At 33.8% G+C, this 288358-nt stretch overlaps 1 protein-coding gene across 2 annotated transcripts; it reads left to right on the top strand.

The window, feature by feature from the left end:
- Positions 1-76971: 76971 nt before the first annotated feature.
- LOC149421491 (ras-related protein Rap-1) lies at positions 76972-233281 on the top strand. 2 transcript variants are annotated; one of them, XM_089634414.1, is made up of 4 exons: positions 76972-77207; positions 222801-223214; positions 223804-224224; positions 230147-233281. In XM_089634414.1, exons 2-4 carry the CDS (start codon positions 223093-223095, stop codon positions 230444-230446), a joined length of 843 nt encoding a protein of 280 aa, XP_089490540.1. In that variant the 5' UTR covers positions 76972-77207; positions 222801-223092; the 3' UTR covers positions 230447-233281. The 2 variants fall into 2 exon arrangements, with proteins under 2 accessions (XP_089490540.1, XP_089490539.1); XM_089634413.1 differs by having other exon boundaries at positions 223795-224224.
- The last annotated feature ends 55077 nt before the right edge of the window (positions 233282-288358 follow it).

Genomic DNA, 288358 nt, shown 5'->3' with positions numbered 1-288358 from the left:
TGTAACTCTTTTGATGCAATTGGATGGAGTAACATTAGCCAACTGTAACTCATTTAAGTATCTGGGCTCACTCATCCACAGAGACGGAGGATGTGCAGCGGATGTCAACCATAGGATAGGAGTGGGATGGATGAAATTTAGATCCGTAACAGGAATTTTGTGCGACACAAAAATGCCAATAAAACTTAAAGGAAAGACATACCAGACTATTGTTAGACCCGCGATAATGTATGGCTCCGAATGCTGGACTATGTACAACTCTTACTCTAGGCAACTCGAATCAGCAGAAATGCGAATGCTTAGATGGACGGCAGGAGTATCATTAAAAGATAAAATTAAAAGCTCACGCATTCGTGGTAGCCTGGGTGTCACTGACATAAACAGTAAGCTAGAGGAACGACAGTTAAGATGGTATGGGCACATAAGACGGAGACCACCAGACCACACTGTGAAGCAGGCAATGTCTATAGAGCTTCAAAGACAGTCATCCAGAGGTAGACCAAAGAACTCCTGGATGACCCAATGCTCCAAAATCCTACAAAGAAACGGCCTAGATGAAAGCGACACTCAGAACCGAAGAAGCTATAACCTGAGAACGAGAAGAGCCGACCCCAACAGCCTACCTAGGCAATGAGTTGGGATAGTGCTAGGAAGAAGAAGAAGAAGGTACATATATGTAAAAGTTGAAGTGTTATGATTAAAATTATATAAATTTTTAAAACACAAAGTAAAAACAACTACTATACAAGCTCCGTATATTTTCCAGACTTCGAAAAATATTATCTTTGTCATAAGCTTTATTCTAAACTTTCTTATTTGTAAATATTTGACGGAACTGTGACAATGTCACATTAAAATATTTAGGTAATTGGGGAGGTAATATCGCGCCCAAATGAACGATTTGATTGATTGATTGATTTCAAACATCAATAACCCGATTAAAAATAAACATAGAACCTCGTTTTTAAAGGACAATTATGAAAGTTTGTGCTGATACTTGTTGACATTCGTGGCTGCCGGGTGAACTGTGCACACTCAAAATGAACACAAAATGTTTAACGTTCTGAATTTATCACATGTGCACAAGCGGGATCATATTTCGGAGACTATTTTTCCGAATATTTTTTTTGAAAAAGTGTGAATATTTTAGAACTAATTCTGACCTCTACGTAGGTATTTTAAAATTAGTTAATTTTAAGTGAAAATAAAAGAATATTGATATTTAGGGATATATAAGGGAAAATTAACATGAACAAAATTGAATGAATAAAATTGGGCACGAGAGCGTAGAGCACAAAATTTTAAATAAAATGACACCGAAAACGTCGGACCCAGATCCGAAATCAAGAAAAAGTACTGCCGGGAACATAGGAAACGTATTTGTATATAATGAAAACGTAATTGATGTATTTGGTAGAATAGTTCATCTTCTAACAGCACAAGTATAGAACAAAAATACTTTACTTTAATCCTCTCTCATCTAAATTATTTTAATAAAATATGGGGAAACATACACATCACACATTTAAACGGCTAAAGAATAAAGCAATTAAAAAAACTATAACCCGCGTACCCCCTCAAAGAAGTATACCAATAAACAACCTTACTGAAAATAACTGTACAAATATGATAAAATATTTTACCTATTTATCTACCAAATCCTAAACGGATTTAAACACACACACACACAACATTTAAAAAAAAAATCACAAGTGAAATAACATCACGAGTACGTAAACACAACACAAGATAACATAATAAATTATACACAAATTCAGTAGAGACTAAAATTGGCAAAAGAAACATGAACACATAAAATAGATTAAACAAATTTAAGAGTAAACTATTTTATCTCAAGATTAGTGAGCAAATCGTAATGTATGTATAAAATAAAAGGATGTTTTTTTGTGAACAAAAATATTAAGATGTTTTAAGCTGTATTTAAGCTGTATTAGTTTAGAAAGTGAAATATGTATGTAAAAAGAATGGAAAAATATTAAATAAAATAAAGTCGTGAGTCGTAAATGAAATAAGAAATTCAAACCAAAATATATACAGGGTTTTCCAAAACATTGTTTCAAGCGGAAATCCATGAAAAGAGCTCCCTTAGGGGTATCCAAAGCACCCCTATGTTCCGCAATTTTTTTTAATTTTCGAGTTATGATTTTTTTCTTATTTTTTTGTGAAACCTTGACTTTGGGTGAATAGTTTGCTTTGTAGATAAAAAAATAATTGTGTGCAGATCTGATACCATTGCACCATTAAAATATGCCTTTAAAAAATTTTCAAAACGTTGTAAAAATTCCTCCGAAACCTTTTAATAAACTTGCCAATTTCATCAACTCTACCCTGTAAAATTCATTGAGCTATCTTTACAGTGTCATAGTGAGATTTGTTCGAAAGCATAATAAAACCAAGAAAACCTGTTTACAAGAATGAGCTAAATAACAATTCTTATTAATTGTTTATTAATGAATCACAAAAGGATCTTCTAAAAAATTTTCTTTCGCATGAACGCGGCTCTGTTAGTTTTTATTGTTCCTTGTGCCTGTCTTAATTTTGTTCGTAATTCCGCTACGTTTATAATTTCTTTGGCGTAAACTAACTGTTTGTAATAATCCAAGATGAAGAAACGTCCCCCTGCCTGCATCTCATTAAGCTTTATACTGTTGCTCCATGCTATTAAAAGTGTAGCGGTGCGTTACTAGAATATTCGGGAATGTTCACCCATGCAATTCAAAAAAGCTTCGTATTAGAACCTACTAGCGAAACATCGTAGGTACTGCCCATCTAGGTACTCGCTGGATTATTTTCGATGCATTCGCGCCTTATGTAAACGACATCGTGAAGGTACTTAGTCAGTCAATAATCAGCAGTTACAAGCGAGTGCCCGTTGCGAGAGCCCGCCGCCGAATCATCGGCCAGACGCTGTGGCCAGCCCGCCCTTGTTGCGTCCCGGCTCCTACCTACGGACTTACTTACTACGCCCGGTTTGGCTAGGACCTTAAAGGAGAGGCTACGGATAATCATCAACTCCCCGGGATTACATCAGCGCCCTGGCCTTGGATATCATCCCTAGCCCGCGCTTCCCATGCGCCTAGACCCTGCGACATCTTCGCCGGCCTGCATCTCCCGCGCATCGGCCGACCAGGTCAATTATACCTTCCGCCTTTCTACTTCACACTGGAGTACCAGAAAAACATCTTCGCCAGTGCTGAACACATCTACAAATTTGGTCTCCACCAACGCGGTGTCAATCCACCGACTTTATGGCCTCGCCACACCACCGCCATCATTGACGCTTACACTTGGTGAGAACTTCGATATGGAGGATTCGCCACTGACAATATCAACCGAAGCGGTGTTGATCTTCGGTCCGGGGAATTTACCGTCGATCTATATCCACCAACTGCGTGAGCATCGGTCTGGAGTCATCTCACAACTGCACTGACCCAAAATAAACGCTGTCATCACAACCTAAATATTTTATTGTCTCCTTACCGCACCCGAAAAGAAAGGGCGAGCTAAAAAAGTGCCACGGCCGAGAATCTAACCCTGATTAACCGCTTCGAATGCTATTATGCTGACGTTATACGACCAACTATTGTAATAACGGCAAAATAAATGCATTATTTTATGCTGGTACTAAATATATAAGTTTTTTTATTTTATAAGTTTTAATTTTACATTTTAAAAGTTTTGTATACACTGAAATTATAGGTACCTTTTGTTTAATTTCATAAAATAAAATAATGTAGTTTAATAGATTTCACGTTGAAAAAAGATATAAAGTCATTATAAGTGATGAAAAAACTAGCCAACAAACCTAACCTAACCGAAACCATTTAGCTTTGTTTACATCTTTTTTCATGAATTTGTACCACTTTTCAAAAGTGTTCTGATTTGTAACTGTTCTGGTTGAATTCTTATTTTATGGTTTTTTTATAGTTAATCAATAATAAGGAACTCCAGTCAAACTTTGATAATAGTATATTTTTCATAATTATGGTTGGTTTTAATAGTTTAAAAATTTTTCATGATTTTATTTTTTCGGATCTCTCGAAAACGCATCAAATCTATGGACGTGATCTGTGACGTCACCAGTCACCAGTCTCAAAAAGCCTAAGTTTTTTATTTGTATTTTGTATGGGAGTTCAGACGTTTTTTATTCATAAGACTAGCTGATGTGTACCCGGCATTACTGAGGTTTATCCTTAGGAGATAGACATATATCATTCCAGAATTTTCTTTAGGCCTTTTTAAGATATACAATTGCGTAGTACATTATTTTGATGTATCTCATAAGGTTTAGCCAGCGTTAGCAATGTAAACACCCAAAAAAATATATGCTGCTCGATTACAAAACATCGACTTTTCTATAATTTCTTTAAATATAATGTGCATGTTTTATATACATAAACCTTCTGGAAGAAATTTTCTAAATAATAAGGACAACCCTATCTAAATCCGCTGCGTAGTTTAGAAAAACTATGCGCACAAACAGACAGACGTGGATAGCGACTTCATTTTATACTGTTTGATTACACGCTTTTAACATTAAAGAACTCTAGTTAAAATGTTAAAATCTCTTTACTAATGTTATCATATTTGTTGGGAAATAAGAGTTTCACGGATGCACTGATAGAGGGCAGTGCATGGAGCTTGCTTGGAAGTCCGCAAGATGGCAGCTAGTAGCCAGTAGTCGCCAGGACCAGTTAGAATGCTCCAAGACAATCTCGGTGTTTTCAGATCTCATTTAGCCAGCTCCAGGGGCATTTAACTAAGCTTTGGCCTTGAAACTCATTTGAAACCGCCACGCCCACCTCAAAATTCTTATAGAAAACGAATAATATGGCTAAAAGCTCAGATCTCATTGGTGAGAACAGAAGGAATCGTTTGATCTCTCGCTCTCTACCATAATGACTCGTGTAACAGAAAGAGATGACGGAATTTTCCCGTTTGACAGTTTCAAATCATTCAAACAAAATGAGAGTGGTTTATTTATACACGCGGGTTGTCATTTTCTGCCGAAATACTATTATTTCCGTCGAAAATATTGCGTGTTAAAGTTGTTCGTGATAAAAATACAATATAAGCCAGTATAGTGTTAGCGAGTTACAAACATATTATATTCAACCTACCTACGTAAGTTCAAGTTAGTGAATTAACAGTTTTAGGTTATTCGTTCGGTTTTTTTAACAATGCTTGATACTTGACATATCTCTTCCTCCACAACGTATAAATGTTATTTATTATATCGATAAACTTATTCATGTTATTGATTAGTGTTATCCTGTATTATCTTATTGTTTTGGTGAAATTAAAGATTTTTAAACATATGTAACCATGAGTTCATGAGGCTGAAAAATGTAGGAAGTTTTCGTCGTACTGTCGGACAATCATGTTTTGGAAATTTTCTTCAGTGTTTTTGCAAATTTCTTGTCATTTTGGGTGTCTTCTTCTCAGATTAACAAGTTTCATCTTAAGGATCTCATCACTGTAAAAGTTTATTTTCTTAGTCAGATGAACCTTGCCCTTGGGAAACATTTCGACATTTTTCTGCTTCAAGGACATTTTTATTTTTATAATAGTTTTTTTGGGCTAGTGAATGAATAGAGTAGGCTGAGAGCAATTATGTTGTCTATGGTCGCATCTTTTTTTAAATGGCCTTGAGTTTCCTCTACCTTGTCTACTGCTCTGCTCCGCACGGTAGGTACTGCTTGTATATCTGTGGTTAAGTACTGTATAATTCTGTTGGATACAAAAAGCCGGAAGATATCGATCTAGAGAGTGGTATATTTATGGCCAGCTCCTAGTTAGGTCGACTATCGAGTCACCATTGTAATACGCGAAGTATTAATAAATCCCTGATTTAACACAAAGAACCAATTATTTAAAATCTCCTTCCACGACGAGTTGGAGAACTGTTTGTGGGAACACAACAATATTGAACTAAATTGCAAAAATGCATTCATGACCCGCACCCGATAAATAGTTTAACTGTATTTAAAAACCTGCATTGAAACATTTTCATAGATTCAAAGGTCAATGTGGATCAGAGTTTGTCAATGTATATGTTCTAAAATACTTACCCTTTTTTAAAATTTAATGTAAATCAAATTTGGTAATCTTATTATTAAGTTCTGCATGTATTTTAGTTTTTAACTGTTATCAAAAATTAAATTACCATTGACTTACATTAAATTTGAATAATAGTAAATGGAGTTCTACGAATTAAACACAAAAACAATTAACAATTCGAAAATACCGACAAAAGGTGAAGTGATATACAAATTCCCAAAAAGTTCATTTACCTCCAAAAACAAACAAAATTCTATCGAAATTGGCATTTATTTTTTATCATCTACTCTATTTAGAATTTCTCTTTCATTTTCGCTTTAAAAATAGATTATTTTTAATTTGCTGGTAAAAAAAACCATCTGAAATGTGTCCTCACAATTATTGTAAATAATATTTTTCAATATCGTTGGATAATCAAGAAATGCACAGAATCCCCGCATTTTCCTTACAAAAAGGTTTTCCTCGCAAAAAGCCCAATTCTTGAAGTCTTAGAAATACCCCGCGATTTGGGAAATTCTCCACGAACTTGATGTGGATATTGCAGACCATAGATATATTACTCCCGTAGACTGGTTGTGACGAATCAGCAGATTCAGTTGTACCAACCAAACGATGTGTTTTATTCGTTTGTAAATTGCGATTTATAAATTTAATAAATAATATAAATATAAAAATATATATAATACATAAAAACCTATATATTCAGAGTGAGCGTTCGTTGATTAACACTAAGCCATAATATTTTTTTACTGGAGTTTCATAACACAAACTTTTGTTTCGGAATAATTTAGGTTGATTCATTCAAAAAACGCGAACTGCCTCAAAGGACAAAAATCAGAAACAAAACGCTTAATTAATTAATTTATTCATCAAACAACTCGGTTGTTCCGCAAAAAAGGGCTTTGGTCACGTAGACAATGCGCCATTGTTTGAAAGTTAAACAAACAATGAGAGCCTTATTCATTTAAAATTAATTAAATATTAAGTCTTATTCTCAATTCACCACAGTCTATCTCCACAAAATATTCGAAATGAGAAAAAAATATTACTAACTAACCAACACGCCATTTCCCCGCAGGGGTAAGCAGAGAGGACGGACCGGCAAACAACTTGGTCTTGGCACACACTCCTTGCCTCATTCACGTTCATACATACTCTTCTATAATTCTGACTCTTGACATGACCCGATTCACTGGCATCCCCGACTTCTACGATTTATATTGCGTCATATATTCTTCTAACACTAATTTAATCTTTAATCCACTAGACGGTTACGAACAAAGACTTACATATTTCAAATGAGAGAGTCTAGTTAAAAAAACGAAACATCGATGACCTCTTAATGCTTTACAAAATTGTGATAAATCAAGTATATAGTAATATAGTACATCTAATCAAGTTAAACGCCAGGCCCAAATTCACTAAAAACCTTAACATATTTTGGACGGAAATTCTTACCAATAACACTGGTTATTTTAATCCTATGTCTAGAATGTATCGATCGTACAAAAATATTGCTAAAACACTTGCTTGCATAGATATTTTCGTAAATAATATAACTTATTTCATGAGATATCTCCACGATTTCTATAACTAAAAAAAAATAAATAAAAATAAAAAACAAATATTGTTTGTTGATTTTTGATGGTTTGATATTTTCTATTATATACCTAATTTAATCATATTTTCAAAATTATAATGTCTTGTAATTTCTGTAATTTTTAAGCTTTGTATAAAAAATAATGATATTGTTTTGATAGTGAATGTGCAAATGTGATTGCTGCAGACACATTAGTCTAGGGACATTTATATCTGCATACTAATTTATTTTATAATATACAAGAATGTACTTTAAATGTCCTGTTTGTGTCTCAAATAAAATAACATTTCTTTCTTCGTTCATTCGCTCTACTTGCCTAAACCATCTAAGCGTTCCTTTCTTAATCTTACTCATTACGCTTTCTTAATCTTACATCAGCTTTGCATTCTTTTCGAATCTCCACATTTCTCACACGATCGTACATGGTTTAAATACCCATAGGCCTCGGGGTTCTCATTTCTACAGCATTTAATCTACTTTAATCCGTACTCTGCCAGTTCCATGCCACACTGCCATACACCAGGGTAGGTAACAGCACTACATATGGACTGCTAGCTTCGCTTAAAAAATTAATAACGACTATTTGTAATCGAATTTGTTACCAAAAATAATTTTAAAATCGGCTACTCCGGGCTTAAAACACTGTACATGATTATTTTGATTGAACAACTAAAATTACGTTTTTAAGCTCACAGGTTTTTTGTCTTTTCCAGTATGTATGGCCGCTGGATTGGACTTTCTTATATTGTTAATACTTCCCTTGAACTTGGGTTAGTACTAAATTGATAGTTTCACCACTGGTGACATATTTTTCAAACATTTGATCATATTCCTCTTTTTTTTGTATTCTACATTCATTCTTACATTTTTATCTTCTATCGAAGGGACCGGTAACAAATGAAAAGCCCTTATGTAAGGAATCTTCATTCTGTTCTCGAAGAGGTATAAATCCATTTTATTGAATCACTCCAAATTGATAAATCCTGAATTGTAAGAATACCTTTAACTTCCCAAACGAAAAGGTTAATACGTCGCAGAAATCAATTTCAGAAAAGATCAGCCCCTCCTCACCGGAATCTACAAAGGAAAACTGTTGATCGCCATAATCCGGATTTTATCCAGAATGACAGCAATAAAGGCACAAAGAAATCGAAAAAAAACTTACATTCTTTTACGAGTAAAACACGCTTCCTTAAAAAAAAAATACGAAAAACACATGATTTCGTTATTTTTTAATACTATTGGTTGTTCCTTTTTCACAAAGTGGTGAACATATCTATAGCTACTGGACTGAGTATTTCGGAGAGTTAATACGGCTGATGAGGAAAGAAAGAGAGTGAAGCAAAGGGTGTCAAAACTTCATACAAGTTGGGTGATGGAAGAAAGACGAGAGGTGGGGCAAGCAATCGATATACGGTACTGGCTGGTCTACAAACCTCTCAAATTTACAGCGCAGAGTCAAGCAAATTTGAACACATTTCAAAAGGAATATTTTAGGCGAATAAAGATATTTCTGTTAATTATATTTACTGTTTTTTCTTTTTACGTAAGCGTCATTACTTGTTGCGCAATTTGAAGTATCGTCGGCGCAGCGCGCAACAGTTGACGCATTCACGAGAGGTTGTGTGCCTGGTTCATCCAACATGGAGAAAATTAAACACAGTTTAATTACACCACGAAATAAAAATGTTAATTGTAAAAACATTGCATTCATTTTGACTGGTATTTTGGAGCAAAACCGTTGTACAACGTATCATTTAAATTCGACTATTAGTGATTGTAACGATAGTTAAGCGATTTGTTAACATTTTAGCTTGATAACACACACATTACAACAGAATATTTATCGATCTTTGTGTACTAGTAGTAACTAGTTGAGGCGCTTTCCATGCTGTTATACCTATTATGTACATTAATTTGCCGCTAAGTAATGAAACATTGTATATTTATGTTTATATTCGTGGGGTCAAGAACACTTACTGTTAGTCTGTGTGTACAAAACACACACACATTTTATATTCCTTCAGTTTGTTTCGGATAACGTAATGTTTTGATATGGTACATTAACCTAATTAAAGAATAACAAGTTAACACTTTGGTATCCATATCAACGTGTCGTAGAACCGTGACCAATTGATCCTAATAAAGATAATGTTTTATTCGAAAATATTTATATATTTATTTTATAATGCAAGGAGAAATTTTACATCATCCAGAAACATAATACATTTCAGCTTTTAAAATATATTATTTTCATTTTTATTTATTTTTTGGAATAAATTTATTGAGTTAACCATCAAATTGTAATATTTAATTATTGAAGACAATATTAGCGATTTCTAAACGAAAATCTAAAACAGAAAAAATAAGATAGGTTTATCTAAAATACGCTGTCTAGATTGCATTTAGTTCGGGTTGAATCTTGCGATCATACATAAAGACAGTTGCCAATAAAAAATGTGCGGTGAAAAAATGAAAACAATGTTGGTAGTTCTTATTCGAAGTATGATACAGTTAAATGTGACCGAAGAGGATAGGGTCCCATTAGCTCAGTGGTAGAGCGGTGGCACGGCAAGGCAAGGGCCCTGGGTTCGAGTCCTAGATGTGACCGTATCCTTTTCTGATTTTACTGTTTCAGATTTTCGTTTAATATTGTCTTCAATAATTAAACATTATTTTCGTTTTGCAAACATAACACAGTTTTTTTCATAATTAATTATTTTTGGTTAAATGCACGATAGAGATGTTTTGAATATAACGAAAAGGTCTGTAAATGTATTGGCAGTTATGTTTGCTATGGTTGTCACAGTAAATGAATATTTTTCATTAGAGGGCAGTCGATGAAGTTATCTAAGTCAAAGAATGTCATTAATAGTTCTTCGGATAGAAATTAGTGGTAGTTTTTGATTAGAAATTAATGTTTTGTAACAGATACCAATCAAAGGTTGTCTTAAATTGTATTGAACTTCATTTGTATTTCCAAGCGGTGAAAGTTATAAAGTATAAATAGGTGACCATATAGGAGATGTATATTCTAGCTGGATGTCACAAGGGATCCGTAAAACAGTTTCACTGACTCAACGGTGTGAAAAGTCCTAGTGTTACGTATTAGCCTAAAATTAGCATAGCCTTATTGGAATTTGAGTCGCAGTTACGTACGATCAAAGGTAAGTTTTCTGACGAAAATAACTCCAAGGTACATAAGGTGATTGTTATTCTTAAAATTGTGCTATTTTAATTGAATATAATTCGATTTCATAGATGGTAAAATCGTGGAAATATTTTTTTAACATTTAGAAATAATAGATTTAATTCACACCAACTATCTATATTTCTATCTATATTTTGCTTAAGGCGAAGCTAAATGCTAAATCACTATTTTGATTAATCTTTATATCGAATTGATGTAAATTATGGATACCAAAAAATATGTTTTAAACAAAATGAAGCTTTTCCTATCGCTTCGCTTGAGTGGAATACAAATAAAAAAATAAAATACTCAATAAAAAATATGAATGTTAAATACTATTTTTTTTACAATTAGAAATGTATGAACGCGTAAAGGAAACAACTGAAAAAAATACAGTTTTATAGCTAAGATTATCGATGACAGTTTCACTCGATTAACTTTTTTGCTTTCTTATAAAATTATTTACAAAATAAATAAAAACCAGTGTTGTGTTTGAAATCGAACGTTTCTAGACTCCGTTTGTCAAACCATTTTAATGCCTATTACCTATTATATAAAGTGTGCCAAGAATATATAAATTTATGGCTTGTAGCCAAGTTAACTTAAGTTCCTCTTAAGGATAAGTGTTTCATTTAATAATAATAATAATAAATTTATTTCACATAAAAATCATACAATAAAACATGCGGAAACTTTGACTAGCCAGCTAGAAATGGATCCTGTTTTAGGCCAGTCAAATTGACAAGTTTAGTTCATATTATAATTTAGCACTTAATATAAAACAAAACCGGTAAAGTAAATAACAGTCAGATAGTTAGAAAATTATATATTGTAAGGTGGAAAAAATGAGAAGGGTAGTTCATAAGTTTATAATATAGTTGGATGATTAGAAAATAATCGATAGCATTGATAAATAAAGTACAGATTAATACAGAATTGACAATTGTGTTCAGAGGTGATAAATATGTGTTTTTGTATTGTATGGACTTTAAAAAATTATGTATCAGTGTTTTGACAATAAGGTACTTATATATTTAATATATATTATATCGTTTGCTACAAATTTTCTGCACCTAATTTGATGTCAATCACAATAGTGTTAACTTTTAAAGTTCAGTGAACTTTGAAGAAGTAAAGACGATGAGTATATTTCAATAATAATAATTTCTATAGTATTTACTATGTGTAACTCCAGTTTAATGAACTCTAGAACTGTGATTTTCTTTGATTTTCTAAATTGGAATTGATTGTGGGAATAATGCGGATGAGCAATTTAACCAATATTAATTTTATTAATGTTTCTACCTTTGATATTTGTAAATCCTTCATTAAAATTTTTGATGTCTATTTTTCAATTTTACGAACGGTGTTCATTCAAAAGGTAAATTTCTGGTCGTCTTTTGTAAGGTAATGACGTCCGTTCGACATAAGATATTTATTTTTATTATGATAATATAACAATGTAACGTGGTGACTGAACGATTAAAGCTATAAGCTATATACTCGTATTATAAAAAATCAATAATTGTAAAAATACTTTTTTCAATTAAAAATAATTCAAAATGAAATAAAATATTTTTTGTTTCAAAACCACGAGTTTTTAATAATTTTTTAAACCGACCAGTTTCGCTTTACTCAAGCATCTTCTAGTAGTAATAATTTGTACCCTGGAGATGCTTGAGTAAAGCGAAACCGGTCGGTTCAAAAAATTATTAAAAACTCGTGGTTTTAAAACAAAAATTATTTTATTTCATTTTAAATATGTCAAACCACAAAGTGATTGCTTTCTACAATAATAAAAATAATTCACTTGATTTTAATGCGGTCGGGGTGGAGTGAGTTTTTCATTAATTAAAAATCATTTTGGTATGTATTAAACACATTTTAATAAATGGGTTTTATATTATTCAGCTTTCCGAGCGTACATTAAAATCAATGTTGGTACATAGTATGTACGAGTACGTGCTGTATATTTCAATAAATAGGTTTTATATTATTCAGCTTACAGAGCGTACATTAAAATCAATGTTGGTACCTAGTATGTACGTGCTGTATATTTTATTTCATTTTAAATATGTCAAACCACAAAGTGATTGCTTTCTACAATAATAAAAATAATTCACTTGATTTTAATGCGGTCGGGGTGGAGTGAGTTTTTCATTAATTAAAAATCATTTTGGTATGTATTAAACACATTTTAATAAATGGGTTTTATATTATTCAGCTTTCCGAGCGTACATTAAAATCAATGTTGGTACATAGTATGTACGAGTACGTGCTGTATATTTCAATAAATAGGTTTTATATTATTCAGCTTACAGAGCGTACATTAAAATCAATGTTGATACCTAGTATGTACGTGCTGTATATTTCAATAAATGGGTTTTATAATACTTATCATATCGATTGATCGTTACTTTATTTTTAAAATTGGTATCTATTATGTTTAACTACATAGATCTTGCAATAGATAGATCATAGATCTCGCTATGGGAGACTTGACATATTGCGATAAAAATATTTGATTATATCACCTAGATTAATGTTTAATATCTTATAAAAAACGAAAAACATAACAACGGTGTGTTAACGAAATCAAATTTAAATACCTCTCGTTTTAAATCCGATATTACTCATGCCTGAGGCAAAAGGTCCCAATGTTATCTAAAATCGAATCGAGGGAACAATAATTAAATTTGTAATAAAACCTAAAATAAACACTTTATGTCGCGTTCATAACTGACCTTTGTACACAAATGGATGGATTCTGGAGGCAAGAGGCACGTTGAACGTTGAACGTACGGCGTTACGTGATTTGCTGGGTATTTGGGTATTTAGAGAGAGTACCTACACGTGCCCTACAAATCTGGGACGCCAATTGGAGAATAAAATCATTTATTTTGAATAACTGGGACATTAACACACTCGTTCCGAAGGGGGTATTACTCTTACCCCAAACAAAAGTTTTGTGCTTTATTTAAGTTGTTTTTTAATAATGACTAAAATACATGAATAAAAATGAGTACTTATTGTTAATTTATTCAGAAAATCTTTAAATTATTTGCAATCCGGTTGAAAACGGGATTGCAAGCACTTAAAGAATGATTTAACAGGTTTCCTGATAAACTTTTAATAAATTACGAATATATTATCACAATTTAGCAACACGTGTCCATGAAAAATTGAATCGCATTATGTCATGATATATTATCATTTGCATTGATGCGATGGACACGTGTTTTAAACGTACACGTAAAAGAAAGAGGCCGTGAAAATATCAAATCATGTAATTATAGTGTTCCATTATAATGTTACTAATTCTAAGAAACATAATATACATACAATGAAAAATCAGAGGATATTATAATTGTAAGATTCGTGAGGCTGAAAGTATTTATTAAAACACCTGTGAAATACTTGAGTAAAATAAATACACAAATAGAAAATTTATTTCGCTACGCACTTTATCATCTGAATCGTTCCCAAAATCAGTTCCAATTTTTAATATAAAGCAAATCTCAGTTCTAGAGTTCATTGAACCCGAGTAACACATATACACGGACAAACCACCGCTATTATTATTTTTAATCACATTTAATTAAAGTTGTCTCACAGTACGAGCGCTGTCCTCGAGGATAAGCCGCGTATTCTATACCTAAGATATACTGTGATCTCCCTTACGGGGCAGTGCACCACTAATCGCATCTTGCAACCAAGTCTGGCCAAGTTACGGACAGAACGGGCAGAGTCTACCCTCCTCCGACTGGGGAGTTGGGGAGGGCAACTAAATCCCAGTCTACCTGGGCTGCCTGATAAGATTTGCATGTTATTGGATTCACTAACCGACGGAGATGATTATTTATTCGTGCGTCTGCACACAAAGCAGTGATGCACAACCTTTAAAGCCGGAGGGCAGGCAGCAAGTAAAATGTACAATGAGGCAATTTTTATTGGTTTTTTCGGTAGGTACTACCGATTATCTTTTTTTATTTGAATACCTCACAAGTGTACCATCTGCTCCCAACCAGCTGGAGCCAGTGAGACTGCGGCATCCACAATTGGGAAATATTATGAGGCTGAAGGTAGTGGTGAGGGGAAGGAGTTGGGGATCTGGACTGGGGACATGGCTAAAGTCATTTAATGCTTTAAATTCTGAATGGTGGTCCTACATCATGGCTACGCTAAGAGTCTTCCATTCTGCAATTTGCCGCAAGTATACTACGAGTACATATTATTTTTAATTAATAAATATACTTGCGCACGCCGGGATTTTTAAGGCAACCTCCGGATTTCTAGACAAAAGTTCTACACTTCGACCATGGAGGTCATCTTACCTAAGCAATCTGTATATCTGTAGTTTAAGAGAGTTTTAAAACCAATTGACCATGATTTTATTGTTAATCTTAAATCTATAATTTTGTATATTAAAGGTCAAACCGTTAAATATGTAAGCTTTTTTACCGTATGAAATTTTAGAGAACTTTAGAAAAAATGCTGGCACATTTAAAAAGTTGATTTTGAAAGCTGAAAAGTTTGTTACCACAACCTTTCATATTTTGCAAGATACATTGGAAACTCTTAAATATATGATTATATATTTCAGAAAGAAAACTATGCAAATTTCACAAATTGAAAGGATTCGAGAAAATTTATATTAAACAAAGATTATCTGATTTGCTATAAAATTTGCAAAATTTACAGATTTGCATTGTATCCATCCAAATAATTTAGAGATGTGCATTGTATCCATCCAAATAATTTAAATATGTGTATTGTATCCATCCAAATAATTTAGAGATGTACATTGTATCCATCCAAATAATTTAAATATGTGCATTGTATCCATTCAAATAATTTAGAGATGTGCTTTGTATCCATCCAAATAATTTAAATATGTGCATTGTATCCATCCAAATAATTTAGAGATGTCCATTGTATCCATCCAAATAATTTAGAAATGTGCATTATATCCATCCAAATAATTTAGAAATGTGCATTGTATCCATCCAAATAATTTAGAAATGTGCATTGTATCCATTCAAATAATTTAGAGATGTACATTGTGCCCATCCAAATAATTTAGAGGTGTGCATTGTACCCATCAAAATATTTGATTTTCATAATATATTCTACTATAAATCATAAATAATTTTCATGTGGATTTTACAGACCTTTATCGAACATGTGAGTCAGTGATATATAAAAAGAATGAAACTGACACCTATAAAAGCAATTACCTACTTACAAACTTGCATTAAATTACACTTATCTATCTAGGCCTTTCCTGTCGAACGGAGGCGACTTATCATTGCGTGCATTTTATGGCTTTAAGCATGATTATATCGTAAAAATAACGTTAATTACATTTTCAAATTGCAAATTTACGTGAGTTCGCTGTTTACCAGCAAATTAGCCGATATTAGATTAAATACCTTTGTACCCACTGATAAATGTAATCCATTGGAAGGAAATAGTAAATTACGTCATTTACGAATTACAAATCTGTACAGTCAACCTTCCCTTTACTCTAAACGTAGTCACAAGCCAAGTTTAGCATGTTAAAATCGAGAACAGGGGTATTTTGGGAAAAGCAAATCATGTTAATTTTACGACGTACGAAATTCAAATTCTTGTATTAAATGTTCAGTTAACTATTATATTCAAATCTTCCGTGTAAGGGTTTTACCACTGGGTTAAATATAGGAAACAAAGTCAATTATTTATAAATATGTTAATTCGTTCGAGCGTACCGCGTAATCAAAATTTGTTACAACGATTGATTGTGCTGCTCTCTGGTGGTAAAAATAAACACTACAGGAAAAAAATTGTATGTAATGCAGATACAGTGTTAAAAATCAATACAATCATTATTATATCAGATATACAAAACATGGAGAATCTACACAAATAGACAAGGGGAAAACGAGGGTTTCTAAACGTAACGAGGAATTCTATGTTTTTAAGTTTAATTGATTTTTAGTGATTCTATTTCCATATCAATTTAATGGGGGATTTTTTTGCTTCCAGAATAACCAATTCATACTTTTATTTTTTATGATTCTGCGAAACTCTTATTGCTCCACTCACGTGTTCTTTAATTTATGTATTGATATTCCGAGATGTTCTGCGAAAAGAGAAAGAAATACACTATAAAAATAAGCATATCATTTCCCATTGTTTAAGTTCTTGCGTGGGTTTGTATCAATCGTTTTAGATCTTTTTTATTAATTATGTACCTACACAACATATAGGGGTTAACATAAAATATTTACAAAGAAATAATAAATACGAACCATCCAATAAAGGTGTACACACATAAAACAATAACAGCCTTACCAAAAAAAAACATCTCCTAACCGTCAAAAGGTATCTTAGTTACAAATTGTATAAAGACTGTAGAATTTCTGTTTTTAATTCTCACCAATAAAAAATGTCTATCTGCTATTGTACTGTCTATTTTGGCAGATTGACACGTGAGGTTCTCTTCTTTGAAAAGTGAAGTTATTTAGGACGTTTTATATTTTAATTGACTGTTAAACCTCTATGAAAGTGATATTTTTTATTAAAATAAATGCCTTAGGCATTTTTAATTAAATATAAATCCAAGAAATCAAAGAGTATGTTGTGCAAACAATGATTTTTCTTATTATTTTTCATTTTTTATTATTATCTGGGAATTATCATCACAATTTTTCAAAAATATTTTTTACCGTGTAAACGAGATAAAAAATGAATTGACGCTTTTTTTTAAGGTTGAGGTTGTTACTAAAACTACAGCAACTACAACATTAGTAATGGATAACTCTGTTAAAATGAACCCATGACGCAGGACGGCATTTTTTATCAATTCTTTCATCAAACTTCTTTTATCAAACCTTCTATCTCAAATACCTGTTTATTTTTTATTGCTGTAGATGGTTTTAATAAACAAAGTTTTCATATTTCGGGTCTCGCAAAAACGCATCGAATCTATGGACGTGGCTCCTAAGTAGATATGCTTTACACTGGGCGATTATTTCGATTTGTACTTTTTATTCAATCTAGCGTAAAGATATTGTAGTTTAATAATATCAGTATTCATTTCATTAAATGTATCAATAGTAATAATCTATAAATTTATAATTAATTTATATATTTATATTTCGGCTACTGGTATTATACCTAGCTCTCTCATTCAAAATTTAGGAGTATTAGGTCTGTCAAGGAATTTATATATAAAAATGCAAAAATCAGTCATTTTAAATACATGTAGGATTACGAAAGATTTTTTAAATATTTATATTGAGGGATCAGTAGGAATTTTAGGTCCAGTTAGGAGTTCTACCGAGCCGAACCCTCTGATATGAAAGAATATCTGGAATCGATGAATTATTTTCCCATTTGATCTCTGGTGAGTTGACGTGTTGTTTTTGTATTGTTTTGTATTTATTATGCTTATAAAGTGCACTTGCATAGTGTGGATCGACTAGATCAAGGCTGCCCAACCTCAGGCCCGCGGGCCACATTGTGGCCCGCGAACGAATTATAAGTGGCCCGCGTGAACCATTTTCAAAAAACCCGCCAATTTGAAAAAGTGTCGCGGGCCCGCGGTAAAACAAACAATTCAGCTTGCGCGCGGTCACCAGTGTTGCCAACGAAGGCGATTTATCAGAACAGAACTAGAATCAGCGACGAAAAAATCTAACCTCCTGAACTTACTTTTTAAACAAAAATACACCGGTTTTTGATAAAATATTTTTTGCGTCCGAAATGGAATCTTGTAGCCACCCCCCCCCCCCCCATGGAATTCGAAAAATTGTTGTGGGGAATCACATATGATGTTTTTGGGTGGGCGGAATTTTTTCTCAGCGAAGTAAGTTTTATAGAAATTCTCTAACAACCTCCCCCCCCCCCATGGAAATAGGAACCGTCAGGTATGCAGTGGCCCGCCAGTGATTCAAAATCGTCAATTTCGCCCAACTGTTAAAAAGGTTGGGCAGCCTTGGACTAGATGATCATTTGCGGAAAAGTGTGTGTAAGGGTTTAGTTTTTCTATGGGAAAGATTTAACCCGTACATAAAGTCGGAAAAAAATATGGTAATAATATTATATATACTTGTATTTACTTTGTTATTGGACATTTTGCTGACGTTTAACAAGATAGTGCTTTCGAAGAACAATACATAATAATAAAAAAACAAAGTCATGTGTTTTTCAAACACACATTTGCAACAAGTCTTTGTTTCTACAGAGGTTATATTATGTTCATAGAGTTAACTACGTCATTAGAGCAAAATCTCTAACACGAACTACATTAAAGAATTGACTAAAAAAATATTCAAATCATTGTTCATTGGTATCTGTGCTGACATTTGAAAAGTAATTGAGATATTTTTTTGGGCTCCCAAAATACCAAATCGAGTTTCTGCTTCTGAGAATATCATCCATTTTCTCATCTCACACGAGTAGATACCACAATATGTAAGATTTCTTACTAACCCAGAATTCATATTTATCCACGGGATTGAAATGTGAAACAGAATGCGAGGCGTACTTGAAAATAATCGAATGAAATATACTCTAGAAAGATACGTGAGTGATACTGGACTAGTTTATTTCCCGATGACTTAGTTAAAGCTAAATAACTAAAAATAAAGCGACGGAACTTGCAGGAATATAAAATGTTTTATTTTCAAATAAAAAAACTTTGTAATGTCAACAAAAGTCTTTTGATACCTATATGAACGGTTAGTCAAACCTTCTGATATTTGACATCTAAAAATTAACGGTTTTTTTATTGTTGATATATAAATATAATAGATTGTTTTGAATTAAGTCAATTAAATTTACTTAACTTAATAAATATCAAGAAAAAAAATTAAAATTTAATAAATTAATTAAAATTTACTAGGAACGTATATCTAATATGTAATATTACTTTGTAAATTTCTGAAGTGGTGGTATTTCTGCACTTATTATAGTACATGCGCAGCCCCGTGAAATATCACGGGATATTTTAATTGTAGGTTTTAATTAACATAATTATTTTTTTGCCTCAAACGTGAAAAATTAGAACGCCTGTTAAATATTCTGATAAAATAAATATACATTTCAAATAAAGAATTAAGAAGAGCGGGTTGTTTCGGAGAATTTAAACAATTCTTGAAATATCAAAGATAATTTTCAATTTCTGTGAAAGATTTTTTCAAATTTTGTTATTATTTCAGTTTTGTCAAGCAACTAGCCTATAATTATATAATAACAGAACTTGAATAGGACTTTCACAAAATGAACGTTGAAATTTGATGAATTGTTCAAATTCTTCGAAACAACCCGTCCTAACAATAAAGAATTTGAACAATTTATCAAATTTCAAAGTTGATTTTCAAGTTTTGTGGAGTTTTCATTCAAGTTCTGTTATTATTTCAGTTTTTTTAAACAACTGGCCAATATTGATATAATAACAGAACTTGAACAGAACCTTCACAGAACTTGAAATTTGATTAATTGTTCAAATTCCCCTAAAAAATCCATCTTAATTAATTTTGGTACCTACTTTATTGTTTGTCGGAATCATTCATAATCAATTCCGGTTTTGAAAATCAAAGTAAATCCCTGTTCTACTGCTCACTAAATCGGAGTAACAGGCAGACACAGAGACACAACACCGAAATAAGTATTTTGAATAATTTTGTTTTATTTGACAAACATTACTGCCTTACGTATACCTACTTTAATGTATTGTGCAAGCAGCATGAAACAAAATCAGTATTTGTTGTGTAGATTTATTTTTTCTTAAGTTCAACAGTTCAGCTGCGTTACGATTTGCCGGCCTCTGTGTATCCTCCCTCCTACAACATATGTATTTTTTACATTAAACCCACACAGAAGGCGCTGAGTAAAATAATTTCTCTCAATGCCTATGTCTACTTTTGGGATGCTGTGTGGAGGGGGCTTTTTTAAGGAAAGGAAGGAGAGGAAAGTTCTGGGAGGGAAAAATGGTATTAGGGTTGGGTAGAAATTTAAGGATCAGTGTGTCCAGGAGTGATGGACATATGAATATATCACTCCCACTACGGCGGAAATTGATGGGTCGAGATATAAGTTGGAGAGGTCAAAGGGTCTCCTCAAACCTGCCTCTTTCAAGTCTCTCTTCAAGACCCACTTCTTTCCTTCCTCTCCTCAAAAAAAACCTCCACACAGCATCCCCAAAGACGACATAGGCTATGATGGGAATTAATTTTCTCTTGGCCTCCTGTGTGGAGTTAATGTAAAAATAAACAATAGTTAAAAATATACATTTACTTCCTTACATCTTTTTTGATGCATTTCATAGCATAATATTATGAAACCGTGTTTACTTCGAGTGAAATTGATCAAATATTTTCGAAATTCTTTCTTGAACTAATAATCAATTTCCATATTCTATCTGGGGAGAAAAATCAGTATTGCTGAATAATTAAGAATCTCTTCAATTTATTTTGAATCTGGTTAGTAACCGGATTGCAGGCCGTTTACTGATAAACTTTTAGTACATTCCTTGTACTCGTATATCGTAACACGGGTTCATGCGCCTACACCATGTCTTGATTTAATATAATGACAAAATGCGTAAATATTATGATTTTTATGAACACGTGTTTCGACATTCCTCTTTTACTAAAAGTTTAACAGAAAACCTATAAATTCATTCATTAAGATCCCGCAGTCCCATTTTTATTACACTTGCTCCACATAGGATGCACTGAGAAAAAAATCCATCAGGACTTTTGTCATCTTTGGGGTAGTAGCTACTACCCCAAAGACGTGTAGGGTCTTGTTATGGAAAGGAAGAAGAGGAAATTCTCGGAAGGAAAAACGCATGAGGGGTGGGTTGGAATTTGGGTGTCAAAGTGTCCAGGAGTGACGAACGTGAATCCATCCCTCCCACTGCGTTGCAGGGCGATGAGTCCGGCTGAAGAGGACAAAAGTCTCCCCCAACCAGTCTCTCTCGATTTGGCCCGCCACGCAGTAGGTGGGCAAACTCATCCCCCGCCAAGACACAGACAAACCTCACCCCATGAACCTATGACAAGGGTGTCGGTTATCCAATAAATAGTTCAAAAACAATTTTTTTTGAAGAGATTCTTAATGAATGAGCAATATTTTACATCAGTAAGTTTTCGACGTGTAGGAATCGAACTGTCTCATTGGTCTCATTAACTGATCATAGTGAAGTCCTGTAACAACTCGACCATTTGGCATTTCATCTGTATTTAAATTTGTTTTTTACATCCCGGTTCAAGATGGTGGCAATGTTGGATACTACCTTTTTATCCCGCCAGAAATTGGAATAATCAGTATTATCAAATACCCGAAAATGTTAATAATACGTCTAAATGAGTGTCATAGTGGCAATATCAAGAACTCTAGCCACTAGAGGGAGTTTGTGTAGCATCTTTACTTTGAAATTCATTTCTATTGTGCAAATTGAATTTATTTAGTATTTCGCAATTTTGTGGTGGTGTTTTGCGCTTTCTATTTGTATTTTAATAAAAAAATGTTTAAAAAAGTGGGTTTCGTGATTTAGTTTGCGAAGAAACACTTAAAACACTCCCAAGACGTTTTTCAAGATGCCAAAAAACGTTGACCGGTTGCTGTTGGTAAAGTGATTTTGATAAATCCTAGCAAATAAATGTTCTTGCTTACGCAAAACGTGGATTAACTATGAAAATATAATTATAAAACTTTTAAGGCTAATTCAGCAAAACTGTGTTAGTTTCATGTAGCATTCTGTGTTAATGTGTTAAGTTAAAGTTATAAATCATCCTCAATGTTGATGTACAAACACATTAATTTATGTGAAACCTCACAAGAGCGCCCCTGTCTGTATTGTGCAAAGGCAGGGAGCTACGTTGTCACCCGGTTTGGGCCGCCTTGCAAGGCGGGTTAAGGTAGGGGCTGTAGGAACGGATTTATCAATGCGGAACTTAAAGAGGCCCGAATTATATGAAGGAGGAAAAAATAGTTTTTTTTATACGAGTATAATATTAATACGTTTATTAAATTTTTTTTATTCATTCGCATTATTAAAAATCTTTATTACTTTTTGTAAATTTTCTCACAATTATTACATTAGTATTTTATTTCCTTACCAAACCATCAAAGACAGAGTAGATAGCCGCTATAATATTTTATTTTATTTTTTCACATACAATCCATTCAAATGTATGAGAGAAAACCAAGGCACACGTCTTATGCTGCTAGGAGGCGCTAGTGTAGCAGGTTGCCATTAGAATGCATGGTAAACCTCAGATGTTGGAGGTATTATGAATATTATAGGGTATTTGTTATTATGGTACCAAGGTACGTAATTCTTGTCGTGTTGTACTTGTTTTTGTTTCTTTCTCTCTCCTTTTCTATCCCCTGTATTTGTAATCGAGCATAATCTATTTTTACAAATGTATTAGTGGATAAGTACCTTCTTCTAATCTCCTACATTGGCTCTGTGCTTATGTGTATATCCCTGTCTGTTTCCTTTTTTGTTTCTCTTGTTTGTTCTACTTAACCTTCCTTTACTGTTTTTGTACTGTTTTGTATATGCCACTTATAATTGTGATATTTTTCTATGTTTGTACTGTTTGGTATGTGATTATAATTTTGATATCAAAATACCAATGTAAAATTGTACCTATTAACTCCCACCTATGTATCGTAAGTTCCTCTCGTCCTAAAATGAGTTTTGTAACTCATCGGGATCGCTGTAGCAAGAAATAAAAATAATAAAAACGGTAATTTGATGACATTTCCTCGAAGAAATTGTATAATTCCGTATTTAAGACGTAACCGGGCGTTGATTTTTCCATACAAACGTAGTCCCCATTTATCTTTCTGGATTTTAACCCTAGAGCAAATATTTTTTTAACATAAAATAGATATTGGCAATTTGCGTTTCGGTACGTTTTGTTTTTTTTGATAAATTGCTTTTTATAGAAGTTATGACCTTCCAAAAATCAATAAAATTGCCTGATTTAAACGTAGTCAAAAGACGTTCAGTCTACAAACTAGACAATATATTTTGAAAAAAAAGCTAAACGGTCCGACATAGAATAGTTTCTTTTTATGTAGTTGGTGAAAAAAAATTGAAAATTGGTTAACTTTTGGAGGAGAAAAATGGGGAATACAAAACCTCGATTTTGAAGATTTCATTTAGGTATTAGTAGAGCGAGCTGCATGTGTCCCTTTCGCTCAGTACTCGGGAGGTAAGGGTCGGAGGGACAGTTCTTAGATAAATACGTATGTATTTGTGCGAAGTGATGTCACGTAGTCATAAATCGATATTCGATATTCTAGTGTTGTGTTGTCCCGAGTAATCGATGTTTTTATTATTATTTTTTCTATTTGGTCACTTTTGTGTTTGTTTGCTGAAGTATTCCGATATTCTTACTTTAATTTCATATGTTTACGTAAAATAATATCTGTAAAAAAACATCCGTTACGGCCAGACCGACTCCGAGGTGATTTCGTTCCGTATTGCCAATATGGATACAAAACACTCAAATGGATTTTTTTTTTAAATAACTTTTGGGTAACTAGCATAATATTATAATTCTTCAATAACCTGTAATGTATATTGTTATTTTATTTATTTAACTTCTATTTCGACAAATAAATATACATCAAAGTGATGTAGCGTAGTATATCGAATTGTGTCGGTGCACTAGTGTTGTCTTTTCCCGAGTTATTGATATATTTTATTAGTTTTTTTTTTGGTTTAGTGACTTATTTCGAGTATACCATACTTGCCGATCTTACCAAAATTGGACCAAATTCAATTTGTATACGTCAAGTACTATAATAATTTTCAATTTGGGAGGTGGTTATGGGTACCGCCGCCCCGGGAACCATTTATTGGATAACCTCTGTCATAGGTCACCCCAAGTGGTTCGCTACGTTTGGTGACTTGAGCAGGGGTGCCCAGGTTCATGGGGGTGAGGATTGTCCGGGTCTTGGCGATATATGCATCGGCCCGCCAGTTGCGTGGCAGGCCGGATCGGGAAGCCACCTGACTATTGTATGTGCGCGCTCAAGTTGAGACGCGACTTATTTGGACGAGTATTATAACAAAACCCTGTAGCAACCCGATACAGAATTTGGTCGTAACACGGACATGTACCTAGCATGAAAGTCAAAAAATCCTCAACTTACAATGAATAAAGAATTTTTTTTTAAATATAAATTTTAAAAAGATGCCATTTGCGTGGTGATCTGTTATAACAAAATACAATAGGAAAAGTTGCACCGTTTAGTCATGACATTTTCTATTATTTTCGAGTAACATGGATATTTAAATACTAGTTCTTTTTACTCATGATCCGATTTTCAGAACCCCGACATGTCTGGAGGTAGAGTGGAAAAAATGGAGGTTTTCTCCACACCATCCGATTTGAAGTGTGGTGATTGGCAAGGGTGTTATGGCTTTCATGTCATTTTCAAAATTTCAACGAATGGCATTGGCGTTGGCTCTATTAACAAAACACAATAATAAGATTCGTAAAACAAAATAATGAACAAAAAATTGCAATATTTTATTGAAAATTGGTCACTTGCGATGTTTATGTGGTAAAAATTGGTAATTTTGGCCAAATAAACATCGCAAGAAAATTAAAACCTGTTGATTTCAAGAATTTTACTAAAATAAAAAATAAATATTTTATTTTAATACTTTTTCCTGTCTCAAACAACTTGAATGGTTTAGTTAAGTTTTGATAAACAGAAAAGATAACTATCTGTCCAAACAAGTATTTTATATTATTTTTAATTAATTAATTTAATAAAATTTTCTTGCGCACGCCGCGACCTGTGGATTCGTAGCCAAGAGCCTTACCATTCATCCACGGAGGCAGTTCAAATGTACGCACCTACATATTTTAGTAGGTGTACCTATATGGGTAATAAGATTTTGTTTAATTTTTAAAAGAAAGACAAACATTCCCTGGTTACGAATAACCTAACATTTGAAAAACTCCTACTACCACCACACTAAGCGGAAGGTATTGCTTGTGTTGTGATGGAGAACTTAGCCAGCCGAGGAATCGAACATGGGACGCCCGGGTGGGACCCAAACGCGATGCCTACTCAGCCACTGACCGGTCATGTAAGTAAGAGCAATACAATTAATTAGAAGTACATTATTTTGATGTATCTCACAAGGTTTAGCCAGCGTTAGCAATTTAAGCGCCCGAAAATATATTTTAAGTCACTTGATTATACAATGACTTTCCTCTACTTTTTATAAATATAATACATATTTATAAATTACGTGTGTAAACCTTTCGGAAGAAAATCTTTAAATGATAGTGAAAATCCTATCAAAATCCATTTTGTAGTTTAGAAGAAAACAAAAACTAAGCACACAAACAGACAGACGCTGATACTTTGTTCGATACCATTTAGAGATTTTAGTAAGACCCAGTAAGTGCCCAGTAAACAAAAACAATAACGGAGAAATAAGTCGGAAAGATAACCACAAACACCAGATATACCTACATGACGAAGGACGGAAGACGGGAGATGCGGGGCGGGAGGACGAGCGTAACATGCACACACTCTTAGTTGGGTGGGTATCTACACATCGATAGCGCGCTCGCTGAGCAGAGTGAAATAGTAAGTGATTTTTAAAATACCTATTGTTCAAATTTCTCAGCGCCCGGGTTTCCTCTTAATATATTAAAAAAAATGTTACGTGAAATAGTTATGATTTATAGTAAGATAGGTAGGTATTTATGTACGCACTTCCAAATCTTGTGATTCTTGAGGAAATTTTGGTTTTGATTTATTAAATAAGAGAAAATTAGACACATTATTTTTTGGATACTAGGTCTACTGTTCACCGAACTGCTAGGATTTTACTTTAATTTAATTTACATAATACGCAGTTTCATCATTCTTCTAGGAATTTTCTATTTATTGTGCATTGATAACATGAAGACCACACTGTTGTGAGCACGTAATAGACTGAGATTCGACGAAAAAATTGTTTAAAAGCATTGATGTATTATATTTAGATGTGACACGAAGTGAAAAAAGAGGTTCCGCTTCTTTACCTCCACCTGAACTCCACCTGATCTCCAACTGACCTAGTCTGTCAACTGTCTATCTGACCTTCAACTAGTCTCCGACTCTCCCAACGACATTTGAATCCGGTCTATACGCACAGCTTATCGCGTTCTAATAGTGGAACAAGTTTCGACGAGATATTAGTAAGCACTAGCGCCTCTAATTGTAGCTCTATGTTTAAAAGTGCCAAGAGGATATTTAGACGAGTACAGCAAAGTATACGATATTTTTAAATGTATCTTCCAAAACAAAATATATTATTATAAAGATGCGTCAAAGACCTTTCTCTGAGGACTATGTCTAGTCTATAATCATTATCTTAAATTGTATAAGGCCATTAAACTAAGGAACTTGTCTGAACTTCTTCTTCAAGAAACACGAGAATATTCCGTCCGGAGTTTTTTTTTTAACTTGCTCCTGAAACTAAGCGGACATTTATTATAAATGTTTTGTGAAACTTTATACCGTTGAAGTCCGCACTCAAGCTTCGTTGTTCTAATAACATGTTTTAGAAAGAAAAAACCATAAAAAACAAATATTTCAGTGTCTGAAACGTTGGCTAAATAATAACGTTGCGCAACACGGAATAGTACCCCAAAAATAATTCACTATTTAACATTCGGCCTTGAAAATTTCAAATCATATCTTTTTTGTTATAATACAGCTATATTCATTAACATATGCGAATTTTTAAAATTCTTTTAAAACGTAAAAATAAAAAAAAATAAAAATGTATTTATTTGACTCAGGATTGAACCTTCCTCCCCAGGGGCTGAAGTCAACCATGCTAAAAAGTGAGCCATATCCCAATTGGGTAGGACCGACATTTATTTTGCATATTTATCAAACTAGACAAACAAATAGGATGTAACTTATAAGCTATACCCTTTGTACTCTTTTTGTGCAATAAATATTTTTTTGAATTTGAATTTGAAAACCTTTCATCTGGCGAACCCCAGGGGTCCATTCTGGGCCCACTACTCTTCATCCTCTTCACAAATGATGTCGCTAAAATAATTTAATCAATTTGTCTTCTATCCTACTGCTACGCTGATGATCAGTAAGTTTATATTTACTGCTTACCCAAAAACTTCAGTCTGAAAACTCACACAACTTAGTGTCTAGAAGCAATTACTGTATGACCTCAAATAGATTGAGGCTGGATCTGTCAAAGACTTAGTTTCTCTGTACAGCCTCAAGCAAACGTCAGTTTAGCATTGATAACTCCCCAATAACCCTTTCAGGAAATGACATCACTTAAAAGCTACTCGGTGTCAATCTGGTTGCAGATCTTTCCCTTAAAACTCAAGTGAACAGAACTGTAATCGAAATTTCAATGTTCATTTTCCCAAACAAAAACAACATTTCATTTTTTTTAACCTAAAAACTAACGTAAGGTATTAAAAATTCGAAAAAAGTTTATTTTTCTTTTTTACTTCTAAAATCATGTACATGATTTCATGATTGATTCACACCCCTCCCCCCCCCCCAGTAAACTTTTTGGACCGCAACGTCATCAGCTATTGGGAGGTTGAAGGAACCAAAGCGCACTAAGTTCGATGAGCGTACTTTCGGAGTATCAGGACCTAAAGCCTGGAATATATTGCCACATGATTTAAAAAAGATCACAGACAGCCAAACTTAAAACTCACCCTTTTTCACCAAAGCTTTCACATTCACGGTCGGCGACATTGTAAATTACTAAGAACGGGCTGTTTCACAGAATTTGAACAATTCATAAAATTTATAATTTATTTTAAAAGTTCTGTAAAGGTTTTATTGAGCTTCTTTTATCATTTCCGTTTTGTCAAATGACTGGTCCGTAATGATATAATAACAGAGCATTAATAAATATTCACAGAACTTGAAAATCATCATTGAAATTTGATGAATTGTTCAAATCATTTAAAAAAACCCATATGTGTAAAAATGTGAACAACTAAGAATTTGTAAGCATCATAAGGTCATTTCTTAAAATTTCTCAAGTCCTAAAGAGTCTTTAATTCCCCAGTCTTTTAAATAAATATGAACTCTACTTTTGCCACTAATCTTCTAATAAATGTAATGTCAATAATAATGGAGTGTAAAATGGCAAATGTAAAATCAATGTCTTTTATCAATAATCAATTGTTTTTACTAAGTTTCTTCTGCGTATAAGGTCATAAACTTTTTTAATAAATGTGTGTTTATCTGAATTGATTAGCCAGGTAAAGTAAGTTTTTCTGTATCTGTTTGGAAATAATAACAATTATAAATAATAACATTACATAGAGCCTAGGAACTAATAAATTGTACAGTACCTTATACAAGTTATTAGTTCCAGGATGCTGTGTGGAGTGTCTTTTTAAGGAAAGGAAGGAGAGAAAGTTCTGAGAAGGAAAAGGTTAGGAATTCTTGGGTCAGTGTGTCCTGAAGTGATGGACGTATAAATCCATTCGTCTATTCGTATGATTCGTCGGCAAACTACACACGTCGGGTACAAACGCGTAAAATTCACGGTGGATTTCTCGGCACTTTAATGTGGCTGACAGATTGTGCTATACGCATCATGGTTTGGCCTATTTCAGCACAGACAAGGCGATACAGGACTAATAACACATAAACATACCATAAACACTCCCACACGTGCTACATTAGACTCCATTTCATGCATCGACCACATCATGGTCAAATCCAACTGCCCAGTAATATCTATTGTATATGAATCTACACTTACCGACTACTACACCACTATTATTTCCATACAAACATGCAACAGAAAAGACAAACATAAAAACACAACAAATAAGAAAAAAATCATTCAAATCAATTATGATTGTGTTCGTCAATCTCTGATGAGTAAATCATGGTCAGAATTACTTAACATTATAAATCCAGAAGACGCCTGGACGTACTTTATCAATTACTTACAGACTACCATTAACGAACATACAAACATAATTATAAAACATATACCAAATAATATTTTACCAATTAAGCCATGGATTAACCACACTATTATTAAATCTATCCGTAAACGTAATAAACTCCACAAAAACGTTATTAACAATCCTTATGATATACAACTTCGAAATTTTTATAAAAGATATAGAAACATTTGTACCCAAATAATAAGAAAGGTTAAAGAGATATATTACAAACAGAAAATAGAAAACTGTAATAATGATCCTAAAAAACTTTGGAAAACACTTAAAGAAGCCACCCACTCTCAACCTAATCCTACGAATGACTTAAAACAACTAAAAGTAAATGATAAAATATTTAGTTTTTCTAGTAATCCCGATATTATTGTTAATCATGCAAATAAATACTTCTCAAAAATAAGTGAAAAACTCGCAAAAAATATCGATGTAAACCATACCAACTCCAGTTCACTAAGCTGTAATACAAATTTGCCCAACAACTTGCATTTTAGTCTAAAACAAATTTCAAATGAAGATACTAGATTGATCATAAACTCATTAAAAAACTCGTCTTCAACTGGCTTGGACGATATATCAAATATTGCCTTAAAAAAACTTGTATCAGAAATAACCACTCCCTTAACAAATCTTATTAACCTAAGCATCCTAAAAGGCCGATTCCCCGACAATCTAAAACACGGAATCATAATCCCAATACACAAAGGAGGCTCTAGAGCGGACATAACGAACTATCGTCCAATTACATTACTAAATTCACTATCTAAAGTCTTTGAAAAAACTATTAATAATCAACTAATTGAATACCTTGAACAAAATAACATACTATCACTCAACCAGTTTGGATTCAGGAAAAATAAAGGCACCTCCGAAGCCCTGGCAACAGTTACCGATTTTCTAAATGAAAACTTAGACAAGGGATCAAAATGCATATCAATATTCTTAGACCTGTGCAAAGCATTCGATACTATCTCTCACTCTAAACTTTTACAAAAACTATCTAATATTGGTATAAATGGTGATGAACTTACTATTATTAGCGATTACCTGTCAAACCGAAAGCAAAGTGTGAAAATCAACAACTGCAATAGCAATCAATTACCAATTAGCTACGGCGTGCCTCAAGGAAGTGTTTTAGGTCCTACCCTGTTCTTAATATACATAAACGAATTATGTAATCTTCAAATAGATGCCAAAATTGTAAGTTTCGCTGATGATACGATTCTCCTCCTCAAATCAAGCAATTGGAATGATGTATACATAAAAGCTAACAGGGGCATAACTGTGGTTAAAAGATGGTTAAACAATAATACACTAACAATGAATGTGACCAAAACTAAATACATTGAATTTAGTATTAATCCTTCCTTAAGAAACCCAGAAAATCAAATTAAAATTTGTGCTTGCAACCTGACAAATCCGATAATATGTGATTGCCCTTATTTAGAACAGGTAACTAAAATTAAATACTTAGGTATTATTTTTGATAGCAATTTAAAGTGGAAAGAACATATAACCTCTACAGCAAACAAACTTAGAAAATTCATTTATTTTTTTAGACAAACTCGCAACTTTCTCAACCTAAGCCAGCTCAAAACAATCTACTATGCACTTTGTCAATCTTTAATAGAGTATGGTATCATAGCATGGGGAGGAGCAAACGCTGCCGCCATTGATCCAATATCTAAAGCTCAGAAACTTATAATAAAGATTATCCTCAAACTACCAATCACAAGCAGTTCGGATGAAATCTTTAGGAAAATCTGTGTTATGGACATTAGGCAACTTTATGCCAAAAACATACTAACATACCTCTTAAAACACAAAACTACTTTTGACAATATCCAAACTGCTCGTGATACTAGAACAAAAGTACATAATTTCTTACAAATCCCTTTCGCTAAAACAACTTTTGGCCAGAGAAACTTTAGATATTTTGCAACAAGGCTATATAATGCTCTCCCACTAGCCATTAGACTGAACGATTTTTTTCTGAAATATAAAACAGACATCAAATCTTGGATCATCAGCCAAGAAAGATCCATGATAAATTTTTTTATAAAAATCCCTACATAAGTATGTACTCCAACTAGATGCTGATTAACAAATGTATCATTTATTATTATTATTTATTATTTTCTATCTTTTTCACAATGTCATTTAATGTAGTGAAATATTTAATGTATCAAAAAATATGTAAACATTTTTAATGTATCAAATACGTCTGTCTCGACACAGGTTTATCCTAGTGAGACAGACATCGAAAAAAAAAACCTGTAAAAGAAACTTTATATTGATAATAAAAAATAAAAAAAAAAACAGGGCATCGCTCGAGGCTCACATTTTAATTAATTCCGACGAATTCGTAACGTTAATGTATATATTTTTGAGCGATCCCTACGGATGCAAGTTTTTTTATATTTAAGATTAATAAAAGCGGTACCATTAAAATATTTTATATAAAGTGCTTGAAAATTTTATAATATATTTTTCAACTATAAAATTAGCAGTAGGCACCAAATTATATTTTTCTAGACGATGAATTACTAACTTCCCAAGGTATCCCTCTAGAAACATCTGATTTTAGTAAAATCAAGAAAAAGTTCGGAAAAGATCAATTTTCTAGGCCTGCTAGGGTAAATTCGACCATAGGTCCGTCTATTACGCCGGGCTGCAAGTTGAATATTGCTTTTACACGACTTCATCACTTTTGTCGTTAAGATTCCCGCTTTGTTTAATAGATTTGGAAGGGAAAATTCAACCGTATCTATGTCCAATACAGGGCCGTATATTTTTGTGCGTTGCTTCCTCACTTACATCATAAAGATTTCTACATTAATTTAGGGTATTGTCTCGTCTTAAGCATAATATTGAATAACACGTTAAGTAGTATTTCTGAGTTTGAGTATGTCAAATGATTACGATCATAAAATTTTATAGATATTTTCATGGAATCTACATCATGATATTTAGTGTGGGTTTAATCTCGATAATATAAATACTTAATAGCAAACCTAAACAATGACAGACTCCTAACATTATACAATACACTCAAAACTACCCTTGTTAGCGCTTTCTACTTTAATCTGCTTATATAGTTTACCGCTATTATGCTCCCGAGGGTGGGGAAATTCAGTCATATTAATTAGTTACTGTGATGAGAGGCTCTAGGGTCGCATTACCACCCCACCCTCACAATCCACAGCGATACATCCTTCGGTGCAAAGATACAAAAGATACTAGATAGTACAATTCAAATTTTCAAGATACAAAAGTCATTATTGGTGGTTCAATGATTCCTCCTGATTAAGTCCCATTGGAATGGATCAAAACTTGTTCTATGTGAAATTTTTGTTGATAAAATACATCAGTTTCTTTGAGGCAAACTCTAGATACAGCAAATATATGATTATTATGGAATTTACATCACCTCACGTCAGCAAAGCTTCTCCTAGTGGTATTCACAAAACATTATTACTTGACCATTTACATCGTTTTATATTCGAAACATTTTTGTTTCACGTTTTTACGTTAACATCATTGGAGACGCTGTGTGGGGAGTCATTTTGAGGAGGAAAGGAGTGAACATGGGATTTGAACAGACCCATGTTGTAGTAGGGAGGAAACATAGAGGCCACATTACTTTCACTTATCACCATACAAACCTGACGGCCTCCGTAATTTTTGTGCGCAAGTAATTTTTATTTGATGAATTTGTGTTAGCTTTAGCTGTGTTTGGTGACCAGATCTGAATAGCCAGTTAATCCCCCACCAGTTACTCCCCAACCTTCCTCTCCCTTATCTCATTCCCCTTCTCACTGCCTTCAGCCTTACAACATACCTAATTGGGATTGCTATCTTCTCACAGGCTCCAGACGGTTGGAATCAGTTAGGACTCTCGTTCGGTATTCACATTCTGTTAAAGTTACCTGCAAACCATATTTACGTGACAAAAAAAATAATTAAGTATGTACCCGCTACCCGTTAGATTAGTTTGGGTTATTTTTGGTAATACTTGTGTGGTCACCATGTAAAACACAAAGAATAGACTTTGTTTAAACGGGTTTACCTGCTTACCCTATATCAAAGCCTTCTTCCTACAGCCTGTAAAGTGCTGTGGGGGTTGTTTATGCATCGCTTGCCGTGAGTGACGATCGTACATAAATTTAAATCGATTATCAACCTGGTCCCATCCCGGGTTATCTTATACTGCTATGATGTAGGATTCATGGACCATTCAAAATAATTAATAAAGCTTGTGTAAATATTAAGGGTACTTATTTACTAAAAGGTTGGGTACAGTATTAAAAGGGTAGGTTCGGTACATGCTGATAATTTACCAATTCAAAAAACAGATCACAGAATGGATAACAACTAAACGTACAAAATCTTTCTGAATACTCATCCCAAGCCAAGCATAACACATTTTAATTAGCATTTAGATTATGTTTTTAGTTCTACTAAATAGATTATTATTTGGTAATGTTTTAAATATTTGCATCGATTATCATCTACTTCTGTTTTGTTTTATTTTCTTTTGTCTCAACTGTAACTGTAACTGTATCTCTAAGTTTTTTATTTTTTTATTTTTTTTTTTTATTTATTGAAACATATAAACAAGGTTACAATTTTTTTAACAATATAAACACCAATATATCAATCACTCTCCTAATAAAGCAGCTGCTTGTGTTTAGGAGTATACTATATTTTAAGTATACTTCGTGTGGTATCTTTTTATTTTCACCAAACTATGTCTATGTGTAACAACCATTAAACTATTGTATTTACATTACTGCCGCCATGGATGACACTACAGTATCCTCCGTGAGTTCTTCAAGTACGATGATGTATTTTTACTTTTGACGGCATAATAACAATTTTCAAATAGTTGCAAACACCTCCGCGCTGGTTTTCTTAATGAGGTGTTAACAAAACTTATGTAAATTGTATATAAAAAAGAAAATAAAATAAAAAGTATTATGAAATTGTAAGGGATTATTTTTACATACTCTGGGATATAATTACTATCAAAATTAATAATTGCACCAATCCTTCTCAGAAGCGGTGTCACATTTGTCGTTCGATTAGTATGAATATAGTGTCTCTTTGTTTTTGTTTTTTCGAATGTTTCTGATTTTCAGCCTTCAAGGATATTCTAGATCAGAGGTTCCCAAACTTTTTTGCCCCGTAGACCACTTGCCAATTTTTTTTTCCGTAGACTCCCTGCCTACCGAATATTGAATTTTCCTAAAACTATTAACGTCCCATGTGATAATCATTTATTTTTTTCGTAAAAAGATTCCCTTCCCTTGTCTGCCCTATAACCGGGTGGTGATATAGTTCCTCTGTTTTTGCATTGTGCAGACAGGGGCGCCCTTGTGAGGTATTACACCAAATGAAAATGGAGCAGGATAAGCAACGGGAATTTCTGTCTGTGGCTGGCCCTACAGAACTGCCCCTTAAGTTCTTTGTTTGGGCTTATTCCAATCAGTTCTTGTTGTCATATGATCCGATTCTTCAACATTCCATTTCCACAGTCAAAATGTCCTCAAACTTAGTTTTGAAGTCTGTGTGAACTACATCTAAATGTTGATCGTCATTATTACCCTGGACGTTTTTCAAAAACAAGTTAGGGAACTAGGAAAATTCGCGGCTTCCAATGTGCAATTTTTTGGTTCAATATATTAATTCTGACGAGAAAAGAAACGTAGACTCTATTTATATACCTCAATAAACAACTTTACGATATATAAACATACAAATATCAAATAAGTAATTTCTCAGTCTATTATTAGTATTACGTAAACTGTGTTATTTGTGTTAGGTGTATTGTGTCATTTACGGAACTCCTAAATATTGAATTGAGGTAAATGGGGGTCCGCTCGTATGTACCCCCATTTGAATCTCGTGGACCCCCAAATTTTTTTCTCGCTGACAGACCCCCAGCAAGCCGATATCGACCCCTGGGGGTCCATATAGACCACTTTGGGAACCTCTGTTCTAGATAATCGTTTAAAATTATGGAGAGAGGGAAGTGAATTTATATATTAATTTTTTTTTAAAGTGGTATTTCATATTTATATGGAAAATTGGAGTCGAATTCAGACTTAGGAGAGATGAACTGTTGAATGGAGGGGAAGCAATTTTAGATAAGGCTTGATAGAAGAGAGGATATTTGTTTAGAGAACGACAACCAAAAATTTTATCATCTAAGGCTCCCACTTCTACACCTTATAATGACGTAATCTGAGAAGTAAATCACGCGAATTTTAAAAAGGTGAGGAGGAACAGAACAATGTCCAATCATCTTTCGAATAAGTGAGGAAAATTATTTTTAGAAATGGGGGAATTGTTGATACCCACGATTTTGATGGGATAGTCCTTTGTATTGAGCACAGACATAGGAATTAATAGACGAGAAGATAATGGCGAGGGGTAAAATCAACTGTTGAAGAACGAAGGGAGTGAAGCTGACTGTGATTCGTCAATAAATCAATCTGACAGTAAATAGGCATCTCGCATTATAATATCACCATTTACTTCTTAAAAGTAAAATCTTCTTTTGAATGAATAGACATTTTTACATGGGAGCGCAAATTACTAGCCAAGTTATGAACAAATTTGCGAAGTCCAAATTCGGCAAAAAAATTCGGTTCTATTTTCAGAGTCGAATATTTCGTTTAAGTATTTATTTAAGACACTTTTATAAATGTTTTTTTTTTTTGTATTAGGCAATTCACCCTAAAAAGAGTGCTATGTGCCGTTAAAGTTAGGGGAGATGGTTATAATTTTATGGGAAATCTATACGGGAATAGGAAATCTCAAATATTGAAGTCATTCAAGTCTATGAACTTGTATAGAACTGAGAAAATGCGAGAATTTTTGAGAGAAAGTAAATAAGGAATACTAAGGGGAGATTGGTGGGTGATTTTTATAAGTAAACGATAAATGCCTTTATTTTTACAATTAAAGAAAACATGATCAAGAGTCTCATTTTCCATGCCGCACTGGCAGAGTGGACTATCTAGGACCCGGATTTTAAACAAATGGGATGCAATGGAGCAATGACCAATTCTCATTCTCGAGATACAGGAAATAAATCTTTTGGATTTTTTCTTGCCGTGGAACCAAGGTTTACTTGGTATATGATTTTGTATTCCAGCATAAAAAGCACCAGTTCGGGTTTTCGTATTAGACAAATTTTCTTCCCAGGAGCGAATCATGTTGGATTTAAGAATTGGGATGACGTCAGAGATAGGAATTCTAAAATCTAAAGGATTAGAGCCAGAAATTGTTCCAAGTTTAGCTAGAGAATCGGCTTTCTCGTTACCCTCAATTCCCAAATGGCCAGGGACCCAAACCAATATTGTCTCGAAATTTAATTCATTTAAAGATTTAAGGGTGTTTCTGATATTATAAATAATATAGTCTTCTGGTTTATGGATATTTGAGGAAATTTTCAACACTGCGCTTAGTGAGTCAGTGCACAGTAAGGCTCGTCGAATATTGAAAAGCTGGATTTGACTCAAAGCCTGTTCAATTGCGAAGCATTCTGCAGTAAATATAGAAACTTCTTTAGGCAATTTATAAGACAAATCTAAATCGAATTCGGGAATGTGTACCGCAGCTCCACAATCTTTGTTATCAGACTTAGAACCATCTGTGTAAATGAGTGAAAATTCTGGAAACTTAGAAGATGTAATGTTTTTAAATTTTTCCTCAACATTTTGATTAGATGAGGTTAAAATATCAGTTCGGAAGTCTGAAGTTATAACGTTGGGGTTATAATTGATAGAATCAAATGGGATAGTGAAAATAGGAAGGATAGGATCTTTTTGTAGATTTTGGAGGGAAGAGGACAGAGATTTGAATGAAAGAAAACTTTTTAGAAGGAGAGGAAGTCGATTTTTATCTGTCGATCTTTTTTCGTTATTTAAGTTACTGAACAAATAATCAAGGCTTTGGTAAGTTTTTAGATTCTCACGGCCAAAAGCATTTTTGTTGTTTGTTTTTGGGGTGTTATGCCGTGTTGCGCTAACTCCTTCTTTAGCCGACGTTTCGGACAGCGTTGCAGTGTCCATCATCAGGGCAGATCCGGTAGATCCGAAGATGTGTGAATTTTGGTTGTCGAGTTTGTGCTTATTTATTTGTGGCCTGGGCCCATCCAAGTGCGAAATGCCAACGGAAGTGGCGACATCTTGTGGCGAATTCTGAAAGCTCAGTATTTATGTTAGCCTGGGTCTTTATATGTATCATATATCACTATTTTCGTGCTTGTAAACTTGGCCACCCTGATAAATCGGCAATCGCCGAACACTTAATTGAAACCGGCCATTACTTTGGATTTGCTCCCGAGGTCCTGGGAAGACCCAAAACTTATAGATCACGCCTGATTATGGAGGCAATTGAAATCTACAAAAATCCATTTAATATCAATAGAGACGACGGAGCTAAGCTCAACAGCTCTTGGTATCCGGTAATTGATGGCTACACCAAAGCTAAACGCTAATAACATGTCTAAGTATACTCCAATACCATATAATAATACAATATAAAACCAGTGCATTTATACCTTGATACTGGGTACATCTACTCTAATCGCTGTCAATCGGTTTTCTAATTCTAGAATTCGCCACAAGATGGCGCCACTTCCGTTGGCATTTCACACTTGGACGGGACCCAGGCTAACATAAATACTGAGCTTTCAGAATTCGCCACAAGATGTCGCCACTTCCGTTGGCATTTCGCACTTGGATGGGCCCAGGCCACAAATAAATAAGCACAAACTCGACAACCAAAATTCACACATCTTCGGATCTACCGGATCTGCCCTGATGATGGACACTGCAACGCTGTCCGAAACGTCGGCTAAAGAAGGAGTTAGCGCAACACGGCATAACACCCCAAAAACAAACAACAAAAAATCAAGGCTTTGTTCTAAAGGGTGACGCAATACAGAAAAAGATTTAAAAATATATTTATCAGCCAGGAATTGTCTCCTCAAAATTAAGGGGGGATCAACACATTCTACCTGGAGAGAATTAATTGGAGAAGATTTCATCGCTCCAATAATTATTCTGAGCGCTTTCGACTGAATTCTTTCAAGTTTTTTGTCCAAATATTTAGGAAGAGGATCGAAAAGAAATGTTCCATAATCCAAATGGCTTCGCACTAGAGCACCATACATTAATTTAAGAGTAGTAGGATGAGATCCCCACCACACTCTGGAAACAGCTAGCATAATATTTAGCCCCTTTTCACACTTAGCCGAAATGTTCTGAATATGCGGGAGCCAGGAAAGTTTATGATCCAAAAGTAGTCCAAGAAATTTAATTTGCTTAACGATTTGAAGAGGGACATTATCAAAGCAGACAGAAAAGGGGGGTATTTTCCTTTTGCGCGTAAAAGCCACTACTTTGGTTTTAGACGTAGCTAAATTCATCCCATTAGTCAACAACCAAACTTTAATATTATGTAAAGCCAAATTCAATTCCTTCGCAGCGCGCGATAGATTTTTGTGTGATAAATAAATAAGGAAATCATCAGCAAAATAAAGTCGCTTGATAGATGAAGGAATTACATTGTCTAAATCACTTATATATATATTAAATAATAATCGACTGATTACGGACCCCTGAGGTAACCCCTTCCATAGTTTGCGATTTATCGTTTTTGAGGAAAAGTGGATAATAATGGATCTGTCTGTTAGTAAATTAATAATAAATTGAACTAGTTTTAAGGGAATTTTTATTTTAATTAATTTTTCTTTCAAAATGTTACTTAATACATCGTCGTAAGCTGACGAAAGATCAAGAAATGTGGCCAGAGTGCAAGAATTAAGGGACTAAGATATACGGATGTCTGTTGTTAACACACTTAAATTATCTATGGTTGATTTCTTTTTCCGGAAGCCATATTGATTAGGAAAGATAATTCTGTTATTTTCAACAAACCATTCCAATCTGTTCTTTATCAAGTGTTCTGCTACTTTCATTAAACATAACGAAAGAGCAATAGGACGATAGGATGAGATTTCAGATGGATTTTTGCCTGGTTTTAAAATCGGAAGGATTTTTTGAACTTTCCAGACTTCCGGTATAAATCCTGTTTCGAACATGTAATTAATTAGGGATAAAAAATATTCAACCGACATATCTGAGAATGCTTTAATGAAACTATATAAGATTCCATCAGGGCCAGGAGAAGAGTCTGGAAGGGAATTGATTACTCGATTTAATTCACTTACTGAGAAAGAAGAGTCCAACCAGCTAGAGTGAGATGGATAAGAAATAAAGGAAGGCATTTCCTCACATCTGGCAACTGACGGAGGAGCTATCTTATCAGCAAAACCTATAATAATTTCTTCTGGAATATGTTTGGAACGCTGGGGAGTATATGACGAACCGAATTTTTTTAAATTGGACCATACGGATGACTGGGGAGATTCAGGAGACAAGCGTTCACAGAATTTTCGCCATCCAGACCGCTTTTTGTTTTTCAAAACGCGTTTCGCTTCTGCCTGGGCGCGTTTCACAGAAAGGTAATTTTCAAAAGACATACATTTACGGAAAATGGAAATTGCTTCTCTCCTGGATTTAACGACACTAGTGCATTCTTCATCCCACCATGGGGTGGAATGTTTTATCTTAATATTTACATTACGTTTTTTAAGTGTTTTTTCTGCAGCTTTTATTATCATGTTAGGAAATAATTCACATTGTAAACTAGTGTTGACAAGGGAAGACTTAGATGCTTGAACAATGGAGTCTAATTCTGAAGAAAAATTTCTCCAATTCGCGTCTTTCGTTTTAAATTTAAAACTATTGTTTATCGAAAAGGAATGCGTGGAAGATAGATGGTGGAAGGTGATTATTATTGGAAAATGGTCACTGGAAAGTGGATCTTTAAGAATGTTCCAAGAACATATGGGAATCACCGAAGATGAGCAAAGAGATAAATCGACTGCACTTTTCCGATGTTGAGGGGCAGTGAAACGAGTTGGAGATCCATCATTTAGAATACATAAATTATAGGTATCCATAAATTCTAATAGATTATGGCCAGAACGGTTTGTTAACTCACTGCCCCAAGAAGGAGAATGAGCATTGAAGTCCCCAAGTATCATTTACGGGGGACGAATCTGGGATATAAATGTTGACCATTCGTTTTCACCAAAAATTGTAGAGGGAGGGATATATATTGATAGTAATGTAATACCAGATACAACAGCTGCTACTATCTGAAAATTATTGGGGAGAGTGTTGAAAATAATTTGTTTAAAAGGGATAGAATTATGTATAATAAGAGCAGTGCCACCTTTGCCATCCAGTCTATCATGTCTTAGACAATGATATCCAGGAATCTTAAATTGGTATGAGGGTTTTAACCACGTTTCGGAGATAGCAGCAACTGAAATATTATGTTCATCAAGTAACTGTACAAGATCAATTTTGTTGGCGAATAGACTTCTACTATTCCATTGAAGTATTTTGCTCAGTTGCGGATACATCGGGAAGGCTAGAGAGTAAAGATTTCATATAATCGGCAGCGTTGGACGGTACTTTATTGTTATTTGAAAGGATCGTAATTAATAGGGTAATTAAAGTTTGAATAAAAGAAGAATTTTCAATCATGACTTTAGGTAAGATATCGGAAGTGGAACAGTTTTTTAAGGCAGTCCCATTGGGAGCCTGGGATTTACTATTCCCATTCGGGTTAAGTAAAAGATCATTATGTAGTTTTTTATCGAAAGAAGGAATAAATTTTGGATTAGATTTTATCGGTTTGAAAATTGTTTCTTTGTGGGAGGATGATAGAGGGAATTTAGGGGAAGAAAAATGAAAGATAGAAGCGTTAGACGTTATCTCTGCAAAAGATTTTTTCGTAGGAGAGAATAATTTAGAAGCCTGAAAGTAGGAAATGTTGTCTGCAGCCATTGACTGTTTGATATTTCTCTGTCTAGATAACTCTGGACAGGCCACACTAACAGCAGTATGGTTGCCCTTACAATTAATACAAATAGGGTTATTCGTTGTATTTTGACACTGTTCAAAGAGATGATCCTCTCCGCAATGGAAGCAACGAGGAGGGGAACGACAAATATGTTTTGAATGGCCAAAACGGCAACAGTTGAAACATTGGATCGTCGGGAATCTGTATAATTCAACGGGAAGAGCGTTATAATAAATAAATACACGGGATGGTAATGTTTGACCTTCAAAAGTGATAACAACGGATTGGGAAGGTTACCATATAGTGGTGCCGGTGGAAGTATCCTTGAAATTCAAACGACGTGCTTTTAAAACTTTTGGAGTTAATTGAGAGTCATTAAGAGCGTCTACTATTTCTGTTTCTGATAGATCGGTTGGGATACCTCTTCCTCTGCCCATTCTGGTTAAATTGAAAGTAGGTATGAAAGATTTAAATTTATTATTTGAAAGAGAACCTATTTTTTTAACAAAATCATTAGCTAATGTGGCGGATTTAAATTCTATGGATAGTTTGTATCGACCTTCCGGTTTTATTGATCCATTTATAATACCGAGGTTATTGAGTATTAAGCTAAAAATAAATTTACCGAAATCCAGGGGATGAATTATTTTCCCTTGTTCAGTCCTTTGGACATTAACAATAAATGGAGCTGAAGATGAAATAGAATACATAAGCTCAATGGCTTTTGCTTCTGTAGGAATGGTATCATTATAACTTCCATGAGAGATTGGGGATTCGTTTGTTTGTGAAAGAGATTTAATTTTAGGAGGTACATTAAGGCAAAGCGGAGGTCGTCGTTTTCGGGAAGGAATGGTTACAGAAGCTTGGGAATCATCAGAATCGTAGACGTCTGCAATATTAGAAATGGACTCAGGGTCAGGAGGTCGATTTTCATCCTCCTCCATTTCAACAAATTAAAAAAAAAAATTAAACAATAAATACTATTTAAGAAATAATAAATGATAGAAATAATATACGCAACTGCGTCGAATAATACCAATAATAGAAACAAAAATAATGAATACGAAAAGGTAACAATAAATAAATCTTATCTGTACGCCGCGCCGCCGTCAGTAAGCCGTAAAACACAGAGCACTGGAAGTAAACACGACTGCACACTACCGAGGTTCGGTGACTACTCTTTATAAATGTTCATAATTTACTTCCCAGCAACCAACCAGCTTTGTGTTTCGCGTCCAGACGTTTCTCGATGTGATAGTAACAACTGATTCATATTATACGATGTGAATATGCTTAAAATAAAGTAAAATAATGCTTATATATGGAATGTAATACGACAATTGGGTTTATTCTCTTTTTCACATCTATTTTTACAAGTTTTCATAGTACAAGTCAACATTTTGCCGTGTTATTTCGTAAAATGAACCGATGATGCCTCGACCATAGTTCGCACAAGAATGATGACGTCACGTTTTCAAATTTCACTTGAGGCCATACGCGAGCACAGCCGGCGCCAATGGAACCGGTATGGGGAGTGGGGATAATACGCTTTTAATCACTTAGGGCAGGTCTACTAATATTCATATGTCTATGGTATTGAGACATATCAGGCCCCCTTGGATTGACTACCAATATGCCAATACTTTGACCAAACATTGCGGGAGCTATCTTTGAGGATGATAACAATGTGATAGGGGGGATGGGGTTTACAAGGGTAACAATAGAATTGGATGCTTTGTATTTTTATAATTTTATGGGATATATATCGTAATAAGTTTATTAACGTTCGACTGAAAATTTCGTCTTTTGAAAGGCAATGATCCTGAGGCAAATATATATTTTTTAAATACTTTCAGATTCACAAATCCTGTAATTATATAACATCATTTGATTTTTCACGGGTCTCCGCTAGTACATAGATAAAATGTTGCAACTTATAACCAACTGCAACGCCACTAGCACTTACTCGACTTGCCATCGATTTCTTGGTAGTTAAAATAAGCTTGTAGGTAAATTGTGTTTTGGCGAACAAGCATTATTCGTTTCGACAAACTTTTCTCGTAGTTTCTCCCATCTCTTGGGAATCGATGTTCTCAAGAAAAGATTCAACAAGTGCAATAAATCAATAATGGAGGAATTTACCATGAATGACAACGTTTGCAAGAGATCGTTTACCTCTGATAAATAAGTTAGTGTAATCGTGTAAACATATAAATTTTATACAAAATACAATACAAATACAAAATTTTGTAACCGGTTAACTCATCAGAATGATAATAAAACACACGTTCAAAAAGTGATACATAGTCATGAAATGTGATGAAATATAAAGCAGGTTAAATAGGTAACGTATTAAAGGTTTATAGGTTAGGTTTTTTTCATCGCTTTTAATGACATTGTATCACTTTTTTAAAGGTGAGTTGAAATGTAATTGTGTTCAGTTTTCATAGAACCGTATTATTTTCATTAAAAAGTCGTATTAATTTTTGTGTTCTAATTTCTAATTTATTTTCAAACATCAAGCTGCACCAATTTTCCAAATCACAATAATTTCTTTATTTATTTGATTGTTTATTTATTATTCATTGCAATTTATAACACTTGTTTATTAATGTCTACTACTATAATGTCTAATACTATAGTGACTCTTTTACTTTCTCGTATTAAATACAATACTACGGGTAACACCACTACCGCTTCTCATCATCATCATTTTATCGGTATAAAACGGTACAATAAATTATTATTTTTTAGTATTCATTATCATTAATACGTGTCGGTAATTGTAGGTATCGACAATGGAAGATATTTTGTAGTATCACTGCGTCTTTATTATGATGACAGATGCGTGTAAGAATCACGATGGAAGCTTATCACGTAAGTCACATCACGTCGGGGTGTGGTACTGTGCTCAACTAGTGGTCAGCTGGTGGGGAAGATCGCGGATCTTTCTGGTTCTCCATTGAGATGCTCGACACCGTGGGTGGTGGAGATGAATGGATGACGATTTCCTCCAGGCCAATGGTCAACACCGTGTATAGTGGAGTTAAAAGGTTAAGAATTCCCCAGGCTGATACTCGACACCGTCGGTGGTGTTGATGAATGGATGACGATTTCCTCCAGGCCAATGGTCAACACCGTGTATGGTGGAGTTAAAAGGTTAAGAATTCCCCAGGCCGATACTCGACACCATGGGTGGTGGAGATGAACGAATGACGATTTCTTCCAGGCTAATGGTCAACACAGTGTATAGTGGAGTTAAAAGGTTAAGAATTCCCCAGGCTGATACTCGACATCGTCGGTGGTGTTGATGAATGGATGACGATTTCCTCCAGGCCAATGGTCAACACCGTGTATGGTGGAGTTAAAAGGTTAAGAATTCCCCAGGCCAATACTCGACACCGTGGGTGGTGGAGATGAACGAATGACGATTTCTTCCAGGCCAATGGTCAACACAGTGTATAGTGGAGTTAAAAGGTTAAGAATTCCCCAGGCTGATACTCGACATCGTCGGTGGTGTTGATGAATGGATGAAGATTTCCTCCAGGCCGATGGTCGCCAACATGTATGGTGGAGTTAAAAGGTTATGAATTCCCCAGGCCGATGCCCGACATAGTGGGTGGTGGAGATAAATAGATGAAGATTTCCTCCAGGCCAATGGTCAACACAGTGTATGGTGGAGTTAAAAGGTTAAGAATTCCCCAGGCCGATACTCGACACCGTGGGTGTTGGAGATGAACGGATGACGATTTCTTCCAGGCCAATGGTCAACACAGTGTATAGTGGAGTTAAAAGGTTAAGAATTCCCCAGGCTGATACTTGACATCGTCGGTGGTGTTGATGAATGGATGACGATTTCCTCCAGGCCAATGGTCAACACCGTGTATGGTGGAGTTAAAAGGTTAAGAATTCCCCAGGCCGATACTCGACACCGTGGGTGGTGGAGATGAACGGATGACGATTTCTTCCAGGCCAATGGTCAACACAGTGTATAGTGAAGTTAAAAGGTTAAGAATTCCCCAGGCCGATACTCGACACCATGGGTGGTGGAGATGAACGAATGACGATTTCTTCCAGGCCAATGGTCAACACAGTGTATAGTGGAGTTAAAAGGTTAAGAATTCCCCAGGCTGATACTCGACATCGTCGGTGGTGTTGATGAATGGATGAAGATTTCCTCCAGGCCAATGGTCGCCAACATGTATGGTGGAGTTAAAAGGTTAAGAATTCCCCAGGCCGATGCCCGACATAGTGGGTGGTGGAGATAAATGGATGAAGATTTCCTCCAGGCCAATGGTCAACACAGTGTATGGTGGAGTTAAAAGGTTAAGAATTCCCCAGGCCGATACTCGACACCGTGGGTGGTGGAGATGAACGGATGACGATTTCTTCCAGGCCAATGGTCAACACAGTGTATAGTGGAGTTAAAAGGTTAAGAATTCCCCAGGCTGATACTCGACATCGTCGGTGGTGTTGATGAATGGATGACGATTTCCTCCAGGCCAATGGTCAACACCGTGTATGGTGGAGTTAAAAGGTTAAGAATTCCCCAGGCCGATACTCGACACCGTGGGTGGTGGAGATGAACGGATGACGATTTCTTCCAGGCCAATGGTCAACACAGTGTATAGTGGATTTAAAAGGTTAAGAATTCCCCAGGCTGATACTCGACATCGTCGGTGGTGTTGATGAATGGATGAAGATTTCTTCCAGGCCGATGGTTGACACTGTGTATGGTGGAGTTAAAAGGTTAAGAATTCCCCAGGCCGATGCTTGATACCGTAGGTCGTCGAGATGAACGGTGGTAAAATTTTCCAGGCCGATGTTCAACACTGTGGAAGGTGAGTGAGGTCATAGCAATAGGTTGGTACTCGACCCCGTGCGGGCGGAGGCTGATGCCGGAGACCGAAGATGCGCGTCTTCGGTCGCAAGTTGCGGCGAGTTGTTGACCTAAAGAATGCGTCTACAAAACAGTGCCTTGCTTACCTGTTCCGGCAATTCTAGAAACTGCGGGAAAGCCGACGCACTCTCACCGTCACTCCTGAAGATTCCAGTTTGGTGGGTCTGGAAGTCCCCACCACCGCTGCTTGTATTTTGTTTTGACCCTCCGGGTGTTAGGTGTTAATAACCTTGTACCATAACATACATTGCATATGTTTTCTTCAAAAATCAATAAAAAAAAAAATTAACTTAATTTTTCTTTTTAATGTCTACCTATCTATGGCCACGCCTTTTTTCTGACACGTAAAGGTTTCCTCAATCTTTTTAAATCCTTACCATTGCATAGCGAACCGATAAACTTGCGATGTGTTTAAATACACAAATACCAGTAAACATTTGTATCTTCATAAAATCGTAGGCTGTGATTTTCACCCTAAGCTATTGCGCAATATGTGATTGAATCGAAAACTTTAGTTTTAATTCGACAAAAAGTCTGAAATACAACTCGACCACATAATGCAAGTTTTTTTATCGATATCCATGCTCTTAATTATATACCTTACAATGAACACGTTAGTATTTACATACTTTAGTCGGCTAAAATATTGATTGGTGCTTAACGAATATAGATTAGAAATTAAAACATGGAAATCTGGAACTAACCATCAAGCCGTTTCTCCGCAGGTGTAGGCAGAGAGTACGGACCGCTATACAACTCGTTCTTGCTACACACCCCTTGCCTCATTTATGTCTCTTACATACTCTTGTGTTATTCCGACTATTGACATTTTCTGATACAAGTAACTGGTTAACTTGATTGTGCCATGTCTTCAAAAATATACATATTTTACGGATCTTAAGTTTGTTTACAAAATTTTCGTAATCGATATTGCTTTAATACTGTATCGTTATCAATATTTCGTAACACTTTTTCTTAATCGATATTGCTTTAATACTTTATCGTAATCAATATTTCGTAATAATTTTTCTTAATCGATATTGCTTTAATACTTTATCGTAATAAATATTTCGTAACACGTTTTCGTAATCTATATTGCTTTAATACTTTATCGTAATCAATATCGAAATAACAATAACAATAACACTTTTTCGTAATCGATATTGTTTAATTGGTTTTCAAGATTTTCATCACTGGAAAGGAATGGCGTTAGTAGCTAATAGCAATGGGAAAAAAATTAAGGTTGACAAAATTTAATTACAAATTTTTCAACAACTTCGCTTTCAGTTTGATTCAGCTTCGAAGGAATCAAAATCGCAAATTACTTTTACGTTAATTTTACCACTCGTACTAACTTAAACAACTTAAAAAAGCGTTTTTAGGTAGATAAAACAAATAGTTAATAATAACAAACTTCTTCTGATAGCAGGAAAATAATTTGGAATAAAACAATATTGTGATAAACGGTACAAATAATAAAAATATATTAAATTACTTACGATCGTCGAATAAAGCATAACAAAGTAATGTTTATTATTTTATCTACCAAATCACACTGATAATGTTATCGATAAAATAGAAATCTGTAATATCAACCGGTGAGCTTTATCGGTGTAGATAACGAGCCAGGTGTTGGATACACACCCTAATTTCACCGGTAATATTCCGCTTTTCATACTACTTATCAGGCAAAGTGGGAACGGGTGTTTGTCACGTTATGGGGGGAGATTCACTGCGCGAGTTTAAAACTTCGTCTTTCATTTCTTGAGTAACAGAAAGTATTACATAATATACAGAATGTATTATATACAATACAGAAAATGTACCTGACAGAACAACACGATTCCAGGGATGATGTGAATCAAAAACGTAGATGTCGTTTTTATTAACGCTGTACAGTATATCTTGCTGTATAATGTTCTGGTATAGAGACTGTGCATAGGTATTGCAGACAAGCGAGAATCCAGTGAATCTACTAAAAAAACTAAAAAGAACCCAAAAAACTTTTTCGTTTTGACATTAAAAAGTTTATGTAAACCGTTTTGTTTCATAATTAACCCTAAAAATTCCAACTTAGAACTCGATTTACTACAAAATTAACTGTAAATGTGTCCGAATACTGTGTTTAATGAAAATAACACAGCAAAACTTTCTAAAACATACAAAAATGATCCGATTTAAAGAAAAAAAATATATATAATACATTTATTTTAAAATGTCTTTAAAAGTTTCAAAAAATTAGTTTGACTGAGTATTTAACCTTCCTACCCAGAAACTGACAACTCTACCAACCTCTCCGAATTCCGATCGGGTAGGATCGATATTTATTTCGTATATTAACTGCTGTGATACAATCAGATTCAGAGAAATGCGTATATCTCCGCGTGTGTGTACGCGATTAAGACCAAAATTTGATAGAATTCACTGTCATTTACAACAAATTTATTTTCGGAGTTTCGGATCTCAATCAGATGTCAAAAATTGGGTTAATTTCCGCTTCAAAAACTTGCATTAATTCATTTTATTACCATAACAAAAACATTAATTCAAATGGATGTATTTGAAATGAAGAAAAATATTAATATTGATTCTCGGTTACTTTTCGCAGGGACATCACTGTCGGGAGGTTATGACATGTGCACCAATACACACAAAATTAGGTGAAATGTTTTGGGTAAACTCTTTGTAATAACCACGTACCGTGTCCTCCGATCTCGGTTATATCTTCTTACGCCCTGTAGAGAGAATCCTGTGCTAAATAAGGCTTACGGCCGTTGTTCCCAACTTTTCGAAGGATCAATCTCAGACTCCGATCAGTCAAGTAATTTGTTCAATAACATTCGATTCGCCTGTTTCCAAACAGCTATACCATTGATTATCCTAAGTGGCAACGCCCACTTTCATAGAAAATAAAATGACATCAAAGAGAAAACTTTTAATGTTAAATTATTATTGATGAATTAATTATAATGTTTATTATTAATGAATTTAATTTTATTTACATAAACCGATATTTTATATATTTTTTACCTGGCGTATGTAATAGGTTAAAAATAAAGTATGTGCTTGACTTTAATGCTATCGTGTCTTGGCGTCGCAAATATTTTTCACTCTGTCGATCATAAGTAGTCATTTACTGAGGCAGGCTTAATCCAGTAGTTTGCCTTCCTTAAATCGGTAGATCGCTCAGTCGTCACCTTTCCATTGGAAAGAGCGTAGTTGTGCTCTTGAGCAGTGTTGAGCCAAAATTTCGGCTCAACTGTTGATCAGTAGGGTTGGAAACAGCGGCCGCTGGTGAATGTAAATTTGAGCGAAAAGAGTGCAGAGCGTTGTAAGGTTTTGGTGATTTTCGTACTGGTATCAGTTGGCGGGTGAGCTTGGTTTGGAGAATTTGTTCCGGTTGATGGTCGCAAATATTCTTTAAATATTGCACTCCAAAGAAACTAGCAAACTTTTTATTTTAGTGAAATACCAAATAAGATAGATCTAAGTCAAAAACAATAAATTTTTTCATCGAGGAGGTACTAACGGCCGTTCTTCCCAATCCTACTGATCAACTACTGAGCCGAAATTTTGGCTCAACACTGCTCAAACGCACAACTATGCTCTTTCCAACGGAAAAGTGAAAACTGAGTGATCAACCAATTTAAGGAAGCCAAACTACTGGATTAAGCTTGCCTCAGTAAATGACTACTTATAAAAAGTGTCTACAGAGTGAAACATATTTGCGAGACCAAGGCACGGTGGCATTAAAGTCAAGCTAATACTTTATTTTTAACATATTTCATACGCTTAAATATTTAATATCGGTTTACGTATTACAGTACTTAAAAAAATATATGCGTTAATAATAAATACAATAATTAATTCGTCAATGTTAATTTAGCATTGAAAGTTTTAACTTTGATGTCATTTTATTGTCTATGAAAGTGGGCATGGCCACTTAAGATAATCAACAGTAAAGATGTTTGGAAACAGGCGAATCGAACGTTACTGAATAAATCACTTGGCTGATCGGACCCTGAGATTGATCGTTCAAAATGTTGGGAACAACGGCCGTAAGTATAACGATGGGTGATTCATAGATTAATAGGGTCTTGCAGGGTCGTGTGCTAATATACTTACCTGTACCTACCCAGATTTCAGCGGTAAAACACTAATAACGGGTTGTTTCCCCGAATTGGAATCAAATCTGAAAGCCGATGTTCATGTTCTGTATATGTTCTTTTCAAGTTATGTCATTATTTCAGTTTTGTGAAACAACTGGCCAATAATGATACAATAATAGATTTTTAATATAACCTTCACAGGACTTGAAAATCAATTTGAATTTGATGAATTGTTCAAATTTTGCGAAACAACCCGTCCTAAACAAACAAGACCTAAGTTAGATCAGTAGTGGAGTATTGTTCGAGTAAGACAGAGGTTCTGGGTTCGATTCCCAGTAGCAACCATTTCCTTTTTAATTTCAGTATCACTTTTAGTTTAAATTTATTAATAATATCTTCTTCTTTCTTCAATTACAATATTTTATTTTACAAAACCTTTAATAGTATACCAAAACATTGTTAAAGCGTTGATAATATTAAAATATATAGTTAACATACAAAAATATAACTTAAATCATATTTGATATTTAAATCAATAAATTACATTTAGATCATATCGAAAATATCCTCTTTTCCAGCGATGTAATTAATTAACTCAGGACGCGCTGTTTCACAGAATGTGAACAATTCATCGAATTTCATAATTATGTTTCAAGTTCTCTATGAGTTCTATAAATAGTTCTGTTTTTATTTCAGTTTTAAGAAGCATCTGGCCCATAATGGTACAATACAGAACTTGAAAATTAACTTTCATGAATTGTTAAAACTCTTCTCCATCATCAGGGCAGATGTGTGATGTGGGACACTGTAACGTTGTCCGAAACGTTGGCTAAAGAAGGAGTTAGCGCAACATGGCATAACACCCCCAAAACAAATAACAAAAATACTTTTTTTAAATTATTTTTGTTCAAATTCTGTTCAAGCCCGTCATTCGTATTATGTATCGTGGTCGCAAATATCGCTAACTGATCATGGATGGCGGATTTTATCAATATCATATTGACATATGGCATTATGGATCATCCATCCTAGACTTCCATGTATTAAACATAAATCATTCATAATTGTGAAGGCCTCAGCACAGGTAAGCCATCCAGTGAGGCCAACATTACTGGATAACTATGAAATGTAAAAAATATTGTACCAAAATAAAAAAAATATTAGCTATTAGCAGTACAGCAAAATCCTTTCTTTTGTGCTGCAAATACCCGATATATAACCCTAAGAAAAATACAATTACGAACATGCCATGGGTAAAAAACAAGCAAAAAGCAAACTCGCTCATGTTGAGGAATTGTAAAAGTTTATTTTAAATTTTCTCAACTATTAATTGGTACGTAGATACCTGAGACCCGCATACTTGAGATCTTTTGACATTGCCATGCTCTAAGTGAAACTAAAGAAGTCATAAATTACGATCTACGTTAACTGCCTTGTGTTGTGTATAAAAAAAGCCCAACCGTGACTGACTGATTTTCAGATCTTTAAAATAGTTAATGACCCAGTGATCTCTTGTTACGGAAAAAAAGGAACTAACTTTGTTTGATAAATCCAGCCCAGGATGTTTATCACAAAGGATTGGAATAAATTGAAAGCGAGAAATTTGTCATATTATCGCTGGTGTTGTTGGGTACAAAAAAATCAATACATACTCCAATGTTGATTAATTTGCGACCGATTAAAGGGCGACTAATATGATGCTCAACATACAAAGTCAAAACAGTATTCCATTGCTGATTATAATACTGTTACAATAGTAGATACCTGTCAAAGTAATGAGAACTTTTTGGGTGTTTTTTGTAATGGAAAATATTTTGTAATGGAAATACATCATATTACAAATTATCAAATTCTTAATTACGGTATTTTACTCTTTGAGTGAAATATATACGATATCTAGCTGAAGTCCCCGGATTTTCCCAGACTTTGTACGGTATTTTCGAAATCAGATGTAGATACTCATTTTCCTCGTATTTTAAACATCAATTAAGTATCGAAATTCTGATAAAAGGGGGTGAGGAGGTTTTCGACAGTATCCCTTCTTTTTGTAGATCAAATGCGCAAAATTTCATCAATCTCCGAATAAAACTGTAGATTAGTTTAAAAAACAAACTCACTCGGGACACTCTTCTTTATGAATATACGAAATAATGTATATCGACCTATTATATATATATATATATATATATATAAATAAATTAATTAGAGAAATTTCGTAAAGTGGAATTCGAGTATTTTTCGAGATGATTTCATTAATTATTTTTTACGAGAAGGTCGCACAAGAGTCCCAACTGCTCCCTGTTATTCGTAAAAATTGAGAATATGGTATCCCTAATTGGGTTATGTTGTGAGGCTGAAAGTTGGGAGAGGAGAAAGAAATGGGAAAGAGGAATGTTTATAAGTCCCTGTATATTCAGATCTGATCACCAAACACTGCTAAAGCCATTTCAAGCAACGTTTCGAGTCTGAATTGAATTTGAATTCACCTGGGCGATACTGAAAGAATCTACGGTTCTGGAAGGTGCCGCAAATATACTACGTATTATTTTTAATGAATTAATTTTGAAGGATCTAGGTCAGGACCACCGATGCATGAGACAGTGATATGACAAATGGCACTTTATCTACATAGTTATGTTATTTGTAAGTACACAATCTCCCGTGATTCCAACCCACTAACCTTCTGACCTCCATATCTACCTGATCCATCCCCGACTTCTTCCTCAATACACTTTTGTGTCATATCATATTTATTTTATTTTATTTATTTATTCGAGACACAAACAGGATATTTATAAAAACATTAATTATGGATTACAAAATAAAAAAGTACAATTATAAATATCCCTAGACTAATGTGTCTGCAGCAATCACATTTGCACATTCACATAAGCAAACATGTAAAACAATGACAGTATTTATATACAAAACTTAAAACTTAATTACAAAAATTGAAGCACATAATAAGTAGAAAAATTTAAAGAGAAGGTATATATAAAAAAATTCTAAACCACTAAACAATTTTTTTATTTATTTATTTTTCTTTTTTTTTAAGTACAGAAATCGTGAAGATATTTCTTGAAACAAGTTATATTATCTGCAAAAATATCTATGACAGTGTGTGTTTTAACAAAATCATTGTATGATCGAGACATTCTTGACATAGGATTAAAATATCCAGTGTTATTGGCAAAAATATGTTCATATTTCTAATATATTTGGGCCTGGCGTAAAAATTGATTTGATTGACTAAGTTACTATTTACAATATTATTCACAATTTCGTAAAGCATTAAGAGGTCATTTATATTTCGTCTTTTAACTAAACTTGAAATATGTAAGTCTTTGTTCATACCCATTTAGAAGATGGTAAACACCTGATCGATATGACAAAATCCGTGTAAATTTTCTTTGGACAGATTCAAGTCTGGATACCTGTGTAATGTAATGGGGATTCCAGACTGTTGACCCGTACTCAAGAACACTACCGATTAACGAATTGAATAGAATTATTAGGCTATTAGAGTTCTTGAACAGTTTAGTTGATCTTACAATAAAACCTAGTACTTTATTTGATTTATTTACAATGTATTCTATGTGTTATCTGACGTACATATCTCCGGCAACTCACTTCCAATTACATAACATCCAATTCATCTAAGCACCTTTATTTTTTTGTTTCTAGTATTATTTTTCTCCTCATTCTTCCTCATACACAATTTAAAAATAATATACCTACCTGAAAATGAAAATTTCGTTCCAGTATCTTTAAATATTGCAAAACTTTCAACAAAGATCAAATTGGTTTCACGGGCAGAATATTCAACAAAGTTCAGTTAGTGAAACGCTTCAGATTAACAACGTAATTTCTTCAGCAACTCAAATAAGTACGCTCCATGCATGCAAGATAAATTCAACCTATCAAAACTTGTTGAAATCGGAACGCTTAAGCTGGAAAGTTAACCGTCTGGTTTGGCTGGCGATAATTTAATACCGTTTCTGCATTTGCTATTAATTAAGTTTAAGGCCTACGACCCCGTAGTGATATTGTATTTAAACTTCGTTTTCATCTCCGAACTTATAATTGTAGGTACACTTTCCCAAGGCCTATGTTTGACTTGTAAAATTGTGTCGTCTTATGTAAATTAGTGAAATTGTTGTTATAGTTGGTTAGTTAAGTTATTGTAATTAACATATTCCCAATAAATGTTTCTATGGATTGCAAGAGATCTCAACAATTGTTGCAATATTTGTGAATTAAATATTGAAGGTTCTTAGATTTACAATATTATTTTGGTTTGGTTGGGTTAGGTAAGGTTAGGTTTTAATGTATTTAACCCCTGTCACTTTGACTTAAGTACTTCTTTTTATTTTTTTAATGATATATGATGGAGAACTTATCCTTTAAATAAATTAAACACACGATGAATGGTATCCTCATCCGACATAACAGAGAAATCATCGTGATTTTAAACCATACAGTAAGACGTTTTCTGATTGAAAATACTTTTTGAGGATTATCATGATGCGATTCAAACATTATTAACCCTGATTTGGGTACCAAGACATAAAGAAATTGAGGGCAATGAGCGTCCGATAGACTAGCAAGGAAAGGGGCGAAAGCACCACTTGCGGAAATCCAGCCGGCCGTAGGAGTAGCAGCTTGCCACACATATTTAAAGGTGGGTCAAATCCCGGCACTGGGAGGAATGGGAAAGTTACCAGTTCTGCACCCGCAATGAGGCAATCCAAAGTACTCATAAACGGACCATACCCAAGGCGGACCAGACAAATACTCAATATGGCCAGAAACTATTGAGAGAACTGGTAGGACTACTAACATGACACTGCCATCTCAGGAAACACAAACACTTGTTGGAAACACCAAGTGATGGAGAAAATTTTATGAGGATGAAGAGACTCCAATTTACCTTTGTTGCTAATGTCCCGCTCTGTTGGAAAAAAGACTCAGATAGACACATTGTAAAACCAAAAGACATAGTCACATATCCAATGACAACCCTGGTTAACTTCATTAAAGGGACCGGATTATTATTAAAGGGATAAGGTAAAATGGGAGATAGCACAATGGGCCTTTGGCCTGAGTGCTCACGGAAACTACATGTATAAAAAAATATATTTATTTTGTTTTACGCTACCAGCTTGCTCAGAATCGTACGTCAACTAGACTCTGTTTTAAGTGATTTAAAAAAATATATATTTTATTAGACAAATGTATTATAAACATTATTGCTACCTCACTTTTTGTCATTTAAAACAAAAGTTCAAAAAGATTCATCTTTTTTCTCAGAGGGCGGTCGGAAACTTTGGTTTCATAGAGGTCTACATTTTAATAACTTTGTGGTTAATTTCTATATTTGAATAAAAATAGCAACAATTTTTATGAGACCTTATGACCTGTTCCGAAAATCGAACAAATTTTCTCTAGGGGCATTAGCTGTTTGTTCCCTAAAACGAACAGATTAACCTTAGAAGTTAAAAGCATTTATGATTTTATCCATTTAATGAATTTTCGCATGGCGATAAGACCGGAACTGGTGCCAAGCCAATATTTCGTATTAATTATTAGAGTGTAACATTCGACGGATATGCAAATATGCATTTGTTATCTGTTCATAGCTCATTGTTATTTCTAATCGAGTTTGCTCACAGCTGTGCAGTTTGATTCGTGTTCATTTGCAGGATTGAATATATACACTGATAGAATTGTGCTGTGGGCGTGTACGTATGCCCGAAGTAAGGGCAAATTTGTATTACTTGTGATGAAATTGATCAAAATTTTCAGATATCTAAATTATTGTCAAATCTGCCTTTACTTTTGCAGACTTCGGGTATTGGGAACTTTTTAAATTAGTAAAAGGTTCTCAATATAACTTCGTTTATTTACGTTACAATAAAAGGTATGGTTAAACTACACTGTTCGTTACCCGAGGGTAGGTAATTCTCTGCGCCGCAGGAGCTTGCTCTCTGATAATATAATCTCGTAAGTACCTGTTACACCCTAGTGACATCTGACGGACTCTGGCGAAAGCTTTATGACTACCGCCATCTATCGATTAAGTACTCAATCTTATTACCATACATCACAATTATGGTGACCCAACTCTTGATTCTCTGATAGTTCAACCTCGAAATATTCTTATTATTAGGTAGGATTATCATATTTTCCATAAGGCGACTGCATACCTCTTCGGGTCACATAATTATATAAGGTTATGTAGGTAGTTTCAGGTTTTTCAGTTTCAGTGCCGGCAAACCGGGCGTTGATTTAATTTAAAAAAAATTATTAGTTTTGCTGACGACTGAACATAGAAGTATGTCATATTTTTTATTCGATGGCATATGCACTCTGTATACCCCATCGGGGATACTTAGTTATATTAAACGTACATAGGTAGGTATAGTGTATTTTCCCCAGGTCGACCGAACACATAAGTGTGTCAAATTTTGTTATTGGACGGCATTTCCTTTCTGCATACTCCTTGGAGGACACTCTTTGTTAGCAAAACTTTTTTTATTGCGGATTTCCATTCAAGACGCCTGCAGATATCAAATATATCGACTTTTGTTATACGGTCGTACATCCACACTGCATACGTTACCAGGGAGGAAGTAAAATAGAAATAATCCTTTGGGGAATCAAGTCTCCGAGGGATTAACTGGCACAGGGATCAACAGTCTAGGGGATCAACTGTCGGAGGATCGACCGTCGGGGGATCAGGCATTATGGAATCGAAATAATTTCTTATAAAGATTATAAAAAGCAGCCGGAGGTCGCGGGTTCATCGCGGCCTGCGCAAATATTTTAAAATCTTTATTTGATTAATTTGTGTTATTTCACAACTTAATTTATTTATATATTTAAGATAATATATCGTATAATTGTCACACGTTCCAAAGTGGAATATACTGTCAGTATCGCCCTGGTGTAAGACCACCATTCAGAATTGAAGAGTTTCTTTAAATGGCTTTGTTCATGTTTGGTAACCAGATCTGGATTTCCACCTTCCACTTCCCAATCTCCTTCCCCTCACTACTACCTTCAGCCTCACAACATACCCCAAAAACAAATGTTAACATTATTATAAGAGTATGATTTCACGGAAGACATTCAAATTTACGACGTTTTAAGGTTAAACGTAACTTTCGTTATAATCTACGCATTCATAGACAAAATTCAAATTATTGGTAATCCAGTTAAATACGGGACTGCAGGCCGCTTCGTGATAAACTTTTAGTAAATTCGTAATAATATTGGAACACGTGTTCACGCACCTGCGTTTTTTTTTCAATAATATATAATGCCGAAATGCGAAAATGTTAGTGTTTCGACATCCGATAAAACATTCCTTTTTTTACTCAAAGTTTAACAGGAAACATGTCAATTTATTCGTCAAGGGCCTGTAGTCCCGTTTTTATCCGAATTGCGAATAATTTCAAGAGATTCTTTATCAATAATCAAAACGGGCCAAAAATATAAAGATACCTATCAATTCATTCGTTAATGGCCTGCAATTCCATTTTAACAGGAATACGAAAAATTTGAAGATATTCTTAATAAATTAGCAATATTTTTATAGGGATTTTTTTTTTCATGTGCGTATACGCATTAGATATTCAATTACATTGGTGTATTTGTGGTTGTATTGGTGGCCGACAACCGTATACATCAGGCTAGGCTTGCATTCAATAAAAGGTCGAAAATAATAGAATCCAATAATATAGACCTAAAACTGAGAATATTCCTCATCAAGACCTATGTATGGAGTATCTTGATGTACGGCTGCGAAACATGGTGCCTATCCGAAAGAGATAAACGGAGACTAGAGGCTTTTGAGATGTGGTCCTATAGAAGACTGTTAGGAATTTCCTGGAGAGACCATATTACAAATGAGGAGGTTCTCCAAAGAATCGAAGGAGGAAGGCACCTGCTCAAGACCTTGTCCGAAAGGCGTGCAAGATGGATCGGCCATGTTATACGACAAGAAGGCCTCTTGCATGTAATAATGGAGGGTATGACCGAGGGGACCAACTCTAGAGGACGCCGAGAGTACCTGGAAGACCTGCTGGTGGACGTGCGCTGCTCATCATATGCAGAAGTCAAAAGAGCCGCACAAGACAGGGAAGAATGGAAGAGGAGATTAGATGAAATTGCTGCAAACCAATCCCAAGATTGAAACCAGAGAGAGAGATTTGTGGTTTAGCTAGGTCTAAAATATCATATTCATAGAGTTCGTAGGCGACATAATTTTTGTTTAACATCTATACAGATCGCACTTCTAGGGAAAACCTGTTCGGTGATTATCACTGTGCAGTGTCACTGTAAGCAATAATACTCAATACCCATTATCTGCCCGCTATAGATAGAAAATCAATAAATGACGCTACGCGAAATTTCCGTACTACGGTTGAACGTTATTTTCCTATGTGAATGACAATCAATATCAATAATTGGTTCCATTCCCAACAGCGGCTAAGTTATTGGCTTCACGGGAATGGAATAATATTATTTTGCAGGTATATTTTGGGGATTTCTGTTTTAAATCGCAGAAATTTATATGCCCTTAGATTTATCACTATTTTATTTGTAAGTAAATTATGCAATAGACTTATTAATATTTTAATATTTGAAACTGTTATTTCGTGGTGGAATTCCATTATAAATATATATAAAGAACACAATTTTAAACTTTTTTCCACTTGTTTTTATTTGACCGTGACCGGTTTCAGCCTGTTAGGGCCATCTTCAGACTGGTACAATTTTTGTCTTAAACTAGGGTTTATATACATAGGCAAATTACATTGAGGGGAGAGGTTAACATAATAGGTTGGTTTGAATTATGAGGGGTTTTTCGTGAAATATGATATTTCCCAAATAGGTATTGTTATAATAACAATACTAGGCTGGTTTGAATTATGAGGGGTTTTTCGTGAAATATGATATTTCCTAAATAAGTATTGTTATAATAACATACATACATACGTAATACATAAACCGATATTTTATACTTTTTATCAAACGCACGTAAATATATTAAAAATGAGGCCTTAGGTTGGCTTTTACTGATGCAGCAATTACATTATTACATTAATTTGACGTTTCTCCTTCATATGTTAAAATGCAACAATGCGACAAGGACAAAATACAAATCAAATTGTAGCATGAACTTCACGCAGAATGAGAAAATGAATATTGTGATGTTTACAACATCATCCGACATTTAAAAACAGTTTAAATCTTTGTCAATCAATATTTGGTTGTCATCGCCTATGTAACTCTATATTATCGTCCATTACCTCCGCCCATTACGCTATATCTATATGATTAGTATCCACATCTTCGCTGTCCATATTAATTCCATACTAAAAATGATAGTAAAATTGGCAATAAGCGATACGAACAATAGCATGTGAACCGAATGACATTGTATTTCGCTGTAATTTTTCACATTAAGACTAATCCTTTTACTGAGCCAGAAGTTAATCCAGTTGTTTGGTTCTTTCGGCTCGATCGGAGAGCGGAGTTGCGCATTTGAGGAGTGTTGAGCCAAAATTTCAGCTCTGCAGTTGATCAGTAGGATTGGAAACAACTGTCGTAAGTGAGTGTTTGTTGAATAACTTTACAGCTACAATTTCTGATCTTCTTTGTCCAAAAGTAATTATTAAAATTAGAAATGTTTAGCTTTGATCTAGTGTAAATACTAGTTGTCACAGTGACAGGATGTAACAAGACTTGCCAAGTTGAAAACTGTCATAATAATGGATTTCAAATTTCAAAAAGGAAGCTACCACGCAAAGTCTACTAAAATATGTTAAAAGTATGTAATCACTTGTCTGGGTTTGAAGAGTTTATTTTAAGATTTGATAAGTTCTTTGACACGTTCGTCAGTTCCAATTTAGAAAATCTCACATTAGTACAACAAAATCATATGTTGTTTTGTTGAAAAAATGTAATAATTGTGGTTTAAAATAGAGCCATATTATAATGTTGTAGTTTTTTAAAGATAATCTGCCATCCGGCGAACAAAATTTTACACCAATTAATAAATAAAGAATATAACAATTAAATTAACTCTTATGGGCGACTAGCGGTTACATAAATTTAAGATAAGTTATTAGATTTTACTAATTAATAATAATAATAATGACGCAACTAAATGCATATCCCTGTAACATAGGTTCCTGCGTTCAGCAACCCAATTACCTGTCTCTGTCTGACAGTGTAGAGTACCTGTGTACTTATGTGAATGGCTATTTATTAAATATCACCAGTCTGTTAAGAAAATCTGTGCAGTGTACACATTAAGTATCCCGATTCTATTACGGAAAATTAAGCAGTTGCAGATCGAAAAGACCAAGGGCAAGTCAGAATCCTTTTCCAATTCTAACTGATGACCACAACTACCCCAATGGTTGTGTCAAATATAGATTACAGTACACAGTAAAATTAAAAACTAATTCGCGTACAACATTTGCGACTCTAAGGCTCTATCTTATTATGTGGTGCAATAGATACAGAAACATACTAACCATTAAGAGTTATTGAAACTGAAATCAATATTTTGCAATGTTGCAGACTTTTAAAAGTGTCAGAAAGTTGTTAAAATATCTTTCATCTTTGATAATATACAGAACAACTGTGATTAAAGTAAAATTATTTTCAGCAGGTACCGAACATTCAAAACCAGCTTGTACATAAATGAAGATCCCAATTATACAGTAAAACTCTGCATATTATGTGCGTACGCCATACGTGCTTATGAACTATGGAAATTTAGTATTTTTTATTGCAATGGTTTTAAAGAAATACTTATTAATTTGAATTTCTTTTTAACATTTTAAACCTCGGAAGGACATTGCTAGCCACAAAAAAGTCCATTAAAGGCTTTGAAGGACAGATCTGACCTGGAAGTTCATACATTATAAAAGTCTTATTATCATTATTTATATAATGCGGAGATATGCCATTTGTTCGTCGTAGGAAAGAGAAATAATTATGGCTCTCAGTTCGTTTCAAATTTTTACACTTGATTGCAAGGATAAAATAAAAAAATGTTAAATTGCTGATTACAAATTGGTGGGATTTTTTTGTTGACAGTCGAAACTTTAAAAAATATTTTTTTTGTGTAAGAGGCTTAATAAGTGAATTGATAGTGTTCTTACTAATTCTCTAAACAAAATAAATGAGTTTTTTTTATTTTAAATTAAATAAATATAAAAATTAAAATTATGGACTTTTAGAGTCAAAGTGTTTCGGTTTTTTTAATAAACATGTTAATGCTTGATATTATTTTTATTTTATTTAGAAACATCAATGTCTATTCAAAATGCAAGCACCCGAAAGATAATTTAATCTTGTTTCTTAAATAATATTTTTTTATGACCACTACAAAAATAATACATTTCGAATACCTCGGAAGAATTCCAAAATTCCATAAAATTGCATCGTGGCGATAAGACATGTAGATAAAAATATTCTAAAGCCTGATGGGTTAACCGAGCACCATTGGCATAATATTTTGAAATTTTCACAAATAAATGGCGGTAGTAAATATTTGTATGGACGTAGAATAATTAATTAAGTTACCTTATCGAGTACTTGGGATAGGTTATGCCAAGAGTTGGAACAATGAATTCATTTATTACACCAGTAAACGACATTGATTGTTGACACATTATTATTATTGTGTGGAATAATTTCGGTGGTAACATAACAGTGTAATTTGGGTTGTATACGTAACCATAATTCTTGATCTTTTTAAAATAATTTTTATTATAATCTTTTATTTATTAGTAGATGTATTTAAATGACTATTCATTTGACAGGGTACCCATTTGAGAGGGTACCCCGAAGCCTGATATGGGCGGCATTGAGATCTCATAACGTACCAGAAGGATATGTGCTCTCCATACAAGATATGTATACAGACGTAGAAACACAAGTAAGATGCACATCAGGGATGTCACCAACATTTCCAATTAAAGTGGGGGTACACCAAGGATCTGTCCTCAGCCCATTGCTATTCATAATGGTCATGAATTACCTAACGAGTCAAGAAATGAACAGTATTCTCAAGACTATGCTTTTTGCAGATGATGTAGTACTGATAGAAGAAAATCATTGTGATCTACAAAATAGCCTGGAAAGGTGGAGAAAGATCCTGGAGGATAATGGACTAAAAATTAGCAGGAAAAAGACGGAATATTTGTATTTACCATTTGAAGACCCAAATGCTGTAACTCCTTCGATGCAATTGGATGGAGTAACATTAGCCAACTGTGACTCATTTAAGTATCTGGGCTCACTCATCCACAGAGACGGAGGATGTGCAGCGGATGTCAACCATAGGATAGGAGTGGGATGGATAAAATTTAGATCCGTAACAGGAATTTTGTGCGACACGAAAATGCCAATAAAACTTAAAGGAAAGACATACCAGACTATTGTTAGACCCGCGATAATGTATGGCTCCGAATGCTGGACTATGTACAACTCCTACTCTAGGCAACTCGAATCAGCAGAAATGCGAATGCTTAGACGGACGGCAGGAGTATCATTAAAAGATAAAATTAAAAGCTCACGCATTCGTGGTAGCCTGGGTGTCACTGACATAAACAGTAAGCTAGAGGAACGACAGTTAAGATGGTATGGGCACATAAGACGGAGACCACCAGACCACACAGTGAAGCAGGCAATGTCTATAGAGCTTCAAAGACAGTCATCCAGAGGTAGACCAAAGAACTCCTGGATGACCCAATGCTCCAAAATCCTACAAAGAAACGGCCTAGATGAAAGCGACACTCAGAACCGAAGAAGCTATAACCTGAGAACGAGAAGAGCCGACCCCAACAGCCTACCTAGGCAATGAGTTGGGATAGTGCTAGGAAAAAGAAGATGTATTTAAAAATACATATTTATATGTATGTTGTTTTGGCTGAGAATTGAACCTTCTCTCCCGGGGACTGGAGTCAACCACGCTAACAACTAAGAAAAATCGCGATTAGGTAGGACCGATATTTTTTATATTGACTGCTGTAATGTTATCCAATTTCAGGGTAATTCTTATACGTCCGCGTGTGTATGCGTTATTGCCACCAAAGAAGAAGACAAATAGAATTCATTGTCATCTGCGAAAAGTCTATCCGCGGAGTTTCAGCTCGATCGGACGTCGGAAACTGGATGAATTTCAACTTCCAAATTTGAATTCATTCACGAAAACAAAAGAGAAAATCTAATAAAATAATTTAAAAACATTTTCCCGTGATTTTTTCAGGGGTCTGCGATAGTATTATTAATAAAATGTTAAAAGATATACAGGTGGTAGGTGATTACAAAAAGATTTTAACCAGCAATTACTCAGTAATTTGCGGAAAAAAACAAAGATTTCATTATGGTATTATTAAGATTAGTGATGTTAGCCTAGCCTAACCACTTTTTCTACGTGATACTTACCGCCCTATCCCGCATTGGACAATAAGGGATGGTATGTCGGGGTGTATTCAGAACGTTTAGTTTACTGGCCTGAAGTTCTGAACAGTTGTAAAATGTACGTCTCGTTACACAAAGCATATAAGAATAAAATATTTATTGTTATTAAGTTTAATTTGTAGAACTCCATTTTATTTATTTTTTATTTTTTTATATATACAATAATATTATTATTGGGTTTATAAAAACAGTTTATTTTTAAACACAGCAGAACTTGTTTAAAAATAAACTGTTTTTATAAACCCAATAATAATATTATTGTTTATATAAAAAAATAAAATAAAATAAAATATTTCTAATATCAAGGTTTTCCTCGGAAAGCCAGTGGGATGGTTGAGAAGAAACACATAGAACAAAATTGAGACGTAAAAAGGCTCTCGTAAAATCTGTCACCGTAAGTGGTACTAGCAAGTAGCGACTGCTTTGGAACACTTGACTTTAATTTATATATTTGCATAACCGTGTAACATAAGATCATTTGCGTGAAACAAATAATTATTTATACTAATAACCGTTGAAACTAAAAAAAGTTATTCGTTGAAATACTTAAATAGCATAAATAAAAAATATTTGGGGATCTGGTGAGGAGATACAATGAAAGAGGTTGTGAAGGTCACACTGTTTTAATTGAGTCAGGATGCAGCATGGGAGATGACTTTGGGACCAATAAGGATGACACCGGATGCAGGAGGTGAAGTGGTCTAGGCGGTAGACATCGCGTTGAGACCGGATTCGTGAATGTTTCAGGAAATGGTGAAGACCATGGGTCTTCCGGATGCTGCAGTGCTGAACAAGGTAGCCGAAGATACGAAGGATTTGGTCGGCGGTTGAGCTGGATATGCATGCCGGCGAGGATGTCGCGGGCCGATGGGCAGAACGGCGAAGATGCCGCGGGGTCTAGGCGCGTAGATGTAGAGCTGACCAGGGATGCTGAAGCCAGGGCACTGTGATGATCCCGTATGAGTCCATGGATGAACCGTACAGAGCCGGAGGTATGGAGGTCTTGTGCGTGGCGGAGGCACGCAGGTTGGCCACTCGCGAGATTGAAAATTGTTGACGTACTGATGGCTGACTGACTGACTTGCTGCGTCGCGTCGGGCCGGTTTATATAACCAAGCCGACGGCGGAAGTAGCTTCGCAAGACCGCTGGTAAACTGCCGGTTACTCGCTGAATTTCGACATTTCGATAATGCTTTAATTATGCCTAGGCGATTGCCTAGAATTTTCTGGCGGATACGCGTAATGTACCTAGTCAAATTCGCAACTGTATTGATGTGGGTAGTTCATTCGGTAAGTAGGTGCATGTAGGCAGTAGGTAGCTGGAATTATTCTCGGAGCGTCGATCGCTACAAATATATCAGGACCTACCCGATAGACTTTAATCTGCGATTCGTGAGTTTATTTATGTTAAATAGTGTAGTTTTTAATTAAAACCAAAAAAAAATCTGTAAAACTGACAATAATCTAAGGCAAACGCTTATACCACGTGATTTTAAATATTCCATATACATCATCCATCATATTATGTACACCATCCCATTTCCCGTGTACACAATAAAGTCGGAAACCTTTAGCCTTCACAGTCTGCGACATTGTTAATAACTTTATATGTAAAAATGTAAACAACATAGAATTTGTAAGCTTTTTAAGATCATTTCATAAAAATTGAAAAAAGAGTTCTCCAACCCTTTTTCCACTAATCTTGTAAAAAATGGAACATAAATAATAATGGAGGAAGTGAGCAAAATTAAAATCAATGTTTTTAGTATATATTTTAATACAGTGTCCTCTACGTGCAAAGTTGTAAAGTTTTTTAAGTGTGTTTATCTGAAGTGACCTGCCAGGGAAGTATGATTTTCTGAATTGTAAATATTAAAATTAGATCGAGCCTATGAACTCGTAATTAATTTTACAGATCCCTTGAGGTGATTTTTCACAATAACCTCGTTCAAACAATATTGGACAGTAAGAGCGCAACAACTAGATCTGAAATATTGTCTGGGATTCAATTGAATCATCATTTTTAGCAGACTTTTATTTACATGTAGATATCCAAAAATACTTCATTATTTTTGCAAATACACACTGCACAACATGTGCCATTAACTTAAATATAAAGATAAAAAGTGTAAAAAATATTAATACAAACATTAAAAGAAGTCAATTTAAAATTTCGAAAATTTTTGTTACGCAGTCATGCTTATTCTACCGCAAATAAAAAACGCTGGGTAAATACATCATCAAGATTTTTTGAAGCAATCTTTAAGAAGTTTAGCCTAACCGATAACTTAAGTATTTTCATGTGTGGGTTATTATTCAATTATTCAGACTTTCGCTCCTTTACCGGTTATGCTAATATTTGTGAATTAACTATGAGTGTAGGTTAAACAAAGATACAGGCATTATTGTTACGATAAATAACTAGGTGGCCAGGCATGACCATATCGATAACTTGGCCGAATTTATATGATAAATTAACAGTCGATGATAGCTTCTCGATGTGCTTAATATAATACATATTATTATCGATTACATGAGTACTTTCTGAAAAATCTCACTGCAATGACAAGGACACAAGTTTTTTTATAGGATGGACAGTTTTTAGTCGTTTAGAAATGTCAAAGTCAGATGAATTCGTTATGCAAAGCTGATTTATGGAATACCTATAATAATTTATTCAATAATTGCATAATTTATAATCACAAAATTACTTTGTGGCGTCATTTTAAATTAAATGAAAATAACCACCTTTTTCACACCACATTTTTTTAAAAATGATGTAAATAAGTCAATAAATAATATTAATTAAAAAAATTCCTGGCAAAATTTATGAAAACGATGTTTATCAACACTTAAGTAGACAACTTTGTCTAGGTTTTGAACTGTAATTCGATAACTAATGACTAATGAGCTTTGAGTGAGTGTCTACTCTCAAACGCGATTAGCAATTTACGGGCATGCTAAAGAAGATCGACAAATGTATTTATTTATTTGGGAGATTCCTGTGTAACCTTGAAGGACCCCGCAGTCTAGTAGTGGTCACCAACATGCTTCATACTGCCCGCGCTTTAGAATATAGCCTCCCACAAACCGAAGCGAAATATTCAATAGAAAAATTCGCATATTTCTCAGCGCGTGGCGGCTTACACCTATGCGGAATTTCGCTTGATTTTCAGATGTTTTTTTTCGCGGTGGATGGTAGTCCAACATGTGCCACCAAAAAAAATAATGATAAAAGATTCTAAAATTAAACTTAAACTGAAGGTGTCATCGTAGGTCAATGACTAACTAACCAACAGGCCGTTTCTCCGCAGGGGTAGGCAGAGAGGACGGAGCGCCAAACAACTCGGTCTTGGCACACACTTTTTGCCACATTCATACATCGTCTCATACATACTCGTCTTTTATTCTGACTCCTTACATGGCCCAACTTGAGTATCTGATTCACTTGATCGTGCCATGTCTTCTTGGGCGTCCCCGCCTTCTGCTACCATTCGCAGTACCATCATATATTCTCCTTACACTTCTTTTTTTTATTCGCTCTACATGCCCAAACCATCTAAGCGTCCCTTTCTTAATTTTACTCATAACGCTTACATCAGCCTTGCACTCTTTGCGGATCTCCACATTTCTCACACGAACATACAAGGTTTTACCACAAATACGCCTCAAGGATCTCATTTCAACAGCATTCAGTCTACTTTCATCCTTTCTCGCCAGTTCCATACCTCACTTCCCAAAATCAGGGTAGGTGCCAGCACTCCATTGTGGACTGCTTACTTCGCTTCTTTAGACATGTTTTTATTAGCGCCTACTGCGGTCAGTCCTCAATTAATGGAGTTACCTGCATTTACCCTTCTTTCAATATCTCTGTCAGCCTTCCTATCTTTCGTAAACATACTTCCTAAATACACAAACTCATCCACCTGCTCCAAGTATTCCTCAATCTCGACTATATTGCGCACTGTTTTTGTATTCTCTCTTTCAATCACGATTACCTTACACTTATTTACATTCATCATTAACTCATTCGTCATACATACTTCGTTTATCTTGGACACGAGAAACTGTAAATCTTCCGTTCAATAAAATGTAGTATTTTTTTCACATATGGTACAGGGTCAATGATTAAAAATGTAAGGAAATTCTCTCTAGTATAGTGTTCACGGAAATATTGTGTTCGAAGCAGGCGCAGATTATAATGAAATCAGTTTACAACAAAAATAAAAAGTAAATCAACTATTACAACACTATCACAGTTAACAACATAATATTACATTTTGGTAATACATACTTATAAACGGGTTTTAATGAAATCGTTGGTGTTTGATCTATCTTGACTGATGATTCGAGAATTTGTGTCTAATTGACATTTATAATAAGTTGTGTTCTGTCTAATGGTCAGTGGAATAGAATTGTTTAGCTTTGTGGCAAGATTTAGATTCGATTGGTTTGTAATCTGAGCAAACGCAATATTTCCGGCGCTGCAACCTCTCCAAATATTTCGGCGTGGTCAGTGGAAACAAACGAATTTCGTTGTCGTCGCATGTGCGAAATTTTTGGTCGGTTTGTGAGAGAGCTAAACCAGGGATAATAACTGCTTTTGATTATTCTGCTAACAGATTACCGTTATCGCTAACGCACACACTGCGAGACTTTGCTGTGGTGTGAAAAGTATTTTTTTCTTCATATAAAAAAGCTTCGTTTCTAGAAGCTCAGTTAACGATAATAATGGTATGGCGTAAATCATGATCCTCAAGGGCCCTGGACAGAGCATTAGTGTGATTTTGTATTTGTGACATTGAAGCCAAATCTAGGGTGCAGGGAAGTATTTGGCAGCCATCTTGAATGACAAACTTTTGAAATGATTTGTATGCAAATGAGTAAAAAACCTTTTTTTTGTTTTTGTAATAACTTTTAACTCTTTTGTTTCAAATTTTCCATTGAGAGTGGCTAGGATTGTATTCAATGATTTAATTGTTTTTTTTTAAATTTATTTTATGTTTATTTTGTTAGTACCTGTAAGAGCCTATAAATGTTTTTTTGGCTAGTTGATAAAACAGGGAGCTGCGTGTCGTAGTAAAATTAAGTACCTAGGTAAAAGTATTTTACATTCATCTTCCCTCTCACCCCACGGCTACGAATTGTTTTCGAGTAGCGCTGTCCACGGTCATTTAGGTTCATGGCGTAAACATATCGCATAAATTAGTACCCGTGAGTAGTAAAAATACTTTTTCGTGATAATAAGTACCAATATACATACTCATAATGTTATTTTTTTGACCAAGAAAGATTTATAAATAACAGAAGTTGCTTTTATCCTGCAGGTTTTTCTGATATTCTTACAAGAAGTCAAGCTTAAAGTTTTTATTTTTCATTGGCATATCGCTGCTAAGGTATGAAGGAAAACAGTGTTGCATAGTGATAATTATTTGCTTAATTAGATATACACTTGATGATCGGGGAGTTTACAATAATTTCTTCGGTCCGTCTGAGTTACTTGTTTATTTGCTTTAGTGAAATAATTACAATGAATATCAAGCAGGACATACGTCCGTTTTATAAAAAAAACTATGGGTTATTCTGCCGACGGAAGGAACTCGTACTGTGCCGCTTGCCTGGAGATCGGATAGCATCGGCTGTACTCGTTACCATTCGGGTATGGCCGACATGTTGTCTCTGTCATGTGGCCTTACTACTGCACCTATGAAAATATCTTAAAATTACATATTACTAAATATCAATAACTTATATCTATACACTCTATCGAAATCTGTCGAGCGGTGTTGAAGCTACAACTATTTTTCATTGCTACAATCAGTTTTCCTATATTTTTTCTTTAAGAAATGAAAACCGAGCTATAAAAAAACGAATCGTTCTCACGTGACAAAATACCAGTACCATTTGTAACCTTCAAAATCTGATTGAGGTAGTATTAAAATAGTAGAAATAAATGAGTTATTGCACATTTTTATTTTTGTCTCAGCTTAAACCTAACCATTTATAATTAATGTTGAACATTAGACGCAGAAAACGAATTGCTGGCATAATGCGAACTTTGTGGCGGATAAATCCAAAAGGATATTTGGCCATCGCACTATGTTCCGGACAACAGTGCCAAGATGATCTGTCAAAAATACTTAACAACCTCTGGCAGGAGTAGAAAACGAAGTCAAAGTGCAGACTTTCCTGTATTTTAAATTTTTTAAATTTTGTAATAGAGAGAAATTAATACATGCATCAGATAAAATAATAACTTTCAAACTAAAAGGTAATAAATCAATCCATTTCAATATGATGGGTCGGAGTTCTTTCAAATATGCCTTCAAGATAAGCTACAATAAAAATTCAATAATAACTTCTTTTAAAGAATTATTATACATTATGATATGATTTGAAATTTCACGGCCAAAAGTATCGTATTGCTTTATTTTTAGGGTACTATGCCATGTTGCGTTACCTCTTTCTTAGCCAACGTTTCGGACAACATTACAATGTCTATCATCAGGGCAGATGTGTGACTCTATGCACACATCTGCCCAGAGGATGAACATTATAATGCTGTCCGAAACATTGGCTGAAGAAGGAGAGAGGGCAACACGGCATAATACCCCAAAAATTAATCACCATAATATTATTCATCATAATTATTATATTATTTACGGGGTGTTAAGACTGTTAAGGGACATACTCGTACTTGACTGCCTTAAACCAATGATTTCTGACAAAATTTTGGTCTGAGCTGACATTTTAGTTTTTTTTTTGTTTTTCAGACAACAATACTTGTTTATGTTTTGGACAGTCGTGGTGAGGAGTTGGGTGGTTGCATGTAACAAAAATATTAATAATATTCCAAAAACTTCCACGCCAGGAGTGACAGTAGGTCAACACCTACCACGATAGTGAAAGTATAATACTGTACTATGCATATAGAAACGGAATGATGGAAGAAGTCGAATACGTCTGAGGATGAAATGGCACAATCGAGTTAATCAGTGTGTACTCTCAATAAAAAAACTGTTTAAAAATATTTAATACAACACATTTTTAAGGAAAAGCAATTAAATAACTTACAATTCAATATATCAGCAAGAAATCAGAATAATACTAAAATCCCAAATTGAATTCAAAACATTCAAAATACCTATCTCTTTCTAGGTATAACTTACTTTAATAATATTTCTTAAAATCTAAAAATATCTGTCTCTTTCTAGGTATAACTTACTTTAATAACCTTTCTTTAAATCTAAAATTATCTATCTCTATCTAGGTATAACTTACTTTAATAACATTTCTTAAAATCTAAAAATATCTATCTCTATCTAGGTATAACTTACATTAATAACATTTCTTAAAATCTAAAAATATCTATCTCTATCTAGGTATAACTTACTTTAATAACCTTTCTTTAAATCTAAAATTATCTATCACCATCTAGGTATAACTTACTTTAATTACCTTTCTTTAAATCTAAAATTATCTATCACCATCTAGGTATAACTTACTTTAATTACCTTTCTTTAAATCTAAAATTATCTATCTCTATCTAGGTATAACTTACTTTAATAACCTCTCTTTAAATCTAAAATTATCTATCTCTATCTAGGTATAACTTACTTTAATAACCTCTCTTTAAATCTAAAATTATCTATCACCATCTAGGTATAACTTACTTTAATTACCTTTCTAATATAACTTACTTTAATCTAAAATTATCTATCTCTATCTAGGTATAACTTACTTTAATAACCTCTCTTTAAATCTAAAATTATCTATCACCATCTAGGTATAACTTACTTTAATTACCTTTCTAATATAACTTACTTTAATCTAAAATTATCTATCTCTATCTAGGTATAACTTACTTTAACCTTTTCGTCTCGGAGAGAAAAAAATCACGTAAGATCCGAAGGGGGGTCACTAGGGTCCCCCAATTTGTTTTGCTTATTAAAGGATGTTAATGGCATAATATTGTGTAATTTGTTTTAGTTATAATTAGGGGGGAGTATATTCAAAGAGTTTCAGAAGTCATTATCAAAATATTTTCATAAATAAAGTCGTAGTTAATATTCTAATGAATTTAGATAATAATGCGCCTTTTTCCATACAAAACAAGGAAGGCGGGCCGATAACGAGCATAACTCCTCGTTTCTGAATCTCGACTGGCGATTGGCGATTACAGCGTAGCTAGTTTGTTGCACAGGGTGGTTCGTAAATGATGGATCTATTTATAAATACATATTTTTAAGTTTTAAAAACCTACCACTACTAAACTAGGTACGGATGTTATTTCGAATATTATGGAATATTTAGATGTTAGTGAAGGTTATAATTCCTAATTTATGATATTATGTAGTATATTTACATTTAGGGTCAAATCTTAGTGTTTGCCTTACCATAAATAATGGGTTCGTTTGTATGTCGACGGGTTCGAAATACAACGAATTTTTCGAATATAGTGAAAAAAAAGGTATTTTTAGAACTTAAACGTGGAGTAAATTATTTTTTACTGTAACCTCAGATAATCCTGTTTTTGATTTTTCCAAATAAAACAACACAACAGTCCCAACTGCTCCTATCTAATCATCTGGAACCAGTGAGACTATGGCATTCCCAAATGGAGTATGTTGGAGTGGCGGCTCGGAACTTTTAGGTGTACTAGAGTGATAATATTACAATTAATAGTAGACCCAAAAGTCACGAGCCGGTACTGGTATGTTGTAAGGCTAAAGGTAGTGGGGAGGGGAAGAAGATGGAGAAGAGGAAGTTGGGGAAATAGCTGGCTATTCAGTACTGGTCACCAAACAAGGTCAAAGTCATTTCAAGCAACAACCGAGAATGTTGTTAATGTCAAGAGTCAGAACAATAGAAGAGTATGTATGAGACGATGTATGAATGTGAATGATGCAAGGAGTGTGTGCCAAGACCGAATTGTTTGGCGGTCCGTCCTCTCTGCCTACCCTTGCGGGGAAACGGCGTGATGGTTAGTTAGTTAGTTAGTTAGTTACCGAAATGAATTCTGGTCAGTAAATTGTGAAATATCACAAAGATTAAAATTTACTTGCGCACACCGGGATTTGAACCCGCGACCTCCGGCTTACTAGTCTAGAGCCTTACCCTTAGACAACGGATGCTGTAATATTTATGAAAGAAAAAATATATATACAGGGTGTCCGGAAACTCGTAGTACAAGCGGGAAACTGGTGAATCTACATCACATTTGGAGTCGATTTTGTAGTATATTTTTTTTTATTTGAGCTTTCGTTATCGAGTAAATCGAGTTTGAAGTTGATTTTTTTTTTTTTTTTTTTTTTTTAATCAAATTTTTATAAATTTTTACTGAAGATCAAAGTACCCAACTAATTAAAACTATTTGAAAGTAAAACAAATGAAGAAACTCGGATTTGAAGCATTATTTTGAAATCACCCTTCATTTAACCCGGTGTAATCATAAAATATTTCTGCTCTGCAGGGTTAAAACATCTGTTATTCAACCCTAAACACCAGAAAAAACTTTAACCCTAAAATAGCCGAAAAATATTTTTTTTTGGTTTTTTTTTTTTTTTTTGAAAATGCTCAAATCAAAAAACTTTATGTTTTTTTGGGTTCCCCATGTGGTGTAGATTCTCCAGTTTCCCGCTTGTACTACGAGTTTCCGGACACCGTGTATAATATCAAGTTGCAGGGCGGTAGATGCTTTCAGTATCGCCCTAGTGAAAGACCACCATGTAGAATTCAAACGTTGCTTGAAATGACTTAAGCCTATATGGTAACTAGATGTGAATATGCATGCACTTCCACCTTTGTCTTACCTATATCCTCCCCCTCCCCATCCCCACTATCTTCAGCCTCACAAAATACCCCAATTGGGGATGCCATAGTTCCACTGGCTAGGACTGTTGGGGCTCTTGTGCGGCTTTCACAGAAATTAATTAAAACAATAGAATTTTATGATCTAATTTAAAACATTGGTAAATATGCCGTAATAAACTGCAATAAATACATGCCGACTGATTACATAAATTCTTATATTGTAAGTACAGAATAAATATTTAACAACCCTGAAATAGATATTAATTTATAAACACCATTTCATAAGTGTAAATGTACTGCTTACCAGACTGAAGATGCCCATAGCAGGGCGAAACTAGTCCGCTTTTACAGAAAATTATTTACCACGAAAATTTAGAGAATTAGCAACTAAAACCCAATATACAATTTAACAGAAGTTTGCGATAGACTTTTTAACCATATAGTACTTAGTTTTTATTCAAGTTCCTTCAAATTACTTAAAAATGTTAACAAAATATGTGTCTCTTTCTGACCGATTTATTTTCCATGTGAGAAACAGAGACAGACCTAATTTTAATAATGTTTCTAAACATGAGAAATTTACCGGATGTACACTAGACAGGCCGATCTTAGTGCAGCAAGCGAGCATTTTAGCATCGCAAAAGGAAATCCCAGAAGTGCAGTGTACGCGACCGGGAGTTAGCCCTTTCCATAAAATGCAACTTTTACGGTCCAATTCTTAGCTCGCTGGATCGTTCTCGGTAGAGACCGGAGAGTTGGGATGGAGACGGGGGAATTTTAGCCGATGCTACGAAGCTGAGGTGCGGGGCAGGGGACAGGAATTTTGCCGGAATTTTGTACAAACTATATAATATCTAAGAAACTAGAGATACAATATAATTTTTTTAAATGCAGATCGATAACCAAATAGTTTTTTTAGGAATACGTAAATTATAGAGTATGTTGTATAAAAAACAACTTAGATATAGCATAAAACTCTCGTTAGTGTAAGTGTGTTCCCCCCGTCCGGTGCGGGAGTGTTAATAACCTTTCTTTAAATCTAAAATTATCTATCACCATCTAGGTATAACTTACTTTAATTACCTTTCTTTAAATCTAAAATTATCTATCTCTATCTAGGTATTACTTACTTTAATAACCTTTCATTAAATCTAAAAATATCTATCTCTATCTAGGTATAACTTACTTTAATCACCTTCCCATAAATTTAAAAAATTTCGAAAATACTGATGAATTTCAACTGAAATTAAAATTGTCACCATTTAAAAAATAATCTTTAAATCTGTTAAGGCGATGCACTACATAGTAATGTAATTATCATGTGCTTTTGGTTTGATAATTTGGTCACCTTAAAATGTTTCAGATGCTTTAATTAAATACTGCCAGTAGAATACATCTTGGCCTTTGAAATAATCGAGTATTTTTTAGATCATAGATAAGTCTTTTTATAAGCCCAGAAAAAAATAATGTATAAAACCTATGAAAACTGCTTTAAAGTTCAAAATATCCTAATTACGAACCCATTTTCGGTTATGATTTTATTGTGTAATGTGGCAAATTAAGTTATTTATAAAATGATCGAAAAAAAAAAATATTTATGCCTGAACGTCAACAAAATAAAATAGAGGCACTTTTTGGCCATGTTTTTTTCTTGCCTAAATCAAAACAGTTAGATGGTATTAAGCGGGAATTTAAGCCTTATCGCCATCTACGTAAGGAGTGTTATTGATGGCGGCACGATTCAAAATATTACACGACGTATTGCATCGCCTTAATAATAAATCTTGCGTTTTTCTTACATATCTTTTTGTTATTATTTACAATATTCCATTAATTTCTTTTATGCTTTTTTATAATTGAGCTAGAATTCCCTCACCAAACACAAGAGCCTTGTCTTTTATGGTGAGGAAAGGCTATTTTTTGTTTTAAATTATAATAATGTGTGTCATGTAAACATTGTATGTTTATTGCAAAAAAAAGAAATATTAAATAATGATAAAAATCAAAACCCATGTATTGAAGTGAATTCAGAATAACAGAACAGAAAGTAAAAAAGTAAAGTTGTTTGTCAGTTCATCCTCTTTGCCTACCCCTCTTAAGAAATGGCATGATGGTCGAGTTTTTACTTACGATTGCTTTATATACGATTGTGCATATAAAATTTAAAATTTAACTTGTGTTGGATAAGCTGCATTGCAGATAAAGATAAACACCGTTTGTAACCACTCGCTCTTAATTCTAAAACTGTAAACACGGCCCCAATCCCCTCGACTGTAATAATAATCCATTTTTCATGGAATACTTAGTTCATAACGTGTTCAACTCTTGGCAATCTAAGTTCTGAAAGGCAATAATCAAATATACCTCTATACACAGACAAGAAAAACTAACCCCAAAAAATAAAATAATATTAACGATAAGTGACAATTTCGGAGATAACGTGTTTAACAAAACATTTTTACTCCGAGCCAATATCCTCGAATAAACTTTTAACGATCAGAGTCGAGCCTTATGGCCAGGACGAAGCTTAATCTATCGCTTGCCTAGCGGAGAGGGAAAATTCATCCGCTAAATAACCAACTTTCTCGCAAGCAAAATTTAAAACAAAAAGGAAAATCAATTAACAGCTTGTCGATTTTTGTTTTTGAAGTGGTTTGTTACTTTTTGTGTGTGGGCTAATTTTGCAATGTGGATTTTCCTAGTTTTGGTGTGGCGCAGCCTAAACCGAGTGCCCGGGCAGGCGAACACTCCGCTGCCGACCTCCGAGGTAAGCGCAGCGCATCTCTCACTCGGGCCGCGCGACCTCTCGCCGGAACGCGGGAAACTTTCAAATTCAAATAAAAGCGAAAAGAACGCGACAAAAACAAAAGAGAAATACGCTAACTGTCAGATATATGGCGGGATAGTTTTGATCTATAATTTGTTTCGTATTGTTAATTGTGTTTTTGGATTGAAAAGGCGGTTTATGATATTTTTTTAGTATTGTGGGATCTAGGATCGAACGTTATTTCGAGGCAAATGTGATTAATTTGAGTATTTCCAGAATCTTCCAAAGGTAAGATATTGCATTTTTTTCGTTATATTAACAGGTTATTTTAACATGTAACATATCTACCTCTTTTCCCTAATTATATATCTATCAATTTTCATTTTTCGATGCAATCAACGTAAAGTAATTTATGTTGTATTTTTGTTGAAAATTACAATATTTTAAGACCTCAAGCACCCATATTACATAAATTGAATATATAGATGTTAATATTATATACACTTTATTAGGAATCGATCCCGTTTCCTACCGAATCAAAGCTAACACGGCCGCACAGAGCCAGTTTACAAGTACGGACCTAGTGTTAAAAATACATCTCAATAAAATGTAATTTGTGCATAAATTTGAATGTATCGAAAAATATATTTTTAGCAGTTTCTACGTCAGGGGCTTCAAAAATAATAAACGTATTATGTTTTTATGGGAACCCAAAAATCAGAAATTTACAAAACTCAATAAAATAATGTTTTTGAAATCCAACTAACTAACCATTACGCCGTTCTTACATACTCTTCTGTTATTCCAACTAATGTATTTGGTTCACTTTATCGTGCCAAGTCTTCCTCAGGCGTCTCCAACTACTTCTACCATTCACATTAGCTTCATATATTCTCTTTACACTTCTTTTTTTACTTTTTAAAACTGATGACAAAAAATATTTTAAATTCAGATATGTGCAAGGGCTTTTCTGTACACTAACAAAAAATAATACTATATTATTTATTTTGAAACTGAACAATACCGCAATGAAAATCGCACACAGCGTTATTGGTATTATTCAAAAAATAAAAATACGACCCTATTATTTACGTAAATATAATATATTTTCTGTCCATTTTTTAAAGTCAGAATTCTGGGTAAAAATGGGTGCGCAATACATGAAAAATTCATGCATCGTTTTTCATTTTCGAAAAAATAAAAATTAACTTTATTTTTAGATGTAAACTTTATTTTATTTATTTGTTTTATAATTTTTTGTATCGGTTGAAAAGAATGTGACCTTACGTACCCCGTTCTAAGGTCACATTGTACATATGTACATGGCTATTTGTGTGAATTATCAATTTGGTCAAGTTTTTTTAGTATGTTAATTTTTTTAAAGTAAGTTTTTGTAAGCTTGTAAAAATATAACAAGACCTAAATTACAAAGCGAAATAATAGAAGGAAAACATAACGTTATACATGAAAAATATATAGTGTAAAAACATAATGTGAATCTTTGATCGGTCGCAACATTTTATTTATATTCTTCTTTCCCGTGTCCATAATCCATATCTTAGTGCTTTTTTTGAAGTCGATTATTTTTTAATGGTTTTTATTGCAAGAGGGATGATATTGAATTGATGAACCTCATTCAACATTCATACTACAGCAATCTGTTTCATGTCAAATTGGCAGGATTACCAGAAACCCGAAAAGTTTATACCTAGAGATAAACATTCTGTGGAAATTCAATGAGATAAGAAATTTAATTTCTTCAGTAAAGTATCAGTATAAGCTAGTATTTACAAAATAAAACTGAAGCAAATATTTTTGTAAAAAAAATTGATATTATTTCAAAATTTATGTAACGCACTTTATCTGAACTGTTATTTTATTTTTTAATATTTTCTTTTTTTCGAATAAATATATAGTGTTTACATGATATATACAGTATTATAATGTAAAAATATTGCATTTCCTCACTATGAAGAGACAAGGCTCTTGTGTTTGGTGAGGGAATTCTAGTTCAAATATAAAAAATCACATAAGTAATTAATAAAGTATTGTAAATAATAAAAAAACGTAAGTAAGTAAAACGCAAGATTTATCAATAAAAGATTTTAAGTTTTTTTAAATAATGACAGCTATGCGGCCTATTAAAAGATAATTTTTGAAATTTCATCTGAAATTAATTATTTTCGATATTTTTTTAGATTCAATGGAAGGTTGTTAAAGTAGGTTATACCTAGATAGAAATAAGTATTTCTAATATGTTTTATAACAAATTATTTTGTAATAATTTAGAATGTAATAATTGATAATGAAATAATTTATTATGAAATCATTTTTTCATGGGAGATCTTTCACCATCGTTTTGATAGTTTATCAATTGGCAAACGTGAATTAATAAATGAACAAATAAATGCATGCAAAAAGTAGAAAACTCGAATAAATTATTATAGCCAATATTCATAGGTTCGAGAACCTCCGAAAAGTAAACTCGGGCTTTATAAATAAATAGATCGTAAATCGAAGATTTACACTGTCTACTGTATAAGGAATCAAGAAGATGGAGCCCTATCCCTATTTTTATTTTAAATATCGTTATTTCATGTATAAAATATTAACCTTTTTAATGCTATAAAATATGGATAATTTATAAGGACTGTTTATAACGCTAGTAAATAACACAAAATATACGGTGCACAGACTTTGCTATTATGGTTGGTGATTCAAAAATGGTTTGAATTTTATGTGAGTAACTATTTTTGAGAAAAATCGTCCAATGCTTTTTGAAATTCATACCTTATGTTTTATTAAGTACTTAGAACCAACTGCTGGTAACCAAGTGTTGAAAGGCGTCGGGTTTCCACGAAGGAGTCAAGTTTTTCAATCATCTGCTGGCTTTTCCGTAAGTCCTTATCATTTTGTACCAGCTACCATCCGCTTATAATTTATTAATTATAATAATGAAAATGGCTTTCCCTTTAAATAAATTATATCGATGGCTCAATAATACTAATGATCCGACATACATACCAACTATTCATGATAATCTAAAAAGAACATCTTAATAAATTGTTTTTAAAGGACAGTTCTAGTTACCGATAAAAATTGTCAAGTGTAATCGCTTTACTTCTTCGAGTCGTTATGCCCATATTCGGATTTATTCTGTTCAACAGAACAATAGAACCGCTGACTGAGCACGAAGAAATAATAATAAAAGGTGTGTTTATACGAACGCTTTGCGAAATGCACAAAATTAATAAATCCTTTTTCTATTAGGGAACGAATAAGAATAATCTCAGTTTTTCCTGTAAAAAATGTTTCGCGGTGTAAAAAAGCGCAAGCAAATTCACGCTGATTTTAACAAATTTTTGCTCTTCGCAAACGCCAAAAAAACAACTTTCAAATGGATTCATTTTATTGTTGATCAAACAAGGATTGTGAGAATTGTACGAAATATATTATTTTTATATTCCTGTCTCTCTCCTCCCAAAAATTTCCAGAAGAGAAGGGAGATTCACACTGTCGAAGAATTGCGTATATTAAACATGAATTCGCAATAAGTACTAAAAGCCTGGGTGAACTTAAGTACAGTGGTTGCAACGAGAGTGCCCATTTTACCAGCATTCAATTAGACGGAATTCAAAATGAATATCATATGAAGGTATAATACGTACCTTATATTTTACTCAGTCCCAGTGGCGTGCGGTGACTTTTGAAAAAAAAATGAGTTGAAAGAAAAGTCGGGTTTTGTAGTATCAATTCCCAACCACCGCTATTTTTTTCGGCAGACTAGGCAGAGGATCAACCCCTCCACAATCCTGTGTCCATCAAAACTGTTGGTTGCGTTTACATTCAAGCTTCGTTTCGTTCAAACTCTAATCTGATATACCGACTCTTGGCATCACGCTTGACCTAACTTGAGTATCACGAGATTCATACGCATATTTGTGCCATATATTTCTAAGGTGTCCATTTGATTATTAGAAGGTTGATATACTTGTTTATGCCATATCTTTCTAGGGTGTCGACTTGAGTATTACGAGGTTGATATGCTTGTGTGTACCGTATCTTTCTAGGGTGTCTAGTTGACTATCACGAGTTTGATGCGGTTTTTTGTGTCATAACTTTCTATGGTGCCGACATAAGTTTTACAACGTTGATATGGTTGTTTTTGCCATACGTTTCTAGATTTTCACTTGAGAATCACGAAGTTAATACGCTTGTTCATGCCATATCTTTCTAGAGTATTCCGACTTCTTATGTACTTTCTTTTATCATTTGTTTAGCATGCAGTGAGCAAATTTTTTTTTTTAATTCATTACTCGTACGAGAAATCTAACCTAAACTAACCAAACCTAACCAGTATCACGAAAGTGAGAAAATATGTCTTGGGTACTACAGCCATGATTTCCATATCCTAACTTTATTAAAATACGATGCAGTTGTGTGTTTTCTGAGGCAGGATCAACTTTCAAAAGATTTAACATCATGAAATTTTTCAAGCTTGTTCTTTCCAGATTTACTAGGTCTACGTAATTATTTTCATCTTGAAACTTATCTTGATTAGGGACTTTGAAAATATCAATAAAACATCGTTAAATTATGAGACTAAACTGCATAATGCGCATTATTACAGTGCTTGTTAAACACACTTTTGAATTATTATTCAGTAATAAAAAATAAAAAAAGAATAAATTGAAGAAACTAGTGCAAAGCCGGAGCTTTACAAGTAGTAATCATAAAGTTATACAAAAATTATGAAAGTAAAGTAAACAAAAGAACGACGGGATTTCTATGATTATTTCATGTTAATTTATTTTAGTCCTAAAGCTTCCTTCCAGCCTGATTGTATTCCAGAAATAAAAAATCTTATTTTCGTTATAAAAATAATGAACGGATTATTGTTGGGTAAGTCAAAAGAGAGATGGAAAGAAGCAAGAGCAGAGAAAGAGATAGGTGACGTTATTGAACCGTGGATGGGCTACGCGAGGATCACTGGAAACATTATTGGGTAAGGAGCTACATTATTGACAATTTATTCGGAACAGTTTTAAAAATGGCGGTGACAGGACGATAAAAACAGTTCAACGATTAGACGTTTTTGTGCGAGGTTGAGCAGTAAATATACTGCTTTATCTCCTGGAACCAACATTTTGTCAAGTTACAATTCTTACGAGTTTAAAATTTAAACTTTGAAAAGCGAAACAGCTGTCACGTTTATACCAATACGAACATTAAATTTTATAAATATTTTTTTTTTAATTTCTTCACAAACCTTAACATGAAAGATACAAATGAATGTTACAAAAGTTCTTTTTAATATAATAATACAATGTGTAGGTGTTACAAAAATCATGTAAAAAGGCGGAGAAACGTAAGATATTAAAGTTTTCAGAAAGAACAAGAGAGAAGAAAATACAACAAATAGTAGAAAATGATAGATATGAAAGAGAAAAAGAATGCAATAGGAACATTTAATATTAATATTATATCATATGGCCTACGAAGAATATTTTGAGAAATATGATTGAAAAAGTTTTTTATAGTCCTTTAGAATTTTGAATAATTTGACTTAATTCCGGATGTCACTCAAGGAGCTTTGGTGTAGTACCTAATGGTATTTTATATCATTTCACTTTCTCCTCTCTCTCTCTTTATACCTTATTTGTTATCCCAATATCACCCAATACACAAAACAACAAGGATGTTCTATAATACTGGTTTAGTAAAAACTGAAAAAAACCCTAAAAAAATATTCGTCGCTTAAATTCCAGGAAAAATGTGGAGGAGAAAAATCATTTGATTTATCAGAAATTTTCTCCATTTATTATGCTAATTAGTTTTCGTTTTTTAGAATTTGAACAAAAAATAAAAATAAAAAATACTGATTTCGGTACTGTGTCTGTCTGTACTCTACCACAATGATCTCTAGTCTGTCATTTTCTAAAATAAAATAAAAAATTAGACAACCGAGATAATGTGTTAAAAAAAATGCCCTTTATTTTAAACAATTATTATTTTAATTGTTTTTCCAAAAATTGAAATTTTTACTAATTATTTTTAAAAAATGGTGTTTTTTTATTCCCGTGAAAAACGAAAAAAAATTCCGTTTAAACCCCGTGACTTTTTTCTTTGGCTTATTATAAGTTTATTTTTTCCATTATGAGAGCGAACCTCCGATAGGAGAGGGATACTAGAAAAGGAAAAGATCGATAATATTTTGCAAAAATATTCTTATTAATATTTATGAACTAAATTCATCAAAATAAAATCGCTCTCCGCGTTTGTATGTTTTTGCACTAAGTTCTTCTAAATTACGCAATGGATTTTGATAGGGTTCATTTAAAGAGTTTCTTCGGGAAGATTTATATTAATTTATTTATAACATTATATTACATTTGTTTACTAACAATTATCCAATAATATCACAATACAAAACATATATACTAACTAAAAAACAGTACAAAATGAAGAAATTACTGGGAGCCAACTACAAATTAGCTTCATCTGAATAAAGTAATGAATGACAAGTTGCACATATTTACATTATTGGACGTTGCTCACGACTTTTCCACGGTGTTCGTTCAAGGCAACAGATGGTTTTATTTTTTATCGAAGGAAGCAAACACTTTGAGATGTGACATTATATATTAAATGAAAAAAATACACTTTGTAAAACATCACTTTTATTATCAATTAATATTAACAGCCAATCAGGTTTCGCTTAGCTCAAGCTTCGTCAGGGCTTGTTATATCAACTAAAGTTATTTTCATACAGACACATATATATATATAGAAGAAAATAAAACAATGAGTGAAGGAGATAGAAATAAAATAACAGACACGAGAGAAAGAGATAGAAATAAAAGAGCAGACACCTTATTAGTGCTAGAACGAGAAAGGGTGAAGACTGATTACAGGATGGGTAGGTAGGGAGGGGAAGGGAGGAAACAGTTTCATCAGGGGTTAACGGAATAAATTAAATATTGGACTATCAGTTAAATTGATTTTATTGTTGATTATATTTGATTTATTTTTGACGGCTTTTTTTAATTTCGAGGGCTTCTAACTTGTTGAACCTAATTCCATTTCCATTTTTATGTAATATTTTACTCCCAGAGGTTTTATCAAATGAATGGTTAGTACAGGTCCATGTCCCTGACGAAGCTTGAGCTAAGCGAAATCTGGTTGGCTGTTAATATTAATTCATAATAAAAATGGTGTTTTACAAAGTGTATTATTTTTTTCATTTAATATAGATGGTTTTCTCCTTCACCGTACTCGTCAAGACCCTAATGTTTTATTTATAAAGGAAGCTACTTTTTATAAAAATTACTATAGACTCCAAATATCCAGGTATACAGTGTTAGTAGGCAGTATGCGAGTGCGTACATGATGTTAGTTATATAATTGGATTAGGTCTCGTCTCCGCCCGGCTTACTATTTATATCAGTAGGTAATATTATGATTTCTAAATATTGTTTTGATTCATGTAATTTCATAAGTTTTTCTAGTTTGGATACATTCCAGCCCTGATGAGTGTGAACTTAGGTAAAAAAGTAGATATGAATTAATATTTCTAATTTTCCAGTAAATAGTAACAATTTATCAATATTGTACATATTACATCTGTATTTTATTTAAATGTGTACAGGTGTTATTATGTCTTGTCAGGTCGATATTAGTTCCAAGTTAGGCAGATAGCCCGTTCTAAGGAACTATATATACGTATTATATTTACAGAAAGTACAGGTCCATGTTTATCGTAGAATTAAAAACCTTAAAACTTTACTCCAAATCATTCGCAACCCCGACACCGCCGGGTACAAGACAGCTAGTTTATAACAGACAACCCTTCATTTAGAAACTTTAGTACAAATCATTCCCAACTCCGAGCAACGCTGGGTGCAAGTCAGCTAGTTTATAACAGACAATCCTTTATTTAGAAACTTTGCTAGAAATCATTCACAACCCCGACACCGCCGGGTACAAGACAGCTAGTTTATAACAGACAACCCTTCATTTAGAAACTTTAGTACAAATCATTCCCAACTCCGAGCAACGCCGGGTGCACGTCAGCTAGTTTGTAACAGACACCCTTTATTTAGAAACCTTAGTAAAAATCATTCACAACTCCGACCAACGCCGGGTGCACGTCAGCTAGTTTGTAACAGACAACCCTTCATTTAGAAACCTTAGTACAAATCATTCACAACTCCGAGCAACGCCGGGTGCAAGTCAGCTAGTTTATAACAGACAATCCTTTATTTAGAAACTTTGCTACAAATCATTCACAACCCCGACACCGCCGGGTACAAGACAGCTAGTTTATAACAGACAACCCTTCATTTAGAAACTTTAGTACAAATCATTCCCAACTCCGAGCAACGCCGGGTGCACGTAACCAATTTGGTAACAGACAACCCTTCATTTATAAACCTTAGTACAAATCATTCACAACTCCGAGCAACGCCGGGTGCACGTCAGCTAGTTTGTAACAGACACCCTTCATTTAGAAACCTTAGTAAAAATCATTCACAACTCCGACCAACGCCGGGTGCACGTCAGCTAGTTTGTAACAGACAACCCTTCATTTAGAAACCTTAGTACAAATCATTCACAACTCCGAGCAACGCCGGGTGCAAGTCAGCTAGTTTATAACAGACAATCCTTTATTTAGAAACTTTGCTACAAATCATTCACAACCCCGACACCGCCGGGTACAAGACAGCTAGTTTATAACAGACAACCCTTCATTTAGAAACTTTAGTACAAATCATTCCCAACTCCGAGCAACGCCGGGTGCACGTAACCAATTTGGTAACAGACAACCCTTCATTTATAAACCTTAGTACAAATCATTCACAACTCCGAGCAACGCCGGGTGCACTCAGCTAGTTTGTAACAGACAACCCTTCATTTAGAAACCTTAGTACAAATCATTCACAACTCCGAGCAACGCCGGGTGCACGTCAGCTAGTTTGTAACAGACACCCTTCATTTAGAAACCTTAGTAAAAATCATTCACAACTCCGACCAACGCCGGGTGCACGTCAGCTAGTTTGTAACAGACAACCCTTCATTTAGAAACCTTAGTACAAATCATTCACAACTCCGAGCAACGCCGGGTGCAAGTCAGCTAGTTTATAACAGACAATCCTTTATTTAGAAACTTTGCTACAAATCATTCACAACCCCGACAACGCCGGGTGCACGTCAGCTAGTTTGTAACAGACAACCCTTCATTTAGAAACCTTAGTACAAATCATTCACAACTCCGAGCAACGCCGGGTGCACGTCAGCTAGTTTGTAACAGACACCCTTCATTTATAAACCTTAGTACAAATCATTCACAACTCCGACCAACGCCGGGTGCACGTCAGCTAGTTTGTAACAGACACCCTTCATTTATAAACCTTAGTACAAATCATTCACAACTCCGAGCAACGCCGGGTGCACGTCAGCTAGTTTGTAACAGAGACCCTTCATTTATAAACCTTAGTACAAATCATTCACAACTCCGAGCAACGCCGGGTGCACTCAGCTAGTTTGTAACAGACACCCTTCATTTATAAACCTTAGTACAAATCATTCACAACTCCGACCAACGCCGGGTGCACGTCAGCTAGTTTGTAACAGACACCCTTCATTTATAAACCTTAGTACAAATCATTCACAACTCCGAGCAACGCCGGGTGCACGTCAGCTAGTTTGTAACAGACACCCTTCATTTATAAACCTTAGTACAAATCATTCACAACTCCGAGCAACGCCGGGTGCACGTCAGCTAGTTTGTAACAGAGACCCTTCATTTATAAACCTTAGTACAAATCATTCACAACTCCGAGCAACGCCGGGTGCACTCAGCTAGTTTGTAACAGACAACCCTTCATTTATAAACCTTAGTACAAATCATTCACAACTCCGAGCAACGCCGGGTGCACTCAGCTAGTTTGTAACAGACACCCTTCATTTATAAACCTTAGTACAAATCATTCACAACTCCGACCAACGCCGGGTGCACGTCAGCTAGTTTGTAACAGACACCCTTCATTTATAAACCTTAGTACAAATCATTCACAACTCCGAGCAACGCCGGGTGCACGTCAGCTAGTTTGTAACAGACACCCTTCATTTATAAACCTTAGTACAAATCATTCACAACTCCGAGCAACGCCGGGTGCACGTCAGCTAGTTTGTAACAGAGACCCTTCATTTATAAACCTTAGTACAAATCATTCACAACTCCGAGCAACGCCGGGTGCACTCAGCTAGTTTGTAACAGACAACCCTTCATTTATAAACCTTAGTACAAATCATTCACAACTCCGACCAACGCCGGGTGCACGTCAGCTAGTTTGTAACAGACACCCTTCATTTATAAACCTTAGTACAAATCATTCACAACTCCGAGCAACGCCGGGTGCACGTCAGCTAGTTTGTAACAGAGACCCTTCATTTATAAACCTTAGTACAAATCATTCACAACTCCGAGCAACGCCGGGTGCACTCAGCTAGTTTGTAACAGACAACCCTTCATTTAGAAACCTTAGTACAAATCATTCACAACTCCGAGCAACGCCGGGTGCAAGTCAGCTAGTTTATAACAGACACCCTTCATTTAGAAACCTTAGTAAAAATCATTCACAACTCCGACCAACGCCGGGTGCACGTCAGCTAGTTTGTAACAGACACCCTTCATTTAGAAACTTTGCTACAAATCATTCACAACCCCGACAACGCCGGGTGCACGTCAGCTAGTTTGTAACAGACAACCCTTCATTTAGAAATCGCTTCATTAAACACAGTACAAATAAAACCACATTATTTAGAAGAAAAATCTTGTTCACCATCTCCTATAGCATCGTCTTTAGAAAGCGTGCTCTCCTGATTCCAAAAGAAAGGTGGTTCGTTTTCTCCACTTCAGCGTCTCCTTCAATATCTTCTGGCCAAGGCTCGTTAATGAGAACTGCTGACTTCTGTTTCCGCCACTTACATCCCTTTGTCCTATCCTTCATCACTGCTACCTTCCCCAGCTTTCTCCCTTAACTAACTCAAAGATCAGACGGATTTCTGCGAAGGACATTATTTATTGATTCGGTACAAATATAATTCTCACGAGATTCATTAATGAATGATGAAAATTACTCACAAAAATTGATAATATAAACCATTGGTTCTAATATTACAATATTGTCTAAATAATAAATAGGCATTCTCATTCAAATTCAGAATAATATTACGACTTTTTGAAACTTTTCTGATTTACTGGCTTATGGCATGACCAAACTTTTTTTTAAATCTACACTAAATTTGATTTTGCCATTAAATACATTAAAAATTCATTATCTTTCCGTTTTTTTTTATTTGCCCCCTTTCATTTTCTTGGTATTCAAATACAAGATTCAAAAATTTCATATTTATTCTCCAATTACCAAACTCCTCTTACGCTACCCAAGACCTGGGTTTTGGTCCAGTCCCTAAAAAGGGGTTCTCAAAATGTATAGTACCTACAACGAACCAATTGAAAAAAAAATCGCGCACAGCATTTTTTTTATTTATTTACACTGAATCGAATTTCACTTTTGTGTTAGGAAACGAATGACCGAATGAATGTAAATCTTGGAAGAAGAAATTAATTCGCTTCCCGACCTCCGATCGAACTGAAACTCAGCAGATTTGCTCTCGATGACAATACACACATGCACGATGGAAATTTTTATCTCAAATCAGATGATATTACAGATGTTAATACACTAAATTAATGTCAATCCTACCCGATCGGCCTATGGTGAGTTCTGTAGAATTATCAATTTCAGTTCCTGGGTAGTGAGGTTCAATTTTTTTTTTTTTTTTTTTTATAGTGAATACCTCACAAGAGTCCCAACTGCTCCCGTCTGGAGCCAGTGAGACTATGGCATCCCCAATTGGGGGATGTTGTAAGGCTGAAGGTAAGTGGGGAAGGGAAAGAGGACGGTGGGGAAGTACCTGGCTATTCAGATCTAGTCACTAAACACGGCTAAAGCCATTTGGAGCAACGTTTCAATTCTGAATGGTGGTCTTACACCAGGGCGATACTGGTAGTATCTTCCACTCTGGAACGTGCCGCAAATATACTATATATTATTTTAATTAATTAATTGTGAAATAACACAAATTAATCAAATAAAATTTATATGCGCACGCCGGGTTCGAACCCGCGACCTTCGGAATGGCAGTCCAATGCGTTACCACTGGACTATGCCGGCCGTCAGAATCAATACTCAAACAAAAAAATTTTGAGAGTATATTTTAAAATATTTATATAATAATAAAAACACTTTGTTTTTTACAAGTTGATTTTTTTTTGGAGAAGTTGGCAGAGGAATTTTCTTGGTTCTTTTTTAACCATTGTTTTTTTTAAAATTATAATGTATATATTTTTACTATTTAACTCTCCCATTTTCAACTAATGTATTATTAATAATGGTTAATGTATTATTCTTCTTGGCTCTGGTTAATTCGTTTGTCCGCTCTGCATATTTGAAACACCTTAAGGAAAATTCGGGTTTGAATTGCGTATTAACTTCATGGCAACATGATAAATAGATCATCAAAAAGTTCAAAGAAGAACTCATCTATCACCTGTCTGAAGACTTCGCTTAAATATCCCAAAGTTAGCAGCCAGGGAAACTGCACAAGATGGTTCAAGCGATGAAAATTATAAAAAGAAAATGCTCACAAAATACTTAGTTTTTTAACAGATACCTAAATGTACTTAACTAATATTCGCCGGTTGTAGTTAGATACTTAGGTTCTTCGTAAAGCAAAATAACATTGCTTCCCTACCAACATAATTTTCTTCACAACCAGCCACTGCCACCCACCGGTGGTTATAGAGGTAGATAGCTCTTGGTGTCACATCGAAAGTAAGAGATTTTAGTGGGGGTGTCTGAGCATGGGTGGGAGTGGTGACGAAAATGTGCTTTGTTTTGGGAATGCCGCGAATGCTTCAGATTATTTCAGAAAGGGCCCACCGACTGTCTCGCTGAGTCTGGAAGATTCTTGAGAGTTCATGAAGGTTCTCGAATGCTCTAGAAGGTTTTAGAAGGAGAAAGTTCAAGAAGGTTCCATAAGATTCCAAACTTAGTGGCGGAGTGTTTCGATGAGTCTAAAAGGTTCTGGAAAGTTAGATAATGCTCTAGATAGTTCTGGAAGGACCACAAAAATACTAATTACGGTTGTGTGTTTTTCTGTATCTCTGGTTCAATGAATTCTATGCCTTAGATTTGCTTTGAATTTAAGTATCATTTTCAAAATTGGGTGACTGAAAAATTCAGACGAGCGGTAAAATAGGTATCTATCTATAGTATAATCCTTTAACAAAAAGTTATTTTAATTGTCGTTTTTAAAATTGCAATTATAATGCCCAGTGATATTTCACGAGTCTGTGCAAGTATTTAAAAAAAATGTTGCTATTAGAAGATTGTATATTCAAAATACTACGGTATATGTAAAGTAATAGTATTTCTTAGTCCTCCTCACTAGGGGGTCTTGTGCCGAGGCGAACTAAAATTATGTATCCAATTCTATTTTATTGTCTTCTATGTCGTACCTAACTAGAGTTTTTTTATGTTTTTTAAAGACCTCTTTCAACCAGAGTTTAATTCTTGATTTGTTCATATTTCTAAAATTGTTGCTCGGTTTATGATATTATCACATTACAAAACATATTTAGGATTATGTATATTATTGGTATATGTATAATATTGTCATAGGGAAACGTTACTGTAATACAATATTTGGTCTTTCTTAAGCCTACCTTCTATTTGTTAATCGAAACAAAAAAATAAAACCAGATCTGAATAGCCAGGTACTTTCCTACCTTCCACTTCCCCACATTCCTCTTCTCCATTACCTTTAACCTTACAACATAACCCGATAAGTCTCACTGGCTCCAGACGGTTGGGAGCAGTTGGGACTCTTGTGCGGTATTCACATAAAAAATTTCAATTCAAATAAAAAATAGTTGAAAAAGATTTTACAGTTATTCAAAATAAAATAATAAGCTCTCCTTTCACTGCAAAGTACTTAACGTTCTTAAAAAGTATCTATTTTTTTTAATTTTTAGTTCAATTTTTATTCTGAAGTCGTATAAGTTTGAAACAATGCGTTTACGTGGGTGACTTATTCGTGTCAACTCTGACTGCGAATTGTATTGACTATTGGCCAATAAATAAATGTATTTATTTTAAATTTTATAAATGTCTTCCATACCCACAGATTGGGAACTTCGACTCTAGACACTAAATTAGTGTTTCTCGAGATAAATAAACCAAGGGTAATTTAGGGTTGGCGTGTCCACCGCATGAAATGGCGGATTAAATATTAACGAACCCTTGAAGAGCTATTAATTACATCTGATGTTAATTAACGAAATGCCAAAATAAATGCACATATTTATTAGACTGCTTACTCTTCATCACTCTACTCTAATCTTAGGTTGGGTTATTTCAAACCCTCGCCACGTTTGATGTTTATCAAATCGATCAGCGCCATTTTTATTTTTTAACATTCCACCTTCTGGTCACATTTTATTTAAAAAAAAAATTAAATGGCCCCTGTACCGTTTAAATAATGATATTATTATTTATTAATAATGATACATATTTATTTATTGCTTCTTTACATTGCATCATTTTTTACGTTAGAATTTTTAACCTCACTAGGACAAGCCTGTATTGAGGTTTATAATTTTACAAAATAATAAGAAAATAGCACAAAGATATTAAGAAAGCAATATTGTTGCATTAACGTTTCTACGAATTGGGTACCTACATGGTACCTACTTATCTAATTCCAGCCAATTCATTACAGTATAATGTAGTAAACATGTAGGGTGACCATGACATACATTGATATTTATTGCAAGAAAAGATATAATATACTGTTATTTTAAAAAGGAGAGAAGAAAAAAATAGAAAAAAAACATTATAAGAGAATAAGAATAAAAAAAAACAAAATATTATGCCACAATTTAAGAGGACGGAGATGAAAGAATATGTTGAAAATCCTCAACTTTAACATTATTTTTGTAGGAAGTTTATCATTCATCTGGAAGGCTATTAAATAAAAGGGGAGCCTGGTACAAATAATGTCTTTGCCCAAATGAGGATTTAGGGTGAATTGCCATAAAGTTCAGACCAGAGCCAATTCTTGTATAACGAATTTGCTGCGTTCTTTTCGCAGCAAATGTTTTTTTTTTCGTTTTTTTTTATGATCCTTAAATGTGACAAGCGTTCAAAACATTTGTATACATTTTTTACACAAATTTTTTAGAGGTAACTTTTAGTGAACTAGCAGAAATTAATAAAAAAATAATATTACCCAGTATATTGAGGAACCTATAAAATAAAAAAATAAAATGGATCTAAATTTATATTTATAATGTAGATAAGACAAATGTGTTTTCCGGCGTAAGTAGGTCGTTTGTAATTTACATTTGCCCTTAAAAACACTTGTTTAATCCTTTTTTGTTTTTCATTTCATGATGTTTATATAGTAGGTAAAGCAAAATTATATGTAGAAATAATTACTAAAGTTGTCTCTAAAATCATGAAAAACGAAATTATTATTTTATCATTTATCACACAAATAAATAAAATTGCCCACATTCATGATAGATATTTGCATTATTTAATCTTATTTTTAAAGATTACCTAATACGCCGCTCATATCAATTAAATATTTACTCATAATAATATTCATGAAGATTTTTTTACACTGATACCACTTTGTTCTCATTCAAATCTCATAAACATGGTCATTTTCGCATTCGCGTTTTATTGCTAACCTCACCTATTTTCAAATAAAATTCGTAATGTCATATTCACCCAGTCTGTTTTGAATTGCTTCTAAATTCTGCCAATTCGATTACGCTTTCCGTATTTGCTTTGTTAAATAAATAATTCGATTTAAAATATTCCTCTGATAGTGCTGCAAATGCGTACTACTGCTCTTTTACATTTTGATTGCGCGAATAATCGATATTTGTAAAATCAATCAAATTAAAACAAAGTCTTAACAAAGTCCCCGATCTTCATCTTATCACGATTGTAACACTTCTTAAACATGGTGGTCGGGCGGTTTAAAAATCTGTCAACTACTAATATTGTCGTATTACGGCCGGTATGCGCAGTGTGCGTGATTATGAGTAAAGTTTTATACTAACCCGATGTTTTCCCCCCATATTATCTATTAATATCTGACGTGTACTGGGCCTTGCTGGGGGTTATTATAAGGAGATAGACGTATACCATTACAGACTTTTTTGGAGGCCTGTTCAAGATATACAATTCCGTAGTACATTATTTTTAAGTATCTTATTAGGTTTATCCAGCGTTAGAAATGTAAGCGCCCGAAAATATTTTTTTACGACTTGATTACAAAACCTCGACTATTTTATATTTTTTTCAAATATAATTTACATGTATTATATATATAAACCTTCCGGAAAATTCTCTAAAGGATAGTGAAAACACTATGAAAATCTGTTACGTAGCTTAGGAGAACTCAGAACGCACAAACAGAAATACACGGATATCGACTTATTTTTATACTATTAAGAGGGTGAGCGAATAAATCATCAAAATTATAATTCATCACATCTTTGAAAAATTATATAAAGTCATGGAAAGTGATGAAACAAAACTTTATTAACTGGGTGAAGTAGGTTAGGTTAGGTTAGGTTTAATTTTTTTTTCATCGTTTTTAATGACTTTATATCACTTTTTAAAAGTGTGATGAATTGTCACTGTGTTGATTTATCATGGAACCATTAAGAGATGAGTAAGACGGAATGATTTTTTTTAAAATAATTATTCAGTTTGGTTCAGTATTTCGGTCTCAAATCCAAAATTAAGATTTACATGAAAAAGGCCTCGCAGCCGTACCTCTTAAGCCTCTTTTCAGATAGAAAAAATAAAAAGATTCGGTACGAAGACTTCTTTACGTGGGAGGTGCAGGTAAATGTAAAAGGTACCCCAGCTATTTGCACGTATTGCGCGTTACACGAGCTCTGTTATACTGAAAAAACCCTCCTCCGAAGGACCTGTAAAGGTTAGTCAAACTCCGAAAGATAAAATATTAAAAAATATGTAAAACTGTACATAGATAAATACTCCACTGCCCAACACAAATATTCAACAAGGGCAATAAGGCAAATTATGCTAGTTGTTTTCAATTTGAATACACCTTTCTGACAGATAAATATAAAATTTCATCTTGTGAAACTGTAAGTATAATGCCCTACCAAATCAAACATAAAAATAACAGAAACTAACTTTGTTAAGTTTCCAAGTCTCTTCAATAAAAATGCATTTTTGAAATTCAGTGAGTTTTTACATTGGAACAATCACATGATGATTTAACCCTTAAATGCATACTGTTGCAAAACTGCAACATACCGTTCAAACCACCTTTAACTCTTTGGTGTATACTTAATGCATGCCGTTTTAGAATTATCAAGTTCACGGTAATATATTTTATCGAGTGGCATCACCTTTTTTTTCTTTCGCGAATGTCAAATGTCACTTTTTCTTTAACAAAGTGAATATTCTCGAAAATTGGTTGGAGGTTAGAATTACAGTTTTCTTTTGCTGTTATTATTTTGATTTTCTTAGGTAAGTAGATACAATAATACAATACTTATATGTAATAACTCGTATTTTTCCGGTACACTTATTAGTTTTGAGATTTTTTTTTAGGTTTTTTATTTTTTTTTCATACGTAAATTGTCCATATTAACTTTTATTAAATACATGGTTTTGTAAACCTGCAACAATTTTTTTTAATCATATATCATTAAAAAATTACAAAAAAATAAAATTCTTTATATTTTCTTGCATATGCATGTAAATATCTACAAAATATTTTTTTTTCCAGAAAAATAAATAAATCATGCATTTAAGGGTTAAGTATCTACACTAAAAAGGCCCGGAGCCTTTTAGATAGTTGAAACGATGCTTGCTCTACGGTTGATAATAGAAAAAGGAAGATTCTAACAAACACACGTGTTCTATTACAAAAGATAACTCAATATATTTCAAATAAATGCAAAATGATTTTATCTTGTGAGCCTTGAGTAAAACTCTGCTTTATCATCAACTGAAAAATTATCTGATTTAGTCAAGTTCAAAACCTTAAAAGCTTTTAAACTTATACCTATGAAGGGCAGCTGTAACTAATTACCCAATTTATCTGAAAAAGTGTTCATACATATGTATTTGCCTCGATACTTGACACGTGTTCTTAAATCGCAATAAGATATTCGTATTTTACTTAAAGTTATAAGTAAACCTATCAATTCATTCGTTAGGGGTCTGAAATCCCGTTTGTAACCAGATTATGAATAATTTGAAGAGATTCTTAATAAATTAGCAATATTCAATATTAGTAACTCTTCTTGGTGTAATTGTCACTTTTGTAATGTGCTGATGATGGACACTGTAACGCTGTCCGAAACGTTGGCTAAAGAAGGAGGTAACGCTACACGCCAAAATAGGTCATAATCATATCGAGCCTCTGCTTAAAAAAACTGATTAAAAAAATGAAAAATAATTTTGAATTTGGTCCTGCTGTTGAGAGCTTCATTGTAATCTCGCCTTCGTGAATAAGAGAGAGACGATATATAAAAGAGCCATCAACGGTATACCTTTGCACAAAGCTTACGTTTAAACCACGCATTTTTAGCAAATGAATACTATTATCAAATTCTATTTTGTTTAAGACCTATTTAGACAATATTCGAATAGAAACCATTGGGCACTTATTAAATTTGAATGTTATATTAGTTCTGAAACTAACTTCAGCCTTTAGTGTTATAAGTAGTCACTCAAAAACCGTAGACAAAAGCGCTAAGGGTAGGTACGACAACCGAGTATATAATACACTGTATACCTTTGCAATATTCCACGCAAATCGCAAGCTGCGAAAACTGCATTTCCCTTTTGAGAAGGAGGCTTTACCGTAATCCAATAAGCTGTATTTTAAAATGGAGAACATTGAATTTGCTAAAAACCAGTTTTTACCTAACTATATTGGCAGTCCTTTTCACGGTCCGGAAGCGCGTATTACAAACTATGGCGGGAAACTGGTGATTTTGCATTACATAGAGAACCAAAAAAATAAATGGGAATTCGATCTGAGCATAACGATTTATTTTTAAGTTTTTAAATTTTTTTTCAGCAACAAAAACAAAAACAAGGGCGACAACTTTTATAGCAGGGACTACGCTTCGATCTTGGAGGAAATAGATTTTACTCCTCCAAGGCTTTTTTCGACGCATTTTAAAATAGATTAAACAGCTGATATTAACCCCAGCCAATGATTTTTTCTAACTTCGGACTCGAGTAATCAAATTAAAATATCTTATATCAAGAGATGTGCTTTATTTCAAATAAATCCATTTCAAATGGAAATGCAAAATGGGTATTTTCCATTTTAAATGCTTTTCTAAAAACCATTTTTCATTTTGCATTTTAAATGCTTTTCTCAATGCATTTTCCATTTTAAATGCTTTTTTGCAACATTCTTCCTACTATCTCCACTCATCTTTTTTTCATAAGCCCCAAATATCAGTCGGTCCTCAACCTCGCTATGAGAGATAATTTACATTTGTCAAGTTGCTCCCTGGTAGGAGCCCTGGAAATTGAGTGATACCATTACAAAAAATACTGATTCAAATACTGAACATGGGGCCATGACGCTGTAATATTAAATGTTAGATAGCAGTTTCTATGTTTTTACGTTGGCAACATTAGTCCTGCGCAAATTTTTTGTGGTTTCATAATCTGTAGTCGTGGTGTTTTTGGATTTACCATCATGTAATATGTTTGTTTTACATTGATATCCATTATTAAATGACAAAATTGTTTAAAAATTCTATAATTATTTTAATTGTTTAACCTGAGAAACCATTTTGCAAATTCAATGCATTTTGAAAATAGGTATTTTGCATTTTGCATTTGAAATGCTTTTCTAAAAACCATTTTGCATTTTGCATTTTCAAATGGAAAAGTTTTGACCCATTTCCATTTTGCATTTCAAATGGTTTTGGGTACCCATTTTGCACATCTCTGGTTATATCATAAGATCAACTCCAAATGTGTTGCAGATGCAGATTCACCGGTTTCCCGCTTGTACTACGAGTTTCCAGATACCTTGTATAGGCATTCTGATCCACGATGAGTGTTAGTCCCTTCCTACTCTTCCTTCCGTTTTGCAACAATATCCGACTATGAATGCCATGTTCAGTACAAAGTTGAAGATGAAATAAAATCACTAAGTAACAAAGTTTTCTACCAGCACCGAAAATACTAACCTATTAGATTCAGGACAGATGAGAAAAACCCACTTTCCCGAAACGTTTTAAAAGGACCAGATGGGTCCCTCTATTGATTATCACGTCAAGACTCTACTCGAAAGCTACACGGAGAAAAATGATCATGTTGAAAAGTGATAGCCTGCCAATTTCCTGATAAAATATGTGTCATTCAGAATATAACGAGAACACAATACATGTTCTTTTCCTAATAGATATCATGTCGGAATGTGATAATATCAGTATGTCAATATCGATATCAGTATTAGTATGAACACGTGTTCCGCCGTCCTCATAAAACATTCGCTTTTAACTCATACATTATTAGGAACTCTGTCAATTCATTGGTTAAAGGCTTGCAGTCCCATTTTTAACAGGAAAACGAAAAATTTTACCAGATTCTTAACAAATTATATAACAGTAAGTTTTCTTCGTGTACAATAAAATTATTCTAAATATCCTTATTGTCGCTAAATGGCAAAACAAATATTTATGCATATCAAAAATGTTTACGTGTTCTCATCCAAATCAGTTTGTTCTTGTTCTTGAAGCTTACGGAGAGACAACACTTTTGAGGAGGGGAGAGTTTCAGGACGGTAGGTACCTAAGTTAATTTTTTTTACAGCTGATACTGCAATGCGTAGATAGCCTGTTAAGATTGTCGCATCTAGATGCTTCACAGCCAACATTTTACATACAACTCATGCATTATACATACCCCTATTGCGTATATTTATTTTCAGCGAGCCAAGTTAAACGATATCGTATTTTACTGCAAAGTAATGTTTTCTACCTCCCGTGGCCTAGTTAAAAGTTGGCCTATATGTCAATTTGTCTCACGAGCATACGCGTTGGAAAGATTAAAACTGAGTGACATTAATAGACCTTTCACAATTTTATAACACACATTTCAACGCTATAAAATCAGCGCAGTGACGCGTGCGATTTGACCGGTCATACATAAAAAAATCCCCTTTCAGACTCTAGATTAGATTTTTATAAAGGTCTTTAAATAACGAACAATATAGTACAGATTCTATATATTTGCATATTTTCCTGGCGGGTCTGATTTAGATTACTTGTGTCCCCCTTTTCCTAAGAGAATAGTACCTTTTTAAAATTTTCCACATTTTAAATGTCGTTCTAGTGCTGCAGAACTTTACTTGCAGAACCGATCTTGATTGCTTTTCCAGTATTCGAATTTCGCTACATTAAACGTTTTTATTGCTTTGCAACACTGGTAATTGCTGACTTAATTATGGTTTGCAACTCTGAATTATTTTGAATTACATTGTAGCTTCCCTTTAAATTTGTTCCAAATCAATTCTAACCGATTTTTTTCTTTTCACACTAAGCAACAAACAGAACTAGGTGGTCAAGTTGTCCAACGAAAGGTTGGGGTTGAAAAAAATCGTCGTTCTGTCTGATCTTTGGGTTTTTATGTGTCCATACGGCAAGGATTACCAGTTTATAATATACAACTAATAAAATGTACGGGGTGTTTGTGTTTTTAATCTGCGATTCCTGGCATTATTTGGAGTGAGAAATTCAAGTGAAATTTTGATCTCCGCTGACATTTTTGGATGTTTTTTGTTAAGGCCTTAAACCCTTGACTCTGTGCAAAAACGGGCGGTCCGTTTGATAGATTCCTCAATCTTAACAAACGGACTGCAATCTTTAGAGCACAGGCGTCAGGTAGGTATGCTGTCCTTGTTCTATCGGTATTACAATGGAAGATGATTTGAGGAACTAGCGTCATTGATCCCTTCGGCACCGGTGCGTAGTCAGGATACACGCCAAACGCAGGCCCAACATTTGTACACGGTTGACTTTTGTCACACGAGAACGGGTCGCTTCTACGATTCGTTCTTAAGTTCAACAGCTCGGCTGTGGAACGAACTGCCGGCCTCTGTGTTTCCTCCCTCCTACAACATGGGACTCTTCAAGACCCATGTTCACTCCTTCCTCTCCACAAAAAAACCCTCCACACAGCATCCCCAAAGATGACATAGGCCCTGAGGGAAATTATTTTCTTCAGGGCCTCCTGTGTGGAGTTAATATAAAAAAAATGGCGATGCACTACGTCATGTAAAATTTTGAATCAAACCGCTATCAATATCAACCTTTATGTAGATGGCGATAAGGTTTAAACTCTCGCTTAACACTATCCGCCTGTTCTGATATATGCAAGAAATAAACTAGATTATTTTATTTTGCGGACGTTCAGGCACAAATATTTAAATGTTTTACGATAATTTTATAAAAAACTTAATTTGCCACATTATTCCATAAAACCACTGAAAATGGGTGGTACGTAGGTGGGAGATTTTGAACTTTAAAGCGATTTTTATATGCCTGATACATCGTTTTATTCTGGGCTTACGAAAAGACATAAAAAAAAATTGCTCAATTATTTCAAAGGCCAAGATGTGTTGTACACGCAGTATTTAATTAAAGCACCTAAAACATTTCTAAAGGATCAAATTTTCAAACAAAAATCACATAATTTAGCATTACTAGGTTCGTTACTGATCACTCAGACTAGTAACAGCCTGATCGCTAGACTGACCTACTGATTTATTTAATGTTTGTATTTAACATATTTTACTCTAAATAATGTCATCACTGAATAGTTACCTCAGGTATGACTCTTTATACAGGTAATCATTAAATTATCGAAAGTTTGATATTATGTTATTATTATTATTATTATTAGTGAACTTTTACTACACAAAAAATGAAATCAAACACAAACCAAAAACAACAACAAAAACTCAAATCAAACACAAACTAAAAACAAAAGAAATCAAACACAAACCAAAAACAACAACAAAAACTCCAACAAAACAGTAAAAGATACCTTTATGTTATAATCTTTATCATTATATGTCTATATATACCTATCTAATACTATTAAATTAGAATGCTACCCAAGCAGCAGTTAATCTTATGTTTAATGTAATATTTTATTTTATGGTATTTCTCCTCTTTGTTATTCATATTTATACAAATATGTTAGTAGGCTTAGGCACCAGTTAAAAGTACAAATACCTATTATTTCATTATTATTTTAATACTATACTTATCAAACAACTTATCAAAATGTTAATACTCATCCTAATTTGACTGTCCTAAAACGGGAATCCTCCTAGTTGGGCAGTCAAAACATTTCTTAAATAATGTATATGAATGTATAATCTTTTACTAAATAAAATTTAAAAAAAAAAAAAAAAAATAAAAAAAAAAATGTACACATTCAGTATTAACCTCGACTATTTAACGTGAAGTTAAGGCTAGTAAATTGAAAGGGCCATCAAGATCAAGACCAAAGGTCATCAAAGGGATTAGTCTTCCTACTAGCAATATTGAACCTTTTAAATATCATTCCACTGAAGGTATATTTCCTCTACAGTGGCGGCTCGTATACGAAGGTCTTTTGGTCAAAGACCTCCATAAATATTCTGCAATAGTATTAACATATATAAAAAATGATTTAATATTTAATATAACACAGCTATCTTATTTATTTCTCTTTGCTATACAGATGTCTGACATATGCTTTGTATCATACAAAATTCATTTTCAAGGGATTTTTGGACATGACCGCGGTGAATTAGAGATATCTACAACCTAAGATTATTAGCCATCGTGTACTTATTGTGAAATTATGTTTATCCATTTTTGACGTAATTTGCGTGGAATAATTGGCATTATTAATAATTTGATATTATTATTCCATGGAATACATGGAATAATAATGTCGAATTACGTGGATATCATATCGAAATAAATAAAATAGGAAACAATTCATTGAATCATGATAAACGTCAAATAACCTTTTTAAATAAAGTGCAAATTAGTTTATGTTACAAGAGAGAAAAATAAATAGGTTAAAAACATGTTTTATATGTATTTTTGCCATATTTGTATTATTTACTTTTAACTCTACTGGTGGTGCGCAAATCCTTCGTTCGCAATTGTGCGGGGTTGGATGCGGTGGTGCGATAAAGACTAAGACAAACAAAAACGAATTGAATTTGCCTTAGTGTTTGCAAGAGGAAAATGAGTGGGAAAGGCCAAAGACTTACCCTGGTCTCGTTCTCCTTAGCCGCTGGTTCCTTTTCACTTATCAGCTTGCAATTCCCTTTAACATTCGCTCACTCAACACAAAACAAAACAGTGACATTCACTGCGGCGGGTAAAAAACGTTTCACTAGACGATGTGTGCTCCAAAACAATCACAGCCGAGTTCAACATATGCGGGTATTCAAGATGACACGAATGTTCGCGGACCAAGATGCAACGATAACAATGCTCCTTGTCTTTTGGCCCGGTTCAAGGAAAGGGGACAAGGGGCAAAGGGGGGGTGAAGGGTACACATTTGAAGACTATTCAATTTTAAAACCTCACGCGCAACTATCTACTGATTAACAATTGACTGAGTTTGGAGTTATTACAAATTAAAATTAAAACTTTTATAGGAAAAGATCTTTAAAAGAAAAGAAAAACGTTAATTAGTTTTATGCAAAAATAAATAACCTTAAATTAAACAATATTGTACAGCCGGCTTCAGAATACGTAGGTACTTGCAAATTGATTACATACATTGGCGTTTTTATAATATTCATTACGCATTAGCAATAGGTATTAACATTTCATTTAGACCGGTCAGTGGTTGAGTGGGCATAGCGCTTGGGTCTCACCCGAGCGTCGCGTGTTCGATTCCTCGGCTGGCTAAGTCCTCCATCACAACACAAGCAACATTTTCGGCTTTCTGTGGTGGTAGTAGGAGATTTTCAAACATTGTTGGGTTATTCGTAACCCGGGAATGTTTGTCTTTCTTTTAATTAAAAAAAATAAAAATAAAAAAAAATTAAAAAAAATATTCATTTTTTTTCGATTGACCTTCCACTTCTGGACCCCTGGAGCCGCCTCTGTTACTCTATATCTGCTTTACAAAGAATATCTTACTAAATCCATAGATCAGACTACAGAACATGGCAGGGGTTTGAGCCCCTGAATAAAACAAATTTGTACTTATGCGACTATCAAACCAAACTGTTTCTCCAAACGCTTTTGGCTTCTGTCAACATATCTCGGTCTCTCCCCTAAAAAAGGGTTTATGGCTTTGGTATTGAAATGGAAATCTATATTGCCTCAGTGGCTGCTTACAAAGATAACCTATTCTTTCTTTTTAAATGAAGAATGGATTCAGAGAAAATCGTTTAACAAGAAAACGGAAAACACGAAATATGGGTTGAAGGGATATGAGAGTTTTACTCTTTTTATGTGAATGCGGTACGATGCCATTCCATTCGTAAAACACGTTGACTTTAAAACAAGATCTCATTTTGCATTGTTACGCTGACAAAAATGAGAATTTTTATTTCTTAATAAAATTTTAGTCATTCAGAATATGAATCAAGATAATCGACGAGATAATATTATTATTTTTAAGAACACCTGTCCCGATTTCCGGATAACTCATTCGTGCTTTACTCATATTTTGTTATGAAATTTATCAGATCATTTGTTATAGGCCTCCAATCCCATTTTTAACAGGAAAAAGAATAATTTATTAGTTTTTTAATAAATTAACAATATTTCAGTAATTCCGTGTATTACACACGTTACTAACTTTTATTTAACACCCTTTGCTGTTTTATGCGCTCATAAGGGTTCCTAACCATCTGGAGCCAGTGAGACTATGGCATCCCCACTCGGGGTATGTTGTGAGGCTGAAGGTAGTGGGGAGGGGAAGGAGATGGGGTAAAAAAAGATGGGGGAGTACTTGGCTATTCAGATCTGGTCACCTAACACGGCTAAAGCCATTTCAATTTAAATCATGAAACAATAATTTTAATTTATTTACAAAATGTGATATACAGGATGTCCGGAGTATAGTGCGCTAATTTCGGGGGGTGATTCTACACAATAGTACAAGTAAAAAACAATGTCTTAAGATAGCTCTTAGATAAAAAGTTAAAGTGTTTTAAATATTCTTCTATGGAAAAATATTTTTGTATGGGAAAATAAACATTGGAATTTATTTTCAATTTAAGTAGGATTAATAAAATTGCTATATTTTTGTAATAATTTGGTATTAGTTCGGCGGCATAACATACATTATATTAGTCCTTTTGTTAATAATTCTGTTTTGATTTTTTTACGAAATAATGTTCGTTTACAAATACATATTTCAAAATTTGCATTTAAAATAATTTACGATTATTACATATTTTAGATTATTTGTTCAATATGTCATTCGAGAATAGTTTATTTTCTTTATATACATATATTTAATAAAGGAAATGCTTTTGAGATAATTGTAAAGGGTTTAAATGCATTAAGCGCATCATATCATCCATTTTTACCGAAAATTATTGACGTTTGGACAAGAGAAAATGCATGGTATTGTTATAGGATTTTTTTGAATATTTTAATATCAACCTACACAAATGTTTTCAACTTCAGCAGAGTTCTTTGAACAGTGAACATGTTACTTGTTTGCAATTAATATTATGGATTCTAATTTTATGGTTTTGATGAGGTTTGTTTTTTTATTAAAGTATAATTTTTTTTTGTTACATTTTAGCCATGTTGAAAGAAGTGTATTACATTTGTTGTGTATTACACACTGTTAAAATGTTTCGATCTAAAAATTTCCATTTGCTTTTTCCAGGGATCACAAAATTACGTTATTCATGTATTTGTATTACAAACAATACAGGGCCAAGTACAGTTCCCTGTGGTACTCCATTTTTTTATTTGGGCTCCTGAACTATGAAAATATTCTCAATTTTAACAAATTGTTATGAAATGGGGTTTTTCTTTGTTCTAATAAAAAAAAAGTTTTACCAAAACTACATTTACCTTCATCCATGTTCATCACAATAAAAATATCAAATGTATTATATATCCACGCTTGCAGAGTAGAAGCAGAAAAAAAAGATTCAGTATCACTTGTTGATAATACATAATATATCCAGTTCTTCAATCATATATCTACGTGTTCACATGTTGCTCCCAATTGACTTTGGCGGCCATCGATGCGGGTAAAGTTCCGCCGATATGTTTGAACTTTACACGATTTTCCGTGTGACAGCGTATGAAAGGGGGTGGCAAATCAATCATGCTTGGCAGCTGTGTCGGAAAAACGGATACTAAAATGTATTTTTGAAATTCGCCAAGAGGGGATCGGGCGGCTTTAATCCGGAAAATTGTTTTCCATTTTCCACACCTAGCTTAAATTCTGGGTGCTTCATCTAGTATCCTTCATCAACCAACTTCATATATATTTTGTAAATTTGATTGAAACTAAAACAAAATTTGCATGTTTAATAAAATATAATAAATCAGTTCTTTTATTTTAACAACGACTTGTATTCCAAGGTTACGAAAAACCTGACAATTTTTAAATTTCTTCCACAACCACAATAATTGTCTGAAATGATTGCTTTTGCAATAATTTGACCTGTAATGCCTGCGTGGAAAACGAGTTGGACCGCTCATCCAACTAACTAATTAATATATTTCTGTATCGTAAAACTGTTGTTTTAGGATCTTACAACTACCATCCACAAAATACCGTATTATGGTGTCAAATATTACAATTTAACCCAATAAATCATGCCTTCTTAATCATTTGTCAATTTTTATAGCTGCAACAAGTAAATTCATTAGCATAGCACAAACCATTTTTTTAATGTTTTTTTGGTGAGGAGATAATAAGACATAAGAAACAATACGTAATGAGTTTGTTGGCAGATATTTCCACCAGGCAATAAACCAACCTATATTATTTGTTCCTATGAAAAATATGTATTATAATAGTAATTATTGAAGACAAAATTAGTGATTTTTAAACGATAATTTGAAACCGAAAAATCAGAAAAAGATACGGTCGCACCTTGACTTGACACTTGACGCCTTGCCGAGGCGCTGCTCTAACAGCTAAGCTAATGGGACCTTATTTCCTTCGGTCATATTTAAATGTAATATACTTCGAATAAAAACTACAACATCTTCATTTTCTTACGGCACATTTTTATTGGCTGCTATCTTTATGTATATAAGATTCAACTCGAACCAAATTGAATCTAGATAGTGTCTTGGATAAATATATCCTATTTTTATTTTAATGTGCGACATCTACTGACATTTCTGGAAAGATGCGATATTAATTTTATATTACATTGTACTAATATATGAACAATGTGTGTCTATCATAAAACGATTTAATAAAAAGAAAGAGATCGCGTTGAACCAACGCATCGCCACAGCTCACAGCTCGTTGCTCCTTCTCCACATTAAGCCCCGGCAAAAAGACGAAATTTATAGAAAAATAATCCTCGGCTTAGCGAATCTTCCGCTGTTAGTCTTCAGGGGATTTGGCGTCTTAATACTTTTTTCTTTCGTCTTTACTTTTTGTTCTCGCACAAATCCTGGGAGTTATTCTTTCGCAAGTTCACGCTTCGCAAGTGTCAGAAACCCGAAGAAAAGTTTCCGAGCTTAAAGATGACGGGAGTAATCCACTAAACTGATGAAATTCCTGATGTTTTTTAAAAATGCAAAAATTGACAATATTTTCAATTTTTGGTTCTCGTCTTTTTATTTATTCCCTTTTATGTTGAAGAGGCTGAATTTTTTCTTGTTTCCATCACGGTAATATTTTTGTGAAATTCATTTGCATAAATTCTTTCAAATCAACATTCTTATCCTACGTATACGTACGCGAGCCGAATTGCCGAACTGAACCTCAACTTATTGGAAAGAAACTAATAAACCGCAAATGGCGCGAAACGCCGCTTGCAGTTGCTTCGTTCCTTTCCCGTAATTCGTGGCTCGGTTCGCGTTTCGGTTCGCAAATGTATACGTACCATTATACGTACCTTGTCTTCGTTATCTGTAATTTTTTGTAGCCAATGAATAGATAATTCCTAGAAGTGTCTATGGATTAAAAAAAAACGTATATCGCAAACTACACCACTCTACACTCTTAGTACAAATGTAAGAACTGTTCAATAAAATTTTAGTAAATTTCGAACATATTCGATAGGTTTGATTTTATCGAACACGTGTTAATTCTTTAGTTAAAGGCCTGCAATCCCGTATTTAACCGGATTACCAATAATTTAAAGATATTCTAACAAAATTAGAAGTACTCATTTTTCTCCGTGCAATATCACAGGAATGAAAATAATTTCCCTGTGGACAAATTTCATATTTGGGGATGTTGTGTTTAGGTTCTTTTTGAGGAAAAGAAGGGGTGAACCTTGGACCAGAAGAGGCCAATATTAAAGGATGTTTGAAAGACAGGCTGTAAATCATTTCACAGCCGAGTTGTTGAACTCAAGAACGAGTCGTAGAAACGAATGTAGTAACAGGTGTCAACTTTGTTCAAATATTGATTGATATAATACAAAGGTAGAAATTAATAATACACAGGTGAAGAGAGACATACACAAAGATACGCGTAGGAGAAATGTGAATCCCCCAGAATAGTTTCCCATTTAGCACATGAACTGGAACAAGATGCGTGATTGGACTCATTAGTAGGAAATTGATTTCGTGGTCTGTTTCAGTTAACGAGGCATTCTACCGTCCGTTTTACTACTGCGATATATTGGGGTGTTTTATGGGTGCTTAATCGGAAACTGATTTTCTCTGCTCTTCACTGATTGGACGTGGAGCCTGTTGGCTTAAATAAATAATAAATATTCAGCAAGCTTTAGAATATTCCGACCTTTAAAAGGCCTTAAACAATATGTTGTCGTAAATATCCGGGACTAAAAACCCGTCTTTATACATATTGGGAGATTTATTATCGTTATGTTATTATTTTACCGGTCAATCAAGGGTTCACTAAACTCTCATTAAAAAATATCCCGATTATAAAACCTCTACAATATAACGAGTTTATTCTTCCAAAGTATTGGTAAGCTTTTAGCACAAAATTCGGTAAGGTAATAATTTATTCCTGATGTAATTTTAATTAAATATTCGACTTCTAGATTTTAGCATCCGAGAAATTTGCATATCTCGGAATCAAAATTAAGTGGACAGAAATGTTCGCGCGGTAAATTATATTTCGTCGTGTGTTTGAATTTGAAGATATATGTCATTTAATGGGTTCTTTCTATCGATTAAGGCCGCGCCCAGAGAAGGTCTTATTGACTTCAAGTTTTAGAACTCTTCAACCAGATTTAAAAATCTAACCTAACCACGGTGATAATATTTTAACCATAAATACATTTTTGCAATGTAAAGAGTTTTCATAAGAAGATATTACGCGAATGAAGGAAGGAGTGTGCCAATACAGAAATTGAAAATATTCAATCTTCTCTCAATCAACCTTTTATAAAAGAAGGCATTGAAGACACATAGAGTGTTGGAGTGCACAAACAGAAATATCTGCAAAAACGTTCTTTTCATGAGACAGTTTTAAGTGAATAATCATTGGAGGACAATATGTTTTGATTATATATAAATGCAAATTCAAAGTTCAAAGTTCTTTTCCACTGAAAAGGGTCTTAATTTAAAATATAATACCTACCGGTGATACATACATGCGTAATTAATGCCTAGTCAAAACTTTTTATAGTAAATCAAAAATAAAGTTTTATTTTTTATAACTGGGGGCATACTCAGATACATCGAAATAAGATAATAATGGCTTTTTTAAATAACATACCTGAGTAGTTATTTCACTTTCACGTGAATGTTAGTATGCAGATATCATTTTCTATTACACATAAACCAGACACACTTATAGATTTTTTGAAAAAATAATGAAAAGAAAGGTTTGGGGTAGAATTCTCTTTGTTTGTATATTTTCCGTAACTCTGAATTGTTTTAACGCTTTTTCAGCTCCAACCCATAAGGAGGCTAGGGTTCGAATTTTACTGATGTGAATCTGCGCTGTGTTGCTTTGAGTTGAATCTAGCAGCCCGCAATGACAGTTGACCAAAACACTGTACCGATAAAACAACCGATCTGTCAATTCGAATTCTAGCCCTATAATTAGTTCAATCTTATACGAGTGCCTGTGAATTCCTCCACTATACGAGCGCTACCAAAAAAACCATATCATCGAACATCACAACCAACTCTTCCGTAAGTCACATTTGCGAATACCAATTAACTAATGAAATTACTTTTTTTCCTCACAGAAACTATTAAATTTTCACAACTTTATCCCTGAATTTGTGTTTTAATCAATATTCAGCTACTGGTACAACTGACCCCGTGGTCGGGGTCAGTTGTAGCATTTCTCCCGAACACTTTGCGCGTTTACAGCTCATTTTCTATAAGGTTTAGAAAAATAATAATAGAACAATTTTGTAGACAACTAAATTGTCTACTAAAAGAATTTTTGTCATAAACCTTATACCTAAGACGTAGAAAATGATAAGAGTCAAAAAAGGGTGGGTTGGGGAAAGAGATTGGAAAGAGCAATGTTGGGAAGTACCTGGATATTCCGATCTGGTCATCAAACGCGGCTTACCATTCGAAGCAATATTTCAATTGTATTGACTTTCTTTCACCAGGGCGATAAACAATTCATCAAATTTCAAAGTTATTTTTTGAGTTCTGTGAAAGTCGTATTCAAGTTATGTTACTATCCAAGTATTGTGAACCAATCAGCCCATACTGAAATAATAACAGAACCTGAATATAACTTTCAAAAAATTTAAATTTTAACTTCGAACTTTGTTGAATTGTTCAAATTTTAATTTTAATTAAATACTTACTTTGATCCCAACTGACATTACCCATTATGAAAGAAGACATTATATACATTTGCTTTATTACACTACAAAACTAAATACATTGAACTTTATTAAACTACATACATTGTACTTTATTACGTTGTAAAATTAAATACATTGTACTTTATTACATTAAAAGAGTACAGGCATTGTAAGTTTTTACGTTACAAAAGTACAAACATCATACCGCACTTATCAAATTTCAAGTTCTATTTGGGTTCTGTGAAAGTCCTATTCAAGTTCTGTCATTATATCATCATAAGCTTGAAAAAACTGAATTTGAAAATTAACTTAATTAATTAATTAAAAATTAACTTAATTTAAACAACCTTTGAAACAACCCATCCTAAGACTAATGGATACTAGTTACTACCCTTCCCAAGTTTCAGTAATCTGTTAGATATTTTGGTTCACAATATTAATCTACTTCCATCTAACTAACCAACACACATCAATTTCTTGCAGACGTTATGAAAATTGCACACACCTTTGCAATTTTTATAAACATATTTTAAAATTGATGTTTTTTATTTTATTTTTTATATTTTATTTTTAATTTTAAGAAGAATTGTTAAAATTTTCTGAAACCACCCGTCCTTAGACATCCATACGTTATAAAACACATTCCACACCATTCTTTTAAATTTCGCCATCAATGTCATTTATAAGAATTTTTTATTCAACCAGACAATCCGTTTTATGCGGAGAGTGAGAAATCAACCCCGAGGTAAGAAACTTAACAAAACAAACTTTAATTTGGATTCTGGGCCAAAATACCCAACCAAACAGAAAACAAAAAATTCCAAAGGTGTAGTAAATATCGATTACGAATATGTGCTACTTCATTTATTTTTTGGTTTCAAATTATAAATACGATCCATTAAAGAAACGATTTTTTGGCAATTATAAAATAAATAATCTTTTTCCTACTATGCAAATTTAATGAAATATATAATAAATAAAAATATGAATTTTTAAAACAAACTATTTTAATGGGCTTAAAAGTAATTTTCAAACGATCAATTTTCATTGGAACCCAAATTTGTAGTAAATTAATTTTATATTTATACACAAAAAAACATTTTATAGTATTTAGATGGTAGGTTGGGAAATATTATTTTTTTAATAATTATCATTAACTCACAAAAAAATTGTCAAAGTTCCCTATAAAATCAAGAATAATTTAATTATAATTTAAAACACAAATAAATAAAGCCGCAGATATCCGTACAAGATATTTATATCTAGACCTTTTGATTACAAAAATAATTATTCAGTTTGGTTGAACTTTTGCCCTCAAATCCAAATTTAAGTTTTGTATGAAGAAGAGGAGGTTTTCAGTTATTTTAAACATCTGCCTGAAAAGTTTAACGGTTCGTAATGAAAAATGCGTTGTTCAAGATAAAGCTTTTAATAAGCGTACCTTTTAAGGTACGAGTAATTTACATTCCAAATTAACATAATAACGCTCTAAATTACCTCAGCAAGTACCAGAACATGCATAATTTATTTTAACTACATAACACAGCATTTAACTTGACTTGTAATTATCCCTGCTGAATATTAGTTATACATATAATACAAACTTATATAAACACTGTTCGTTTTCGCTGGGCAAACTTCCCTGTTAAATTTCGACACTTGAGAGGGGAAACCAAATATTTGTCAAGAGCTTCGGGTGCCATTTTCTACCAAAACTTCATTTGTCGTCGATAAATTATGGGACTTTCTAAGCCACTGAGAAATATGCAAAAACAAATTAAAACCCCTCAGTTCCAATAAATCTTCATTATCTTTGAGCATTGTCTGGTCTACCCGCGATGTCTGCCCAAAATGTTCAAGGAGCTTGGTTTGTAACGTTCAAAATAACTAATTTGTAGATAAGTTTTTGGTCCAAAACTTTAACAAAATAACATCGTATTTTCGCCATTTTCCTCCTATTGCCCTCGTCTATCTCTCTCTATTTCAGCTATTTCTGCTGTACTTAAGTTACGTAAGTGTCTTGCACTCATAAAACGTTTATATTATCTGCCCGAGGGCGTGTATGTGCCGAAACAGGTTAGTAAGTTCGTACGAAAGAAAGTGATCTAGACCAGAGGTCCCAAAACTTTTCTGTCCCGTAGAGTACATGCCGATTTTTTTCTGTTTTGGGTAGACTCCTGCTTTTGTTGCTCAGTGCTCAAAACTAAGAAATAGTTTTAGCCGTATTCGGAGACCAGATCTGAATAGACAAGTACTCCCCCACCTTGCTTTTATCATCCCCTTCCCCTCTACAGTTATTTCAGCCTCACGCATACCTCGATTGCGGATGCCGTAGACTAACTGGCTTTGGGCGGTTGGGACTGTTGTTTGGTTTTTGCGGTATTCACATTGAAAAAATTACAAAGCCTAAATATTACTATAATTTTATATGTCAAACGCGTGATATTTTTTGTATTTGTGAACTAAGAACGTGTTTTTGATTCGTAAGTTCATGTTTTGGGTGAAATAACAGATGAAAAAACTATCTACTTTTACATAAATATACTATAATTAAAGTTAAGAATAAATAATTTTTACGTGAATGCCGCATAAGAGACCCAAAAGTTTCCAATCGCCTGGATCCCCAATTGGGGTATGTTGTGTGGGGGAAGGTAGTGGAAAGGAGAAGGAGATTAGGATAACTATTCAGATCTGGTTACAAAACTCGAATTCTGAATGATGATCTTTCACCAAGGCGATACTGAGATCAAATTCCATTACAAATACTCATAAATAAACTGTAGTTATAGTTAATAGAGTTCTACATTGCAGATACCGTGGTATAAGAGTGTGTTAATTTAATAAGATAAAATATATAAAGCTACTAAAACTTCTGCGTGTAACAACCAACGAAACTTTTCAGCCTCAAAAGTGTGTCAAACGTCAATATTAACCAACGAAACTCTTGATCCTCAAAAGTGTGCCAAGCGTCAATAACAACCAACGAAACTATTCATCCTCAAAAGTGTGCCAAGCGTCAATAACAACCAACGAAACTATTCATCATCAAAATTTTTTTTATTTTATTTTTTTTATAGTGAATACCTCACAAGAGTCCCAACTGCTCCCGTCTGGAGCCAGTGAGACTATGGCATCCCCAATTGGGGGATGTTGTGAGGCTGAAGGTAAGTGGGGAAGGGAAAGAGGAAGGTGGGGGAGTACCTGGCTATTCAGATCTAGTCACTAAACACGGCTAAAGCCATTTGGAGCAACGTTTCAATTCTGAATGGTGGTCTTACACCAGGGCGATACTGGTAGTATCTTCCACTCTGGAACGTGCCGCAAATATACTATATATTATTTTAATTAATTAATTGTGAAATAACACAAATTAATCAAATAAAATTTATTTGCGCACGCCGGGTTCGAACCCGCGACCTTCGGAATGGCAGTCCAATGCGTTACCACTGGACTATGCCGGCCGTCAAATTGAACAATGATCAAACTGAAGATGACCTCTGCAACGTAATCAGGGTAAACATCGTAAAGATGTACGCCCATGTATTACCATTCAAGATAAGAATTCCCCACACAATATTTTCAAATCTGCGGGGGGGGGGGTGGACTTTTTAGAATGAATTAAGTAGAATGAATTCCCCACAAAATTTACGCCAGATAATTGAACTGTTTTGAGATTTTCACAACCATATTTATACTTTGAAAACTACGGCTTAGGGACCCATATCGTGGACCCCCAATTTATTCTCATTGACCTAAACCCCCTGCTAGTCGAAATCGACCTCTGGGGGTCGATAAAGACCACTCTGGGAATGACTGATCTAGACAAAGAAACTATGTAAAATAATCTTCTCTCTGAAAAACTTCTCTAACGCATTCTCGGTTGGTACTTTAAATCATAAAATACACACATTTTAATAATTCATGATGATTTTCTAATATTATTTAGTAGACGAATTTTATTAAAACCAACAAATTGATAGATAAAATTAAAACAATGATATTATATTTTTAAAATAAGTTCGTAATTTGTTACGAATTTACTCCATTAACAATTTATAACTACCCTACGAACTAATGGAATAATTAATTTAAGCATCAATATTTTATTTTTTCAATCAACCTTCTTGCTATAAATTTGAAAAATTTTCCAATTTGCTCACACTTTGCCACTGCTCGTATCAGCAGTGCATATATGCACTATTACAATTCCCAAACATCCAATCCACGCTCGGAGCGTGGATTGGATGTACACATCTCGGATGACTCATGTACACATCTCGTTGATCCTCTTTGATGGGAAAATGCCAGGCGCATGTAACAATGTGATCCAGGAACTGAATTTGCCAGCATGAACAGATTGTACAATATGTACACGATATACATGCGGCAAAGGGTTCCCAGCTTGAGTTTGCATCATGTATTGCATAGCCGCAATAGCACGGTGCATACCTCAATTGTGTGGATTTAAAGAAAGATATATGGAATAATGATAATTGGTAGATTTTATTTCATTTTATCATGTTTTGTGCCATGCTGAGTTTTTTCATGGATTATAATAACAGAATATATCAAAAGTTTTTAAAGCATGAAATGACGTTAAACTGATAAACTAAATAGTAACCCCAAAAGTGTTGCCAGATCATGCATCATATTGATTAGTGAGTATGTCTGATAGTTGGTTGTTTATGTATTGCAGAAGAATGTTAAATTTTGTCTTGCGTTCCGAGTCGGTACATGGAATTTAATAGTGGCGATGATGGCAGGGCTGTCAATTAAGCTGTTGATGACTATGTGTAATACAACCAGATCTGACTTAATTAATATATTCACTTGGAGTTTTGAGCTTAGTATTTAGGTATCTAAGAAATTTGTGCTGAACTCGTTGTATATTTTTAGAGTGAACTTTATGCAAAGGGGACCAAATAAGTGAATTATATTCCACTTTTGTGAAAGTGCAGCACATCGGTAAATTTTTTCTGCTTCTTTTTTCTTCTGTTCTAATTTTTCAGTGAGCTAAGAGATTTTTCTGGATCAAGATTTGTCATTTTCCGAAAATTCACAAGAATAACTCTTTATAACAGTTAACGCTAAATTTAATCTGTATATATAGAGATAGAGCATACAACCTTTACAGGTGAAGACTCGAAACTGTTTTTTAATTATTTTGGGTAGGCATGAACTGCGGAAAAGGGACTCTTGCGTTCGATAAGAACCATACCGAACCTCACTGAAATTAGATGACCATCTACTATTTGTAACGAAATGTGACAACTGTGTTCTGCAAACTCTAAATTTTAGACAAGAAACATATTCTTGCTAATTATCAGATATTTTATTGAATATAAGTGCACTTTCTTCGAGAAAGATATAGTTTTTCCTCAGTTTTAACAATAAAACTGCTGTTTAGAACATAGTCGTTGCGTGGAGTCACTCAAGTAATTGTATCTGTTAATATATTATATTCCATATCTGTACCTACTATTATCTACGAATGGATACAGTATTCTGAAGCACATGTAAAATTATCTAGTTTTATAACTTTTTTTAAATTTTATATTATACAAATATTAATTTCAAGAGTTCTTTAAAGTTATTGTGATTACCACTTTAAAAGTTGGGAGGCGGGTACCACCGTCCTGGGGACCATTTATTGGATAACCAACACTTCTGCCATAGTGGTTCGCTACGTTTGATTACTTAACAGTGGTGCCCGGGTTTTTGGGGTGAGTTTTGTCTGGGTCCTGGCGGCGGATGTATTTGCCCACCTACTGCATAGCGGGTCAATAAAATGGTTGATAGAGACCTTTTGACCTCTCCAGCCAGACTCTCTCGAACTAACGTCTTGAACCACAGTGGGAGAAATGGATTCACACGTCCGTCACTTCTGGACACATTTACCCCCAAATTCCTACCCTTCATACCTTTCTCCTTCCCAGAACTTCCACTCCCTCTACACAGCATCACCAAAGATGACAAAGGCCCTGCTGTTTTTTTTTTCATCAGGGCCTTTGGTGTGGAGGTAATGTAAAAATATATATATATTTTTCAAATCTTTTTATTCATGTTATGCTGTTGTTTTCAATTTAATTTAAAATCGTTACCTAAAAGCCTAGAAAAGCGTTAAGAAATAAGAAATCTGTACCGTAAAACTTGTGTATCTCTGAAAACAACTGGAGTGAAAGCTCTTCAGAGAAAAGCGTTAATAATAACGAAACAAAAATTTAACAAATACCAACCAAAATAAATGATATAAATTTCGAGAAATTCAAGTAAAAATATCAACCGTCGTGCAAGATTTTCCATTATATCTTTTGAATCCTGTCACCTTCCAAATATGCAAACATTTTGTAGATGGCTAGATTAGGTGGGTAGATTGTTCTATCGTTTTTCAAGACAAGAGGAAAAAATTATTGTCTACATCTGATTTCGAAAAACTCCGTATAAAACTTGCGCAACGCCGGGGACCTCAGCTTGTTTGTATTTAAATAAATACGTACAAATGAAATTAAATTTGCGTCTAACTTGTCATGATAATTTTTTAAATTAATTTGATGAGTTTTTTATTTTATTTGTCGCCGCAAATTATATATTTACACACATGATTCTGAATTACTAAACGAAGCGCGAATTACAACAATAACATGTATGGGTCATGAAAATACCTGTATTTTTCATGCGGACAATTTAATTAGTGTAATTTAATTAATCGCGATTATTCAACTTTTGATATCAGTTTTCAAGTCCAAAGATGACAGAAAATATTAAATTATTGTATGTATTTTTCTTTGATCATATATAAAATTTAAGTTTAAGTTGGCAGAATCCTTTAATGTTTCCAAGGATGCTTAAAATTTTGAACAGATGTGTTACTGACTAAAAAAAATCTCTCCTTCAAAAACAAAACCGAATTAATTTAATTTGAATCCCGAGATTGTATATCAAGTCTCCGGCGTTTCTGATAAAACACAAAGAGACAGGGAAATTCCGTTGTGTTTTTAGATAAGCATTTTCACGACAGAGATGGATTAAGTTTTCAATTAAAAAAAAAACGAGTATCTGAATAAAAAAGATGACAAATTTTCAGACCCTCAACTTGCTTAATAAGCCCGATTGGAATTCTCGAGGAGAAGAAAATGGCTCTAGGATTCATTTAAATATCCGACAAGTTCGTCAGAATGAGGAATTATGTAGGTACTTCCCGCTAATGGAATGCGGAGCGGACCACAAGCGCTTGATTTTAATTTAAAGTTCATTGAAAGAAAAACCTCGTTAATGAGAAGGCACTTTGTTATTTATATAATTTTAATGAGAAATAGAGTATACTTACCAAAAAGAAATAGCATCAAGAGTTAAATCAAGTATTGACTTTTCTTCGTAGTATTTATTTAAAATGGAAGTTAAATTTTTATGAATGTATTTACAAAAGGATCCAAAAATAATCTCTAACCAGATTCAATTTATTTTTAGTTTATAGTAAAAGCTTACTGACTTCTTATACTTACCTGAATTCATTTTGCCACAGCCTGTGCGTCTCTCTCAATGATTTAATCAGGTTCACCTGTATTAGTATCTCATTGATGGACTAAAAATAGGTTTTAATATTGTTTTGAAATGTATTTTGTCAATATTTCCAGAGATACAGTACTTTCCACGAATTTTTTGAGTGAAAACTTTCTCCAGAAATATTTGATGGCATTAAACGTCCCACAACACATCGCCTCAAGGAAAAAAAATATTTTTTGATTGATCGACGTGAAAGGTTTTTAATATAAAGCTACCGGAGGAAATATTTTGGGAACTAACAGGATGTAACCAATTTTTGAAATGTATTGCGGAAATTTCAGTCATGTTTAACACCACTCTACTCCTTGAAATTTATTTTTAGAACTGTATATAAGCAGGGCAGATTATTTTTTCTTCCCGAAACAGGCTGAATCGATACTTAAATAATATATAGTCTTGAATTGAAAGATTTAAGATTTCACGATGGTGTCGAAAGAAGTAATCACAAATTAATTTTCTAATGTTTTACATCTTATAACACACATAATATGATTAAATAACGTGTATGGTAGACACCGGTTAATGAATTCACCGGTTAAAAGGGACAAACAAAATTCCGTGCAATGAACGAACCGTAAAATTAAATGAATAATTTAAAATCATTTTTGCTGTATAAATTCTATGTCACGCGTTGAATATTTACGAATAACTTCAAATTGGACATTGTTGACTGGAAATATTTACATTACTTGATTGGATCGGCTTTTGCAAATAAATGAACCAATCAAACGAACAAATTCACATCGGCAACAAATTCAATTAAAACTCTGAAACTTTTAAGCCCAGTACCCGCCATTGTAACTATGTATGGAATACGCACATAGCGCGAATAATTTTTCGCGCTTTGATATATAAATTTATTTATCTTAAATTTTTTTTGTACATTGATGGTAATATTCGGAGAAAATTAAAATTAATTTGAACGCTTTTTAACGAGAACTATTTTTATTATATTTTTAGGAAGATACCAAAGTTTGGTAGAATTAAAAATATTTTTTTGTCATATAGCAAGGTAAAAACTTATAGGTATAAAATATTATTAATTTATTAAAAATCTGGTAAAATTATTTGTTTTCCTGTTAAAAACGGGACTATACGCAACGAATGATTTAACAAACTATCAGTAAAGCGCGAATATGTTATGAGGAAGTAGGAACAAGTGTTGTTGCGACTTGGGAACACAAGAGTTTTCTTCATATTAATTATATTTTCGCGTCTCGTCCATTATTCGGACAAGGCCGCCTGCGTTGAACACGTGTTCAGATATATTTTGAATTACTAATATTTTACTAGGAAACGGTTATGCAGTCACATTTTTAACAGAATTAGAATTTAAAAAAGCCATACTTATTTTAATTTGATTTACAGCAAATTACAGAAAATTACAGCATTTATAACAACCCTACTGCTTGGGATATTAACAGTGAACTGTTGGTTTTTGACGTTCCTCACGAATTCTTGCGTTCGTGAAAATCTAAGATTGAGAAAAAAATGTTGCCACATGAGCGGACAAAGAATCTTACATTCCCTCAGTCACCGTGATACTTGTGGAGATTTTATATCCCGGATAAAAAATTCTGCCTTCGTAAGCCAATCTTTCCAGCAACAAGTAGCAATTTTTTACCCACGGGAAATCCCTTCTAAATGCGTATCATTTTATAACAAAATGCGTTGATTTGTATCCATTCTGGAAACATTTCAATTAATAAAACATTCTAGAGAAGTATTTTTTCTACAACAAAGACAAAATTTTATGAACCAAAAAAACCAAACAACAAAAAAAATATTAAATGGAAAATACACTTTGTAAAACACCACTTTTATTTTGAATTAATATTAACAGCCCTGTTAGGCTGTTGGGCTGTTAATATTAATTCAAAATAAAAGTGGTGTTTTACAAAGTGTATTTTTAATTAAATATATAATGTCACATAACAAAGTTTTGCTTCCTTCGATAAAACAAAAAAAATCATTTCTTAAACAAATTAAAACAAACCCCAGTTTTATTCCTTTATTTATTAAGTAAACATACCTACTTATTATTTCAATAAGTATGCTAAAAAAACCGCAATTAACTTTGATCAATTATTGTATTTAATTCTTTCTGTTCTCTTCCCTTTTTTCTTCATTTTTTTACAAAATATTTTTATAGAATTATATTTTTATGCAAAGCAAACACCAATTACCTACATTTGTGTTTTAATACTTTAGAAAATAAATGTACCTTTTATTTTATTTTTTTAAAAAGAAAGACAAACATTCCCGGGTTACGAATAACCTGACAATATTTGAAAATCTCCTACTACCACCACAGTAAGCGGAAAATGTTGCTTGTGTTGTGATGGAGGACTTAGCCAGCCTAGGAATTGAACACACTACGCCTGGGTGGGACCCAAACGCGATGTCAACTCGGCCACCGACCGGTCTATTATCATATTATTTTCATTTTTTGAATAAGCATTCTAAACAATCATCATCAATTAACTTCTTCTCTTTTTCATTCTTTTTTGTACAAAATATGGATGCTAATTCAATAGACGGGAAATACTCTTATTTGGACAGTCAAAGCATGTAAAAATATATAATATAAATGCCGAACAATAAAACAAGTCAAATAAAAAGAGTTATACTCGTAAATGCCACCAGCGATATATTTTTGACTGTCCATTTTATATAGTTCGAGTTCGTAAAAACAATTTCAAATTTTCCGCAGCGTAAACTAACTGTAATTTATCAGCGTAAAAACAAAATTGATAATAAATGTGGTCATCGAAAGATTCACGTGTTTACCGGATTTTTCATGAAATATTCAGCGCCGTACTGACTGCTGTTTTCAGTTTACTCGATCAATCAATTAATATCACTTTTTAGCAAATTGCTTTTCTGTTTCCGAACGCGATCGGTTAATTTTTTTCCCTTTGAATATAAATTTAATTTTAAATCTTTTCAGTCTAAATCTTTTTATTATTTATTTTTTATTTTTTTATTATATTTATTATATAAGTACATTTTTGTTTATTTGTTACAATATATGATCAAATATTTCAAGACCCCTCTTCCATAGAAGCATTAGCTTGTGGCTGGAAGAGGAGTGTACATTGTTTTATTACAATAAGTAAGTAATTAAAAATAAAATGATTTTAAACTTACTTGAAGTGAGTTATTCTTAAGATTAATTCAATAAATATACCTAATACCTGGTCAATACTCTTGACTAGCAATCAAATGGACGCTGGTTCAAATCCTGGCGTGTGCGTGTAATTTTTAATTTTATGAATTAGTTTTAGACTTAAGCCGTGTTTGGTGACCAGATCTGAATAGCTCGGTAATCCCCCACCTTCATCTACCCCGTCTCCTTCCACTCCACACTACCTTCAGCCTACCAGAAAAAAAGAACTAAAAATAATCTTTAACTTGTTTTAAACATGATCATATTGAATTACGATCAAACAACACCATTTTTAATTTATAATTATTTTAAATTTAACTCTCCCCGTTTAAACTGTTGATTAAACTTGTGATCAACTTTTATGAATATCGATTATGATGTGATGTTTGTCAGATGATTACAATTTGATAAAAACCGAAACGGACCGAGAATCGACGTTTAAAAAGTTCAAATGTAAAAAATAAAAATGTCACCATCGTCATTTTCAAAATGTTAACTCCTTGGATATTTTTGTGCCTTTGTACATGGTACATCGTTGGTAATAAGGTGTTTTCTGTACTTTACGGCGAAAGCTGAGACGGACTCATAAAGGCATTTTATTCCCCGTGGGATCAGGGCCGACGCTGAGCCAAACGGCGCCTGGTGCGAATTAATTTTTTACGCCCCTTGTCAAAACTGTTAGAGGTCAAGGTAGGTGATCACTGTAATCAATTATATTCGGTTGATTTGCATTTCTGTATAGAGCTGTTTTTTGTGAAAAATAATCTTATGGGCAATGTGTTGGGACTGTTAGGTGTTAGGTATTATCAACGCCCTTGACAATTCTGCGCCCGGACCGGATTGCTCCAATTACGCCCGCATAAGACCGACCCTTTGTGCGATATATGATGTAAGCATTGTTAGACAGTCGCATCACTACGCATTCCTTTTAAAAATTTACCACAGACACTTTCAAATAATTGTAGTGTATAATTATTCCAAAAATTTGTGATATTTTAGTAATTATTCTTATATGAAACAAAAGCGTGAAGTGACAGTAAACTACGCCGTGTAATAGTGTAAATAAATAGGTTTTTTTTAGTTCACCAAAAAATGTAGACAATTTGTCTCGACGCCATCTAGTGACAGAGTTAGCACTTACAATGCCTTTCTCATATAAAATAAAGTTGGTTGTTTCAGGTGAAAAAAATGTAACAAGCAGTACCTAATTGTTGAGTGAAAAACTAGTATATATTGAATTATTTCGCGGATAAGAGATAAACCGCCATAGCTCAGTGGTCAGAGCTGTCGACCGGAAATCTAAAGGACACGGGTTTGAGTCCCGTTGGCGTCATGTATCTTTTATCAGGAGATTTTTCAATATGGATGAGTGTTTCAGGCTAATAATTATTGCTTGTAAAATAATTGTTACCCTTTGTGCTATGCATAAAATATCTTGTCTTAAACTTTCGTTTACCAAAAAAAAAAAATAATAATTTTTTATGTTGTAATTTTGCTTATAGACATATTTTATCAGTTTTTGACGTGCTTATAATATAAAACGTTTCAGTATTGTTGTTTGAATTCTATTTCGTAATATTTGCATTTTAATAAAATATATACTTAGGTTAAATGCGGAAAAACATTTTTAAGCACAAATAAATATACATAAACTTAAAAAAATGCTTGAATTCTTTAATGACAGTTGTATTTTATATGTCGACGTAATGTTAAGCAATTCGCAAGATGGGGACTTCCGGAGGATCTTGTCGAAGAAATTGTTGGTCCTCAGATCTCCAGGGGGACGGAATTATGGTAATAAAATGATACAATTTTTTTGCTTGATTTTTACGTTCACCAGATGCCTCTTTTTACGTGAGATTTTTTCAACCATTTGAAAATGCCGTGGAACAGGAAATCCGTAGCGTATTTATTTTTTAACACAGCATTTGAGCTGTCAAAATGTATTTCATTAAAAAAACGGTTTTTCTTGTATCGCAGAATTTCGTTGAGAGCTTTGAATTCTTCATTTCGGATGAAAATTCCAATGTTTTAGTTAGAGTAGTGAAATAGCTGACAATCAAAACATTTATTTAAACGCCTTTTGACAGATACACGGTACTTTATGTTGAAATTTATGGTGCCTGAGTACTTTGGTTAACAAAACATATCGATATTTATTTTTCTCATTGAAAAAATTCTTTCATAAGATAATGAGTAACGTGGTGGTTACCCCCAGCATCACTCTGGATAAAAATTACAATAATTGAAATATCACTGGAAGTAGGAATTACCCTGATTGGTGACTAGAGCAGGATAGCCAGGTGCTTCCCTACCTTTCCCTTACCCATCTTCTTCCCATCCCACAGCCTCACAATATAGTCCAATTAGGGATGCAATAATACCTGTTAATAATATACACAGGTTCATGCATAATTTTGTGGCAAAGAATAGATTTAGCCTAGAAAGCAAAAATTTTGCAAATCTTGCAATATTTAATAATATATTGCAAAACTCTATCAATATCACATTTCTCTTAGAATACTATGGATTATACGAATAAGGGCCTGAAAACTTCGTTTATATTCTTCCCTTTGACCGGTTCAAGATACCACACGGCAGAACAGATGTTCTAGCATAGCGTATAGTGATTAACATTGAAAGACATTTGTAAAACAGTAGATTTTTTTTAATGTAAAACCTGGGAACTGGGGATGAGAAAGTTGAAGAATTACCTGGCTATTCAGATATGGTCACAAAACACAGCCAAAGCCATTCCAGCAACGTTTCAGTTCTGAATGGTGGTCTTACGCCACGGCGATACTGAGAGTGTGCGATAATCGGGTAGACTATCGACACATGGGTTAAATTATAATGGTTATAATCTAGGCAGGTATGTGCCTATGTAAATTAACGCTCCGTTCGCTGAACCAAAAAGATAGGTATTCGGAAATGTGACTTACGGAAGAGGTGGTTGTGATGTTTGATGATATGGTTCTTTTGGCAGCGCTCGTGTGGTGGAGGAATTCACAGGCACTCGTATAAAATTGAACTAATTATAACTCCGGCTAAAAATCGAATTGACACATCGGTTGTTTTCTCGGTACGGTGTTTGTTCGTCAACTGTCAGTAGCTCGATTCAACTCAAACCAACATTGCGCAGATTCAAACCAGTAAAATTTGAATCGTAGCCTCCTTATTAGGTGGAGCGGAAAAAGCGTTAAAACAATTCAGCGTCACGAAACAGAGAGTATCTCCCACTCATATTTTATAACTCTTTAAATAACCTTAAAAACTTTTTTATATACCTAGTTTCCCAAAGTAAAAAATTTTAAAATAATAAATCTTGACACTTAAAAAAACATTATAACGTTTTTTCAATCCAAATTTGTTAATCCTCCGTATGTAATAAACTATTGTTTGCTTATTGGGTTAAATATCTCTTCATTCGAACAATTTCAGCGCCAATAACGCAATCAAACACTCATGTCGTAAAAGCGTTCAAACAAAAATATTGTTTTTAATCACAGCTTCACATGCGAATGCGTCCGCCCAATCCCTCCAATCAATTCAATCGGGTAAATAAAGCATTTCGGGCGAAACGTTATGCATAAGTCAATGAAGCCGACGAACTTGTGCTAATTGGAAAGTTTGGAAAATTGACAAAGTTAAACTTTTTGCGAGCCCCTTGATATGAAGTTATCGCGGACCAGGGTAGCGATTCTCCCAATCTGCGCCCCTCGCAATCGCCTTTCATTGGTCGACTTCTTATGCTGAGTCTCGTCGAAGGTACATACTTACATACGCCAAACGTCAATAGTCATTCTACTCGAACAACGAGTGGTTTGAACCACTCGTTGTTCCAGTGGAATGACTTCGTCGAGAATCGAGGGTTCCCAAACAAGAAGGAAAATTTAATGACTTCAAACTAAGCATTTAAATTCTGAAATTAAATTGATAATCTAAGCCTTAGAAATAATAAACAGGAACAGATTATAAACGAGGAGGAGTTATTTCATTGAATTAACTCTAAGGATATCTATTAAAAGTTTACTTACTTTGAAAATTGTAGTACATCTAAGTCTTATTGAATTATCAGTGGACTATCAACTTTTATTACTTGTATTATGTACGCTTAGTATCCATTACTTTTAAGTGAGTACCGTACAAGAGTTCCAACTGCTCCCAACTTTCTGAAGCCAGTAAGACTATGGCATCCCCAATTAGGGTACGCATTGAGACTGAATACATTGGGTAGGGAAGAAGACACGAAAGAGGTAGGGAAGTACCTGGCTATTCAGATCTGGTCACCAGACACGATCAAAGGCATTTCAATCAACGTTTCTACTTTGAATGATGGTCTTTCACTAGGGCGAAACTGAGAGTATCTACCACTCTGGAACATGCCGCAAATATGCAGGGTATCAAGGAACGTACTTGAGTTACGTTTAACCAGTGATTCCTGACATTATTTGTAGTAAAAATTATGTATCTAATTTTTCATCTCCGGAGACATTTTTGACTTTTTTTTCAAGTTAAAACATAGAAAATCAGTGGGTAAAATATAGAAATTCGGCAAAGTGACCAGTGACTGACTACGTGTAGAAGTTTTTTCTATAATTGTTTTGAATTTTTATTTTGAAAACTTCAATCACTGGTTAAAGTAAGTCAATTGCGTCCCTTAGCACAGTATATTAATAAAACAGAAACTAATCAAATAACATTTATTTGCGCACGCCTAACGTAACCACCTAACCACGGAGGCCGTTGAGGGCTTTTTGTCTTTCAACGATCCACACATCATCGTCAAAGTTGACAAATGCTCTGATGTTTCCTCTTAAGAGATTTTTTTTAACTTGCAGTTCTTAAGACAAAAGTTCTAGTTGAGATATTTAAGGCTGAAAATAGTGCCGCGTAGGTCGGTTGCGTACATCGGTCAAGTACTATAATATATAGGTGACTGAATGAAGAGCTGTAGTTCAACATTGACGATCACTCGCGAGCGACTCGAGGGACTCTCGTACGTGACCGACACACGTGATCGACATACGTGATCGACGTACACGACTGACGTACGCGACCGACTTACTGTCAGCTTCACGATCACTGGAAACATTAGGCGATAATCTTGTTCGGTGTCCTGTTAGGGTAGAAAAAATACAATATTCCACTCCTGTGCAATATTCGCTGTGAGTGGGCGAGGGCGACGTACCGGCCATATTACTTTCCTGTCAGACTTCAAAGGCATTTCAACTGAAGGGCGAAAGCTAACTATCGCATTTTCGTAGCCCATTCGAGGAAGTGTAATTAAATACTCGGGAAATGTTGTACCCTGTTTAAAAAATCTCTTTTTTCGAAGAGAAAATAAATTAGGCGCGCTTCAAATAATGTTCCGTTCTTTTTTTGAAAAATGTGGTTTCATCAGTGAAGATGTCCAATTGAAGTATTTGTGGGCGTGTCTGTGATTCTACATACTTCTAATTAAATTAATAAAATATTTTCAAGAATTTCTTTGACCTGTCTAGGGCCTACGAGTCAAAGGGTCCCAATTGATTAACAATTGGTGACATCAATTTTCCTTAAAAGCTGTACAGATTACACGTCTAGAAATTTTCTGTTCACTGCGTTTCGTGTTTAATTGCCGAGTCAGTTTCTCAAAGCCTCTTTTTGAATTTAAAATTTTGATATTATATTTGTTTACGTTATCCTATTAAGAGCTCCCCTGTTTGTACTGTAGAAAACCACGGAGATTATATCACCGTCTGATTGGGCTACGTTATTAGATAGGGTGGAAAATGTTACAAAATTTTAAGCAATTAAATATTTGGAAGTTTATCAATGAAATATATTAAAATGAATATATTTAATTTATTTTTATAAGATGTATATTAAAATGAATGCATATGTAGTCATATAGAAAAAAATTAAGGGCTATTGATATATATTATAGGACGGAATGCTCTCAATACGGTTCTATCACACTTGAGACGATCTCAGGAAACTATTTTTTAAGACAGGTACTGCACTATTCCATGTTTATACATGTGAGCTGAGGACATAATTCTTAACAGCGCAATGGGACAAACTGAGTGCGCCACAATAATGCCTACAGGCAGTGATGTTGGAAAACACTAAATAATGATAGTACAATGCGAGTTGCTTGTATACTGTGGAACTCGTTTCTTTACTGAAAGGGTATCGTAACTTCACACAACTTGGTTTTTTCCCCTCACCCTTGTGTCCAGGTCTGTGATTTCTTTGGTCTATGCCCAAAGACAACTTCCAAGGTTCTGCAGTGCATCTACAATTTTCAACGAAGGTAGGCATGACTTAAGTCTAATAATACATGATAATGCACAAATGTAATATGAAAGTACTTATAATAAATATCATAAGTTACAATAAATACTTTTCATGTTACTTTGTACGTTTCGTAAAATTTGCATAAAGGAGTACAAAATGCTCACATTTTTTTTTTCTTTTTACTCTTAAAAAGTTAACTAGATTTTTCAATATTTATTTTTATATTTTATACAATATATTCACAAACATAAACGAGAAAAAAGACAAGAAGAGAAATATTTATACTTTATCAATCATCAAACCATTTCACTAAATAATTCAGCTCTATTTGAAGACAAGAAACGAATTAAAGACAATTTATAATGCCACATTGTTGAACTTATATATTTTATTTATTTATAAGTACATGTTACATGATTAATACATTTATTTAGAGAAGATACATTAGAGCACCATACTAGGCGGCTGCCTGTTTCGTGGTGCCCAATGCAGGAATGGTTAGTTTTAATTTAAGTCTAGTGTAAACATATTTTGGTAAAAGTATAAAAAAATTAAGAAAATTGGTAAAAAAATGTTTTCAATAACTCACAAAAATTGCAAAAGTTTTCTTTAAAATAAACACAAATATATAAAGTAGTACACATAGGTACAAACATACACACACATGCACGTATGCATATACATATACATACATACATATGTATCTTCTTCCTCACACATGTAAACAATATACCTCTATCTGAGTACGAGAAGCAGGTTACGGACACTATCCCACTCACTCATCAAGAAATCTACAACATCGAAGTATATGTTTCAAAATCTTTGATTCGTCTCATAAACGCGTAATACTGAGACGTTGTAGAAGAATTGCTACAATAATATGGTCTTGAGACTGTCCTGCTAGGAACATGGAATGAAATTAAATGTATCAACTCAGGGGCATTCAACATCGAATAAATAATTGTAAACAAATACATTAAATCAAAAATAATTAGATTTATTTTTTTATTTAAACGCCCATAGAGCTTTTACAGATAATAATGTACATCTTTATTTATTTATATATTTTTTAAATTATACAGATCTTATATCTTATATGATAAATATATGTTATACAAAATAATATAAAAAAATATCCGAGTTAACAAAATATAGGTACAAATAATTGAGATTAAAAATAGAGAATCTGCCAAAAACCTCCAAATCAATGGTAATGATTATAGGAAAGTATAAAAATAGTTTGCAGAGTAGTAGAAATAGTTCGCACATACCCCGTTTAATGTTTGTCAAGTTCATATTTGACATACAGATTTAATAATAATGTGTTTATAGGCTGATAGACATTCAGTACCGTTAGTGATCACGCAATATTTATTTCCTGCACTGTGTAGTCGGTTCATTACTGAATTTATTTCTGCTTTGGTACCTGCAATGTTACAATGGTAAGGTACCTTCTGACGAACCGTTCTACTAGGCACATGAAAATCGATCAACCTAAGGAGTTCAGGGGAGTCAAACATGTTATTAACAATTTTATAAAGAAAAAATAGATCGGAACATATTCTTCTTTCTTTTAATGTGGCAAGGCCCATGACTTTCAACAGTGAGGTGTAGTAAATGTTTTCAATAGGAATACCTAATCTATAATGACCGGTCAGTGGTTGAGTGGGCATAGCGCTTGGGTCTCACCCGAGCGTCGCGTGTTCGATTCCTCGGCTGGCTAAGTCCTCCATCACAACACAAGCAACATTTTCGGCTTTCTGTGGTGGTAGTAGGAGATTTTCAAACATTGTTGGGTTATTCGTGACCCGGGAATGTTTGTCTTTCTTTTTAAAAAAAAAAAAAAATTTATGTTTCGTAAAAATTTATGTTGGATTCGCTCGATAGATTTTTCATGAATATTGTAAAATGGATTCCAAATGGTTGAGTTGAATTCTAAATGGCTTCTGACAATGGATGAATACAATATTTTTAAAGTTTTTAAATTTTTGAAATCTTTTGAAGTTCTTAATATGAAACCCAACATTTGCATCGCTTTAGTGGTTATATTGTTAATGTGGGAGATAAATGTTAATTTGGTGTCAAATATTATCCCCAGATCTTTTATTTCGGGTACAGATACTAAGACTTCATTATTCATACAGTATGTGAAAATCAATGGGTTTTTCTTCCTATAAAATTTCATGACTTGACACTTTTTTACATTAAGGGTTAATTTATTTAGGATACACCAATCAGAAAAGCTAATGAGATTTGATTGTAATAATAAGCAGTCATTAATATTGTCAATAATTCGGTAAATTTTCATATCATCCGCGAACATCAAAATAAAGACTCGTTTAAATACATTTGTAACGTCATTTATAAATATGTTGAAAAGAATAGGTCCTAGATGTTGGTTGAAGTGTTTTAAGGTAATTTGTAATGTCGGTGATGTTAATATTAATATTTGATAATTGCAAGTTTATATCAAATTTAAATTCCGGAATTTGTTCATCTGAAATGTCAGGTTCAAACGCATCTTTAAAGAAATCGGAAAACATGTCAACAATTTCTTTTATGTTTCTAGAACTCCTTTGTTTATGATTCATAGTTCCGGGGATCCCGACTTCATTTTTTTTCATAGACTTTACGTGTTTCCAGAAATGTTTTAATCGTATTATAATATGGCATATTCGACATTGTACCGCCAACCCCGTGCTGCCGGCATCATAAAATAAATGTAATTCTTAGCATAAAAAATGAAAAATCGAATTCTTATTTGTGTGCAAAATAAAAATCTGATCTTTTTCGTAAATATGCTAGTTTTCAGACTCTTTGGTCATCTAAAATGAGCTGTCCACAGCAGACATAATTTTTAAATAATTCAATCTTAAAATCAATCCACTTCTTAAGTTATTTTGGGTTAGTTTTATAAAACAAGAGTAACCTTCCGATTTATTTGTCATATAAGTTATGTTAGTGACCTTGACGTGACAACAAATTAACTTTGAAAATAACCGACTCAATTTTATTTTTGTGACCTCTGAAAACCACAAGAATAATTCTTGCAATAATTTTTTTTTGTAAATTCTGGTAAAATGAAAAGAAATCAATAATCCATATGGTGTGCCAAAATTCTAAACATTCGCATGAATAATATGAAAAAAATATGTATAATTATCTCAACGTTAACGTTATTGTAAAAGCCATTTAATCTCAAATCTCTTGGACGAAAGCATTCAAATGTCAAGCAAAAAACTTTGGTATTTCAAATAGGTGGAAAATCAATTTTCCCATGGAAGAAAAAATCACCCAATAAAGGTACAATTTTCTTTTGTATTTCCCTAGGGAATATTTTTGTATATATTATCGGCAATCAGGCATTTATGTCAGAGTTTCAACAACCTGCGAAAAGGAAATTTTTTATTAAATTTCTAAAAATTTTTTTGGTTTGCATAACACCTTTATTGCTGACTTGCTTTCGTCTGTGAAAAACCAGAGTAAAACTTCGATTCGCAGAAAGTTGAGATTTTAATTAAATTTCAAAATATGTCGTGTGGAGTGTGAATTCCAAATTTTAAGGCCTTACCTTCAATTTTGACTATGAAATTACAAGACCATTTCCAATTTGAGGTTCGGGCCAATAACCCTACATTTGTATGGGCTCGCGCAAATGAAATTTGTTCAACATGTTGTAAATAAAGACCTCATTACTTAATTAACTCCCTTTTTAGTGCCAAAAAGTAAATACGGCCTGAAATGCATTTTTAGGTTAGTATTTCAATTCAACATCACCAATTTATAAATATTTTTACGTAATGTTAATTAAACTGGATGACTTTTGATGTTTCGGAATGTCAAATACCTCCAGTGTTGCTGGTATATATTTATTGTTTTTGTGTTTAATTCGTAGAACTCCATTTATTTATTTTTTAAATGTAATTAAAATCATATTTAATAATATAATTATTAACTTTTGCAAGTATTTTTAAGTAGCTTGATAATTATGTTGGTTTAAAGTAAGGATGTTTTTAGTTGGATAGTTATGTTTGTTTAAAGAAAGGATGTTAGTACCTAGATAATTATGTTTGTTTAAAGTAAGGATGAGTAGCTAGATAATTATGTTTGTTCAAAGTAAGGATGTTAATAGCTAGATAATTATGTTTGTTCAAAGTAAAGATGTTATTAGCCAGATAATTATATTTGTTCAAAGTAAGGATGTTAGTAGCTAGATAATTATTGGTGTCGCGAAGCTGCGACTCCACTATATTTTTAAAGGTGGTGCTGAGCAAAGCCCTATGCCACACGCTCAAAGGACCAGTCCCAAACTACACCGAATGCTAGGTTATGGGACGATTTATGCATCCGACAAACCCGATGGACAGTGTAATAGTCAAAAAGGTATAAATCTGGGCTTCGGGAGCACAAGATAAGCCCAGATTGGAATGCAGGAAAGATGGACTCACCCGTTGATGATTACCACACGTCTCCAGGAGTTTTGGATGATTTCACTTCACAAATATATAATCGCCCTGCCTGATATTAGTTATCACTACGAATTCTGATGAGCAACTGACACCACTTGTCCGATTTTACGTGTGTCGCAACAATCATTTTATTTTGGTGACATTTTGGGATGGGTAAAAGGGTAGGTAGGACATTTGCAGGATTTTGTATTGACATTACACTTGTCCATTAAGCCTGTGGATGCATACCTAACAACCTCCTATATATTGCGCGAATAATTATGTTTGTTTAACGTAAGGATGTTAGTAGCCAGATAATTATATTTGTTTAAAGAAAGGATGTTAGTATCTAGATAATTATATTTTTTTAAAGTAAGGATGTTAGTAGCTAGATAATTATGTTTGTTCAAAGTAAGGATGTTAGTAGCTAGATAATTATGTTTGTTTAAAGTAAGGATGTAGGTAACTAGATAATTATGTTTGTTTAAAGTAAGGGTGTTATTAGCTAAATAATTATGTTAAGGATTAAGGTAAGGATTGAGATGACCCTACCTCTTCTCCTTTGTAAACTAATTTGATTCTACCTTCTCACTTCGTGAAAACTAATGATTTCTGCTGTCTGATTTGCAACGTCTCGCGGTACGTCAACCCTTCAATCTTATCGAATTAATATGTCACGTTGTGTCAATTTTTTGTTTCGACAGTGATTAATTCATTGAAGGATCTTTTTAGTTGGTTGTGGTAACTTTGGTTCTTTTAGATGAGGCGTGTTACATTCTGTATCGTTTTAAAAGAAGACAATGACCGACTACCCTGATTTTAACTACCTTTTCCCTACCTTGTTTGCCCGCCAAAACGTTTCTGGTTACTGCAATCGATGATGTGCTAATACAATGGGACAATTAAATACAAGTACACGAAATTCTATATAAACAAATTCAATTCAAGATGCACAAGATTCTAGGTTAATGATTTGACTATGGATAGTTAATTTTGTGAATTATTTCTATGAGTAGGTATTTTTAGGAGTGGCTAGAGATAAAACATGTGTTGCTTTGGTTGGTCTCCGTCCAAATCCCATCCGTCAACGTGGCCAGCTCGAGAGCGGCCAAGTTCACGGTCCAACCCCAACTCCTCCAGAAATTAATTGAATATCGCTCAGCGATAGGTAAAATAATGACATGTTTTGCCTCCTGCCGGAGGGTGATGAAGGTAGGATTCCTTTGGATTCTGATATGTAGGTCCTTGGTGGTAAATGATTATGACGATATTGATGATGATGATGATTGGTGAAGATTCATCTTATACCGTTAGGTACAAGGAGCTGCTCCGGTTTGGTGGGCATGATAGCCTGATGTCAGGAACCATTTGAGGTACGTGGGTGGCGCGAGGTTTAGGTTGCGTCAACCTTCCCCAAATCAATGATGAGATAAGCTCTGCCAGCATGCTGAAAGTTAGGAGTCCACCCCACTAACCTCAAACATAAACATATACTGAATTGGTTTGCATCAGCAATGTCAGGAGCTCGGGACTCCCGTGAACACCCCTCTGGTTTACGTTTGTAAGAATAAGTTAGATTCAGCTTCAGTTTGTTCGCTTTTGCCTCTGCAGTCACGTTACTCCAAATAGTTCCTGGCTCCAGCCTATACAGCTTCTCGTTCCAGTAGAGGTAATGACACATGTTTATCATGTGTGCAATACAGAACATACTTCAAGTCTTTCATCCACACTCACAATAGTCATATCAATATTTAATTTGGATGAAGGCATCCATCCGATATAACGAATGTTTCCGGGTAGGGAGATCTCACTCCACTTTCAAGTCATGGTCATTCGCTCTATCGTTTGTTACCTTACGTTCGCTTCAAATATCAGAGAATGGTAGAAAATGGTATCTTCGACTTCCGGCGCTAAGAATCAGGGATACAAGAATCATCAGGTCGTGAATCTGAAATCATCCGATCTCCGTCACCTCAAACGGTTTCCGTCAGAGTCAATTCCCAACCTAATTCTAGATGACTTCTCCTCGTATAGTGGGGTAACTATTTATTGAATGTGACAGGAAGGCTGTCGGAAAATCGTCGAAACAACTTCATATTCGTCACAATCCTTTCGTTCTGCCAACGAAAAAATCTCCCCCATACTTCAGAAAAGGATAGCATAGCCATTATCCGCTTTGTTCCTTCGTCTACCAAGCTTACTCGAGTAGAAAAGCCCATTGGCAACCTTCGTTTTCTTCGATTGTAACTCCGTGAAAGCGTCCTCTCACCAGCTGAAAATACTCGGAACAGGGGTCCATCCAGGGTAACCATCTTAGGCTGGTCCTCTAACACCTTTGACAGAAACCGATGCTTTATCCGGATAACTCAACCACATCAAGGACGCGGGAAAAGGCCGGCGCCGCCCTACTGGAATAGACGCTCTTCCGGTATCCAGGGTTCCGACTTTGCTAACACTAAAAAAGACCCTATTAGGCAAGCCAATTACCAATTTTGATTCCTTTGCTTTTGTCGCTTTGGTAAGATAGGATAGCTCACGGAAAAGTCGCACACTTCGTCCCAACCAAACTTATGTGAATGAATATATCAATTGAAAAAATAGGGAAGCCAGACAGATGTGTTCTCTTGGCGACTACCTTCAATCCACTGTGTTAATTCCGTGAATAAGTTTGGTAATATCAAATGTATTGAATGTCTAAGGAGAATACGAGAAAATATTGTTAAATAACAGATGCTAAAGCATATAATTAACCGTTCGCCGGCTTCCTGAACCGATTGCTCATATTATATTAGACATCGCATAAATACAATGGTTTATATTTTATGAATTTTAGACGTTAAATATAACTACTGAAGAATTATTAAATCATATTAAATTACGAAAAATAGTCTAACCCGTAATCCAACTAATGCCTATAGTTTAATAATCTAACGTGTTAAAAGTAACCGATCGTCATCCTTTTTTGTTTTTAAATGGCCAAGACCCGGTCGGCTTCGACACAACATGTGATTTATGACCCCTTATTGTAAAAGGGTCCGGACTTTCGGTCACAAATTCTTCTGTTGAAGATTTTAACATAATTACTTATAGTATTCAAGTTAAATACCCTTACTTCAAAATACAAATGTTTTATTCTGTTTACCACGTATTGGAACGCATTTATCTCTCTAAAAAATCCACAGGAAAAAAGGGTTAATTTTTTTTAATTTTTTATTTTTTTTATTATATAAGTACATTTTTATTTATTTGTTACAATATATGATCAAATATTTCAAGACCCCTCTTCCATAGAAGCATTAGCTTGTGGCTGGAAATGGAGTGTACATTGTTTTATTACAGTATGTAGGTAATTAAAAATAAAATGATTTTAAACTTATTTGAAGAATGGAATGTTACTTAAGGAAACGAATTGAGATGAGTTATTCTAAAGATTAATTCAATTGGAAACATTTTTATTTTTTGTAAGTTTGCCTTTAAAATATTTTTTCAGAGTGTTTATTATTTGGATGTTATCATTAATGTTTCTAATTTCTTCAGGTAGTCGATTGAAAAAAATTCTTGCCCGTTAAGTGTAATAATTTTGTGCAAAGGAAGTGTTTAATTTTGGGCATGAAAAAATATATTTAAGTCGAGTACGGTTTTCAGTTAGAAATTGATACTTGTCTTTTTCTTTTATGATTTGAATTAATACATTTTTAGTATAAAGATCTTTAAATGAAGGCACTTGAAATTCTTCGAATAATCGATCCGTTGGGTAATCGGAAGGTTTTCTTAATATTATATTAATTATTAACCTTTGTACCACTTCTATTGGAGTAAGGTTAGTTTTGTATGTGGATCCCCAACTAATGATACTATATTGTAGAGCTGATTGGACTAAGGCATAATATATTAAATATAGGTTTTTTAAAGACAAAACATTTCTGATTCTTAAAAAAACAAATATCAGTTTTCTGATTTTTTTTACAATTTGACATATTTGTTCCTTCCAATTCAAATTTTTATCGATAATTACTCTTAGATATTTGATTGTGTTTGTGTTTTTTAGTATTGTGCAGTTTTGGAGACAGTCATTTTTATTATGTATTTTGGAATTGTCATGAATGATAATGTCAAAATTTTTAGGGATGTCTTTGGTGTGTATTTCAAATGGAATTACATACGTTTTATCGCTATTTAGTGATAGTTAATTAATGTCGAAGAAATTCTTAAGAGTATTTATGTCTTCAGTGGCTTTAAGTATTACGTTTTCCCAAGTTTTTTAGAACTGTATCGTCGGCATACGAAGTAATTTGGCCATGTAGTGGTTAAAAGAAAATGTCGTTAACATATATGGTGAAAAGAATTGGTCCAAGCACTGTACCTTGCGGGATTCCAAAGTCAGAATGTTCTTTATCGCTATTAACATTATTTATTTTTACGACTTGTGGTCGATTTTTTAGGTAGTTTGAAATCCATTTAATCGTGTTATCTTTTATATCTATATTATTAAATTTTTTCAGTAGAACCTTATAAGATATGCTATCAAAAGCTTTTCTGAGATCAATAAATATACCTGCACATTTTTTACCTTTATCTAAAGATTCGTAAATGTATGAAGTTACGTTAGCAATAGCATCTTGTGTGCTGAGAGATTTTATAAATCCAAACTGGTTTTTGTGTAGTATTTTATTATTATCTAGGAAATTGACCAATTGTTTTTTTACTATTTTTTCAAAAATTTTTCCTATATTTGAAATTAAACAGATTGGTCGATAATTTGTTACTTGATGTGGGTCTCCAGATTTGTAAATAGGTGAGATTATTGTATTTTTGTAGTTCGTTGGAAATATTCCTTTTGTTAAACTTAAGTTTATTAAATGAGTGATTGATTTTATTAAATAAGGTTTCATAGATTTAAACATATGTGCCGTAATAGAATCAAAACCGGGAGACGAACCTCCTTTCATATTATCTATTATTTTTATGATTTCACATTCTGTTGTTGTTTCAAACGTTGAGAGTATATTACGTTCCTGTAAGTTTTCATTATTATGATTTTCCGGGATAAAAGATTTTGGGATATTTTTCGTAAGATTTTTTCCGCCATTAGCAAAAAAAGAGTTAAATATGTTTGCACATTATTTAGGTTGCATATTGGCTATAATATTGTTATCATGCTCAATATATTTTACGTTTTGTGTTTTTTTGTATTGTCAATAGCCAAATTAACTGTTTTCCACATTTGTTTTTGGTTATTTACTGAAGATAATATTTTATTTTTAAAAAAATCTTCTTTACTTTTTTTAATATAGGTTGTTAATTTATTTTTAAATTTTTTATATAAAATATATGCATTTTCATCTTGGGGATTTTTTAGAGTTGTCTTGTAAAGTATTTTTTTGTTTCTAATAGATATTATAAGTCCTTGGGTAATCCAAGGTTTTAAACATCTTAATTTTGATTTTATGTGTGTTGTTGTTTCAGTTTTAAAATTTTTAATATGTTGCGACAGGGTATTTTCAAAGTTAGTCGAACATGTTTCGGTGTCATCACTGTTTAAAACATTGTTCCAATCCTCTTTTTTTAGATTTTCAGTGAGAATGGTCATATTAATGGTGGATGTTTTTGTTATTATATTATGTTTTTTTTGTTTAATATTGTTATTATATAGAAGTAAGCATGAATGATGATCAGTTATGTTAGTTTTCCAAACAATTGATTTTAATTTGTGAAGATCTTTAATATTTACGTTTGTCCAGATATGATCTAAGCAGGATGGAGTAGGTTCTTTTATTTCTCTTGTGTTTTTATTTATGCAAGATATGAAGTTTTGTTCAGTCATACTGTTAATGTATTTATTTTTACAACCATTTTCAATTTTTTCATTAATGTTTAAGTTAAAATCACCTACAATGAAGCAAAGCTTATTTTTAATTTTCGATAATATGTATTTAAGGTCATTAATAAACGTAATTATATTCGAGCCGTGCGTTCTATAGATAGCTATTAGATGGTACATTGATTTGCCGAGTTTGAAATGTATTTCGATGCAGTTTACTAAATGTATTGGGTGTTCAATTATTTTAATAATGCTAAATTTATTACTTGCAAATATTATTATTCCACTATTTTTATTGATATCTATTTTGGTAGAAATATAATTGTATTCGGGTAAGCAATAAGAAGGTGACTCATTATTTGTAAATGTTTCGGGATAATACTATGAAGTCCGGTTTTTTTTATTAAAGTATTTATTTTTAGAATTAGCTCTTCCAGATTTTTTTGAACACTACGAATGTTTAGGTGCATAATAATTATATCATTGTTGTTTTTAGAAATAATTTTGTTAAATGAATCAGTGGATATGCATTCATATTCTTGAATTTTAATATTTTTTTCTAATTCATTATTTATGAAATCATCTGAAATCATCATGAAGTATTGTGTTACAGATGAAAGAGTTTGATATATTTTTGGGAAGAAGGTTGTATTGATTAGCTGTACTATACACTTTTTTCCTATATTATAAGTGTCATCTAGTTCATTTGTACTAATATTATTACATCCTACTTGTCTAAAAAATGTCTTATGTAAAATGGATGAGTGTGCAAATAAATATGTTCGGAAGAATATTTTGTTAGTAATTAAGAACTCGTTTCTATTAATAACGTCATAATTGGAAATATCAATACTTAGAAATAATTATGAAACTCGACTGTGAGTTGTTAGTACTTAAGTAGATACTGCAAATTTGAACAGGCGCTATTAAACAGGGTGTCGACATTGATATGCCGTAAACAAAGTAAAGTTGAGATATTAATTTCTTACTTGTTTTTTTAATGAATATAGCATTTTAATTATAGTCAATTTTCTGGTAAGCAGATTCTGTCATTTTCTTGACGTAGTGGCACTTGTTGTCATTCGCTCGATGGTTAGAATTTATTTTCCCATTTATTTTTTTATTAAAGGCTAGACAATTGTAGCATTTTGGTGTTTGATTTTTATTTCGGCAGTTCGCTAGAATGTGTTCTTCTGCGCAGTGGAGACATTTGGGTTTTTCTGTTTTCTTTTGGCACTTGTTGGCAGTATGTTCAAACCACAGGCAGTGGTAGCATTGGGACAATGGGTTGGAGTTCTCTACGTGAACCCGCATAAATCCTAGGTTTATTCTTCTTTTTTCGATTAATAGTTTTCTCATTTGACCGGTTGTTTCTAGGATGTAGTTGGATAGTTGATCGCTTCTTTTATTTTTTATTTTTGCCATTATTTTGGGCATGTGTTTGATGTCTTCTTTGGTAAGTTGATAAATGTCTTCATTTTGTTCTATAAAATCTTCGTTAAAATCTTGAATGTTGTAGTCTTTATGTATTCCTTTGATGATAACGTTTGGTTTACGTTTTTTTTATTTCTGATGCAGATATGCTATTATTTTTTTTTTGTTTATTTCTTTCATAATTTTATCAGCGTCTTCTTTTTTGGGGCAAGTGATGATAATATTAATGATGATGATGATGATAACGCCCTCATATCTATTAATGAAGCAAAAGAACAAATTTAACACGGAGCAAAGACAACGTGTGTCTTTCGATGAACTAATTGTGTTTATTTATTGTTTCTCAATTGAATAATTTAATAATTATTAATTATTAATACAATAATTATTAGTTTATAATATGACTTACCAATTCATCATCTCAGTGCATTCCAAATAATTGTAAGAAACAAACACACTCACATGCAATAAAATACTCATGCTGTTAGAAAAACCACACTTTCTACACTAAATGATTTTAACCGCGTTCGTGTCCCGACGACGAATTCTTTGTTGACGCGTCTCCCAACTTTTACTGCCTTGACTATATTCCAACGCTGACCGATCCTGACTATACTTGATCGTCTTCGAACCTTGAACCTCTCGACTCTACTGACTCTATTTGACCGTCTCCCAACGCTTTCAAACCCTGACTTTCTTCCCGTGCTCTTTAACCCGCACTATCTTCCCGCGTCTCCCAACTTAGACTCTCTTGACCATCTCCCCGTACTTTCGAACCCTGACTTTCTTCCCGCGTCTCCTAATCCTGACCGTGTTCAAACCTAGACTCTCTTGACCATCTCCCCGCGCTTTCAAACCCTGACTTTCTTGACCGCCTCCTCAATCTAGCCTCCGTCCAACCCTCACTAACCTCGACTCCCTTCATCTCCCCCATCCCCTCGTCTCCTCCCCCAAATCAACTCCGCCCTTCACCATTTATCAATTATCTAATTTATGTTTCCGAATTCTGAAAATTTTGTATATTCAAGGACAGATTCGCACTAAAAGGACCACATATATTATAAGCCCTAGAATCCGTCACATTAAATTCAATCGTTCCAAACCCAATAAATTGTTACTTCTTAAATAAACTGTCAACTTCTTTGTCCCAAGGAATGAAACTCGACCCCCTGAGTCCAGTGGCCTGTCGGCCTATCAGCATCTTAGCCCCCCTTTCAAATTACCAACACGATCTAGGATGTATTCAATATTTATGATATAATAGTTTTATTTTTAAATCTTCTTGCAGGATTTTAATTTAATTAAGCAACTTCCAAACTCGTCCTGTTAAAATGTTATTTACCTCGCTAGTCATAATTATAATTCGTGCAAATCCCGTCCAAAATTACGTAACTATATTTCGCGGCGCATTTCCTACGTAATAAATCACTTAGTAACATTGCTTAGCGGAGTTTAGTTTTTTTTATTGACTTTGTTAGGGTTTTTTTTCTATCCGCCCCAACCTGCCAAATTCATTTCGACTGCACTGAACTAAAACTAAGAATTCAAAATACCATCACGGAGGTCTCTGATAAACGCAGTGCATGTTCCTAGTTTTTTGCTAGTATCATAAATTCAAGCACTTGTTTTACAATAGCTTTAACTTCAACATCTGGTACAGTCACTATTTCGTGAAATCAACTTAAAAATTCTTTCTCATGACAATAAATCAATAAGGTAGGTGTTGCCTGCCTACTTCAAACTTTCCTCAATCCCTCTGATTGGTTGCATCTCATCCTTTGGCGTAGATCAAAAAAACGACACGCCCCGGTTCCCTCCATTTCCCAATACCTTAACTAGATGTCACCTCTGATCACGTTTTGATTGGAGAAAACAGAATTCATTAATTCCTACAATAAACTGAAAAAAAATTATCCCAGGGCAAGGTTATCACAGGATGTAGGTAGCTAGATAATTATGTTTGTTTAAAGTAAGGCTGTTAGTAGCTAGATAATTATATTTATTTAAACGTAAATAATATATATTCATAATGCATATTACTGAACTTTTAATTTAAATATAATTTCAATTTCGCTCGCAGCAGTACTCATATTTTGTTGTTGGTAGTTCTGCAGAACTAACGCGCTCGGATATTTTAATAATGGACACGCTTTTACCTTGCTTTCGGATAGAATCACATCCTGTGTTGGTCCATTACTTTCAGTTGAAAGCTTTTTGTTTTCTCTGCCACGCCATAGAAAAAAACGCAACACGATTATTATATTTCAACAGAGTGCGCGCCATAGATATTTAGAGCACTTTGAAAACAGGAGCTTATTACTTTAAATGAATTTAAATGAGTAGGTTATTAATTTCAGTTGTATAATTCTTCTCTTTTATGTATTATCCCCTCAAGCCTATCGCATACTCTTTCAGAATATCAGAGTATTTCTGCTTTGCAATGAAATCCAAATAAATTGAATATTTCTAGACGAATCCGAAAACTAAAATTTGTTTTTTGAAAGGCGATGAAACATGATTCCGAATTTTACTATTTGAAATAAATATGCTTTTGGAATTATTCAAATTTTGAATAAAGATATAAAAAAAGTTTTAATATTGGTTCAGAACTTAAAAGTTTTTTGTAACTAAAATTAGTAATCAAAAAAGGCACATACACATTTTATTATACACATGTCACTGTCACCTTAGTTTCAATACACTTTAAAAAAAATTATTAAAAAATCACAAAGTTCCATAATTTATTACTTTTAACATTACGATCGGAAATTTTGGTTTGATAGAGATGTAAATTTTAATTAATCCGTGGTTATCTTCTACATTTAAATAGAAATCGTTGTGTTTTTGCTTTCTAAAAACCGTTTAGATCGTAGTTTTTACCATGACAGTAAGAGAGAAATAGAAATTTCAATTAGACTTACGAGAGCTGTTCCCAGAAGCGAACAAATAACCTTGAGGGGCTTAATTATTGTGAGTGGATATCTTTCTGTTTAGCAAAGATACCACTTCGAATTATGAGTTAAATCAGACCTACACAGTGTAGTACATTTGGTAAATGGTTACGTGGTCCAAAGCGTTTGTTTCCCACCCAGGCCTTTTGAAAACGGAGCTCAATCTCCTGATAACTATGTCTTCCATCGTTGCACAAGTAATATTTTCCGCTTATAGTAATTGGAGCTCAAATATGTTCTGGATACTCCTAATAAAGGAATGTCTGTTGTCAAAAATATGTATTAATGATTATGATTTATATTTAGTTATATTTCGCAATGTACCTTGTTATTTGTTTTTTATATTATTGAATGACAAACATTCCCGGGTTTTAACGTGAAAATATTTGAAAATCTCCTACTACCTCCGCTGTAAGCGGAAAATGTTGCTTGTGTTGTGATGGAGAACTTAGCCAGCCGAGAAATTGAACACGCTATGCCTGGGTGGGTCCCAAACGCGATGCCAATTCAGCCACTGACCGGTTGATTCTACATTCGTTACTTATATTAAAATTAGATGAACATGTTTTCTCATTAACTAACTTACTACCTAACTAGCTTACTAGCTTACCTTACTAGCTAACCACATTTCATTATTTTAATATTTGCTTAGCATGTTTTTTTATTTACTAGCTTACTATTTAACTAGCTTACTAGCTTTCTCGCTTATCTTATTAACTTACTACCTAACTATCTTACCTTACTAGCTGACCAAGTTTCCTGATTTTGACTCCTCCCACTTTCCCCCCTCCAACTCTCCATCCCCATAACCCCAACTTAACCTAATTATTGCTGAACTGTATTGTCTCGAAACTGAATATTTTAAAAACGAGTAACTTATGTACATTTCCAAATAAAACTCTTATAATACAAAACATATATAACTTCTAAGCAACGTACTCGTAATACACATATTGTAGAGGATGGTGTTGAAATCTTGCAATATTCTTGAGGGATGTGAATACCGCAAAAGGGCCTAACGGTCCTGAACTGGTGGGCCTTTAAACACTACGGCGTCCTCAATTATGGCTAGTTATAGGGTTGAAGGGAACGGGCAGGGGAAGGAGACGAGAAGAAGAACGTGTTGAAACACTTAGCCTATCAGATATGTTCAGCAAATACAGACCATACCAGACCAAGTCATCAGAATATATATGAAGTTCTGGAATATATCTCTATTATTTGATCGCCTTCGAAACAAAACCTTTTCCTTGAAATATAAAAGTACAAAACGAGAATATAAGTACTATCCATGCCTGTATCCTTCCCTGATCTTAACAGGAATGCTATAAACTAATTACTGGAACTATAGTTAATCCACTTATATTAAAATAGGTTAACATTTATGTCCCTAATAAGCATACTCGTGGAAGAACCCAGGCACTTTTTAATGCTCCAAATGTGAAGACTTCTGCCTATCAGAACGCGCAAATAAACAAAGCAACTCAAATGCTTAACGGTTCTGGATTGATCATCTACATTTTCAACGTCACTTATCGTCAGTAAAACTGCCTCCATGACCTTTTATCCTTAAATGTGTGATAATATATTGGTGCATAATTGTTCTATGGAGAACATGAATGAATAAAATAAATTTAAAAATTCTCAATTATGGTCTCCGAGACCTCACAATGTTTGCGCTTCGACCTACATCTTTTCAGATTGCGATAATCGTATTGATTTTGGGTATAGTGTTTGTACAAAAATGTGCTTTTATAACAAGTTAATAAGGTTTATCTTTTCAATCTCCTTTTCTGCCTTTTGCCCAATCTGTATACCAAAATAGTTTCAACCGTAAAACAACCTTTATAGTCTGGTAATTGGAAAAGGGTGTGTAAACAGTGCCGCATTGACAAACTCCGGGCCTCGAGGCAAGCTTTAAACTGGAACCCAGCACATTCACGTCACGTTAAAATATATTTTTTACTGGCGTACTCTCATTCATGTAAACATACCCACTGTCCCTTACGAAATCCATGCTCAAACCAACAACTCCATACGTTCAACACTTGAAAACCACCCACATAAAACATTAATTTATCTGAGAAACACACACAAAATTCAACGCATAGAATCTGATTATTATCTATCCTCTAGTCAGTATAGTAAATTTATATAGGTAATCACCAAAATATTAACATAATACGAACTTCCCTAGTGTGACGTAAACCACTTTCATGTGATGAATGTTATTTGGTCAAATTAAATCATTCCGCTTCACTATACGCATAATTACTTAATTACTAAAAGAAAAATATATATTCATCGGGGGAGATAGTAAAAGATGCATTAAAGTTCAATTTTTTTATCTATTTTCGTCAAACTAACAACTTTATAACCTATTTCGTGCACGTTTTTCCATCTTCACTGACTTAAATAGTTTTGTCTTGTAGTATTTAAGTTGAAATGTTATTTTTAAAATGTGTGTGCATAATGAAAGCGTGAAGTGAAATTCTGTAAATTTACCCATTATTTTCTCGATTTTCTTAATCATATTTATAACATGTGTAATACGTTGATTATGATTACTTTTATGATGTATATTGTTTTCGTTATTTATAAATAATTTCCCAGGGACCGAGTTTTTTGGCAGTCCGTCCTCTCTGCCTACCAGTAAAACCCCTCAAATGTGAAATTTATCTGGAATTTCGTGGACGACGAAAATAATTTTTGGCTTGATTTAAAAAATAATTTAGAGTTTTAACGTATTAATTCATGCGTTAGCATTTATGTTACTAAAATAATCGTAAAGTAAATCGGTAGTTATCGGAATATTATATGTTTTTCCAAATGTGTTTTGAGCATTTAAATTAATACGATGCCTAAAGAACACGTTCAACGCCACTGGCGCAAATGTTGAAAAATGAATTATTACCAAAACAAATTATCTTATCGAATATTGCATATACTCTCAAGGATGCCGTTAGTAATAATAATTGCTTTGAAAACTGTATGTAATCCACCATTCGTGCGTTTAATATCTCATAAATTATGAAGCCACAGAACCTTATCTCTTCTCTAATTCCTTGAGAATTTCAAAAGTTTCGTCAAGTAGTCTTTAACGACACAAGTAGGGGTTTAATCCCCCACTTGAGATTGGTCGCAATCGCTGAACAGAAATTTTCTAGAAGTTTGATTAGTTTCTTAAAACAGGCATCTGCGTAATAAGAAACAAGTGTTGACTAAGTCATAATGTATTCGTACTTGTAGTAAAAGTGTAGCTCATCCTCAACGCATACCTACTTTTATTTTTTTCTCAGGTTCACATTTGTCTTATTGTGTGTAATTATGTTTCTGTATAGATTAAACAGTGTGGTAAATATTTATATATATATATATATACTATTTTTTTCACAAATTATATCGGATTGTACATATTACACCAAAATATTCGAAACATCAATAGAAATTACGATGAATTTATTTATTTAGTATCCACGGTATAAATATACTATAAGCAATTGTTACACGTAACAGTATACAAAAATAATAAAACACTAGCAATAATTTAAACAAAAATAACAATTAATTGTGGCAAATGACGACAGAAAGTATAAAATTAATACAAGCTCTAAAAAGTACATACAAAATATAATAAACAAGTATAAGCTGACTTAGGTTTAATTAATAGTGATTTAAAAGATCTGATAGTATAGCCTTGTTTACCTAGCTTCAGTGCAACAGATCTGCTACATCCGATTACCTTTTACTAACTTCATGTAATCTAGGTACAAGCGAGTATTTGAAATACTCAGTCCTGGAACTATTACATTTAAACAGGATTATAGAACGATTAGCTCTTTTTGGTATACGAAATTTAATGACGTTAATTAAATCAAGGCTGTCGATACTACCATTTACAATTTTGAACATAAATATTAAGTTATATATAATTCTTCAATCTGAGAGTTTTAATAAAAAAAAATTTTTATTAAGTAATAATAGTGTGAGCTTTCGATGGGAATGCCGAGTTTAAAATAAATGTGTGTTAAAAATTTGTGTTGAATTTTATTGATTGAATCTGAATGTGTTTAAAATGGGGGGACCAGATCGAGGAGTTATATTTGACTTGACTTCGAACTAAAGACGTATACAATATTTTAAGGGTTGAAATATTCTTGAAGCCTCTGGAGTTTCAAAGAATGAATCCAAGCATTTTCATTTCCTTATTATTAATTGCGTTTATGTGGGATAAACAGTTAAATTTAGAGTCGAAAATGATGCTCAGGTCATTAATTTCTTCGACAAAGGTAAGGGTTGAGTTACGGGTTGAGTTGTTATTATGAATAAATAATTGACTGACTTCTTTTGTATAAGCTTATTGAATAACACATATTTATCTTAAGATAAAGTTTATTAAAAATACACATTTCTTACAAGTGTACATTGTGAATAATAAAACTCATTAAAAAACAAAAAATGTCTAGAAATTGTTACATAGTGAATGCCAAAGAAATACAAAAAAAAATACACAAATAAACTATCCTGTTTTAGTTATTTTGTAGACAGATACAATCTTCAGCGGTTTTTTTTATAGTCTGCTAAAATTAATACATTTAAATCATTTTCCAATATATCCAATATCGTTTATTAAAAGTAAAAACAAAGTTGAGCCTAAATGAGACCCTTGTGGTACACCACTTGTAGCTATAAATTGGTTAGCTCTAAAAGGAAAATTTGATTTTTGCTAGTAGAAGTCTATCAGCTAACGAACTAGTCTAGTTTTCCATCAATACAGGGCTTACAAAGTTCAACTAGGAGAATTTTATGACAAATTTTGCCAAATGCCTTAATAAAGTCTGTAAATATGGTATCGATTTGAGTTCTGTTAGCCAATGCGTTCCATATATAGTTTCCATGTTATGAGAGATTTGTAAAAGTTGATTAATAAATTGAGATGGGTAAGCCGTGTTTGTTTTTAAGAAAATTAACATGATTTAAAAAGTTTTTTTATTTTGTTGGAAGGTATACAAATTTAGATTCAATGAGTGTAATTAAATTTTGATATTTTTATTACATTGAGTTCTATAGTTGTGAAATATCTTGTAGTTGATTAGGGAGTTAGATTCTTTGTAGTTTTCGTGGGATTTTTTTTTTAAAATATTACTAGGTTAATTAACTTTCCATTGAACCACTTTCGGTACTTCGCTTCTTTGAAGTGCAAAAGCTCTATTATTAATCGTGTACAATACTTCCAGATTGTTGTTAATACTATTGTTTAGGTGAAGAAATGACCAGTCTTCAGTAGAAAGATATTGTTTAATGTTAGCTTATTAGCTTGAGAAAAATTATAAGTAAGATTAGGCAGAATAGTTGTGTCGTCTGGTGAGTTATTCGTCACAATGGTTATGATTACAGCGGGGTGGTGGTAGTCTAGGGGTAGAGCTCATCAACTGTTTTAATAACATCAATTGAAAAAGATCAATGGAGAACACTGAATCCAACAGTCAATTCATTATTGGTATTGTAGACTTGATTGACTTGATGTAGAGAGATTAAATTTGTCATGTCTATTAATTTGCGATCATTTCCTTGCTGGCTTAAGTTGTTACAAGTGTCTTTATTCGTCCAATCAATGCTAGGGGTATTATAGTCACCAAATAAAATTGTTCTGGAATCCGGGTATTTATTTGTAAAGGTTTCGACGTCATCTATGCAGTTTCTGTAGACTGTGAAGTTGGATCCAGAATTTATCTTAAGAATTTTAATAATACGGAAACCTATTCCACGTCTAGATTTTTAAATATTAATTGAGTTGATGGCAATGATTTTCAAATTGATAATAGAACTCCTCTTCTGGTTTTAGAACTAGTTGCTGGATTTCTTTCAAGGCAGTAAGTTTTGTTAGATGAAATATCAAGTTCCTCGGTATGAATATAATGGTCAAGCCAGGTCTCACTCAGAAGAATTACATCAATGATTTGGAGTAATGGAAGAGTAGTTTGTAATTCTAAAAGTTTGGTGCGGCAGCTACTGATGTTTTGGCCATCAGCGATATGTTTTTAGTTTTTTGGAGTAATCTTCATTATTTTCGGCTTGTTCTATATATTACATAAATTTGATAGCTGGCCAAACTTCACCTCTCTGTATGCGACTTTCCTTCGTTTGGTTTTTTGCTGATTTTGTAGATTTAAATCCTTGTTTCTTCAATTTGATTAAATTTTGAGATTTCAGAAACGTAGATTATAAGATTATTAGCTCTGTTTTTCTCTCTTGAGTTAAACTCTTAGTTTGGTTTTGATTTTTTAGTTAATTACTAAGTAAATATTTAAAATTTTAAAAATAAAACAAAGATTTTAGATATTTGAAAATGTTTGATTAATTCCACTCGAAGTAGGGAACATTCACTTTACTGCGGGCAGACATTCGCAACCACAGTACATTTCTATTGTTTTATCTCTTCAGTGTGTATGATTTAGTTCTACAAGTTTACTGCGGACTTGCCGTCTTTGTCCACAGATAGTTTGGGAAGATTCCGATTAAGACTGGTTGCTCGGTGCTTAGGTTGGATAGGACTATTCCTCCGTGGATAGGACTAATCATTCATGACGCTACGTTGTTAAACTCAAAATTAGGTCATGTTTTTTCACAAAACCGTTATTAATTTCATCAATTCTTTAAGCATAAGCTTGTTTTGATACAAAAGAAGAAATGATTTTAAAATGGGTCCACGTAAAAACTTATTCAAATATGCATATTTTTTAATATATATAATGTGCGTTTGGCGTGATTATTGGGAAGCATTTATCACGCCAATTTATATTTAATTTAATTTTTTATTTTAACTTCAAGTCTATCTATCTTCTGTAAACTAAGCCCACTACTTTATATATACTAGCCAGGGCAGACGTTAACCTTCATACCGACTTCAATGTAGACTGCATTTTATGTAGACTGCCTTTAATCTGTTGTCGGATATTTTATGTATTATTATATATTTTACGCATTTGACATACATAGAATTGTACCTTGAATTATATCTTTCACAGTTTGGCAGATCCGTGCGAATACGATCCATAAAAAACACTTTCGACTTACATTTGTTTTTCATTTTGTATTCATCTCATATTCAAGTGTAATAAATAAAATGAAAATTCTTAAATGATATTGAATAAAAAAATTACGTTATAAATGAGGTAAATAAAGATTGATTCCTAAGTCTAAACAATATTGTTGTTTTAAACTAAAGTAATGATTTTAAATTTAAACAACAACAAAAAAATAATAATTAAGGGAAAATTGTGAAAATATTTCATAAAACATGACTTTTTTTAAAAAGAGTAAAATTCTTACAAAAAATATATTTATTTATATATTAATTTTCGGGAAATCGACAGTTTACATTTAATCAGTTTGCACAAAAGTATTATATAGCCAAAATAAAACCAATTATGGATTTCCTCCTTGTGACTTTACCTCTACTAAGACAGCATTATATGGAATGAGTAAATTAAATTTGTAAGAAATATGAATTTAAAAAATTATACAAAACAAAAGATTATATAAAACGAAAAATTTACAAAACAATACATTTATAGCCATGGAGAGAGGTTGTAGATATAAACCAAACCATAATAAAAATATTAACAATAGAGACATAACATTATTTAAATATTGAAGACAATGTTAGTGATTTCTAAACACACATACAACAATAACATTGCTTGTAACTGCTGTCAAACTTTGCTCTTCCAATATTTTTTTTAATAAAATAATATATTGCGATCATTTTAATAAGTTATAATTTAAAAAAATTTATTACATTATATAATAATGACAACGCGATCAAACTCTAAGCCTGCCAGCAATCCGGAACTTTTGCAATTACTGGACAACAAGTTTGAAGACTTCAAAATTCATTTCCTAGAGAAAACCTTTAAGGAATTTAAAAACACTATAGTCGAAGTCATAAAAAATGAATTCAAGGAGGAAATTAACGAGCTTAAAAAGAAAGTGTTCCATTTGGAAAAACAAATTGAAAGCAACGACCAATTTAATCGTTCAAATAACGTCATTATAAGTGGGATCCCTGAAACCAAAAACGAAAATGTGTACGACATTCTCTCCAAAATTAGTGCTACCGCTGGTTGCAATATCACCCGACAAGAAGTGGATTTCGCCAGCAGAATTGCTCCCAGAAAAAATCATGATGCAAATAATGGTAAACCAAGGAACATTGTCGTCAAATTAACACGCAGGTACCTCAAGGATGAACTTATAGCTGCAATAAGGAAGAGGAAAGGGATGCTCGCTTCTGAATTACAGCTCCCTAGTGCCGGTAAAATATACATCAACGACCATCTAACCCCAAAAAACCAACATCTGCTGAAACAATGTCGCGACATAAAAATAACCGGTAAAATTCGCTATTGTTGGGTAAGAAACTGCAAAATATTTACTCGTATAAGCGATTCAACCCCCATAATCCTAATTGCTGACCAAGAGGATGTCAACAGGCTATCAACATTGAAGTCAACACAAGATGCACATTCTACCAGATCAACCGGCCCTTTAGGAAATATATAAATCTAACATTATTTAATTACTGTACAAAGTCACTAAAAAACACGATTCACACGATCTGTCACTACTCTCATGAATTATTACAACCTGCTAAATACAAAAAACTATTACACATCATTGCAAGTAGTTGTGCTATTACGACACAAATGTTATGTTTACAATCAATTCTAATCATAAATGAACTTCTTAACCTAGTTCTGTCAATATCTGATACCATAGACAAAATCACTTACCACAAACAAACAAAATATTCTCATGTTCAAAATTGCCCCCTTTCAAAGCATAATTACTTAATAACACATAAATTATTTTCACATCAATTTTACAAAAAGACATATTTAGTAATGCTTAATTATATACTTTCAAAATGCATTCTAGCAAAACGGCAATAACATTTTACTATCAAAATGTACGTGGTTTAAAAAGCAAATTAAATGATTTGCACTGCGAAGTGCTCAGTTGCAATTATGATTTAATTTGTCTTACAGAAACATGGTTAGACTCCTCAATCTATGACCATGAAATAGCAGATGATCGATATAATATTTACAGACGAGATAGGGACACATCGAGTTCTTTTAAAAAATCAGGTGGTGGAGTTCTAATAGCCATAAAAAAAGAAATGACATCTATCACAGTCCCAACACACAACTCAAAATTTACAGAAGATTTATGGATTAAATTTAAATTGTATGAAACATCTAGGCAAACCATCAACTTATGTTTGGCGTATTTGCCTCCAGATATTCCAATCGAAAATCTCAGAGATTTTTTCGAAAAGTGTCAAACAACATATAATAATTTATCATCAGAGGATGTAACAATAATAATGGGCGATTTTAATGTACCATCTATTCAATGCCCACTAAATGTCAATGAAATTCACACCAGACCAGTCATATATAATAGCCAAAAATCAATATCCCTATTAGAATTTCAAAATTTGACTGGACTTAATCAGTTCAATCACGTCCCTAATAATATAGATCGAATTTTAGATTTAGTGTTTTCCAACAATCACCTTGAAATTCAAATTGCTTCACATGTGCTATCTAAAGTTGACTCCTATCATCCTCCCATTGAATTCGAGTTTCTAATGTCTAAATACAGACTCCTACCCACCAACCCAGATCACATCAAATATAACTTCAAAAAAACGGACTACACTAAATGCAATGAAATGCTATCACTAAATAACTGGAACGATCTTAATACTCTGAATTGTAATGACTCCCTACTACATTTTTATAACCTATTATGGCTATCAATTGAAAAACATACTCCGCACTTAAGAAACAGCAACAAAAGGTTTCCAATTTGGTTCAGCAGTGCTTTGATCCACCAACTCAGAGAAAAAGAAAAGTTTAAAAAAAAGTGGAAAAAATACAAAAATCAATGTGACTATGACAGTTTTTCCATCTTGAGGGCTAGAGTAAAATTATCCATACGTTCCTGCCTTAAAGCCTATGTAGATTCCATAGAAAATTCTCTCCCTAACAGTATCAAAAATCTGTCAACCCTCATTAAATCGAAAAGAGTTTCTAATTCTCTCCCAAAAATCATGCATCTCCACGACAAATCAGCAACAAATGGCAAAGAAACATGCGAACTCTTTTCTACTTACTTCTCTTCTGTATTTAGCTCACCATCTAATTCTAAAAGTGACTCTAAACATTCTTTCCCACTCTATAATTATCCACTATCTCATATCAAAATAACCCTAGACGAGGTCAAGGTGAAGTTGAACACTCTCGATATCAATAAAGGTTCCGGTCCAGATGGTATTCCTCCACTATTCATTCGAAATTGTGCAGATCAACTTGCAGCACCTTTACACAAATTATTTGTCAAAAGTCTGAACGAAGGGGTATTTCCAGATCTGTGGAAAGTTGCCCACGTCATTCCGATCCATAAGTCTGGCAGTAAAAACGATGTAAAGAACTACCGTCCTATCAGCCTTTTATCTTGTTTTGGCAAAATATTTGAGTCCATTGTATATAAAGAAATATTTAATCATGTAACACACATACTTAGCCCTTTTCAACATGGCTTTGTAGCTAAACGATCCACAAACACTAATTTAATCGAGTATATGGAATTTCTGTGTAAATCAATGAATAAAAAAACACAAGTAGATGCCGTATACACCGATTTCAGTAAGGCTTTCGACAAAGTTAGTCACCCTATCTTAATGAATAAACTGGATAAAATCGGCATACACGGAAATCTGCTTCGTTGGTTAGAATCATATTTATCAAATAGAAGTCAATTGGTTACTGTTAACGGTTTTAACTCTTCCCCAATATTAGTCACGTCGGGCGTTCCACAAGGATCACACCTTGGACCCTTGCTTTTCTTAATCTTCATCAACGACCTTACATGTAAACTCCACTGTAATTTTTCTCTATACGCTGACGACCTCAAGATATATAAAGCAATTAAATCTATGGAAGATTGTGAACTCTTACAACAAGACCTTAACACATTATCTGCCTGGTGTATTGACAATGAAATGGAATTGAATATAGCTAAGTGCAAAGTTATAAATTTCACCAAGAACACCAACAAAACTCTATACTCATATAGCATATGTGGTCACAATCTGGAAACAGTTGAATCGATCAAAGATTTAGGAATTATATTCGACAACAAACTAACGTTCAACCAACACATAGAATACATTGTAAATAAATCAAATAAAGTACTAGGTTTTATTGTAAGATCAACTAAACTGTTCAAGAACTCTAATAGCCTAATAATTCTATTCAATTCGTTAATCCGCAGTGTTCTTGAGTACGGGTCAACAGTCTGGAATCCACATTACATTACACAAGTATCCAGACTTGAATCTGTCCAAAGAAAATTTACACGGATTTTGTCTTATCGATCAGGTGTCTACCATCTTCTAAATGGGTATGAACAAAGACTTACATATTTCAAATTAGAGAGTTTAGTTAAAAGACGAAATATAAATGACCTCTTAATGCTTTACAAAATTGTGAATAATCGTGTTAATAGTAACTTAGTCAATCAAATCAATTTTTACGCCAGGCCCAAATACACTAGAAATATGAACATATTTTGGACCGAAATTTTTGCCAATAACACTGGATATTTTAATCCTATGTCTAGAATGTCTCGATCATACAATGATCTTGCTAAAATACACACTGTCATAGATATTTTTGCAAATAATATAACGTGTTTCAAGAAATATCTCCACGATTTCTGTACTTAAAAAAAAAAGAAAAATAAATAAAATGTTTAGTGGTTTAGAATTTTTTTTAATATGTACTCTTTAAATTTTTCTACTTATTATGTGCTTCAATCTTTGTAATTAAGTTTTAAGTTTTGTATTTAAATACTGTCATTATTTTACATGTTTGCTTATGTGAATGTGCAAATGTGATTGCTGCAGACACATTAGTCTAGGGATATTTATAATTGTACTTTTTTATTTTGTAATCCATTATTAATGTTTTTATAAATATCCTGTTTGTGTCTCGAATAATAAAATAAAAAAAAAAAAAATAAAAATAAAAAAAAATAAACGAAAATCTGAAACAGAAAAATCAGAAAAGGAAACGGTCACATCTGGGACACGAACTCAGGACCCTTGTCTTTCCGGGACAGTGCTCTACCAACTGAGCTAATGGGACCCTATTCCCCTCGGTCACTTTTAACTGTATCATACTTCGAATAAGAACCACTAACATTGTCTTCATTTTTTCACCGCACATTTTTATTCACAAATCATCAGGGTAATATTTTTTTATGGACCAACTGAATTTCGCAACTGAAAATATCAACCTTGGACAATACGCTATTGTAATTATTGCGTAGTCTGTTCAGGCAAGAATTTTGCTTAGAGTTCGTTTTGCATTGATCCACATATATATTTATATATATATTAAAAAATATATGGATATTTTTCATACCAATGAAATAACAGAACCAGATTTATTTTTCTAACTTTCGGAACATATTTTACAACTTTTTCTATCGAGTATATTTCATATAGTTACTTAGATTGTCTTCAAAAATGACATTTATTTTAATAGCATTAATTTTTTATCGTCGGGCTGTTTTATAGAAATTCAAATGTAACATTGTCATCAAATGACCATTCAGCGCCATTTAGATTTTTGGCAGTTGAAACGTCCCGGTTAAATGTCAATTAGAAGTCCGTTTTAGCTTTTGATTAAATTGTGACCAACAGAAGGGGACAACTATCATGTAAAGCTTATCTGAAACGCATCTAGAATCAGCGTTTAACGGGGACTTTTCATATGCCAAAAAACGAAATGGTTCTGGGTGGCCATTTGATGACAATGTTACATATGAATTTCAGCGACACAGATGGGCCTTGGTGTTCAAGGAAAGTATGTTATAAATCGTAGAAATTTGGAAATTTGCATGAAACCATTTTCTGTCACTTGATTAAATAATGAAAATGCTTTCCAGTAACTTGAAAGCTGAGAACGGTAAATCCATGGTGCTTGGATTAGTACATGTACTCAGGAAGTACAAGACGGTCGTGAGAGAAGTGAAGACTGATAATGATATGAAAGAATGGTGAATGCAGGTAATAATATTAAGGTGGAAATTAGTGCAGTAGTCATAAATAATCTTTGACAAAGCAGTTGAGCAGGTACTACACTCGATTTATGGCTGTGTGATATGGAATTCGCATTAAAGGTATACATAAAAGAATAAATAACCATTATCAATATCAAGTTCCCAGAAACTTGAAAAGTATAGATTATTATTAATTAAAAGTGGTGTAAACAAAAAACTTCATCTATATATAATGAAAATGACGCCACAAAGTAATTTTACAACTATTGAAGAAGAAATCAATAATCTGCTCATTCAGACACAACTTTCTCTTACATGATAAATCAAAACCAAATTTTTCTCTGAAATAATAAAATTTGTAAGTAGGTACTTAAATACCTACCTATTTAATTATAAACCGTTAGTAGTTTTTGTACCGCTTTTATTTCAAATAAAGAATTACACAATTTGTCCAAATAAATGTCACCATCTCAATGATAATTCTTTTTTTAAACTTTCGTCAGGCTGGTATTTACCATATTATTTATTATTCCTATCTGACAGCTCGTTGTAGGAACCACGATCGTGCGAACTCTGGCGGGATTAAAATGTAGTATCCAACGTGGTCACCATCTTGAAGTGGAACTGAAACCTGACAAACTGATTAACAGACAGAAGAAATGCAAAACGGTCTATTTAAAACAGTACTTTAAAACTCTGCGCTCAGTCAATCAGATCCATTTCTTTCTATTCCTGTTCCCATCCCACCCTACATTTTGGGCGAGACAAAAAATTGTAAAAAATGTCTCAAGAAGAAGTGATGAAGACAGGATGTCACCTTAGAACATGTTCTCAGATTCCAAGGTAGCAATCTGTCTAACGTCTAACTCTGAGGATGATGTACGGTAATGCTTGCGGTGGCGGTGGGGGACGAGCTGATGGGCGTACTTGGGCGGCAAGGGCGGCTGACCTAGATCTAGGGGGTGGCTCCGCCCTAAAGATATATGGCCACCATTTAACCTGAACTCCAACGTTAATATTCAAATGGCTGAATGGAGAATCGTAGACAGAATTGTTTGTTTATTTCGGTACCACAACAATAGGGCCAATTACTTAGACGGATTTTTACCAAATAAAATCTAGATAATGTTAATCAGGCGACCTAAATAGAAAAAGGATGAACTGCTGCTATTATTACAAAAAATATATCAGCTGGATAAAGCTTTACTACTTAGTACAAACATGGTGAAAACTTGTAGTAAATCAAGAGTGAACAACGTTTTTCAAAAGCTGTTATCATTCATGTCAAAATAGAATCAGTTAAAGGAAGCCAATTTTCTATTTCTTTTCGTGGTAATTCTCGACGTATTAACCACTTTGGGGGGCTTGTTTAAAAAATATACAATACTATAAAAGCTGTTATTAGATTCTAGTTATTAAACTTTTTTTTTGGAAAATCTTACCAATTATAGGTACACTTTAAGTAATATCAGCGATATACCTAATAAAAGTTTGTTCGTGTTGAATCATATCTGAAACTTTTTATGGGTTCTGCGTTAATTGTTAGCAAGCAAATAAATGGAGTCCCGCGAATTCCCGGAGCCAGTTGGACTCTGTCATCCTCAATTGGGGTATGTTGTGAGTCTGATGGGAAGATGGAAGTGGGAAGGGAGAAGAGATTGGGTGAGGTTGAATAGTACTTGGCTATTCAGATACGATCACAAAACATGGCTGAAATAATGATTTGTAATGTCACGCAATGTTTTTATGTTTTGATTCTGAACGGTAGTCATTCACCAGGGCTATACTGTGAGTGTATACAACTCAGGAGACAAATACAATAAAAATATTGTGTGTTAAAAACAATATAACGATTTTTTTCGGATTCCCTGCCTTTTGAAACGAGCATCGTTTCATTGATATAAATTTCTAAAATACACTCTCACATACACACACACTAATACACTACATACGTTACCCGGTAATTACCAAATAAACGTACCACATATATTACGGGGAAACATATCCACCTAGAAAAAAAAAATTACATTATATTTTTTGTTTCAACAATATAAAATAAATAAAAAAATAGAATTACTTGTATCGTACACAACGCGACTTAGACAGTAAATTATATGTGTAAGGATTGTTAAAACATTTCACATGAGGACAAGACAATATTGTATTGTCCCACACCAGGACAATGTGTCCTACCATTGTCCTGGTGTGAACAGAAACTTAGTGGAAAGTACAATGAATCAAAACATAATCCGAGAGATATTAGGCAGGCTTTCTCCGAAGGACAATATATTACCCGGTGACCGCATAAATCAACACAATGAAAATTCATCACATCTTCAAAAAGTTACATAAAGTCATGGAAAGTGATGAAAAAAAACTTTAGTAACTGGGTAAAGTAGGTTAGGTTAGGTTAAGTTGGGTTAGGTTAAAAAAAAATTTTTCATCGTTTCTAATGACTTTATATCACTTTTTAAAAGTGTGTTGAATTGTCACTGTGTTGAGTTATCATGGAACCATTTTTCGCATAACGCGCATCGTCGGGTATACATTTTCACAGCGTTCGCGTTTTTTTTTAAATATTATGGGGCTTTAACTTACCTTTATAGCCGACCATTTAATGTGTGTAGTGTAGATTGTGGTAAAGTAAAAAGATGTAGATAAAAGATAACACGAAATTAATATCAGAAGGATTTTGTAGGAGCCAAGAAATGTCGACTGCCAGGCCGGACTTAAGAAACAGGAATGTCGGCCGTTAACGGAACTACGCGAGAGCTCTGTTTTCGGGTGGCGATCCCTAAAACAGTGTTTCCGTATTAAAAATATTATTTAAAGTTGTTTGACAGTTCTTGACTCCACAATATTAATTCCACACAGGAGGCCCTGAAGAAAATAATTTCTCTCAGGGCCTATGTCATCTTTGGGGATGCTGTGTGGAGGGTCTTTTTGTGGAAAGGAAGGAGTGAACATGGGTCTTGAAGAGTCCCATGTTGAAGGAGGGAGGAAACACAGAGGCCGGCAGTTCGTTCCACAGCCGAGCTGTTGAACGAATCGTAGAAGCGACCCGTTCTCATGTGACAAATGTCAACTGTGTACAAATGTTGGGCGCGCGTTTGGCGTGTATCCCGACTATGCACCGGTGCCGAAGGGATCAATGACGCTAGTTCCTCAGAGCATCTTCCATTGTAATACCGATAGAACAAGGACAGCATACCTACCTGACGCCTGTGCTCTAAAGATTGCAGTCCGTTTGTTAAGATTGGGGAATCTATCAAACGGACCGCCCGTTTTTGCACAGAGTCAAGGTTTTTTTTTCAGGTATTTAGAGGCTCCGGACCAGAGATGGCTGCCAAATTCGACAGTAGGGCGCACTTGCGATTTGTACAGGGTCAGCAGTTGTGTACTATTAAAGTATCTGCGAGCCCTGTACAGTACGCCCAGCTTCTGAGAGGCCAACTTTACTCTGGCTTCGATGGAGCCCCCGTACCTGAGCTGGTCACTTTTGCACTATATCCGATATTGTCCAGTCCATTGTCCAGTCTTGCAGGATCAATGCTGTTTGAACTCGGCATTAGGTAACAACGAAAATTATTACATTGCTATGTTTGAATGTCGGAAACACAAAACAAAATTACCTAACAAATAATGCTTGTAATAACAAGAAGCATCCACGAGCTAGTGGAATAACCTATTTTATGAAGCTCTTCGATAACATCTTACTGCCGTTAATTAGTCCGATATTCACAAAACTAATTTAATCCAGGAAACAATCGTTAAAACAACGCCTTTACAGGAAAGTTAGTTTTATCGATGTAACTTTTCAGGATATTTTCTTAACTCTAAGACTAATCTTGGCTCAAGCAGTATAAAAGCTTTAATAATCTCCTAATCCCGTAAACCTGTTCTTACAAAATACTGTGAAATTTTCGGCTGGAAATAAATTTTTTAATTTATCAAACTCGCTTCAGTACTTTATATAATTCAATTAACTTAGTTTACAAAACACTTAGTACAACGTTTCAAATGATATTGGGTAATGGTTAACTTTTTCTTATTAGCCCTACAATAACGACGATGAAAATAAGACTTGAATAAGAAACGGACGCTAAATGAACGAAGAAAGGAGCGTAAGGAGAATATTTTACGGAAATGAGAATGGCAGAAGAAGTCAAGGACGAGATGGCACGATCAAGAGAACCAGATACATGAGTAGGGCCATGTCAAGAGTCAGAATAATAGAAGAGTACGTACAGAAGGTGAATGAAACAAGGAATGTATGCCAAGACCGAGTTGTTTGAAGGTCTTTCTTCTCTGTCTACCCCTGCGGAGAGACAACGCGATGATTGGTTAGTCAGTTAGTTAGTTATCTACTAACAGCATTACTAAAAAAAGTGGTGAAAATTTTATTGAATGACCATATATGTGAAAACCTTACTAATTGAGACGTAAAATAGAAACTGAAATGAAATAATTCATGGACATATATATAAATTTCTTTTCCAGCCAAAGAAGGTTATTTATCTGTTGTATAAACTTGAAGTAATGATAATTTCTTACCGAATTTCTGAATTTTTCCATAATATTTTAAATTTTCCAAATAGTTCTTCATTTAGAGAATGTCAAAACAACAAATAGCATTTTAGTAACTAGATAAAATAATCGTTTTGTTTTTTTTTATTTGAAATGTACTTTAAATAAATAAATACACTGCCCATCCATGATTTCATTATCAAAAGCGAAATGCGATGTTGCCAGATTTAAAAATTTTTATAAGTACCAACTCGAATCTAAACTTTTGTTGTCTTTATACAATTTGTAACATAAATACCGTGTAACGGTCGTGATGTGATATTTTTTAGGAAGGCTAAAGGTTATTGTTTTTTTTTTAAATCTGGTTTCATTCGAAACCAAAATATGTCAATGGCATAATTCCATTGTGTAAATGCTAAAGATCATTTCCCCGTAACCTAGCCAGATTCCATAAACTTAATATTAAGGGGAAAATAATAAAAATCTTCAACTCAACCTTTACCTACAAATCTGTAATCCATATTCCTTAAGTATTTCTAGCTGACCAAAATAAATAATTCTGAATTTTATTTTTGTTACTACTTAAGAATACTTCTTTTCCGTGTTGTACCGGACAGCAGATGGATGTACCTAAATAATCAAGAAAATTAATATTTATCTGATATCACATTACGATGCCGACTCCTTTGAGACTAATCTCGCACGATGATAAGATTTTAAATCACCGCACACGTGTCATATCGCCAGTTCAAGGATGAATTACTCACACGACAAAACTGTGGGACCCTAGTAATTAATTATCGGCGCTATGACGCCTTATAATATTTCTGTTTAGATATATGAATAATTGCTCCACATTAACACGTGTAGAAATTGTTGAATTTGAACCCAATAAATACGCAAACAACTGGCCCAACCAATCAGTTGTCCGACGACATTCGCGAAGTTGTGTTTCATTGCAAATCCTTATCGAAGGTTCCCCCGAGAGGAAACTGGCATTTTACAGTCAATTTCACTGCCGTAAGTGTCCAGTACACGTGTTGTACCTTTTTGTTTTTATTCTTTAAATAATAATAATTGAATTTAAATTTATTCAAAAAAAATTTAATTTAAAAAAAAGATCTAAAACCCGCACATTTTAAAACGGTTCCAACTGGCTACAACAACATAATTATACAGAAACCGCCAATGTCTGGTAAGACATCTATTGCATGGCGTGACGTAAACGCCTCCAAATTCACCAATAAAAACAACCTGTCGTTTTGGCGGCATATCGAAAATGGAACATTTAAATCGATATCGAAAATTTATTCGTCATCGTTAAAACATCATCTTAAATTTTATCAATTTTCCAATTCTGTATCTTCATAAAAACCAATGTACTCGTAGTTATATGTATCGCTTGACAAACCACGTTCTGATTAAGCAGTTTGTATTGACGTAGAAGGAAAAAGGTTCTAATATATTGCTAAATTAATTTGTGAGTTATTTATAATTTTATTTACTAAAAATTAATTCTTCAGCGCGATTTAGTTCAATTAAGACAATTTTGAAATAAAAACACAATGTCAATCTTCGCGAAACAACGAGTAAAATGATGTGAAGAGAAAGAGTTCAGTCTAGGTGTCTGTTGTAATCAAAGATATTAGAAGAACGAGATATGCTATGTTGACCGCCGGACCGTAGGCGGAGTACTACCTAATTAGGGTACTTTGAACGGTATCGGGACGTGTACGCACAGAAATCTGTTCTATGTATTAGTGCGGATACCTTAGCGTAAGCGAAGGTGTGCAGTAGTATTGGTGAACAAAACCGGCGACACTCGACAAAACAATTCAACACAGTATGAACTGCTCATAGCACATCTCGTTCTTCTAATATCTTTGGTTGTAATGTAGAAGTAAACAATGCCTACCTAGGTGAAAAATTCTTACAAAATATAATTGTTCAAATCTGGAGCTACAAAGTTAGCAAATTATTTCCGTTTTATTAACTATGAAATATATTTATCTTGATATATTTATATCTATAAAAGCCACACAAAGCAAAAGGGTCCCAGCTGACTGAAAACAGCGGAATCGAGGGTAGAATTACACGTGAACAACTACCAGCAGTCGATATCAACAGCTTCAAGCAGTTACCTCAAAATAGACGCCAGTCTTCGTATTTAGAAAATATGAGAAATGTATATCTTCATTGCTTATAGCTGTCGATATTGACTGCTTTATCAGTCCTTGTATTCTTAGTCTGTCTGCAACTCCGGTTCAATTAGCTATAGAACTTTTGATTTTAATTTTAGTGTCATTTTCAAAATTATGTTTAAGGACGGGATCTTTGATAGAATTTTAACGATTCATCAAATTTCAAAGTTAATTTTCAAGTTCTCTGGAAGTTCTATTCAAGTTACGTTATTATTTCAGTTTTGTGAAGCAACTGGCCCGTAATGACATAATTACAGAATTTTAATACGACTTTCACAGGAAGTGTTTGTTTGGAGGATTCAGACAAGCGATAAAGTATCTACCTATAAAAATATTTAATAAAACACAAATCGTTTAAAATAGAGCAAAAGTCTCTCCCCATATGGCTTACGTAGCATTTAAAGATACATTGATTTTTTTCATACCTATGACATATTAAATAACAGAATTTTTGTATAGGATTTTTTTTTGAGTGAATTTCATATAATTACCGTTTCGGCTCGGCATATGTGTAAATATTATCTTCAAAAATAACGTTTACTTTTTAAGAACTTAAAAACTTCGTGTCCAAGGGAAATTTTTTAAGAATCGTAATGCAGGGGCCTAACCCATCGAAACAGAGTTATTCTATGCATACTTGGGAATAAGAAAATCTACCTTAAAAGTTAAACTAATTTTTCAGCACTTTATTAAATTGCTCTCAAAGTAGGTAGTATTTATTTATTATTTCTTCCCTTAGAAGTAAATCTTTAAGTTTTTGAAGCGGATTTCAGAGTGATTACATCATTATATTATGGCATTTTATGAATTGCTTACATTTTTGCTCAAGTACGCCCACAATCCATCGGCTTTTCATTTAGGAAAATACTCCTACGCCAGATGCGAATGTACCGATGAAATTTAAATGAAAATGATCTCGCTAGGAGAGGTGAACATTGCCCTCGGAGCTGCGAAATTTATGTATGAGGTTCCTTTATTAGGTTCATTATCATTAAAGTTAGTGCGTAAGGGAATTTAACCGTAAGTTTGGTTAGATGAAAATAATATCCAAGGCTTTTACAAAGTAAACGTAAGTACCAACTTACATGTTAATGTGAAATGAAGTTTTTTTACATTAGCTCCACACAGATGGCCCTCAGAAAAAAATCCCTCAGCGCCTATGTCATCTTTGGAGATGCTGTGAAGAGGGTCTATTTTAAGAAAAGGAAGGAGAGCAATTTCTGGGAAGGAACATGTCATGAGGAGTGGATAGGAATCTGATGGTCAATGTGTCCAGGAGTAACGGACGTATAAATTCATCCAATTGCGGTGCAAGGGTCAAGAGAGTCCGGATGGAGAAGTCAAAAGGTCTCCCTCAACCAGTCTCTCCCGATCCACCATACAGTAGGTGGGCAAACGCATACCAAGACCCAGACAAACCTTACCCCATGAACCCGGGTGCCTCTATCAAGTCACCAAACGTAGCGAACCACTTGGGGTGACCTATGGCAGGGGTGTGGGTTATACAGGATTTTCCAATAAGAGGTGTTTTTTTGATATTCAATCGTAAAAGATCAATGGTTTTGTTGCCTGTGTGGCACGTAGCGTGGTCTTGTTGAAAATAAACGTTGTCCAGATCAATACCATCCAATTACGGCCATAAAAAATCATTAATCATCTCTCGATAGCGCAATCCATTCACCGTAACTGTTGCTCCAGCCTCATTTTCGAAAAAGTAAGGTCCAATGACTCCGCCGGACCATAAACCGCACCAAACAGTCACACGTTGAAGATAGAGAGGCTTTTCAACAATAACTCTTGGGCTTTCCGAGCCCCAGATGCGACAATTTTGCTTGTTGACGAAGCCACCGAGGTGGAAATGGGCCTCATCACTCAAGATGATTTGCATTTGATTCACTCAAGTGAATTTTGAAAATTTTAGTGCGTTGTCGAAGCATATGTCGTTCTATTTTTATTAATGGCGTAGTTTTTACTTGTCAAATGTTAAAAAATGACAGCTTTAAAAGTAACATCTACCGAAATAGCGGACTATTCAAAATAACACCTCTTATTGGAAAACACTTTACAATAAATAGTTCCTGGGGCGGCGGTGCTCTATTCTAATATATTCTAAAATTAAACAAGTTATAGATATGAATTTTATAATAATGAATTAACGTCCATCCTAATGCTAGAAGCTCTCATAATGACGCCAGCAGCAAATTGAAGAAATCCATGCTAAGGTTTTTTTTAAATAAATCACTACTGTGTGACACACCTTCGCAATATAAGAGCTAAGCCGAATGACAATACCAATATTCTTAAATTTAAAACTAAATTTGGATAAAAGAACTACAAACATGCAAATTTAAAAAAAAAAAAAACAAATCAAAACTTGGTTTAAAGAAATTAAAGAAAAATTCTTAAATTAATTATTATTCAACATTTCGAAAAAAAGAGTCGTAGGAACTGAAACTGTATTTAAAGACGGACCAAAGCTGGTCCGTCTTTATATAAATCAGATTAGACAAAACAATATACAACTTTCATCTGAACTCTACTAACGCCAGACATGATTACAGTAAAAAGAAGGTGTGTCGCGAGTCATTGAAATTATAATCGAAACATAATAAATGTACGGGTTTGAAGTCCGGAAAAAAGAAAAATTATAAATGACAAAGTCATGTCAAATATGTGCGGGTAACCAATTATTGGATAATCAACACTTCTGTCATAGGTTACCTCAAGTTATTCGTTACGTTTGGTGACTTAGGAAGGGTTCCCGGGTTCATGGGGTGATGTTTTTAGAAATGTCCCTCCAGACGAACTGACCCCCAGATCCAAACCCACCCCTCATATCTGTTTCCTGCCTAGAACTTTCTCTCTTGAAAATATCCTCCACACAGCATCCCAAAAGATGATATAGGCCCCGAGAAGAATTATTTTCTTCAGGGCCTCCTGTGTGGAGCTAATGTAATTTTTTAAAGTAATATAGAGTAAGTTCACCTAGGATTAGTAGTCCAGTCAGTGGGGAGTTTTACCTTGCAAAAGGTTAGGTAGTAGCGATTTTGATATATGTTGTTAAGATTGGGACTCTAAGGAAAAAAAAAAGTTTTCGACCTTGGGAGGGTCGAGCTCGACCCGCCATCTTGGATTGAAGGTGCCAAAATTTGTTTTTTTCAAAATAATTGTGAAGTGGTCGTTTTTACAACCAAATTGTTGAAGGCAAACTTAAAGACAACTAAATTACCTACATTTTTATAAAAAGTTTTTTTTTGTAAGTCTAATAGGTAACGAGTTATAGTGGCGGAAATGTGAATATTTTTCTAAAAAATGATGAAATTCCCAACTTTGTAATTTTTTCGGGTTATTCATTATATAATTATAATAATTCTGCTAACTCATTTCTATACCACCATGAGGTAGAGAACATGGCGCATTTTTTTATTGTGGTATCCCCAGTAGGTCTACTCCACAGATATACCAGCGATGGTAGATTTCGAAATTATGTTACATTACTATGAATTATGTTACTATAAATTATGTTACTTAATAACAGTCTTCGTCATCAATTTCATCATCTAACTCATTGCCTGTGATACTGAGATTCTGGGCTTCCATTGACAAAATCTCTTCTTCTTCGTCCTCGACATCGATGTGAACCTCTGGCGAATTTCGGCATGTTTGACCATTACAGCACCCACATACAATAGAACACTTCAATTCAGCTTTCCTGCAGCAACATGCAACGCCGCATCCTTTTTTACAATTGCATGAAATAAATAAGTCTCGGGTGCTGGTTTCTTTGTCATTCTTACTGGAACAAGCCCGTTGGTGTCACGTTTCCAGCCCCAGTTTTCTGGATTTTTTTGGATTCCATACCATTTTTGGACTTGATGGTACGTTATAAATGCATGGTATCATGCAGCGTCGTTCGTTGGTGGCAAAGAGGCAAGATTGAATTTGCTTTTTGTTGTCGACTTTGCGAAACGTTTGCAGCGGACTTCTTCCAAGGTTTCCTTATCCATGTCACCCCCGTACAAAGCAACAAAAAAGCGTGTTCCTGCAACTGCTGCTATGTCTTCTGGTGTTGCATCATGTTGTTTGAAGATTCCTATCATGGCATTGAGTCTTGTGTCGTTTTGCACAAGCGAACAAAATTTTGTTTTTCCTTGGTTGAAGAAGGACGATGTTGTATCGCAGCCGCTAAAGGCATGAAGAAACAGAATATTCTCAGCCGCCTCTTTGTATTTCACACTATTCGCGGAATACAGTATTTCAAAAGTTTTGCCTCTCCCGGGTTTGCGAAGATATATACTACTTTTGGGTGGTGCTAATGCTGTCAGCAGAACTAGGAGATCAACGTCTTTGCCAATAATGAAAACAGCGTCATATGATGAACACAAGGAAATCGCGGTATTGACAATCAACTCATCAGCATCTTCTTCAGCCTGCTTAACTATAAAATCATCCTGGATAAATTGCTTTGTAAGCATCGAAATCAGACGGACTTTGTTATTTTCATTGGCTAAAAATCGTTCTTGTGAAACTTGAAATGGCATTGTTTCATCGAAAAGAACATCTGCAGACTTGTGCTTCTTCGATCGGCGAAGTCTTTCTGCGGTTTTCTTATTTTTTTCACCATCATCAAGCGGATATCCATCGAAAACAATGACTGCATGTGATCCATAGTGATTTCTTACATAGTGAACGTACTTCTCGCAAATTGACCCAACATAATCCTTCCGATTCCATACAACTTTATGTAAAAGATATCCTCCATTCACAACATTAATTTTGCTACCTTCAAGTTGCACGCCTTCTGGAAGTTGTTCGAAAACACCATAAAATGATGATTTCGTACCTTTGCGCATTCCTTCTTCAGTGAAAAGCGACAAAGGAAATGGGGCGAGTTCGAATTTAAGGAAATCCTTCAATTCTTCGTCGGATTTCTTCACAATACACATTCTCTGGAACAACATTAGCGGGTTGATGGAAATAGCTGTTTCGCCGACCTTTGCTGCTGTTGACTGCTACTAATGGAATAACTTTGTCCTTACGTTTAAATTTTATAGATTCAAAATTTTCAGACGTGGTAACCATGTTCGACATCCTCTCGGTACCTATTTCTCTGGATAAATGACAATTAATCTTTTCATCCCCGACAATTCCAGTACTGATAGAAAGAAGTGAATTGATTTCGGGGAAGGAACAATGCTGAGAAAACCAATCCAACAGCTTTTTATCATCAAAATTTATCAAGAAAACTGGAGTTTTACAATTTTTTGTCAAAATTTTCTTCTTTCAACCGCTGTAACTCGTTACTCATTAGACTTACAAAAAAAACTTTCTATAAAAAATGTAGGTAATTTAGTTGTCTTTAAGTTTGCCATCAACAATTTGGTTGTAAAATCAACCACTTCATAATTATTATGAAAAAAACAAATTTTGGCACCTTCAATCCAAGATGGCGGGTCGAGCTCGACCCCCCCAAGGTCGAAAACTTTTTTTTTTCTTTAGAGTCCCAATCTTAACAACATATGTGAAAATCGCTACTACCTAACCTTTTGCAAGGTGGAGCCCTTTTTTATCCCCCACTGACTGGACTATAGGTACTTAATCCATTTGTAGACAGAGATTTTAAAAATAACAACTGGTGCCATTTTTCCAGTCAATCACGACGTTTACAGAAAAAAATATCACTTTTCAACACAACAGGTAACTTCTCAGTTTCTCTTTTAAAACTGTCTGAATCCGTCATTATTAGCAGATTGGTTATTGACAAGGTGCCAAGAAGTTTTGAAAGAGAAGTCGGAGATCAACTCAAGATAAAAGCAAAGTGATAATTGGTAAGTCCAATTAATTAATTGGCCAATTCTTAACATTAAATAACTACAATAAAATAATAATATTATCTGCAATAATGATTTTCAAATTATCCGGATACTATCCAGCTTGGATGGTGGTTCCAAAAGTGATAGACATTTTAAGGTCTTCGAAACGTTGGACAAAGGAAGAGGATTTGCACAATGGCTAATTAACCAAAAAATCGAGCCAAAAAATCATGATAGTTTTAATCCATCTCTTAATAATTTATATTTTCTCTTTGATTCACTTAAGTTTGAAATAATAAATAATATTTTTATTTGGTTGTTCCGTCCACACGATGCCCGCACTACGAGATAAGCCGCTCCCAACTAGCAAGTAAGTCAATAAATACTTGAACATTGATAGGAAGGCCCATATTCATTATTTTGCCCATTTTCTATTCGTAATGCGGTTAAAAACTAGATTGCAGGCCCTTAACAAATGAATTGGCAGGTTTTCTAATAAATTTTAAGTAAAATGCGAATTTATTATCATGATGTCGGAACAAAAAATGCTAATATTTTCGGATTTCGTCGTTATATATTATTATCAAAGCAAATATATGTGCATGAACAAGTATTCAGATATTTTAGGAATTTATTATAAGTTTGTGAGGAAGCGGCCCCCAATCTCGTTTTTAACCGAGATTTTTACCTTGTACGTTGTGAAAAAAAATTGTGTCACGATCTTGAGTTATTTGTATTCTATTGTTTTATGTAAGATCCGAAACTTTTGAATTATTCTCCTATTTCTGATAATATGTAGAGCCACCATATAGGGATTAGCGGTATAGATAATCTTACCGTTCTAACCGTTTTAAAATCAATTTCATATCCTCAAATATCCATTTGAATTTAATAACGGCCACATTCATTCGATATTGGCATTCTGTATTGCCTATAAAGTAACATTGTCGGGTGTTTCGGCGTAAACCAGTATTAAAGTTAACGGCGAGAGAAGTTTACATCCCTTAGTGAACTCGCCTCCCGTGTCTCCACACTGTGAACTGTGAACTGTAAACCCCGCAGATGAAATATTAAACTTACCGAGTGGAAATTGTTTCGTAACCAATTCAGAACTTACCGTCAGCTCGTTAAATTTGCGAAACAATAAAGTCGCTTCGTAAAATGTCCCTAATATAATGAATGGAGTATTGAACTCGTTAAGCAAGTCAAATTTTAATGTTGGACAACTACAAAATGGAGATAGAAAGACATGAATGATTTTAACGGCTCTCCTTGTAAATGGCACAAATCAATTTTGAGTTCTACGCAAGATATGATCCAATCGAAGATTTAAGATAGGAGGCCACCAAAAATTTCATATGCTACTCCGTAACTCTTGAAAAATATTTGTACCGTAATAATAAAATAAATTAACAAATATCACCTTGTTGATTGTTATTACACGGAGAAAAATGACAATTGGTAATTTATTTATAACCTTTTAAAATTATCGGTAATTCCGGTTAAAAATGGGACTGCAGGCCTTACAAATGAATTAACAGATTTTTTTATTTTTTTATTTATTTATTTAATGTTTGTATGTTTTTTACAATAAATATACAATTATACATATTATACAGTGTTATCAAGGTAAATAATAATAGCTTTTCCTATTTCCTATAATATATTTGCAAAACCAAAGGGATAAGTAAGAAATAGGCAAGATTTATCAATAATACAGTTTCAAGATTTGAAGGAAATAATAATAAGAGTAAGATATGGACTTTTATAGTAGTTTTAGGTAATTTTTTAATAAACTTTAAGTAAATTATGAATATATTATAAAGATTCCGCTTGAAAATACGAATATTTTTGCATTTTGTCATTATATATTGAGGCAAATCGCCTTGCACCTCTAGTCTCTAATCTGTAAATAGTATAAAATAAAGTCGCTATCCGCGTCTGTCTGTTTGTGCGCTTAGATCTTCTAAACTACGAGATGGATTTTGATAGGGTTTTTATTATCATTGTTATATACATATCATGTTTATATAAAAAAGAGAAAAGTCGATGTTTTGTAATCAAGTCGTAAAAGAATATTTTTGGGCGCTGACATTAGTAACGCTGGCCAAACCTTGTGATATACATCAAAATTATGTACTACGAAATTATATATCTTAAAAACGCCTACAAAAAACCGCGATAGTAAATAATAACATGGCATTTATATAGCGCAGTTTAGTGTAACTTCACTTCAACTGTGCTTAACTGTAACAAACTTAAAACGGAAATTTAGTATTAGTCGTGATGTTCTTAAAATTATTCCTACAGTGTGCCTTACCCAATACAAATCTAATATTATAACACTTAATACACTTATTTTTATAAGCAATAATTGTTCGCCTGAAACACTCATCCACATTGAAAAAATCTCCTGATAAAAAATACATGACGCCAACGGGACTCGAACCCGTGTCCATTCGATTTCCGGTCGAAAGCTCTGACCACTGAGCTATGGAGGCTTATCTCTTACCCGCGAAATTATTCAATATAAGCTAGTGTTTCATTCAACAATTACTGCTTGTTACATTTTTTTCACCTGAGAACAACCAACTTTATTTTATATGAGAAAGGCATTGTAAGTAGTCCCGTTGGCGTCATGTATTTTTTATCAGGAGATTTTTTCAATTTGGATGAGTGTTTCAGGCGAACAATTATTGCTTATAAAAATAATTGTTATCCTTTGTGCTATGCATAAATAAAATCTTGTCTTAAAAACATTAATTTATCAAAAAAAAAATAATACTTAATACACTGTTTATACAAAGCGATGACAAAACTTAGAATAACAATAACAGCAGAACAGGACAAAACAAGAATATTAAAACTAAAAACATAATGTAAAACAGTAGGCAGTTTGTGCAAAGAAATGAGAATCATCTATGCAGACATTTAAAAAGGTACAAGGAGGCAACCGAAACCAAACAATTATTATAAAATATCGAAAAGAAGTTAAGATTTATGAATGGTAAGATTTTTTTGTGTATCTACTAAACACAACCCCCTCCAACGCCGGTGGCGTTGTCAGCTAGTTACCAATAATTTGAAGAGATTCTTAATAAATAAGCGATAGTCATTTCTCTCCGTTTAATACTAATAAATTTTTCATTAACAATAGGGAATTCTCTCCACACCAAAAAATCACTTATTATTAATTATTCACATGTAGAAACACTTCAGACACAAGAATACATAGTTTTTATAATTTTCAAAAATCATTTATTAAAGTTATAATGACTTTAAAAACAGGCGCGAACGAAATATTTCAATGCAGCTAAAAACGCCCGGTGATTGATCAAGCGTTCAAGGGCGAACTATGACGTCACTGTTGACCGGCCCGAGTAGATCCTGCAAACCGATGGCGGCGGCGGCGGCAAAGGTGTGACGTAGCACTTGTGACGTAGCGGTCAAAATGGCGCATGACCGTTTTCAGAGCCGAAATAGCACGCAATTTTTAAAACAACTACAAAAAATTGAAAATGCATTTAAAAAAAAGAAAAAAAAGAGGCACATAATAAAATAATTATCTTTATTGAAATAAATTATTTACAAAATGCACGAGAATTCCCTATTGTTTTCCGTCCTCCTACAAAACAACAATTTTGTAAAATATTTCAAAATTTATCGCACATCGTACTTTGTTATTCATGAATAAAATGCGCATATTCCTAATACATTTTAAAGAATTAAACATAAAGGTTCCTACGTTATAGAATACATGTTTCATAAAATCTACGTAATTTCATGTCCATTCTGCACCAAAATATTTTCACTGGTAGTTTTATTGCAAGATGTTTGACGGCCTCCGTGGTCGAGGGGTAAGGCTTTCGACTAGCAATCCGAAGGTCGCGGGTTTAAATCCCGGCGTTCGCATTTAAATTTAATTGGAAATAATTGTGTTATTTCACAATTTAATCATTAAAAATAATATTAGGTATATTTCCAGCACGTTTCAGAGCGGAAGATACTCTTAGTATCGCTCTGGTGTAAGACCAAAATTCGGAATTGAAATGTTGCTTGAAATTGCTTAAGCCGTGTTTGGTGACCAGACCTGATTAGCCAGGTACTTCTCCACCTTCCTCTTTACCTTCGCCTAACAACATATCTCAATCGGGGATGCCAGAGAATCACTGCCTCCAGGGGAGCAGTTGGGACTATACACATTAAAAATAAATAGTAAAAAAAACGTTACAAAACTATATCAGATTGTATTCGCTTTGACATTTTCTTGAACATTAAACCATAGAAAAAAATATGTTTTAAGAAAAACACGTTGTTTCGTTCAGCTCCAGCTTTCTGGCTACAGCAACAATGGTGGTATTCAAATTGTCCCAGAAAATACGTAATGGAAGCTCGAACGGAAGCTTTTCAAAAGTTTTAAAATATACATTTTCTAGTGGTTTTATCTTGCAATTATTTGGAACCTAAAAACTAACGGTTATTATTTATACTGACTTACGTGAATAATATTGCAGTTAATTTCCTTATTTTGGATGGTTTGAAGTAATCATTGTTGAAAAGGCTAAAAAAAACCTTATTTATCAATTAGTATGGATTTTCCGAATATGAAATAAACATAATATGAAGGCATCGAACACCTTTTTTAAGTAATATTTAATTCATTTTTTACATTACCATTACTATTTAATGTGGGAAAAACATAATTTTTATTACCATTACCATTTAATGTGGGTAAAACAGATTTTTTTTTACATTACCATTACCATTTAATGTGGGAAAAACAGATTTCCAAGTAGCCTACAGAATAGAGAATCTATTGTTACAATTACTTTCTCATTAAATCGGTATAACCGGTAATAAACCATTTTAGACACCATGAACGTTTAAATTGAGCGGGGGTAAATAGAATCATTTAAATAAATAAGTCGTCTGAACGTGGCCTAAACACAGTTTGAAAATGACTTTAAACACCGAAACAGCTGTCATACTAATAAAAATGCTTGCTGAACTTAATAAGCTATTCAACGCATGAACAAGATAATAAACTTGAGAATACATAGTGGAAGTTACACAGTATAACCCTTTTTCATGTGAATACCGCACAAGAGTCCCAACTGCTCCCAACCGTCTGGAGCTAGAGAGACTACATAATTATAACTACATTCATTTGTGCCAAACAAAACATAGAAAATGATATCGTAAGCGCACGACGCATTGACATGGTACTCTAGAAGGGGCACAACACAACATCGCAAGAGCCAAAAGTACTTGAATTTGAGTCAATTATCATGTTATGCCGGGAAAGGCTCGATTTCATCTCCTTAAATTCCCGACCCTCTGCAATCTCACAGCATACTCTTAACGGAGATATCATAGCCCCACTTGCTCCGGACGTGTGAGAACAGTTAGAACTCGTGTACGGTATTCAAGACTATTATACATTACAGTAAATTTAGTACGACTACGATATACAACATTCACTCGATAACCCACAAACCAAATACTGAATTCTGAAAGATTGTATAGAGCAATAAAGCGACCGCACCTCTATTTGCAAATAATTTGCCTTTGAAATTAAATTTGGAATTAGGTTTGCCGCCGTCGAGAGGCAACAAAGTCTATGGTTGACTGTACATTGAACCAGACTTTATTGAATTAGTGCATTATTGCAAAGAAGCAATTTTCTTCGCGAGGATCTGAAGCAAGTCTTATAAAATTGAGAAAATAATATAAATTCACTTTGTAAGGCGCAAAACTGAGATATTATTATCAATTTATAATAAGCGGTTTAATATCGAAAAGCTGTGACACTCCGCAAAGAATTAGGCTATATTAATAATAACAAATAATGATTGGATTATTTTTATAGCGCCGTTTTCGTGAGAAAATCACCTCAACTTAATTTATGCATTTAATTTATACCTATCACTTAGACTTAAAACTAATTACTTTTGGCTTATAACTAAATTTCATAGCTAGAGACTTATAACTAACTGCTCCGAATGGACTGTAATTTTGGTGTGTGTCAGAAAGAATGATAATGGTCGTGGACTATGTATGTTCGAAATGAACCAATCTTTTCCCAGAAATACATTTGTATGATTTTTTTAATGACAGCTTCTAGAGTGTCAACGCAACAATAATATTCACTATCTTATTTCGGAAGGTTTGAAGACTTCATTGATGAAAAGGCTAAAAAACCTTATTGATCAAATAATATGGAGTTACTAATTTTTTTTTATTTTTTTTTATTATTTATACCCGCTAAACTGCTCAAGCAGTTTGTCAGCAGATTTAAAAATTTAAAAATATAATAAATAAATCTTATATAATAGCATCACACACCTTATTTATGTACTATTTATCTCAATTTCCATCGTTATAAAATCTAATCACTGAAGGTACACCATCCGCGCAGAAAATCATGGTAAAAATAATAATTTTCAAAAAGTTAGATTAATTTAGGTCCCACAAAATAATATGTTATAAATAATTTAACTGAATTCTCATCTTAAAACACGATCTTTATGAAGAGCAGTTCAACTGTTTCTTATGGAGGTATTGATTTTGAAATACCTTACAAGAATGGCTAAGCTTGGTGCAAGCAAGAAATTCAAGAAAACTCCTTTGTGTGTCTAGTTTTTTTAAATTGAGTGTTCAATTTAATTTTATATTCGAGTTCATCTCCCTCCTTACATCCCCTAAACTGATATTGGAAAACTCTAAAATGTCAAGATGGCTTTTTATAGGTATATATTATAGCTATACAAAAACACATACGTATTTGAATTCAACATCGTGTCAAAATTTCAAAGCAATCGGTGAAGAAGATTTAAGATTTTAAACGAACGAACATTCACATTTTGACGTATTTGTAAAAAGCATTAACTTTGTGGCTCGTCATAATTTACAATAATAAATGACCACTTTATTTTATTTAACTCCACCGATCACACTTTTAATAAGGACACAGTGGTTAACCTGTAATAACAAAGGCAAAAAATTAGACAATTTAGTAGCATTCGATATCTGGAAATCCCTAAATAATAACTCTATTATAATGAATAACCAAATTAATCTATCGTTTAGGCCGATTCTGGATATATTTCCAGTTAACCGCTCTGTCCTTCCTGGAAATCCCTTAATTACCCTTTCTCCTTTATCTACCTCTCCCTCATACGCCTATAGTTTTTTGTAAATATATGTCAATATATTGTAACGTAGATTAGTTTTTAATATTCTCCTGATGAAGGAAGGGTACTTCCGAAACCGGTAGAGTTTAAATAAAATTTAAAAAACTTGTGTTTTTTATTGTAACATTTTTATTGAAAGTGATAAAGAAAATTACCAAAAAAAAATTGGAATAATAGATATATTATTTTATATGTGGGACAAAAAAGATTACATCTAGAAACACGCAGGGAGGGTTAAATAAAACTATGTGTTCAAATTCGTTGTAGGGCATGTGGGAAATATTCACATTTCCTACGAGGTAGTTAATTAACTTACTAAGGGACATCACTTCCTAGGGACATCACCATTGGTAAGTTATTTTTGCACTTGGAAAGAAATAAAAGCCTGTGTTGGCGGCCTCGCGTGAAATTATATGGAACACAGAATTATATTTTAGCCAGAATGTCTGGTATTATTAATAAACCGTTCAGGAGCTTACAAGCCATCAGCATTAATGCGACATCCCTCCTAGAACTAAGGCCGCAGATACCCAGCATCCCCGAGGTAAATTCTGTTATTGATTGGTGTAATTTATCTTACAACTCTAGATCAGTATTTTCGTTAACATGGTTTAGAATTATGTAAGTAATGCTAGATTAATGTCTTTCCACAATTTTGAAAGGTGTAGTTGATGGAATATAATACTGATAAATGCGCAAATTTGTTTCCTTACGATTTTGAGGACATCATCAATAATTTATCTTCGTAACTTTCCCGAGACTAAATAAAGACTACGATGCTCGAAGCATGCTTCGAGTTCTTCTAAACTACTACGACGTTTGAACAAGCAAGTTCTTCTAAATTTCTAAGACGTTTGAACAAGCAAGTTCTTCCAAACTTCTACGACGTTTGAACAAGCAAGCTTAGTCCCTTCTTCCACTGTTATATGCAATTATTCGATACTTATGATGTGTACTTGCGTCACAAACAATTTGTGGTGCACGGTTTTTTTATACACAGACGCTGTCATTTTAATATCATGTCATCCTTTGTTGACTGTCTAGTTCTTATGGTAGATCTGAAGCGCATTCATTGTTACAAAGTGACGCCATGTTTAAAGGTCCTACCCACGATCCAACTTACTGAACCCGACATGTAGAACCGCCAAAGTCCCATTTACTAAAAACTGAATGTCACCCTAGCTGTCTTTATTATCTACTTTATTTCTTCTTGGGAATAATGATTTTATTTTATTTTTTATTTATTTATTTCATCAAAAAATTACAGAATATATAATATTTCATTAGTAAGTTGTATAATTATATGTCAGTTAGAAACAATGAAATTGTTGAAAGAACAATGTTACAATAATACAGCAGTTTCTAATATAAGAAAAAAGTAGATATGAATGTAAGAGTGTTATATAGAAATGGCATAATATACTACATTTTATGTTGTGCATAACCTGCCTTACTAGGCGAACCTGTAATGAGGCAGATTTTTTAGTTAATTATTTCTCCATTTTGTCTATGGTTTGCTTATAAATGTTTAATATGGGTTCCCATATAGCAATCCATTATTTTAGGTTACATTATTGTTTACATGTTGAAAATACAAATACAGCAAGTTTAAGCACAATACATACTATAATAACTTACAGTGACAAGGCATTTGGTTAGGTTTCATTATTGTTTGTATTTATTTACACAATAGAAATACAGTAAGTTTTAGCAACGTACATACTGCAATAACTGTCAATGACAAGGCGTTTGGATGAGGGCACCAGTATAGGCTCGATCATTTGAATAAATCCAGATTTTATATATATTTTTTAACTCTTTCTGTGTTTGACTCACTTTAATTATTAGGTATGGTTCAAATATTTTTACAATATACTGACAAATTACCCATCTGGTAATTTATCCAATGCATATTTTTCATTCTTTTTGAAATATTTTGTGTTTATATGTAGTATTACTTTATGTGTGTGATTACTCTATGTTTGCCTCGTGTAAGTTGTAAACCTCGATACAGGCGTAGTCCTAGTGAAGTTGATTTAGATGAAATAAATATGAAGCGAAAAAATAGAATCCACTTTTTGACCTCCAACTATCCCAAGGCTCTAACGAAAACTACCGATTCAAGTCCACGTGCACCACTTATCGCGTTCCACTATTAGAACGCGATAAGTGGTGCACGTGAACTGGAATCGGTAGTTTTAGTGTTAAATCTGTTCTTTTTTTTATCACAAGGAGGATATCTATACTGGGTTATATTTTTGGTTTAATGTAAAAATGATAAATTTCAACTGTTTATTTCCCCAATATTAATAAAGAAATAGTAATTTTCGATGCGGAATAATCACCAAATTAAAATTAAAATTAGAGCGTTGGGAGAGTTGGAGATCAGTTGGAGGTCAAAAAGTAGATCCTATTTTTTCGCTTCATGTCTCATCTAAGTATAATGCATCCATGAATACATGATGTTTTTAATTCAGATGTGTGGTTTTGATTTCAATCTGTATTCGGCGTCAGAATATTATCTATTTCTGATCTCCCCATGTCTTTGTTATTTGGGATTTAAAAGTTATAATATTGTTTTGATTTTTTAATGGGAGTGGAATTTTGATGTTTTTATTAACAAAGTATAGGAAGCTTTTTTGCCCAAATTTTGTATTTATAGTTGCTTGTTGAATATGTTTTTGACCCTGAGATCTAGTGTTTCTAATATACGTGTTAGTTGTTGTTTCTTGTATTTTGTATTTATTATTGTAAAGGAGTATAGTTTTAGAAAAGAGTTGCTTAAACGATATGATGTTAAGTTTGTTAAAAAAATTTCGTCAGGGTCTTTCAGAATAATTTTCATAAAGACATAATATTAGTAGTATAAAATTTAAAATACGTTTTGTAGTAAGGCCCAAAAAGGGCTGCAAGCTAAACCCAAATAAAAATCCTCCCAAGCCAATCGTTTTAGAGCCGATTTGAGTTATTACCTGATCGATCAAAGCTTTGAGTGAGAAGCGAATAAAATTTTATCACTGACCAAACGGGCGGGTTTCAGCAATTACTCACAGGAAAACATATTTCATCCCCCGCACCTTTGACGAAACTTTAATTCACCCCTCCAACAAATCTCCCGTGGAGCCTTTTATAGGCTATTGCATTTCACTGCCAGGATTGAAACCATGGGAAATATAGGTCAGGGGTAAATCCCATATCAATTTAACGTCGGCCATAAATCTATCCCGTGTCCTGTATTCAATGCATTCGTGCAGCCTTCAAGGCTGGCATAAGATTATTATATGGCTTCAGTATTTAATATCTAACAAATACTTGTAGAGGTTTACCAATCTTTAAGTAAACTTTCTAACAAAAAAAGTACCGGACCTGATGGCATTCCAGAAATCTTGCTAAAAGAATGTAAATATTCATTATCTAACCCAATTTGTATGTTGTACAACTTATCACTCTCATCTGGAACATTTGCTGATTCATGGAAAATTTCATATATTCGACCCATTTTTAAGTCCGGGAACAAGTCAAACATTGAAAATTACAGACCAATATCAATTATATCTTGTATTCCAAAAATATTTGAGTCGATAATTACAAAGAAAATCACTCCTATATTCAAAAATGTTCTGATTGATGAACAGCATGGATTTAGATCGGCGAAATCTACAACAACTAATTTATTGTCCTTTACAAATACCATTGTTAAAGCCTTGGAAGACAACACTCAGGTTGACGTACTCTATACTGATTTCTCCAAAGCCTTTGATAAAGTAAATCACTCGATTCTCATGGCCAAACTTTATGCTATAGGCATTAGAAACCCGTTGTTATCATTCTTTCGCTCTTACTTGAGCGATAGAAAACAAAGGGTTAAAATAAACAACTTTGAATCCTTTAACATTGACGTAACGTCCGGCGTTCCCCAAGGAGCTCATTTGGCCCCGCTTCTCTTCAACCTTTTTATTAACGATATCACCAAAGTTTTTTCTCATACACGCTTCTGGCTTTTTGCGGATGATAATAAGATTCTTCAGATAATTAAATTCTACCTTGACTGCTTACATTTCAACGTGATATTGACTCGTTTAATAATTGGTGCAAAATAAACTGCATGGAACTTAATGTTGATAAATGTAAAATTTTGTCCTTTTATAGAACCAAAAAACCTATTCAGTTTGATTATAAATTAAACAATGTTTGTTTATCTACTGTAACATCTATCAAGGATCTTGGGGTCACTCTAGACTGCAAACTTTCTTTCCGTGAGCACATTAACAACATTGTTAACAAATCACTTAAACTACTTGGCTTCGTTCATAGAATAACCTCTGACTTTAAACATATAAGTACCCTTAAAACTTTTTACTGCTCGTTAGTTCGCCCTCACCTTGAATACGCTAGTGTTATTTGGTCTCCTTTCTATGCTGTCCACATCTGTCACATAGAATCCGTACAACATCGCTTCCTACGAGGAATCGCTTGGAGGTTGGGTCTTGAAAGAGGAGAGTACTCATATGATGAAGTTGAACAAACTTTAAACATTTCTTCTTTGGAGAAACGTAGAAGGGACACTGATCTGATTTGCATATTCAAGATTATCAATGGTATTACAGACTCACCTGCTTTGTTGCAACTTATCCAATTCAACATCCCTTCCCGTAGACTCCGAAATAATGAATTGCTGTTCGTCAATCAACATTCTATCAATTATGGATACCATTCTCCTTTGTCCAGAATGTCGAGACTTGTCAACTCACTGTCAAGTCAAAGCATTGAATTTTGTGGTATATGCCTAAATGACTTTCGACAGTCAATACGCAATGTCTAATTTCTAATGCCCTTTGAACCATCTTCATGCTTTGACTTATTATTATCTCCCATTCTTACTTTTATATTATTATTGTCATTGTTATTGTCTTCGCTCCTCATTTATATTTGCTCTCCTTTCACTGTCATCTCTGTTTATAAAACTTATTCGTGTAATTAATATGTTGTTAATGGACTATTTGTCCGTAAATAAATAAATAAATAAATAAATACGTAATTTTTTTAAGGTATAAATTTTTCATCGTGAAGTTCCATTGAAATTATTTAATTGAAACATTTCCCGTTCAGTCAGTCCAGCTACGAGTAGTTACATTATCGCTAGTTGATTATAGCTACCAAATAATACTACTAAGTACGTATGTCATATTACATTGGGTTTTTCAATATTTATAAATAGGTACGTATTAGCTACAGTTTTCTTTTCGTATTCACTATAAAGCAAAAGTAGATGATTTTTAAAGGAACTCATCGATATGTCAACTCTAGATACGGCGTATCTTAATTAGGCCCAATAATGAGTAATTTCATAACCAAACTCCTCATACGATTCCCTCACCTTGCTTCGAAAGTGTAATATCCTGGGAGACAAATTTGCCCCTTGCAGACTAACCAAATGTAAAAAGTAATCTTCTTGCGGTCTTATAAATATCTTATCTTAGCAAAATGCTTTCGTTTCACAATTTTTGGAACTAATAAATTTCTTTTTTCAGTGTCATTTTTAACATTCTTACGACCTGTCTAGACTTAATGATAACTTAATAACATTTTTTTCTCGTAGATAAAATACGCTTCCAATAAAAATAACTTCCAACAAATTGAATTACCTACTTTGAATTTTCTTTGAGCTAGTTAATTCATTGTAAATCATCACTGGGGGAATTTTTCAGGAAATTAAATTAAAATTCATAAATCAATTTCACAATATTTCTTTGAAAATACAAAGTATGATAACACAGATCCAGAAGTTTTGTAATCAGCACCTCCTTTAAGCGAAGGTTTTTTCGTTATTTTAATTGCCAAGGCAATTAAAAGAACAGCGCTTTCGTTTAACTTAATTAATTGTTTTTAGATACGCGATAGGAGGATGTTGATGTTTTTGTAAGCGATTGCTTTTCTAAGTCAATTCGTTGGCCCTAGAAAAAGAAATCAATTAATTGACATCTAAAACGAGCACTTTACTCATGGGTTTTTGTGTACTCGTAAAGGACACTATCAGCAATGTAGGAAATTAAATAAAAACAAACGTATGGGAAGTTTTCTATACCAATTCTGGGGTAAGATTAGCACAAAAGTGTAGAAATCTGGATCCAGAACTTTGCATCCACCGAGAGATTTGCTAAAAACTTTGGACTTTCAAATGGGGCTGTTTTATAAACAATTAACAAGTCGTTTTTTTAGCCGTACTGCTCTTGAAATTTAACGTAAACGTGAAGTTCATAGTTTATGTTTTGTTTTTTTTCTTCTTTTCTGATCCTGAGAGATTTCTGATCCTTTTTTCTGTGTTGTCCTGCACTAGCCTCGAGATCAAAAACAAACAAAGCAGGGTAAGAACTTTTTTTTTGTTTTCGGAATGTATATAAAATATTTATGCTGTTCCGTGCAGGAACAGTTGACAGTAGCTTCGTTTCAAAAAATGTTAATTTTTCATGGGAACTCAGATAGAGGAACCTATCAGGTCAAAATTATTTCAATAATTTATTTTGTAACAATTCATTAATTTAAAATAATATATAATACTTGCGGCACTTTTCACGATACTCTCAGTATTGCCCTGGTGTAAGACCACCATTCAGAATTGAAACGTTTCTGAAAATGGCTTTAGCTGTATTTGGTGACCAAATCTGAATAGCCAGATACTTTTCCACCAACTTCTTCCCCTCCCCTATACCTTCAGCCTCACAGAACACCGCAATTGAAGATGCCGTACACGGAGAACTATTAATATTGCTTTTTAAGAATCTCTTAAGAACGAAATTGCAGGCCGTTTCCTGATAAACTGAGTAAATTCGTAATAAAATCGGAACACATGTTAATGTACCTGTGCTTGTCTTGATAATATTTAATCACGAAACGCGAAAATGTTAGGATTTTTATGAACACGTGTTCAACACCTTGACAATTCATTGGTATTTTACTAAAAGATTATCCGGAAACCAATCAATTTATTCGTCTTTACCTTAGGCCTGCAATCCTGCAATACTTTTAAATCAGTACAATGAGAAAACTACTGATATAAAAAAGCTATTAATTTATTACAAATCTGGAAAGATTTTTCGTTTTCCTGTTAAAAACGGGAAATTGCTGGCCTTTAAAGAATGAATTGAATTGTAAATAAAGTATCACTTAAAAGCGAATGTTTTATGAGGATGGCGGAACAAGTTTTCATTCCATTCCATCATGATATTTATTAGGAAATGAACATGTGTTCTAGATATATTCTGAATGACTGCATTATTCACGTAAAAATGTATTTAAGCGCTTTGATAAATTGGTGGGTGTCGTCGACTTAGTTCGCAGTTTAGTAAAGAACCTCAGAACAGTAATCCTTTCCTTCATTTACACGCATCCTGAACACACCTCACCCGATGAACCCAGGCACCCCTGCTAAATAACCAAACGTATCGAACGCCTTTGGGTGACCTATGGCTTAGGTGTTGGTTATCTAATAAATGGTTCCTGGGACGGCAGTAATCAAACCCACCGCCAAAATTTAAAAAATACCTTCCATACAGCATACCCAAAGAAAAGACCCTAAGAAAAATAATTTTCCTCGGGGCCTACTGTGTGGGGTTAGTGTAAAAAAAATAATTGAAATGGTTGCCATACCTGGTTCACTACCATGTAATACACTGCTTTCGGATATCATGTGAAATGCTCTAGCTCAGATATCCCAATATGCTAATGGTTTCAATAGCTGGCGGCGAGAGAGTTTCAGTAAACTGTTAAATAGATATTTTGGTTCACGGACAAAGTGATATCACAATATTTATCTATTTCCATCTAACTAACCAACACATCATTTTCCTGCAGATACCAACAGAGATTATTAAAATTGCACACACATTTGCGTAATATATATATTTTATTTTTATTTTGAATATTGTTTTTTTTTAAAGTGAATCTATATTTCTAATTACCTACCACACATAAAATATTATAAATATTCACCGATAAAAATTTTACACCTAATACCGACCGTAGACACGTCCATACAAAAAATGTATAACTTGGCAAATAATGTGGTAGGGAATCAAAAGAAGGTTTATTTTTTATATAATTTGGGGCCTACTCAGATACGTTGAAATAAGATAATAATGGATTTTTTTAAATTAATTATAGTATGGTATTTATTTCACTTTTGTACAGGGTGTCCGGGGGTAAAGTGCACAAACAATTTACCTCCGAAAGGTATTTATTACATGATAGTAGAAGTAAAAAAGATAAATACCTTTTTTAGAAATTCGGTTGTTTTTTTTTTACATACAAACAAATCAACTTTTTTACCGAAAAACAACCGTAAAAGGTTGGAATTTGGAAAAAAGTTCCTTTTCTTTTTTACTTCTGCCATCGTGAAGATTCTCTTCCCGAAGTTTGTTCACTCTACCCCCGGACACCCTGTATAACAAATGATTTGATTTACGAATTTTCATTTTCTTTTACGTGTAAAATAGTTATGTGTATTGATTTTTTAAATCTCAATTAACCGTTTTGTAGACAATTCGTAAAATATGAATAAAAAAAATCGTTTGGTGTAGAAATTTCTCTGTGCGAGAAAGCTCTTCAATTACTATGAATTACTATTTGAAAAGCCGCTAGTGTGAATATGGCTGGACAAGAGTGAAGAATTATTATATACATCTATTAAGGTCTAACAAACAACCCCTACGATCCTTCACACCAATTCACCTACTATTAAGTAAGGTTTCTGGGGAGATTTAGATGAAGGTTCACACTACACCTTTTTACCCGTAATTATGATTGCTTTGCATAAAATATGAGGGATAAATGGAGGTCGCTTATCGCGTGTTGCAAGCAGCACTCTCATATCCGATTGACTTCCTTTCCACAGAAATACTTTGAAAATATATATTTCTTCTTCAATCCACAGCTATTTTAAGAAGAGATTTTAATAAAAGATACATTGGTTTCAGTAATGAAAAAATATTGAGTATTTAACCTAGATTTGTAAGAAATTCAATAGATGTCGCACATTAAAAATAAAAAAAAGATATATTTATCCAAACACTATGTAAATTGCAATCACATTCTTTAAATATAAAAATTATCAAAAATAAGCGTTAAGAAAATTAAGATAATGTTGGAAGTTCTTAGTAGAAGTGTAAAACATTGAACATGTTGTATTGTTTTTGATTAATTTAGTAGGAGCACAGGTTACTAAAACAACAACCCTTTCCAAAAAATGTTTAATTCTACTACTTAAAATGTGATTTTCTTGTCTAAAATGTATGCTTTATTATAATAAAACAAATATCAACACTTTAATTTTATTGACCGAAACCGGTTTCAGCTCGTTAAAGCCATCTTCAGACTGGTCAGATGGAAATCCACCATGAATTGTCAGTTTCATAGAAATATTAAAATATATGCCTACCTTTTACTGATTTCAACGATTTAACAATTTTCAGATTTGACAAATTGAACACGCTCAATTTAGCCTGATTTTGTTGTCCCTACTCCTAAAGTTTTATTCCGATATCAGTTATCGGTTACAAAGCAACTATTCCGAATGAAGGAGGTTTTCATTTTGTGTCATACCCACGTAACCCCATTGAAAGCTTCGTTGTTAATAGTAAAGGTTAAAATGTAGGCGGTATCGACTTCCAACACAGAATTCACCCTAAATGAAGCCTTATATATTGCTAGATCCATAGAAAAAACTTTTGTCTTCTAACCTACATACCCCTCATCAATGAATCTCGTATATGCACACAATAAATTCTATTATATGGACTTGTGTGAGTCAACACAGAAAGTTCCATAGAATGGTCAGAGCTACAAACAAACTTTTGTTTTTGAAGAATCCCTTAATTCCGTTCAATTAATCTTGTCTAACGGAAGCTTTGCTTGTCCCTTGAGGGAATAATATATTAGCGATGTTAGATAAGTTACACGGAACAATATTTATAAAAGAAATGTCATTGTTTGCTATAAATCAACCAGCGCGGCGGTAGGTAATTCAGACAATTCACCTGGGGTTATTTTGATTTATATCGGCGTACTAAATGTTTACTTTTTGGGGAATATTTTTATTTCACTTTATAATATAGACACAAATAGTATATTGGTTTTAGTGATGAAATAATTTACAGATATTAAATATTTGGTATTTCGTATGTATATTCAGTAGTTATCAAGTGATATAGGTTTTTGGTGATATAGGTGTGTATGTGTGTGTGTATGTTCGTGTGTGTATATGTATGCGCATTGAACAGTTTATAATATTATTGACACGATGCCACTTTTAAATTTGGGCAGTGAATCCGAAACAATGTCCATGTTAGAATTTCAACAAATATTGTTGAATGAATGAAGAGTGCGGTTAATTGGGGTATTAGCTGCTGCATTTATTTTATAATTAAGCGTGTATAATAAGCTGCATGCCGTGTACGTTTCAAATGTATGTTAAAATTAATTGGGTACAGTTATTCGGTACAGTCGATGTTATTGTTTTAAATTCTATGTTTAAATATTAAATCAGCTACTACTCGCCTTTGGTGCAAAGAATGAAATGTACATTCAAAGTAATTGTTGAGATTTATATTATATAAATATTGTGGATTATATACTATATAAATATATTTACAAACCTACGCCTTTTTTATTATTGGCTTCGAATCCGTATAAAGGTTATCGCACACGTTGATACGTCATCGGCTCGGTATCGGATCGGCACCGCCTCGCCTCATTGAAAAGCTTTTCCCGAAACAAGGCGGCGCCGGCCGTTACGATGCTGATTAGCGTGCGTTACAGTATGGAGTTTCATACACATAATATTCTGAAAGGAGGCAATGCTGGTTTGAAGTATGGGGTGATACGTATGCGATAACCTTTATTTCCTACTTTTTCCCAGCTGTTGTGAACATCCAATTTATCACGTACTGCAACATTCGCTGAAGCATTGTCCTTTTGACAGATTTTTCAATGATCGTCAAATGTTTTAATTTTATTTTTGTCTTCGATATTTGTATCCAGAACGTTATCGATCACAAATATTGGACATATTTGGTATCTGTCCGCAGAACGTGTTGCTTTTGTATTCTTAGATTTTGAAGTGAAGTTTTTTTGGATACTATTCAGAGGATCAGCCCTCGAAAGACAAGATCTGTAAGATTTTGGAAGAGCAGCCGACTACTATACTCTCATTCTGGTTAAAAACTTACAAGTTGTTACAAATTATAAAGTGATTTTTTTTCAAAATAATCGCTTATACGTTTATTCGTGTGATTTTTCGACAAAATATGTTAAGACCTGTGAAGGATGATGATGACTATCTCAAATCTAAGACTTTTATGCAATCCATGAAAGTTGTTAATGACATAGCAGGAGGATATAGTGCAATCGTATTACTGATGAAAAATTATTGGCGATTAAGGATCTTGAATAATTATGTTTATTTTGAAGATTCCGTATAGTTACGTAAATGATTTTAATTTTGTTTTAAACTACATTTAAAAAAAAATTCCTCAAATTAATACTCAGTTTGATCAACTTCCTATATTTTTTATCAAGCCCTATTTTTTAGTTGGTAGCGACCCCTAAAACAGCTTTAAAAAATAAAAATAAACATAGAATGTAAGTTCTTAGACATATGACGTCATATGAAAAGGTGCCCCATGGAAAATTAGAAAAAGAAATGTCAATCATTTTTGAAGCGGCGTAAATATTTAGATAAATACTTAATATATAATTTGTTTTAAATGAGTTTAGTGTCAGGAAGAAGGATTTTCACTGACCTGATGATAAATGACGAATTTGATAGCCCAGAATTGCTTGCATTGATAAGCTTTCAGATTTAACTACGCAATACGAGAAATCTGGATTTATTTCAGTTCAAAAATTCTGGGACTAACTTCCATATGCATTCCTCTGCCTAAAATATTAATAGACAGAACTAATTATCACTAACTAAATACAAACTGTAATTACTGAGGCAGTTCAGTTAAGTATAATAACTTTGTATAATATTTAATTACTACACATATGTAAAAGCCCATAAAAAGGTAATTAATAAATAAATAAATATAATCTTTCGAAAGTCGTCAGATGTTTTTATTTTGTGTCTGCGTTCAGAAGGTTATTGATATATTATTAATAATTTGACTGTACTCTTTACACTGGAACGTTATATTGCGTACCGATACAAGTTACTGTGTGAGAGAGAGCTTCCTATGCGAGAAGCAGACGAAGCTATTTTTTTTATAATCGCTTCGCGCTGGAAAGTAACGCAAGCACGTACGCTTTGTGGACAAAGGTTGGTCGCTTAATCTTTTGGAAAAAACACAGAGCACAGTTTTGTTCATGGTTTTTCCATTTTGTTAATACTCGTACATCAGCATCTATATATCTATCGAAATATCTAGCGAACGTATTGCTTGCAACTGTACAGTGCCGTGACAAAAAGTGACCCCTTACATTAATGTATATAATCAGTTGGAATAGTTAGTTAGTTAGTTAAAACTTCATTGAAGTAAAATGGAGCTTTAATTAAACTATCTTTAACGTTGTTGTATTCAATGGAAACCTTCATAAAACAAATTTCAGAATGAAAGCGACTCGTTGGGATAAAAATAGTTACCTGCAGCACGGAACATTAAAATAATAAATTTAACCCAGTGAACCGTAACTCCTTAGCCATTTGTCAACTTTTATAGTTTCAACTTGTAATTCATTAGCATAACACAAACTTTTTTCATATTTCTATAGTGAGTACTTTATTAGAAACAATACGTAACGAGTTTGTTGGCAGATATTTCCACCAGCCAATAAACGTGCCCTTATTATTAATTCAAATGAAAAGCACGTATTGTGATAATAAGAAGTAATTATTGAAGACGATATTAGCGATTTTCAAACTGAAACATTATAAAAAGATACGGTCACACCCAGGATCTAATCCGACCCTATTTCCTTCGGTAATATTTAAATGTATCAAACTTCGACTAAGATCTACCAACATTATCACCATTCTCTTAACGCATATTTTATTGGCTGCTATCTTTATGTGCACACAAGATTCTTCCTGAACTAAATACAATCTAGAAGTGTCATGGAAAATATATCCATTTTGATTTTATTGTGCAACATTTATGACTTTTTGCAAGTCTTGGATGAATATTTTTATTTTAGAAAAACATAAATACTTATACATAAAACTCATATTGAAATAACCAGACAATGCACGGAAAAGTAAAGTTCGCTAAAATAAGTCTAAGCTTTGCCGCGCTGTCCATTTTGTGACTTTTCTGCGCATGATCTGAATGTTTGTTCTTGACGCGAAAATTAATTAAAATATAAAATTTTGGAAACAAGCCCGAACTTTTGTTTGCTCTATTTGGGATATGTGTAGTTTTTTTTACGCAGACAGCAATTTACGCGTCATTGTAAAACGGTCGAGTAATTCGTAAGCCGATTTTTTTTTCGAGGACCGAATGCTGATATTACAATGCGAATTGTCTTTATACTGTCAGATTCATTTATTGATAAATCACCGAAAGAGGGACGGTCACGCTACCTTCCGCTTTCCCTGGTTGGCTCTTATAACTATTAATTTGAATGTCTATGGTTCTAGCCCATTAAGCACGCACTCTGTCTCTCTTATCGTATATGACTATCCCGTTTGGATTTCGTTATGATGGTGAAACATAACTAAACATACGAAATCTAAGTCCGACTTTGGATCACGAAACACGCCCACGTGGCATTCTTGGTCTTTGTTATTCTACGGACACATCGTGCTTCTAGATATTTTCTGCATGAGCACTATTACGTATTAAGTTAATTCCTAGCGGAGATTAATAAAATTTCATATTTACACAATTTATTATAAAGTGATTTCCGAACATAGCCAAGCATGAAAACGGTAAAAGGACCGTTTTCATTTGGATTACGTGGCCACCTTCATAATTAATTTTAATAAAGGTTTTCGCGTTAATCCAAACCCGGCCAGAGATTAGCCCGGCTCATCTTTAACCATTGTCCCTTCCCCAAATTAAATTATTACCAATTTACTGAAACGGGTATAACCGAATCGACAAATTAAAAAGCGGGGATTATTGATAAAACCTCACACTGACTGTAACAATAAAAATTATACGATGTTTCAAACGGTCATGTTGCTTTACTAGTTGGCTGATTACAATTTGATCAAAAGCTAAAAGGGGTCAAGAATCGGCGTTTAACAGAGACTAGAAAAAGATTCAAAATAGAACTGATCGTTCATTTTAAGATCATCAAATATGAAATTTAAAATAGTAACGCGTTATCATCGCCGGTGTTGGCTGAAACGATGAACCGCAACATAACTCTTCCCACATATTTCTTGCTTCATTCGCATTGATACATCATCTTATACATACTCTTCTATTAAAGCGACTGTTGATCTTGATGTGACCCGACTCAAGCATTTGATCATTATTACGCTTACATCAGACCTTTATCCTTTTCTATCTTCATGTTCCACGTTACGTAAATTGTTTTAGCATTCCGTTTATTTTTTTCCTTCCTTTGCCAGTTTCACACCCCACTGCCGTGTTATATTAATTTATTTTTTCATATTATCCACGGTCGTATTCCAATATATTACGGAAAAAATTACGAATTTTGAGAAACATACATGGGGGCAGTTTTACTATTTTGTGACATGTGACAATACATACATAGTTGCTGAAAATAACGATGGTCGTGTCGCTCTGTTGATTGGCACGTTCTGATAGGCAAAAGTACTCGCTTTCGGGGCTTAAAATAGTACACGAAATCTCTTACGATTTTACTTGTAAGGCACATATAAGCTAACATCTTTTCAAAAAGGTAGATTAAATAGTATAGTTCCAAAGATGTGGATTAAGTAGTATAGTTACAAAAAGGTGGATTAAGTAGTATAGTTTCAAAAAGGTGGATTAAGTAATACAGCTTAAAAAAGGTGGACTTAGTAATATAGTTACAAAAAGGTGGATTAAGTAGTATAGTTCCGAAAATGTGGATTAAGTAGTATAGTTCCAAAAAGGTGGATTAAGTAGTATAGTTCCAAAAAGGTGGATTAAGTAGTATAGTTCCAAAGACTACATAAAACCAAAAAATATCTAATAATATATTTTTACGAGCTTCTTAGGTTTTGCAATCAATCATTCCGGTTAAAAACAAAGATGCAAACAGGAGACGGTTATATGTATATTCCCACATATACAGGAAACGCATAAACCTTTTTTGCATTCTTTCTATTTCCAGGACATGGTTTTGTTTGAATAATGGAACAGTATTCAAGGATATTGCGAGCCGGTGCAACCTCATAACAGTCGTTAGTTATCAGGACTCGTTTTGTTTTCTCGACTCGACAACATTTATTAGCAATTACTGCATTCAGTCCCTCATTAACAGAGTTGGAGTTGAAGATATGGAAGAAGTTTATTTACTGAATCGATAAATTAAAAAGCCGTGAGTATCGTGATACCCTTAAATTAATTATTAATAAATTACTCCCGGGAAAGTTTCGCGGCTTTTAGGTGTCGGACGTTTGGAAGAAACCAATTTTATGTTTGAATGAAATAATTTATAAGTCGGTGTCGGGTTTAAGAGGGGAAAAGTTGTTGGTAGGGAGAAATGCTATTGTTTGTTTTAAAATCTACGGGGTGGGTGGGATAAACTTAGGGGCACGTTTACACAGGCAATTAGTGAAGGAAGCTTCGTTTCATGTTAAGTTATTCGGACTTCTAAGATGTAAATTAATTTACTCCGCACATTTTAGGAATAATTTTCGTATTATTAGGGCTCTTTTATTATTTTTAGTGGGCTTGTGTACATCACGCTTCATGTTCTGTGTCTCGAACATCGGATTTTTTCCTAGTAGTAAGTATTTAGATTTAAACGAAAAAAAATTGAAATGAAATAAGTTCATCGTTTATTTTTTTTAATACGAAGAACTTATTAAGCTTCAATACTAATAAATCTAAACGAAACATGATACAGAACAAGACACAGAAAAATAAAAAGATAACAGTCACAACTAGGAATTGAACCCAGGATCTCTTGTCCCGGTGTCCTGTACCTGTGTTTTTTTTGTTTTGTTTAGATTTATTAGTATTATCTTCTTCTTCAACGATATATTAAATTGATGGGAACAACCTTCAAATTATATTACATTGATGGGTACAACCTTCAAAATATATTACATTGATGGGTACAACCTTCAAAATATATTACATTGATGGGTACAACCTTCAAAATATATTACATTGATGGGTACAACCTTCAAAATATATTACATTGATGGGTACAACCTTCAAAATATATTACATTGATCGGTACAACCTTCAAAAAAATTTTGTTCCTGAATATTCATGTAGACTTTTTAGCTATCCCATATAAATAAAAATCAGTTATGTTTATCCGAGACACTATCTAGGTTACAAACGAATTTCATGAGAAGCTTTGTGGTCATTTATAATGGTAGCTGCCAATAATATAGGAATAATTCTCTGCAAGATGAGACTGTTGATTCTGAATTTGAAATATGAGATCGACAGATATGACGTTTAATAAATAGGTCCCAATGGTCGAGTGGTTATGACCCCTGTCGCGGTAAGACATAAGAGATCATGGGTTCAATTCCTAGTTGTGACCTTTATCTTTTTATTTTTCTGTGTCTTGTTCTGTTTCATGTTTTGTAGCTTAGATTTATTAGTATTATCTTCTTCTTCAATGACATCTATTTGAATTTCACTTTGGTTATCTTGAATGAACCAACTTCCGGACATCCGATCAAGCAAAAACTCGGCAGATAGAATGACAATGACAATGCCATTCTATCAATGCATTTTGGTGGCAGTCACTTTGGGAGGCGGGTTTGGGTACGGCTGCCCCGGGAACAATTTATTAGACAACCACCACCTGTGCCATACGTCACCTCAAGTCGTTCGCTACATTTGCTGATTTAGCAGGGGTATCCGGGTTCACCAGCTGCGAGGCGTGCCAGATCGGGAGAGGCTGGTTTGGGGAGACCGTTTGATCTCTCCAAAAGGTCTCTCGACCCATCGTCTTGCCCCACAGTGGGAGGAGTACAGTGGTACCTCGACATACGAGTTTAATTCGTTCCGCAACCTTGCTCGTATCTTGAATTACTCGTATATCTATGCAGATTTCCCCATATTTGTATGACAATTAGACTACCATTAATCCGTTCCAACCCCCAAAATGTCACCCCAGTTATCAGATGCACGACATATTGCAACTTTTTCTGGGTGTTTCTTTTCCACGAACTGTGAAACTGTCTTCCACATTCCTAAGATCTCCTTTATCTCACTTGTAGAAATAACCTCCTCCTCTGACTCCTCGAAACCAATTTCTTGCATAACATCCGTATGCTGCTGTGACTGTAACTCTTGTATCTCCTCAGTCGTCAGTTCCTGGGTGTGCTCCCCGACGAGTTCATTCACATCTCTCTCTTCCACCTTTAGACCCATGGATTTCCCCAGAGACACAATCTCCTCCTCTACTGACATACAGGGTTCTAATTCTTCGTAGATCCTTTCAGCTACAGCTTCAGGCCACAGTTTTTTCCATGCAGAGGTCAAGGTCCTCGTTGTAACACCCAGCCAGGCCTGATCGATAATTTTTAGGCAAATCGCGATATTACTTCTAAACCGAACTCGTATCTCGAATTTCGCTCGTAACTCAAAGCAAAAAAATCGCTCGCTCACCGGCTCGTATCTCGAAAAACTCGTATGTTGGGGCACTCGTATGTCGAGGTACCACTGTATATTCATTGGACCGTCACTCCTGAAAACACGGATCTCTAGATTTCTACTCAACCCTCATACCTTTTTCATTCCCAGAACTTCCTCTCATTTCTTTCCCTTAAAAGTCCCTCCAAACAGCATCCCCTAAGATGACAAAGGCCTTGAGAGAAATTATTTTCCCCAGGGCCTCCTGTGTGGGATTAACGTTAAAATAAACAAAAAAATCCACACACACGCGTTTCTCTAAAATTGGTTCTCGTTTCAGCAATTAATATACTAAGTAAATGTCGAGCCTACCCAATAAGGATTTGGCTCAGTTTTTAGCCTGGTTGAATCCAGACCCTGGAGATGAAGGTTTAATCCTAGTCAAACAAAAAATAATAATACATCTTTTAACGAAAATATACGTATAAATGAGATTAAAAGAATTTGGCATTCTCTGACTATAAAAATATTACCATTTGTTATTTCGGCTACTGGAATTATACCTAGCTCTTTCATTCAAAATTTAGGCGTATTAGATCTGTCAAAGAATTTATATATAACAATGCAAAAATCAGTCATTTTAAATACATGTAGGATTACGAAAGAATTTTTAAATATTTATATTAAGGGATCGGTAGTATTTATAGGTCCAATTAGAAGTTCTGCTGAGCCGAACCCTCCGATATGAAAATATAATACTAATGTGGATTGACTAGATGATCATTTGTGGAAGAGTTTAGTGTTTCCCATGGGAAAGATTAAACCCGGACATAAAGTAGTAAAAAAAAACTTTGTTTATTTTTTTAAATTTATTTTATTTCGGATACAATAAAAAAAAAATTTTTTAGGTTAAAAAATAATTATACGGTAAACTTACTAATTTTTTATCGTAGTATTCGTAGAAAATACATTATGTATGTTGGTGTCATATTTAAAATGAAAATCACAAAAAACTGTGTTTCAGTAATGATCAAGTCAACTATCAGCGCTATTTACATTTGAAAAATCCCCGTTAAACGCCGATTCTCGTCCCTTCGTTTGAATTGTGTCAAACTGTCAAGCGTATTGTGATAACCGATCATGATGTTGGCATCCCAATTTATGGTATCCCCTATTGCGTATGTTGTGGGACTGAATAGATTGGAAAGGTTTGGATGTACCCACCTGGCTATTAAAATCCAATTTTATGTTGTTTCTGAATGGTGATACCAGGGAAATACTGAAAGTGACTACAACACTGGAACGCGCTTCAAATGTACACAGAGAAAAATGAGTATTGGCGATTTATTAAAAACCTATTTAAAATACATAAAGATAGCAGGCAGTTTCCTAATAAAATTTTAGAATTTTCCGAATTTATTGGAACACGTGTTTATGCACCTGCGTTTGCCCCGTTAATATATAATGACAAAATGCGAAAATATTACGATTTTTATGAACACTTATATTTGTTTTTTTACTAGAAGTTTAACATGAAACCTATCAAATCATTCGTTAAGGGCATTCAGTGCCGTTTTTAATAGGATTAAAAATAATTTGAGGAGATTCTTAATAAATTACCAATATTTTATATCTGTAAGTTTTCTTCGTGTACTTTATATAACTGGTTCCTTTTTTGATTCAGATATGAACTTCTGATCTAAAAATAAAAATATTAATTAACTTCATTTGAAAAAATGAACATAAGTATATTTTATTTACTGGGGGATTTTGTTAATACATTTGGGGTACAAATGTGCTTCCACGAATCACCGACTTGAGTAACATCCATTCATAGTTCCTCTTACTTTGTCTGTTGTTGTCTCATTCTCCTTGCTCTAATTCGCATTTATTTGTTCCTTCGGGGATATTACTCACTCTGGGGAATGGTACATATGTAAAAGGCTTTGGGTGGATCAGAAGTGATACACCATTTGCTAGGAAGAATATATTAATCGTCTACACATGAATCTATTTGTTTCGTCCTATCTATTTTGGTCCTATCGAGCCGGATATATATTATTTTTATTTATTTAATGGAGATGGTTGATTGTATGAGTTTTACCTTATTACTTTAATTCTCTGTTCTTCATATCCGGCATCATTTATTCGGTGTTGTACTACATGTAATAGTACTTACGTTAGTGTTTAAAACGGAATTTTAAACATACGTTTTTTTTTAAATCGCACAATAGTCGCTCACCCCGCCCAAGGCCAGTGGGCCTTGCATATTGGAAATTTGAAGGGAGCTGGGAAGAGGAAGGAGATGATAAGAAAGGCGAGGAAGTATCTGGCTCTTCAGATCTCGTCGTATATAAGAAATGCGATGTGGGGGTGTTTCTTGATCCAAAAGTAAGACCGATGGTATGTAATTTCTACTACTACAGAACTGACAGAACTGCATTTCATCATCATTACAATTTTTTTGGAAATTTGAACATTTTCAACATCATTACGAAATGGGATGGCGATGTACAATATCAGGCAGGCTTAAGAGAGACAGAGCACGTGTTAAATCTGCTAAAGCCTTTTCTGCTAAAGTACTTAGTCAGTGGAGACTTCTTTCATGGTATTAAATCTACACAGAGAAAATTTGCACATATAAAATATTGCTAATTTATTAAGAATCACTTCATATTATTGTTCACCCTGTTAAAAATGCGACTGCAGGCCCTTAACGAATGAATTGATAGGTTTCATGTTAATCTTTTAGTAAAAAAGGTTTACATTATTACGAAATCGGAGCACGTGTTCATAAACATCATAATATTTTCTCATTTCGTAATTATATATTAACACGTTTTTCGATATATAGGTTAACCTTTTATCCCATAAATTTCATGTTGTTTGCAAATGCATAATATTATTTAGAGAATGTTGATTGAACTTTTATAAATTATGGAAAATAACGAATGCAATTCTTTCATGTTTGTTACTTTTTATGAAAAGGTCATAAAAATCATTTTAATACAAACATGCATATTCAGAAAGTACTAAAAATTTCACTGGGAAACGGCCAGCTATCCCGTTTTTAAGAGGATTTGATTAAATTATCAATAATATTTTTTCTCTGGGAATAAATACATTTCTAGGTACAAATAAAAATAATATTAGTTTTCTATTCGAATCATTGAAAAAGATTCGCGTTATTTGCGGGTAAATGAATGAATATAGTATGTTGAATAGAGAGAATGGCAGAAAGGGGCGCGTATTGACAGCTTAATATCGATTGCGTTGGAACATAAGCACAATAAGCATGTTCATCCTCTTACCATATAAATTTAAGCCCATGGCATTGATGGGTCTGAGGCTTGCCACATTCAGGATTCACAATAGGTAAACATCACCGTGTCGTGTTTAATTCTACTCACGAGAGGTTACGTGTTGGTACAGACCTGCAAAATTACGAAAAAATATACGTATGTGATAACATTTTATAAAAAAATACAAAGACAATATGTGATAAAATATATTACAAAAAAAATACAAAGACAGTATGTGATAACATATTACAAAAAATACAAAAAGAGTGTGTGATAACATAAAAAATGTACTTATATAATAAAAAAATAAAATAAAAAAAATATATATATTACAAAAAAAAAATACAAAGATAATATGTGATAAAATATACAACAAAAAAATACAAAGACAGTGTGTGATAACTTATTACAAAAAAAATATTTTTTTATGTGTAATAATTCCCAAATAGAGAAAAAACTATTTCCGCGTAGGACAACATAATAAACTAAGAAGAAACATATTATTAAAAAAGCATATAAAGTTGAAACAGAAGATACATAAACAGCATAGGAGCGGAAGAGAAGTGTTTAAAGATAAATTTACCAAGAAACTCACAAGCATAGAGAGATGAAAGTAAACCAAAAAGGATATTTATTACGTTCAAATATAAAGACAAAATCTAACGAAAGAATGCATTAACGGCTTATAAGCTTTAAATATTGAAGACAATATTAGTGATTTCTAAACGAAAATCTGAAACAGAAAAATCAGAAAAGGAAACGGTCACATCTGGGACTCGAGTCCCAGATGTGACCGTTTCCTTTTCTGATTTTTCTGTTTCAGATTTTCGTTTAGAAATCACTAATATTGTCTTCAATATTTAAATATTACAATTTGAGGTTTTACTCAATGAAGTTATTCCGAAAAATAAAAAGGCTTATAAGCTGTTGAGAAAATCGAGTGCTTGATGTTAAATAATGTTATCTTTAAAAAAACATAAATGGAACATGTAATGTTCTAAATTACAATAAATGTTTTCTTAATTTAGAGTCCATCACAATATAATTTCGTCCTTCGATGTAAAATATGTTTTTTTTTAATGTCTAACGTAACGCAAATATCAATGCAAAAAGCCCGTGTTACCATGAATGTAATTATAGTAATAGACCTTGAAAATGGGTGAACACAATTAATGTAAGGTATTCTAAAATAACTAGTAAATTTATCTATGAAACCGTTGCAATTATGCCTGCTGATAATATGTTTAAATGATTTGAAATTCAGCTCTGAAACACAACATAGCAATGTAGGTGGGAAAAACCATATAATTTTTATTATAGAATAGCATTCTACCCCTGTTTACCCCTTCCCCAAATGTTCTGTGTAAAAATCATAATGTAAGGAATTATACCAATCGTACCAAGATGGCCATAATAGATCGGTAACGGTCAAAATAAGTGGAAAAAATTTAAATTGTTTCTAAATATATATATATATTAAAAATATATATATAAAACTCAGTATTACTTATTAAAAATTACAATTGTGCGTCTTTTCGTAAAAAACGTTGTTTGACTTTTAGCCCTCGAATTATTGGTATTTTTATTCTAAATAACTCTGTTTAAATTTAAGCTCCAGAATTATTTGTGTGCTTTTTGTAGATAACGTTGTTTTACTTTAAGCCCACGAAAATATCCAAAGATTTTGCAAAATTGAAAATGTTGATCACCAAATATTGAAAACTTGGTTTATCAATTTTCATCGCTAAAGAAAAATGAAATATGGGTACCTACGTCAGCCATGCAGACACATCCCATCAAATTTAATAATAATACATAGCGCAATTTTTTGTGAAATATTACCCCGGGGGCGTTTCAAGGCTAAGAAATAACAACAACAAAAAACTAATTTTACCAAAAAACTACATACGCCTTACCTAGGCCTTATCTAAATAAATTGAAACTGTGGCGTAGCCTAACTTGTACTTAGAAATATATCCGAATTTATCGATAATTATTTCTGATATTTACATACATATCATAGACATATGAATATTAGTAGACCTGCCCTAAGTGATTAAAAGCGTATTATTCCCCACTCCCCATACCGGTTCCATTGGAGCCGGCTGGGCTCGCGTATGACTTCCCGTGAATCTTGAGAATGTGACGTCATCATTCTTGTTCGAACTAGCGTCGAGCTATGGTCAAGGCTTTTTACGAAATAACACGGCAAAATGGTGGCTTAGCTATGAAAACTTGTAAAAATAGATGTGAAAAAGAGAATAAACCCAATTGCCGTATTACATTCCATATGTAAGCATTATTTTAAGCGTAATTACATCGTATAATATGGATCAGTTTGTAGAAACATATACTATCACATTGAGATATATCTGTACGCATCGTTGGTTACTGGGAACTAAATTATGAACACTTATAAAAGTGTCTTAACTAAATACGTAAACAAAATATTCGACTCTGAAAATAGAAGAAATTTTTTTTGCCGAATTTGGACTTCGCAAATTTGTTCATAACGTGGCGAGTAATTTGCGCTCCCATGTAAAAATGTCTATTCATTCAAAAGCAGATTTTACTTTTAAGAACTAAATGGTGATATTATAATGCGAGATGCCTATATCCTGTCAGATTGATTTATTGACGAATCACAGTCAGCTTTACGCCCTTCGTTCTTCAACAGTTGATTTTACCCCTCACCTTTAATTTCTAGTCTATATATTCATATGTCTGTGATACATATCAATAATGTGTGCAGCACTAGATTTAGAACACTATCTCTTTATCTATTACACAAATTTGATGGCAATGTTCAAGTAGTTCGTTTTCTTTAGTTTAAATTGCCATTTTTGTTTTCGTTGGATCGTTGGGAACCATTTATTGGAATAACTAACACCTCTGCAATAGGTCACCCCAAGTGGATCGCTACGTTTGGTGATTCAGCAGGGGTATCCGGGTTCATCGGGTGAGGTGTTTTTAGGATGCGCCCGCTCACCAGCTGCGTGGCGAGTTGTCAGATAGGGAAAAATTGGTTTGGGGACCCTTTGACTTCTCCAACTGGTCTCTCGAAACATCGCCTTACGCTGCAGTGGGAGGGATATATTCATATGTCCGTCAATCCTGGATACACTGATCCCTAGATTCCTACCCAATCCTACCTGTCACCTTCCCAGAACTTTGTCTCCTTCCTTTCCTTAACCTTTCAGGCCTCCGCCACTTTCTGTCGAAGTATTTCCGCATTACATAAAATCCAAATATTGTGACTCACAAATAGTTCTCCAACTCGTCGTGGAAGGAGATCTTAAATAATAGGTTCTTTGTGTTAAATCATGGATTTATTAATACTTCGCGTATTACAATGGTGACTCGATAGTCAACCTAACTAGAAGCTGGCTAAATGAGATCTGAAAACACCAAGTTGTCTGGGAGCATTCTAACTAGTTCTGGCGACTACTGGATACTAGCTGCCATCTTGCAGACTTCAAAACAAGCTCTATGCACTATACTCTATGAGTGCATCTCCGAAGCTCTGACTTCCTAACACCAAATAAATGGAATATTTCTGAACGTATCAGAAAACTAAAAACTGTTTTTGATAGGTGATAAAATACGCTCTACTATTATTACAAATAATCACATATTATTTTTTTGAAACTTTAAAATTTTGAATGAAAAAATAAATTAAATGGTTCATTTTGCGTTTTTTGAAACTAAAATTACTTACAACGAAAAAATATATAAAAATACACAAATGTACAACAAATGTTAATGTCACCTCACTTTTTGTCGTTTGATATAAAAATAATTTTTAAAAAATTCTCGTAATTTTTTGGTTGGTCAATTGCGGTTGGTACCATTGGTTTCATAAAGGTACCTACACATTAAAAAAATTTGTGGTTGACTTCTATATTATATATGAAGAGTGGTGTTTTTTCTTTGTAACACCGTTTAGATCATATTTCTAACTACAAATTCGTTCGTTTCAAATTACCCTATCATTGCAACAATACAGGATCTAAAGCTGAACTCAATTCCATAATGAATCGCCTACATGTATTTGGAAATAGATATGTTTTGGATGAACCTATAAACATTTCTAGTTTAACCTCATACAAACACTACTTAATTAAAACTGTCTGTCAGCGCTTCTCAGATTGACTATAATCAAATACAGTTTTAAAGTATTAATTTCTTAACACTAATTACATAATATCCGGGATTTATAATATGTTGTATTGTATTTATAATAACCTACTCATTGTACTTTTTTATGTTGATACTACTATTTATATTGTTCTCTTTTATGTATTTTATATTTATTTATTTTTTTTATCTTATCTATCCTATATTCTGTATTCATATATAAAACAATTTGTTACTCTTTTGTAAAAGCCGCTATAATCGGCGTTAATAAATAAATAAATATATGGCTAAAGCTTTTCTAAGGGTTAATTTTGTAATATAAAGTGTTTCAATTTTCAGTTTTGTCAATGAAGTTAATGATATTGACATTATTTTCATTACCAATTTAATTTTCTTTTTCACATTACTACACTAACAAACAAAGGATTAAAAATATTTGGCTTCATTCTCCGCAATGGACGACACTTTTAAAATCTTGTATTCTTCTTTAATTCGAAGTCGAGTAGAGTATAATCACTTTAAAATACACATGCATTTCATTGAAACATTCTGCATCGATTTCTAAGATATATTAACTATAAACTCGGTCTTTTAGAAACTATAAATTATGACCACTTGACAAAAGAATTAAAAAAATATTTAGACTTGTTTCCGACTTTACTTTTATTTTTTTATTAATTAAATTATTAATGGAATTATAGACAGTCCTGATTTAGTCTAATCACCTTCAACATACCAACTAGAACTACTCTATCGAAAATTATTTTTAATTCCAACAATAATATCAGGACTGTGTCATTTAGACACTCGCCTGTACTTAGATTGCATGGAGTTGGCAATAATTTCCCAGAAATGTTAGATGTGTTCAACTGCACGGAATATAGTTACAAGAAGGCCATAATAACATACCTCAGTAATAATAACAATTAAGGTTAGTGTAAAACTATTCTTCGACATGGAGTCTATATAATTTTAGATGCAAATTTCACTTTGGATTACTGTTCCACAGAATTATTTCGTGCATATTATCACGTGTTTCAACGGCATCAGTAGTCGAGGGATAAGGCCATTCAGAATTGAAACGTTTATTGAAATAGCTTTAGCCGTGTTTGGTGATCAGATCAGAATAGCCAGGTCAAAGATATTAGATGAACGAGATGTGCTATGAGCAGTTCGTACTGAGTGGAATTGTTTTGCCGAGTGTCGCCGGTTTTGTTCACCAATACTACTGCACACCTTCGCTTGCGCTAAGGTATCCGCACTAATACATAGAACAGATTTCTGTGCGTACACGTCCCGATAGTATTCAAAGTACCCTAATTAGGCAGTACTCCGCCTACGGTCCGGCGGCTAACATAGCATATCTCGTTCTTCTAATATCTTTGAGCCAGGTACTCCCCCACCTTATTCTTACTATCTTGATAACGGTCACTTTTCATTCCCGATCTTGCGCTTTATAACGCCTTTACATTTATGTCACAACTACCGACAAAGATATTAGAAGAACAATATCTTTGACTACCGACATGTTTAGAGTATTTACTCTGAATTGAATAACCACATCTCATATTAGAGATAAGAGAACTTTCAAGACATTCGTCTAATTAATTCATAATCTAGTGCTGTGCTATATCCGATGTGCCCGTGCCATCGAAATTCCAAAAGTGACCGCCATTGCTCGGAAACGGTATCTCTATCCGCCTCCTACCTCTAGTGTTGCCCTAGTCGTCCCACTGATAACCTATAAGGAAATAATTGACTAGTACTTAACTGATGCTGATTATTCTACAGCGAATTATGTTATAAAGCAGTGTTCATTCCACTACTGTGAGTAAATAACAATTTTAAACTGCTTCATAACATTCTCCTTCCACTAACCTTCAGCCTCACAACATACCCTATATTCTTGTACTTTATTTATTTTGTTTTTTTAAAGTTTATAATGGGTGTATAATTAATAAATAAACTACAGATCACGTGTTTGCGCAGTTGTGTGTAGTTTTGTGTAGATGCCGATGTCACGACGTGCGCATAGAAGATTCACTACAGTTAGCTAAAGTTTGTTTGCGCAGCTGTGTGTAGTTTTGTGGAGATGCCGATGTCACGACGTGCGCATAGAAGATTCACTACAGTTAGCTAAAGTTTGACATGTGTGAAATATTCCACGTACATTACAATTCTTTCGGAAACTTTCAACGTTCGTGTAAAGTACACAGATAATAAATGCTTCTTGCATGAAACGTCATGAAAATTTAAAGGTTTTTCGGATTGAAAGATTGGTTTGTTTGTCACAAACATAACCAATTGATTCTGCTATATTAACTTTTCTGCGCATTACTTATACGTTTGAAAAAATGTTGTGAAACTGAACCATAAAATTGAACGTTCACTTTACCTAAAATATTGCTATATATTTCTAGAGTAGTGGATTTCATTGTTTTTTTTTTATTTTTTTTTCTTGCAAAATTTTTGATACTGTACAGGTGCATACATAATTATACAAAATATATATATATATTTTTTTTTTTTTAAAGAAAGACAAACATTCCCGGGTTACGAATAAAATCTGACAATATTTGAAAATCTCCTACTTCCATCACAGTAAACTGAAAATGTTGCTTGTGTTGTGATGGAGGACTTAGCCAGGAATTGAACACACTACGCCCGAGTGAGACCAGAGCACAATGTCAACTCGGCCACCGACTGGTCAAGACAGTAACCAAAAAAAATCCCACAAAGGCGAAGCATGTGAGTGGGCATTATGAAGTATGTGTACACAACAGTGGTGGTTAAATAAAGAAAAAATATAGTACCCATAGATAGATGAATGTGATTTTACTGGAGTTTCTGCGAATTGAATAAAAACAGTTAAAGTTGAAGTTAAAATAATTTTAAAAGTTTTATTATGTAGACGGTAATAGCCATTGATGTAGTCTATGGTAATGGCATATTTTAGGCATACTACGCCTATTAATAATATAAAAATGCACTTCCAGATTTTTTCTTGCTCAGCTTTTCGAGCTTAGGTTTTGGCAAATGTTGATGAAATTCAGCAAGGAATTAAACAATTTTGGATAAATATAGTTAATGTGTCTTTGGGCCATCCTCGTTTTGCAGTGGGGCACTGTGTTGTGTCTCTGGCTAGATACTTTCACGTATCTGACAGACTCCGTGGTTGAGGGGTAAGGCCCTCGATTAGCAAATCCGGAGGTCACGGATTTATATCTCAACGTGTACAAGTAAATTGTATTTGATTGAATTGCGTTACTTCTCAATTTATTCATTGTTAATATATAGTATATTCGCGGCACGTTATGGAGTTTAAGATACTTTCAGTGTCGCCCTGGTGTAAGACCACCATTCATTATTGAAAAATGTTTGAAATGGATTTAGCCGTGTTTAGTGACCAGTTCTAAATAGCCAGATACTTCACCACTTTCTTCTATCATCTCCTAAATAATGGTCTGGACTTAAAATCATAAATAATGGTCTGGACTCACCAGAACTTACCAATTTAATAAATCTTCATATTCCGTCTAGATCAACCCGACAATCTGATTTATTTTATCTACCCTCGTGTAGAACAAAGATTCGAAAAAAACCCCAATTCCTCCTATATGTGCACAATATAATACAAAATTTTACAGCATTGACATTTTTGGTAATAACTTAAAGAAATATCGATATGAAGTAATGCGTACGATCGATTATTAATATGAGAGTATGGAATGTATCGGCAGCATCTCCTATCCTCTTCCTATTTTTCCCTTCCTCTCTCCTTCCTTTAACACCAAATTAATTTTAAGATACTAAAACTTCATTTCTAATGCACTTTAGCATAAGAAACTTATGTGGCTTGACTCCAGTTAACTTGTATATTTATATCTATCATTGTATATTATATAAAAGCTGTTTGTTTCTTACAAAATAAATAAATAAATAAATCTCCCCAACTCAAATACGAGAAATAATTTCTCAATTTAGTTGGGTAGTTTCGTTAAAAAAAAATTTTTTTTTCGCAATCAGCCTTGAAATATCCACATTTGTAAATTATTGTAATGGGTTTGTATATTTAAAAAAAAAAAAAAAAATCTTTTGCCATTTCCGCTACCTTCACCCACACAACATGCTCCAATTGATGATGCCATAGTCTCACTGGCTCCAGAGAGTCTAGCATGAATACTTTTATTTTTTGAATAATTAAATGAGTAAAACTTCAAATTGTAATATTTCAGATTTGAAGACAATATTGGCGATAATAGTCTAATTACTACAACCGACAATTAATTTAATATTACAAGTTATTACAAAAATTATAATATGATTTCTTAATCAGAACGCCAACCTATTTCATAGAACTTTGAATTAACTTTTAATAATAATGGTATAATTCCCAATTCGGGTAAAAATGAACGTCTCTAATTTCCAGTGTTGAATCAATATTAGTTTAATTTCGTGGCATCCTTCAATTAAAAGCGCTGCAAAAACGAAACAGGAGTTTTTAAATTTGTGGATATTATTAATTCTTTCACAGAAAGGTCGTACAAAAGAATCAAATTAATTGTTTTCTTTCCAACGTTGAAATGTTATATAAAATTTTATAAAATATCACGATCTGTAAATTTTCAGAATTTTTGAATCGCACGTTCTTTGTATTTTTGCCGTCGTTTATTTTAATGGTTGCATGTTAAAATTCTTTTTCATTTCGCTAGAATATTCTTTGGGTATAATTTTTGTAAATATACCTACTTTTAAATTGGCTTATACCGCTAGAAGTCGTCTCAGTCGCTTTCTGCCAAACGGTTGTAGTATTTCCCCTTTGCACTAAAATCCAAATAAATGGAATATTTCTGAACGTATCCGAAAACTAAAAACTGTTTTTGAAAAGTGATAAAATACGCTCTCTAATTATTAAAAATATTTCAAATGTTAATATCACCTCACTTTTATTTTGTTTCAAATAAAATACACGAATCTCATTTTTTTAAATTGCGTTCGATACCTTTGGCTTCATGAAGGTGTAAATTTGATTTTTTATGTGTTTAATGTCTTGATTTGAATAAAAAAGCGTGGTGTTTTTACACCTTTTATTATTATTATTATTTTTGATACATTATTTTACAATATTTCATATTCTAATTCAGTAATGTTGGCCTCACTGGGTTGTTTACCCGTGCTGAGGCTCCCATTTTATAATATAAGAATTTATACATTTAAAAAAAAAAAAAAAAACAAAAAAAAAAACAAAAAAAAAACAAAAAAAAACAACATTAAAATAAAGATAAATTTAAACTAAAAATAAAGATTAAAAATTAAAATATAATTATAACACTAAAAGAAAAATATTAAAAGAGAATGGAAATCGGCATTTATAATGATTTATGTGTTTGTGCGTGTTTTATATATTTTTTTGTGTTGCGTGTATATGTTTTATTCTTTTATGTTATAGAATTTTGGTAGTATTGTCTTTTTTGTTACGCTAGTCTGACCGGTCTATTAGTGATATTTTGTGTTTGTTGGGGTTTGTTTTTTTTGTCGAAAATGTAGTTTAGTAGTGTTTTAACATATAATTGGCGTAAATCAAGTACGTCACAGCTTTTAAATATTTGGTCTGTGTCGGTTAGTTTATGTTTTTTGAGTATTACCTTTAATATCGTTTTCTGTGAATTTTTTTTATTAGATCATATGTCTAGCTACAAGAGTAAGGAAGACATAAGAAAGACGTAAGAGACCACAGGAGTTGTTCCCAAAATCTAACAAATTACCCTGAAGAGTTGTGATGGACTCGCCCTGGGATAAATTTTTTTTGTTGTTGATTTATTATGGTGGGAAAGAAATTTTCAGTTGGTCTCACGACATAGGAGATTACCAGATGTTGGACAACTGATTTTAAAACAAGTGTTTAGATTTATTAGGGTAGAGAAAAAAAAATAGGAACATGCACTGTATCGGCAGAGACCTCCGTGATGGTGGTTGATAATAGTAAGCCGAGCTAAAATGCTGGTGGGCCAACACGCCACTGGACTGGGGGTAGTCAAGTTTCATCCTTTGAACGAAGAATTAGACATTCTACTGGAGAAGTAACAATTTATTGGTTTTGAAACGATTTAAAATTAATGTGACAGGTTCTAGGGCCATAATTGATGTGTTCCTTTAGTGCATTTCTGTCTTTTGAAAACAAAAAGCATTCAGAATTCAAAAGAACATAAATTAGAAATCGCATATGGTGATTTGGGGGGTTGGTTTGGGGAGGGGGAGTCTGGATTTGAAAGCGCGGGGAGACGGTCGGGACAGTTAGCGTTGAAGATCGGAAGGAGGAAGTCGATAGTCGTGGTTAGAAAAAGCGGTTCAAGACAGTTAGCGTTGAAGATCGGAAGGAGGAAGTCGATAGTCGTGGTTAGAAAAAGCGGTTCAAGACAGTTAGCGTTGAAGATCGGAAGGAGGAAGTCGATAGTCGTGGTTAGAAAAAGCGGTTCAAGACAGTTAGCGTTGAAGAACGGAAGAAGAAAGTCGATAGTCGAGGGTGAAAAAAGCGGTTCAAGAGAGTCAGGTTTTGAAAACGTTGGGAGGCGGGAAATAAAGTCAAGGGGGTCAGAGTATCAAGGTCTGGGAGACGGTCAGGAATAATCAGGATCGGTCAGCGTTTTAAGATAGTCGAGTTAGTAAAAACTAGGAAGCGCGTCAACAAGAATTAATCGTCGGGACGCGAACACGGCTAAAATCATTTAGTGTAGAAGGTGCGGTTTTCTAACAGCATGAGTTTTCTGCATGTGACTGTGTTTGTTTTTTTATAATTATTTGGATTGTTGACACTAAGATGTATCGGTAAGTCTATTATAATCTAATTATTAACACTTATTTCCTTAATGTAAACCAAATAATCCAATTGTATTTTGAAGTAAGGGTATTCAACTTGAGCACTATAGGTACCCGTTAGCGAAGGAGGTCATAAATTACGAGACCTGGCCATTAAAAAAGGGACGAAGAACGGTTACCCTGAAACCGCTTTAGATCATCCAACAATAGACATTGTTTATGAGTTTAAAATGATTTAATAATTCTCTAGTAGTTATATTTAGCGCCAAAATTTATAGAACACAAACCATTGTATTTATGCAGTGTTTTTATAGTAACGGATAGAACGGTAAATTAAATGCTTCAATGCCTGTTATTTGAAAATGAGTTGTCGTATCCTCCTTGGGAATTCAACTTATTCTATACGGAATTCATAAAATATATTTAATTAAATATAATTTATTCAAACATCGCTCTTTTAATTCATTTTTGAATCGGAATAACGCAGCGGATCGAGGCTAGTCGCCGAGAGAGTGCATCTGTCTGGCATTCCTATTCTATCAAGCGAGATTTTAATTTTTCATAGGTTTGACGGGGACGAAGTATACGAATTTTCCGTAGGCTGTCCTATCTTACCAAAGCGACAAAAGCGAAGGGAACGAAATTTGTAATTTGGCTTGCCTAATAGGGACTTTTGTGTTAGCAAAGTCGATAACCCTGGATACCGAGATAACGTCTATTTTAGTATAGCAGCGCCGGCTTTTTCCCCTGCTATTGGTGTGGTTGAGTTATTCCCGTAAAAAGCACCGGTTTCTGTCGAAGGTGTTGGCGGACCAGCCTTAGATAGTCACCCGGAATAGACCCCTGTTTCGAGTATTTTCAGCTGGTGAGAGGACGCTTTCACTGAGTTCAGATCGAAGGGAACGAAAATTGCTAATGGGCTTTCCTACTTGAGTTAGCTGGTAGACGAAGGAACAAAGCGGATAAGGGCTATGCTATTCTTGTCTGGCGTATGGAGAGGATTTTCTCGCTGACAGAACGAAGGGATCGTGACGAATATGAAGTTGTTTCGGCGCTTTCTGACGTCCTTCCTGTCAAATTCAATGAGTACTTACCCCACTATAGGAGGAGAAGTCATCCAGAATTAGGTTGGAAATTGACTCCGACTGAAACCGTTTGAGCTGACGGAGATCGGATGATTTCAGATTCACGACCTGATGATTCCAGTATCCCTGATCCTTAGCGCCGGAAGTCGAGGATATCAATTTCTACCATTCTTTGATATTTGAAGCGAACGGAGGGTAACAAACGATAGAGCGAATGACCATGACTTTGAAGTGGGGTAAAATCTCCCGTCTAGGAAACATTCGTTATGTCGGATGGACGCCCTCATCCAAATTAAATATTGACATGACTATTTTGAGTGTGGACGAAAGACTTGAAGTATGTTCTGTATTGTACATATGATAAATATGTGTCATTACCTCTACTGGAACGAGAAGCTGTATAGACTGGAGCCAGGAGCTATTTGGAGTAGCGTGACTGCAGAGGCGAAGTCGAACAAACTGAAGCTGAATTCATCATTATCCTTACGAGCGTAAACCAGAGGGGTGTTCACGGGACTCCCGAACTCCTGACGTTGCTGATGCAAACCACTTCAGTATATGTTTATGTTTGAGGTTAGTAGAGTGGACCCCTAATTTTCGGCATGCTGGCGAAGCTCAACTCATCATCGATTTGGGGGAGGTTGACGCGACCTAAACCTCGCGCTACCCACGTGGCCCAAATGGTTCCTGACACCAGGCTATCATGCCACCGGACCGGAGCAGCCCCTTGTACCTAACGGTATAAGATGAATCTTCATCATTCATCATCAACATCAACATCAACAGTTACCACCAAGGACCCACATTCCACCTTCATCACCCTCCGGCAGGAGGCAAAACATGTCATTATCTCATCTGTCGCTGAGCGATATTCAATTCATTTCTGGAGGTGTTGGGATTGGACCATCAACTTGGCTGCTCTCGAGCTGGTCACGTTGATGGATGGGATTTGGACGGAGACCAATCGAAAGCAACACATGTTTTGTCTCTAGCTATTCCCGAAAATACCTACTCATAGAAATAACTCACAAAACTAACAATCCATAGTCAAATCATTAACTTAGAATCTTGTGCATCTTGAATTGAATTGTCTATAGTGAATTTCATGTACTTAATTTGTAATTAATTGTCTCATTATATTAGCACATTATCAACTGCAGCAACCGGAAACGTTTGGGCGAGCAAACAAGGTAGGAAAAGGTAGTTAAAATCAGGGTAGTCGGTCATTGTCTTATTTTCAAACCATACAGAATGTAACACGCCTCATCTAAAAAGAACCAAAGTTACCACAACCAATTAAAAGGATCCTTCAATGAATTAATCCCTGTCGAAACAAAAAATTGACACAACGTGACATATTAATTCGTTAAGATTGAAGGGTTGATAAACCGCGAGAAGAGCCAAATCAAACGAGCAAAATATTAATCCGTTAGTAAGAAAAAAGGGGAGACGTTAAAAACATTACAGAGTTAACCACTTGAAGTTTATAACAAAATGTAATTTTAAAATACCGCTTTGCATGCAATTAATTTTTCATTAAAAATATGATAATTGGCAGATTTTTTTTTGTTTTTTTTAAGTATAAATTTTAATTGATCAAATTGTATAATTTCTCAAATTATTAATTTAATAAATAATATGCACTTTCCAGTGTGGAAGATACTCTCAGAATCGCATTGCTGTAAAATCAACATTTAGAAATGAAACGTATTTTAGCCGTATTTGGTGACCAGAAGTGAATAGCCAGGTACTTTCCCACCTTCATCTTCCTGTCCCCATTTTCCCCTTCCCACTACCTTCAGCTTCTCAACATATCGCAATTGGGGATGCCATAGTCTTACCGGCTCTGAATAGCTGGGAGCAGTTGGGACTCTTGTGCAGTATTCACATTAAAAATATATATATACAAAAATGTAGACATTACGATGCTCCACAACTAATAAAGGAAATGCTATCACAATCGTTGATACAGTTGTTATAAAGTCCATCTGAAAAGGCTCTGCAAATTTATTTCTGGGTTTATCCAATTGAATATATGTGCTTTGTATTTAAGTTTTGATTAAGTAGATATCGTTATTAAAAGTAAATTTAAAAATTATTTTAATGTTAGAATATCAAAATTATTTATTTGTTTTAGGAACTAACGAAAATCGGAAAATTGGATAACAGCACACCTCGAATATATGAACTTCATAGAACTGGATAACTTTGGTCATAACAGTCACCCATTTCCGTTACAATGTTTAAGCTAGCGTGTGAATATTGCCTTATCGCGTATCTTAGGCTAACAAGTCTATAAATACTATACGCATGAATTGCATCGCACTTTCTTGCGAAAAGTTACAAAATAAACTATGAATGATAAACACAGAGTACCTACATGTAATACATGCAAATTTTGTGAAAAAGTCGACAATATTTCATAAAAACAATTTATTTATTTTTTTGTAATATTTGTATTTTTTACACTAAATATTTCATACAGTATTTTTTTTTTTTTTTAACATTATTTCTGGCTTTCACCCTTCAAGGGTGTTCTTGGCCATCATTTAAAATTATTGAGAAATGAAAGGTGAATTTAAATATTAATTTTATTTAAATGGGCAAATTTCAAAATTATAATGAAAATTGGAGTCGAGTTCAGACTTAGAAGAGATGAGATGTTGAATGGAGGGGAGGCAATTTTAGATAAGGCTTGATAGAAGAGAGGATATTTGTTTAGAGAGGGACAACCAAAAAATATGTGATCTAAAGTTCCCACTTCTAGACCACAGAATGTACAATCTGGGGAGTCAACAACGTGAATTTTAAAAAGATGGGAAGGAACGGAACAATGTCCGATCCTCATTCGAATGAGTGAAGAAATTTCTTTTTTTGAAAAATGAGGGAATTGCTGAAACCACGGTTTTGATGGAATAGTTCTTTGTATTGAGGCATAGCAGGCTCCCTTGGATTGACTAGCAATGTGCCAATACTCTGCCCAAACATTGCGGGATCTATCTTTGATGATGGAAAAAATGTCAGATAGGGGAATGTGGTTTACGAGGGTAACAACAGGGTTGGACGCTCCTTGTTTTGCCAAGGCATCCGCAATATCATTACCCATGATACCAACATGTCCAGGAATCCAAATCAGAGTTACAGTTTTACCAGAGCTTTGAATGGAGGCTATCATCTCTCGAATAAGGCATACAAAGTGATCATCAGGATGAAGAAGAGGACTGGATTTAAGTTTTTGGAGGGAACTGAGAGAGTCAGAGAGAACGAGGGAATGTTCGAAATTATTTTTGATTATATATTTGAGAGATTCTATTATTGCAATGCACTCGGCTGAAAATATTGAAAATTGATTTGAAATTGAATGAAATATTCTGTCATTAGAATTATTGTGGTAAACGTTAATACCTATACCACAGTTAGGAGAGTCGGGAGATTTGGATCCATCAGTAAATAAAAGAGAAAAGTTGGGCCATTTAGATGAAATAATGTCATTGAAAATAATATTGACAGTTCGGGCCGGGAGATTGGAATGACTTTTAAGGATTCCGATCCCTTCAAATATTGTTGGGGATAGGGTGACGTGACTATATTTTAATTTGTATAAGGGAAGTAGATCATTTTGGATGATGTGAAGCTCTGAGAGAGACTTAAAATTTTTACAGATGTCAGGAAGAGGTTTAGTTGAAGCTCTGATTGTAGATGAATGGGTTGAGTCAATGAACAACGAGACGCTGGGGATAACCTGATGACATTTAGAATTTAAACATTTAAGAACAAATTTGTCAGCAAATAGTTGACGCCTTAAATAAAGAGGAGGATCAGAACATTCTACTTGAAGGGAATTGATGGGTGACGATTGCATCGCTCCAGTTATAATTCGCAAAGATTTAGATTGAATTTTGTCTAATTTATCAAGTACATTTTTTGAGGCAGTACTAAAAAGTGGGCAGGCATAATCGAGATGGCTTCGAATAAGTGCGTTGTAAAGCAACTTAATGCAAGTAGGGTGAGCTCCCCACCAAACGCCAGATAAGGATCTGATGATATTTAAATTTTTTTCGCATTTAGTAACTAAATTATTAATATGGGAAGACCATTTAAGTTTCCTATCAAATGTTACTCCCAAAAATTTTACTTCAGAAGCGTTGGGGATTGGAGAATTTTTAAATAAAATTTGAACGGGGGGATTTTTATGGCGGTTTGAGAAGGTGACACACTGAGTCTTTTGGATTGAAAGTTCAAAACCATTTAAGGTGAGCCATGTGCAAAGGGCATTCATGGCTTCGTTAAGATATTTGACGGCGAGAGGGATGATTTTGGATGATAAGAAGAAAGCTATGTCATCTGCGAACTCAATAACTTTTACTTGTGGGGGAATAGTGACATGCATATCATATGTGTATATATTATACAGTAAGGGGGACAATACATCGCCTTGTGGTAAACCCTTCCAAACAGACCTACTTTGAGGAGAAATATCTGGAAGTTCAATGAAAATTTTTCTATCTAGAAATAGATTAATAATAGATTGGACAAACATGGGGGGAAGGCCAAGGCCTAGAAGTTTTTTTTTCAGGATTGGGATGGAAACATTGTCAAAGGCGCCTTCTATATCTATAAAGACGGCAAGACAAACTTCCTGTTTAGAAATTGATAAATTAATATCAGTGCTGATGATGGCAAGGTTATCTTGAGTGGATTTTTTTTTCCTAAATCCAAATTGAGATGGAGAGAGAAGCTGTTTACTCTCGACAAAAAATTCTAATCGGTTTTTAATTAATTTTTCATAAAGTTTACTGAGGGTGGATGAAAGAGCGATCGGCCTGTAGCTGGATCCAGAATTTGGTGATTTGTTTGTTTTTAAAATAGGGATGATTATTTGACAACTCCAGTCATCAGGCATTATACCAGTCTGGAAGATTTTGTTTAAGATGCTTAAGAAGTGGTTTAGAACATTATCATTACTATTTTTGATTATGCTGTAAGGTATACCATCTCTGCCTGGAGATGAGTCCTTGACTATTGATAAACAATTTTTTAGCTCAATTAAGGTGAATGGAGAGTCTAGCCAATGATTAGACATAGGAGTATTATAGATAGGCGTTATTTCATCTAAGTTAGGTACAGAAGGGGGGGCAATTTTGTCCAAGAATTCATCTATCCATTTAGAATGAGACGCTCGAGGAGATGGTGAACTGAAGGAGGATCGAAATCTTCGGATCATAGACCAAACTTCCGAAATTGGAGTGTTCGGAGATACTGAACTGCAGAAGTTGTACCACCCAGATCTTTTTTTTGACCTCAATACCCTTTTGGCATTGGATTCAGCGTTTTTGTATATAAGATAGTTCTCCATAGTTATATTGTAACGATAGGAAAGAGATTTAGCTTTCCGAATTCTTACTACTTTGGAACATTCCTCATCCCACCAGGGAGTTGGAGGGAGTTTTTTTAAAAGAGATTTAGTTTTAGGGGGAGGATTTGATTTATTTATTGCAGTTATGAGCATTGATTTGAAGTTATTATAGTCATCTTTGACGGAAAATATATTGGTGTCGGGTAAATTTAGAAGGAACTTGTCCATATGAGAGTTAAATTCATCCCATTTGGTGTGTTTCGTTTTAATCTTTGTCGAAATATGAGATTTGTCCGATTGGAAAGAAGTTTGATAAGTAATGGTGATCGGGAAATGATCACTGGAGCAAGGGTCGGGGGACACCACCCAAGAGGAGAGAGAACCCAGACTAGTAGAACATATCGAGAGATCCACTGCACTGGGGTTTGTGCTGGGGCGAGAGATCCTAGTAGGAGATCCGTCATTCAAAAGGAAAAGGTTGGATTGATCTAGGAAATCCATCACACTTCGACCATCTCGGTCGGAGAAAGCAGAACCCCAGACGGGGGAATGGGCATTAAAATCGCCTAATATAAAGAAAGGAGGGCTTAGTTGACTTACAATTTGCAACCAAATTTGTTTATTGAAGTGGGCTGTTGGGGGAAGATAGACTGAAATAAAGGATGTGTCCTTTATTTTAGCTGCAACCATTTGGAAGTCAGCATTGGGGGGTTTGATATTATTTATTGGGGAAAATGATATGGATTTCTTAATAAAAAGGGCAGCACCGCCGCCCGAACCTTCCGGGCGGTCGTCGCGGAGACAGGAATACCCTCCCACATTAAAGTGGGTGGATGGAGTAAACCAAGTCTCCGAGATAGCAGCCAAAGAAATAAAGTTGGAATTTAATAGGTTAAGGAGATCAGATTTGTTAGAAATAGCACTTCGGCTATTCCACTGAAGTATTTTGAAATCTTGAAGAGTCATTTTGAATAAATGATTTTAATGTGGAAATAATAGTAGCAGCGTTGGACGGTAGATTAGTTTGAGAAGAAATAAGGTCAATTAGAAGCATAATGAGAGTTTGGATAAATGAAGAATTGTCTTGGGAGAGTTTTTCAGAAAGTTTTAGAGAGTTCATTGAGGACGGATTATAATTATTTGCACACCCATTTGTGGCATTTGAAAGAGGTGAACCATTGGGATTTAAGAGCAGTGAGTTGTGTTGTTGCTGATCGTATCCAGGAGCCGGTTTAGAGATATCGTTTTTGTATGTGAATTTAGTTGAACGAGAAGAAGTTGTTGTAGAAGAGGGAAGAGGGTTGGATGAGGAGTTGCTGGATAAAGCCTCAGCAAATGATTTTTTGACAGGCGGGAATAGTTTAGAAGCCTGCAGAAAAGACAAGTTCTGGGAGGCCATAGAAAGTTTTATATTTTTTTGGCGAGATTGTTCTGGGCAAGAAGTGTTGATAGCTGTATGTGAGCCTGAGCAGTTAAAACATTTGGGTGAGGAGGAAGAAGGACATTGGTCAGCTGCGTGGTTTTCTCCACATTTAAAACATCTGGGTTGAGATCTGCATGCAGCTTTGGTATGACCAAAACGGCAGCAATTGAAACATTGAGTGGTGGGATAAGTATACATTTCAACTGGTAATGAGTTGAAGAATAAATATATATGGGAGGGAAGAGATTGACCTTCAAAGGTGATAACTACAGATTGGGAGGGCTTCCAGGAAATTATACCCTCAGAGGAGTCCTTGTAATTTAGCCTCCTGGCTTTTATGGGATTGCCAATGTGTTGGGGGGTTGAAAGTGAAGACAGAATTTCTTCGATGGACAGATCGGTCGAGATACCTCTGACCAGGCCCATGCGAGTGACATTGAAAGTAGGGATATATGCCTTGAACTTTGAATTAGATGAAATGAAGATATTTTTGATGAAACTGTTGGCAGCTGACCCTGAGAGGAATTCGACGGAGATTCGGAAGCGACCCTCGGCTTTTACACCTCCAGGCTTGATTGAAAGGTTCTTGCTATTTGATAGGAATTTGCCAAATTCAAGAGGGTGGATGGTTTTTCCTTGCTCAGTTTTTTGGGCGTATACTATGAATGGGCCACGGGAATGAGGAGAGTAAAAGTTTGTTGGAGGAAGTTGAGAAAGTGCTGGTGGGGATTGTGAAGTCGAAGGAGAGTCAAGTTTTATTGGGGAAGAAGGAGTAAATTTCCTTTTTTTGGTAGAAGTCAAAATGACAGAATCACTGTCAGAAATTTCTCCATTTTCCCCGTCTGGGGGGTCTGGAGAGGGATCTGGGGGCTTTGTAGGGGGTCCAGGAGGGAAATCTTCCTCCATTATTCACAACAGTAAACAACTACAATAATAGTATGGAAAATGACAGAAGTAAAAAAAGGTTATAAATATCTGGAAATCAGCAGCGAAAAGTGACTCCTGGAAGATCAGGAGGGAGAAGAAACCTCAAGGCACAACACACTACACTTTTTTTTTGCCAGAAAACAAAAAAGAATGGTAAAAAATTAATTTTAGATAGAGCAAAACAAAACAACTGATGACAGCCAAATGTTATTCTTCATACAGTATTATAAAGTAAAATAAAAAAAAAATAAAAAAAAGCCTTTCTTCACCATAAAGAGACAAGGTTCTTGTGTTTGGTGAAGGAATTCTAGCTCAATTATAAAAAAAAATCATATCAGTAATAAATAAAATATTGTAAACAATAACAAAAAGAAAGAAAAAAAAACATGTTTATTATCTTATTTTTGTATTGCTTTACAATATTTCACAACTTTTATGACATATTTTATCAACAGAACAAAATGCCGCACCTCCGTTGTCAGCAATTTACATACAAATAATAGTTGAAATGAATGGTAGTTAGTTATAGCTAGATGTTTTAATATTTTTTGCGGCGCCTGGGCATTTATTTAGGTTATTGACGATGGTAAAAAAAACCTTTCTGAATATTTAGTTTTTTTTTAATGGTATTTAGTACTTTATTTCTATTCTCGTACATACAGTTTGCAGGTAAATAAATTATAAGTGAAGCAAAAATATTACTAATATAAAACATATTATTCGTAACCTTGGAATGTTTGTCTTTCTTTAAAAAAATAAAAAAAATAAAAATAAAATAAATAAAAAAAAATAAAAAATAAAATAAAAAAAATAAAAAAATAAAAAAATAAAAATAAAAAAAGGCTTAACGAGGCGGTACCGCCCTCTGCCCCCTTTTTATTGTAAAATAACGTTTAAAAAAACAAGGTAGTAGAGTGTAAGGCAGTGGAGGCGTTGGAAAGATCGAGAGGGACCGTGGTTGCCTTGAAGGCAAATGGAGAACAATGAAAGATTACAACGACGCGGTGAAGGTCTGAAAAGGCGGTAAGAGGAATAAAAAAAATACTTTTCTTAATGAATTCAAATAAGTCATAGGTGCACCATTACAAAAATCTTGCATAAGAACCGATCAATTAGTGATTGGGTATTAATGATAGATTAATAATATTTTTGTTGTTTGTATAAAATTGTTTTAAAAAAAAGGTTTTTTTTATTGCAAAATAATATTTAGACAAACCTTTTTTTTTATTTATAAACCTATATTTCCGAGTTAAAAATAATCTCAACATGTCTAAAAATCCACCCACTTCCATAAGTATAATTGAAAAACTTGCACGGAGGAAAATGAGTATTGCGAATCTCTTCAAATTATTGGTAATCCTATCAAAAACGGGATTGCAGGTCGTTTCCTGATGAACTTTTAGTAAAATCCTAATAAATCAGAACACGTGTTCATGCACGTGTATTTGAGAGTATATAATAACGAAATACGAAAATATTAATATTTTTATGAACTCGTGTTCCAACATCGTGAAAATATATTGGATCTCACCGTTGCCCCCAGGGGGGCAGTACCGCCCCCCGTTGGTTATCTCTTATCTAGCCCTAAGCCGCGCAGAAAATAGAAAACGTATTCCCAAGATCAACATTTATATTCACAAGCTCTCAGTGGTCGAATAGACATAGTCGAATAGTCAGTAGACAAAAAGATTTTGTTTATTTATATATCTACTAAACGAAGACCCCGGCGTTGCCCGGGCTTTATACAGAGTTTTTTTTTCTAAAAGCTATGTAGAAAGCGACCTTCCTTTTATTTTGAAGGCCGAATACTAAAAATATCATCAGTGTCCGCTGCAGACACTATTTTTAGCTAACAGTATTTTTGGAAGCAGTTTTTAAAATTTAAAAAATTCATATCTATTAACCAAACACATTGAAAGCGATCATTCGATTCATATACGGTAACCAAACACAGTGAAAGCAAACATTCGATACATATCTTGTAACCCAACACAGTGAAAGCAATCATTCAATTCATATCTGGTAACCAAACACAGTGAAAGCAATCATTCGATTCATACCTGGTAACTAAACACAGTGAAAGCAATCATCCGATTCTGAATGGCAATATTTCACCATAGCTTTGACGAGGCTTTACTTTTATAATAAGTTAGTTTTTTTAAAACATTTTTTTATGTTAATCTCTGGAACTATACTTAGGGCAGGTTGTTTCGCAAAATTTGATTTATTAATCAAATTTCATATTTAAGTTTCAAGTTCCGCTAAGCACCACAAAACAACCGGCCCATGATTGAATAAAAATAGAACTTAAATATTAACTTTTAAATTTTACGAATTGTTCAAATTCTGTGAAACAACTGGCCTATTTTGAAATAGATTACCTTATATGTGTCTAATTAGTACACTTTTTGAAGATCTGATGCACTTTTTTATGCTGCGAAAGAGTGGACTTCTACCTATCAGAGCTCGCCGATCAACAGAGCGACTCAGCATTGACCATTAAACATTTTTAACGTCACTTATTGACAGTTCATCAACTATCTTTTGACGTACGTCACAAAATAGTAAAACTGCCCCCAAAACGTTTTTATGCTTACATTATACTCAAATTTTTATTCTTCTTATTTATATATTTAGCAAAAACAGCAATTATTTACAATATTAGACCAATAATGTTCAATTAATTCTAGTCGTTGATTCAATATTTGCACCTTTTTGCAATTCCACTATAAAACCAGTCCTCATAACACAAAAGGCAATTCTCAAAATTATACTTAGGATCCCCATCAGAACTCCTACCGAATATGTTTTTAAAACCCTGAATGTAATGACACCAAAACAATTATACGCAAAAGATATACTAATTTACGCATTCAATAACCAGGACAACTTTACACAGACAAACTCAGACAGACTCACAAGATCCACATTACAATACATGTTACATCAACCTACAACTAAAACAACTTTTGGACAAAGAAATATGCAGTATTATTCTATAAAATTATTTAATGTCCTCCCTTTTGAAATAAAAAACATTAAAAAAATAACTGACTTCAAAAGAAACATTAAGAAATGGATTATGGAAAAGGGAAGGAAGAATATAGATATAATTTTGCAACCAAACAAAGACTAAAGCTCGTATTATGTTTTATTTTTTCTCTAAATATTGTTTTTTAATTTTCTATGTAGTATTTTAACATATGTACTTATAATATTTCAAACATATAACCATGTACAATGTGACCTTAGAACGGGGTACCCCAGTAAGGACACATTATCTTATATAAAAAATTGTTAAATAAAAAATTAAAAAAAATAAAAATACCTATAAAATATATTTATAAATGACAAAGAAATATAAAAAATAAACGTTATAAGGAATTACAAAATGTTATAAAACAATTAAAGACAGTTAGTAGTAATACAGTTTTCGCACGATTATAATAAAAAACAATAAAATAAACTAAGATGATAGGATTATTTCACAAAATAAAAAATAAGTTATCAGTTTAGTAAGTTGCATTTTATATGTTTTCATGTTACACTTGAAAATGTCTACATTGTCTACTGTCCGTTATATATTGGTGTATCCAGAAACCGTTCTATGGAGAAATTGTAAATAAATATATCATTTCTTGTAAGTTGTATCAAAAGTATGAATCCTAAATCCGTAGCCAATGATTATAAATTTTAATTTGGTAATATCACTATTTTTTTCTCATAATCTCGAAAAAATGAAGAAAAAAATATAATAAAGTAATTATTTTAAAGTAGATATTTTTACATTGACGAATAAATTTTGGACAACGATTTAACTGTGGCATTTTCGATTTGCCGCTAAAACAATATGTTCGTTTTATTTTTGTTATTTGTTTTTGGGGTGTTATGCCGTGTTGCGCTAACTCCTTCTTTAGCCAACGTTTCGGACAGCATTGCAGGCTAAAGAAGGAGTTAGCGCAACACGGCATAACACCCCAAAAACAAATAACAAAAATACTTTTGGCCGTGAAAATCTTAAATCATATATGTTCGCTTTAATTTGTAAATTTGGCAATGTTGACGTCAAGCCAGGCAACTTTGGTGACATCTGTCTCACCATCCATTGGCGTTTTCTATGTCGTAATGAAATTGTAGCCAGTTAGAACAGTTTTTTTTTAAAGCAAGACAAACATTCTCGGGTTACGGATAACCGGACGGCCGGCATAGTCCAGTGGTAACGCATTGGACTGCCATTCCGAAGGTCGCGGGTTCGAACCCGGCGTGCGCAAATAAATTTTATTTGATTAATTTGTGTTATTTCACAATTAATTAATTAAAATATAATATATAGTATATTTGCGGCACGTTCCAGAGTGAAAGATACTACCAGTATCGCCCTGGTGTAAGACCACCATTCAGAATTGAAACGTTGCTCCAAATGGCTTTAGCCGTGTTTAGTGACTAGATCTGAATAGATAGGTACTTCCCCACCTTCCTCTTTCCCTTCCCCACTTACCTTTAGCCTCACAACATCCCCCAATCGGGAATGCCATAGTCTCACTGGCTCCAGACGGGAGCAGTTGGGATTCTTGTGAGGTATTCACTATAAAAAAAATATAAAAAAAACCTGACAATATTTGAAAATCTCCTACTACCGCCACACTAATCGGAAAATGTTGCTTGTGTTGTGATGGAGGACTTAGCCAGCCGGGGAATTGAACACACTACGCCTGGGTGGGACTCAAACGCGATGTCAACTCGGCCACCGACCGGTCAATGTGCGGTTTTAGATAGTTTTTGAAATCAATGATTCTGTATGAAAATATTAAAGTCACACATTTTTTGTATGATAATCATAATCAGAAAAATAAACTTAAAATCTCTCACCACATTCTCAACGGTGTTCCATAAAAATTCCCCATTGTACTTAAGTAAATACATAATGTCAATGAGCTTGCCACATTCACGATTTGAGCAAATGTTGCGTGTTCTTATCTACAGGGCCACAATCAAAATCTGTTCCGTTCGCGTGATGCTCCCCTATGTTGTTAGTTTAGAAATCTCCATATGTAAACGTTCTATTATAATATTTAATTGCCGCGTACTCGAAAATATAACAATGCTCCATTTGCGAAAATGCGATAATTTCGTGTGGAGGCTGTCACAGTTTTGGCATCATTATTTGTCAGCGACTTCAATTTACATTTAAATTGGGTTCTCGCAATTCCGTTTGAATCTGATTATCAACTGGCGCAGTGTTATTTGTGATTACATAAATATTAAAAATATCAACGTTTTGTGTGGTTTTAAGCAATTTGCATCGGAGAACTGAAATATTATTCTACTCGATAAAGCGAAGCATTTAACTAGTAGTTCTGTGAACAGTAGATCTAACGTCAAAAAAGCTCTGTTTATTTTCTCTTTTTTAAAGAATGAAAAAACAATTTTTTTCTGATGATTTGTAAGTAGATACTTACATACTTACCTACTAATAAACCATGTATATTGTGTAACTTTTTATTTCAAATAACCAGTTGAGCGATTTCAGGCATATTATGCCAAGTTTGCGAAAACGTTTTGATCCATCGCTAGCCATAATGTGCCAAATTTATAGAACCTAAGAATATGGTATAAGGGGTGAAATCTAGGTGGATTCATTGGCTTTAAACAGCAATAATCAGTTTTATATGTTTAGTTTTTAATATTTTGAGGAATGGTATCAATTAAAGAAAATGGTAAATGTATATTTATGGCGCAAATCGCTCGAATGGGGAATATTAAAATTTGTCCAAAGAAACGTCATTATCTCAATGATGGTTCTTTTCTTCAAACTTTCTTCAGGCAGGTATACCTACATGTACCTGTAGGCGTAGCCCACAATATTGAGAAAAAAAGCGCAAACAAGAAAGTCCAAATAAAAACGGTGATTTCACATTTGTAAAAATAATCCTTACTAAACCTTAATCAAAGTAACGCTTGCGCGAATAATATAGATAATACAGAAATGGCAGTAGATTTTCTAAAACGGAAACGGAACATACAAACAAATTTACAGATATGTGAAAAGCCAAACGGTTGAGTTAAAGCAGGACTTCGCTACGCTCAGTAATCAAGGTCAGTTTCAGTTTCAGTGCCGGCAACCCGCGCGTTTATTTAAGGTTGGTTCTGTAGAGATGTTTTTTCTTTCATTACCCTCCTCACTAGACAAAGTCTGTTCTGAGGCTGTTAATTAACAATTTATATATAAACCAAATGTTTAGTAAAAAATAGTAAAATAAATATAATAACAAAAATAATAGTAAAAAAATCGTTTGATAGTAGTAGTAAAAAAGTCGTTTGATAGTATTTGAGCAATCGTGTTTAAAGGGGAGTCTCTTGGATGAATAACACGAGGGCTTAGAGTATGATCACAGGGAAAATCTCTGCCTAATATGAATATAAGATGTCTCGTAAGAAAATCGCTCTGGTTAAAGACCGCAAAGACGTATTAAGTGGGCAGCCAAGAACATTCCTCTACCACATCTCTTTCCCCTCCCCATTCCCGTTAGCCTCATAACCAACCCCGACCAAATTGGGGATACAATAGTCCTACCATTCCTTGTATGGTATTCATTTAAAATATACTGATTTTTTATGGACGAGACTATTTAAAGTAGGAGTTGAAGTAGAAGTTGATTTTACTACGGACAGTGTTTAAAAAAATATAATAACATTAAAATGTAATAGACTATCTCTACTAAAAATATATGTGTGATATATATGTACGCGGGAACTTTTTTTCATAATTTGGAATCAGTCGTGCGATAAAATTATTTTATTTTACCAAAAGTTAAAGCAATTGATTTCACGATTATTTTTAAAGAACATTATAAAAAAGCTTTACCTGTACGATAAAAAACATAACATTATGTAATATTAAAACATATCATTATATAATATAACAACAAAACATTATATAATGTTACAAAATATCAATATATAATATTACAATATAACAGTACATAATATTACAACATAACATTACATAAAATTACAACATTACATTATATTTTACTTAAATATAACATCATATAATATTACAACATAATAATATTATAACATAACGTTATTTAATATTACAAAATAAAATTATGAAATATTTCAACAAATCATTACAAAACAACATTATTTAATATAAAAATATAACATTATATAATTCTACAATATGACATTATATAATTTTACAATATAATATTACAACATAACATTACATTATTAAATGTACCCATGCTATATATGCATACTTTCTGTCTTCAAAGATGGTGATACATAATATTTTTTAGCATCCAACATTTTCTTACTACTGCGTACACTTTTTCAACCCACGTATATATGTATGTTTCAGAAATACCTACAACTGAGTGTTTTTTATCATTCAACATTTGTCTAAAGTGTCGAAGTTTCTCTGCTTTTCCAAAAGTAATCACCGGTGACAAATGTTTTTCTTGCCGTGCTAAAGAAATCGCTACACGTAATTGAAAAAATAACAATGCGATGAAATGATTATTCTTCATTCCATTTGTATTGCCGATGTCAATAGGATGGGAGGTGTTTAATTTTGTTGAATTTAATTTTATATAAAAACCTTTTTAAGAAATTTTTTCAATGGATAGATATTTTATTTTGCCAACACCTGATTTTGAACTCGCGACCTTCGTGACAGAAGCAATAACTTAAATGTCCAAACTCCGACCCAGAAGTGGAGAGTTCGATACCCAGCCTAGGCAAAAATAAATTATTTGCACCTCGTTCTATACTAGCTTCATCATCACGAGAGACCATGAATTGTCGTAGAATTATTGCTTGAAAAGGTTTTAGAGGGCTTAAGCGATCAGATCTGACATTAATAGACCAGGTAGACGATCGTACATACAAAACATAAAAACTCTATCGATTAGCACCTGCTTTGGACAAAGACACTAAAAATACCAGGCATTAAAAGCATTCAACAATCTTACATTCGACACAAAAAATTAAATAAAAAAAATTCTCAAAAAAAATTAAGGTATGGATTAATGAATAAAAAATGGTTATATTACAACAAAAAATCTTTAAATAATGAAATGGGGGCCTCAGAAATTATAAAATTTTAAACAAAATAAAAATAAAAACATTCCATCATTATCTTTTCCATCTCCTTCCCCCTTTGACTTGGCCGAATAATATTCCTCAAATGTAAAGGGTAGTCTTACCCATTAAAAAAATCATGCGTTTTGACCTGTCAGTGGCAAAGTTGGCATCGCGTTTGGGTTCCACCCAGGCGTAAGGTGTTATATTCCTCGGCTGGCTAAGTTCTCCATCACAATACAAGCAACATTTATCACTTACTTAGGTGGTAGTAGGATATTTTCAAATATTGTCAGGTTATTCGTAATCCGGTAATGTTTGATTTTCTTTTAAAAAGACAAAAAAAACAAAGTGGTATTAATTGGTCTCTTTATTGTTTCAGGAATTCAACCCCTTTGGAAAAAAACACGGGCATTATCATTTAAGTGAAATAAAAAATAGTGCTTTTTTAACTAGTACTTTAAGTTGCAGCAGTGATAAACTTGTGGCAAAGTTTTAAAAAAGTTGTAACTTGTGATAAATCAAAAAATATTGACTCGTATTAACTGAAAAGTATAAAACAGTGTCATCAACTGACCTGATTACTACAAATCACAGCAAAAGGTCGGTTTTAGGGCGGCTTTGTAAGGACGCGGCTTGTTTGCAGCGGGCGGAAGAGAAGCCGTTGTCTGCGCATGTCCCCCGCGCACACTTCCGCTTCCGGCATGAAGGGGCGCCACCAGTTCCGGAGGAGGTTCAGCCTGCAGCCCTCTTTCCTCAAAGAGGAGCCGGAAGACGACAGGCGTACCAATCATAAGTCAGTTATTACAACTCTTTTATGTTTTATTCGTCTCTTCTTCAATATTTGTTTCTAGAAAATATCATCTAAGAAAAAATAATGAAACAAAGCACTAATATATTACTTCACTTTCACAAGGAACCTTACTGACAGGGGAATATTAAAATGAATTCTAAATATATTAACTATTTAAAGTGACATTATTATAGTTTCTTACACGAAACGCATGGTTCCTGGTTATAAAATACATGTCACAATAATACGAACATAAAATTAACTTTTTATTTTACCGGAATACCTTTACCTTTTTTCATACCTTTTTTTAAACTTTTTGAAGATTTTAGCCATCAATTTTACGTTTGATTATAAAAAAGATAATACTGGGAATTGGGAATTGAACCCACGATCACTTCCTTACTGGGAGAACGTCTCTGACTTGTGCTGTTTCATGTTTCATTAAGATTTTTCTTATTCAATGATATATTAGATTGATGGAAAAAACCTTCAAATTAAGTTAAAGAAAAAGTTGTTCCTAAATTTTACACGCGATTTATTTAAACGCTGAGTAGATTTATTGTCTGTGATGCTTTTTGCACAGAAACGACAGGACCGAGGACACGAATTCAAGCAGCGGAAACCTATCATCCAACAACGTCAGGCACAAGATAGTCGTCATGGGATCTGCCAAGGTCGGCAAGTCCTCCATCATAGCCCGCTTCCTCTACAACACCTTCTCCCCCAAGTACAAGAGAACAGTGGAAGAGATGCACCACGGGGACTTCTCCGTTCAGGGGGTCCAGCTCACCCTGGATATCCTGGACACATCTGGAGCCTTTGAATTCCCAGCCATGAGGGCTTTGTCCATATCATCAGCTGATGCCTTCATCCTGGTGTACGATGTGACAGATATGGCAACCTTTGAAGAAGTCCGGATGATCAGGGACCAGATTCACGAGACCAAAGCCAGCACGGCTGTACCCATCGTCGTGGTTGGAAACAAATTGGACTTGGCTGATAACTCCCGAGAGGTTGGTTTAAATTATATATCGATTTTCTTTCATTGAAATTGTAATATTGTAATCGTTGTAACAAGTTATCAAAAACATCACAAGTACATATCTATACCATGGTAACATATACAGGATGTCCGGAAACTCGTAGTACAAGCGGGAAACTGGTGAATCTACATCACATTTGGAGTCGATTTTGTAGTATATTTTTTTTTGATTTGAGCTTTCGTTATCGAGTAAATCGAGTTAGAAGTTTATTTTATTTTTTTTTTTTTTTAATAAAATTCTTATAAATTATTACTGAAGATCAAAGTACCCAACTAATTAAAACTATTTGAAAGTAAAACAAATGAAGAAACTCGGATTTGAAGCATTATTTTGAAATCACCCTTCATTTAATCCGGTGTAATCATAAAATATTTCTGCTCTGCAAGGTTAAAACATCTGTTGTTCAACCCTAAAGACCAGAAAAAAACATTAACCCTAAAATAGCCGAAAAATATTTTTTTTTGTTTTTTTTTTTTGTGAAAATGCTCAAATCAAAAAACTTTATGTTTATTTGGGTTCCCCATGTGGTGTAGATTCTCCAGTTTCCCGCTTGTACTGCGAGTTTCCGGACACCGTGTATTTAAACTCTCTACTTACACGATAAGGCAAGTAATCCATTAGTTACGAAGTAATTAGGTAGCTATGTGTAGTAATATTTCTCTGTATTACGTTATAACATAATGTAATATTTTTAAACAATGATATTAGATACATCTAGTGCATTCTTATTTTATTTGATTTCTTTTGCTTTTGCTGATAACGCGGTGCTGATTTTCAATATTTAAATCTAGTATTTTGGATGAACGAAGTATGTAGGAAGAATGAATAAATGATGAATTTAAGTAAGTTTATTAGAATTTAATTTAAGTAAGTTTATTTTAGAAGAATTTAAGTAAGTTTATTTTTTATTTTTCTCTTTGAAAGAGAGATAACGAAAACATTATGCAATACAGTTGTGAATGATGAATACTTGGAGCAGGTGAATGATTTTATGCAATTGGAAAGTATGTTTACGGGAGATGGAAAGGCAGATAGAGATATTGAAAAAAGTGAAAATGCAGGTAACTCCATTAATGGAGGACTAAACTGGTTTGCGTTAGCAAAAAATTTTTAAAGAAGCGAAGCTAGCAGTCCACAGTGGGGTGCTGATACCTACCCTGATGTTTTCCAGGGTTTCATGATAACTCAACACAGTGACAATTCAACACACATTTAAAAAGTGATATAAAGTCATTAGAAACGATGAAAAAAAAATGAAATTTAAACCTAACCTAACCTAGCCTAAATAACCCAGTTGATAATTTTTTTGTTTCATCACTTTCCATGACTTTATATAACTTTTTAAAGATGTGATGACTTATCATTTTGATGATTTATCCGTGCGGTATGGAATTGGCGGAGAAAAGGTAAAAATAGACTGGATGCTGTGGAAATGACATCCCTGAGACGTATGTGTAGTAAAACTATTGATTTGCAAAGAATTAAATGTTGATGTAAGCTTTATGAGTAAGATTAAGAAAGGGACGCTTAGATGGTTTTGAAATTTAGAGCGAATGAACGAAGAAATGAGTGTAAGGAGAATACATGACGCGAATATGAATGCTGGACGCCGGAGGAATACATGGCACGATCAAGTGCACCAAGTACTTGAGTGGGGCCATGTCAAGAGTTTGTATAACAGAAAAGTATGTATGAGACGATATGTGAATGGGGCAAGGAGTGTGTGCCTGACCCAGTTGTTTGGCAGTCAGTCCTCTCTGCCTACCCCTGCGCGAAATGGCGTGATAGTAAGTTAGTTAATTAGTTAGTTAGAGACATGTATTTTTCCAAGGATTCTACGCATCAGCATTGTAATATTTTACTACCTTGTATTACAATTCAATGATTTGCGCTGATGTGAGCATTAAATGTGAAGAAAATTCGCGATGCATAACTCCTCGTTACCTGACATTCAAAGACAAGGGTCTTGAACTCAGATCAAGGTCTACCGACCTCTTCACAGATGTGGAGGTGGTACTCATTCGCTTGTTCAAGCATCACGTTACATACTGCAATGCCATTTTTATTGATAAAAAGTTCTTTTGGTTCAAACAGTCGCAATATATTTTTTCAACAGGGCCATCGGTTACTTTTTTGTAAAAGATTAACAGCATTACTAAAAAACTTGATTTTAATGAAAATCGGGTCGTAAGGTCAGAATATTGAAAAACTTGATTAATTACCATAACGTATGGTTCTTCGTTGCGGACGTGTTTTAACCGCTCCGGTTTGTTTGATCCTTTCAGAAGGTTTCCCTTGCTAAGAGATCGCTGAAAATTGTTCAGCATCCGTGTTTTATATAGTGCTTACCTTCTTATTTCACGAAATGTGCGTAACTTCTACCGTTTAGCCGGAATTTGCAATTATTATAGCATTTTAAACCGATTAATTTTTAAAAGTGAAGCTAGAACGAAGATTTCTCAATGCAGTCGAAGATTTTATACCTGACTCAAGTGTCAAGTGGTGTTGGGATTTACGGGACCTTTTCAACCGAGGATGTCTGCATGGAGGACAGATAAGCCATATTTTGTTTAAAGTTTTTGTCTTTGTTTTTATTTTCTGTTTTTGTTTATGTATTTTGTTACAGATGACACTCATAAACTTCACTTTGACTTTGGTTCAAGATTTTGCTTATGATAGCCTGCGATAAGCGAGCCCTAAGGGTCTGAGACAGAGGTGTGAAATCGTCGGATCACGACAATAGAAAGAATGTATTGGAGCCAGGAAGGAGTCTGAAAGGGTCGAGAGGATGCACTAGGTGGCATGAAAGGCTGGGAGGTGACTGGAGAGACTAAGGTAAACTAGGATGAGGTGATTTTGCACAGCGGTGCTGCCAAGGTCTGTTATCTATGTGAGGATATTGTGTCGGCGCTCTTTATTGGCAGCAGACACATGTCAGCGCTATATTAGCGGCGGACACATGCCTGAACGGATGACGAGCCTCGTGCTGGCACAGTTGGTGGACGGGGTAGTCTCTCTCCCTGCAGCAGCTGGTACAGTTCCTTCGCTACCTAGGAATCTTGCAGCAGAGTCTCCATCTTCTGTCTTCGTCGAGCGTCACAGCGGTGCTGCCAAGGTTTGTTGTCTATGTGAGGATGTTGTGTCAGCGCTCTTTATTGGCAGCAGATACATGTCAGCGCTATATTGGCGGCAGACACATGCCTGAACGGATGACGAACCTCGTGCTGGCACAGTTGGTCTAAATAACAAATGTAGATCCTAGGAAATAAATTGTACAGCGCCCTTGAGGTGATTTTTCACAAAAACGGCGCTATACAAATTATCCAATTATTATTATTATTATTATTATCATGGCGTTTAATTGGTTAAAACGGTCTTAAAACAGGCTCCCAGCCAGCTTTACCACACCAACGTTGAACGGGCGTGTAAGAATCCAATTAGTAAGATGGATAATGTGTTACGGGTGGCGCAATTACAGCTGACTCCAATAACAACACATACTTAAGATTATGTGTATTGGTGCAAATGTGCCTATATGTATACACTTCCGACAGTGGTATCCTTGCGAAATGTCACTGTATTTAGCAAAAAGGGACATTAAGTACAACTATTCGATTTTAGAATTTCAAAAACCGAAAAAAATTAGCAGACGATCGAATAGTTTTACATGATATTTTTTATCTGAAGTCGAATAACGTGTTTGAAACATGTTGTATACGACTAATGCATTTGTGTGACAATATGTTTGTGTCAACACTGACTGAGATATCTATTAATAAAACATATAGAAATGGCTTTTGCTGTGTTTGGTGACCAGATCTGAATATCCAGGTACTTCCCTACCTTCTTCTTCTTCATCTCCTTCCCCTCCCCACTACCTTCAGCATCACAACATACCCCAATAAGGGATGCCATAATCTCACTGTATCCAAACGGTTGGGTGCAGTTAGGACTCTTGTGCGGTATTCCTTTTTATTTAATATTTTATTATTATTTAACGATCTCCATAGATAAGAATTCCAACTACATATTTTTTATAAATAGCTGCTAAGACAGTGGTATTTTGAGAAAGAAATTCCAGGTAATTTTTAATCAAGAACTTTTATAATTTAACATTATGAATTCAGATTATCAAACTTTCCACGCGCCAATGTATTTTTTGGGGAAAGGAAAACAATTTCTCAAGACAAAAAACTTCGAATTCATATTTCTTTTAATTTTTAGTTCGTGAAAATGAACATCTTGCGTTGGCTGTATTATGAAAGGCCAGAATCTATTTTTGGTAGCCAGTACGTGTAAATATTAATGAGGAAAAAAAACGAATCAACTTCAAAAATAATCAGTAGTTTTCACAGGTACCGTATAATGGGCTACTATTGTATTGGGGGGCGATCATCGCGGGTGTCTGCATAATTATTTCTGCCACTCGCAGGTACCATATAATGGGCTAGTATTGAATCGGTGTTGATCATCGCGGGTATCTGCATAATTATTTCTACCACTCACAGGTACCATATAATGGGCTACTATTGAATCGGGGGCGATCATCGCGGGTATCTGCATAATTATTTCTACCACCACCATATAATGGGCTAGTATTGAATCGGGGGCGATCATCCCGGGTATCTGCATAATTATTTCTGCCACTCGCAGGTACCATATAATGGGCTAGTATTGAATCGGGGGCGATCATCGCGGGTATCTGTATAATTATTTCTACCACTCGCAGGTACTATATGATGGGCTACTATTGAATCGGGGGCGATCATCGCGGGTATCTTCATAATTATTTCTACCACTCAAAGGTACCATATAATGGCTACTCTTGAATTGGGGGCGATCGTCGCGTATATTTGCATAGTTAAAAAAAAATTAAAAAAATAAAATATATATATATATTTTATTTTATTTTATTTGGGAAACAAACAGTTATACAAATATATTTTTATACAAATCATTTTTACCAAGTTGCATAAACCAGTAAAGTTTCCACAGAAGATTCATTTTATATAAAGGCAGAAAAACATATGAATACAAATAATACAATACAATATAAATACTAACTAGTAGAAAAGGAACATCTCCAAAAAAATAAAAATAAAAAGACTACAGATTCAACCCATACAAAAACAATACACAAACTACTAAGTTTCCCGCAACGATCGAACGCTACTCTCTTAGGAATGCTATGAATCCTGCGAGGCTCGTATTGAACACATCGATATTTGTGCATAATCTATTAAAGGTGCTACAGCTTCTTCTTATAAATACATTTTCAAGATAATTAGTATTGCTCTTAGGAATATAAAATGTGTCCGGAGATCGAGTTACCCTTAATGGATATCTGAAATGAATATTTTGTAAAAGGTATGGGCTATCAATAAAATAGTGGATTATCTTATATAGCATTACTAGGTCTTTGATATCTCGGCGTTGATCAAGAGTTTTAAGGTTCATGGACACATTGTTTTCATCATTTCGCATGCGATAAGAGACATATTTCAAAAACTTTTTCTGAACTCTTTCTATGTTTGATTTATATGTAGAACTATGAGGGTTCCACTAGGGTTACTTCTACCACTCAGAAATCACTAGCTTCGTTTTCATGATTTTCGAAAAAATTACTTTGATTCATTATAATTACTGTAAAAAAGATGAACCGCAATAGTCTTACAAAGATATCAAAAAATATTTCTCGTTCAGTGTGGTTTTTAAAATTGTATAACATTTGCTACCTGTTAAATACATGGACAGATCAGAACACAATTAATAATGTGGTTTAATGAACCTGTACAATCTGTGCCATATCATTGATCCAGAAAAAAAAATTCTTGTTAACAAAATATAAGCTAATGGACGTTGTTTATTTAATTATTTTTTTACATTTGACAGATGGACTACGACACAACCGAATCAGTCGTGACCGTCGACTGGGAGAACGGCTTTGTGGAGGCCTCCGCCAAGGATGGCACCAACGTCACACAGGTCTTCAAGGAGCTCCTCACGCAGGCCAAGGTGAAGTACAACCTTAGCCCCGCCCTGCGACGACGCAGGAGGCAGTCACTACCGCCGCCCCAGCCTGGAGTACCCGCCCCCGTAGCTCCCATGCCCACCCCCGCTCAACTGGCCCATCTGCAGCAGATCAGGGAACGTCACGCGGGCGGCAAGAGGAACTCCTGCATCCTGTCTTAAAAGCCAACACCACCACAAGACTAAACTATTTATGCCAAGAGAAATATTTTCAAACAGACTAGGTCGAGATGGATTATTTCCTAAAGAGAAGCAAGATTTTAACATTAATTTTCAGTTAACTTTTGAGTGATCTACGCACAATTTAAAACGATACTAATAGATCAATGTTAATCAAGAAGCTCGTTTTATATTGCAATGCCAATTTTATCGACAAATGTCTCTTTCGAAGACTTTTGGTTCAAACAATAGGAACACTACCAACATTTCCAAGACTTGAAACTTAACTGTATACTAACAGACTAAGTCACAATGGATTCGTTCCTGGAGAGAAGCAAAACACACACTGTTATTTCTACACATATAAACATACTTTCACCACAACCTCCCCTGATGATGAACATTGCTGTACAGGCTGTCTGAAACCTAAGCTAAAGGAAAAGGAAGCAAACAATAAAGATTTCATAATTTATTTTAATTAACTTTTGAGCGATTTATAATCTTAAATGCTTTGTGGAGTTCAATTTTGATACCTAGAAGATCAAAATCTTAAAAAATTTAAATTTTCTAATACATTAAAATGACTTATTTTTGAGTCATCTCATCTAAAACGATGCAAAGAGAAGATTTAAATCCTTGAAATAGAAAGACGATACATTTTTCAACATTAATATTCATTATTTTGTAAGTGATCTCTAATCTAAAAAGACACAAAGAGATCGAAATGGGGAAAAAAACTAAAGAATTAAAAAATAAGCATAATGTTGTTCAACAGTTGTGCTTGTACAACCATATCAGCTAAAATTTAACACCGAAGAAAGCCATATCACTGAAGAAGCAGCAAATAAAAAGTTACCACGAAATAAATGTGGAATGATATAAACGATTTCTCTTAATCGGTGTAATTACGTAATTATAATAAAAATCGGAATACAAATTGGAATATACACGAATTGTGGAAAAAGACTGGAAGAGAATTTAAAATTATAATAAAATTTCGCCGATGGATACCACTTCAAAGTGAATGTGATCTCTTAAAGGGCCTTGTTTCAAAATAAATTGATACTACCAGCACTTGTTGCTCGTAGACCACTTCAAGTGCAGCAATATTTTAATTTACTAAAATAACCTGTTTTCCATGTTAAAAATTATCTTTCTTAAAAAATATATTTAAAAAATATTTAAGCGTGGATTTCAAAAAATACCTTGTCCGTGACAACCATGTCCCTCATAACTCTTTTTTATTAGCGACTAAGTAATAATAATATCATATTATACGAATGAGGTGGATATCAGAGATTGTAAATAAGTCTCTGAATTTTATAAATGTTTACTAGAAAGATGAATGTGATGTTTGTACAAACAAACGACGACTTATTGTAAATTTAAGATGAAGCGAACATGAACGCACAACTTAAGTTTGTTTATTTTGAAAACATATTATAAAAATGTATCTATTCCTGTTTAAATGTATTAAGATAACATTCCAAATATAATCCTTAACACTATACCATTTTTTTTTTCAAAAAATAGGTATGTGTAGATACATACCTAATTAATTACCTACGCAAAAAAGAAAGTTGTTTTGGAATCACAAACTCATTATGATATTTTTATCTATTCAGCGCGGGTGTCTGATGACTTTTGAATATCTGATTCCGTTTATAAAAAAAAATTTATTAACGTCGGCGAAACAAACATTGAATGAAGATTTATTTAAATAGGACTCCTAGGAATATTTTATTTGTGAATATAGTCAAGTTAATAAAGAAAAACGTTTGCGAAGATGACTTCTTAATTAAAACATTTTTAATGGCAGTTTAAATTCTTAAAGGCGAGCAGTAATGAAAAATGTGGAAAATTATGTCGATTGGAACATCCATTCTGTAAATACGACAATTTTTATTGCCGTAATAACAGTTTTTTATGAAATACGTAAACTTCTCAAATAGAACCGCGTAAATTATTGTCATATGTTGTTTAAAGTTTAACTATAGTTTAACGCATTTGTTTTCTCTAAGTGTGGCAAAACTTCAGCTGGAATTTCTAAGAATTTGTGTAACATTTGTGTAACTGCTCTAATTACGCCCGTTATATTGAGATGTACACAAATGCTCGCGTAGTATTTGCTATCTTGTAAAATCAATTAATCTGTAAGGGAGCCGCGGTGAATACGGGTCAAACGTGAATTGATTTTAGAGTGCACGACATAGCAAATCTATTTGTATTGTCGGTTGGATGCTCGGGTGTTTTCGAATCTATTTGTATTGTCGGTTGGATGCTCGGGTATTTCTTAATCTATTCGTATTGTCGGTTAGATGCTCGGGTGTTTCCAAATCTATTCGTATTGTCGGTTGGATACTCGGGTATTTCCGAATCTATTCGTATTATCGATTGGATGCTCGGGTGTTTCCGAATCTATTCGTATTATCGATTGGATGCGCGGGTATTTCTGAATATATTTGTATTGTCAGTTAGATGCTCGGGTGATTCCAAATCTATTCGTATTGTCAGTTCTATCAATAGACTCGGAGGTCAAATCCGTTACAAACCACAGATGATCATGGTAATGAAAACTCAGTATAATATTAAAATAACAATGAATTGTTTTATAATATATCGACGCCGGAACGGCAAAAGGGCATAAGCGACAATTTTGTCAAAAATTATTTAAATGTTCAGTTTTGATAGACAAAAAGTCTAATCTGAACTGTTTGATTAAGTCATTTTTAACTAAGTTTTCGCTTACGTCCTTTTACCTTTCCAGCGTCGATATAATGTTAATAAGAAAAGAGCATTCTAAAACCATTTGAGGGTGATTTTTAATAAAATATAACGATTTTTGTTATTTGTTTTTGGGGTGTTATGCCGTGTTGCGCTAACTTCTTCTTTAGCCAACGTTTCGGACAGCATTGCAGTTTTTATTTATTCACATATACAATAACACATCTGCCCTGATGATGGACACTGCAATGCTGTCCGAAACGTTGGCTAAAGAAGGAGTTAGCGCAACACGGCATAACACCCCAAAAACAAATAACAAAAATACTTTTGGCCGTGAAAATCTCAAATCATATTTGAAATATAACGATTGTTTCTACCGGAAAAAAATTTCTGAGTTTATCTTTCCCCATCCATTGTTAAGTAATTTTTTTATACGAAAATGAAGGGTAATTTTAATGTAGAGATTAAGAAGAGACGTAATAGTATCAAACCATTGTTTCTATTTCCCCGGGTCCAAATTCTACACTTCTAATTACCAATTTCCATTAATAATCTGACACGCGTTACTTAGATCTGACAATAAAGTTTATTTCCATTTAAAATTGATAGAATTGTTTCGATTAAAACTTTTGAACGTTCAATCAATTCAGAAGTTAAGCAATTGAAATTTAACCTTAATGTTCGCCTTCATAATATTTTGGATCCGTTTCTGATTGCCTTGAATTTCTCAGAAATCATACATCTATAGAAGCCAACAATTTAACATAATAATATTTCAACACAATACGAGTAAGCCAAATCAATCACTCGTTATTTTCACTATAATTGACGAGGTATGGATATAACTTATACATATACAACCCACAAGAGAAATGATTATTTCAAACAATATATACATGCCTCGTCGTATGTTTAAGATCATTAATAATAAATTACACAAAGTAATTTAATGAATTCGATTATAAATAAAGTCAAATGTAAGCTTATACACCAAATATATATTACTGTATGTTAGACTAAATAATAATTGTATAGCTTGAATGTACTTACGTCTTACTTTTATTCTGAAATTGTGTGTATTTCTTAACTGTGGTGAAATAAAAATTCCTTCATTAAATAACGTAAGAGTTGTAAAAGTTGAAATCATAATATTATCAAATGTTTTATGTATAAAGTGATTACAGAAAATTTTTGACATGTAACTTACTTTTTTTATAATCGTTATTATTTCAGATTTTCCTTATTGACTGATGAAAATGTCGAAATACTAACATTTTTTTTAAACGCATTGAACCGACTTACTAAAATGCAAGAGACGATAACTAATTGAATGAACTTTTGTAAATCTGGCATCCGTAATCTTGCATATCACCTACTGTTTAAATTGTAAACAAGGCTATGAAGTTGAGGAATTATTTTTGCTTTGAAATATGTATTTTTGGCAATTATATTTTGAAAAAGTAGATAATATATGTGTATATTACATATAAAAAAACGTGTAAAGTAGCAATGGTTTCAACATTTTTTGATATCGTCAAGCTCAGTGATGATGTCAAGATTTGTAAATAAACCTTTGATGTTGTAAAAATGTTAATCTAAATATCTTCAAACAATAAGGCCACATATTTTAGTGGCCTCAAAAGTGATCAAAATTTCATAAGATTAATATCTGTTTAGTTAAACCTGTTCGTGTTCTTTCTATGGAATGAACACAATTAACGAGGGTTAAACAAAAAGCTCTGTAATATGGTTACAGGGGATTTTATTTAATATCATTTAGGTACCCTCATTTATTTGTAGAGATTTAAATTAATATTATGCGATGGTGGAAGTTCTTGAGAACTTAATCAAAGGAGAATATGTAAATTTGAATATGAATATGAAAGAATTTAAAAAGAAATTTAACGATGTGTGCTATATTCTAGTTAATTTTAAAGTTCTATGAAAATTATATAATAATACTGATTTTATCATGAATAAAGAATTTTTTTTTTCTTCAGGAATGGAGGTACAAAAAAATTTCAAGATCTAAAAAATATAAAGTCATGTTAAGAGAGCATTCAAAAATTTGTAATTTTGACAAAAAATATAAAGTCGTGTAAAGGGATAATTCACAAATTTGTAATGTTCACCCAAAATGATTTCTTACATTTATTTAAGAATTTTCTTTAATATTTTCGTTTTGAAAATATCTTGAAAAAATGATTTAATTATAACGTTTAAATTATGAAATGCAATGCTTAAGGAACTGTACGTAAGTGATTGATATATTATGTATATTTATTATATGAAAATACTTTGTATCTTCATAATACGTTATGTGCGACATATTTAAAATACAATATTATATAATTATGTATCTACCTACTCAGTAAACTTATTAGCCCTTTGTATATCTGCAGTATTTGTATTATCTAACAACATAAATGTGAAGTTATGTAATAAATGTATTTAAATGGCATAAAATAAATGAGTTGTATATTCTTCAAATATGTGTTGAAACCTTATTTCTTACTACCTTCATTAGTTCGGGTTTTCCTCTGGGAACTATAAAACTGACCCCTTCAACTTTAATGTCGATCGCAGAGATGAAAATTGTGACCTCCACAATCTGTGGTGAACAAATTCAATCACCATTGAATAGCATTGGTGAAGAACTCAGATGATGGACACAGATAAAGGACATCTATGAATGACTCAGATGAAGGACATCGATGAAGGTCACCGAAATTGAATTTAAAAAAGAGTCGTAAGGAGATAAGAGTTACGAAATAATACCCACGTACAAATTTTTCAAATTATTCATTCAAATTACAGAAGAGAGAGAATTTTTTTGAGGGTGTGTCTGTTTTGCGGGCTGTTTTGTATCTTATATATCGGGTGGAATTGATCAAACATATTTAAAAAATATTATTTTTTAATAGATTACAGTTTCTGATATATTTTAAAGATAAATACGATGTATTTTGTATTTTTCATTGTTATCAAGTTTAATTCATAGAAATCCCATTTTAATGAGTTATTCTTGGGTGTATTCAATAATATCATTATTTAATTTATAAAAAACTGTTTATTTATAAACAAGTTCTTCTGTGTAATTATTATTACACGTTGATAGTGACGTCGAAAGGCGAAACAGGTATTACGCTTAATAATAATTAAACAAAGTTATTTTTAACTACATCTATTTGAATTTCACTTATTTTTTCGTAATGAATGAATGAATGCAAATCTTGTAAGAGGAAATCAACCCACTTGCCTACATCCGATCGAACTGAAAATCGAAAGTCAAACTATTTGTCGATGACAATGCATTCTATGAATCTTTGGTGGTAATCACGTACATACACGCAGGCATATATGCATTTCTCTGAAATCGGATGACATTACGGCAATTAATATACAAAACAAATTTTGGTCCTACCCGATTGGCATTTGGCGAGGTATCTCTAGTTCCTGGGTAGGAGGGTTCAATAGTCAGACAAACCAAAAAAACTAGTTTCAACATAGTTCTCAACATAGTTCTCAAGAGTCAGTCCCTGGGGAGTAATGTTCAGTCCTCGGTCAAACCACATATATGATAATTTTTAAATACATCTGTTTATAAAAATAGACGCGTATAGTAAAAAATAAATTAACGCTTTCAATTTTATTATTTTCTAATGATAAACTAATGTTAATGGGACAAGGTTTTATGCATAGCATAAAGGATAACAAATAATTATTGGCAATAATTAGTCGCCTGAAATATCAATACAAATTGAAAATATCTCCCGAGTAAAATAAAGTTGGTTGTTTACAGGTGGAAAAAATATAATAAGCAGTAATTGTTGATTGAGGTACTAGTACATATTGAATCATTTCAAAGCCGACATAGCTCGGTAGTTTCAGAGGACCTGACCGGACATCGGAAGGCACGGGTTCAATTCTCGTTGGCGGCATTTATTTTTACTCGGGAGATATTTTCAATTTGTATTGATATTTCAGACGACTAATTATATTATTGCTTATAATTATTTGCTTTCAATTTTGTTTATATATTAAATAATACTATAATTGAATGTAAAAAAAATATATTTCTTTAAATTTTAAATGGCTTTGCGACCGCTTGACCACAAACAAGCCAATGAATTTTAAAATATTTTAAAAAGAGCATAAAAAGTAACATGCTTAGTAGAAGATTTCGACTCTGCAGCCCGCAGGTGAAAAGGACGCTATTCTTAGCTTTATGCACTACCTTGTATACTTGCGAGCTGTGGGCCAATTTCAAAAAGCGAACCATGGAAAGGCTTCGGATTCAATATAACAATGCTTACGGCATAATGTTCCGACTTACAAGGTACTGCAGTGCCTCCTCGATGTTCATGGAGGGGAGAGTTCCCGGCTTTGCAGCCATAATGAGAACCAGGGTAGCAGGAACGAGGGGAAGGATCAACAACTCCAGAAACGTCCTCATCATCGCATCCCGCCAGACCTCAGGATCGAGCATCGAAAAATATTGGAGAAAAATATTGGCCCCCATAATTATCGCTCCGATATACCAATAAGCTTACAAGAAATGTAAATATTTTATGATATCACTCTCCATTCTATATATTTCCTTTTACTTTTTCTTATGTTTTATTTGCTTTATCAAACTTACATTTTATATTTTATTTTATATGTACTTACTTGAATCTCTGTATATAACATTGTAGTTATATTTTATGGAATGTGTGGGATTGCACTCACCTCCCCACACTCTGGAATAAACAATTATTATTATTACTAACGATTTCACCAGAAGTAAGGAAAAAAAGGCTTACTTCTGGCAAATGGACACACCCAAATATACTTCTTCCCTTCAGCAACTGCTAAGTTTGGCAGCCCTTAGAAAAACAGATTTCACAGCAACCGAAAGAAACAGTGATAATGAAATATATTAAAAAGTTATTTATGTAATTGTAATAGTTTGTCTACCGAAATTCTGTTAGCTAATATGAATATTTACTTTCACCTGGGCTTCAAGTACCTGTGAAATTTGGACATATCAACACTGTCCTCAAAAGATTTATGTTACTGATGCTCATTCAGGTAAGTTTTATTGGTGTGGTGTTATTGAGCCCAAAGCATTTTAGAAACGAATTTGATTTGTGAACTTTTTGATTAAATCTCAAATATGCATAGAAGGAAAATTTTTATACAAATTAAATCATAACCGTTCTCGTTAACTGGAAAATAAATTTAATTATACTAGGCGTTCCGAATTTGTTTTAATTTATAAACGCTTAAATAAAATTTGGCTGGATTCCTCGGCGTTGCATGGGTTTTATGCATAGACTAAATTAGACTAGACACGGCATATTCATTTAAAAATAACCCCAACACAATTTTGGTTTGGTTCACGTGCACATTTATGAAAAGTCCCACGCACTGTGTCGCAATGCGAAATGGGCACTATGCATTGCGTTTTACCTTTTGTTGGTCTAGAGTAAGCTATTTTGCTTCTCAGCTATGCTGGGCAGGTTTATTTTTTCAATCACAAAAATAACCCAGTTATAAATATTTAAATTTGAATTATGTCCATATTACAACATCTCTGACAACAAATTCTCCATGGTTTCGCTTACGAGTTTGAACGCTTGTACAAGGAGTTTAAACAGAGTTGGGTTGTTAAGTTCATCTCCATATTTGTGACGTACTTATTATTATGAAAATGAATTTAACTAGACAGGGCTAATCTAGTATAATACATCAATGGTTTTATGTAGACATTAATTTTCTATTATTTTGAACGTCAAGTATGCAAAATTTCATCAAGACGTATCAAAATTCTACTTTAACGTGTGGGAAAAATGGGATGGGGTGGTTTTTCAAAAAATCATTTGGACAGTGAATTTTCACTTAATTTGAAGGTCAAGTGTTCTAATTTTCATCTCAACTAATACTTTAATAGAAAACTGGCTAGAGTCCTGGGCTTTTTGAATATCATGTGTGCAAAATTTCATCAAGAAGTATCAAAATTCTTCTATATGGAAAATTGGATGGGTTTGGTTTATCGAAATTTCTCATACTTTTCTCTTATTTTGAAGATCAAGTATACTAAATTAAAAAATAAATAAAACAAATTCAGGTATATTATACATAAATACCAGCTTTTAACCGCGGTTTCGCTCGCGTGTTATTAGGGAGAAATTACTGTACAAAGAATTTTCCCACAAAAATAAAATGTTTAAATGTTAAATTAGCACAGACCCGTGAAATGTCATGGCATAGTCTAAATTCTTTATTCTTGAAAAATTAGTTCCAATATTTTAAGTAATAAAATATGAAAGGTAGGTACATTATCGCATGAAATCTTCACACATTGATAAAAAATTTTGAAGAAAATTTCCATAGGAAGTTTGAGTTCATCGAACGAGATTTCATGGGGAAAAAGCACGGGCAACCGAATATAGTATTTTAATGATTAAATTTACCAAATAAAAAAATGTGTCCCTGTAAAATGATTGGCTTACGTACTTCACTACTAAAAAAATAAATTTAACTAAAATTATTTTTAACTGGAGGATTCTATCCGTCCCCATCACTAATCTATCATTTTCACAATCGAAAAGTTTGTAAACGGATTTTTGGCCAAGCATACGTGTTTTCTTTTCGTACTCCTCTAGATTGCTGAGGCGGCAGCTGGACGACTGCTACTGACTCGGCACATTTTTTTTATTACTATGGAAATGAATAGTTTTACATATTTTATTGAAATAATTACATGTTTCATGGTTGCATGAGCCAGAAAAGTTTCCGACTAAAATTCATATTGTATACAGAAAAACATAAATAATTAAAGAAAAACGTATACCTAAAGTGGAGTTGATACAAAAAATAAATACTTAAAAAAACACAGATTAACACGTATAATGCAAACAAAGCACAAACAAAAAATTAATAAATACATACTCACATCATAAAATAATGTTCTAAAGTAAACACAATAAAGAAAGAAAAACAACTATGTACCAACTTACACACAGCAGGGGTAGATGATTCGTAATTAACAATTTGGTTAATTTTTTCCAGTATTCATTTAGTAAATTGACGTGAGGACAAATGGAAAATATCTGAGTCTGAAAATGCACTTTAATATATTTTGTGCACGTTGAAATAAATTAAATTCATACAAAAAAATACACCGAAAATCTGTTTGATGCAGCAATAATTCTTAAGGAATTTTAGGGCAACGTCACTATTTTAACCTTGCAATGTCATTTCCACCACGAGCTATAATATGTTGCGTTATTTATAATAGATTTTTAATGAATGTACAACCCACCACACCACAAGTAAATACAATATTAGTCATATACGACATAGGTACATAGTATTATAGAGTATTAAGATTGCATAGAATTATTTAAAAGACATTATGTTTTACATTTTATTTTTTCAATCCAAATTAAAATAAATTTGCTTGTTTTCTCAATGATTTTAAAATGAATTTTAATTTGAAAATAATTATCTTTTTAAACAACCATTTAAAAAGTGAAATGGTGGTTTAAATGAGGACAATTTTTTCTTCATAAACTTCATTCGGGCATCATTTTAATTATTATTCTCCCGCCGCTTTTATATATTTGTCTAATTTCTATGTCTTCATTTTAAGGACTAATTGTACCTAAGCATTTAACCAAATATGGACAAAGAACACTGGACTACATGATACCTAATTGCTTAAATATGTTACCTACTGAAATAAAAAAAATGTACAAATGTAAAAACAAATATTATGTTGAAAAATTGGCTCGCTGAAAGAAATAGTTTGTATTAGAGTCTAATACAAACTATAGGTAGATACTATCACTGTTGTGTATATGTTTTTATATTTTTAAAACAAATTGTTATTTTTATTGTTATCACTGTTGTCATTAAGTAAAATAAGTTTTTATCTTTTTTAAATATTTTTTATGTGAAAAGTTGCCATCGACAAACTACTGAAAAGTAGTTTATTGGAACTTTTCTATTTTTTTCTGTATTTTTATTTTATTATTTACTGTAATATGTATTTTTTCTTTCTTTAAATAAAAAAAAAAATAAATAAAAAAGAACAATTTTGTATCTCAGTGAAGGAACTTTCGATTCCAAAACATGTAGATAATCATAAAATTAATTTAAAACTAGCTACCGGTTTGGAAAGCTATTCAAAAATTATTTCGGAAGCTATTGTAAGCTTTATATGTACAAAATCCTGAAATATGGTGCATATATATAATACAGGTGCTAGAGTGGGAGCTCAAAAAAGGGGAATGGGTTAATACGGGGTTTATGGGGAGAACATATTCATGACATCTATATAAATAAAAATGTTCGTTTATTCAAAATCTTTAATCTCCAAAAGTTCTTCACCGTTTGCTTTGAAATTTTGATACAACGTTTCATTCGAATACGTGTCTGTTTTACCTATATTATATAGATGTCAACTGTGACAGGTAAAAACGTGTTATTTTACGGCGCAAAGTCAACATGCGTCAGTGTTTTTCTATTTGCCAGTGTGGCGGGGTACAGCTATTAAATATAAATAATTTTTTTACTAAAATGTTTTTTACACAAATCATTTTTATTTCAAAGCGATTATTTTCTTTTAAAGATAATTAAAGTTGTATTTTCTGTCTCAAAATGTTTTCAGATGACGTTTTTTGCAAGGATGCTATTATTATTGAGAGTATTCATAAAATTCAGATTTGCATGCATTGGAAACTTTGTCTTCTGATATCCATAACATATTTGTGTCAATTCAGACATTTCACGTGATCGTGTTAGTCTTTAGCGGCAGAATTTCACAATCTTGTACTTTATTTTACATTTTCCGCAGGAAAATATTTCGCCTAGCAAGCTGCTTCTGGAATCATGAAATTTCGCATTTCTTATTTATGAGGCGGCAGAGGTAGAGTATGTAGGTTAAAATTGTCAAATAGTGAATGAACCTACGTTTAAGGAAGCGACGCCTCTCTTGAGAGTTCCCTCTCAACATCTCAAGGTTCAGGGTGTAATTTTAATTTATATTCATAGGGAATGCGGCCTGGTGATCTAATTTAACTGTCACCCGGGTAGGATTCCAGGTGTGGGTTCCGGGAACAGGTTCCAGGTTCAATGTACTTGTTCCAGGTATGAGAATTGGGACCGTAAAAGTCTGAAAAATCCGATTGTCATGCATGATTAGTTTATTTGAATAACCTTAGAATTAGAACACATACAACTAATACATTCGATACTAGCTTCTACATTCACATAAATTGGGTATGCGTGATATTATCTTAATTTCAATTTTCTTTATTCAGTGCATTATTTATAACAGTAATTGAGAATGTTTAAATCACCAAGCTAGGCACATGCCCGTAATGTGCTGGTTGATTATATAAAATAATATATCAACTATGAAATATAGAAAAAATATCGAATGTATACAAGGAGGATAGAATTTAAGAGAATCTTAGAAGTATATAATTTTGAAAAAAAAAATTTTTGAATACCTTTATATGAGTATAAAGTTATTCAAAAGTTTTTTACAGTTTAAAAATCTTGTCAAGCTAATTTAGCTTTTATACAAGATCTAATCAAAATAAGATCACAAATTACCTTGGTGCCTTCTCGCAAGTATCTAATTTTCAACAACCAACACCTTCTACTTAGTACAACTAAAACATTCTAATTACGTATGTACATTTACCTTACGTATCACTTATTATATTAACTCCATACATGAGAAATGAGGCATGAGGCATGAGGCATGAGGCATGATGCATGAGGTCATGTGTTCGGAGGTCTTTTGAGGAAATGAAGGAGAAAATGCGAGCCCTAAAGATGCTCATATTGTAAGACGGGGGAAACACAGAGACCGGCAAATCAGTCCACCCAAAATAAATTAGCAGTAAACAAACGATTCGTTCTCTTGTTTGGCGTGTTACTCTACGGTGCTCCGGTGCCGAAAGGATCGGCGATTCTAGTTCCTAGGAGCATCTTGTTTGGAAATACGGGTAGAACAAGTATGTACTCTAAAGACATCAATCCGTTTGTTTTTTATTATTATTTATTAATTAACGCCCATTTTCGGGGCTTTTACGTATGAATATTAAGAAATATACATTATTTATTGTACATAACTGAATTGCTTCATTAACAACATTTTATATTTGTTTAAAGATAAATTGAAGATGTCCACTGACTTTGTATAATTGTTTCCCTCCATTAGTTTTCTAGGAAAAGAGGAATACATGTGGTAGTTGGTCCCAGAATATCCGCACTGAAATAAATCCTGACTTCTAGTATTACGTTGTGGAATCCGGAAGCTTATCAATTCTAGCAATACCGGACTATCAACTAAATCATTTAAAATTTTATATAGAATTACCAAATATGAGGAATCTATCAAACATACTGTCCGTTTCTGCAAAGAGTCAAGTCAAAATCAATTTTTTTTAAATGGTTTAACAAAAGACTTTTTAGTCGACAGTGGTATTTTTGTAAGTACCGAATAAATATGAGTTTCCTGAGAAGACAATAGTTGCCTCCAGACAGGCCGCACAACGCACTTGAGCCATTCCCAACTGGCAAGTTAGAGTTAGAGTTAAATACTTGAACATTGTTGGAAACGCCAGAATACACTATTATAGTCATTTTATTTGCCAATTGGGAGTGGCTCACGTGCATTGTGCAAGTATTAAAGACTGGAAGCGACATCTATAAATGAAATTAAAAACTAACCATCTGATCTAAATTTTAATTCCACAAAGACACTAATAAAGTTTAGTTTAGTAATTTATAAAATAAGGCTTATTATTGTACATAACATTTATATTATTTTCATTCAGACTTGATAAAGTATTTGTTTTTCTTATTTCATAACTAAGATGGAGGATCATTCATCACACCTTTTATCAAAAAATATGGTACAAGATGTGATATGTTGTTTGTTGTTAGTTTGGATGGATGTAATAAGTTGGAGGTGAAAGAAGGTAAGAAAAGGTTGCGGCTTTGTCATTTTGTTTTATTAAGGTTGGACTCTTGTTGCAAAAACTTATTGCAAAGAAAAGTATCTTTTTCAACTTATTTTCACCCGTTTTTACTTTGATTACTCAAAGGAAACTATTGGGATTATCATCCTACATAGTATTATTATAAAGAATGATTCTCTAAGAATTTTAATCATGGAAAGTAAGAAAAGATTTTTTTTTAAATTTAAATTGAAAAACAATGTTGAACCTTCTGCTAAAATTGTATCCAACATTTTTTTGTTTGTTTTTATGCGTGACATTCTGAAGGTAATAATGAAAGTAACAGTAGGTGTACGAAATTAATATAAACTTTTTTTATACATTCCTTATTTAAATGTTTTTGGTGTTAATTTTTACCAAAAAAACAAAATAATAATTCATGAAAAAAAAAAATAATTCATGTTAAAAAAAAAAAATTCTTGTAGATACTATCATAAGTTGTTTTATTTCATATAATGTGAGAGTACTACCATGAACATATATGTACAAAAAAACGTTACCTATACAGTATACACTTATTGCGAAGAAATTTAAAAACATATAACGCATTAGAAATATTATGCAGATATTTTTTTAAATGCATTTATATATTTATATTATTAACCTAACATTAGTTTGCGGTAAAGCATTTTTAAAGCTTTTTCTTGTAAAATGACTACCTACTACTGACTTTATGACTACCATAACACGAGCATTAGCCTACTATGGTCGTTGAAAATTGTAATATTTAAAAAATGTATAAAATAAAAGAAAAGAAAAAAAAAAGAAAAAACCCATCATAATAATAAATTACAAAAATACATAGTGTAGGTATTTTTAATAGGTACTTTTGATGGGTATTTTTAATAGAAACTTTTGTTGGGTATTTTCAATAGGTACTTTTGCAAGGATATTTTGAATTTGTACTTTTACTAGGTATTTTTGATACGTATTTTGATGGGTATTTTTAATAGATACTTTTGATGGGTATTTTCAATAGGTACTTTTGATGGATATTTTGAATTTGTACTTTTACCAGGTATTTTTGATAGGTATTTTGATGGGTATTTTCAATAGGTACTTTTGATGGATACTTTTAATAGGTATTTTGACCGGCATTTTTAAAAAAATTTGGAGAAATTTTCGTCAGGGAATTTCGTAACCACACCCTCCCTATGGATTTAAAAAATACTGTGGGGAATAATTACGTATTGAATTTTTTTGTAGAGAATATCCTTTCACAAAAGTTCTCTAACAACCCCTTGCGGCAATTGCGAGCGGCCTGGATTTGAAAATCGATTCCCTGATACGGAAAATTACGAAATAAGAATAGACAAATAAGCATAGCAATGTAAAAAGAATAAATTGAAACTCATACTAATAACTAAATATTCTGCACTTGATCAGTAATCACATTTACAATTTCGCTTTTGAAGCCGTACTCGCTGTAATCACGGCATTAATATATGCAAAATTACTTTGTGGCATTATTTTAAAATGAAATTCAAATAATCGTCTTTATTTTTAATAAAAATAACTGTACTTTAAATGACAAATAAAAAATACTAATTTTTATTAAAAATACTCATTTTTATCAAAAATTGTGGTCTAAACAAAGGTGGCTTTTTGAATTTAATTTAAATGTAAAACTGACTAAAAGGGAATATAATTTTGAGCTGAAGAATGTCAGTTTAATCAATTTGTTTGAGTTTACGTACCGAAAGATGTCTAATTTTACTCGCACGTACAACGTATACGTATGCGAAATACGAACACAAATTTTGTAAAGGTAATAGTCAACTTTTTGCGTCAAAACCAATCTCGAAAATAATGAAACTTCTGTGGTGGATTCCGCGAATAGATTTCTGTCTCCCTATGGATAATATGAAGAGAGTGAGGCTTCTTGATTAGGCATATTGATGCCATATAAAATTCCTCTTCGATTTTACGGAGATTGCTCGTATCAGATTCGATTCCAAAAAATTCCAAGAAGGGATTCCAATAATATCACATATATATAAAATCTATGGGCGTCTTGACAAAATCATATTGTAATAATAATAGTCCCACGATGCCACTGAACAAATAATCTATGGAAGTGTGATCTTTACGGATTTGAAGTGTCGTGGCCTTGGTTGAGGTAGTTTTGCAAAATTACGCAGGGGTGAGGTTTAGCATGAACAAACGATAAAGCCCTATGTCAACACAATGTTGACGAAATCCGTCATCTATGGTCAGAGGGCGATATTTGCGAGCACGGTAAGAATATGATTCCGAATTCGGTAGACTAAAACCGCCACTTTAAGCGTAGCCTTCAAGGTTTCGGATATGACGTCAATAAGCAAAACTTTTTGGATAATATCGTTCGTTATGCAAATAACTGCCTGATTAATAAATGAAGGTTAACATACTAAGCTTTCAGATATTATTGAAATCTTATACGATCCATAGACTTAATTAATTCATCTAAGACGTGATCAGTTGATTCCGTTCCAGCCTGGAGAAACAAAAGTTGTTAGTCATTTGATGCATACGCACTGCCATTTTTTTTATTTTTTTTATTGAATATTCAAACACAGTACAATAATTTACAAATGTAGATATTCCGAGGCTGATTGCGAAAAAATTATAATTTTTTAACGAAAACTGCCCAACTCAATTGAGAAATTATTTCTCGTGTTTGAGTTGGGGAGTGTTGAGAGTCATTATGGTTTATAGGTTGTAAAATTTCACTAGTTGATGTAGCTAAAGATTAACAAATAGCTATAAAACTAGATGATAAATTTGATAACACTATATAATTAAGAAAATAAGAAATTTAAATACAAACTATTAAATGAAAAATATAACTTAAATAATATAATAGTTATAAAATTAGAAAAAATAAGATATAAAAATAAAAATGTACTTATTAGGTACGAAATAATAGTAAGTAGGTACAGTACTGGAAGTAAATTGTTCAAAGACCGAGCTGGCAATCTTGTATGATAATGGGTATTTAATAAAATGCAACAACAATAAACGCATATTAGCACATATAAGGAAGCGGATAATATAACTTTAGAGGATATGTCTCTCTCTGGTTTCAATCCTGGGATTGGTTTGCAGCAATTTCATCTAATCTCCTCTTCCATTCTTCCCTGTCTTGTGCGGCTCTTTTGACTTCTACATATGATGAGCAGCGCACGTCCACCAGCAGGTCCTCCAGGCACTCTCGGCGTGGGCGTCCTCTAGAGTTGGTCCCCTCGGTCATACCCTCCATTAGGATATGTATTAAATAAATATTTAAGTTATTATTTCAATTCAAAAATGTAAATTTATTACTATTTTTAACATTTTAACAGTAGTCTGACGATTGGGAATGTCAATTGAAAAATAAAATACCTCCAGTGTTGCCAGCGTATGTCGATTTATAATTTATTGCATTATCAATATCGGTCTGGCTATCGACAGCGCCACCGTGCTCGGGAAGTTGGTTTAAAATCATCGTTAGTTACGCATAGCTATCCTATATTGTAAAATTATTGATTTCACTGCGCTTGACCCCCAGCATTCAAAAAAGTATGCTTCTAATTTTCTCTTAATTAACAAATCAAATCTAAAATTTCCACTGAAACTATAAGACTTGTAAGTAGGTTCCTCAAATACCTACCTACTTATTTATTGTTTTTGTGTTTAATTCGTAGAACTCCATTTAATTTTTTTATAAATTTAATTTAGATTAAATTTGATAATATTATTATTAAGTTCTGCAAGTGTTTTAGTTTTTTATTATTGTGACAGCTGTTTCGGCTTACAAGGCCATTTTCAAACTGTGGTTAGTCCACATTGAGACGACGTTTTTATACTATTTCAAATGTAAATTTTGAAGGTGCATACATTTTTTTTATTTTTTTTTTTATTTTTTTATTTATATATAATTTGTACATTTATTTATAACAATTACAGGTAATAAAGCCTAAGACGTTATAATTGTACCATTTATGCAGTGTATATGCAATGCCAAAAATCTCGCAAATGCGCTATAGGACACAAAAAAAAAATCTAATTTTTTATCTACCGCATTCAAAAAGTACGTAGCTCTCCCTACAGGTGAGTTCATTAATAAATTAGTGCGGCTTGCTCTACTATATAGAAGATTGTGATGACGTCCTCGAGAGTGAGACTCTGGTACAAAAAAATTTAATTGGGCCAGTATCTCATTATTAGATAAGTGACCGTTTATTAGTTGGAAAAAATATTTAAGCAAAGCAATACCTCTACGTGTCTCTAGGGAGTGGTAATTGGTCATGCCTAATATATAAATCGATGGGTAAAGCCAAGGGTAACGTCCATAAAGCCGCGAGAATAAAAACCTTAAAAATTTTTTATGGACTCTTTCAATGCGTAAAGTGTATGTTAATTCATGTGGAGCCCAGATGATCGAGTTTGATTCAAGTACACTTAGGACTAGTGTGTTATATAATAACGTCAGTGTTTTTGTGTTACGAAACGGATATGAGTTTCTAATTACGAAGCCGAGAAGCCTGTATGCTCTGCTTATTAAATCATCGATGTGTTGGTGAAAAGTTAGTTTGCTGTCGTATTGATTTATTACTGGTTACACCGATGACATGATCTATTGTTGGTTAAACCAATCTATGTTTTCCCCTCAGTAAATGGTAATGGGTTCTTAATTATTTACTAATGACTTTATTGCTATGAATTATTTGGGTGCATTATACTGCTTGGGTTTTGTGAAAATACTAAGAAGTGGTGAATAAATTATTTTCCGTACTTTATTAATTAGTGTTAAATTTGGGTCATTCGTTCGTTTATTGATTTCTAATTGTTCAAGTAAATTTAATCTAATGCCCTTTTTTTCTATATGCAATGGTTTAGGACCCTTGTTGTTAAGTGGGGTATGATTATTCACCAAGAGATGTTCTGCGAATTTTGAGGATGTGTTTTTATTATTATAACATCGTATATGTTCTTGGAATCTAGTTGAGAATGCCCTCCCCGTTTGTCCGATGTAAGTGGCGTTACAATCGGCGTGGTCACATTTTAATTCATATATGCCACTGTTATTGAGTATAGGGATTTTACTTTTAGAGTTTTTAAGGCTTGTTCCTAAATTATTGTTTGTTCGAAAAGCTATATTTAAACCACATTTTTTAATTTCTTTTGCAATTTTTTCAGATATTGGGCCGAGGAATTCGAGACATGCAAATTTTTCTATATTTTTGTTATTTACCGGATATATTAAATTGATTTTATTTTTATATTTCTTATTTTTTATTATTTTTTCAATGTTATTTGCCTCATAGCCGTTATTAATCGCGATCGTTTTTATCGTTTCCTTTTCTTTTACATAAGCTTTATTGTCTAAGGGAATGTTAATGAGTCTATGTACCATTGAATGGTACGCTGATAATTTATGAGACCAAGGATGATTTGAATTTGAATTTATTGTTGTATCTGTAAAAGTTGGTTTTCTAAATATTTCAAAGGTATGTTTATTATTACTTTTACCAATTGTCAGATCTAAAAAGTTTATTTTACCTTCAATCTCATGTTCAACTGTGAAGCAGATTTTATTATTAACGGTGTTGGCCCAATTAGTAAAGATATCTAACTGTCGGTTGGTACCATTCCAACATATAAGGATGTCGTCTACGTATCGGACATAATATACTATATGTTTAGCTAAGGGAGATTTAAGAATTATATTTTCAATATAATCCATAAATATCTCCGCTAGAAGTGACACTTGCAGAACTTAATAATAATATTATCAAATTTAATCTAAATTAAATTTATAAAAAAAAAAAAAAAAAAAAAAAAAAAAAAAAAACCTACCTACTTATTAACCATGTATTTTATTAAAAAATCTATATTTAAATAAGGGTTTTTTTAACTGTCCAAAGAAACATCACTACCTCAATGACAATTGTTTTTCATTTTCTTTCTTCAGGCAGGTGGGCACCATAATACTGATTATTTCAATTTGACAGATCGTAGAAGGATCCACGCACAAGCAAACTCTGGTGGTATAAAATAAGATATGCAACAAGGGTGCCATCTCGAAATGGAAACGGAACGCGCAAACAAATTTACGGACAGTTAAAACAAGACTTCGATAAGTTCGGTCACACATGGACGAAATTATAGACAAAATTATAATTACACCTACTGGAATTTCCCACGTTAAAACATATGTTTTTTGTAGATTTAAATTAAGACCCGTTTTAATGTGTATTCCGCACAAGAGTTCCAACTGCTCCCAAACGTCTGGAGCCAGTGATACTATGGCATCCCCAATTTGGGTATGTTCTGAGGCTGAAGGAGAGGGGAAGGAGATGCGGTAGATGAAAGTGAAGGAGTAGCTGGCTACTTAGATATGATCGTCAAACACGGGTAAAGCCATTTCAAGCAACGCTTCAATACCAAAGTGATACTACACCTGATATTACACCTGGAGTTACACAAGGGTGTTACTTAAAGAATTTTCCACTCTGGAACGTGCCAAAAATATACCTTCTAATATTTTTAATGATTTAATTATGAAATAACACATATTAATTTATCCTTTCAGTAATCATTTAAAAATTAAAAATGGAAAAAAACACCTTTTTTTATCATTGAATTTTATTTACTCAAAATATATATCCTCATATAAAAGCCATATTCGGGCCCAAAATGGGACTGAATATTGATATTGTGGTGCATAGTGTGAAAAAATAATTAAAAATTTTCTTTAGTATGAATTCCGAATTCTGGCACATAATAGCCGCCCGAGTATACTCGGGCGTGGTCCTTAAGAGGTTAAATAAAAATTACTTCACCGGATTAAAACCCGAGATCTCTGGATTGCATGTCGAAAGCCTTGCTCTTGGACTACGGAGGCCGTCTAATAAATTTGTTTTAAATTTACACAGCTAATAAACAACCATTCAAGTGTGTTCAAAATAATTGTATTATTTGAAAAAAAAAAGTTAGTTTACGTTGAAATGGGTAATTTGACGTTTTTAATGCCAGTAGATGTAATTTACATAAGAAAAATTTCTTAATGTAACCGTTTTGCAACAACACGTCCAAACAAAAAACGTTAAATCCGGGCAATAGAATTGGTACCTGTTCAAGAATAACTTTCGATATTTGAAAATTTTGATTCATTTTACCAAAGTGGAGACAAATTTGGTTAATTTCACCAAAGTCTAGAAAATTTTAGATTCATTTCACTAAATTGGAAAAAATTAGATTCATTTCACCAAAGTTGAGATAAATTTTAGATTCATTTCACTAGAGTGGAGAAAAAATTAGATTCATTATACTAAAGAGGACAAACATTTTGATTAATTTTACCAAAGTGGAGAAAAATTTGATTAATTTCAGTGGTGAAAAATTTATTTTACTTCGGGCACTCAGACACGCCTACAACACACTTCCATCGGTTTGTTTCTTCAGTGCAGCCATCTAATACCTACAGCGTACAAAGTTATACTTCATACGTGCCCTTGGAACAACAAGACTCCATCTGTCTTGGCAATGTTGTGCGATAATGTTACCCCTGTTAATTATTACAATGAATACCCGTCTCAGAACGCACACCTTCTAGTGAGACCTTTTGAAGGTCCGTGTGTTCGACTGTATCAATATACCCACAGATTGCTTTATTCGAATGTTGATTTCACTGCAAATAGAACAGAAGTCTGTTAAAAGAGATTTTAGTTTAATGAATAGAAACAATATTTTTTATAGCATTTAAACTTTATATGAAATATGATAAAGAAAATAATAAGGTTATCATGCGACCAAGACTCGAACTTATGACTTTTCCTCCATCCAGGAGGAACGCACTTAAATGTTAACAACTCCTACGATACTACATATATCTACCATAATCTACCATAATAATGTCATTCCTCAAAATATTAATATGAAAACTGCTTATTGACGTTATAATCTAATGAATCCACCTTAATTTTACCGTTTATCCCATATTCTTAGGTTCTATAAATATGGCACATTATGACAAGCAATCGCTCAAAACGTTTAGCAAAAGTGGCATAATCATAATCAATAATAAAAGTGGCCAAAAATCGCTCCATTCGAACCACTCACTTTAAGCATTTAAAGCATCTGGAACAGGTTGTTACCTCTGGTCTGATGCCCCTAAATTCTTGAAAAAACCTCTGACTTTGACTTTGACTTTTTCAGTTTGATAGATTCCCCTGTCTTAACCAACGGATTGCATTTTTTAGTCTGTTCAACAAGTACTTCAATGGAATATGCTGCAAGGAACAAGTATCATTTATCCCTTCAGGGTCAGAAAACATGACATTAATACTTGGCATTATTTGTCGTTTCTACGGCTCCTTATTGAGTTCAACAGTTCGGCTATATGAAAATTTTATCTTCCAGACCCATTTTCACGACCTCATCTTCTCTAAAACATCCACCTTGAAGACCTGTTAAAGACTTTGTTCCGGTAAGACAGAGATCATGGGTTCGTTTCCCAGTTGAGACCGATATCTTTTGTACCGCTTCATTTATTAGTGTTATCTCATTCTATACCAGTAATCATTTTTATCCTGCAATTAGTATCAAGTGAATTTAATTGCAAATTCTTCTCAGAGTTAATTAATGTTGTACAAATTAGCGAAATTCCAGTTAAAGTTTAATTATTAATTTAAAGTTAGCAACACAACATTCGTCTTAATTATGTCAACGCGTAGTTTATGTGTATCTTCCACGCCAGCGAGGGTTACCGCATTTTGTGGTATTTGTTAATTGTTTTGCTGTACACTGAGAGGCGGAGTTTGTCAATTTTCTCTCGCCTCCCGGCTCTATACTTTATTTAAATTTAAATTTAAACAAGAATTTAATAAGTGTGATATAATATGTACTCACAGCTGGTGTCATAAATCCTTAGGAGAAAGTCTTTGAAAAAGATGCGAGTTAACTGTCGGATTGTTTGATAGGCACAGAATTTGTGAAAAATCCTTTGCAAATGTGCAGAGGCGCGCCTCTCACAACACGCAAGAATTATTAGAACAAACATTATTTAGTAACGAATTATTTTCATAACTAAAATATTATTATTCAATATTTATTAAAAATAACCCCATGAGTCGCAGTTTAAATTAAAATTAGCCAGGTTAGTTAATTATATTTTTGAACCACCCAACGTATAGTGGACAATACTGAACGTATATTCTGTGGAGTCAAAGAGTTTTAACTTGAATATGTTTAGTTAAACACAGCAGTAAAATCCTAATGGAAAGTATTCCAATTTAATCATCCGTCAAGACAAGTGATGAATAAAGTTTACCGATACAGCTGCCATTGTAGCTCGACCCCATTGTTAAGTGATCGTTTATCATCCTAAGTTCAGTTGTTGATAATTTTGATTAATTGACACCTTTTTAAGAGCTTTGAAGCCACAGACCAAACATCGGCTCTCGTTTTTAATGTTTATGACAATTATTAATAATATACGTAGGGTCCCGTGTGTAGTTACTACCCACCAGGCCATGGAAAATGTAATTAACAATACATCTCGGATGGACACCTCCAGATGGAGAAAAAAGATGCTAAGAGATTTCAAAGAACGGAGTTCTTGCTGAAGTCTTCGTTCCGTTTGGTGCGCCCTGGAAAGGGCAGCGCTTCACTTGTTATCGAGGCTATAAATCTTAGGAAAATAGATAGGATTTAATTATGGTCTTTTGGTGAGAGTCATTTAATTTTCTATGCAATATTTAATTATTTCCAGTAAAATTTTATAACTCGTTTGGTTTCTTTCAAAACTCCTCAAATCCAAACTAATATGTCATGGAACATGGAACAGTGCCTATATATGTTGATGGATCTCTCAGCTCTGCTAAGAATGAAGGTCTCGGTTTGTATTTAAATCCAGTGGTGCCCTGGTATTTATTCAGCCTTTAGCTTATAACACTATGGGGCCTAGCAGCTAAACACGTCTCACTAACTAAATCTTCACTTAATATTTGTTGCCAACATATATTCTTTTATAATATTGACACCTATTCAATCGGCACTAAAATCTCTTTATATGAGGAAAAAATTTCCCGCGGGGACTGTAACCTTCGAGGATGCTATGTGGAGGGTCTTTTTAGGGAAGAGCCAGCGCCCAGAATTGCACCATTTTTATACAAATCATCCAAATATTTAGCAATTTTTATAACAAGAAGGAGATGAAATTCCGGGAAGGAAAAGTGTATGGGGGGTGGGTAGGGTAGGTAGGTATCTAGGGGTCAATGTGTCCAGGAGTGACGGACGTATGAATCCACCCCTCCCACTACGGTGAAAAGCGATGGGTTGAGAGAGTTCGGTTGGAGAGGTCAAAAGGTCTCCCTCAACCAGTCTCCCTATCCAAAAATTAGTAAGTGGGCAAGCGCATCTACCACCAAGGCCTAGAAAACCTCACCCACGAACCCGGGCACCCCAAACATAGCAAAACCACTTGGGGTGACCTGTGGCGGAGGTGTTGGTTATCCAATAAATGCTTTCCGGGCCTCCCAAATTGTAAAACTGTAAAATAAACCTGAACTAAGAACCTACTTTAAAAATCAAATTCTTAGTTTAAGTTTTACTAAAAAGGAATGAAAAACTAACCTTAAATCCACTCGTCATTGTGTCAAATCATTAGAAAATATTTTTGCAAATATTATTGAAAGTGCATTATTTTTCTTCTCCGTGGACTGAAATAGTCGTTTCTCATTATAAATAAACTTATACGAAGTGTTTTTTTTATAATGTATGATGAGATGCACCTGTATATATATATCAATAGCTCAAAATGACACTAAAATTCACAAATTTTTTACGTCTTGACTTTTGGCTTGAAGTCTTAAGTTGGGAAGATTCTATGGCCTTTTTGAGCATTTGATCACGTTGTGTTGTGCCGTTGAGCATAAATGTTATGGCATTATGCCTGATCACAGTTTGATCAATAGCTAAAACGGGTCAATATTCAATCGAGATTACGACTGTTCATCGATTTAATGGTAATTGCAAGAGTAAGGTTGAAACAAAAAACCTTAATAGGAAACACGGACTCTTCTCTTAAACTAGCAAAGCCGGACGTCGCTGGTTCATCTCCTGGCGTGCGCAAGTAATTTTTATTTAATTGATTTGTGTTAATTCACAATTTAATTATTTAAAAATTTAAGGTATATTTGTGACACGTTCCAGAGTAGAAGATACTCTCAGTATTTCCCTGGTGTACGACCACCATTCAGAATTGAAACGTTACCAGAAATGGCTTTGGCCGTGTTTGATGACCAGATCTAAATATCCAGGTACCTCCCCACCTTCCTCTTTCCCATCTCCTTTACCTCTATGCTACCTTCAGTGTAACAACGTACCCCAATTGGGGATGCCATAGTCTCACTGACTCCAGACGGTTGGGAGCACTTAGGACTCTTGCGGTATTCACATTAAAAAAATTAAACTAAAACAAGAGAGTGACATTCGCTACCCGACAAACTGGCAGCAAATTTCGGTAGATATTTATTTTTCGTGTTAAAAATATTTCCACAAAGGGAAATCATATTTTTTATGTTTTACTAACCAAAAATACATAATTACACACCATTTTTTTTTATGTAAAGCACGTCACCAGGATGAATCTGTTCCTGTCTGATTTATTACGGAGATTGCATAAATCTAGTTATTTTTAAAGCTTGCAGATTTTTATTCCATTAGCCGACAAAATGTAATTTTGGTGTTTTTTGACTCGTGACGTAATTAAACATTTAGATTTTTGGTAAGCTATTGTATTTCCGAATGGCATTAAAATTATTACTGTATCGCAATTAAACAGTGAGAATGCGTTTGCCGCAATATTGAAAAACACATAAAAACAACAATTTATATTGCAATTTCGTTCAAACCTATACCGATAATTTTAGCTCTAATTCGCAGCTATCTTGAATATACAATACACAAAATATTACCCGCTGTCTATCTATGTGACATTTGACGGTTGTTACTGCAGACCGAAATGTGGTATGTTCACAAAGTACGAATACCATTAAAATTTGTGTAAGATAAAAATAGTATCTTTCTGATTATGATTATCGTACTAAAAATATTTGATTTTGAATTTTTCCTTCTTAATTATTGATTCAAAAACAATCTGAAACCGCACATTCTGAAACGGTTCCAATTAGCTATAACGTCATTTTGAAACAGAACAAGCAATGTCTGGTAAGAAGATTGTCATCTTCCTTATCGTTTTGGCGGTAAAACCAAAATCATACATTTTAAATTGTTATAAAAAGTTTAATCATCGACATATAAAATACCTTCATTATCGTATTTTTCGAGATTAAAAAATACCAGTGAAAATACCATATCGGAACGAAAAGCTTAAAATATAAATAATAACAATGGTTTTTAGATGCACTATTTTCCATCGCCGATATTTTTTTTCTCACAGTAAATAATTTGAATCGACGAATAATTTTTTTATACGTATTCAGTAAGAGCGTGACGGAATTGTAGATATTTACTAAAAATTACAACTTTGAGAGTGATATAGTTTTTCGTGAACATTTCTAATCAGAGTAAAATGTTCCTTGAAGTCTTGTATCTTTGCTAGATTTCTATCACAAGGACTCTCTAGGGAACCTGAAGGCCGCTCAGGTTGTCAAATCTTCCACAAATTCGCTTTTAACCTGAACAAAACGAATTACCTCCCGTCAGGTTTTCGTTTCGAGAAATCCTAGGTCGTTTTTCAGAAAGGGAAAAAACACCATTGCTTAAAGTTGTTCAGAGAAGATTTAATTTTAACTTTGGATATTTTTTAATACGGGGTGTGAGGTTACCGTACTAACACTGATCTCGTATTACAGTGATGCGTGGGATAGGATACTAAGTTTTATTTTTAAAATTAAATGAATGAGTTTGACTGTAAACTAAGATCACAGATTGAAAATCTAGCGAAATAAACCACTAAGAAAAGAAAATTTTAAAATATTTCAAAACTAATTTTTAATTTTGGTTTTTATTAAATTTTTAACTATATTCATCTTTCTTTAACAATATGTTCCTGCATTCCTCCTCCCAATTACTGGAGTGACATTGTAACAATTTTTTATACATCACGAGTTTGTCAAGAAAGCCTGTGCAGTGTACTCGCTAAGTGTTCCCTCGGTGCGTTTAATCAAAACCTTTTGTTTGATTCGAGTATATTATGGAAGCTTGTGCAGTATTAACCAGCAGTATCCCTCAAAGCTATGATATCAATTGAAAATAACAAGGATGGGTCAGAATCCCTTTTTTATTCTATCTGTTAACCACAGTTACATCAATAGCTGTATGAAATATTCGCGTGCAATATATTTGCGACTCCAAACACAAAGAAATAATTTTAAATTGTTTATCTAACTACCTATTTATAATTACTAAACCTCATTCATTTCTATGTTGGAAATGACTAAAATTTATTAAAATGCGAAAATAATTATTCAAAAACAGCTTACCTCCATATTTTATCCTTCAAAAGAATCTACCTAGGAACTAAACGAAATTTATTTTATTTTATAAGCAATAATTATTAGCCTGAAACACTCATCCACATTGAAAAATGTCCTGATAAAAGATACATGACGCCAACGGGACAAGTCAAGTCTTTTATCAGGAGATTTTTCAATATGGATGAGTGTTTCAGGCTTATAATTATTGCGTTTAAAATAATTGTGACCCTTTGTGCTATGCATAAAAAATCTTGTCTTAAACATTAGTTAAACCAAAAAAAATAATAATGAAATTTATTTTTGCTATTCTCTTCTAACGTTAAAGAAAGTCCTTTGTAAGTAGGTACTTGAAACGGCAATTTCTTGACGAATTCTCAAAATATGACTCGGCAAGCTGACAAGCTGAAAATTATCTCAGTTTCACCCCGGTGAAATACCAAAATTCAGAACATAAGGATATCTCTTGCGTGGCCGACGAAAAATACAAGATATGTATCCACTAGCAAAAATCTTAATTTCATTCAAATAATAATAAGAAAATAAGTTTAAGAAATTTTTCTTTAAATGGCTCATACCCGATTCTATCTCTTTATCTTCCCCACTTCTTTAGCCTTCCAACATCCTACAAAAAGAGGACACCAAAGTTTCACTAGTTCTGAGCAATCGGGTCTCTTAAGCGGAATATGAAAAAAAGGTAATTTTTTTTTAATATTTTCAAAAAATGTTTAGAGCTTTAACGATTCGCTTCAAAATAGGTACAATACATTTGATTTAAACGGTCCCCCTCTCCACTGAACCAATATACCCTAGAACCGTAATAATATATAAAACCGATTAAAACGAAAACTGATACATTACAAAATCTAAGGCCAGACAGGCCAATGCAATTGATCGATTTAATAAAATTTTCTTGATTTATTTTTAACCTTTTTCAATTTCAACGATATGGAACACATTCGGGTACACGGAGACACCCTCCATTAAATTTTTCTGTAGGTAAATCGCATTTTGTTTATTTACTAGTTGTACCCCGCCACGCGTTGCTATGGCTCAGTCTGTCTGTGCAAAAAGAACAAAAGTAGCGCATGTTGGTTTTACGTCCAACAGATGGCGCTATTTTTTCCTGTCACAGGTGACATCTATATAATATAGGCATATACAAACATACGCCTATTTGAATGCAACTTTATGTCAAAATTTCAAAACAATCGGTGAAGATCTTTGAGAGATTTAAGATATCGAACAAACGAACATTTATATTTTTGTTTACGTAGATCGGGAGTGCGAAACCTGCGGCCTGCGAGCACTTTCGCTACGATCTGCTGACTAAAAAAATTAGTATTTTCTTTCACAGTGTTTCAGATATATTTAAAATACATTATACAAAACCCAGAGAAAGGTAAAACATAGCTAGGTACTTAAGTATGCACCTAGAAAGTAGTTTAGACACAAATAAATAGGCGATCCAACAACCCTTTTAAATTTAATGTATTATTGTTTTACTAAAAAGAAATTAAATTTTTAATGAGAAATGTAATGCTAATTAAACTAAGGACACGCTTACAGAGAAAATTACAGTATTGAGTTTCATTTCGAAAGAAACCATTCTCGTTTCACCACCGTACAAGCACCGGCACACATTTACCTTTGTAATGATTCAAATAAAACACTTGAGGTATTTCATTTGAACCTTTACAGAGTTATTTAAAATACCGTAAAAATGCAGGGAATATCGACTCTTGTAATATGTTTGGATAAACGAATGCGTCTTGAGAAAGACGATATATTCGACATTTGTAATCTGCATTTTTAAAAGAACGCCTTTATAAAGACGGTTGGTTTTTATTGCGGATGCAACTTCTTGTATCCCTCCAGGCTCAGTCGGTAACGGCTCTGCGGGGCGCTGGCTGGCGGGCTGGTTCAGTAGGCAATGGCAGATCACCTCTCCGAGGCTGGCTGTTGGGAAGGCTCAGTCGGTAACGAGTCTGCGACATCGAGGCCAGTGTGCAGGCCGGCTCAGTAGGCAACAGTAGATCCCCTCTCCGAGGTTGGCTAGTAGGCAGGTTCAGTAGACAGCGGAAGTGGAGCGGGGGGGGACCGGGTTGAAATCAAACACAGCGAGTTAGTTCCCAGGTAGCGAAGCGAGTACGAGCAGAGCGGACAGCGGTAGATGTTGCTCGGCCCAAGGTTTGAAACGGAATGGTCCAGGGACCGGTTTTTGCGGCGAATTTATAAGATTCATTACGACCGCGTCTCCTACCCTTGTTTGTCATATCAAATTCACGTAACGAGCTTTGCTGTTTTTTGCTATGAAGCTCGCCACGTTGTAGGATTAAATCTGTTTATCTCAGAAATAAGGGAATATTTTATAATATTAAACCTTATCTACCGTTGTCGTTTTGCCAAAACCACGTCGTCGCAATATTTTTTATTTGGTTAAAATAAGACATATTCTACAAGATAAGTGGTCAAATCTCTATAACACTTTCAGAGTTTCGCTGAGTACATAATTCTCTTACGTGTAACATATTTTATTTCTATTCGAGCTTATTTAATTAACATGTGAGTATCTTTGTATAAAACTTTTTAATTAACATTGTCTACCATTATTACAGAAAAGGCTTCCAAATTCTAGTATTTTTTCTAAGTCTCTCATTGCCTGTTGACGGGAGAGCGGGCTTTTTTGTTCAGCCAATGAGCGTTTGCTTCGCGAGAGCAAGATAGTTACTTGTGTGAAGGCGAGACAACTGCTCTTCCAATTGTTGTGATAAAATTTACCGCTAAACGGCAGGGCAGGTTTTTAAACATGAGTTACCTATATGTAGGGCAGGTTTATCAACATTAGTTTTATGGAAGGTTTTACATAGTTTTCGACAGTGGTAAATATGACGGCATTTTGTTGTGTTTATTATATTTGATGTACATGTTATATTGATGATGCTGATGACGTTCGATACACTCGTGTTTGAGGTGTAGTTTTAATCAAAGTTGGGGACTCACAAAAGGATTGACTCTTCAGTTAAAACCAGGTGTTCAAAATGTATTGATAAAATTCCAGTTAAGGATTCATCTGCTGACACATTTTGAAGGAAAACATTATTTTTTATATGTTTAAAATAGAAAATACAGATTGTGGACTGCAGAAATTTGAGAAAATTATTTTCTTGTGCTTGGTGCAGTTCAAATTAATGCTCTTGCAAATTAAGACTCGCAGAAAGATTCAATTACTTAACTTATAAAATGCAATTTTGTCTTCCGAATGATGAATGAAAATTTCAGTTGCTGAAATTTTAAAATTTTCAACACTATTTTGTTCATACGCTGACGCATTTTCGAGGGAACCGTTGCTTTTACCAGTTTAAATTCTAGTTCCACACCACATGCCGCAAAATTCCAAAGAAAACCACTCTCTTTTTGCGAATTTAACGCTTATTTGAGCTCGTTGACTCTTGCGCAGAATTACTTTTATTTTGAACGCAATTAAAAATTTTGATTTGCGGACTCATCTGTAGACGGGACTCAAAGGAAACCACTCTCGCGTTCCGAGTGCAGTTATAAATTTCTAGAAGTAGACTTATTTCTGCACTTGACATTAGGTCACACATTTTCAATATTTTTATTCCAAGAATTCTTTTTAAGGTATGATATTAAAATGAAATATAATCGGTACTTGGTAAAATGAGGTTAAAATAATGGATCGAAGATCCCGACAGTTTCTTAGAAACTTTTTGTGTGAATATTTCTACAGTGATTTCAAGCTTATCATTAATACTTTTATGTAAGTACCTATATTGAGACAACAAATCGCCTTTTTTCAGATTGGTAAAAATAAAGTATTCAAGTCGTTCCTCCTCATAAGATTGCAGTTTTTTAGCGACTACACCGACTTGAAAGAAAATTACATTCTTAAAACTTTTCGACTCCTGAGGGTGCGTACAAAGAGGATAAAATTTCCGCGAGTCGAGCCACGAATTACTGGAAATGAACAAAGCAACACAAGCGGCGTTTCGCATTAGAAATAATTCTGATGTTTGAAAATGTTTAGTAAACTTCACTAAAAGTAAGGAAGAAATTAGCTTAATTCTGGCACACAGACATGCTGACAACAAACTTCCATTGGCTTATCTTTCCAGTAGCTTCAAAGTAAAAAGCATTTGATTTAAAGCGTACCCTTCACTCTCATGCTATTTTTAATATTTAAATATCGACATTATTATTTGCCTGAAAGCGAGTAGAATACGTATATTTTTTTATGAAATGAATGGTAATCAATTCAAAGTACGTGCTTCACTTCATCCCCAGACGAGGTCGCCGAGGCGCAATTTCTTTTATTAAAACGTTTTAGAGGTTTACCTTCATTCAAAAGCCAACGCTCCCTGGGCGTAATTTAAATAAGATGAATGGGTCTTTCCTTTCAGGATACTATCGAAACTTTCAGATTAGTGGGGGAACCGCTTTTTGTTGCCACAGGTAAAGTGGGAAAGTACCTACTTATATTAATAAGTGGAACCTTATTAACGAAGATTAATTACTGTTCGATTTCATTTAATACTTTTTTTTGAAAGAATAGCCATTTTAAAGGTAGGTTTACTTTGTGATTTTGTAATTAAATAATTAAATTAAAATTACTATATTTACACCACTTTATTAGATATAACATTTACGTGTTTCAATTAAACGTTTTTTATCATATAATCAGAAAAAAATGTAAACAATCCGCTTTCAATATTTCCCCACTTAACCATTTTTCTGCTGTCATTCTGCCCATACGTCTCGTTAATCTCAAAATCTGCAGCGAAATAAAAATTTTCGTGCATGGCGTCACTGATGACCTCTATGATAAAAATGACACAATGCCAAATAAGAGTACGGAGCGTGCGAGCCAATATGCTCGCCAGGAGATTCAACAGGTGCAGTCCTCCGGTGAAGAAGCAACTATTCCAGACACACTGATTCAGCTTTTATTGCTAGCGAAGCTATGGACAAGTTTATACACTCCGTGTACAGTATAACCACGCATACAGGTCGCTGTTTGGCCTCCCTTGGCGATGCAGCGCCTCGCAGATGTTCACAAAGGGAAGGGTGCATGGGTTGACTATTTTTATGCGCCACCTGAATGAGTCAGCGCTCCTGGAGAAAACACTCTTTTCCAGGTCGTCGCCCAGTGGCAGGGCGTGCCCCTACACTATAAATCGAGAATTTCCCTCAAGCCACCGTAGTACAAGTACTAAATTTGTTTACAGTTTTATATAATATTCAATTTCATATCATGTAATTTATCTTCATGTGAGCTTTTATATGGCAGACAGGGTACTGCATTCACTGCTTTTGTTCAGTATCCATAAACAAACATTATTATTATTATTTATCCTTATCAACTGCATCAGACAGAAGTGAGATACACAAAACTGTAATGGGCCGGTGATCCCAATCTGTGAAGGCGGAAGATGTCGTCCTTCAGTGGCGTGGAGGGGTAGAGCGGGGCGTCTCTGAAGCCGCTGTAGAGCTGGTCCGATCGCTTGTTGCTCGTTCTTGATGATGATTCCACTACGTTTAGGCACGATTCTAACAATCGTGCCCAAATTAAATGTCATTGTGATGTTATTTCCCCAGCTCTCACACTCTATACTTCTCTGCCCGTATTCCTCTAGCCAAGCTCCGACGTTTGAATTATTATAACATTTACATCATTTTCATTTTTTAGGTTTACATTTCATTACATTTTACATTTTAGGTGTAGATTTTAACATGAACGGCCGCGGCCGAGCTCGGAGCAGTACGTCCGTTATATCAACTCTTTACAAATAATGCGAAAATCATTAAATTTTGATGAATGGAGTTTGCAAAGTTCATCCTAGAATTTATTGCGACTTTTTTTTTTCAAACGTTGTAAACTCTTCTACGAAATGCTTTTATCTCAGCTGTAAAGAGCCCTGAGTAATTTTATTGTATATTCTTCAAGGTGAAGGGTGAATATTAATCATATTAAAGTGTGTATTACACCAACTTTGTTATTTTCATAAACAAAGCCTGCATGTTTTAAAACAAAAAAGTTTAAAATGTGTACTTTGGAAGGTAGCTTATAACTTTGTTGTGATCCATCCTACTACAGACACCAAAACTACAGGAACGATTTCGCTAATTCCAAACTTTGTTCTTACTAGTGCCAGGAATGTTTAGAGAGTAGTTTTAATTTTAGACGAAGTCGGGAACGCGGAAAATCCAGATATGATGTAGTTTTTCTAAAGCAACAATGCGGTTTGCAGTATTGAATGGAAGAAAAAGTCGGGAACGACCGAGGAAGAGACGAATTAAATAACCATTTGTGGTAAAATGAAGTGTAAGTCTTGAACGAAAAAAAGGATGTAAGAATAATGTTGAATGTTGAAGAGAAGGAGAAGAAGATGGGGACGCCCTAGGAAGGCGTGACACGATAAAGTGAAACAAATAGGTAAAATACTTGTTTGGCCCAAACTTTGGCAACGCCAGGTTCACGTCTTCAAGTTATAAATAAATGAGACAGCGTTACTATATTTGAACCACTATAGTTTTGTTCAATATATCTACGCCTACTGGTTTTGGAACAACGGGGTAAATATATACTAATATATTAAGAGGAATATGAAAGCCAAAAGTTTTTTTTTTCTTACCGCTTCCATAAAAATCACGAAACTCAGATTGTATGTCTTGTCTGCGCGAGGCAAGGAATTGTTGCCTGCGAACTGCGAACTGCGAACCTGCAATAGGTAAGAAGCGCCCGGAAAGATCTTGTTCCGTTGACGCTTTCGCACGCTTGCTAAAACCCTTCTCAGCTGGTAGACGCATACTGCCGGAGTTTTTTTGACAACTCAACAACTTTTGTAAACTGCCAACGGTTCTCCAACTTTAGGGATTGCTTATTAATATAATTACACAGTTTTTTTATTTGAAAGCTGAATTTAATTTTTTTTAGTTATGTTTTTATGGATTTATAATCATTAAAAATAACAGGAGCCTTATTAACACGTAATATGTGCAAGTCAATTTTAAGTCATTTAGTGATGTTTTATTTGTAAAAAATGTATGTATTTACTATTTTTTTTTCATGCACAAATCATTACAAAACAAACAAAAACTTCCGCATCTCTGGTGCAACAAGTGGGAGGACGACTTTATATACAGTTTCCTTTTGATACAATATTCTTACACACAAAAGACAAGAAGTTGAAGAGTTGGTTCAAATTCATTGAATACATATAGTAGGAAGTTGGAACCGTTACAAAGAGATTGTTATAAAATATAACTTTAAAATTTTCGGAGAGCAATGCATATCTCGCCATTCAAATAGAACCGGGGTAAGAGGTTAAAGTACCCTTCCCGCCGGAAGTGTTAATTATAATACTTTCAAAAATAGACAAACATTCCCGAATTGCAAATAACCTGACAATATTTGCAAATCTCCTACTACCATGACAGTAAGCGGAAAATGTTGCTTGTGTTGTGATGGAGGACTTAGCCAGCCGAGGAATTGAACACACTACGTTTGGGTGGAATCAATGTCAACTCGGCCACCGACCGGTCATAACAGCAACAATGTATGTATTGTGCGCATTTTGTTGGTTTCAAAATATAATGAATCGCGCTGTTAACTATCATCAAAGACTTCAAAATAATAACGTCTAATTCAGAAAAATTTATTGAACTATATACAAATCTCAAAAGTATTTATCGAAAGATGTCCAAAAGAATTACCAAAACTTTGTGGTTTGGAGGAATGAATGTAGTAAAAAAATCGCTCTTGGGATTTCAAAAATCTTTCTTCGTCATTGGAGACTGAGAAACTTTTGACAATATTCTTGTTTATATGAATAAACGAATCCATAATCCAACCTTTATTTTTTGCTTGTTTGGAATTTCTCCTGTCAACATCAATAATACGATCTAAATTGACTTCCTGTTATTTGATTTGTTGTTTCCAAGATACAACAATATAAAATATTACGAGGAAACTCATATTCGTCAAAATTATATGTCAAAGTTGAGCTTCTACCCGAACTTACAGCGTAGAGGGACTACTCACTATTCCTAGGGGAGACGTGACTCCGATGTTGGTTAGCTTACTTGTACTTATTTAAGTCTTATGTGTATTACGATAATAACCTCGTTTATATATTATTTCTTTTTTTTTCTCTAATATTTTCTTCACCGATAATGATAGGAGTTTACGACTACGTCGTACGGAAATTTCAAATGGAATTGAGTGTTTTCATTGGCTTTTTAAGTACAGGGTCATTGAAATGGTGTCTTAGATAAAAAAATTAAGTTTTATTAAATGTATATTACTTATTTATACACCAAAACACGTATAATTTTTTAATGAGTTTCTCCTGTTGCACGGCAAACATCTAAACGATAGGCTACCTCCCTCCAGGTAGGCTGAATCATATCAGGGTATCGATCCTCCAACCCAAGCCGCTTACAATCGCCCTCGAAAGCACATACGTTGATCAACGTTTTTATTCTTGAGTCTCGTAGAAGGTATATATTTACATACGCCAAATGTCAAAAGTCATTCCATTCGAACAACGAGTGGGTCGAACCACTCGTTATTCGAGTGGAATGACTTCATCGAGAATCGAGCCCCAGGAGTCGCAGACGCAATTTTTTTTTAGATAACCCCATTGAAATAGTCCAAATCCAGGAATTACATCAAGGCTTCTAGGTGACCACAAAATAGGAGCATTCTTACCAATCCAAAGGCCAAGGGATCTGTTGTTGAGAGTTTGTTGCACATTAAAGGCGTAGTGAGGTAGCGCTCTGCCCTGCTGTTTTGTGTCCACCTAAAAGCCCTGATGTGGACTTTTTTGTGTGGTATATTCATAAGAAAAAAATAATGTTTTCTGCTTGTTTTTGTGTAAAAATAAATAATAAACTTTTATTTCTTCAATAGTTACAAAACTACCTTAATTAATGTTAATTAATTATCATATAATACCCTTTTAATGAATAAAATAAATAACGTTGTACACACCACTATTAAAAAAATTTAAATCTACTTTTTTTCAAAACGTATAATAAATATTAACAAACAAGCATCGACAAAAATGTTTCTATAGATAAAAAATACCAAATTCAGCGGTTATCAATTACTTATTAATAAAAATAAAATAAAAAAAGTCGTATAAAATTATGATAAAATAGTTTTTTTTTTTAATTTTCAAAAAAAATACAAACGGGGTTACGAATAACCTGACAATATTTGAAAATCTCCTACTACCACCAAGGTGAGCGGAAAATGTTGCTTGTGTTGTGATGGTAATGTGTGTGATAAGCATAAAATGCTATGCTAATGTGTGTGTTAAGCATAAAACTTTGAATCCATGTATTCTAAATATTGAATGGTCGTGAAATCTCAAATCATAGAGGAAAATTAAATCAATTCAAATAAAGAACCCAAATATGGTTTCTATCATCAAACTATTGATTTTGGTTGTCTGTGCATTCTGCTCAACTTGTATTTAGTCAACTCAAATTAGTTTTGAATTTTAGTGTTATTTTCAAAATTAGAACGGATTGTGTGAAGAATTCTGAAAACTTAAGGATTAAACAATATTTTTGACTCACGTTGGCGAATTATTATGTACTGATTTGATAAATCTTATTGTTACCATCGCTGCCATTATAGGGACTCATACAGTGAAAATAATTGATCGGCGCACCATGCAGATTGGTTAGTATATATTTTTTATTGTTATCTAGTTTAATTTGTAGAACTACATTTTAATTTTTCTTTTACATATTCAATAATATTATCATTCAATTGACAAAAAAAAATGTATTGATAATTCTGAAGCCATTATCAAACTGCCAGTTTGACAGGCAAACAAAAAATATATAGTGGGAGTTCTGATCAACCAAATTGGTCATGTTAAGGAAAGTGAATTTATGCCAAAATTTATACGTAAAAATATATAATAGAAAAATTCTCTGTATTTTGGAATATACTGTAGAACTAAAATTTATTTTAGCTCTAAAGTCGCACGACCCTAACTTGATATAGTTCTAAAATTTACATTACAAAACACCTTGTAAAGCAAAATGAATTGTTCAAGTTGGCCGAATTGTTTGGCCCAATATTAATATTCCCTCTCTGATAACCTACTGTTTATTTGCTAAAACGGTGATGGGAAGAATATATTTTTGGAAATTTTAAAGAAATCAAATCTCACGAGAAAACTTCGTCAAAGGTCTTTGTTATGGACTTGCTCCAGTAGCTGGTCTGAAAAGATATAAAATTTACCCAACCGTGTAAAAGTTTTTTTGACTGGAGTATAAACTCCAATGTACATAATTCACTTTCCCTTAAAAAACACTTTGAAAATATTAGGTGCCCTTGAAAAATCTTACCCGGTTAAAAGTAAAAAAATTCTTAAAATTTTCACTTATAATAATAATATTTATAAGTTAATATTTATAAGTTATATTTTTCACATGTAGAAAACACTTTGTGGATAAACATAATTGTAATACTTAGAATACAAATAACTTTGTTTTTAATACCACTTTATTGTATATATTTTTAATAAATAAAATCAACGTAAACCTTCATTAGGGTTGTGTATGTTTTTATATAACTAATAATACAAATACAAATAACTTTTTTTAATACCCCGTCATGCGTTGCGGTGGCTCAGTCTGTCTGTTTAGGTGGAGAAACAATAGCGCGTGTTGCGTTTACGTCCAACAGATGGCGCTGTTTTTCAAAACACCTGACACAGGTGACATCTATATTATTAAGGTATATAAAAACACACGCGTATTCGAATGCAACTTTGTGTCAAAATTTCAAAACAATCCAGGAAAAAATCTCGGAGATTTATGATTTTGAACAAACGAACATTTTTATTTATATAGATTATATTTATATTACGTATTATACAGGTAAAAGGGCTTAGGTAAAATCACACGCAAATTTAAAAATATGTTTTTTATGTGACACATCACTACCTGTACAGTGTAAAGGCAGTGGAACTATAGCTCCACCCGGTTGGGCAGCGTTGTGTAGTCCAAAACGAGCAAAACAAAAACGACCCGTTCTCATGAAGCCAACAACTGTGAACGCCCTCTTTCGGACATAATAAATAAATTTAATTAAGTATTTTGGGCCTCCAGAATAGAGATGGCTTCCAAATTAATTTGTTGGACGTACCTACTTAAAATTTGTTGAAGGTTTTGTACAACTGGGATGTATTTTTATATTTTATTTATTGTTCTTCAAAGTACAATCCCATTAAATCGCAATCAAGCAGTTTGTCAACAGGATGTTCATATTCAATTACAATATAACATATTTTCATAATATTATTACTTATTACAATACAACTTATACATCATATTTATCACCAACCACTGCCATAATCAAAAATATTACTAATACAGAGTATCTCTGCTTAGTAGCCATGTTTTCAGCATATATCTGAATCTCTGAGGTAATTCGCATTTTTTTATATTGCTTGGTAACATGTTGAATATTTTGGGCACGTTGTATTCCAGGGTTCGCTGTCCGTATTTATTATTATGTTGTACAAGCATTCCTTCATTTTTTGTGAACCTAGTATTATGTTCATGTTCGACTTTCCTCTTATATTCAGAGTCAGATATATGCTGAATCAATATTTTTTGCCATAATAAGGCCTTTACCGGTAAGACAGTCAAGTTCCGATACAATAATGATATGTTTCGCCTCTGTGAAAATATCTGTTTTGAAACTAGTAATTTAACCAAAGAATTTTGTACTAATTGTAGTTAACTATTGAGTGGAAGGAATCGAGAACTTGTCCGCAACAATGGCCATCTGTTTTTTTTTCATTCTTTATATTTATTTATTACACAAACCCTTCCCTGAGGAAAATCATTTCGCTAAGGGCCTATGTTCCTTTGGGGATACTGTGTGGAGGATATTTTTAAGGAAAAGAAGGAGAGGACGTTCTGGGAAGGAAAATGTGTGAGTGGTGGGTAGGAATCTAGGGATCAGTATGTCCAAAAGTAACGGACAAATGATCTATCCCTTCCGCAGCAGCGCAAAGCGGTGGTCAAGATAAACCAGTTGGAGATGTCAAAGGTTCTCCCCAAACCAGCCTCTCCCGATCCGGCACACCACGCAGGTTGTGGTTATCCAATAAAACCCGCCTCCCAAATTCAAATAAAAATGAATCAATCGAAGATATAAGCAATGTACTATCATATTTCATACAATTTATTGTTCATGAACAATATAAGATAACATGAATGGAAAACATATGAATGACAGCCAAATAATAGCAGATAATAAGCACCTTAATAGAACATAGGCTATTATGTACGACAAAACATACATAGGGAAGATAGGGTCAAGTCAAAGTCCGAACTTTGATAAAATCCAAGAATAAAGTTTTACTAATAGAAAATATTATTTATTTTTCGGAATAACTTTATTGAGTAAAACCTCAAATTGTAATATTTAATTATTGAAGACAATATTAGCGATTTCTAAACAAAAATCTGAAACAGAAAAATCAGAAAAGGATACGGTCACATCTAGGACGTAGTTGGTAGTTCTTGTTCGAAGTATGATATAGTTAAAATTGACCGAGGGGGATAAGGTCCCATTAGCTCAGTTGGTAGAGCTGTGTCCCGGAAAGACAAGGGTCCTGGGTTCCTGTCCTAGATGTGACCGTATCCTTTTCTGATTTTTCTGTTTCAGATTTTCGTTTAGAAATCGCTAATATTGTCTTCAATAATTAGAAAATATTATATGTATTTTCGTAACGGTTGCTTTGACTTGGGTTCACAAGTTTCTTCATTTTGGACAAAGGAAAATGAAATAGTACAAATAAAATTATGAATATTATTTATTTTTAAAGTAGAGTGTTGATTGATGAACAGCAAATCATTATTTATCAGTCTACGGGGAGGTATGTTGACTGACCATGTTGTAACAAAGAAGGTGATTCAAAAATACTGTTGATAATTTTTAAAATGCAAATTAGATTTAAATAACGTTATAACTGTATTAACGCAACGGAGTAAATTAAAAATGTATATTTTCTAAAAGCCTATATTTCGCTCTTGAACACTCTTGGATTAGCGGCCCCGTAGCTGCCCAAATTATATTTTTCACAATAACCAGATTAGACAAATCCCTGCTCCTTTGTTGAACTTTCTAATGACATTTAAAAATGTCTCTCGAGACCAAAACTTCAACATTTTTTTAGAACTCTGGCCTTTATTGGATTCTTTTTTTTCGACTTAAACTTGTTAACGAACCTTTTTCTCTCCTGCGATCTTTCAGAAGGACGGTAAATATAGTTTATTATTAGCTAGTTATCATTTAATTAATAAATAAACATTTGGTGATAATTTTGTTTTTACAATAGAGGTTAAGTTAGGTTAGGTTACCTTCGGATCTACGGTTCGAGTTTCGACCAAATATCAAATCAGTAATTTCTTCAATACGTTTTCTAAATAGCAAGATATGTATTTAGAGTGAAGATGCCATCGGTTTCGTGATGGTTTTATAGAGTGTCCTGATAAACCCTAAAAAAAATTTTTACAAATATTATTATCTTATGTACTTTTGTTCAATTTATTTGCATAGTGTTCACAATTTTTTTAAAGAAATATTAAGGTGATCTTAAATGCTTACAAACAGGCAGTTTTACTAGCGTTCTGGCAACACAGATATTCTGGCAGCCATTTTTTTCTAGGTTAGTTCATATTCTGTCACCATTTTACCAAACGTATATTTACTCTCGATTATTTTAGGTTATAGAGGAAATATTTTGGGTGTTACTAAAAAAACACGTTTAACTTTTACACAACTGATAAATGATCATAAATGTACGAGTATTATAAATAGTTGTTTAATAGTTTTAGTAAAATTCTAAATATGTTTATTACTAAGGCATAGTGTTTAACATGTGATTATGATTCCTTATTTTTTAATACACCTATCAATATAAATAGATACACTATAACAAAAAAACTTTGTTTTTAGGGGATGATTTTCATAACTTTTTAACATTTTTTTTATTTTTGACCAGACCGGTTTCACCTGGTGATGGGCATCTTCAGACTGGTACAATTTAAACTAAATCCATGGTATATAATAGAATTTTTATTAGGAGTGAGCGTTTTTTGCCTATACAATTTTTCAAATTAGAGAAGCGATAAGTTAACACGCAATCTCAAGAATTCAATCTCCGCCGAGCAAAGTTACTTTTAAATTAGATTTACTTGTTTTGAATAAAAATTCACAGTAACCGGAAAATGCCGCTTCAATTTTCCAGTGACTTTAGCAGTAGGAGTCCTTAAACCTTTCTTTTACACCATCTCAACATAATAAAGAGTTTAAAAAATCGGACGGATTACCAAAAACAATATGAAGATACACATTTTTAATGATTCGTTGAAATTGATATTATTAAAATACTTTATGAACATAATATATTTTAGAGAGAATTCATATCAACAACTGCTATATAAAATAAAAAAGATGGTCAGATACACGTAGAAAAATTAATATATATGCCTATTTATGACAAAAATTGGATTACAAGAATTACGAATGAAATTACTGGGTATCGATTCTCCATTCCAGGCCACTCGCAATTGCAGTCGAAAATACATACATTGGTCGACATTCGTATTTTTCAGTCTCGTCGAAGGTACACACTTACATACGCCAAACGTCAAATGGCATTCCACTAAAACAACGAGGGGGTAGAACCACGCGTTGTTCGAGTGAAATGACTTCGTCTAGAATCGAGGCCCAGGTCTCCTGATAAACTTTTAGTTCTTACTTTATTAACACCTTTTGTAGGTTCTTTTACACAAAATTAGAAAAATTACATTACAGTACATATTTATTGTACATAACTTAACTATCTCTTGTATTTTTAACAATCTTTTGTATTTTTTAAGTGAAAAATTAAAGATGTCCACTGACTCGGTATAATTATTTCCCTCCGTAGTCAGGGCAATGAAGAATACATATTGTTGTTGGTACCAGAATTTCTGCACTGAAATAAATCCCGACTTTTAGTATTTAATTATTGTTTCTTTACATGCGGTATCACTATTCTCATTTTAATTATTAAACTCACTAGTTACAAGCCTGGGTTGAGGATAATATTTTACAAAATAATAAAAATATCACATGGTTATATGTATATTGAAAGAACAATATTGTTACTAATAATGGGTACCTACTAAGCTAAAGAAACCTATTTCAAGAAAGGAGTAAACATGTAGGGTGACCATGTGAAATAACATATTTTGCTAATAATTTATAAGAACAAAGTTGAAATGTAGAAAAAAATTGTCTACATTATGCGATTAATTTAGGACGATAGTGAGAAAAAACATACACAATATATTTTAACATAACTAACAACTTTCCACACACATTTTTCAAACATTTTATAATTTTTTTTAGCAGCTGAATCAACATTTAGTGATGACGGAACTTCCGTGAGTCCTCCTTTAATTTGACCTGAATTGTTATCTGTGTATTACGTATTGGAATCCTAAAGATTATCAATGCAAGCAATTCTGGAATTGCATAACTTGCAAAAAACGTATTGTTACATTAGGGCTTGATAACGTAACTTATAGTTATAAGTGTTACATTAGCATTCAAGCCAAGTAATATACTATAGGTGAGTACACAAGCTGAGCTTGTACTCCAATCTTCAGGGTGTGGATTAATATATAGTCAATTTCCCAAATGAAACAAGTCTCTTGATATGAGTGTTTATTGTACAGGTAAAACAGGTTATCAACGGGTCTACGAAAGGTACAAAGCTCTTTAAGGCCTATCCTTAATATTGGCGATCTACTGAATCTAGGCTCTGATGGACAAGGTATAATACTAGCTCACGTGGATTACGGCGGATGCGGTGAGACGGTCGGCAGGTGCCAGGGCAGGTGCCACGGATGGATGCAGAAGGGCGGCCCCAAGGCGCACCACGCTAGACGACAAAGGGGGGCGCCAAGGCGGCGGCTGGAGGTGCAGAGACGATGGAGCAGGGCGGGGGCACTGGTTGGAGGGCCAAGGGGCTCCACACAACAGGCTAGGGCGGCAGACGCCCAGGACTGAGGCAGGGGTCTACAAGTTCACTGGTCTCAGCCTGGCGTGGACGGTAGATAGGGCGGCCGACATCAACTGAGGTAGGCGGCTCGCTGCAAGGGCGGATGCGGCGAGGAAGAGCTGGAGCACGGGTCGGTTCGCCAAGGGGTTCTTCACGACCCGGCTTTGGTGAGCAGCGGTGTCTGGGCCGTGGACAGCAGGTGGCCCGGACGGAGGAGACATGACCCAATTATATAATGTTACGTGCTGGTGGCCATCGGCAGATGGAGACAGGACACAGCTCTACAACAAGTGGGCTGTGGTTCTGGGGGTCCCTTTGAAGCTGAGAACTTGTACTCGAGCAGCGGCCCGCGAGATGAAACAACTCCGCCGATCCATATTTACGGCGTCACTTATTTGGCGGTAATGTTAACTTTGAACTCTACATCGTGTGGAGCTCAGCGAGGTCGGCGGTAAACTGACGCGTTGTTTGCTAGCTGCAAGTACTTGACCTGCGTTGGTCGCTCGCGGGGGGAAGCTTGTCCCTTCCACCTCTCTTTTAGGTGCCTGGCCGATGCCCATATAAGGATACGTTTTTATCAACTATCCATTTGATTGGTTGTAGGTACTTGTAAGCCTACGTGACCAATATCAGGCGGTGATGTCGCGAGCTCCTGCGTATGTATTGGTGTTCACCCGATTGTAGACACGCCGAGATGCGTATATATTAGTGTGTTTACACGCTTTGGGTGCATGTTTGATTTCCAGCACGCGTGATTGACATACATAACTATACAGTAAGCTCTTGCTAGCTTTGTGCAAACATAACACTACCCTCCTTGTCGATGAAAGAAGATCCCAGGCAACGTAGCTGAAGCAGGGCAACGTCCTCCTGTTTGCCGTAAGAGAGGTACAGAGCTACCTTATTTCACAAAGATTTAAACACTCCCTAACGAGCCAAAACAAAAATTTAACTACCTGAGAGCCAAGTTGAACAACCCTAACAAATACACTGAACAAGGGTTGCCAAACCTCTTTCAAAAATAATTGCAGAAATGATCTCCAAGGCGCGATACAAAACACGCTATGATTTTCATACACCACTTTTGAGAGAAAAAAAAGAATACATATTACTCTTTTCAAACAACACAAAACAACAAATGTAGCCTACAATGTGGTGTATCCGAATGGATGTACTCAATTTACCACCAGGCCTACACTTTCCATCAAACCACAAAAGAAGAACAATTAACAATGTTCACAATTGTATAATGTTATACAAAATGATATTCTGGTTAGAGAATATTATACGCTTATGCGATTGACCAAAATCAACCCATATTTCGCGTTTTTTTTTTTTTTTTTTTTTTTTTTTTTTTTTTTTTTTTTTTTTTTTTTTTTTTTTTTTTTTTTTTTTTTTTTTTTTTTTTACAATGAAATTCTTAAACTAGACATGGTTTTTTTATACACAAAATTCCTGTCAGGGAATGTGTACGCTGATTATATCATGCGATTGACCGAAATCAACCCATATTTGCGTCTTTAACAATGAAATTCTTGACACTATACAACACAAGTATCAATACACATGTTATGTTATTTCTTATTATCCATTGATAATTTTGAAAAACGGAAAACAACAAAAATTCTACTCAAGATTTTAACAATATATTCTCATTTAGTCATGGTTTGTCTGGTTGCTAATAATTCTTAGGCATATAGACCAATCCTCTCGTATCGCATATTGATTATACAGGTCAACGCTACCAAGACCTCCCATGTAATTAATTATAAGGCTAATATCATCCTATAACATTTAACGATTTACTACCTGTAAACCGTACAGCGCTGTACCAGGTGTTAACAAGAAACACCAGCACGTCGTAACGAAAACGTTCGACAAAATTTTCAGAACACTCATAAAGTGTTCTCACCAAATGACCAGACAAAACCCAAAATGACCTTAAGTGCAATTATCAACCCAATTCTTTGGTTAAGATTCAATAATGTCCCAAAATGACATAAATATGCAACCACCATTTGTCCTTAATGACCAACAATTTTAGATTTCCAAATCTAAGACATAATTACGTTATCTTTACAAAAACTATTTCTTCTTACCGGGTATATACTAAAATTCATCTTCCTATGAGAACATACACACCACACTTGACATGGCGTAACACATATTACAATTACACAATTTTATTTCGTCTCAACTTTATGAAGGACTTTACACGTTATTTCTTTTTATTGATACCGAGGCAATCAAATACGTGTTTATAACTAAAAAAATTTACACCATAATTGACATGGCATAACATATAATACAATTACACACTTTTATTTCGTCTCAACTTTATGAAGGACTTTACACGTTATTTCTTTTTATTGATACCGAGGCAATCAAATACGTGTTTACAACTAAAAAAAATTTACACCATAATTGACATGGCATAACATATAATACAATTACACAATTTTATTTCGTCTCAACTTTATGAAGGACTTTACACGCTGGTTTTTTTTTTTTTTTTTTACCATATTGATACCGAGGCAATCAATTACGTGTTTACAAAAAATTACAATACACAACCCATAACTAATTAATAATTAGTTAGGGAACAATTTACACAATTATAATTTACAACATATTACATACCACTCAACAACTACTGTGTGTGATAATTCATTTCTGTTATATAAGACTTATTCGAGTCTTTTCGATTTAATAACCGAGATCTATATACTCCGATTCCTAGAGTTTGACTTCCTTAAAGAAACGACACGTATTCACTACGCCAGAAGAGAGAGAAAAAAAAAATTCCAGAAAAAACAAATAATTGGTAGTTAACCAATTAAATACAAAAATATTTGACATAATTTTCTATACAAGAGAATGTCTGAACAAAAACCACATACGGGGTTTCTCATTTGAACTATACAATTTATAACACAAGATATTTGAGTTATATTTACAAAATTGGTTCCTAATCTACCACTGATAACTTTAAGTGATGAAGAACGAAATCATCACTTCAAAAGTACAGGACATTTCTTACGCCGTTTCCTGTCAACGAAAAGAAGATTATATATACAAATATAACCTTAATTTGTACTAAAAATTGGTATATATTCTTAGTACAATAATTCCACGAAATATAAATTAAGTTTATTTTTCGGTCCCGGGCAGGATATTGAATACTTAAGGCGGTTTTTTCCTTACTAAAATAAAAAAAATTCCACTAAAACTTAAGGTTGCTTGAATTAAACCCTCAATCAATGTAACGTGTCGTATTTCGTAACGAAATATATACAAAAATGTATATTTTTAAATATAATTTTATATAACTTATGTAGTTACTTCATAACTACAACTTATATCTTCTATATCACAATACTCACTTATTGTGATAAAAGTGTCTGAGTTTCGATTTATTGTTATTATATTTTATATTTTAAAACGAGTATTAGTTATGGAAGAGAGAGATAAAAAAAAAAAATATATATTATGTATTTCTACAAGATATCTGTTAGCTACTCAGAATCTCACAGAAAACATAATGAAATAAACAGAGTGGCTACTATGCCAGCCAAAATAGATGCACTCAAAGGTTCATGACGTCTTTGAGTTGTAAACATTGAATGATATATAGCCCCTTGTTTATTCAAATAATATTATTAAAAATGCACGAAATATGTATTATAGTTTACATAATATATCGCATTAACTGGGTGCGAGAAAGAAATATACGTATCAACATGAAGGCGGCGACCTTTGACAAATTCATATTTATTATTATTATGCGTAAATACTGTTCATTGCGACGCGGGAATGAATCTTTTGTCGGTATTTTTAATAGTCGTGAATTATTAAGATATATCAAGTTACCGCTCGTAGCGTGTTTTATTTTTGACCAACAATTTATTTTCTGTGTAATATTTTTCTGTTGCGAGTTTTATTCTGATCAATGATTTTATTTTCTGTAATATAACAACAAATTCAACCCGATTAGTGACACATATTAAGTGACATTGTTAGTTTCTGTGTTCATATTAAGAGATGCATTATATGCCACACATTGTTCTCTTAGAGATGACACGGCCCTTTTAGGAACAATCCCTCTTTCTATTAACCATTTTTGATTGATGACGCCGTCGCTTTTTCAAAATTTAAAATCCTACCAGTATTGGGAGGATCCATGATTTAATAATGGGAACGACCGGTAAAGTCTATGGATCTTAATTTTAAAAACAACCAATACGATATTTATTAAAGAACGTGAATTAAAACAATAACTGAATTTAATTCTATCGCAAATTGACACTTGGAAGTTCTTTATAGTATTTGAATTATTTCAACTTATTATAATGAAACAGATAAGCAAAGCTTAACCTGACAAAAAGAATTATTTCTATATGAAACAATTAAATTGCATTTCAAAATTGAAATAACACATCTATCTCTCGGAAACATCCACATTTAATGTTTATTACGCCGTAATTTCTCGTATTTGTTTGTTGCGTATTTAGAAATTGGAACTGCGCATTACGACTACCGACGGCACCTATATACTGCGTACGTGCACCGGGCGACGGAACAAACACTCCCGGATCAGAAATGAATTATAACACACAGCTGTGGATAAAAACATTAATACACAAGAATATTACAGTAACACATAACAAGAAAGACACATTCCATCGGGTAATTGACTATCCAGGTTGGGCGTCCAGTGTTACATTAGGGCTTGATAACGTAACTTATAGTTATAAGTGTTACATTAGCATTCAAGCCAAGTAATATACTATAGGTGAGTACACAAGCTGAGCTTGTACTCCAATCTTCAGGGTGTGGATTAATATATAGTCAATTTCCCAAATGAAACAAGTCTCTTGATATGAGTGTTTATTGTACAGGTAAAACAGGTTATCAACGGGTCTACGAAAGGTACAAAGCTCTTTAAGGCCTATCCTTAATATTGGCGATCTACTGAATCTAGGCTCTGATGGACAAGGTATAATACTAGCTCACGTGGATTACGGCGGATGCGGTGAGACGGTCGGCAGGTGCCAGGGCAGGTGCCACGGATGGATGCAGAAGGGCGGCCCCAAGGCGCACCACGCTAGACGACAAAGGGGGGCGCCAAGGCGGCGGCTGGAGGCGCAGAGACGATGGAGCAGGGCGGGGGCACTGGTTGGAGGGCCAAGGGGCTCCACACAACAGGCTAGGGCGGCAGACGCCCAGGACTGAGGCAGGGGTCTACAAGTTCACTGGTCTCAGCCTGGCGTGGACGGTAGATAGGGCGGCCGACATCAACTGAGGTAGGCGGCTCGCTGCAAGGGCGGATGCGGCGAGGAAGAGCTGGAGCACGGGTCGGTTCGCCAAGGGGTTCTTCACGACCCGGCTTTGGTGAGCAGCGGTGTCTGGGCCGTGGACAGCAGGTGGCCCGGACGGAGGAGACATGACCCAATTATATAATGTTACGTGCTGGTGGCCATCGGCAGATGGAGACAGGACACAGCTCTACAACAAGTGGGCTGTGGTTCTGGGGGTCCCTTTGAAGCTGAGAACTTGTACTCGAGCAGCGGCCCGCGAGATGAAACAACTCCGCCGATCCATATTTACGGCGTCACTTATTTGGCGGTAATGTTAACTTTGAACTCTACATCGTGTGGAGCTCAGCGAGGTCGGCGGTAAACTGACGCGTTGTTTGCTAGCTGCAAGTACTTGACCTGCGTTAGTCGCTCGCGGGGGGAAGCTTGTCCCTTCCACCTCTCTTTTAGGTGCCTGGCCGATGCCCATATAAGGATACGTTTTTATCAACTATCCATTTGATTGGTTGTAGGTACTTGTAAGCCTACGTGACCAATATCAGGCGGTGATGTCGCGAGCTCCTGCGTATGTATTGGTGTTCACCCGATTGTAGACACGCCGAGATTCGTATATATTAGTGTGTTTACACGCTTTGGGTGCATGTTTGATTTCCAGCCACGCGTGATTGACATACATAACTATACAGTAAGCTCTTGCTAGCTTTGTGCAAACATAACAGTATTTTAATAAAATAATTTGCTTAACGCCATCTATGAATACGTAGATTATGACGAACGTTGCGTTTAACCCTTAGCAAAAATTTTATAGAAATGATAATATTTTATAATCGCAACTGCTCAAAAAGCAGGTAATTTTATTATCGTTAGCAACACTGCTTTTACCGTTGTTTACCCTTAATAAAACATGTTCACTTTGTTTACACTGACGATTATTGAAGATATTGATACAAATTACTACTTAACCCCTTAGGCAATTTTGGGAGATATTCTTCACAGATAACAAACAACCGTAGAATCTTTTTGGGACATATATCTCCCAGCCTGTTGCGGTCTCATAAAAGTTAAGTCTTATCTCCTTTTGTATTACGATGAGAAATGTGATTTAAACGATGTTAGAAAGAAAGAATACCACACTTTCAGATTGCATTAAGAAATTACTAAAGGCTTCCGAAAATGTTGAAATATTGTATGAAACATTTCTCACTTGACTTTTCTTTTTAAATAAGTCTCTAAATAGTATAACACAAAGTCAATATTCGTCTGTCTGTTTGTGCGACTAGTTGTTTTAAACTAAACAGCGCAGTTTTATAGGGTTTTTGCCATCATTTAGAGATTTTTCCGGGAGGTTTATATATATATAATACATGGATATTATATTTAATGAAAGTAGAGAAAAGTCTAGCAACGCCGCGCCGGGTACATGTAAGCTAGTATTTTTATATTAAACGAAAAAAATTGAAGTGACCATAACTTTTATAATACTTTCGTCTAATCAAATGTTTTTTTTTTCGTTCAAAGTTTTAATTACAGTTTATACTAAAATACTTAAATAAAGAAGAAGAGATGTAAACTCTCCATTGAACTCCCTTTTAAATTTCTAATTTCCTCTTAATTGTATAGCGTTGTCTTTTTGTTAAACTCATTAGGAATAAAGTATTATAAATATTTGTAATCTTTTTAAAATTAAAGGACATATTGATCGCTTCAAAAATTTATTGCTAAGGTTCCTGGCTACAAACCTAAGGCTTACATTTTACCCGAATTTGTTTCTGTAACAATACCAGCATTTCGATATTTTTTCACCAAATCGTGTTTATTATTTTTAATAGAAATCTCAAGTTTTATTTGAAGAATTTTTATTTTCGTCTTTAATTGTAACTTTGATGTTTTTGTAAAAACATTAGTGTTTAGCAATTTTTTTCGTTGAATGGTGATCAGACAATTAATCGTCCCTCTGTTTATGGGACCAACCTGCCAATGATTCTCCTGAAGGGGAGGAGTATATTGCAGCTGAACCAAATCTCTTCTGTGCAGATTATATTTTGACTCGGTGAGTAGATATTCGAAAGGGAAATTAAAAATTATTCGATCATTTTTTCCTCGATCCGTGAACAGTCGATCTTTTCGAGCAGTAAACTCATAAAAGAACCCAAGAAAATGTTATCTATTTTTGCACACCAATTATTTTATTTTATTCTGTGTATTTATGTTTTTTTAATAATGTATTCATTTCCACCATCTATGGAAGTACCTTAAAACTACATTCTGGACAATGATAACCTAGATCTGCACACTCTACCGACAACTAATGATTGGTATCGAATCTACAACCAAATAACACTACATAATTTTTCACATCTTTTAGAGGCTATAAAGTAGGGTTTGATAACAGTGTCAAAACTCGTGCTCATGCAACTTTGGTCTTCCATTCATATTGGCAGTAATAAAGATGTGAAGATCAAGCTCAAAAAAAGTGGTGGAAAACGCCTCTTCGGGGATGACCCTTGCTAATTTCTTTAATTTTTTCGTTTCTTTACTAAAAACCTGTCTTATCTCACCAAATATGTATATATAGACTTGGGAGTCTCATTCGATTCAGCACCAATGAAAACATAGAAAATCCGCTATCAAATATTTGCAAAGTCCGTTGGGGGTAGCGGACTCTGCAAATTTTTATTTCAACTAACAAGCCGAATGTATGAGTAAGTTCATGAATACGTGATATTTTTTGTGCATTTTGATACTATTTTACTTGTACTATACAAATAATATTGCTGATACCATTGTTATGATAGTTGATACTAATTAATGTGTATTTCGCACTCCCGTTTCTAAACTGACATAAGACAAAATATGTAAAAAGGGAAAACGAAAGAGCGTAGTTTGTTTTCTCGGCTGGCAAGTCATTTATCAATACAAGCTACATTTTCCGTAATGCTGTGATGATAGTAGGAGATTTTGAAATATTGTTAGGTTATTCGTGACCTGGTGTAATGTTTTTAAGTTTCCCTTCAGTTTATATCGAAATTGAATTAATATGTCACGTTGTGTCAATTTTTTGTTTCGACAGTGATTAATTCATTGAAGGATCCTTTTAATTGGTTGTGGTAACTTTGGTTCTTTTTAGATGAGGCGTGTTACATTCTGTATGGTTTTTAAAATAAGACAATGACCGACTACCCTGATTTTAACTACCTTTTCCTACCTTGTTTGCTCGCCAGAACGTTTCCGGTTACTGCAGTCGTTGATGTGCTAATATAATGGGACAATTAAATACAAGTAGGTACATGAAATTCTCTATAGACAATTCAATTCAAGATGCACAAGATTCTAGGTTAATGATTTGGCTATGGGTTTTTAGTTTTGTGAGTTATTTCTACGAGTAGGTATTTTTGGGAATAGCTAGAGACAAAACATGTGTTGCTTTCGATTGGTCTCCGTCCAAATCCCATCCATCAACGTGACCAGCTCGAGAGCAGCCAAATTGATGGTCCAATCCCAACACCTCCAGAAATTAATTAAATATCGCTCCGCAACAGATGAAATAATGACATGTTTTGCCTCCTGCCGGAGGGTGATGAGAGTAGGATTCCTTTGAATTCGGATATGTCGGTCCTTGTTGGCAAAGGATGATGTTGATGATGATGATGATTGATGAAGATTCATCTTATACCGTTAGGTACAAGGAGCTGCTCCGGTCCGGTGGCATGATAGCCTGATGTCAGGAACCACTTGGGGTTACGTGGGTGGCGCGAGGTTTAGGTCGCGTCAACCTCCCCCAAATCGATGATGAGTTAAGCTCCGCCAGCATGCCGAAAGTTAGGAGTCCACTCTACTAACCTCAAACATAAACATATACTGAAGTGGTTTGCATCAGCAACGTCAGAATTTCGGGAGTCTTGTGAACACCCCTCTGGTTTACGCTAGTAAGAATAAGTTGAATTCAGCTTTAGTTTGTTCGCCTTCGCCTCTGCAGTCACGTTACTCCAAAAGCTCCTGGCTCCAGTCTATACAGCTTCTCGTTCCAGTAGAGGTAATGACACATGTTTATCATATGTGCAATACAGAACATACTTTAAGTCTTTCGTCCACACTCAACATAGTCATATCAATATTTAATTTGAATGAGGGCATCCATCCGACATAACGAATGTTTCCGGGACGGGAGATCTTACCCCACTTTAAAGTCATAGTCACTCGCTCTATCGTTTGTTACCTTCTGTTCGCTTCAAATATCAAAGAATGGTAGAAAATGATATCCTCGACTTCCGGCGCTAAGAATCAGGGATGCAGAAATAATCAGGTCGTAAATCTGAAATCATCCGATCTCCGTCACCTCAAACGGTTTCTGTCAGAGTCAATTCCCAACCTAATTCTGGATGACTTCTCCTCCTATAGTGGGGTAAATATTTATTGGATGTGACAGAAGGGCTGTCGGAAGATCGTCGAAACAACTTCATATTCGTCACGATCCCTTCGTTCTGCCAACGAGAAAATCCTCCTCATACGTCAGAAAAAGATAGCATAGCCATTATCCGCTTTGTTCCTTCGTCTACCAAGCTAACTCAAGGAGGAAAGCCCATTGGCAATCTTTGTTCCCTTCGATTGGAACTCCGTGAAAGCGTCCTCTCACCAGCTGAAAATACTCGAAACAAGGGTCTATCCAGGGTTACCATCTTAGGCTGATCCTCCAACACCTTCGACAGAAACCGATGCTTTTACGGGAATAACTCAACCACATCAAGAGCACGGGAAAAGCCGGCGCTGCTCTACTGGAATAGGCGCTACCTCGGTATTCAGGGTTCCAATTTTGCTAACACAAAAAAGTCCCTATTAGGCAAGCCAATTACCAATTTCGATTCCTTCGCTTTTGTCGCTTTGATAAGATAGGACAGCCTACGGAAAATTCGTACACTTCGTCCCAAACCAAACTTATGTGAATGAAAATCTCACTTGATAGAATAAGGAAGCTAGGCAGATGTGTTCTCTCGGCGGCTACCTTCAATCCGCTGTGTTAATTCCGCGAATAACTTTGATAATACCAAATATATTGGATGTCCAAGGAGGATACGATAACTTATTGTTAAATAACAGGTATTGAAGCATATAATTAACCGTTCTATCCGTTACTATTCCGCCCATAGGTATCTGATTGTTTCGACTAATAACCGTTCGCCGGATTATAAAAACATCGCATAAATACAATGGTTTATATTTTATAAATTTTTGACGCTAAATATAACTACTGGAGGATTATTTTAAATCATGTTAAATTACGAAAAATACCTAACTCGTAAATAATACCTATTGTTCAATAATCTAAACGTACTTTTAGAGTAGCCGTTCGTCGTCCCTTTTTTTTTTTAAATGGCCGAGCCCCGGTCGGCTCCAACACAATATGTGATTTAAGGCCCCTTATTGTAGAAGGGTCCGGACTTAAAATTCTTCTGTTGAAGATTTTAACATAATTACCTATAGTATTCAAGTTAAATACTCTTACTTCAAAATACAATTGAATTATTCGGTTTGCATAAGGAAAATAAGGGTTATTAATTAGTTTATAATAGGACTTACCAATTTGTCATCTTAGTGCAATCCAAATAATTATAAGAAACAAACCCAGTCACATGCAGTAAAATACCCATGCTGTTAGAAAACCACACCTTCTACACTAAATGACTTTAGCCGTGTTCGTGTTCCGACGATGAATTCTTTTTGACGCGTTTCCTAGCTCTTACTGACTCGACTATCTTCCAACGCTTTCAAAACCTGACTCTCTTGACTCTGTTTGACCGTCTCCCAACGCTTACAAAACTCACTCCCTTGACCGTCTCTCCGCGCTTTCAAATCTAGACTCTCTGCCCCCGCTCTTCCACGCTGACTATCACTACCGTCTCCTAGCTCTCCCCAATCTAGACTCCCGTCCAACCCTCGCGCTCCCCCCACCCCCAAATCAACTCCGCCTTTCTCCATATGGCGACATCTAATTTATGTTCTTCGAAATCTGAAAATTTTCGTGTGTTCAAGGACAGAATTGCACTAAAAAGACCACACATAGATTATAAGCACTAAAATCCGTCACATTAATTTCCATCGTTTCAAAACCAATAAATTGTTGCTTCCTAAATAACCTGTCAAATTCTTTGCCAAAGAATGAAACTCGACTCTCCCTAGTATCGCCCTGGTGTGAGACCACCATTCAGAATTGAAACGTTGCTCCAAATGGCTTTAGCCGTGTTTAGTGACTAGATCTGAATAGCCAGGTACTTCCCCACCTTCCTTTTTCCTTTCCCCACTTACCTTCAGCCCCACAACATCCCCCGATTGGGGATGCCATAGATGCCATGGATTGGGGATCTCACTGGCTCCAGACGGGAGCAGTTGGGACTCTTGTGAGGTATTCACTATAAAAAAAAAAGTCTAGTGGCGTGTCGGCCCACCAGCTTCCTAGCCCTCTTTTCAAATTATCAACACGGTCTAGGATGAATAAAATATCTTTTATTTATAAGTTTTATTTTTAAATCTTCTTGCAGGATTTTAATTTAATTAAGCAACTTCCAAACTCGTCCTGTTAAAATATTATTTACCTCGCTAGTCATAATTATAATTCATCCAAATCCTTAGAAAAATTACGTAACTATATTTAACGGCGTATTTCCTACTTAATAAGTCATTTAGTAGCATTGCTTAGCGGAGTTGAATTGTTTCTTATTGATCTTGTTAGGGTTTTTTTTCTACCCGCCCCAACCTGCCGAATTCATTGCTATTGCACTGAACTAAATCTGAGAATTCAAAACACCATCCCGGAGGTCTCTGCTAAACGCAGGGCATGTTCCAAGTTTTTTCCTCTACCATCATAAATTTAAGCACTTGTTTTTAAAACAGCTATCCAACATCTGGTAAATCCCTATTTCGTGAAATCAACTGAAAAATTCCTTCTCACGATAATAAATCAATTATAAAAAAAATTATCCCAGGGCAAGTTTAAAACACTGGGAATGTTTGTCCTTCTTTAAAAAATATATATAACTCCATATGCCCAAAATCCTATACAAACCTGTGACACCTGACAGATGATGTGTTTAATTGGTTCGTGGCGACGATGATACGCTGTGATGCTAGCCAGGCTATATAGCAGAGCCCATACAATGAAATGATATTACGCTGCAGTTTTTCAGTGGATCTGAACGCCTCTCCTGATTAAGATTATAGTGCAGTGTAACACCTCAACTTATAATAGTATTAGCCACTTTGTATAGGCTACGCCCAAATTATTCGTTATGCGTATAGCTTAATGTATCGTAGGCTTATAGGTATATGGATATATTAACGAGAATTAAGATTTTCTCAAGTTATGAACACATACAATGACATTTATTTATTTATTTATTTATTTATTAGATACAAATAATTACATACATATTAAGGAAGCTTTGGCTGTCCAACTAGGAAATTTTCCCGTTTTAGGACAGCCAAATTGCCGGGTTTAGTTAACATTTGTACACGCTGCTGTTATGAATTATATTTCCATACTTTACATTAATAGTTACGCTAGTAATATAGTCTATATACATATATATTTATCAAAGTAATCAAAATAAAAACTTTTTCAGACAGATTTGTACACCCGAATATTAGTTTTTTTTATGAAAACACCTGATAAATTTTATCAAGGTACATGTAATAATATGCAATTAAGGAACACTGTATCAGGGTACATGATAACATATTGGATTAATTCAATTTATAGTTACAATATAAGAAAAATATTAGGTGGGTTTCTTAATTTGATCGCTGTTACTGTGCTGTGTATTAATTTACATAATCAAGGTACATATAATATAATATACATAATCAAGAAACATATAAACAAGGTACATGAAAACATATTGTATAAAACATTATCAATCACAAAAATTATCATTCGCATTGTATAAATCAGATGCATGGTAGGAATTTTTTATTTAACTGCCAATAACAATGAATAAATGTGAGTACAGAACATTTTTGTTTATCTGTTGGTCATCATAAGTTCGCTTTCGACTCTTCCCAAGTCTAGAAGCCAATAATAAACTAATTTACGCAGAATGCTTATGCTTTTCGATTTCCATAAATCGGGTAAGAGGTTGAATAATTTTGGACCAAGGTAATAGAATTGTCTTTGGGCAAAGGATGTCATAGTAGTAGGTGGAACAACTGGATTCCTCCTTGAATGTCTAGTGTCGTGATAATGATCAATGGAAGGGTAGTGGTGACGTTGTTTTTGAGTGTGTAATATAATTTTTTTGATGTATAGTTGCCTGACATCAAGAACTCGTATCTCTTTGAATAATACATCACTGGGGTACCTAAATGGTTTTTTTAGGATGACCCTTAGCAGTGATTTCTGTGCTTTTGCTAAGGGATCCAGTATTGTTTTGGTACATCCGCCCCATCCCAAAGATGCATATTCAAGTAATGAGTTACACAGAGCATAATATAAACATTTAAGATCTTTTATGCAGAGAATATTTCTAATGCCCAGGAAAAGATGAGTAAGTTTTCTGACTTTTGTGGAAATTGAGTCTATATGTAGGTCCCATCTCAGAAATTTGTCTATCATAATTCCTAGATATTTTATACTATCTACGCATTCTAGGGTGTTACAATTACAAGTAGTTAGGTTATTGCAGTGGTGTATAGTAATGTTTTGTGTTTCTTTCGGTTTTCCCGCTTGAGTTGCACTGAAGCGGATGAATTTTGTTTTCTCCGTGTTGAGTGTGAGTAGATTATTATCAAGCCATTGTTTAACACTGTTTATACCAGCTTCTGCTTTACTGTGAACTTCATTCCAGTTTTTACCTTCAAATAACAAGACCGTATCGTCTGCAAAGGTAATAATGTGGTCGGCAAGGGAACTGTTACATAGCTCATTAATATATATATTAAACAAAATTGGCCCTAGAGTACTTCCCTGAGGTACACCAAATTTAATATTTGCTGAATCGCTTAGAGTATCATTAATGTTCACTCTTTGGCTTCTGTTTTCTAAATAACTAACCATCCACTTTAATAGTTGACCCTGTATTCCAACGCACTGTAGTTTTTTCAACAGAATTTTATGTGATATAGTGTCGAACGCTTTGGCTAGATCCAGGAATAGTGCAGTACATTTAATTCCTCCATCGATATTATTAGAGATGATTTTTGTCAGGTTAGCGATAGCGTTTTCTGTGCTTAAACCTGGTCGGAAGCCGTATTGTCTATTAGAAAGAATGTTATTATCTTCCAGATATGT

This window comes from Hesperophylax consimilis, chromosome 8 (genome assembly GCF_061612785.1).
Source record: "Hesperophylax consimilis isolate HC1 chromosome 8, BYU_Hcon_1.0, whole genome shotgun sequence".
Lineage (NCBI taxonomy): Eukaryota > Metazoa > Arthropoda > Insecta > Trichoptera > Limnephilidae > Hesperophylax > Hesperophylax consimilis.
Note: the sequence above shows the minus strand (reverse complement) of the source record. Positions and strands in the feature narration are given on the sequence as shown.

What these genes read in the sequence shown, in the direction of transcription:
- LOC149421491 (XM_089634413.1), top strand. Translation starts at nt 223,093, where the DNA reads ATGTCCCCCGCGCACACTTCCGCTTCCGGCATGAAGGGGCGCCACCAG. An exon ending in GACAGGCGTACCAATCATAA is followed by an intron (nt 223,215 to 223,794) that starts GTCAGTTATTAC and finishes CTTTTTGCACAG; the next exon opens with AAACGACAGGACCGAGGACA. An exon ending in TGGCTGATAACTCCCGAGAG is followed by an intron (nt 224,225 to 230,146) that starts GTTGGTTTAAAT and finishes TACATTTGACAG; the next exon opens with ATGGACTACGACACAACCGA.